The sequence below is a fragment of the Oncorhynchus mykiss genome, chromosome 11 (genome assembly GCF_013265735.2).
Source record: "Oncorhynchus mykiss isolate Arlee chromosome 11, USDA_OmykA_1.1, whole genome shotgun sequence".
NCBI lineage: Eukaryota > Metazoa > Chordata > Actinopteri > Salmoniformes > Salmonidae > Oncorhynchus > Oncorhynchus mykiss.
Window position 1 is genome coordinate 28,259,183 of NC_048575.1, and position 288,358 is coordinate 28,547,540.

A 288,358-nucleotide genomic window follows, 5' to 3' on the forward strand; every position below is an offset into this window, starting at 1 on the left:
GGAAGTGGTACTCGCTAAGCAAGCATCCCATCATGCTTAGGGCCATATGCACTTAATGATCAAAAGTATGTGGACACTCTCGTGAACATCTCATTCCAAAATTGTGGGCATTATTAATATGGCGTTGGTTCCTCCTTTGCTGCTATAACAGCCTCCACTCTTCTCGGAAGGCTTTCCACTAGGTGTTGGAACATTGCTGTGGGGACTTGCTTCCATTCAGCCACAAGAGCATTAGTGAGTTTGGGCGATGTTGGGCGATTAGGCCTGGCTCACAGTCGGCGTTCCAATTCATCCCAAAGGTGTTCGATGGGGTTGAGGTCAGTGCTCTGTGCAGGCCAGTCAAGATCTTCCACACCGATCTCGACAAACCATTCCTGTATGAACCTCGCTTTGTGCACAGGGGCATTGTCATGCTGAAACAGGAAAGGGCCTTCCCCAAACTGTTGCCACAAAGTTGGCAGCAACGAATCGTCTAGAATGTCATTGTATGCTGTAACATTAAGATTTCCCAAACTAAGGGGCCTAGGCCGAACCATGAAACAGCCCCAGACCATTATTCCTCCTCCACAAAACTTTACATTTGGCACTATACATTGGGACATGTAGCGTTCTCCTGGCATCCGCCAAACCCCCAAAAAATTTATATGTGTGTGTGTGTGTGTGTGTGTGTGTGTGTGTGTGTGTGTGTGTGTGTGTGTGTGTGTGTGTGTGTGTGTGTGTGTGTGTGTGTGTGTGTGTGTGTGTGTGTGTGTGTGTGTGTGTGTGTGTGTGTGTGTGTGTGTGTGTGTGTGTGTGTGTGTGTGTGTGTGTGTGTCTGTCTCAGTCCCCAGGTCTCAACCCAATTGAACACTTGTGGGATATTCTGGAGTGGCACCTGAGACAGTGTTTTCTACCACAATCAACAAAACGCCAAATGATGGAATTTCTTGTGGAAGAATGGTGTCGCATCCCTCCAATAGAGTTCCAGACACTTTAGAATCTATGCCAAGGTGCATTGAAGCTGTTCTGGCGGCTCTTAGTAGCCTAACACCCTGTTTAGACACTTTATGTAGGAGTATACTTTATTTTGGCAGTTACCTGTATGTGTTCATTCATGATCTGAGGTCCGCTTTTAAACTTTGCCCCTGCTCCGTTTTGATAAAAAGTGGACCACCTCTGATTTGGAAAAAATGTCAGAATGACGTACTGGTAGGTCCTATTGAGTCATGTACCAACCACTGCACAGAGGCTATTAAAAAACAGGTGGAGAATTGAGGGCCAGGCCCCTGAATTTCCAAATGAGAAAACAATTAGCTCATTTCTATAATTCATGACTAGCAGACCACAGTGTGGAAGGCTACAAGCCAAGGCTGTGGCACCCTATTCCCTACATATTGCGCTTCTTTTGACCAGAGTCCTACGGCGACAGGTCAAAAGTAGAGCACTATGTAGGGAATAGGGTGCGATTTGAGATGCAACACAGAGTCCCAGGGTGAGTGTTTGAAGTGAAATGCGCCATATGCTGCTGGTGTTTTTCTATCTGGTCCTGTGTGGTTCCAGAACAGCCCCTGATCTCCCTCTCACAGGGCCTGTAGGGGATGAGGTATGGGGCTGTCCATTATGAGCCATGAATCATTGATGTCACCTCAGTGTTTTAGTCTTTTCTTTATGCAGGTGGGCTGCTAGTGTCAGGACAGGAGCAGGGGGGTTGGGAGAGGCTTTTCTGGGCTGCTAGTGTCAGGACAGGAGCAGGGGGGTTGGGAGAGGCTTTTCTGGGCTGCTAGTGTCAGGACAGGAGCAGGGGGGTTGGGAGAGGCTTTTCTGGGCTGCTTGAGTCAGTCAGTGTGGACGTTACCTACTGCATTTCTACCCACATTTTCTCAGCTAGTATTTATGTTTTTTCAAATGGCGATGGATAGGCATTAATTAGCATAATTAATCTCTGTGCTCAGGAAAAGATTGGCTTCATCCCTCCTGTTCCCTGGATCTTTTTCAATGAGGAATTATTCTGTTTGATTTATACCCCAAAAAAATGAAGAATTTGAGGAATGACAGATGGCATGCCTCAAACATGTCAACCGTCCAAATTCCATGACATTTGTTTGACAAGAGCATAAAAACACCACTTGCATACCAAGTCAGAGGACATTTTATTTGACAAATGAACTGCTTTAACAGACCAATATATAACAGCAAACAGAGGGCTGTATTTCACACCAGAGGAGCAGGTTCGTTGACAGTTACGAGGAGCGATGTGCCACTGGCCCCCATGCATCCATCTCTAACATTAGCCATGCCTGGTGCTTGGAGGGGGAGAGAGAGATGGGTGAAATGATATCATTTACCTTCTGTTGGACTCCAATAACATTACTGATGGTATCTACATCACCAGCTCACTCTGACTGCATAAGTCCAGAACAGGTGTCATCAACTGCAAAGGAACAGGAGGCACCATTTGTCCAGGGTACTGTAGATAAATAAGAGGACACGTGTTCTCACACGTTCTCTCTGTGTTGATAGGCAGTGTGTCATTGTGTGTAGTATTGTTCCGTGATTCCTCCGATGGAATTGAGGAGTACACCAACATCAGTCATTGGCTTCATCAATAAGTGCATCGATGACGTCGTCCCCACAGTGACCGTACGTACATACCCCAACCAGAAGCTATGGATTACAGGCAACAAATACACTGAGCCAAAGGCTAGAGCAGGAGCTTTCAAGGAGTGGGACTCTACCCCGGAAGCTTATAAGAAATCCCGCTATGCCCTCTGACGAACCATCAAACAAGCAAAGTGTCAATACAGGATTAAGATCGACTCGTACTACACCGGCTCTGACACTCGTCGGATGTGGCAGGGCCTGCAAACTATTACAGGCTAAAAAAAGGGAAGCACAGACGAGAGCTGCCCAGTGACACAAGCCTACCAGACGAGCTAAACCACTTCTATGCTCGCATCGAGGCAAATAACACTGAAACATGCATGAGCGCATCAGCTGTTCTGGACGACTGTGTGATCACGCTCTCCGCAGCCGATGTGAGTAAGACCTTTAAACAGGTCAACATTCACAAGGCCGCAAGGCCAGACGGATTACCATGACGTGTACTGTGAAAATGCGCTGACCAACTGGCAAATGTCTTCACTGACATTTTCGCCCTCACCCTGTCTGAGTCTATAATACCAACATGTTTTAAGCAGACCACCATAGTACTTGTGCCCAAGAACACTAAGGTAACTTGCCTAAATGACTACCAAGCCATGAAGCCATGAAGTGCTTTGAAAGGCTGCTCATGGCTCATATCAACTCCATTGTCCCAGAAACCCTAGACCCACTGCAATTTGCATACAAATCCACAGATGATGCAATCTCTATTGCACTCCACACTGCCCTTTCCCACCTGGACAAAAGAAACACCTATGTGAGAATGCTATTCATTGACTACAGCTCAGCTTTTTAGTGCCCTCAAAGCTAATCAATAAGCTAAGCACCCTGGGACTAAACATCTCCCTCTACAACTGGATCTTGGACTTCCTGACGGGCCACCCACAGGTGGTAAGGGTAGGTAACAACACACCCCCCACACTGATCCTCAACACAGGGGCCCCTCAGGGGTGCGTGCACAGTCCCCTTCTGTACTCCCTGTTCACTCATGACTGCACAGCCAGGCACGACTCCAACACCATCATTAAGTTTGCCGAAGACACGGCCTGATCACCGACAACGACAAGACTGCCTATAGGGAGGAGGTCAGAGACCTAGCCATGTGGTGCCAGGACAACAACCTCTCCCTCAACATGATCAAGACAAAGGAGATGATTGGACTACAGGAAAAAGAGGACAGAGCACGCCCCTATTATCTTCGATGGGGCTGTAGTGGAGCAGGTTGGGAGCTTCAAGTTCCATGGTGTCCACATCACCAACAAACTAACATGGTCCATGCACACCAAGAAAGTCGTGACTGAGACTGAAAAGATTTGGCATGGGTCCTCAGATCCTCAAAAGGTACTGGTTGCATCACTGCCTGGTATGGCAACTGCTCGGCCTCCGACCGCAAGGCACTACAGAGAGTAGTGTGAATGGCCCAGTACATCACTGGGGCCAAGCTTCCTGAGGAAGGCCCTACAAATTGTTAAAGACCCCAGCCACCCTAGTCATAGACTGTTCTCTCTGCTTCCGCACAGCAAGCGGTACCGGAGCACCAGGTCTAGATCCAAGAGGCTTCTAAACAGCTTCTACCCCCAAGCCATAAGACTCCTGAACACCTAATCAAATGGCTACCCAGACTATTTGCATTGCCCCCCCCCCCCCTCTTTTACACTGCTGCTACTCTCTGTTGTTATCATCTATGCATAGTCACCTTAATAACTCTACCTACATGTACATATTACCTCAACTAACCGGTGCCCCCGCACATTGACTCTGTATCGGTACCCCCCCCCCCTGTACATTGTCTCGTTATTGTTATTTTACTGCTGCTCTTTAATTACTTCTTACTTTTATTTCTTATCTGTATTTTTTTTTTAACTGCATTGTTGGTTAGGGGCTCGTAAGTAAGTATTTCACTATAAGGTTGTATTCGGCGCATGTGACTAATAACATTTGATTTGATTTGTGCATCAAAATAACCTGTCAAACCTTTTCCTAGGCCAAGATTCATAAATTACTGTGTTGTAACTGAGTAACATTTTTGTCTACAATATACACCTTTGGATGTTGTATGATCCATATTCAATGGTCAGCTCCACACAGTGATTTAGTTTATGCAGGAATTCACTGCCGGTCCAATCTGCCCTTGACAATAGTGCAGTCTACGAGCGAATAGTCTATGAGCTAATAGAAGGTGGAATTTAAACCTATTTCATTGATGTTTGCGAGAGCCAGTGCACTCCACTTCAAGCTCGCCGCATGATCAAAGATTGAACACTTCCTAGTCGGTCTTTTGCAGGAAAACCCATTCACTTAAAAAAATAACTAATTTGCCGGAGTACTTCATTCAAAGTGATCCTTTTTGTAAATGTGTGGTCACAGAGTGTGGAAGCGGGAGAGAGAATTAGAAAGCGAGGTGCCGAAGGAAGTGTTTGCAATGCTATGTAAGCTTGTAAGTATTCCAAATGTCATCTGGCTTGTCACCGTTATTAACGAGGTTCAAGCGGCAGTGGTGGATCATTTTCCATGGAAATTCAATGCATTTTAAATAGCAGGCCAGGATTTACATAAGGTAATTGCAGAATGCTGTAAGTACCATAGTGGGGGCTCGTGACATAGATGTTTCTCTCTCTCTCCTTTCAGTAGTAATATTAAGTCTATTAAATAGGCAATAAATACAAGGCAGTCTGTATCAGTACCCCCTGACAAATAATACTAGATCTCCAGATATACATATATTTACCCTCAGCAGGCAGGCAGTGTAGTTCCTGGTAGGGCTATGACATTGTCTGATAGGCCTATGTCAGTATCTGGTAGGCCTATAGTAAAATAATGTCATCATCCAGACCTGGGCTACTGTAGTAGCCCCTGAGAAGGCTGGAGTTAGGTACTACACACAGGGATCTGGGGAAATTAAACACACTGACACATTGATGAGGCGCATAAAGATAGACTGTGGGGCTGGGAAGGAAAAACTAAATGGAGGAGATGGAGAGATGGTTGAGGAAGAAAGGGGCAGACTGCTGTGAGAAAAGATTGCCCAATTAATCTCTGTAAACTGTTCATTTTCCTCTCAGACAATTATTGAAATGCAACTCATTTAATGATAGTACCTTTAAGTTATTGTCCTACACCCATAATCTATGTTATGTTTTCCATACATATTGGAATTACCAGCGCTAGTTAGCCTGAGGTAATAGCCTTTGCGAGTATGTCTGCATCCCAAATAGCTCCCGATTCCCTATGGGCCCTGGTCAAGAGGAGTGCACTACAAGACCCAGCCGTATATCTGTCCAACGATGTCTCTCTACCAGACGATCTCAATACATTTTAATGCACGCTAGGACAAAAACTACACCGAGTCGTGCATGAGGGCCTCCACTGACCAAGGGGACTGGGTGATCTCGCCCTCTGAGTCCGACTTGTGTAAGGTTTTTAATCAGGTCAACACTGGTAAGGCTGCAGGGTCAGATGGTATTCCGGGACGCGTTCTCAGAGCATGCGCAGAACATGCTGGTAGGTATATTCACAGTCCTTTTCAAACTCTCCTTGTCCCAGTCTGTAATCCCTACGTGTCTCAAGCTGACCACCATCATTCCTGTTCCCAAGAACTCTAAAGCTACCTGCCACAATGACTAATGCCCTGTAGCACTCACATCTGTAATCATGAAGTGCTTTGAAAGGCTGGTTATGGCACACAACTCCATCATCCCAGAAACCCTAGACCCACTCCAATTTGCATACCGCTCCAACAGATCCAAAGACTGCGCAACCACAATTGCACTCTACACTGCCCTCGCCCACCTAGATACTAGGAATGCCCATGTGAGAATTATATTTATTGACAATGACTGCAGTTGCAAAAATCCCGGGGCATAGACTACTGCAACTAAATAAAATGATCACTTAGCACTAACTGTGTGTTGTCATTACAGGCCTCCAGCAGAAAATCTTTGGAAAAGACAGCCTGTATCCCCAAATGAGACCCTATTCTGTATATTACTTTGGACCAGAGCTCTATGGGGCTTGGTCAGAAGTAGCGCACTACATAGGGAACAGAGTCTCATTTGGGACTCAGACATAATGGTTATTAAATGTGTGATTCATGAGTCATGGTTAAATTATAATTGTGTGAAGTCCCATTAGCTGTCAATGAGATGTTCACTGTAGCATAGAGACAATTAGCTGCTGTTGATTGGGATGCTAATTGAGACGCCTAGAAAGCAGACTCACATGTTTCTTTATCGACTGATGTTCTGGTCAGAGCCGATATAGAAGGTCCACCTGCTGCTTTCAAACGTTCGTCGGCATATTGTGTTTATTAGTCCAGTTCTGGCCCAGTTTACCTGCAATGGATTTATTTAGCCTTTATACAGGTCGATCCCATTGAGGTAAGAAAAATCTCTTACGAGGGAGACGTGTCCCAAGAAGGCAGAGAATCAGACAGACTTATTACGTATATGACTGTACAGTAGTGAGTTACTACTGTTATCCTTTGCCACCCTTAACAGAAAGTGAAAAAGTTACACTGTTGAGTCTGTCCCATTTAGTTGTTTTTTTTATTAGACATAACAATGTCACAAACAGTAGTTGGTCTGAAAAGTACATTCAAAATGTGCAACTGACCATGCGCCAAAATCCAGATACACTTTCAAAACCACTTCCTCTTTTGTAAGGATCAATACTGTATGTATTCTTGTGGACAATTCAGATTTACAAAATCATGTGGCGATATTTCACTTGAACCAACCACTCACCATCAAAGCATACATACTTGAATTACTATAAGGGACTTTGAACAATGACCATTTTTTAATGTAGGTTGCTGTACATAATATTCAGAGACTTTTTTTGCGTTCTACCTTCCATTGCAATCAATTTTAATTTAATGTAATACTATTTTTCCAGTATAATTTTCTCTCTAGTCCCAGTCCAGTTCATATTAGCTTAGGTAAGCAGAGGGATTATAAAGCAGGCCTAAATAGGGAATAGAGTGCCATTTGGGATGCAAAAATTGATCTGAAAAAGTAATGCTAGGGGTGACTGCTATTCCCTGGCATCCTCATCTCTCTTATCCTGTTTGCAGTAACTCCATGACACAAGAGAAGAAAGGAAGAGAGGGAGAAAATCGCCACTCAACACTTTTACTTACATGTCCACTTTACAAATATGAAGGCCTGTCACTAGCAGAGGCCTACCATACCAAGCACATTAGACTTCACAATGTCACACATCTGTACACATTAGGGAAGATCTTAGGCTACACCCTAAATGGTTCCCTATTCCCTCTATAGTGCACTACATTTGATCTGATCAGATCCATTTGGGACCCGGGCAAAAGTAGTGCACTACATAGGGAATAGGATGCCATTTGGGACATAACGAGTCTTCAGCTTATTGTTCATCATAACATAAAGCAGTTTATTTACTGTTTAAGCCCAACAAACACAGGTTTGTTTGGATGTTTCCCAAAGCCAGTCATGTGATATACTGACCACTGTTGATGATTTCACTGAGGTCAAAGGGTAGATCTGCCAGTTCATTTCCCGAGAATGAATTTTATGGTGAATTATTTTGTCATTATAAAAGTAGGGGAAATATAAGCAATACATATGAGTAATGTCCCATCCAGTTGATCCAGGGGTCCCCTCCAAGGGACCCCATATTTAATACTGATTCTGTATTCATCCATGCCACTGGGGCTTTATGCTGCACATACAATAACATCATAGAAGTCAGAGGTAGGGGCTGTGGCGGTCATGAAATTTTGTCAGCCGGTTATTATCAAGCAAAAGACTGCCCCGTCTCATGGTAATTGACCGGTAATTAACATACAACTCAATTAGCATCTCCAGGCCTCCAGCCTACAAGCCGCTGGCTAATGCATGCCTTTGGAACATCGACACTTAAAAAAAGCCTAATAGATACATTTAATATACACCATCACAAATTCATTATTTAATTTAGTCAGGTCTAAAGAAATATATGTAGAAAATATATTTTAGTTATCTGGCTATGCTCTATGACATAGGCTATAGGCTTGTCCAATTAGCTGACAATATATGGTTATAAGTCCCATGCTATTATTTTATTTGATTGTATAGTAAGAAGAGTATAATTGAACTTAGCTGAATAAAATAGAATGAATATATTTCCCATTACGGCGCGAGTGCGCATATGAAATGTCTATGTTGAGCATAAAAGTGATCATTTGAAACTGGTCCTATATGCTAGATTTAGAGTTATTTGGCAAATTTAACTGTGAATGATACAAACCTTAGAATGACTTAGAAATCAAAACATGTATGGGCTGCATGACGCGACTAATTGATGATTGATGATTGGAGAAAAGCTTGCTCTGTTCCTTGCCTCAGACTGCACAGCTGTTCTCCCATCAAGTGCTTATATTTTCACCCATCAGACTATTTCTCAGTTTAATCTTGTCTTGACCAATATATCAAATTAGTTCCGATTTAGAATGGCCCATTATTAAATGGGCAGGAACAGGAACAGGGGGGAAAAAGACATGTCATCTGTACGCACTTGAACAGCGGAGGCAGCGCGCTTTCCCGACGGTCCGTTTTGTAGGCTACTTCGATTTTTATAGCGGAATTGTGCTTAATATGAGCAGCTGAGAAACAAATAAAAACACTTATTCCTCTACACGCATCAACCACTGTTTGAGGAGCATTCTCTCGCTGCCCGATAGGTGACATTCCGCCCAAACACTGTATGGCATTGGGTCTCCAACCTTGTTCCTGCAGCTACCTAGTGATTTGGTAAACCAAGTGAAATCTGTTCGGGAACATCGCAACGAAACATATTTCCCTAAACTGTCTGCGCGCTCGAGAAATTAATAAAGAAGAGAGAGGAGATGGAAATGCATGGTGGTGAGATATTCTGTATAGCTAAAGGTAATGTGTCACCCAATGAATTATTAAATATTTGTAAAAAAAAATCCCTATTACTAGGCTATTCAAAATCAAATACAAAATCAATAATTGTAGGCTAAACCGCCCTGCCCAATCAATGAACCAACACGTTCTCTCCCAGACTCATGGATATACATGTTGGAGCTTAGCATTAGGTAACCAGTCCTATTCAGTATACATAATAATACAGTCCACACTCAAAAGGCTAGACCAATTATGTACCAAATACATCTTAAATCACTTTTGTTTTATGTTTTTCTGCCATGGTAATATGTGGTAGGCTATGAATTGTATAACAGCAAAATCATCATTTTTATTCAGTTATTTTTGGGGGGCTTGGGCTCATTAGAATATGCATAAGCTCTAATATGCATATGGATGTTTAGAATGAATCATCACCTTTGAAAGCGGTGGCCATTTCGTTGTGTTAAGCTTTGAAACAACATCCAAACCAACCATGTTCTACAATGTTTCAACCGGCTGTTGAACTTCTTTCTTCAAATTGATCATCACAGTGAGGTGAGTTTTACACTGTATAGGCCTGCTGTTTTGATGATAAGTGTTTGATGTGATATTTAAATGTCATTTACATTAAGGTCAGAGTGGTTAGAGGGACAATAGAGCCCAGAGTACCAGGCCATTAGGACCAGATGGTAGTTAGCAAGTTGGGTACTACCAAAGCATGTCCAGAGTGCACAAAAGGAGATTACTGTGACAAAATTGTCACGTGGAATTTTACTGTGGTCATGACTCATGACTGCAGGTGTGGCAGTAATATGGTCACCACAACATGGTCAATGTTCCACAAAACTGAGAATATACAGTTCAGAGGTTAAGCGTAATATTTTTTCCAACACAAAGCAATGAGAGTAGTCTTAATACACACAACCAAGCTTGGTCTTTACTATAACACATGGTAGTAGCAGGATATGGGCTTCCATTGATTTGACATTGAGGGAGAGACCACCCAGCCATTCATTCAGTGGGTAGTTGTTGCTGTTTGAATGATCTGGAGTGGGCTGTGCCCGGCTGATGTGTCTCGACGTCATCAGAGAAAGGAGGAAGTCACTCCGGCGGGCCACATGAATGTATCCCATAATACTCTTCTTCAGTTCCACTCCAGTTCAAAACAATTGAAAGTCTTATTCACCAAGCTCTTGTTGTATGTTGTCTGTTCTTAATGCTGGCCATAGGAATCCAGTGTAAAACAGTTATACCCTGAATACTCAAATCCACTGGATCACATCACATCAAGGGAGATCCATCCACGCCATTCACACTGCACTCCGTCCATTGTCACGGCAATGAAGACACGATCCGGCCAGCTCACCAACCAACAAACCAACCAATCAACACCCTCCTCCTGAAGCAATGGATCCGCCCTGCTACTCACAGCAGGCATTGTAACCAAAGTGAATGAAATCTGTATTTATTTACATCATACTTAGCTCTCTCAAAAGGGTAAGTGCAAAGTCGTTCACTAGCTTCCTTTATTAATCTTTTTATCAAATGAACAATAATTACATTTTTGTTTTTCTTTCTTTAAATTGCTTGGTCCACAGCAGCAATGTTTGAGTCACAAAAATAAGCAGTGTTGGGTTCGACCAGTCACCAGACCATCCTCTTCATCAGGTGTTTCTTTTCTACCTGCCGAAGATGTTCTCATACTCCAGTAAGATGAGCTCAACAATCTGGTTCTGATATACCATGTGAACAGCGATGTTCCCAGTCTCGGTCTCAGGTCTGAGCAGGGTAGGGCCGAAGACGATCGCTACGCTCTGGGTCGTCATTCGGTTGGCCTCTCCATGGTCAATCACCCTGGAGAGACAGGAAGGAGAGGACAGAGTGAGATACAGGGACGGACTAGAAGGAGTAACCAGGCCATTGGGCGAAAGATGGACCAGCACATCTGACATGTTCTCAAACTGCCCTTTGACCCCCTATGGTGAGATAGGCCTATCAATTAGGAAACACAATACATATGTTGGTTGGTCAACAAAGGGTTCAGGTACACGCTGGAGACAGAACTTTACATCTATTATGTAAGCTACTGCTAGTATTCAAAAAACATCACATGCAAAATGCGCTAAAAATACTTTGGGTAATATCGCAGCCTCGCCCAAAATGTAGCATGCTTTTTGCTTTACCTTCTGAGATGTTTGAAGAGGCATTGCATTGTGTCGTGATTCGGTTTTGGCAACTGCTTGATTAAGTCTTTTATTAAGTTTACTCGCTGCTTGTAATCCGAGCATTCTGGAAGAGAGAGAAAGGTAAAACGACACCATTAGTTTCACTGCATAAGGAAAAACACATCATTTACATCAGGGATCATTAACTAGACTTTTTCTTCAGTGGTCAGGGGGCTAGAACATAAATGACAAATCATTGTTAGACTTCAAATTGACTGCAAGAATCATAAACGGATAACATTTGACTAAAACAATCATTTTAAACCTTGCTTACATTTGTAAACGATCACAATTACAGTACCAGTCAAAAGTTTGGACACACCTACTCATTCCAGGGCTTTTCTTTATTTTTGACTATTTTCTTCATTGTAGAAATCATGTAGTAACCAAAAATGTATTAAACCAAATCAAAATATATTTTATATTTGAGAGTCTTCAAAGTAGCCACCTTTTGCCTTGACAGCTTTGCACACTCTTGGCATTCTCAAGCAGCTTCATGAGGTATTCACCTGGAATGCATTTCAATTAACAGGTGTGTCTGGTTAAAAGTTAATGTGTGGAATTTCTTTCCTTCTTAATGCATTTGAGACAATCAGTTATGGTGTGACAAGGTATGGGTTGGTATAAAAAAGATAGCCCTATTTGGTAAAACACCAAGTCTATATTATGGCAAGAACAGCTCAATTAAGAAAAAAGAAACAACAGTCTATCATTACTTTAAGACATGAAGGTCAGTCAATCCAGAACATTTCAAGAACTTTGAAAGTTTCTTCAAGTGCAGTCGCAAAAACCATTAAGCGCTATGATGAAACTGGCTCTCATGAGGACTGCCACAGGAAAGGAAGACCCAGAAGTTACCTCTGCTACAGAGGATACGTTCATTAGAGTTAACTGCACCTCAGATTGCAGCCCAAATAAATGCTTCACAGAGTTCAAAGTAACAGACACATCTCAACATCAACTGTTCAGAGGAGACTGCGTGAATCAAGCCTTCATGGTCGAATTGCTACAAAGAAACCACTACTAAAGGACACCAATAAGAAGAAGAGACTTGCTTGGGCCAAGAAACATGAGCAATGGACATTAGACCGGTGGAAATCTGTCCTTTAGTCTGTTGAGTCCAATTTTATGATATTTGGTTCAAACCGCCGTGTCGTTGTGAGACGCAGCGTAAGTGAACGGATGATCTCCTCGTGTGGTTCCCACCGTGAAGCATGGAGGAGGTGTGACGGTGCATTAATGGTGACACTGTCAGTGATTTATTTAGAATTCAAGGCACACTTAACAAGCATGGCTACCACAGCATTCTGCAGCAATCTGCCATCCCTTTTGGTTTTCGCTTAGTGGGACTATCATTTGTTTGTCAACAGGACAATGACCCAAAACACACCTTCAGGCTGTGTAAGGGCTATTTGACCAAGAAGGAGAGTGATGGAGTGCTGCATCAGATGACCTGGCCTCTACAATTACCCGACCTCCACCCAATTGAGATGGTTTGGGATGAGTTGGACTGCAGAGTGAAGGAAAGTCAACAAGTTCTCAGCATATGTGGGAACTCCTTTAAGACTGTTGGAAAACCATTCCAGGTGTAGCTGGTTAACAGAATATCAAGAGTGTGCAAAGCTGTTATCAAGGCAAAGGGTGACTACTTTGAAGAATTTAAAATATATTTTCATTTGCTTAACACTTTTAACACTTTGTTGGTTACTACATGATTCCATATGGGTTATTTCATAGTTTTGATGTCTTCACTATTATTCTATAATGTAGAAAATAGTCAAAAATAAAGCAAAACCCTTGAATGAGTAGGTGTGTCCAAACTTTTGACTGGTACTGTATCTCTCCATTATAAAACTGGTTGTTTGGACCCTGGATGCTGATTGGACAAGCAGCGTTCCTAGTCCTGTTGTAAAGGCCTTCACAGGCACACTAGGCCTGCTTACAGTTCCATCTGACAATTATCACTGCATCCCATAATAATATCATGCCCATGTTTCTGTATGAATCATCTCTTGTGTTGATCTCAACTCGCAAATGATTTCCCCTTGCTTCCAGCCTAACATTTAGGTTGGTACAGCAGGGGTTAATATAAGCCTCGCTGTCTCCCTGTCCGACCACAGAAACAATGTTTCACTTTGGAATTTCCATCTCTGTACCATAGGAGAGTGAACGGTGCCCAGACGAGACCATTTTTTTTCTGAGCCAGGCGAAATCACGCATCTTCATTATCCTGGACATATCCAAGTAAATGCAAATAGGAAAAAAAAGTTCAAACAAACTAAGATGCAGCTCGTGTGCTGTCATTCCAGGTTCAATGTTTGGCGTGACTCAGTTAGCTGAAGTTGGCTAGTGACAATAACGTTACCCAGCCTGCACAGCAAACATTTTGTTTAGAACGGACAACATGTCTGTAGCAGCATGACCAAAACAACTAACAACTAATGAAACTGTTTAATTCATTGTTATTTGAATATGTTGGTAACAGTTTTGTAAAACCAATAAAGTATCATGAATACAGACAGTCACAGGTAAATAAAACAATGCTGTTTACTTGTGACTGTACTCATGATACAGCACTGCCTCTTGTGCCTTGTTGCTTAATTGTGCGTGGGTATCCTTTCCAAAATTAAAATCACTTGGAGCTGATTTGCTGGTGTTTTTACCGTCTTTGAACCCTGATTTACATTATCCTAATTGAATAGGGTGAATTCAAATGATAAGGGCGCCGTCTTGTGGACACATTTCAAACAGCAAATATTTGGAATCACTTAAACCTAGTGGTAAATTGAGCGTGAAGTCTTAATGGACATCGTCTTTAGGTGAACCATCAAACCTTAATATAGCTATTAGAAACAGTGGCTCAGTAGGACAAGCACACAGTAAAGTACAGGGTTATACAACACAGTAAAGTGCAGGGTTATACAACACAGTAAAGTACAGGGTTATACAACACAGTAAAGTGCAGGGTTATACAACACAGTAAAGTACAGGGTTATACAACACAGTAAAGTGCAGGGTTATACAACACAGTAAAGTACAGGGTTATACAACACAGTAAAGTACATGGTTATACAACACAGTAAAGTACAGGGTTATACAACACAGTAAAGTGCAGGGTTATACAACACAGTAAAGTGCAGGGTTAGACAACACAGTAAAGTGCAGGGTTAGACAACACAGTAAAGTACAGGGTTATACAACACAGTAAAGTACAGGGTTATACAACACAGTAAAGTGCAGGGTTATACAACACAGTAAAGTGCAGGGTTATACAACACAGTAAAGTGCAGGGTTATACAACACAGTAAAGTGCAGGGTTATACAACACAGTAAAGTGCAGGGTTATACAACACAGTAAAGTACAGGGTTATACAACACAGTAAAGTACAGGGTTATACAACACAGTAAAGTGCAGGGTTATACAACACAGTAAAGTGCAGGGTTAGACAACATAGTAAAGTACGCTACAGTGTAGTTAAGTGTGTTACTACTCACTGATGGCGTTGATAAAGTCGTTGAAGGAGTCGTAGGTGAAGAGTGGTTCAGGCAGCTCTCTGAAGAACATCTTCAGGGCTCCCGTGGTGACGTGGATGTCCTCCCACTTACTGTCCTCCAGTTCTAACTGTTCATCTAGGATATAGAGACACAGCTTTTAAGACAAGAGATCATGGTCTGTTCAAGAATTGAGAGTCACAACACAAGTTAATGTTGGACTGACTGACACCCAAACCTTTTACAAAATGACTATATATCCAGTACCTATGTCACTAACCATGTACCAAAGCTAGTGGAAAAAGCTATAACATCATATCATTGAAGGGAGTTAAGCCCTACCGTGATTCACAGCGAAGCGCAGCTTCTGTATCACAGCTAGATTCCCACTCACTCTGTATATGCCATCTATACTCAGACCTGAGAGGAGAGGAGAGAAGAGAGAGAAAGAGAGGGGAGAGAGAGAGAGAGGCATTATAACTCGTGTTTGTGACTCAGCACACAATCATCATTACAAAAATCTTGACATATCATCTCTGAAAAAATTCTAATCATAACTCAAAAGACAGAGAGAGGGAACAGATAAAGGAACAGAGATGTATGGCTCGTTCATACCTGTGGTCTCCACGTGGTCGATGCACGTGGTGACAAAGTTGGGCACTGACGTGTTCTCCCTCTGACACAGGCTGCTCAGACTGCAGCCAAACACCTGGTCTGAGAAACAACACGGAGAGACGTCAACTTACAATGTTTCGTTACCAAGGGGTTTATCACTGCGTTTAGCTTCCTCTAGTTGAGGACAGCAGTAGGTCCATTCTCGGGAACCCATAACCAAATCTCCATCCACACCTTTAATGTATCCCTTGTCCTTGACGGCCTGGTAGGTGGGTCGGCGGGTCAGGAATTTCTTCAGCTTCACTCTAGTCTTTTTCTGGTCAGTGGAGTCCATACTTATAGACGTCTTCATCGCTGAAACCACATGGAAGGAAAAATGTCTAAACAGGTACCAAGAGGGCATTTGGTGACAATACCTTCTAAGATCACTAAAAAACACGCACAAACACACCCTCTCACAGCGTATTTAGTCAAGGCACCTCTGTTTTTCTTGGAGTCTCGGTGGTCCTTCTCCTTGTCTTGTTTCTCTGCCCCGGGGGACTCAGGCATGTCCTCCTCTATGGCCTCATCTGACTCCCATGCCTGTCCCCACACGCAAACGCACACACACACACACACACACACACACACACACACACACACACACACACACACACACACACACACACACACCTTCCGTTAGGGAAGTCAACCTGGACCAGTTCTACCCTCTATTGGAGGGATGCGGAACTGAACAGATAAAAATAAATGAATATTCAGAAGACCCTCATTACAGAGATTCTAGAGCGTCATTGGCTTGTACTATACTTTGCTAGTCCCTCTGACGGACATCTAAACAGAGCAAGTTAGTGCAGGATTTGATTATGTTATAGGTGTGGTAGTTACTAAGCTCTGGACTGAAGAGAGAGGTCCACTCACATGTGTGCTGATGGTGTCTGTCAGGGCTCGGTACCAGTCGTTGATGACGCTGTCAATCTCTGATTGGATCAGCAGCTCCGTCCCCTGACGGGTCTTCAGTTCAATGACGTGCTTCTTGCTGGACTTATCCTTGGATGCCCAATCAACTGACCCCCCTCTGAGATCCACAGTGAACTCCGGCTTCGACTGGTTACCCACAAACTTCTACAAGGAAATAATTCAACATTCAGACAAATCAGATGAGTTTCCAACTCAAGGATAGTAATAGTGGTAAATCTTTCATGAGTATTTTTCACACAGTTGTTATTTCAAGTTGCATTAAAAACAACCAAAGCAGTGTTACAAGTTACTGTGTTATAGTTACACGTCGTTATTAACCGCTACGTTGACTTGAAGATAAACCACGGGTGATCTTATTCACACCACTGTGTTGCAAGCTGAACATTTAGTACTGTACGGGGAAGTTCAACTGTTATCATTTTTTGTTGCTGTACTCAGTAGGTTAGTATTGTATGCATATCAACAACACCTCTATCTAGGCCAGTGGTTCCCAAACTGTGGGGCACAAGGGGGGGGGGGGGGATTACCTTAGAGAGCTATTTATAACTTGTCTGAAATGTTCAGATTTACTAGCCCATGTCAGGTTAAGTTTTTTTAATTTCATTTTTTTTTTGCCCATAGATAGTTTTTTTATCACTCAAATATCATATGAATACACATTAGACATGGCAAAATGTATAGAATTGCAAAAAAATAAGCTTTAAACCTGCAAAATGATCTCCACCAACAAGAGGGGTGTGAACAGTTTGTGTCATGAACAGTGATGGTGCCCATAGAAATAGGAGGGCGGGGGACCCAGAGGAAACGCATCCCCCTACATCCCTTGGTCAACCAATCAGGCTAGGTTATGAGTAGCAGGCAGGGGATAGGGCGAGGGGATAGTGTGAGCATGACGGACAGGCAGGGGGACAAATGGAACACATGCACAGGGACAGAGGAGACATACAGTGGCAGCTGGGGCACGCCCATGGACAGAGTGGACATAGGAGACAGCTGGGCAGGGCTTGACCGAACGCTTCCAGTTGGCCAGCAGAGTGAGCAGCAGCTCAGGGATGGAGCCACTACGGTAGTGCGGCTTTGGATGAGGAGAGGAAAATAATAGAGTAAGAGGAGAGGAGAAGGATGGCAAATGAGAAATATAGAGTCACAGACAGATGAAAGAAGAAGGGACAAGGGAAACAGAACAGATCGAAAGACCTATGGTGCAGTAGCACTACTACTAAATGGAGATAGACAGCAAACCAGGTCGTTCTTAGGCACTAAAACTACCACCCTCTTCTTGAGGTGAAAAACTCTTGCAGGTTATTGGAAAAGTAGGGGAGGTATTCAGCTCTCATTTTTACATTTTTACATTTTAATTAACTGAAGTCAGCTGTACAAACTGTACAAACCACATTTGTTTTAACCCAAGGTGGTTCCTAACAAGGCGGCTGATGGGGTACGTACCCAGCTGGTGCCACTCCCCTGTCCTTTAGCGAAGAGCAGTGAGGAGCCCTGGAGTACTGTCCACGAAGATGTCCAGTTCTTCCTGTTAGAACCACGTCACAACACACCCATTTATCAACCATAAACCACGTCACATCTATTTAAATCAACCATCACAATACAACCCTTTATAAAACCATCAACCATGTCAGAACACAACCATTTATCAACCATAAACCACGTCACATTTATTTACCATCACAACACAACCCTTTGTAAACCACGTCACAACACAACCATTTATCAACCAGTCCCAACTAGTGTTGCAAAGGTACCGGAATCATTTTGGTAATTAACAAAAAATATATGATAATCTATCGTAACTTTGGCAATGTTAACTTGAATAACTTAGGCCGTCACTGTAAATGAGAATTTGTTCTTAACTTAACTGACTTAACTGACTTGCCTAGTTAAATCAAGGTTAAATAAAAACATTTAAAGACCTAATTAAGTTTGGGTTTCCTCTCTCCCTTTTCTTAGACAAGTAAGGCAAGGCCTGTTTTCTCATGTCCTAACTCTGCTGCTGCCTCCGCCGCATTGTTCTCAACACCATTATGTTGCTTAACTTTGCCATTATGCACATAGCCACATGGTCTAGGAAAAGGTGCCAATTCAACAGCACACTGATGTGTTTCAGAACCGCGGACAGCGACCACTATCCAACGTGGGAGAAAGCGCATTTGTTATAAAATATTTTTGTGTTTCACCATTGTTATTACGTAATTTAACCATACACAATTTAAGTCGCACATATCTTAGAGATGGACTGCGCCATCCCCACAGCCTCCACAATGGATCAGTCCACTCAGATAGGCGCAAATCACACCATTGTACACCATTATTATTAGCATTCTTTTGCTACTGCTCGACTATAGAAATCTCGGTCAACCAACAGCCTATCGACCAAACAATCGTCCAGTTGACTAAATGAGGTCAGCCCTAATATTCAGGATGCTTTACCATTTTGTCATTGTATTTGATTTATTTTTTAACTCATCTTTACATATTTTACACAGAGGGCCAGATATTGCTACAGACACCTGTGATAATCTAAATGACCCAAAACGGCCACTAGATGTCTTGTTATTGAATGTCATCTATCTTTGAAAGATAACAAAATTCTGATAGTTTACCGGCAAACGTAAAACGTTTCCAGTGAGATACCCTACTTTTGCAACTCTGGCTCCAACACAAGCATTTATCAACCATCAGTCTGTCCATTATATCAACAAAGAATCAATGGCATTGTTTTGTTTGTCTGTATGATGCTGTATTGTCCTCTTACTTCCACATAAGATAATGACAATGTTTTCTAATCTATATGATCTTTGTACAGTATGTTTTACCTGACTTTCTTGCCATTCTCAGTGATTTTGGTGACGTTGAGGACTCCACACTTCTCAGAGGGCTGTGGAGGGAGACAGACAGGGGACATTAACACAGTCAGACTGGCATGCCTAGTTAAATATATATATTTTTTAAGACCCAAGAAGTACACACACACACACCACAAACACCCACCCACCCTCACAGCAGGGGAGAAGGAAAACACAGCCAGCGGCCGTGAGATACAGAAAAAAGATTAGAACAACATAATTAGGCTCATGACTTGAGCACACACTAACACACACACACACACACACACACACACACACACACACATGTACACACACAATGACAGACACACACACACAAAAATAAGAAACAGGGCAGTAAAGGGTGTGATGCCCATGCAAACAGACATGTTACATTGTACCACCGATAGGCTGGGCTACAACACAGACGCACAATCTATTGATTCAAACGGTTCGTTATCAATGGTCCCACAAGGTGAAAGACAATACCGTAACAGAGAAACACAACATAAACTAAAAAGGAGACTGGACAGTAGAAAAGGATGTTGGCCACGGTAGCAGATAGAGACAGAAAGAACACATGCAGGAGAGAAAGAGAGAGGTTTGGGCGATATACTGTTTATACCGGGGTATTTCAAATTACCAACGATATGATTTAATACCGTTAAATGTACAGTTGAAGTTGGAAGTTTACATACACCGTAGTCAAATACATTTAAACTTCACAATGACTGACATTTAATCCTAGTACAAATACCCTGTCTTAGGTCAGTTAGGATCACCACTTTATTTAAAGAATGTGAAATGTCAGAATAATAGTAGAGAATTATTTATTTCAGCTTTTATTTATTTCATCAAATTCCCAGTGGGTCAGAAGTTTACATACACTCAATTAGTATTTGGCAGCATTACCTTTAAATTGTTTAACAAAGGTCAAACATTTCTGGTAGCCTTCCACAAGCTTCCCACAATAAGTTGGGTGAATTTTGTCACATTCCTCCTGACAGTGCTGGTGCAACAGTCACATGTGTAGGCCTCCTTGCTCGCACACACTTTTTCAGTTCTGGCCACAAATGTTCTTGAGGTTAGGGTGTTGTGATAGCCACTCCAATACCTTGACTTTGTTGTCCTTAAGCCATTTTGCCACAATTTTAGAAGTATGTTTAGGGTCATTGTCCATTTGCAAGACCCATTTACGACCAAGCTTTAACTTCCTGACTGATGTCTTGAGATGTTGCTTCAATATATCCACATAATTTAACTGCCTCATGATGCCATCTATTTTGTGAAGTGCACCAGTCCCTCCTGCAGCAAAGCATCCCAACAACATGATGCTGCCACCCCCGTGCTTCACGGTTGGGATGGTGTTCTTCGACTTGCAAGCATTCCCCTTTTCCTCAAAACATAACAATGGTCATTATGGCCAAACAGTTCTATTTTTGTTTCATCAGACCAGAGGACATTTCTCCAAAAAGTAATATTTTTCTCCCCATGTGCAGTTGCAACCCGTAGTCTGGTTTTTCTATGGCGGTTTTTGAGCAGTGGCTTCTTCCTTGCTGAGTGACCTTTCAGGTTATGTCGATATAGGACTCGTTTTACTGTGGACATAAATACTTTTGTACCCGTTTCCTCCAGCATCTTCACAAGGTCCTTTGCCGTTGTTCTGGGATTGATTTGCACTTCTCGCACCAAAGTACGTTCATCTCTAGGAGACCGAACGCATCTCCTTCCTGAGCGGTATGACGGCTGCGTGGTACCTTCAGGAGTTTGGAAAATGGTCCCAAGGATGAACCAAAAATTCGGAGGTCTTGGCTGATTTCTTTTGAATTTCCCATGATGGTCAAGCAAAGAGGCACTGAGTTTGAAGGTAGGCCTTGAAATATATCCACAGGTACACCTCCAATTTTTTTTGAATTTTCCAAGATGTTTAAAGGCACAGTCAACTTAGTGTATGTAAACTTCTGACCCACTAGAATTGTGATACAGTGAATTATAAGTGAAATAATCTGTCTGTAAACAATTGTTGGAAAAATTACTTGTCATGCACAAAGTAGATGTCCTAACCAACTTGCCAAAACTATAGTTTGTTAAAATAAAATTGTGGAGTGGCTGAAAAACAAGTTTTAATGACTCCAACCTAAGTGTATGTAAACTTCCGACTTCAACTGTATATTTATATTCGTAATGTTTTGTATACTTATATATATATTGAATAATAAAAATATAGGATTAGGGGCACCCCCAGATTAAGTGGGTACGTGCTTTGCCACTGCTTATACTGAACAAAAATAAAATAATTTTACTCAGTTACAGTTCACAAAATGAATCAGTCAATTGAAATAAATAAATTAGGCCCTAATCTATGGGTTCACATGACTGGGCAGGAGCGCAGCCATGGCTGGGAGGGCATAGGCCAACCCCCTTTGGGAGCCAGGCCCAACCACTGGGGAGCCAGGCCCAGCCAGTTGGACGTACTGACAGATTCTCTAAAATTATGTTGTTGGCAGCTTATGGTAGAGAAATTAACATTCAATTATCTGGCAACAGCTCTGGTGGACATTCCTGCAGTCAGCATGCCAATTGCACGCTCCCTCAAAACTTGGAGACATCTGCAGCATTGTGTTACATGACAGAACTGCACATTTTAGAGTGGCCTTTTATTGTCCCGAGCACAAGGTGCACCTGTGTAATGATCATGCTGTTTAATACCTTTATTGATATGACACCTGTCAGATGGATGGATTATCTTGGGAAAGGAGAAATGCTCACTAACAGGGACGTAAAAACCATTTGTGCACAAAATGAGAAAAAGTCGCTTTTTGTGAGTGTGGAACCTTTCTGGGGTCTTTCATTTCTGCTCGTGAAACATGGGACCAAGCCTTTGCATGTTGCGTTCATATTTTTGTTCAGTATAAATACATCCTGCAATTCCAACCGCAAAATCTCTTTGCTTAGATTTTAAGCCTCAAAATACAACTTGCCTAGCTAACAGCTAAACGTTCATTTTTGACTTAGTTAATTCTAATTATATTTCAGAGACTCCACATGTTGTCATTGAAAATGTGAATGTTATTTAACAGCAAAAGACAAGAACAACACAAGATATTACATTAAATTGAAAATAAACAAATAAAATAAGAGTTACATATAGGAAAGACGCCAAGGGACAACAGAGATACTAGTTACACACTTCATATACACAGTACAGTTAAATTAGGAGAGGAGCAGTGGGGGGGAAAAACATACTGTAACATTTTTAAAGTTAAACTTGCTTTTGGCCTGAGTAACCTCTGCTTGTAGAGGACGCCACAGTCGCACTATACATAACTCAGAAACACATTCAATCTGTTTTTGGTTTAGGTACCGTGAAGAAACCCGTTAGTGGCGTGTCTGGTGGGGTATGTATGTCTGTTTGAAGTGTATGACAATAGATTACACAAGTGGTTTGGCATTTTTAACACACAAATATTTATTAAAATTACTACATGTAGTCAATTTCTCCTCATCCATGAAAGACTACCATGCATGCTGTTGATGTTAGTTATGTGTGTCCAGTTAAAGGCAAGGTATGCTGCTTTTTTTTGCGCCAGCTGCAGCTTGGCTAGTTCTTTCTTTGCTGCAACTGACCATATTACCGGACAGTAAACAAGATGGGACAAGATCAAAGCCTGATCAACTAGTACAGTTGATATTGTCAATATGATTTGACCATGATAACTGACCATCCAATGTTACTCCTAGGAGTTCAGCTTCTTCAACGTGTTCAATGGTCACACCCTTTATAAACAACTCCAGTTGAGGTTTAGGTCTTAGAGAATGCTTTGAACCAAATTCTTCCTTGCTGAGTGGCCTTTCAGGTTATGTCGATATAGGACTCGTTATACTGTGGATATAGATACTTTGTACACGTTTCCTCCAGCATCTCCACAAGGTCCTTTGCTGTTGTTCCGGGATTGATTTGCACTTTCCGCACCAAATTACGTCCATCTCTAGGAGACAGAACGCATCTCCTTCCTGAGCGATATGATGGCTGCGTTGTCCATGGTGTTTATACTTGCAAACTATTGTTTGTACAGATGAACGTGGTACCTTCAGGCATTTGGAAATTTCTCCCAAGGATGAACCAGACATTTCTACACATTTTTTTCTGAGGTCTTGGCTTATTTCTTTTGATTTTCCCATGATGTCAAGCAAAGAGGCACTGAGTTTAAAGGTAGGCCTTGAAATACATCCACATGTACACCTCCAATTGACTCAAATGATGTCAATTAGCCTATCGGAAGCTTCTAAAGCCATGACATAATTTTCGGGAATTTTCCAAGCTGTTTAAAGGCACAGTCAACTTAGTGTATGTACATTTCTGACCCACTGGAATTGTGATACAGTAAATTATAGGTGAAATAATCTGTCTTTAAACAACTGTTGGAAAAATTACTTGTGTCATGCACAAAGTAGATGTCCCAACCGACTTGCCAAGACTATAGTTTGTTAACTAGAAATTCGTAGAGTGGTTGAAAAACGAGTTTTAATGACTCCAACCTAAGTGTATGTAAACTTCCGACTTCAACTGTAAATGTCCTCTCACTGCCATAAATTATTAGTACCTGTGGGAATTATATGTTTTTCCACATTTAATTTGTTGCTTGACAGACTTTAAGGCACTTGCTGTGATTGGGTACCATAGCTTTCTGACTGACATGCCAGGGAATAGTAGTTTCACTCTGAGAAATATCCCATTGGAGTCACCTAAAATGAAGGCCATGGGATGCTCTGCCTGTGTGCTGCTGTTCTGGGCTGTGGCGTTAGAGTGCCATTCTCTTACAAGGTGTCTGCTAGCTCTTTCAGTGATGTAAACTCATGTATAATGGCTTGTGAAAGTATTTACCCCCTTGGCATTTTTCCAATTTTGCCTTACTACCCGGAATTAAAATGTATTTTTTGGGGGGTTTGTATCATTTGTATCGCTACATAACATGCTTAACACTGAAGATGCTAAATATTTTTTTATTGTGAAACAAACAAGAAATAAGACAAAAAATAGAAAACTTGAGAGTGCATAACTATTCACCCCCCCCCCCCCCCCCAAGTCAATACTTTGTAGAGACACCTTTTGCAGCAATTACAGCTGCAAGTCTCTTGGGGTATGTCTCCATAAGCTTGACACATCTAGCCACTGGGATTTAGGGTCATTGTCCTGCTGGAAGGTGAACCTCTGACCCAGTCTCAAATCTCTGGAAGACAAACAGGTTTCCCTCAAGAATTTCCCTGTATTAAGCACCATCCATCATTCCTTCAATTCTGACCAGTTTCCCAGTTCCTGCCGATGAAAAACATCCCCACAGCATGATGCTTCCACCACCATGCTTCACTGTGGGGATGGTGTTGGGTTTGTGCCAGACATAGCGTTTTCCTTGATGGCCAAAAAGCTCAATTTTAGTATTTTCTTACCAGAGTACCTTCTTCCATATGTTTGGGGACTCTCCCACAAGCCTTTTGATGAACACCAAACGTGTTTGATAATTTTTTTATTTAAGCAATGGCTTTTTTCTGGCCCCTCTTCCGTAAAGCCCAGCTCTGTGAAGTGTACGGCTTAAAGTGGTCCTATGGACAGCTACTCCAATCTCCGCTGTGGAGCTTTGCAGCTCCTTCAGCGTTATCTTTGGTCTCATTGTTGCCTCTCTGATTAATGCCCTCCTTGCCTGGTCCGTGAGTTTTGGTGGGCAGCCCTCTTTTGGCAGGTTTGTTGTGGTGCCATATTCTTTCAATTTTTTTAAAATAATGGATTTAAATGGTGCTCTGTGGGATGTTCAAAGTTTAGGATATTTTTTTATAACCCAACCCTGATCTGTATTTCTCCACAACTTCGTCCCTGACCTGTTCGGAGAGCTCATTTGTCTTCATGGTGCCGCTCACTTCTTGGTGCCCCTTGCTTAGTAGTGTTGTAGAATCCAGGGCCTTTCAGGAAAGGTGTATATACTGAGATCATGTGACACTTCGATTGCACACAGGCAGACTTTATTTAACTAATTATGTGACTTCTGAAGGTAATTGGTTGCACCAGATCTTATTTAGGGGCTTCATAGCAATGAGGGTGAATACATATGCACGCAGCACGTTTTCTATTTTGGGGATTTTTTTTTTTAAACAAGATATTTTTTTCATTTCACTTCACCAATTTGGAATATTTTGTGTATGTCCATTACACGAAATCAAAATAAATATCCATTTAAATTATAGGTTGTAATGCAACAAAATAGTGCAAGGCACTGTATCGAGGACAAGTGCAGCTTCTAAGCCTTGAATCATTACGGTGTCATTGGTGTAGGTGAAGAGTCGATTATCAGGCTCCTGTACATCAAAAACCAAGATATTTGACAATTGGTGATTCTCTCTTTCTGACATGGCCAAAGTGCCTACATGAGGCAGAACACCAAGCAGCAGTATGCTCTCTTAAAAAAATTTAAAAAAAAAAAAAGATTATATATATATATATATATATATATATATATATATATATATATATGTGTGTGTGTATATATATAATAATAAGATTTTGTTCTTAACTGACTTGCCTAGTTAAATAAAGGTTTAAAAAAATAATATATATATATATATATATATATATATATATATATATATATATATATATATATATATATATATACATACATACATACACACACATACATATACACACATACATATATATATATATATATATATATATATATATATATATATATATATATATACACATACACACACACATATAAATATATATACACATAAATATATATATATTATTTTTTTTAACCTTTATTTAACTAGGCAAGTCAGTTAAGAACAAAATCTTATTTTCAATGACGGCCTAGGAACAGTGGGTTAACTGTCTGTTCAGGGGCAGAACAACAGATTTGTACCTTGTCAGCTCGGGGGTTTGAACTTGCAGTCCAACGCTCTAACACATAGGCTACCCTGCGAAAGGTCAGAGATTGTATTCTTGTCTCTAATTAGGGTATAATCAGCAAACAATGTCTCTGGATTTTCCCTCAGCAGCCTTTTCTTGTAATGCTGTTTAGAATGTTCAGAGTTCTGTTCTGCTGGTGGATCAAATGGAATGGGCCAAGCTCCTCCTACTGTTGCCATTGTTATTTATCGAATTTGAGCGCTGAAGCATGCAACTTTTTAAATAGCGCACTTTTTAAAATGAAAATATAAAGCTATTAGATGTGTAATTTAGTGTAATTAACACTGTACACACAAATTACAATGTCCAGAACAATCCTCTCTCACCTTTATTTCCTTTTTTGTTTGTTAATGTTGGTTTGTTTCAATGCCGCTCTTCCCTTTAGAAATCCTCCATAAATCCTCCAAATCAATTCATTTTCTGTTGGTTTTATCCTCTATTTCCCCTCATTCTCGTTGTCCCTATGTCCTAGTCCCTCAATCCTGTCTTGTTGCTTCTTGCTAGATGATCAAGACAACTTAAGGCTTGTTCACACTGCAGGCTGTAATACTCAAATCTACTGTTCTACTGACTGTCGGTGGCGGTGCTTGTGCTTCGTATCACTCAGCAGTGATATAACAAGCTAAGCTGACAAGCTAATGCCTGCCATGGACGTTTCCCAGTTGCTTTGAATGTTCAAAATCATAGGGTAAGAACGCTTTAAAGCCTCAAAAGATAACATGACCCAACTTTCAAAACAAGTCATTTTTGGCTAGCCGCAGCAATCAACTAGCTAGCTAGGTAGCTGTTCAGCTTTCTACAACATTCACTAATGCTGAATAACAGTCTAAAAACAACATGAGGGCAAATAAATCAGATTGACCATTCAGACACAAGTCACATGACCAGGAATCGTATTTGTATCGGATTTCAAACCACCTACGAAGGTGGGATGAAATGTGGCGTGAAATATCTGATTCCATGTCCTTTTGGTTGTCAGACTGCAGGAAAAACAACAGATTTGAATTAGATATGCAAATAAATAGGAGTTGCTTCAAACTGCGAATGTGAACAAGGCTTTAGTAGACTAGTTGGCTTTCAGATCCATGTTGATAAATCTCAAAATCTTTTTCAAAATCAAACAATCTCCTCAAAGGAAAAACAGATGGAGAACACAGCACTGCGTTGAAACAACCAAACTGTTCACTAAAAACTAATTAATTTAACGACATGAAGCACATTTTAGGAGGAGCTCTCCCTAACTGCTGCTGTTCAGTTAGATGGTGATGTCACATTGGTGAGACATTGGGTGTGTTTTTAATTTCAATCTGGAGTGCCAGAGTGCTCTCTGGGTGTTTGTAAATTCAGAGCGTTGTCAGGTTGCCCATTTGTAGATTCAGAGCGTTTTGCTCTTGGAGCGCTCAGAGCGCACACTGGACGCTCTGGCCGAGGAGTAGGGTTGATCTGAGCGTTCTGGCAGTCAAGCACCCAAGCTAATTGGCTAATGTTGGCTAGTTTGCTAGCTGCTTCCAGACACAAATGAGAGAACACCTCACTCTGTCCATTTTACTCACCCTAGCAGAGCTGGTTAGGTTGTTCATGTTAACCAGAGATTTGGTGACTAACTGTGCTGCTGGCAACAATTTAATTGCGCTTTTTTGTTGACGGTTACCAACACCAGCCATTCAATGGGTGTTAAGCGTTCATAAATTCATCAATTATTCTGCACTCTGGCACACAGACGAGAGCACTCTGAAATCGGAGTAGATAGCCAGAGGGAATTTACAAACGCACCAGTTGTGTCAAGAGAGAGGAGACATAAAATGTTAGATGGATGTTGCATGTTGTGGAGTCAAAGCCAGGGAATACTAACAGGAGTCAAAGTCGGGAGAACTGTGCTTGGGGGCTGTAGGGCCACACTCCTACACAATGACAGACAGAGTGATAAAGAACAAGGTCAACATGATGATGATGGAGACTAGACAAGGTAGGATGAAGAGAATGGTCAGATTATGGTTAGTTGGTGAGAAAGAGAAAATGTATCAAGAATCTGGAGCAGAAATCTTCCATAATAGCTAGTGCAGGGGTGACAAACTCCTTCCACGGAGGGCCGAGTGTCTGCAGGTTTTAGTTTTTTTTACGATCAATTAAGCCCTAGACAACCAGGTGTGGGGAGTTCCTTACTAATTAGTGACCTTAATTCATCAATCAAGTATAAGGGAGTATGGAAAACCCGCAGACACTCGTCCCCCCTGTGGAATAGAGCTAGAGTGATGCACTGCACCCTAGGGTACTTAAGGCAGATTACCTGACGTCAAACTGCCAATGGATTTGAACATGTTACGCCAACATACAACTAGGTTATTGTGAAGTGGTTGTGTCAACTAAAAAGGATTTTTTTTTTGTTAGATTAAAGGCTTTGTTTTACTTTCAGGGTATAGTCAAAGGCATTCCTCTAAATGATTTGGTTTGACTCACAGACAGACAGAGATCAACATAGCATATTTGATTGAGTAAAGGAATTGATTCCGGATCAAGATCGAGTTAAGATTTTGCGAGGCAGCCTCATACGCCGCATTTCTGGCTTAAAATCAGCAATAGGTAGGTAGGTATCTGATCATTTCCGCTCTGGATTGGTGTAGGCAGAGTAAGAGGGGAAGTGTGAGAGCGGGAGATACTAACTTTACCACGGTAAAGATTGCGACCAGATCTCCCCATGTGATGGCTCGATTCAAAGCGCCTGAGTTTTTTGAAAGAGAACTGGAACAGAACCACAAAGATCTGGGTCAAATACATCTGTCAAATATGTTGAACTGCTGAGGCTGCACTTGATTAACTTTCCCAGGTACAATGGACCCAACGGACTAGTCCCAAGGAGAATGTTTGGAGAGCATGGTTTAGCCTACATCGCATGTGACTGGGATTTGTCAATGAGCTATTCAGGGATAAAAACTCAAGAGACCCAAACAAGGTCAAGAGGATGTGAAGTGACCACATGCTGGCCAGACTGACCACCTGTGGTACTGACCAGACAACTTCGATAGGGTTCAAGAACACTATTACAGAGCAGCGTCAAACTTATTTACAGCATTAAAAAAGTGGTGGTTGGTGACAACCAGGGTTGGGGGCCGTTCCATTCAATTCATTAAATTAATTTAAAAAATCAATGAGAAAAATTGATATTGTAATTTCAGTTTAGTTCCGGATTTGACCATTTCAATGGAATTGACAACAGTAAACATGGAGTTTCTGAAAGAAGGTTACTGTACACATAGACCGAGAGCATGTGGTGTTACCTTGTCGTTGAGGTCTAGTACGTAGGTGCTGTGTCTCCACTTGGTCAGGACGATGGGGTCTGGATGTTTCCGCTCCAGACTACGACTCTTGGGGGGATCGCCTGGCTGGGGAGGAGACAAGTTGTACTGGAGGGAGGGAGAGAGGGAGACAGGAGAGCGAGACGGTGGAGAAAGTCAGAGGACAGAAAGAGAGAGGGAGAGAGAGAGAAGAGAAGAGAGAGAAGCGAGACAGGGTGGGTGAGGGTTAGAGAAAGAGAGGTCCAGGGAGAACTCATTATCCTCCACTGATCAGATGACAAAGTAAAGGTCCTAGAAGAGCTATTGCTTGGCATTTTTCCAGTATCTCCTCTTCATACCTCTCTTCTCATGGCCCAGCGCATCATCAGTCACCCATCAGAAGGCACCCTCTCAGAGAGAAGGAGCTCCCAGCATGTGTATTCATCCAAGATAGCTAAAGGATACCATTGCACCCAGCTTATCTGTATCTACAGTATGTATGTGTGTGTGTGTGTGTGTGTGTGTGTGTGTGTGTGTGTGTGTGTGTGTGTGTGTGTGTGTGTGTGTGTGTATCCCTGTATCTGCCGGTTGGCCAGCCAAATGAAAGCTAATGCCTATTCTCTACCTCTCTGATCCCTGCTAAACCAACAAGATTACAGGAGAGTCACTAGCCACTAATAGTCCCTGTCAAGTACATTAGGCCACAACCTCCACGCCATCAATGGACCACAGGTGACGGAGACCGAAGACGACTGTGGATCACCGGGGAGGAAATAGACTGAGGCAGTAGGAAGTGTGCTACCTGGTTGTAGTGTCAGAGCAGTACTTTCCATAAGCACCAGCCGCCGGCTAAAAAGCTGATAAGACTCATTGTGAGCCGGCTACTTTTTCCACTTCATAAATTAACTAGGCTTCTCTTCATTTAAAAGTTTCAATTCGCTAGTCAGGAAAGCCTTCGTGTAGCAGTCTCCCGCTAAAACGAACGACATGCATCTTCTCATAGGACAGGTCCCTGACAGTCAACAAAGCGAGCGATGACAGGGACACTGCTGGTTTGCCAGTCTGCTGTCTGTCCTGCCTCTCGGTATCTGTGTTATTATTTTTGTGCGCTGTGGTTGGCTGCAGTCAAATTTATTTTCACGGAGGAAGGAGTTGTAATGTACGTGGTAACGATGAGTTGAAATCCACTTAATTATTGTTTTGTGGCACATTCATTTATTTTATTCTGCGTGTTTCATAGGCCTATAATGGGAAAGGGGGATACCTAGTCAGTTGTACAATTGAATGCATTCAACATTTAACCCAACCCCTTTGGACCAGAGAGGTGCGGAGGGCTTCCTTAATCGACATCCACGTTTTCGGCGCCAGGGGAACAGTGGGCTAACTGCCTTGCTTAGGGGCAGAACAACAGATTGTTACCTTGTCAGCCCGCCATGCTACCTGCCGAGCCACAGAGCCAGGAGTATAGGCTATTTAGGCTACTGTGCTTTGATTGACGACCGAACAGCAAGTGTTGACTAGTTTAAAAAAAGGTGTCGAACTGACTGAAAAGTCGATCTCCTATATCCCTTTAATATTTACAAATCATACAACGTCGTTACACTGAGTGTACAAAACATTAGGAAAACTTTCCTAATATTGTGTTGCACCCCCTTTTGCCCTCAGAAAAGCCCCAATTCAGCGGGGCATGGACTCCACAAGGTGTCAAAAGCGTTCCACAGGGATGGTGGCCCATGTGGACGCCGATGCTTCCTACAGTTGTGTCAAGCTGGCTGGTTGTCCTTTGGGTGCTAGCCCATTCTTGATACACACAGGAAACTGTTGAGCATGAAAAGCCCAGCAGCGTTGCAGTTCTTGACACACTCAAACCGGTACACCTGGAACCTACTACCATACCCCGTTCAAAGGCACTTAAATGTTTTGTCTGGCCCATTCACCCTCTGAACGACACACGTACAACAATCCATGTCTCAATTGTCTCAAGGCCTAACAATCCTTCTTTAACCAGTCTCCTCCCCTTCATCTACACGGAATGAAGTGGATTTAACAAGTAACATCAATAAGGGATCATAGCTTTCACCTGGTCAGTCTGTCATAGAAAGAGCAGGTGTTCCTAATGTTTTGTACACTCAGTCTATATTCCCATGGTATCGCATCGGGGCAAGTAAGCCAAAGATCTAGTTTGTATTTTCCGAGGATTCGAGGCCCATTTCCAGACTTACCAGTGCTGCTAAAGTGACTCGTCAGTGTAGCCTAGTGATGGGTAGTTTGTGAACAAACGGTTATATTTTGAGAGGATCTTTTAGCAGAATGGAACCGAATCGGTGAGAACCATCCTCCCACTGAACATTTTGCATTTTAAAACCCTTTTCCTACCATTTTATATTGTTTCTCAACAGGGAATTCATGTTTACTTGACAGAACACAAACTTTTTTTCATAGGCTTTTACCACAATCAACTAAATAGATAAGAGTTGACCATATTTAGTTTTTTCCACAATAAATTTAATTGAAAGAGTAGACTAAACGAGTTTTTCTGACTACATTACTAATCTACCGCCTTCCCTCAAAGTCCCACCCACAGTGACTGATTGACAGGTTGGTTCTCTTACCCCAAGTGTCCACAGCAGCAACGCTATTCAAATGCATCATTTGAAGAACAAAAATAATACATTTCAGTAAAACTGAAAACGTGACTTTAATCTCAAGAGAATATGGGTTTAATGTTAAAAAAATGATGTTCTTACTTACATGATATCCAAAACAGCAACCCACTGAATGTATACATTTTCAGTCATTTTAATTGTAAATCATGCCTTTCTACTCAATACCACAACAAATGTTACCAATCTGGGAGGTAAAGTCATTAAAGTATTCAATAATCTAGCTGTGTATTTCGGGTGGAATCAAAATAGAGCTCATTCTGCAAAACAAATTTGCGGGGGGGGGCATGCCACCCGGACCCTCCCAACCCGGAACTCCCTTGCTGGCTACTTTTTCTATTTGGCTGCCTACTCCATGTACTTACGGAAAACACTGCATAGGAGGTAAAACCAGAACCAGCACAGCACAACACAATGTAACACAATACACTGATATGTTTACTTACTTTGGGTAGCTCCCATTCTGACCTGGACCCATCAGCGCTGTAGTAGTACGGCCTTCCCTGCTCGTCCATGTGCTTTATCCACTACAAACACATTGATGACAGTTTCAGAAATACACTGCTTGTCAAGGATAACAGCAGGGTAAAATGTTCAAAAATAAAGGCAAACAAAAACAACTTCTCTCAACCAAAATTCCCAAAGCCAGTCCTGCCATGGGTACATGATCATAGACATGCATCATTTATTGATTTTGGACCCATCCCCTATGAACCCGGGACAATACCCTGAGCCCTGGGAGAAGTGACATAGAAACAGAGAGAGTGAAACCAAAGGAGGAGAGGAGAGCCCCAGTACCTTCTCATGAGTATATTCACAGACATAGAGGGTGTGTCCGTGTTCGTCCAGTTCCTCCGACCAGCCTCTAGGGGGCGTGCCGTACTGACTGTCCGACTGACTGGAGTAGGTGCTGCTGTGACAGTTCTCCTCGGAAGACAGGGGCTGTATGGGGGCAGCAGGGAGGAGGAGGAGAGGAGGTGGCGGAACAAAAGAAGGGCGAAAGGGAGAGAAAGAGACCATTGTATTTACAATGATGGCCTATCCCGGCCAAACCCTGACCCAGATGACGCTGGGCCAATTGTGCGCCGCCCTATGGGATTCCCAATCGCGACTGGCTGTGATACTGCCTGGAATCGAACCAGGGTCTGTAGTGATGCCTCTAGCACTGAGATACAGTGCCTTAGATTGTTGCGCCACTCGGGAGATTGATAGATCAATAGATTTACAAAATATGTGCATGGGACCAATTGATTTGATTTAGTAGTGAATGATCAATGACATAGCTGTAGAGTACCCATAATAAGAAAAAAATTTGAAAAACGAAAAAACACCCAAAAATGCATTCATGCATCCAACCAGCATAAAGGCTTAAATCCCCAGGAACCTTGATCAACTATGTAAATCCGCGTTTATTTACCAGCATTTAATTTGGCATGTGGTAAACGGAGTACTCAGTCTAATAGTTCCTGCCTGGTTACAATACACTGAACCACCTCATGGGGGCAGTGTTGTACCACTAACGCTACATGAAATCTAAACTGAGGATACGCAGTTTATTTTACCACCTAGCCCTCATCAAAATAGCAACAGCTTGTTTCACTGCTCACAGTTAACACAATATAACTTCTACAGTTGTTGGAAATAATCTATTCCTCTCCGTACATTCTCCCTCATGTTTCCCACGGTAGTAACACATGAAAGTGCCATGCCGAGCAGACACAGACAGTATCCCAAATGGCACCCTATTCCATATTTAGTGCACTCATTTTAACCAGAGCCCTATAGACATTGGTCTAACGTATAGCACTAGATTGGGAATAAGGTGGGAATAAGGACGCACTCCATCTGCGCTGTGTCAGCTGTGGCATTACATCAGATGAATCCTAAATATTTGGAGAGCATCTCTCTAACTGGTACTTAGTACTCCAGCCGCACTTAAATATAGTACGGCCTCGTCGGCCAGAAACCTACTTCAGTCCTGACCTGGTTTCATTTAACACAGAGTCACACTCGCCCCGTTTCAAAAACCCAGGGAGAGCTGCAATAGGACGTGGACTACCACTGGCCAGACCAGTCACGAGACCGCTCCCTTAAGCCTCAACACCCGAACTCCTTCCACCTTCTGAAACCCAGGTGGCGTCACACATCTCTGCGTGTCTGGCAGACATCTCAGCTTGGATGACGGCCCAGCATCTCAAGCGCAACCTCGAACAAGACGGAGCTGCTCTTCCTCCCAGGGAAGGCCTGCCCGCTCAAAGACCTCTCCATCACAGTAGACAACTCCATGGTGTCCCCCCCCCACCCAGAGCACAAAGAACGTTGGCGTGACCCTGGACAACACCCTTTTGTTCTCTGACAACATCAAAGCAGTGACTCGCTCCTGCAGGTTCATGCTCTACAACATCCGTAGAGTACGACCCTACTCACACAGGAAGCGGCACAGGTCCTAATCCAGGCACTTGTCATATCCCGTCTAGACTACTGCAACTCTCTGTTGGCTGGGGTCCCCGCTTGTCCACCCCTGCAACTTATCCAGAATGCCGCAGCCGACTGGTGTTCAACCTTCCCAAGTTCTCCCATGTCACCCCACTCCTCCACACACTCCACTGGCATCCAGTCCAAGCTTGCATCCGCTTCCAAGACCCTGGTGCTTGCCTACGGAGCAGCAAGGGGAACTGCCCCTCACTAAATCAGGCTATGCTCAAACCCTACACCTGCTCCCGCTCAGCCCAGTCTAAGCTCTTCTCTGTCCTGGAACACCAATGGCGAAACAAGCTTCCCCCTAACGTCAGGACAGCAGAGTCCCCCTGCCCATCTTCCGAAAACATCTGAAACCCTACCTCTTCAAGGAGTAACCCCCCCCCCCAAAAAAAATGCGCTTGTCTTTTCCTACTGATAACTACTTTGCTAGGGGAAAATTGTTAACACAGACCTTTCATTAACCGCTCCAATGTCTGCTAAATGTCTAAAATATAATCATTAGGCCCCAGGGCCACCTTTCAGAGCAGTTGTTGATACGTTAGGGGGACAGATATATTAGGTAGACTGTAGATCAGCGGCAGGGGTCAACATGATGGGTTAAACGTCCTCTGTTGGATCCAAACCAAACTCTTTTCTCCCTCGCTTTACAGCTCAACTTCAGCTCTAACTGTATCGACAGTATGCTACAGCAATACAACCAATGGAATGAGGGTCTGTTTCGATGGGGCACCCAAGGAGTGTGTTTACATACCTCCATCTCTCCTGTGCCATGGGGGTCTCCCCGACTACTACTGGTACTGCAACTCGCATCCCGTACGCGGGGCGGTTTCCACGTGCGCTCGCCGCAGGCTCTGTTATAGTAGAAGTGTCTGCCGGTGAGGTCCTTGTGGGTCTCCCAGTCACCGAGGACATGCAGTGGGGAGCTTGAAGGAAGGGGGGGCAGGCTGGACTGGGAGATCTTCAGCTCCTGGAGGTTGGTGTAGACAGGGGACTCGGGCCGGCCCTGCCCCGCCGGAGACGTCGTCTGGAAGGAGGGAGAGATAAGAGTTTTTCACAAGCGACTAACCTTTCCTCTCCAACAGAGTAGCATGGCCAGCACGCACTGGCTGGAGACGTTCCGTTAATGGAGAACTATGGAGGTGCATTACAGAGCGGAGAAGTAGGGGAGAGGGTCGTTTCGGACCACAGACCACAGTGATACAATCTCCACGGCAAAGCAGGAAGTAGAAAGAGGATGCATGGGCAGCTTTGGCAAATCAGAAACATGTGGTACGGACGGACGTTGCAACATACTCTAGCCATCTGTTCCTAGCCCAGTGTCAAAACAATGCTGCATGGCATCCAATATCTATTCTACATACTTCCAACTGTAGCCAAGCTATTCATTGTTAGGCCAGTCAAATGCCTTATTTTGATGCAAAATCCATACACAAATAAAAACTACTGTGCATTACAACACAATTCAAGATTTAGCATTACTGGACATTGATTGGCCATAATTGGGTATAAATACAATGCCCACATTAGGAGATGGAGAGAACGATTTCAAGAATAAAAAGCAGAGGGTCATTAGCGCTATGAAGGAATATAAAGGGGTGTTTGAAAGAGGAAGTGTAGGCAGATGAGAGACAGCACTAGAAGGAGGGTTTCCTGTCTCTCATCAATTAAATAGCGAAGCGTCTGCAGGGATATCCACCGTCAATCTCACTGACAATGGAGAGGAGACAATTAACAAACCTCTCAGCCTGGAATTTAAAACGGAATATCACTCCGTTGAAACAATAGTTCAAAAGAGTGATATTCCATTTGGATTCCAGGCTACAAAAGCTCTAAATGCTACCTTCAGACTAAACATTGGACACACAAAACAGGCTTTTGGCTGAGCTGTTGTTTATGATATTGTCAAGAAAAGAAACGAAAGACGGCATGTTGCATAATAGCGGTGCCATATTGCTGGCGTGGTGCTGTTGAACCTGTATTTTGAGGAAATGTGCAAAACGCTAGTATATTTAAGGTTGGGGGAGGAAACTGAAAGTTGGCTCAGTCAACAGTTTTGCATGCCACACAGTCTGGCCTATACAACAACACAGACAGGATTTCCATGACTACTGAGAATCAAATGTATTACTGCAGAATAATATTTTGGGTTCGGAATAAGATTGCGAGGTTGAGGTACAGTCGTGGTAGCCAGACTGCCGTCTCTGGTGTGGGCCAAGGGTCAAACCAACATTGTGTAAAGTGGCCATAGTCATCACGTAGATAGACCTTCGATAGAAAAGCACCTGACTGGACCCCATGGGTCAAACACATACCGTCAGTATGTCAAATAGTTGATTTTGTGTGTACTTTACAATGGAACCAATAGAATAGTCCCAAAAAGTGCAGGTGAGGAATGCAAGAGGAAATGCGACAGAGATTAGGGAGGGGAGGGAGTTGGAGTAAAAACACCGGACAGCACAGCCAGACAGACATTCCCTGGAATGGAAACAGATGGGGCTTCCTGCTTGGCCTGGAATAATAGGAATATAATCCAAAATATTTATTTAATATCCTGTAGAGCTGCGCTGGAACAGAGTGAAGTTTTGCACCGGGAGAGGCCCCGTTGCTTGTCCATTCAGTGTTCTGACTGTAGCATTGGTAGCAGACGTCGGCAGCTGGGAGTAAAGACAATGAAGAAGGCTCTTAACCGAAACGTCGGTGTATGATTCTAGTGAAGTACAGTAGAAAATAAAAAATACAAGTTCTTTGCTACATCTTTTTGTGTGGGGACCTGCTATATTTCCAGCAGCTGGGTGTCAGTCAAAGAGGCCCAAACACAAGTAATAGCAAGGCTAATTCTACATTGAAACTCAGCTGTCAAAAGGCCAAACTTAGTAGGGGAACTGAGAATGAGAACTGAATGATAAGAGTCTATGGAAATCAACTGCCAAAAGTGATATGAAGTACCCCAAGGAAAGGTTTAGGGGTTCCAAATGCATCTTAGATAAAAACCCCATGGTGCCACCCCGTTTACCGGTCGTTTCCTACTAGCACCGACTTCGCTGATAATGACTTTAGTGAAGGAAATTGTACCGACTACGACCGAGATATGTGGTCGTCTCACCTCGGCATCTTAACATCATTGCGCTAACTGTGCGTCGCTCTGGATAAGAGCGCCTCTGCTAAACGACACATGTAAAAATGATTGGCAATAGAAACTGTAGTGTTTTCCTGAGAAGGAAGGTTTTAGTGAGGGAAGGAGGAGGCTTGAGCATGCAGACAGCGTTTTTGTCCATGGATGGAAGAAATCGATACCATTTTTGGAGAGCGCTCACCAGGCATACATGTACCACCACATCATTGCGATTTCTAAAAGGAGAGTATTGCTCACCTCAACATTTTGAGAGCTCATATTATCAGGTTCACATCCGCAGGGAAGGACTCCAGAAAGGTACTTAAACACACAAACACCTCTAAGACGTTTTTTTTTTTGTTGTTGCATTCTAATGACCCTTCTCTGCCTGTTCTGTTGAGAAGGAAAATAAGAGGTCTCTCTCTATCGCAAGCAAACTCAGAAATAGACCCGACTACTAGAGCGAAGGCCAAGAGAAACGAGGTGGCCTCATTTGCTAAATGGGATGGTCTGGAAGAATCGGAGTTAATTAAAGTTTAGTCAAGTTTTTAGCTCTCGGAAGGTTTGCCAACACAACACAGTGCTGAAATAGGCCATTTAAGCCACATGAAAGAAGATACTTTGTGAAGCAATAGACAAAAGCCTACATATTGTATTTTTTAGCACGCAAACATTTACATCTTACACGTTGAAGTAAAAGCTGACATTATATATCAAGTATGACCTACTAGATTACAACGACGACAAACTAAAAGACCTTCGCAGACATATCTGATTCAGCCCGTCACCTTATATCCTGGGCTGCGGAGAAACACCTCGTCATCCTCCTCCTCTGTCCGGCTGTAGCCTTTAAATGTACTGAAAGGGACCATGGCTGACGGCCGCAACCCCCCGAAATACACTGACCCTCTTGGTTTACCCCTCTCTTCCTGTCCCTCTCTGTCTGTCAGTCTATCCCCGCTTGCTACCTCACTCGCTCTATCAGTCCATCCCGAAAGGTAGAGGTGTACTTGAGACACTGGCAGGGTCAGAAAGCCAGAGGAAATAGGATCTCTCCCTCTGCCAGACGGACACACATGATTGCTCGCGCACACACGACCACAAAAGGAAGTGGTGGTGAGAGTTCCCTTTCCCGACAGACAGCGTGTGTGTGGGCCGTTAAACTGGCTCTCTATGCCCTGACGTTGGGTCACAATGAGTCCAGAGAGGTCACAGTGTAGAGCGTTGACAGATGAACTAGTTGTTCGGCGGGGACTATAGACACTATATTTATCCTGCTCTCTACATTCACAACGGGGCGAGAGAAACAACATGTGCAGAGGGGAGATAAAGACCCTGATCACCATCCATTGAGCTGCTATTGCCCAGCCAGTCAGCCAGTCCCCCATAGCTCCTCTATGAAGTGTGTGTGTGTGTGTGGGGGGGAAAGAGAAAGATAGATCAGATATTCACCTTTTCAGACAATTAATAGGTAGATTGAGAGACCTGATGCATCTGCAGAGTGCAGGCCTGGTGCATGGTAAGATTGTGACCCCAAGTGATGGGATCAAGGCAACTGCAGTCATTGATGAACACCGCCGCATATCGTTTAGAATCTCTATCCTCTGTGAGGGAGACAATCCACTCATTTTCTTTTGAACCACATTGAAGGGAGTCAAATCAAATGAAATGCTATTTGTCACAGGCGCCGAATTCAACATGTGTAGACCTTACCGTGAAATGCTTTCTTACAAGCCCTTAACCAACAATGCAGCTCAAGAAATAGAGCTATGGAAATATTGACTTAATAAACTAAAGTAAAAAATAAAATTTAAAAGGTTATACAATAAATTGACACAACAATAACAAGGGTAAATACAGGGGGTACCGGTACCGAGTCAGTGTGCCGGGGTACAGGTTAGTCAAGGTAATTTGTACATGTAAGTAGGGGTAAAGTGACTATGGTGGACTGCTTGCCATGCGGTAACAGAGAGAACTGTGTATGACTTGGGTGACTGAGTCTAACAATTTTCTGGGCCTTCCTCTGACACCGCCGAGTATATGGGTCCTGGATGGCAGGAAGCTTGGCCCCAGTGATGTACTGGGTCATACGCACTACACTCTGTAACCCAGGTCTCACTGTTCTGTCTGTACATATTCAGAGTTCGCTTCTCTCACAGCTTGTCGCAGACTCGGATTCCTCCAAGCTAGATGAATACGATATTAAAAGAGATGTGACAGACAGAATGAGTGGGTAATATGTATAAGGAGTCCTTGGCTGCTAGAGGGACCGAGGATGTGGACCTCTATAGGACCTCTAACTCTCATGACTGGGGGGACAAAGTTTACTGAGAGTTCTGCTGTTTATGCAGAGTGATCTTGGCTTGTCTCTCCGTCTGCCAGCCCAGACCCTGATAAATTAGTTCTTCTCCAGTCAGGGTGAGTAACAGTACTGGCCCAGCAAGGCAGATTAGAATGCATTATGCAGCCCTGTAACTGTAGCAGGCGGCAGTTCCGTTCCAAATGGCACCCTATTCCCTTTATAGTGCACTACTTTTGACCAGGGCTCTGGTCAAAAGTAGTGCACTATGTCAGGAATAGGGTGCCCTTTTGGGATGCAAGCTGTAGCAAGGTGCATCTGGGAGGAGATATGGGATGATTAATTCATTCTGAGGTCGTAGGTTAATTGAGAATTTGGTAGAAGTTGAACAGAGTAAATCCCTTTGTTGCAATATGGCAGCCTATATGGAGATAGGGGCAATATCGGCCTAATGAAGACCACTGTGGTTTTCAATGAGGTACAGCATGATGTCAGTCTACATTTCCTTTCACTCTTCCTCCCTCTCATCTCCATCCATGTATTTGTTTCTCATCTCCATTGTAGTCATTTAGCAGTTCTTATCCAGAGGGACCTACAGTTAGGTGTCTCGCTCTATCTCTCTCCCCAACCTTTACAGCAGAAACACTGTACTATGTGCTGTTCCAAACACGTTGCATAGTAGTAGCCTATGTAATCTGTAAAATAAATGAAGTCATCAATCTCACTGACATGCTGTGCTGGTTAAAGTAAGGACAGAGACCATTGAGAGACCCTCTTGCAGTTTCCCACTGTGACCACTTGGTGTCTCCCTCATGCTACAGAGGAGCCCAGGGTGGGTTATGGGGAGGGGGGCTATCTGTCAATCAGAGCTAGGACCACGAGGAAGGCAGCTTGGGGGGAAGGGGGAGGGGTCTATCACTGGCTGAACACATGGCAACCCACTCCAGCACATTCTTTCCTCTCTGTTGCACATCATCCACCCATACCTCGACATAACGCTCCTGTCACCCCCATTTATGTCTACTCACAGAGCCAAAAGTGGACTGGCCACACGAGGGAAGACACGCACGCACAGATGAACAAGAAGTGAGTCCATTCCATTACTCAGACACTTTTTCTCAGGGATGGAGTGGATCATATAATGTCACTGGTGCAAAATGGGGGTGTGGCGTCACTCATATTGGACTTCGGTGGGCATTGTGGTCAGTCCCATAGGGACAGCTAATGTAAAACGGGGATAGATCAGTATGTTGCCGTACGTCTTTGTGACGCAAGTTACATGAGACACACTAGGTCATTCAATTAGAGTCAAGCAGGTTCATTAAAGTCACTGAAGTGGAGGAGGCGACAGAGTGGAGAGGGGGGACTGAGGGGAGAGGGGGGACTGAGTGGGGACAGAGGAGAGGGCTGCTGATTTGCTTCTCGCTCGGTGGCCATGACAATACAGACACACACACACAAGCAAGCAAGCACACACACTCGTCGAATGCATACGCGCACACACCTCCAGTATTAAATCACAAGCATGAGTAGAGTAGTAGCGATGGATGATGTACAGGGTCCCTCCCTCCCAGTCTCCCTCCACACCTCCTTTACATTGATCCAATCTTCTCTCTGCTGATTGCACATCCATCCACTCCCTCTCTCCAAATCTCTTCTACTCCTCTCCATCTCTCAGCTTGCTCGTTCATTCTTCCTCCTCTCCATCATCTTTCCCCCATTCATTCCCTCCTTCAAATGCTCAGCCAACGACCCTCTGCTCTGCTCATTTTCCCATGCTACTGGACACACACACAGGACTGTACAGAGGTCTGGAGGGAGGTATGGTGCCATATGACCAGATTAACCTACATTTCCACCTCACTGGGTATCAATCAGACCACTTCGCTCATTTCCCCCATCATCACATCTGTGACATTTCACATAACACCCCCACCCACCTCCTCTTTACCCCTATCAATTGCTCGCTCGCTCTCTCCCTCTCTCTGAATCTCACACACACACCCCAACCCCCCCCCCCCCCCCCCCCCCCCTTTCCCCATATCGACAGCTTAAGCCCACGACTCCCTCCCCCTCATTTCTGTATGTACTTCAGTCATCTCACCTATAGGAGGTGTGAGATAGAAAACTGACTACAGTATATAATACAACATGGATCGTCAACCAGACACGCAGCAATGGTTAGGAGGCCGGATCATAATTACAAATCATTTGTAAACTGCAAATTGACCGCAAGAAGCCCAAACAGATTTAATATTTGACTAAAACATAATCAATTCAAACCTTGATTACATTTGTCTGGATTCACATATATCTCTATTTTGTGTGGGAATACTTGGGAACAGATTTTAAACCAAAGCAAAATCCTGGGGGGGACAAATTACATTTCATGTGGGCCGCCTGTCAGTTGGGGAACCCTGTAATAAACCATGCAACTTGTCCAGCTTGGGAAGTATAAAACATGGAAAGTATTTTAAAAAAAGGTCACCACGTTAAATGGTATTAATTAATCAGTGCCACAGAGAGGCAGTGGGCTAGAGAGAGCGAGCGTGAGCGTGAGAGAGCGATAGAGATAGCGGGCTAGAGCGAGGAGTGCGAGAAACCGAGAGGGAGAGAGAGCGAGAATATTTGACCTAATGTAACAAGGTTGGTGGGATTTTAAAAGGGAAAGTTCTGAGGAACCCATCTGAGGATGAAAGAGAGTCTGTGTTTTTCTATGTTGGGACATTCATTTCTTTCCATTTCACAGACCATGGAGTCTAGCTAGTCTCACGTCCTGACAGAGAAGCAGCCAATTAACCTTTCAAACCTGAGCTGATAGTGATTACATTTCCTGTGAGGACTGTCTGTCTGCAGAAATACTAACTACACAAACGTCTCCCCCAACCCCTCTCATAACTGCTGCTAGTAGAGAAGAACGCTCCTTCCCAAATGGTTCCCTACTCCCTGTATACCCAGAGCCTGGTCAAAAGTAGTGTACTATATTGGGAATAGGGTGCTCCATACAATGCATCTGTACACAATGTCTGTCGGCAAGAAACTATTTTTAGAGAGACTGCCAAGATAACCATACTGACCAGTCTGGAACACACCCAGACAATGTGGCACAGTCAATTCATTTCAGCCTTGGCTGTTTGAGGTTTGAAATGAAAGCATTTCAGCCTTGGCTGTTTGAGGTTTGAAATGAAAGCATGTAAGCTTTGGCTGTTTGAGGTTTGAAATGAAAGCATGTAAGCTTTGGCTGTTTGAGGTTTGAAATGAAAGCATTTCAGCCTTGGCTGTTTGAGGTTTGAAATGAAAGCATGTAAGCTTTGGCTGTTTGAGGTTTGAAATGAAAGCATTTCAGCCTTGGCTGTTTGAGGTTTGAAATGAAAGCATTTCAGCCTTGGCTGTTTGAGGTTTGAAATGAAAGCATTTCAGCCTTGGCTGTTTGAGGTTTGAAATGAAAGCATTTCAGCCTTGGCTGTTTGAGGTTTGAAATGAAAGCATGTAAGCCTTGGCTGTTTGAGGTTTGAAATGAAAGCATGTAAGCCTTGGCTGTTTGAGGTTTGAAATTAAAGCATGTCTTGGCTGTCTGAACTGGACAACATAATGGTAATAATTCCAACAACTGAATTCCTAATTGTCCCTAGAATTTTTAAGCAAACAGCTGGAGGCAGGGCTTTCTCCTATAGAGCTCCATTTTTATGGAACGGTCTGCCTACCCATGTCAGAGACGCAAACTCGGTCTCAACCTTTAAGTCTCTACTGAAGACTCATCTCTTCAGTGGGTCATATGATTGAGTGTAGTCTGGCCCAGGAGTGGGAGGGTGAACGGAAAGGCTCTGGAGCAACGAACCACCCTTGCTGTCTCTGCCTGGCCGGTTCCCCTCTTTCCACTGGGATTCTCTGCCTCTAACCCTATTACAGGGGCTGAGTCACTGGCTTTACTGGGGCTCTCTCATGCCGTCCCTGGAGGAGGTGCGTCACCTGAGTGGGTTGAGTCACTGATGTGGTCATCCTGTCTGGGTTGGCGCCCCCCCCCCCCCCTTAAGTTGTGCCGTGGCGGAGGTCTTTGTGGGCTATACTCAGCCTTGTCTCAGGATGGTAAGTTGGTGGTTGAAGATATCCCTCTAGTGGTGTGGGAGCTGTGCTTTGGCAAAGTGGGTGGGGTTATATCCTTCCTGTTTGGCCCTGTCCGGGGGTGTCCTCGGAGTGGGCCACAGTGTCTCCTGACCCCTCCTGTCTCAGCCTCCAGTATTTATGCTGCAGTAGTTTATGTGTCGGGGGGCTAGGGTCAGTTTGTTATATCTGGAGTACTTCTCCTGTCCTATTCGGTGTCCTGTGTGAATCTAAGTGTGCGTTCTCTAATTCTCTCCTTCTCTCTTTCTCTCTCTCGGAGGACCTGAGCCCTAGGACCATGCCCCAGGAATACCTGACATGATGACTCCTTGCTGTCCCCAGTCCACCTGACTGTGCTGCTGCTCCAGTTTCAACTATTCTGCCTTATTATTATTCGACCATGCTGGTCATATATGAACATTTGAACATCTTGACCATGTTTTGTTATAATCTCCACCCGGCACAGCCAGAAGAGGACTGGCCACCCCACATAGCCTGGTTCCTCCCTAGGTTTCTTCCTAGGTTTTGGCCTTTCTAGGGAGTTTTTCCTAGCCACCGTGCTTCTTCACCTGCATTGCTTGCTGTTTGGGGTTTTAGGCTGGGTTTCTGTACAGCACTTTGAGATATCAGCTGATGTACGAAGGGCTATATAAAATAAATTTGATTGATTGATTGAATTCAACGAGCTATCGTTCAGCAGCGCTCTCTCATCACACTGGTCACATCCCAAATGGCACCCTGTAACCTACATGGTGAATATACCTCTGGGCCCAGGTCTAATGTAGTGCACAACATAGGGAATAGGGTGCTCTCTGTCGTTGTGTTGCTTTAAGAGAGTAATGCTTTCAACACGAGATGAGGAACAATGATCCATTTAACCATTGGATCAAACCACACTCTGTCTGATCATTGGACTTTTCACTTCACTTCTCAAAAGCCACGTAGTGAAACATTAATGAAGGATGGTTTGAGGGATGGAGAGAACCAACGTCTGGTGTGGAAGGGGGAGAGGACGAGGGAGGTATGGAGGAACGCCTGGAGCGAAATTCTCCCATTCTGTCCGGGCTCATATGTGCTTGTGTGCATTGGGAACAGTGGTGCCTTCCAAAAACCAAACCAGTCCTTGTTACTAGGCTGCTAACAAGAGCCTTGTGGTGTGTGTGTGTGTGTGTGTGTGTGTGTGTGTGTGTGTGTGTGTGTGTGTGTGTGTGTGTGTGTGTGTGTGTGTGTGTGTGCTCCAGTAGTGCACAGGCTTAACTAGAGAAAGAAGATCAGACTGCATTGCATTCATATCTGGGACGACACATCCATGCTACTTTATACACAGAAATAGCTGACTAAATGGATCAGTTTATATTTGGTTTGGGTTTTAGAATCGGAGTGTGAACCGTTGAAAGCAAACACCGGATGGATGAGCAGAGAGAGAAATTAAAATATCTCTTTCTCTCTCAAAATGACAAAACAAAAGAGAGGCATGTTTGGAGTCTAGAGGAATGTGTGTGTGTTTCTTTTGTTCTACTATACCTGTGGAGGATCTGAAGTCGTCACAAGAATAGTAAAAACGAGGAGAATTTGGACAAGCGAGGACATTTGGCCAGTCCTAATAAGAAAAAAGGCTATTTTAGGCTTAGGTTTATGGTTAGAACATGGTTACGTTTAGGTAAAATAGTATTTTGAACGGGAATCAATTGTTGCTCCCCAAAACGTCCTCATGCGTATTGTATTGTGTGTTGTATGGTACCCAACTCGCTGCAGGCCAGAGTCTGCCTTCCAGTCAGATGCTGCCTGGGTCCTTCAGCGATGATACCCTATTCTCTATATAGTGCACTAGTGTTGCACGGTATACCAGTACCACAGCAATGATCATTAGGATCATTAGGCATCTATATCACAGGAGGTTGGTGGCACCTTCATTTGGGAGGACGGGTTTGTGGTAATGGCTGTTGCGGAATGCGTAGAATGGTATGAAACAAACGGTTTTTATGTGTTCGATGCCATTCCATTTGCACCGTTCTAGAAATCATTATGAGCAGTCCTCCCATCAGCAGCCTCCACTTATGTATATTCCAGCAGCCAAATCACAGCTGGGCCTTTGCAAATATGAGCAAATCAACCACTGTGTTAACAACCCTCCAGGCAAGCTTCAATGCCATACAACTCTCCTTCCGTGGCCTCCAATTGCTCTTAAATACAAGTAAAACTAAATGCATGCTCTTCAACCGATCGCTGCCTGCACCTGCCTGCCTGTCCAACATCACTACTCTGGACGGCTCTGACTTAGAATATGTGGACAACTACAAATACCTAGGTGTCTGGTTAGACTGTAAACTCTCCTTCCAGACCCACATCAAACATCTCCAATCCAAAGTTAAATCTAGAATTGGCTTCCTATTTCGCAACAAAGCATCCTTCACTCATGCTGCCAAACACACCCTTGTAAAACTGACCATCCTACCAATCCTCGACTTCGGCGATGTCATTTACAAAATAGCCTCCAATACCCTATTCAACAAATTGGATGCAGTCTATCACAGTGCAATCCGTTTTGTCACCAAAGCCCGATATACTACCCACCATTGCGACCTGTACGCTCTCGTTGGCTGGCCCTCGCTTCATACTCGCCACCAAACACACTGGCTCCATGTCATCTACAAGACCCTGCTAGGTAAAGTCCCCCCTTATCTCAGCTCGCTGGTCTCCATAGCATCACCCACCTGTAGCACGCGCTCCAGCAGGTATATCTCTCTGGTCACCTCCAAAACCAATTATTTCTTTGGCCGCCTCTCCTTCCAGTTCTCTGCTGCCAATGACTGGAACGAACTACAAAAATCTCTGAAACTGGAAACACTTATCTCCCTCACTAGCTTTAAGCACCAACTGTCAGAGCAGCTCACAGATTACTGCACATGTACATTGCCCACCTATAATTTAACCCAAACAACTACCTCTTTCCCTACTGTATTTATTTATTTATTTTGCTCCTTTGCACCCCATTATTTGTATTTCTACTTTGCACATTCTTCCACTGCAAATCTACCATTCCAGTGTTTTACTTGCTATATTGTATTTACTCTGCCACCATGGCCCTTTTTTGCCTTTACCTCCCTTATCTCACCTCATTTGCTCACATCGTATATAGACTTGTTTATACTGTATTATTGACTGTATGTTTGTTTTACTCCATGTGTAACTCTGTGTCGTTGTATGTGTCGAACTGCTTTGCTTTATCTTGGCCAGGTCGCAATTGTAAATGAGAACTTGTTCTCAACTTGCCTACCTGGTTAAATAAAAGTGAAATAAATAAATAAATAAAACATTCTATGCAGTACTACATTATACACAGTGTGAAGTTGAAATGTGTTGTATTGTGTAGAAGTGTGAATTTCAGTGACAGGTTTTTGGAGTACGTATCGAAAACGTATCTAGAATATGTGATGGATTAAGGTTGAATTCCTTAAAAAGGGACAGAAAGGACAAGGGCTAATAAATGTCTCCTGGCTCGAGGAGTCTGCCAAAACCACGACAAGATCAATTAGTTTTACTTTTACAATTCCAGCTCGTGACACTGGCTTCTTCTTTTTTCTTACAAGAGGAGAGAACATTGAGAACTGATGGTACAGGGACAAATAATCCAATTTCTTTAGTGGATTTAGCATATAGCCAAAGCTCTCCCTCTCTCCCCCCACCTCAGGTTCCAATGTAGAAAGTACAGACCATTAAACCACACAACCGTCAGCCCTAGGTCTGCGGTTCAGTCTGCACACCACACACAGAACCAGATTGGAGAAGCTAACACTGAGGAATTTACATCTCTAGGCCACACAACACATGGACACATTCAGAACTGAGAGATCTGGACTTCTCATGATAGCCTTTATTAAGTCTATGTCCTGAATGGCACCCTATTCCCTATATAGTGCACTACGTTTGACCAGGGCCCATAGGGCTCTGGTTAAAAGTAGTGCATTATATGGTAAAAAGTAGTGCACTATGTAGGGAATATGGTACCATTTGGGATGCCGTTTATATGTGCCAACAGAACACAGTAATCGTATCCACCCAGTCCGGATATAGCTAGTGCCACTAAATTCTTTAAGCCTGGATATGTCTCCCGGTCGCGCATATTTTTTCTCAAACAACATGAGGAGGAAAGCCTTCAGCTGGAATTACCAGCATTCCTCCCAGTCAGGGCAGGCCGACAGCTGACAGCTAAGCTGCTAGCTAATGGGTAATCCACTCTTAATACCCTTGCTGTGATTGGTTCAGGCTAATTACACTGTTTCAGCCAGGCCAATCTGGGGCTTCCGTCGAGGGGCGTGGTGGTTATTTGGTGACATGGCGGATCAGGTTTATGTAAGATATCAGGGCCTGTATTCACAAAGGGTCTCAGAGTGCTGATCTAGCATCAGTTTTGCCTTTTAGATCATTATGAATAAGATTATATGGAGAGGAAGGATCTGGTCACAGATCATCACTCCTACTCTCAGACACTATGATTACCGGTCCAGGTCCCCCAATGATCAACCAGGGGTCAGGGGTCAGCATGGTGACCAACTACAAGTAATTTAACTAGTAACTTTTTGCAACATTTTGCATTAAAACCGGTAGATGAACTCAATTCAAATCTTCATAGGTTGAGGTTAGACAATGCATATTCACTACCTTTCAAAAGTTTGGGGTCACTTAAAAATGTCCATGTTTTTGAAAGAAAAGCATTTTTTTGTCCATTAAAATAACATCAAATTCATCAGAAGTACAGTGTAGACATTGTTAATGTTGTAAATGACTATTGTAGCTGAAAACAGCAGAGTTTTTATGGAATATCTACATAAGCGTACAGAGGCCCATTATCAGCTAACAACACTCCTGTGTTCCAACGACACGTTGTGTTAGCTAATCCAAGTTTATCATTTTAAAAGGCTAACTGAGCATTAGAACACCCTTTTTGCAATTATGTTAGCACAGCTGAAAACTGTTGTTCTAATTAAAGAAGCAATAAAAACGGTCCTTCACTAGACTAGTTGAGTATCTGGAGCATCAGCCTTTGTTTGTTTGATTACAGGCTCAAAATGGCCAGAAACAAAGACCTTTTTTTCTGAAACTCGTCAGTCTATTCTTGTTCTGAGAAATGAAGGCTATTCCATGCGAGAAATTGCCAAGAAACTGAAGATCTCGTACAACACTGTGTACTACTCCCTTCACAGAACAGCGCAAACTGGATCTAACCAGAATAGAAAGAGGAGTGGGAGGCCCCGGTGCACAACTGAGCAAGAGGACAAGTCCATTAGAGGGTCTAGTTTGAGAAACAGAAAGGTCTTTGTTTCTTGGCCATTTTGAGCCTGTAATCGAACACACAAACACTGATGCTCCAGATACTCAACTAGTCTAAAGAAGGACAGTTTTATTGCTTTCTTTAATCAGAACAACCATTTTCAGCTGTGCTAACATAATCGCAAAAGGGTTTTCAATTGATCAATTAGCCTTTTAAAATGATCATCTTGGATTAGCTAACACAACGTGCCATTGGAACACAGAAGTGATGGTTGCTGATAATGGGCCTCTGTACACCTACGTAGATAGTCCATTAAAAATCCGCCGTTTCCAGCTACAATAGTCATTTACAACATTAACAACATCTACACTGTATTTCTGATCAATTTGATGTAATTTTAAAATGGACAAAAAAAAAAGTGCTTTTCTTTCAAAAACATGGACATTTTTAAGTGACCCCAAACTTCTGAAAGGTAGTGTACATACAGAACACACCTGCAGTGCAGAAACAGAACACATGGAGAACACATGGAGAACACATGAACAGCTACTAAGGCTGCGCCCCAAATGGCACCTTATTTCCTATAGCGCATTACTTTTGACCCGAGCCATATGGGCCCTTGTCAAAAATAGTGCACTATATAGTAAATTTTCTGACATTTGGGACCTGCCTATATGAAGGCACCGTTCCAGCCTGCCTGTATAATATTATTATTAGAGATATCTGCTGGTGGAATCTGGTTTAACTCTGTTATGAACATCCTCACTGATCTTCTGTTCTGATCTTGCCTGTTTATGGATAGCCACAGCACACACGCACACAGTCTTCTATGGTAATCTAGCATGTTTATGAAGACCCACAGAGAGTAACGACACTCCGAAGGGGTTTGAGAGAGAAGAGTGAGGCAGAGCCCCAACTTCCAACTCTTCTCCAAGAGCACACCACCAAAGCCCCTTTAATGTCTCTGATAATATTTCTCTCTCAGTGGTAATAATGGAACATCCCACTGGGCACACACTAGTTGAATCAATGTGGTCTCCACGTCATTTCAACAATGAATTGCCGCCTGTGCCCAGCAGGATAGGACATTGTGATTTACTCTAGAAAAACAATTCCCATCTTTGAAGTTAGCTTAAAGGCACAGTGTAGTAACAATTCAGTTTTCCTTCAAATTGTACAACAGCTGATGAAAAGTGTGAACATTTTTGATCCGTGTTAGTTAATGATACAATTTACACACAATCTTCTCATCAGCAGGTTTGCGTGGTTTCGCAGTCAGTAAATTGATTAATAGACCAATAACAAAAGTGAGTTCCAAACTGCCAATAACAGTTAGCTGGCCAGCTTCCTCCCCCCAAAAAAATAACAGACAGAGACAATGAAAACATTGTTCTGATTCAATAGTATTTATCAAATATCCGAATGTGATACCACGTGATTCAGGGCATTTCCATGTAAAGGACAAATGAGCACCAACATGTGAAGTTCATAAGAATATATCAAATTGGGTGAAAAATGAAAGCTAAGAGGCTAGGTGAAGTGAATGTCTGTGCCTCGCATACTCCCTTAAAAGACCTTTGTTTGAAAAACAAGAAAAAGACAGCAATAGTACTGTTTGTCGCTCTTGAGATGCTGTAGCCGGTATACACCTCCTCAAAATAATCTGAATTAATTTAAAATAACTCTTAAATATATGTTTTTGCAGAGGAGGTCTTTGTGCAATTTTACATCTAACTAAAGATGTTTGGTGCAGTAAAACTGTAAAAGTTTACATGAAGACCAATCGTCTTTCGTTGAATGAAAAAACCCCGCAATTGACGAATCCCTACTGTTGACCAATCACTGTTTTCAAAGCTGTCATCAAGGTAAAGGGTGGCTTCTTTGAAGAATCTCAAATATAAAATATAACACTTTTTTGGTTACTACATGATTCCATATGTGTTATTCATACTGTAGTTATGTCTTCACTATTATTCTACAATGTAGAAAATAATAAAAATAAAGAAAACCCCTGTGTACCCAAACTTTTGACTGGTACTGTAAATACCACGGCTTTCAGCCAAATCAGCATTCAAACCACCCAGTTTATAATAGCCTATAGAATATAATGAAATATAAAACACAAATAATATTTTTTCACTGCAAGGTTTGAAACACTGTCATACAAAATGTTTGATATTTTGAAACAGCCCAAGACAAGCCCATGCTTTTTTAGATCCACATTTAAACTCTTTCCTACCCTCACACCGCTTTGTTAGGGAGCAGGCCTGGGATCTTACATTGAGAGTATTGTTGTGTCTTTAGCTATGCCGGATTAAGTGATATGACATGCTATTCTATAACATCCTTTCTCCGTCAGTAATATTACCTGATTGAGCTAATCATGTAAATGTAATTCACTAGAGTCGGGGCACCACAAAATAATATTTATAGAGCCGTTATCTTCCGAATAAACTCTTAAAGACCTAGTAATATTTTACATCAATAGCAGTCAATATTAATCGTCACCTTAATTAAGTCTTATCTGAAAGTTGTAAATTCTTGGTTGTCTTCACGAACCCTGGCTAACAAGTTGAATCAGCAATACAAAATAGGGTTTAATTATTTATTTACTAAATACCTAACTAATCACACAGAATGACATATACAAAGAATGAATTATACCTTGAATACAAATTGCGTCATAAAGGAAAACGTCCATAGCGGGCAGAACAGATATGACAGCTGGTTACACAAAAGAAAAGGGGCTGTGTTTGAGTGAAAGAGCGGGAAGACTGAGGGACAAAGGAAGATGCTGTGCTATCGTAAATACAGTATCTTATGCATTCTAAATTACCGCCCATTTGGAAAAGGAAAATGCAATAAATATTTACACTGAGCTGCGCTTCGGTAGGTTGGTGGTAGATGGAAGGCCGTGTTGCCAAACCGAGTCCTTTGTCCTTTGGAGAATGTCTCTGATGGTCAATTGGATACGTTGTAGTAACGTTGTTGTGTGGTAGACGGGATACTCCGTCTGTTCTTCCCTAGCCCACGTTTGCAGCTGCTGTGGCTAACTCAACGGCAAGGAGGTATCACTTCTGCAGTGAATAAGAGTTCAAAGTTCATACCATTCACAACCAAAGCTCATGCTGAGGTTGGCTTAGTTCTGTAGTTGACATGTTAGTCCTTTTAACGCAGAGGCTGCAGACCTCACGTACATGGAACAGGAGGTTACATTTTCGTCAAGGCTTTATATAGGAAGGGAGAGGAGGACGTGTTTGAAAAGTTTTATAACCCATGTCCCTTCACAGGGGCGGGCCCCTGATTGAGCAGAGCCCTAACCTTATGAAAACCCAAATCTCTCATTTGGAAGCTAAAATTACATTTAATCTCTTCACCAATAATTTTATATTCAAACATTTTAATTGAACAACAATTCCATGTGAATCCGATTACTACAATGTGCAGACTTTCCACTGTAGAGTTTATGTCATCTTATCATTGATGAGAATGTCTCAGATGACAACCGAACTGACATCATATTCATTAAGTACCACTGCATATGTTCAATTGGTCGGATTACCAACATATAGTTCATTTCCCCCCACCTTCTGATGTTCCCAGAATCTCTATGTTAACCAAGGGGTTTTCAAATTTCACATCAGTAGGGTAGAGAGAGGAAAAGGGGGGGGGGGGGGGGGGGGGGGGAGAGGTATTTATGACTGTCAAAAACCTACCCCCAGGCCAACGTCATGACAGCATCTTCATCATGACACCGACAGAAAATAATAGCAATCTATATTTTCAAAAGCATGCGAGTCCCATGTTCATATTTCACCACCTCCGTTGGTTTTTAAGGCTGCCTGTACGCGGTCAAGCAAAATAATTGGACTACACTGGATCTAGACTGTATTGCATGCTTAATACTTTCAACGCAACATGTAAAGTATTGGTCCCATGTTTCATGAGCTGAAATAAAATATCCCAGAAATGTTCCATACGCACAAAAAGCTTATTTCTCTTACACTTTGTTCACAAGTTTGTTTCTATCCCTGTTAGTGAGCATGTATCTTTTGCCAAGATAATTTCCATCCACCTCACAGGTGTGGCATATCAAGAAGCTGATTAAACAGCATGATCATAACACATGTGCACCTTGTGCTGGGGAAAATAAAAGGCCACTCTAAAATGTGCAGTTTTGTCACACAACACAATTCCACAGATGTCTCAAGTTTTGAGTGAGCGTGTAATTGGAATGCTGACTGCAGGAATGTCCACCAGAGCTGTTGCCAGATAATTTAATGTTAATTTCACTAACATAAGCCGCCTCCAATGTCATTTTAGAGAATTTGGCAGTACGTCCAAATGGTCTCACAACCGCATGGTGATTGTGGGGTTATGGTATGGACAGGCAAAAACTACAGACAAAGAACACAATGGATTTTACCGATGGCAATTTGAATGCACAGAGATACCGTGACGAGATCCCGAGGCCCATTGTCGTGCTATTCATCCGAGCCATAGCCTCATGTTTCAGCATGATAATCCACGGCCCCATGTCGCAAAGATCTGTACACAATTCCTGGAAGCTGAAAATGTCCCAGTTCTTCCATAGCCTGCATACTCACCAGACAATCACAAATTGAACATGTTTGGGATGCTCTGGATCCATCTGTACGACAGTGTGTATCAGTTCCCGTTAATATCCATCAACTTCGCACAGCCATTGAAGAGGGGTAGGACAACATTATTGCATGTTGCATTTATATTTTAGTTCAGTGTAGTTGACCACAGACTTGTAGGCTATTGCTTCAAATGTATTATAACAATTGGATGACTTGGGAGTTTCAGTAAGCAACAAATTTGATGCCTTCAATTGCGTCCTACTTTATTCCAATATTTTCATAATTCAGTAATTCTTTATTTATCGATCCAGTTGTGCTTTAGAAAACAGTGCATGTGGTGGGCTACGCAAAGGGTGAAGTGACATTCCTTGCAAAGTGTAGAACTGCCAGGAGGATAGTATTAACGGGCGCTGCCTAGCAACCATCAAGAGTTGAAGAGCGTAGTGCGTGCCAATGCATTACGGCTACATGTCATACTAAGCTGTAGGCAGAACTTTAACGCAATCATGACTCGGTTGGTGGAAATAAAACGTAGAGGCTTTGTCGCCGGCAATACCTTTGATACATAAAGATGGCAAAAAGTTGGAGGGATGCGGAAGTTGGCGGAAAAACATCTTGGCTTGAAAGGTGTATATCATAAACCTGTTTTACAAGTTGGACAGCACAGTGCAGTATGAGTAGAGGTAGACCGATTAATCGGAATGGCCGATTAATTAGGCCAAAATCTGTATTTTTCGGCGCCAATATTTTTTTTTTTAGACCTTTATTTAACTAGGCAAGTCAGTTAAGAACACATTCTTATTTTCAATGATGGCCTAGGAACTGTGGGTTAACTGCCTCGTTCAGGGGCAGAACGACATATTTTCACCTTGTCAGCTCGGGGGATCCAAATTTGCAACCTTACAGTTAACTAGTCCAACGCAATAACGACCTGCCTCTCTCTTGTTGCACTCCACAAGGAGACTGCCTGTTACGCGAATGCGGTAAGCCAAGGGAAGTTGCTAGCTAGCATTAAACTTCTTATATAAAACAAATCAATCATAATCACTAGTTAACTACACATGGTTGATGATATTACTAGATATTATCTAGCGTGTCCTGCGTTGCATATAATCTGACTGAGCATACAAGTATCTAAGTATCTGACTGAGCGGTGGTAGGCAGAAGCAGGCGCGTAAACATTAATTCAAACAGCACGTTCGTGCGTTTTTCCAGCAGCTCTTCGTTGTGCGTCAAGCATTGCGCTGTTTATGACTTCAAGCCTATCAACTCCCGAGATGAGGCTGGTGTAACCGAAGTGAAATGGCTCGCTAGTTAGCACGCGCTAATAGCGTTTCAAACGTCACTCACTCTGAGCCTTCTAGTAATTGTTCCCCTTGCTCTGCATGGGTAACGCTGCTTCGATGGTGGTTGTTGTCGTTGTGTTGCTGGTTCGAGCCCAGGGAGGAGCGAGGAGAGGGACGGAAGCTATACTGTTACACTGGCAATACTAAAGTGCCTATAAGAACATCTAATAGTCAAAGGTTAATGAAATACAAATGGTATAGAGGGAAATAGTCCTATAATTCCTATAATAACTACAACCTAAAACTTCTTACCTGGGAATATTGAAGACTCATGTTAAAAGGAACCACCACCTTTCATATGTTCTCATGTTCTGAGCAAGGAACTGAAACGTTAGCTTTCTTACATAGCACATATTGCACTTTTACTTTCTTCTCCAACACTTTGTTTTTGCATTATTTAAACCAAATTGAACATGTTTCATTATTTACTTGAGGCTAAATTGATTTTATTGATGTATTATATTAAGTTAAAATAAGTGTTCATTCAGTATTGTTGTAATTGTCATTATTACAAATAAATAAAATAAAAAATAAAATTGGCTGATTAATCTGTATCGGCTTTTTTGCTCCTCCATTAATCGGTATCGGTGTTGAAAAATCGGTCGACCTCTAATAGTGAGTACAGTACAGTACAATATAATACAGTGAGTAGAGCACAGTAAGTACAGTCCAGCACAATACAGTATAGTAAAGAAAAGTAGAGTATATTGTACTATACACTACTTTAATGTACTGAACTCTATCATACTCTGCTCTGCTGTATAGTACTGCACTCTACTGTGCTTTGCTGGGCTGCGTTGTGATCAGGGACCCATGATGTAATTCCATTACAGTAATTCCATTACTGGGTGTAAATCCACTTAATTATTTTCTAACTGAAGGTGTCATGTTATAGCTGACACTCCATTCTTTCTGCAGACATCTTTAAATCTTAATTCAGAGCAGATATTTAACAGAGTTTTTGGAAAACATGGACACCTAAAAACCTGAGGGAGATTTGACCATAGTCGCCAACGTTTGCATCTGCACAGTTTTTCCACTAAACTCGTTTTTGTTAATTATTCAGCGGAAATTGGTAAAAGTAGTCCTTGTGATAGAGTTGTATGGTTTGTTAAACTTGTACATTTTTAAGTGAAATAACTGAGTCAAAGCATAACTCTGTTACCGTGGAATTGCCCCTCCCAATATCCCATAACCATAGCCTAATCTAGAAGCTAACCACAGCTCCCTAACACACAAGCAATCCTTTCCATTTTCTAGCACACTTTAAAAAAAGTATTTATTGTAACAATGTGCTACCGATCTGTTTTATCCTAAAAATCGGACCTGTGACCTCAGTCTGCTCTGTACATACATCAAAAGGATTTCCCAGAACCCCTTTGGCTCAGAACGGATGGAAGAATCCAGGCACGTCCGCACATCCTCCAAACACACACACATCCCTATTTATATGTGTCTACTTGTGAAGGTGTCCATATACCTCCTTGTCCATACATTTTTACACTTGTGATTTAGCAGACGCTCTTATCCTGAGCGACTCACAGTTAAGTGCATTCATCTTATGGTCATTCAGATATTTGACTACAGTCAACAGTGTGATGATTCCCTATGCTGAAACTCTTAGCTCCTATAATCCATCAGCGTTAAAGGGATACTTTGGTATTTTGGCAATGAGGCCCTTTATCTACTTCCCCCAGAGTCAGATGAACCAGTGGATACAATTTTTGTCCAGTATGAAGGATGTTATGCGAGCCACTGCTAACTAGCGTTAGCTCAACGACTGGAGGTCGATGGATATCTACTAGTATGCCATACACTTCCATTCAATGTACTAACGCGAGTTAGCATTGGCTTGCGAAACAACCTCCAACTTCCTTCGTACCGGACACAGAGCCATAATAAATGTTATCCACAAGTTCATCTGGGGAAAGTAGATAAAAACGTATCTCTTCAAGACCAAGAATGAGCGTGGTAGACTCAGATGGGAACTGATGCCTCTCGTCTTCTCTGTTTGGATGTTCAAACCTCTGGTTGAAGCCTGATCAAATATGAAACCAACACAAGCACATGACATGCTACAACAGAATAGTTGGCATCGACCCGAGCCAAACGGCGAGCCAAGAGCTTAAAAGTAAACATGCACTGATATCATGACTTCCTTCACATTGTACTAAGTTGAAACTAACAGACAATCATAATTTAGTCAAAAATATAACATTTTCAGTTTATGTTACAAAACCAACTTTATGTTGGATGTCATTGGATGAATGGGTGACTGACTGACTTTTCCCCCAACATATTGTTTTTCGGTGGCTACAGCTAGAGATGCATGTGTCATTTGGTTAGCTGTCAAGAAATGTCAATCACTTTGCTACTATAGCTAGCTATGCTGAACTTGAACGACATATCTCTTAGTTGTCCATCAAATGTATACGGCAGTGATCAAAATGGGCAGGCAGGCAAGTTCCCATTCAGTTGGGGAATGCATGCATTGGTAGGCAAGCTGCAGAAGGGCGAGCAGGCTACTATTCCCCCATCGTTTATCAGTTGCAATTTTTACCGGCACAACTACAAGCTCAAAAAGTTTGAGAGTTTTAACTACTGTTGCCTCGTTAGATTTGAGCTAATCTCACTCTGGCTAACAGTTGTTGATCTTGTTGATTTGCATAGGCAGCTGAGCCTACCTGCTCATAGTTGTTTGATCAGGTTATTTACAGAAATCCATTCAGGTGTATTTTGTGGCTTTTGGAGAATGCTTCCTAATTATCTAAAGTCGCGCTGTTGCTACTGTTTGTAAACCAATGTCCAGTTCAAAGTGAATGATGGCAGGCCCTTGTGGCAAATGGCTTATTTTCATATATGTCTATTGTAGCTCTGATTGGCTATGGAGCACCGGTGTGTGTAGTTGGGGCCTGGACAAGACTGACACGTTTTTTATTAGGTTTTGTTTACTGCAGTGTCTATTACTTGTCCAAATGCACGGCCGCTTTCCCCACTTTATACTGCTATAGAATCTTCACAAATACCTTACACTGCATCATTCAATGAAAATATGACAATGTGAACATGAACATATCTATGTGCTCGCTTGTCAGAAAATGTAAAACAAAGGCATCATATTCTTCCTGGGGGTGTGATATGAACCGATTTTAATACGATTTCATGTTGCTAAAACGCTGTCAGTTTCACTTTAAACATCAAACAAGTCTCCACAAAATGGCTGGAATGTGGTCGTGCCTGTGTCTTGTTCTAAGGAGATTTGCGTCTGTGTAGCACAACACCGAGGCTTGGCATTACTCCCCTCCATGACTCTGGCTGTTTATAGTTGTTGGGTTGGTTGAGGCAGTAGCCTAACTGGTACCCGGAGGATGTGTAGCCTGACATTGACGCCTAACTGAATGACTCTCCCTACATCCGTGTCAGATGTGGCCACACCACAAAGAGGTCAGGTTAGTAAAAACAGCTTCCACCAGCAGTGTGGTGAATCACCAGACCAGGGTTGTGGTATCTGCTAACCTAACCGCCACCCGTTATTACAGGTCTACATCCTGCCACTTTTCGTACCATGTAAATAAACGCTGAAAGTGGCAAAAACGGTAAATGCAGAGTAAAACGACGATTTTCTCACGGTGACTCTGGTGAGCCTACTAATTGCTGCTAAATAATTTATATCTTTATTGAGCTTGTCGGAGACGTCTGTTGATTTGAGTTACAGTTCCTAAGAGTATTATTCACAAAATGCTGGGCGTTTGGATAGATCCAAAAGCGGACTGCGGAGCTGGGTGGCAGGGGACCAGGGGTGCAGTCCGAGTAGACACTCGGGGAGTGATGGGGGAATGGTGGCATTATGGCAATTAGGGCAGAGGTCTATTGATTGTGCGGCACATCAACTACGTTCCCGGAGAACAAGGGCTCTTGGTACAGAGGAAACAACGGCCATTCAGCCCTGACCGCCGAGAGGAACAGCTGCCCGTGACAGAGGAGAGGGAGAGAGAGAAAGCGTGACAATGACAAGGGAGAGAAGAGAGATGGAGGGAGGAGAGGGGCCAGGAGAAAGTGTTGCACATTCATTCAGTCACTTTGTTCCTAATTGGAGAGACTAGAGGAGTGTGTTGTGTTTTAAAAAAAAATCAAGCCTCAGTGGGTACGCTGCTAGTTTTCATTGACAGCTGCTAGGACCAGGGGACATTATACTATGTAGATATATCTATAGACATCTATGGTCACACACACATTTATAGACTATCTCCTCAAACCGTATTCACATGGCAGGTGTGTCAGTGTGGGGGAAAAGAAATGGAGAATACTAGGGGGGGTATGGATAGAAAGGGAATACATACTTATTCAAGACGAGTCTTCTGAATAAAACACACACACATTCATCACAGTCAAGCCACACAGCAACTCTGCCCACTGACAAAACCTATAAATGTCAGTGAGCTACTGGAGGTTGAAGTGCATTGTGCCCCCAGGTAAAGTGAAGGTCATTCTTCTCTCCCCACTCTCTTTGTATCATACAAGGATTCCTTTGGAAGTTGAGAAGGATTCTGACAATAAAGTCTCACCTCAGATAGCCCTGGTCTGGTGAAATAACACAGCCGCGGCATGACTCAGTCTTATTCATCATGAGCATACCAGAACAAGAGCTATCATATCCTCAGAAAAGGATTCAAAAAGTATCCAAATATCATTGGAAAGATCCTATACCTTTCACTGTCAAAACACAAAATAGCCCTATAGGCTTGTCATTCACTCTCGTTCCCCTCCACCAACTAAGCCCCAACAGATTGTACACTGCCTACAGAGGTACAGCTGAAAGCATATAGTATGTACTCACTATGTAGTGGGGAGTCCTAAGGTAGGAGAACATGGTTTCGAACATAGAAACAGACTTATTTGGGTCCAAGGCAGCAGCTCTTTTTCGCACCGTCCAATAACAGTACTCCAGTCCCGGTCAGTCCTGCATGAGACCAGCGTGTCGTACTGTTTCAGAGACTGAAGGGGCCTCTGTCGGCCACTGATTAAAGGATCTTAAGATTTCTATTTACAGCCACTGTGTTCTCTTTAAATAGGGAGTTCTCATTAGCAAAATTACCTCAGTCACCACAGGGGTTTGTTTAAGAAACAGAGAGGAGGTGAGAGAGAGAAGTGAGCGAGAGAGGGGGGGTGAGAGGGGGTTGAGAGAGACGGAGGGGTGAGAAAGAGAGGCGGGGTGAGAGAGAGACGGGGGGGTGAGAGAGAGACGGGGGGGTGAGAGAGAGACAGGGGGGGTGAGAGAGAGACAGGGGGGGTGAGAGAGAGACAGGGGGGGTGAGAGAGAGACAGGGGGGGTGAGAGAGAGACAGGGGGGGTGAGAGAGAGACAGGGGGGGTGAGAGAGAGACAGGGGGGGTGTGAGAGAGACAGGGGGGGTGAGAGAGACATGGGGGTGAGAGCGAGAGAGAGGGTGAGAGCGAGAGAGAGGGTGAGAGCGAGAGAGAGGGTGAGAGCGAGAGAGGGAGAGCGAGGGGATGAGAGAGGGAGAGAGAGCGAGGAGATGAGAGAGGGAGAGAGAGCGAGGGGATGAGAGAGGGAGAGAGAGCGAGGGGATGAGAGAGGGAGAGAGAGCGAGGGGGTGAGAGCGAGAGGGAGAGAGAACAAGGGGGTGAGAGAGGGAGAGAGCGACGGGGTGAGAGAGAGAGGTGACAGAGAGGGGCTGAGAGAGAAAGAGGGGCTGAGAGAGAAAGAGGGGCTGAGAGAGAAAGAGGGGCTGAGAGAGAAAGAGGGGCTGAGAGAGAAAGAGGGGCTGAGAGAGAAAGAGGGGCTGAGAGAGCGAAGGGCTGAGAGAGAGAAGGGCTGAGAGAGAGAAGGGCTGAGAGAGGGAGAAAGGTGGAGAGAGCGAGAGAGAGAGGGCACTAGAACAGTCTGCAGCACCCGGCCTCACCCTACCAAAATCTGAAGTCAAATGTCTACTGATTACTTTTTCTTACCTAGATTTTGATCTGGTGCTTCTGTCCCCAACCAAGGAGGGCCTACAGCAGCACCTAGATCTTCTGCACAGATTCGGTCAGATCTGGGCTCTGAGAGTCAATCTCAGTAAGACAAAAATAATGGTGTTCCAAAAAAGGTCCAGTTGTCAGGACCACAAACACAAATTCCATCTAGACACCGTTGCCCTAGAAGACAAAAAAAAACGATACATACCTTGGCCTAAACATCAGCGGAGCACGTAACTTCCAAAGCAAAAAGGACCTTATATGCCATCAAAAGCAACATCAAATTCGGCATACCAATTAGGATCTGGCTAAAAAATACTTGAATCAGTTATAGAACCCCTTGCCCTTTATGGTGATGTCAGAGGAAGGCCCTAAAAATTGTCAAAGACTCCAGCCACCCTAGTCAGACTGTTCTCTCTGCTACCACACAGCAAGCGGTACTGGAGCATCAAGTCTAGGTCCAAGAGGCTTCTAAACAGCTTCTACCCCCAAGCCATAAGACTTCTGAACAGCTATTCAAATGGCTAAGCAGACTATTTGCATTGCCCCCCCCCCCCCTCTTCTACACTGCTGCTACTCTGTTATTATCTATGCATAGTCACTTTAATAACTCTACCTACATATACATATTACCTCGACACTGGTGCCCCCGCACATTGACTCTGTACTAGTACCCCCTGTATGTGCATGTGCGCATGTGACAAATACAATTTTATTTGTGAGGTCTGGGGACCGCTCACTAACTAACTCAAGAGGCAGGTGGACAAACAAAAACCCACAAATTCTGACAAACTCCAAGCATTGATTATGCAAGAATGGGCTAGCAACAGTCAGGATGTGGCCCAGAAGTTAATTGACAGCATGCCAGGGCGGATTGCAGAGGTCTTGAAAAAGAAGGGTCAACACTGCAAATATTGACTCTTAGCATCAACTTCATATAATTGTCAATAAAAGCCTTTGACACTTATGAAATGCTTGTAATTATACTTCAGTATTCCATAGTAACATCTGACAAAAATATCTAAAGACACTGAAGCAGCAGACATTGTGAAAATTAATATTTGTGTCATTCTCAAAACTTTTGGCCAAGAATGTACTGGGTGAAATACCAGTGTTCCATCACCGCCACAAGAAAAGGTCAACCAGTGAAGAACAAATGCCATTGTAAATACAACCCATATTTATGCTTATTTATTTTCCCTTTTGTACCTTAACCATTTGTACATCGTTACAACACTGTGTATATATATATATATATATATATATATATAATATGACATTTGTAATGTCTTTATTCTTTTGAAACTTCTGTATGTTAAATGTTTACTGTTCATTTTTATTGTTTATTTCACTTTTGTATATTATCTACCTCACTTGCTTTGGCAATGTTAACATATGTTTCCCATGCCAATAAAGCCCCTTGAATTGAATTGAGAGAGACAGAGACACAGAGAGAGGCTGAACGGGTGGTCATACTGTGGGGTCAGCCAGCAGGCCACAAAAGGTCAGAAGTTATGACCCCTGGGTGGTAAAAGTTACTGGTTCACATGCTCTAGGTATACAGAAGGACATTTGATCACTTGCACACATCTACACATCTACATGCTCCCCCTAATGTAACTGGGAATAATCTGTTCAATTATTGATGGTAATTTCCTCAAATTCAACAAAACAGAAATAGCGCAAAAGACAATCTAAGGGTGTGGTCATACATGCTGCTAATGGTGCTCTAGGAATATATGCCTTATAATGTCTTCAATTCAACTTTGGATGAATAACTTTGATAAACGAGAACAGCTCTCTCATAAATCCTCTAAAAGGTGTTTCCACAATCATACAAAAAAAAATAGTAGTCATAAAAACAAGTTATTCATTTCACTCCCTTTCTAACAAATAACATCCAGAAACAGCAATCAAATTGGGCAGAAATCTAGCGGTTTGTTGGAGAAGCTTATCAAGATTAGCATTGGAATTTGTGTAATACTACTGCCAACAGTGAACCCAGCCTTGTGGCTGAGCTTGGCACCCATTTAAATGGATCATCTGTCCAGGAAAAAAAAGACCTACACACTGAGAACTGTGATGATAGATTACATTTCATTATCAACATTTACTAAACAGTTAAGCTTATCTGACAGATTGATTAACCAGGCTGTGTCTATCAAAACAATGGCCACTCAGGAAAATGACATCTAAACATCCCGACTGCGACACTTGCCATTCCCAGGTTCTATCCCTGTCCGTCTTTGGAATGGTGGTCACATTCCGGAGGTGGGAACCCAGGAATTCCGAAGTCCCCGAAAAGACATTGAGACCGCTGTTACACTCCCACACACCCTCCCTCTAGCCTGTCAACATACAAAAGAGGAAGTATGTCATAGAATACACCAAACAAGCAGTCGGCAGTTTAACCAGCACATAATGTGGATCTGACAGCTAGAGTCGTTCGTGTTTGACGTACAGCACAGTGTTTCAGTAGAGTGGTGGATTCATTTCGGATTCATGACTCCTTCAAAGCTATTGAAATATGAATACTGAGCAGCGAAAAGGAAGGCAATTATAAGAGTGCTAAAAAGGTAATATGGTAATTCTGTCTGATTCAGATAGGGAGAGCTCCTATTAAAAGACATCTCTTCCCTCAGTAGATGTGTGGATAGCAGGCCAGATCGATGCTGACAACACCCCACCGCCTCTCTGTTGAACGGGGCAGGACAAGGCTTCAGCCACAAAAAGGTTGTTCTCCTGCTCTCCTTACCGTCTAGGGAGGGTGTCTTTCTGTCAGTACTAGCACACCTCACCTCCATGTTTACCCAGTGGTAGGGAGCCTTGGGCTGAGGATCTCTCAATACTGGTCAACATTATTAAGCAACATGTTGGAGTAGGAGAGAGTAAGCCTACATTCAACCAGTTAAATCTTTCATAATGTTCTCAATGGCAGAGACAAATGCAGTACTAACTAACAGTCTCTCCCTCTCCGCAGCATGCAAACACACAAGTCATTACCTCAGAAGAGCCTAGGAGCGGCTACAAACACAAACACACTGAGAAAATTGTGCTTTTATCTCTTACAATTTAATTTCTGTTTTAAGCACAGGCAGGAAATACCTGAGAGGATGGCACACCACAGATTGAGTGAATTGTGTGTGTGTGTGGATTCTGAAGATACATTTTAATGATCCTCTTCCAGTGTGACCCAGATAACTGCCACCCTGGTGCCTGTGTGAGGGTGAAGTGGCACATTTTTCACACACAAACAGAGAGAGGCCCTCTTCACCCTTTGCATAGTGCTATAGGATCCCTCAGTAACGGTATGTGTGGCAACAGCTCCTCCAAACTGACTGAATTATTCACAGCTCTCTGGTTGGTATTAACCCTCTCTGAGTACTTCCCCATGGTGCTGGCTGAAACCCCACTATAGTTAGGGCTCAGCCACACAGAAGTTTCATACCTGGAAAACCTGACTGAGCCAATGATTTTCCTATGAGGCTCATACGTTAACAGACAACAGAGATGGTGGGCACATAAGGTGGCCGGTAAGACCTGGGTTAGCCCGGTTCCATACGCTATCTGTTGTAACTATCTCTTCTCTCGTTGTTTTTCTGACAGTATTGGGACTAGGCTAGGTCTGGGCTACTTTGAACATGAGAGAGACACCCCAAAGGGAAATGACAACATCTGGCGAGACTAAACCCCAAACTGACACTGTGGCAGTCATTTCTGGCACAGACAGGACGTGATGCAGCATCTGATGTCTAGAGTAGAGGCTGGGCGAGAGACTGGTTGAAGCGATTTCCTGTTGCATCGGTTACTTAGCATATTTAGTAGACACTAGTAGTATAGGAAAAACAGAAGACTGCCTCCAGCAAGCAAAACAGGAAGGGTTTTAAGAGGAATTGGCAAAAGCAACCTTATTCTGATAAGTGATGTTTCAAATGATTAAAAAAGACTAATAAAGAGGATGTTAAAAAGCTCTGTCCTTTCGCTTTACCAGTTCAACCTTGACATGAACATACTATTAAAAAGCTAAGCAGGAAAATGTGGATAACACAACGGCCATAAAAAGGTTTTCTTTTTCACAAGCTTGGGCAACGCCATTTAGACTAGATTTCACGACTGTGACTGGGAAAGGATGGAGAGATAGATGAAGGGATGGAAGGAGGCCTGAGGCAGAGAGGAGGGAATGAGGATGGAGGAGAAGATGGATAGACAAAGCATGGGTTGGTTTCGAACAGAGACAGATAGTATAGTAGTAGACTGAAGACAACATCTGTTTTTGGCGCAGGCAGATAGCAGAGACCCGTTGCAGAGCCGACAGACACATTCAGCTCTGCCCTTTACAGACAGAACATTTTATTATCATGGTGGAGGGATGGACAGAGGGGTGGACAGAGGGTGTGAATCCAGGACACATGTTTTTTTTTTTTTACCTTTAATTAACTAGGCAAGTCAGTTAAGAACAAATTCTTATTTTCAATGATGGCCTAGGAACAGTGCCCCTGTTCAGGCGCAGAAAGACAGATTTGTACCTTGGGGATTTGAACTTACAACCTTTAAGTTACTAGTCCAACGCTTTAACCACTAGGCTACCCTGCCGCCCCAAGGACATGCTGGGGAAATTTGATTTTCAACCTTGTACAACACAAATTGTCAAATTGGTATAATGGGAGAGTTAAAATTGTCTACTCATATCAAATCAAATTTTATTTGTCACATGGGCCAAATACAACAGATGTAGTAGACCTTACAGTGAAATGCTTACTTACGGGCCCCTAACCAACAGTGCAGTTTAAAAAAATATATGGATAAGAATAAGAGATAAAAGTAACAAGTAATTAAAGAGCAGCAGTAAAAAATAACAATATATACAGGGGGGTGCCGGTACAGAGTCAATGTGCGGGGGCACCGGTTAGCTAAGGTAGTATGTACATGTAGATAGAGTTAATTAAAGGGACAATGAATAGATGACAACAGAGAGTGGCAGTGGTGTGGAGAGAGGAGGCGGGCAATGCAAACAGTCTGGGCAGCCATTTGACTAGATGTTCAGTAGTCTTATGGCTTGGGGGTAGAAGCTGTATAGAAGCCTCTTGGTCCTAGACTTGGCGCTCCGGTACCGCTTGCCGTGCGGTAGCAGAGAGAACAGTTTTTGACTAGGGTGGCTGGAGTCTTTGACAATTTTTAGGGCCTTGCTCTGACACCGCCTGGTATAGAGGTCCTGGATGGCAGGAAGCTTGGCCCCAGTGATGTACTGAGCCGTTCGCACTACCCTCTGTAGTGCCTTGCGCTCTCACACGACATGATGTATATTAGATCATCAAACTCAAAACTGATGGATGTTCCTTAATAATGGATTCTCAACTGAAACTTGATGCCTTATGAAACGTTGTAGCTCATAGTTCTAGGCATCCGACAAGATAAAGCCTTCTTGAGGAAGAATGGACCCCCCTGTCCTGTCTCCGCCTGCTTCAGTCTGTCCTTGGCAGCTACAACGTTCCCCCCTAGCATGACTCAGGGTGTGTGTGTGTGACAGAGGTGCATTGTGCTGATGGAGGAAGGCACAGTGTCCTGCTCATCTGGGCCATAGGTCATCCAGTCGTCCCATGGCCCAGCCGCCACCAGCACTCCCTCCACGCAGAGTGATGAGAGAACAGAGAGAGAAAAGGTCATTGTTCTGCTGTGTCCAGTCCCAGTCTAGGGCCAGAGCAGTGTTGTCCTGTCATCCATACTGTGCTGCTGCATTCCAATGGGAGACTTGTTCAAAGGGGAACGACATCATCAGCTGTAAGGCAGGCCTGCCCTGCCTGTCACACACACACACACACACACACACAAATGGATGCGAGCAGGCACACACACACACACACACCTGTCACACAGAAAACACACAATAACATGACCGCAAGCTGAACCCTGTAGCCTTGATAAGACACTGTACTGTTTGACACAAAGCTCAAGCTCAGACCAATCCAGTGATGTAACATTTTGGACATCAAAACATTTAGATGTAGAAGGATAGCCAGGACCATATAAAAAGAAACAAGACTATTTATTTGCCGTTTTCGAAACAGTTAGATACACAAAACACACATTCTCCAACTATATGACAGACAGTAGACACATTTTCCAACTTCCAAACACACTTTTCCCTTGCACCTTTCTCCACTCTCTCCCTCCCTCATCCTTTAAGTGACCTTTAAGTGACCTGGGTAGATAACTGATCGACACAGACAGCCTTTCCACCGGCCAGGTGGGGACGTCCTGCCACATCAGCTAGACCTTTGTCCTGAACGGCCCAACACAGCGGCATGTACAGACATATACACATTTTTGGGCCAAGTACTCGTGATGGGGGATCAATAACGTTGCATATGGCAATATCATTTTTGGACTATATAGTATCGATACTTTGATTCCAAGTATTGATTTGGGGGGGGGGGGGTTTGCTAGGTAGCATTAGCAGCAGTATGAGTTCTACTGCATATCCACTGTAGGGAGGGGATGGCAAAGGACAAGGACTAGCTGGGTGGGTGGAATGCCACCAGCCAAAGTTTGTTGGAGTTCCACTGTAGCTAGCTGATTTCAGTTGGTTATGTGGCCTCTACAGAGAGAAATGGTGGTTAAACACACTCGCTGTCATGGTTTCTGCTTCTCGCATTCCCATCAATGGGGGTTCTTAAGACCCTGGGGATTCACTGGCCGGCTACAACTACAAGCTTCCCTATTTGCAACCAGGAGGGGTCCTGGCCAACAACAAGCTCTTCCAATGGCCATCATGAGGGATTCTGGCCCTGCCAGCCGAGAGAAAGATTATCCCCCTTTCAATTACCGTAAGGGGTTTGAGTGAAGAGACACAAGAGAGGAAGGAGAGGAAGGAGTGAAGAGAATGGGAAAAAAGGGTGCTGTGAGTGTGAGTGCAGTAATTCAATGAAGACATGGAAGTCAGGAAGACTGATATGCAGCCAGAAGACCTCCAATGCCCTTTTGCACTCTGACTAAAATAAACATTTACAGACTGGTAAGTGGCTGAGAGTAGCTGGACTGAGGGCTTGTAGGCCTGTTGTAAGGCAGATCTTCACCAGACATCTCCGGCAACAAAGTCGCCTATGGGCACAAACCCAATGTCGCTGGAACAGACAAGACTGGCAAAAAGTGCTCTTCTCTGACGGGTCGCGTTTAAAAAAAAAAAAATGTATACCTTTATTTAACTAGGCAAGTCAGTTAGGAACAATTATTATTTTCAATGACGGCCTAGGAACAGTGGGTTAACTGCCTGTTCAGCGGCATAACGACAGATTTGTACCTTGTCAGCTCGGGATTTGAACATGAAACCTTTCGGTTAATAGTCCAACGCTCTAACCACTAGGCTACCCTGTCTCACCAGGGGTGATGGTCAGATTCACGTTTATCTTCGAAGAAATTAGCGTTACACCGAGGCTTGTACTCTGGAGCGGGATCGATTTGGAGGTGTAGGGTCCGTCATGGTCTGGGGTGGTGTGTCACAGCATCATCGGACTGAGCTTGTTGTCATTGCATGCAATCTCAACGCTGTGCGTTACAGGGAAGACCTCCTCCTCCCTCGTGGTACCCTTCCTGCAGGCTCATCCTGACATGACCCTCTAGTATGACAATGCCACCAGCCATACTGCTCGTTCACAGAACGTGTGTGATTTCCTGCAACACAGGAATGTAAGTGTTCTGCCATGGCCAGCAAAGAGCCCGGATCTCAATCCCATTGAGCATGTCTGGGACCATGCAGGTGCCTTGGTGGAAGAGTGGGGTAACATCTCACAGCAAGAGCTGGCAAATCTGGTGCAGTCCATGAGAAGGAGATGCACTGCAGTACTTAAAATAATTAAAAGGATTAGTCCCTTTTTTTCAATTTTAGCCTAAAATGACATATCCAAATCTAACTGCCTGTAGCTCAGGCCCTGAAGCACGGATATGCATTTTCTTGGTACCATTTGAAAAGGAAACACGTTGACGTTTATGGAATTGTAAGGAATGTAGTAGAATATAACATTTCTGTTCAAAATGTTGTATCAAGACTGCCCAAATGTGCCTAATTTGTTTATTAATAACTTTTTATGTTCAAAATGGTGCACTCTCCTCAAACAATAGCATGGTATTCTTTCACTGTTAAAGCTACTAAAAATTGGAAAGTGCAGTTAGATTAACAAGAATTTAAGCTTTCTGCCCATATCAGATATGTCTATGTCCTGGGAAATATTCTTGTTACTTACAACCTCATGCTAATCGCATTAGCCTACGTTAGCTCAACCGTCCAGTGGAAGGGACACCAATCCCAAAGTAGTTTTAATGCAGCTGGTGGCCACACCAGATACTGACTGTTACTTTTGATTTTGACCCCGCCTTTGTTCAGGGACACATTATTCCATTTCTGTTAGTCACATGTCTGTGGAACTTGTTCAGTTTGCTTCTCAGTTGTTGAATCTTATGTTCATACAAATATTTACAAAATAATATAGAAAAAAACAACGCAGTTGACAGTGAGGGGACGTTCCTTTTTTACATGAGTTTACTACAGTATAGTATTAGTTCATTTTAGTATACTGTAAACGAAAGGTATCCTTTCTTTTTAGCGTACTAGCGCTTCGCCTGTCTACCGGAAGTTGATGCTGTTGCTATGCAACCTCTTGCTAGCTTGTTAGCATAACAAATTACTAGCTAGACATTTTACGAGTACTGGTGAGTTCGTAAATTCAATGTGAGTGCCAGAACGCGCTCTGGGCTTTGTAAATCCAGAGCGTTTTCAGATTGTCCATTCGTAAATTCAGAGAGTTGGCTAGATTGCTAGCTATTTCCAGACATAAATGAGAGAACACCTCAGTCTGACCATTTTACTCACCCTAGCAGAGCTGGTTAGGCTGTTTTCATGTTATCCTGAGCGTTGGTGACTAACTGTGCTGCTGGCAACAATTTAATTACGCGTTGTTTTGCAACTTTTATTGACCACGGCCATATATTCAACAGGTGTTGAGCGTTCGTAAATGCATCAGTTATTCTGGCTCTGGCACACTCAGATGAGAGTGCTCTGAAATCGGAGTAGATTAACAATGTCCATTAAGAAAGCACAACAACTATATCACTAAGCTAAAAATTACATGACTAATCAAGTCAATAAAAATTGGGTGGTTTGTTAGATTATAGTTAATATACTGCCTGGCAAGTTCGATGTATCAGTAGCCAACTAACGTTAGGTAAGTAGCATACTGCTGTAATGCTATGAGGTTAATAATGACTACAAACTGACTAAACTACAAATTGTCAACCAACATAAACGCAAAATGTAACTTATTTGAAAAGTCATTACTTTATTACATTGCTCAACATTGCATTACATTGCTTTTCATAATTAGTTCAAGCACTGAATTTGTATCCACTCTCGTCGGACGTAGGCTTCATATTTTCTGCTATTTTCTTCAAATCTGAAAATGTTATGAAGCCACGTCCATATTCTGAAGAATTGCATTATGGGTCCTAAAAGCACAGAAATAGTGTTCACTGCTTGTATAATTCTTAATTTGACGAATTTAGTACGACATCCGGGAACTTCTGGCATACTAACTATATCCATACTATGACCAAAACGCATACTACATACTCAATTTACAGTTGAAGTCAGAAGTTAACATACACCTCAGCCAAATACATTTAAACTCAGTTTCTCACAATTCCTGACATTTAATCCGAGTAAAAATGATCTGTCTTAGGTCAGTTAGGATCACCACTTATTTTAAGAAAGTGAAATGTCAGAATAATAGTAGAGAGAATTATTCATTTCAGCTTTTATTTCTTTCATTACATTCCCAGTGGGTCAGAAGTTCACATACAATCAATTAGTATTAGGTAGCATTGCATTTAAAATTGTTGAACTTGGGTCAAACGTTTTGTGATGCCTTCCACTAGCTTCCCACAATAAGTTGGGTCAATTTTGGCCCATTCCTCCTGACAGAGCTGGTGTAACTGAGTCAGGTTTCTAGGCCTCCTTGCTCGCACACGCTTTTTCAGTTTGCCCACAAATGTTCTATAGGATTGAGGTCAGGGCTTGTGATGGCCACTCCAATACCTTGACTTTGTTGTCATAAAGCCATTTTGCCACAATTTTGGAAGTATGCTTGGGGTCATTGTCCATTTGGAAGACCCATTTGCCACCAAGCTTTAACTTCCTGACTGATGTCTTGAGATGTTGCTTCAACATATCCACATAATTTTCCTACCTCATGATGCCATCTATTTTGCGAAGTGCACCAGTCCCTCCTGCAGCAAACTACCCCAACAACATGATGCTGCCACCCCCGTGCTTCACGGTTGGCTTGCAAGCCTCCTTATTCCTCCAAACATAACGATGGTCATTAAGCCCAAACAGTTCTATTTTTGTTGCATCAGACTAGAGGACATTTCTCCAAAAGGTACAATCTTTGTCCCCATGTGCAGTTGCAGACCGTAGTCTGGCTTTTTATGGCGGTTTTGAAACAGTGGCTTCTTCCTTGCTGAGCGGCCTTTCAGGCTACGGCGATATAGGACTCGTTTTACTGTGGATATAAATACTTTTGTGCCGGTTTCCTCCAGAATCTTCACAGGGTCCTTTGCTGTTGTTCTGGGATTGATTTGCACTTTTCGCCCCAAAGTACGTTCATCTCTAGGAGACAGAAGGCGTCTCCTTCCTGAGCGATATGACGGCTGCGTGGTCCCATGATGTTTATACTTGCGTACTATTGTTTGTACAGATGAACGTGGTACCTTCAGGCGTTTGGAAATTGCTCCCAAGGATGAACCAGACTTGAGGTCTACAATTACTTTTTTCTGAGGTCTTGGCTGATTTCTTTTGATTTTCCCATGATGTCAAGCAAAGAGGCACTGAGCTGGAAGGTAGGCCTTGAAATACATCCACAGGTACATATGTATTTCTTCTGACCCACTGAAATTGTGATACAGTGAATTATAAGTGAAATAATCTGTCTGTAAACAATTGTTGGAAAAACTACTTGTGTCATTGTTACGCTCGTTGATGGAAGGATCGGACCAAGGTGCAGCATGGTAGGCGTACATCTTACTTTAATGAATGAACATAAAAAATAATACGGTTAGTGCAGTTAGTTTGACTATTTGAATACAGCTATTTTCTTATGAGATGAAGAATACTAAAACAACAAACTCAAAGGGAATGGGCTGGAGGAGACAAAGAGAGGTGGGGGGTGGGATTTGGGGGAGGCAGGGAGCTACACAGCCCTAACCATTAATCCAGTTCTAGTTTATCTATGTACCCACTGTCAGCGATGTAAGAAGATTGGATCCAGAGTGCAAGGGGCAGGGAGGGGTGTGGGGGTTGGGGTGCCTGGGCTAGGCCCCAGCACATAGCAGCAGACCTGTAAGCCCCTGTCCTACACTGACTGACTGCCGGAGTAGCTTACCCTGAACCTCACTACCCAGTAATACCAGCCAGCTCTCTTCAGTAGATTAGACCACTCCCTCCCTATTCTTACCAGCCCTAATGAACACAAACAAAGTCCCCAACCAGTAACAAACACACTCAGAGGACTCAAACAGTAACACACACACACACACACACACACACACACAAACAGACAGACAATTGCTCCTAGAATCAATCAAGTCAAACAGTGAACAGTGAGGACAGTGTAATCCCTGACAAATGTAGGCTACTGCAATATTGAGATCAGACCCCAAACAATGAACCCCACTTTCCTTCAAATATGTACTGCTTGTGATGAGAAAAACAACATTACCAAGGAAATCAAAGAGCGAGAGAGAGAGCCAGAGAGAGACTAGCAACAGCCTACGGAAACAGTGACAGACTGAGGCAATTATGTTTTAATCATGCCATTAATTAATTAGGTCAAACTAATTTGGGGAATCACATCCATTTCCTAAAACATTATCCTACTATAACTACCATATTGTCTCATTTCTACAACATTAGCTGGAGCATATGCTGTATATTGAAAAGAGACTGTTTTTTTGTGTAACCCAACCTTCAAATCTTGTCACCGCTGGGTGTATAGATAGATGGTGGCTCTGCTAGTGGGGTGACTATCAATGCGACAGTTGGGTGCCTGTCAACATCACACACACACGCACACACACACACACACACAAAGCAATCACAGCATTCGTGCCATACACTTCCTGACACTCCATCGTAGCTCTGATTCTGTTATCACACCAATACACACGACATGACCTCTCTGATTCAGAGGGGTTGGGTTAAATGCGGAAGACACATTTCGGTTGAATGCATTCAGTTGTGCAACTAACTAGTTAGTTGCACAACTGAATGCATTCAACTAACTAACTTCCCTATAGCCGGTCATCAGCAGTGAACTGTCAGTGATAGTAGCAATGACCCTTTTAAGACTGATACATGTGTTGGGCCGAGCCTGGCCAGTCTATCAAGTCTACATGTGATTGTGATAGTGGCATAGTCAGTGATAAAGGCTGGTGTCTGGTGGATAACCATGCTCCATCTATTACAGACCCTAAATGGCACCCTAATCCCTTTATAGCACTACCTTTTGTTTTGATCAGGGCCCATGTAAAAAAAAGTGGTGTACTATATTAGGGTTCCATTTGGGACGCATACATATTTCCAGCAGCTAATCACTCTTCTTCATGAATCATAACCCTACTGTTGTTGAATGTACAGTAAGGACGATAAACTATTCATCCCTTGGACTTCAATGGATGTGAGAAGTTTACTTTTCTAATAAGCATTTTAGTGCCAGTCAGGTCATGGCTAGAGGAAGCGCACACACACACACACACACACAAATATGTGCACGCACCCACTCACAGTGTGTTCCATATGTTTCCTCTGTACTTTAGCACAGACCAAGATGACCTGCCCAATATTAGCCTTGTGCAAGACCCACGCAAAATAAAGTGCCAAAAGGAAGGATCGTGGATTGTTTACTGCTCATTAGGCAGTATACCGAGGTATTTCAAAATTCCAATGGGGGCTGCATGCTACGCCACTGCTCATAACTAGAAGTAGAACTATAAGAAATCTAAGATGTGTCAAATAAATTTCATCCAGCTCAGGGCTCCAGCTATGCATTTGGTATGCTAACTTGCTAGCTAAGAGCACTATCACCTGAGTCTTCCAGAGGAAAGAACAACTGATGAATTTACGAATGTGCAACACCCGTTGAATATGAACGGTCTGACGGCAAAAAACAATTGTAACCAGTTAGCCACCAACACTCAAGATAACATGAAAACGGCCTAACCAGCTCTGCTCGGGTGAGTAAAATGGGGTGTTCTCTCATTCGTGACTGGAAAGTGGCTAGCAAGCCAGCCAACTTAAGCCAGTTAGCTTGGGTGCAGTTGTGAGAACAACCCTACTCCTCGGCCAGAGCGTCCAGTGTGCGCTCAGAAAGCTCAGAGTACAATGGCCAATCTGACAAAGCTCTGAATTTACGCACTCCAGAGTGAATTGTCCAAAACACCCTAAATGCATACTGCAATTCCAACCACAAAACCTCTTTGCTTTGATTTTAAAACCTCAAAATACAACTTGCCTAGCTAACAGCTAAATGTTTGTTTTTGACTTTGTTATAATTCATATTCTATGTGAGTCTCCACATGTTGTCATGGAAAATATTTGTTATTTCCAACAACTATGGAGCAACTACGCCGTAAATCGAGGTGCATATTGAACATTGAGATTGCCGAAAGGCCAGTCTCTTTGGCAATGACATTGAGTGGAAAGGAGTGGAATGTTAACTAAAAATGACTGCTACCATGACTAGAGACATCCAATCCCTTCTTGGATCAAGATCCTGGTTGCCTAAATTGTTTTGAAATAGCGCCCCTTGTGTGCAGTTCCGGCAATACCGTATTCCCCTGGATACCTTCCATCCGTACTACTCATAAGACTCTGTGAAGCTTTCATAACACACATACACACACACACACAAAATCAACGCATAATACCACATCCCATGTCACATTCGCGTAGCGTACAGACACACATCATTGTCTGACATTTCTGTTTATTCGTATAAGAGCCATCTAGTGGTCAATTTAAGTCACTGCATTATAATTAATTTGATTTCTAAGAAGATTGTGATTGGCCTTTCATGTCACATGACTGTCAGAGGTCATAGTTGAACAGTAACTTAGCAGGAAGTCATTCATTCTAAACCCACAAGGGCTGTGTTTCAAACTCAAAGTAGACAGCCTTCGGGCCCTAAACCCTCAGCCCTTGAATGACGTTTTACATTGTCACATCCGAGTGTACCTTAAATGTTGCTTGCTCAAGCGAGGGAGAGTGATCGGAGAGGCAACGTCCTTGGTGGAAATCTTGAAGCTGAGCTTAAAAACAACCAACCTAAAACTTTTAATGTACCTAGTAAGATAACGTATCCAGCAAGCACTTCTGTCAGGTAGCTAGCTACAGTTACCCATAGCTGGCTAGCTAGTTTTATAGTTTGGCCATTTATTCCAATACATTTCAGAATTCCCAAAAATATGTTTTATAGGCTCCTCACTACGAGACTAAGCCAATCTGCCAATGCTAAAATCAAAGTCTATATATATTTTTTTGCAAACCAGCTTCAGAAATGTTGCCAACGTGCCGAAAATGTAGCCTTGTTAATTAAATTTGACATGTGACTGCAATTTGCATTGAGTTTTTGGTCAAATCAACCCTGCAAGTGACCAAAGTTTTTCACTCGCTCCCTCAAGCTAAATCGAGGGCTGAGGGGGCAACGTTAGTGAATTGGGCCTCCGCTTAGGATGGCAATCAAACTGTATCCGGGTAAATAAAAAATAAAAAATGTGTTTGGACTGCAGCCGAGGCTAATTGTGTGCTAATGTATAGCTTCATTTCATGCATTTCAGCCCATTTTGAACCATTTATACTAGGAATTGCAACTTTCTAGCCAGTTTTTAACAATGAAGTATTTTGAGAAATGAAGGCAATGAAAACACCAGTCAATTTTACTTTGCACCTGGCTTTCACTGGAGCATGTTCACCATCTGTTCATTTGTGTTAGACACACTGAGGCCAGGATGATACTGGGGTGGCAGGTAGCAGGTAGCTTAGTGGTTAGAGCATTGGACTTGTAACCGAAAGGTTGCAAGATCGAATCACTGAGCTGACAAGGTAAAAAACATTGCAAAAAAGAATTTGTTCTTAACTTAACCTTTATTTAACCTAGTTAAATAAAAATAAAAATACTGAAATATTTTTTACATGGCAAAAATTAAAAAGACGAAGCAGGCCAAACTCTTTTTCCTATTAAAACCTGCTGTGTGTAAAATAGCTTGGAAAATAAATAGAATGTGACTCTGGATGACAACAAAATTATGTTCGTTTCCATCATTTGGGCTGTTTCCTAAAGAAGTTAAACCCGCTTCGTGTTTTGTTTCCTTGCCAAGACAGTAAACGAGTATCACGATACTGGCATCGTCCCGTACCTAGTAAGAAAAAAAAAAGTAGCACCACAACTGGACATTGCGATACAGGAAAGCAAGGTTCAGATCAAGCACTTCTATCCATCTACCTCCATCACGCTTCACACACCTGGGTTGGGTTCAGCATTACATGATGGCAGACAACGGGAACACGAGAATGATTGATGCTGAACACTTCACAGAGCTGGACCAAGCATATGTGACAAGATCAGAGTCATCTGCAAGCATGGTCTTCTCACGCTTGGACCGCCTTTGTCAGCAAAGAATCTGCAGTTATGGTAGGAAAGCCCAATTGGAAGCCAAGTTTATGGTTTTAAAGCACGATGAGGAGTTGGCGGCAGCTTTTGCTGAGGCTCAAGTTTATGAGGCAGCAGCAGAGATCAAACAAGAAGGCAGTAGTCGGAACTCTCTCCGCCACCCATGAAGCATTGCAGTGTACTCATGACTACAGAAACTCAGTAACATTTTTTTGAAAGATTTAAAAATCCCATTTTCAGGACCATGTCTTTCAAAGATATTTGGATTTTTACGAATTAAGTTCACAGATCTTCATTGTAAAGTGTGTAAACACTGTATCCCATGCTTGTTCAATGAACCATAAACAATTAATGAACAAGCACCTGTGGAACGGTCGTTAAGACACTAACAGCTTACAGACAGACGGTAGGAAATTAAGGTCACAGTTATGAAAACTTAGGACACTAAAGAGGCCTTTCCACTGACTCTGAAAAACACAGGGTCCCTGCTCATCTGTGTGAACGTGCCTTAGGCATGCTGCAAGGAGGCATGAGGACTGCAGATGTGGCCAATAAATTGCAATGTCCGTACTGTGAGACGCCTAAGACAGCGCTACAGGGAGACAGGGCGAACAGCTGATCGTCCACACAGTGGCAGACCACGTGTAACAACACATGCACAGGATCTGTACATCTGAACATCACACCTGTGGGACAGGTACAGGAAGGCAGCAACATCTGCTCTAGTTACACCAGAAACGCACAATCCCTTCATCAGTGCTCAGACTGTCCGCAATAGTCTGAGAGAGGCTGGACTGAGGGCTTGTAGGCCTGTTTTAAAGGCAGGTCCTCACCAGACATCACCGGCAACAACGTCGCCTATGGGCACAAACGCACCGTTGACCAGACAGGACTGGCAAAAAGTGCTCTTCACCGACGAGTCGCGGTTTTGTCTCACCAGGGGTGATGGTCGGATTTGCGTTTATCTTTGAAGGAATGAGCATTACACCGAGGCCTGTACTCTGGAGCAGGATCGATTTGGAGGTGGCGGGGCCGTCATGGTCTGGGGCGGTGTGTCACAGCATCTTTGGACTGAGCTTGTTGACATTGCAGGCAATCTCAACACTGTGCGTTACAGGGAAGACATTCTCCTCCCTAGTTGTACCCTTCCTGCAGACTCATCCTGACATGACCCTCCAGCATGACAACGCAAACCAGCCATACTGCTTATTATGTGTGTGATTTCCTGCAATACAGGAACGTCAGTGTTCTGCCATGGCCAGCAAAGAGGCCGGATCTCAATCCCATTGAGCACATCTGGGACCTGTTGGATCGGAGGGTGAGAGCTAGGGCCATTCCCCCCAGAAATGTCCGGGAACTTGCAGGTGCCTTGGTGGAAGAGTGGGGTAACATCTCACAGCAAGAACTGGCATTTCTGGTGCAGTCCATGAGGAGGAGATGCACTGCAGTACTTAATGCAGCTGGTGGTCACACCAGATACTGACTGTTACGTTTGATTTTGATCCCCCCCCCCCTCCTTTGTTCAGGGACACATTATTCAATTTCTGTTAGTCACATGTCTGTGGAACTTGTTCAGTCTGTGCATGCGTATGCACCAGTTTGTTTTTGGACCCCCTGCTGCCCAGGAACCCAGCCTCATTCGGGTAACAATTATTTAGGCACTGTACTGTTGTGTTAACCTAAATGTGGATTGTTGTAGCTAGGTGCTGTTTGAAAGTGTGTTTATACACAGAGCAACTAAAACTAGCAGAAGGTGCTGGAACATTCGACAGTGACCCTCTCTGAACATTTTGTCCATGCCATGCAACATGTCTCTCTCTCTTCAGCAACAGCAACAGTGGCTTGTTGTGGAAAGTTCTAAGGACAAAGGGCCGAGTCTCTCTGGAAAGTCCATTGATTGACCAGCAGAGCACAGCAGAGCATAATGCTGCCTGGTCTGTCACGGGACCAGCCGGAACACAGAACCGCTGAGCAGCAGATCCACACCTCCTAACATATAACCTGGTCCCACACTGGATATGCATACATGTATGGCATGGTAGAAGACTTGGATAACCTCATAACATGTCTGTGTGCGTTTGTACATGAAAAATCTTGATACACCTCCTGAATTATCAGTCTCTTTTGGAAAACGCATCTATACATAAAACAATTTTTTACTGTACACAATACATTTCAAGTTCAGGGCATTAAAATCAACAGCCATCACAATGCCAGGACAAATACAACACCAACTCATTTCCATCCACATACAGAACAAAATAGCAATTTTACCCTCTGGCTGGCTCCCTGCTCTCTCTGCTGTGTGATAGGTTGATGATGAGGCGTCTCCTTGGCAGCAATGTTCAGTAATAAGCATTAGAGCTGGCATATGACAGTGACAATGTGCCCTTGACGCTAGACGCCCACACTCCAGTGCCCACGCACCTATCTACAATACTGGCAGGCAGCCTAAAGCACGGAAACCTCAGGGGCTAACAGTACTGTTACACCGTGTTGTGATGCTGAAGAAAAATGTATGTTGTTGTTGATCAATTGCGAATGAAGTGTCAATTCTATTGAAATGTTTAAATGTTGCCTACACAAGAGCAATCTGGCTGAAACAACCCTGTCAAAGAGATAGAACACTGACACACACCACTGTGTTCATATAACAAATTAAAAACACTCATCATAAAACATGGATGGACACCCAAACTCTTTTTCAAACAGCATCCACCCCTGGACTGAACAGAGCTCAGACATAAAAACAAAACAAAATGACAAATAGTTCCACCCACAGGAGACTGACTCCTGAGTCAGAGGGCGAACAAGGCAGATTAGGAAGGAACATGACTTTACATGTAATATAGGTCATGTCCCAAATGGCACTATATTCCCTATGTAGGGCCCATTGGGAATAGGGTGGCATTTGAGACACATTTGAGACACAGCTACAGTAAAATCACCAGATATTATTCATGCCTTGGGCTGAGATTTATTAAAAATGATGGGATAGGCAGTCCAAGATTTTAGTGCCAGATATTGTGTAAGGCAAGAAGATCATTCGTGGGGGAAACCTTTACCAATTCTGAAACCTGGAGTTGCGATATCATTGAGAGAAACAAAGACTATCTCTGTTAAGAGTGACAGACAGTGTCCCTGTTGAACGCTCTGCTTGCTCTGATTCATCCAGGTACAATCAGCTGTAATGTGAGGAATCAGAAAACGTAGCTACGATACCACAGCACCGTTCGCTTGCCACACTATGGCTGACAGAGCCAAAGGGCCTTTTTAACTCCACCCGGACAGAAGTCTCCTGAATCCTTAGATCAAGATAATATCTGGTGCACCCCATAAAAATAATGTGTCTTGTTAAAACCTATTGAGTGTAGGGGGCAGTATTTTGATGTTTGGATGAAAAACGTACCCAAATGAAACTGCCTGTTTCTCAGGCCCAGAATCTAGAATATGCATATAAATAAATAGGATAGAACACACTCTAAAGTTTCCAAAACTGTCCAAATATTGTCTGTGAGTATAACAGAACTGATATTGCAGGAGAAAACCTGAGGAAAATCCAACCCGGACGTGCTGTTTTTCCTGAAAGCTCTCTGTTCCATTGCCTGCCTTCACTCCATTTAAAGGGATATCAACCAGATTCCTTTTCCTAGGCCTTCCCCATGGTGTGAACAGTCTTTAGACATAGTTTCAGGCTTTTATTTTGAAAAATGAGCGAGAAAGATCACATCGCGTCATTGTATGGCTGGATGCCAGCAGCGTTTTGCATGCGCAACAGCTTGGAGCAGACATTTCTCTCTCTCTCCTATTGAAGAAGCTACAGTCCCTGTTGAAATATTATCGATTATATATTGTAAAAACAACCTGAGGATTGATTATAAAAAACCTTTGACATGTTTCTACAAACTTTACGGATACTATTGAATTTTTGTCTGCGATGTCGTGACCGCTCGAGCCTGTGGATTTCTGAACATAACGCGCCAACCAAATGGAGGTATTTTGGATATAAAAAATAAATATTTATGGAACAAAAGAAACATTTATTGTGTAACTGGGAGTCTCGTGAGTGCAAACATCCGAAGATCATCAAAGGTAAGCGATTCATTTTATTGCTTTTCTGACTTTCGTGACCAATCTACTTGGCTGCTAGATGTTTGTAATGTTTTGTCTACTGAGAGAGATGTCCTTACATAAATGCTTGGTATGCTTTCGCCGAAAAGCTTTTTGGAAATCTGACATGCCAGGTTGATTAACAACAAGCTAAGCTGTGTTTTGCTATATTGCACTTGTGATTTCATAAAAATGTAATATTTTTTGTAATTTAATTTGAATTTGGCGCTCTGCAATGATCCCGCTAACGGGATGGCTGCATCAAGAGGTTTTTAATAAACTATAGTTTTGGCAAGTCGGTTAGGACATCTACTTTGTGCATGAGAAGTAATTTTTCCGACAATTGTTTACAGACAGATTATTTCACTATCACAATTCCAGTGGGTCAGAAGTTTACATACACTAAGTTGACTGTGTCTTTAAACAGCTTGGAAAATTCCTTCTGATAGGCTAATTGACATAAATTGAGTCAATTGGAGGTGTACCTGTGGATGTATTTCAAGGCCTACCTGCCTATTTGCTTGACATGATGGGAAATTCAAAAGAAATCAGCCCAAGACCTCAGAAAAAAATTGTAGACCTCCACAAGTCTGGTTCATTCTTGGGAGCAATTTCCAAACACCTGAAGGTACCACTTTCATCTGTACAGACAATAGTTCACAAGTATTAACACCATGGCACCCCTCAGCCATCATACCGCTCAGGAAGGAGATGCGTTCTGTCTCCTAGAGATGAACGTACTTTGGTGCAAAAAGTGCTAATCATCCCTAGAACAACAGCAAAGGACCCTGTGAAGATGCTGGAGGAAACAGGTACACAAGTATTTATATCCACAGTAAAACGAGTCCTATATCGACATAACCTGAAAAGGTCGCTCAGCAAGGAAGAAGCCACTGCTCCAAAACCACCATAAAAAAACCCAGACTGCGGTTTGCAACTGCACATGGGGACAAAGATCGTACATTTTGGAGAAATGGTCTGATGAAACAAGAATAAAACTGTTTGGCCATAATGACCATCGTCATGTTTGGAGGAAAAAGGAGGAGGCTTGCAAGCCGAAGATCACCATCCCAACCGTGAAGCACGGGGGTGGCAGCATCATGTTGTGGGGGTGTTTTGCTGCAGAAGGGACTGGTGCACTTCACAAAATAGATGGCATCATGGGGGAGGGGAAATTATGTGGATATATTGAAGCAACATCTCAAGACATCAGTCAGGAAGTTAAAGCAAGGTCGCAAATGGGTCTTCCAAATGGACAATGACCCCAAGCATACTTCCAAAGTTGTGGCAAAATGGATTTAGGACAACAAAGTCAAGGTATTAGAGTGGCCATCACAAAGCCCTGACCTCAATCCTATAGAACATTTGTGGGCAGAACTGACAAAACGTGTGCGAGCAAGGCCTAGAAACCTGACTCAGTTACACCAGCTTTGTCAGGAGGAATGGGCCAAAATTCACCCAAATTATTGTGGGAAGCTTGTGGAAGGCTACCCGAAACGTTTGACCCAAGTTAAACAATTTAAAGGAAATGCTACCAAATACTAATTGAGTGTATTTAAACTGCTGACCCACTGGGAATGTGATGAAAGAAATAAAACCTGAAATAAATTGTTCTCTACTATTATTCTGACATTTCACATTCTTAAAATAAAGTGGTGATCCTAACTGACCTAAGAGAGGACATTTGTACTAGGATTAAATGCCAGGAATTGTGAAAAACTGAGTTTAAATGAATTTGGCTAAGGTGAATGTAAACTTCCGACTTCAACTGTACATAGCTATACTGTCTATCGCAACAGAAATGTGTCATTTGTTGGGACCACTATCCCTTTAACGTAGAGCCTCCTCCAGGCAGCATCTTGAATCAACCTGTATCCTGTCCCACTGATCCAGTACGGTGGGCCTCCGAGAATCTACTACCAGCTGTTCAAACAGTTCCAGACACAGTCTAGGTTATATGACAGGGTTCTGAGAGACGAGTCTGAAGCATCCTCTTCAACACAGTTCAGTTACACACAGTCTACCCTCCGCTCCGATCAGTCGCCAAAGCACGGGTTAGTTTCTTACACCATCACTAAACAGTAAACACACACTCAAAAGGCACTGGTGGCTGTCAATCTGCACAGATGAGGGAAACTCTAGTCTTCCTAACACCACAACAACCAAAATAACAACGCTAGTAGCAAGCTGGATTTCAGCAGTGGTACCAAGGCAAGGCAGTACGTTGATTTCGGTGTGGCTGAAGCATTTCGGTGTGTGGCTGAAGCAGAGGAAGGGAAGGTGGGATGGAAGGCAAGGTGGGGAGGAAGGCGGGAAGGAAAGAGGTGAGGAAAAGCATTAAAAATTTTTTTTAAAAATCAGGGATAACTCTCGTTCACACATTCATTCCTTCTGGCGCTTACCTTGTCCTCTGGGTACATGTTGCCCCAGTCAGTCCAGCACAGCTCCCCACACACACAGAGAGACAGACAGAGAGACAGAGACAGAGAGAGAGAGCAAGCAAAGGGAGTCAGAGGGAGTGAATGACAGGGGAGTGAAAAACCAAATAAGAGAAAGTGAGGGAGTGTCGGAGAGAGAGAATGAGTACAAGAGATTCATCGCTGCAATCGTTCAAAGATGAATAAATGTCCCACAGTGAGCGATTCTCCTCCTCTCCAACCTTTCCGCTACCTTATCGAAGGATTACCAGAAATCCCAGGTTACGAAACAGACAGGATTCTTGCTAACCAGAAGATCTATACATCAGCTCCACTTCTAGGAGGCACACACACGCAAAAGGAGAGGAGATGCTCAACCTCCCCAGGACGCTGTAGACTTTAATCCCGTCGTCTCAGCACAGAACCACAAATCTCTGGGAGAGGATGAAGTAAAGTTCAAACAGGTTAGCTACCTACCGTAAAGGCTGCCTGGAGCCGGAGGTGTTTTCAGTTACTATGAGTAGCGTCATGTCCTTCACATATAGTACCTCTGACAACCTATCAACAGCACTCATCATCATCATCATCACGAGAGAGAGATGGAAGAACATTTAAAAAATATATATTGAAAGAGATGGAGAAAGAGAGAAATAGAAGAGAGAGAACTACAGAGAGAGGAGCGACAAAGAGACCCAGAGGGAGAGACAAAGAAAGTGAAAAAGAGAAGCAGGGGAAGAGAGAAAGTGAAGAAGAGAAGCTTCATTGAATTACCCGTGCACTAGACCCACAGCCAGGTCTGTACAGTAGGTTACAAGTGTGTGTGTGTGGGGGGGGGGGGCAGGAATGACAAGTATGCAATGGAAAACAAGCAGGGGCCTCCTTTTCAGCCAGCGCCTGGGAAGTAGCTAGGTCAGGCAGCCCAGCTCAAACAACAGAACAGTGGGCAAATTTTAAACAGACCAATCAACCTGGTCTCTAGAAGTATCCAGAAACTTTATCACAACAGCAAATCATATTTTTGAGGTTATATTTTTCAAAGGTGAAATATGAAGAACTGTCTGTCACCCATAGCCACACACAACATTTTGAGCTATGTCAGTCAGTAACCTGTCACACATTCACAACCTTTGCTCCCCTGCCTCCCCTTGCACAAGTTTGTAAACAAGTGCCTAACAGACTGAGATAAATGTGTAAGCCCAAATAAGTCACGTGAATGTAAGAGAGGAGACACAGAGAGACAGACAGCACAAAACTAGCTAGCAGACTTCCCAGTCTGCTGTTCCCACATGCTTCAAGAGGGCCACCATTGTCCCTGTTCCCAAGAAAGCTAAGGTAACTGAGCTAAACGACTACCGCCCCATAGCACTCACTTCCGTCATCATGAAGTGCTTTGAGAGACTAGTCAAGGACCATATCACCTCCACCCTACCTGACACCCTATTTGCACTCCAATTTGCTTACCGCCCCAATAGGTCCACAGACGACGCAATCTCAACCACACTGCCCTAACCCATCTGGACAAGAGAATGTGAGAATGCTGTTCATCGAATACAGCTCAGCATTTAACACCATAGTACCCTCCAAACTCGTCATCAAGCTCGAGACCCTGGGTCTCGACCCCGCCCTGTGCAACTGGGTACTGGACTTCCTGACGGGCCGCCCCCAGGTGGTGAGGGTAGGTAACAACATCTCCACCCTGCTGATCCTCAACACTGGGGCCCCACAAGGGTGCGTTCTGAGCCCTCTCCTGTACTCCCTGTTCACCCAAGACTGCGTGGCCATGCACGTCTCCAACTCAATCATCAAGTTTGCGGACGACACTACAGTGGTAGGCTTGATTACCAACAACGACGAGACGGCCTACAGGGAGAAGGTGAGGGCCCTCGAAGTGTGGTGTCAGGAAAATAACCTCACACTCAACGTCAACAAAACAAAGGAGATGATTGTGGACTTTAGGAAACAGCAGAGGGAGCACCCCCCTATCCACATCAATGGGAGAGTAGTGGAGAGGGTAGTAAGTTTTAAGCTCCTCGGCGTACACATCACAGACAAACTGAATTGGTCCACCCACACAGACAGCGTCGTGAAGAAGGCGCAGCAGCGCCTCTTCAACCTCAGGAGGCAGAAGAAATTTGGCTTGTCACCAAAAGCACTCAAACTTCTACAGATGCACAATCGAGAGCATCCTGTCGGCCTGGTACGGCAACTGCTCCGCCCACAAGCGTAAGGCTCTCCAGAGGGTAGTGAGGTCTGCATAACGCATCACCGGGGGCAAACTACCTGCCCTCCAGGACACCTACACCACCCGATGTCACAGGAAGGCCAAGAAGATCATCAAGGACCTCAGCTACTCGATCCATGGCCTGTTCACCCCGCTATCATCCAGAAGGCGAGGTCAGTACAGGTGCATCAAAGTAGGGACCGAGGGACTGAAAAACAGCTTCTTCCAGGCCATCAGACTGTTAAATAGTCACCACTAACTGGCTTAAGCCCTGTAACCTGCTCAGAACTTTATCACAGTTACTAGCCAGCTACCATCCGGTACTCAACCCTGCACCTTCAAAACTCCTGCCCTATATACTGTTTTACCCAGATCATATGTACACCGAGTGTACAAAACATTAGGAAAAACTGCTCTTTCCATGACATATCTTTCCCCTGGATTCACCTGGTCAGTCTATGATCCCTTATTGATATCACCTGTTAAATCCATTTCAAATCAGTGTAGATGACAGGGAGGATTTTTAAGCCTCGAGACAATTGAGACATGGATTGTGTATGTGTGCCATTCAGAGGGTGAATGGGCAAGACCAAATACTTAAGTGCCGTTGAACGGGGTATGGTAGTAGGCTCCAGGCGCACCAGTTTGAGTGTGTCAAGAACTGCAACGCTGCTGGGTTTCACACACTCAACAGTTTCCCGTGTGTATCAAGACTGGTCTACCACCCAAAGGACATCCAGCCAACTTGACACAACTGTTGGAAGCATTGAAGTCAACATGGGCCGGCATCCCTGTGGAACACTTTTGACACCTTGTAGTCCATTCTGAGGGCAAATGGGGGTGCAACTCAATATTAGGAAGGTGTTCCTAATGTTTTGTAAACTCAGTGTATATACTGTATTCTAGTAAAGGCTCATCCTATATAACTACTACTGTACACACCTTTTCTACACTGTCCATAATGTCTATTCACATCATCATATATATATATATATATATATATATATATCTCCTCGGGTGACATTGCTCATTTGCAAATGTGTATATTTCTTAATTCCTTTTTTGGGGGGATTTGTGTGTATTGTTTTGTATAGTTAGGTATTACTGCACTGTTGGAGCTAGAAACATATGCATTTCGCTAATACGATAACGTCGGCAAAATATGTAGACATGACCAATACAATTCGATTTAAAATCATAATGAAAGCAGGCTATGAGGTGAAATAGGCTTTGAGAGGTGCCACCTTTATTTTATTACTTATCGTTAATGCCATCTTTGGTATGCTTTGATGTGTTTATCAATGCACAAGCACCTTTTTTCTCTCTCCTGTTGATATTATTCATACAGAAGTGTCATTTTGCGTGAAGTTTAAAATGCATTCTGTCATTACTAACTGTGTAATGTGACACATTTTAACATAAACATTTGGATTTGATTAATACAATGAAATACTGAAATCAGTCGTCTTCCTCAAATGAAGGGGATAATGACGTAATCTTTGCGAGAGGGAGGGAATCTGATTTCATTGCTCCTCACCCTGAATGAAATGACTCAGCCGTGGGTTAAGTGGAGTTAACCGCGAGTTAGCCTGCCCCGTAGTAGGCTAGATCTGAAAGATTCGTTGCCATAGACATTTACCTGGCTGAAAGGTGAGTCACTTTTGTATGAGCGGCTATGCCGAGTTGACCCAAGTTAATTCCTACCCAAGTTTCAGGGTCCCCAAGAGGAAACACCAGCGAAAAAGTGGCAGGAGAAGGTGAGTCCTTGCAAGATTAATGTCGAAGGGAAAACCAGCCATCTCTTCCCTTCATTCTATTGGCCAATGTTCGTTTATTGAAGGTAAAGTCACTTGATAATTGCTATCAATGGGACTCTCGTAATCTCAATATTCCCTGCCTTTCTGAAACATGGCTTTCGGACAAGATACTCCACATGGCTATCTAACTCGATGGAGTCTCCATTCATTGAGCGGACAGGACATTGAATTCAGGTAAATCGAGAGAGTGGTACAGCAAATGGTGTGCTAGTTCTAGCATCCTCCGTAGGCTATGCTACAGGACTGCTTTGCTAGAGCCGACTGGAATGTGTTCTGGGACTCCATCGATAGCGTCGGCGAGCTAACCACCTCCGTCACCGGCGTCATTAGTGAAGGTTTGCCGCTTCCCCAATCAAAAGCCCTGGATTAACACCACTGTTGGCACTAAACTAGAGGACAGGGCTACAGCACACAGGGCTATCACAGCGAACCCCGATGCTACGGCTGAGGATACAAACAAGTACAAGAAGTCCCACTACGACCTCTGCAGAGCCTTTAAACAAGCAAAAGGACAATGTAGGAACAACGTGGAATCCTTTTACATAGGCTCTGACGCCCGTTGCATGTGGCAGGGCTACAGTCCATTATGGATTACAAATGAAGACCCAAACCGTGATCTGCCCAACAATGTCTCCCTACCAGACGAACTCAATGCATTTTATGCACAGTTCGACAAAAACAACATAGAGCCATGCATGAGGACTCCCGCCGACCCAGGGGACTGGGTGATCTCGCTCCCCGAGGTTGACGTGAGTAAGATTTTTAATCAGGTCAACACTCGCAAGGCCACAGGGCCAGACGGTATTCAAGGGCGAGTTCTCAGAGAATGCGCAGAACAGCTGGCAGGCATATTCACGGTCATTTTCTCTCCCAGTCTGTAATCCCCACATGTCTCAAGCTGACCTCCATCATACCTGTTCACAAGAACTCGAAGGCCAAATGACTACCACCCTGTAGGACTCACATCTGTAATCATGAAGTGCTTTGAAAGCCTGGTTATGGCACACAACTCCATCATCCCAGACCACTAGGCTTGGGCGATACACCGTTTACCGGGATATTTTGAAATTATTTTCAATACCTTGTTGGGCCTGCCGGAGTGAGTGCTACGCCACTGCTTATTACTAGAAGTTAAGTAGAACTATAAGAAATCTATGATGTGTCCAATAAATTATATCCAGCTCAGGGCTCCAGCTATGCATTTGGTTTGCTAACTTGCCAGCTAAGTGGCTAGATGTCAACATCAAGCTTCTCGGTTACAGCAGAGACATTCAACCCTCCTGGACCAAGATCCCAGTTGCCTAAATTGTTTTGTGCATCCCCTCAAAAAAAGAATGATATATACAGAACCAGTCAAAAGTTTGGACACACCTACTCATTCAGGGGGTTTTCTTTCTTTTATTACTATTTTCTACATTGCAGATTAATAGTGAAGACATCAAAACGATGAAACAACACATATGGAATCATGTAGTAACCGAGAAGAAAAAAAAATTGTTAAATCAAAATATATTTTATATTTCAGATTCTTCAAAGTAGCCACCCTTTGCCTTGACGGCATTGCACACTCTTGGCATTCTCTCAAGGATGGTCAATGGAAACCGGATGCACCGGACCTCAATTTCAAGTCTCATAGCAAAAGGACTGAATACTTATGTAAATAAAGCTATTTCAGTTTTTATTCCAATACATTTACAAAAATGTATAAAATACTGTTTTCGCTTTGTCATTATGGGGTATTGTGTGTAGATTGATGGGGGGAAAAAAATATTGAATACATTTTAGAATAAGCTGTAACATAACAAAATGTAGGAAAGGTTGAGGGGTCTGAATACTTTCCAAACGCACTGTATAAAGCTAACTTATGATCTCGTGTTCTTCTTGTTTCTAATTTGTGTGTTTTTGTTCTACATTACGTTTTTTATAGTACTACTTAAATTGATTACTTGAAACAACCATGTCTGTCTGGCCATCGGTCTCAGAAATGCACCCTATTCCCCATGTAGTGACCAGTGTTCTGTTCAAACGCAGTGCACTACATGCAGTATGTATGCGGTGTTCATCTGATCTGATCTGGGTGCATCCCTGGGATCCCTGGGAATAGTGTGCCACTTGGGATGCACCCAGATCAGATGAGAGTGCCGCTAGCAGATTAACACAGCATACGTAAAGGCAGATGGAAATTCATAGATCTGACCTTGGGACAGCTCAGACCAGTTGTTCCTTTTCCACAGATTTACTCCTGCATACAGTTTCATTCAAGTTCTGTCATATACGCCATTTGTGTTGCTGGGCAAAGCCTGGAAGTCGAGGATATACGGTAGACAACAAAGTGGTGGTGCCCCTTCCATTGGGAGTTGCTGTCATAAAGACATGCGATATATGATTATTTTCAGGGCTAATAGACATGCTTCTCAATAGGGTCCCTTTACTATCCCTGCATTAGCTACACATGGTGGTGCACATGGCAGGGGTATGGCTTCTATATTAGAGCAGCGGTTCCCCAAAAACAATTCCCAGGGCCCCCCTTTTCCCATTCACACCCACCCCCTTTTTTTTATTACAGTAAATAAAATAAAATACAAAATAAAATAAAATAAATAATTTAAGACTCCTCGACATTAGAATAGTCCAAATCAAGGATGCCGGGTTACAGAGTAAGATAGGGGTCAGATATCTCGCCATCGTACATACGCTCACACCTCTCAGAGATTGTTTTGTCTGATGGGCAGAAAAGCGTGGGGGTTGTCTGATGGGCAGAAAAGCGTGGGGGTTGTCTCAGGCAGAGCAAGGCAAGCAGCCAACAAGTTCCACTGCCTGGCTGGCACCAGAAGGGAAAGCCACAGACAAACAACAGCGCCATGAAGCAATGCCTGCATCATTCTCTCTCTACTCAATGACACATTGGGGGGAGGGGAAGGAAAAGAGAGAATGACTACCCTCACAGACCCAGAGAGAACAGAAAGGAGATATCTAGTCAGTTGCACAACTAAATGCTTTCAACCTAATTTAACATTTAACCCCAACCCCTCTGAACCAACCCCAACCCCTCTGAACCAACTGCCTTACTCAAGGGCAGAAAGGCAGTTTTTCCACCTTGCCGGCTCAGGAATTTGAACAAGCAATCTTTCGTTACTGGCCCAACGCTCTTAACCACTAGGCTGTCTACAGATAGTGATACACAATGTTTATTGGGTCTCGTATATGATACACATGACACACATTGTGCTACAAAAATAACCTAGTATGGACAAGTGAAAAATAACAAGCTTTAAAAATGGTACAGCTTGGCCGCAGTACAGGGTGGCCCACATGTCCTTTAAAGAACTGAAATACCACTCCATACAGATGCCAGTCAGGGTCTTGAGCAGTAAGGAAAGAGGTTTATTTTGACAATCCTTTAAGAGCATAGGAGCTGTGCTTTTAGAAGAGCAAGGAAGGGATGGGGGAGGGGGGGGGGGTTGTCAGCAGAATCTAAATGGGACTCAGGGGTGACATTGCCAACGAACCCATCGGAACAAAGCTGTGAATCAACCAGAGAAATGTGGGCCACCTGATCCTATAGCTACTACTGGCCTAACAGAGCCCTACAGAGAAGGGAATTAGGGTAGGAAGAATATGGTAACACACAGAGGTTTACTATCCTTCACTGATCTGATCAAATCAATTTAGGCTAGGGAGACGAGCTGGCACTGGCTCAGGCTAGCTCGTCACTGACAAATCCTCACAAACATTCCCTGATTCTCTATCCTATGGAGGGAGAACGATAAAGGCAAGGGGGTAGAGGGAAGGAGGGGATACAGGCAAGGGAGGAGAGGAGGGGATACAGGCAATGGAGGAGAGGAGGGGATACAGGCAAGGGAGGAGAGGGAAAGAGGGGATAAAGGCAAGGGAGGAGAGGGAAGGAGGGGATAAAGGCAAGGGAGGAGAGGGGAGGAGGGGATACAGGCGAAGGGAAGAGAGGGAAGGAGGGGATACAGGCAAGGGAGGAGAGGGAAGGAGGGGATACAGGCAGGGGAGGAGAGGGAAGGAGGGGATACAGGCAGGGGAGGAGAGGGAAGGAGGGGATACAGGCAAGGGAGGAGAGGGGAGGAGGGGATACAGGCAAGGGAGGAGAGGGAAGGAGGGGATACAAGCAAGGGAGGAGAGGGAAGGAGGGGATACAAGCAGGGGAGGAGAGGGATGGAGGGGATACAAGCAAGGGAGGAGAGGGAAGGAGGGGATACAGGCAGGGGAGGAGAGGGAAGGAGGGGATACAGGCAAGGGAGGAGAGGGAAGGAGGGGATACAAGCAGGGGAGGAGAGGGAAGGAGGGGATACAGGCAGGGGAGGAGAGGGAAGGAGGGGATGATAGAAAAAGGGGAAAAGAGGAAAAGAGACTTTGTGTAAATGTCTCAGCTCAAAGCGCGTTGCTTCACATACACACTTTTCTGCTGTAACCGTGCAATGACACAGGAATTGAAAGTGTTGGTTGGTTGCACTGCAGGGCCAATCACCTGCATGGCAACTGGCCACGAAATGACATGGAGCGGGTTTCACCTGACCAGACAGTGAGTGAGCTCCGCGGTTCACTGGCATAGCCAATTTGCCGTGGGCTAGGCATACGCTCAGTTGCAACTACCCACTACAATCTGTCAAAATAATTATGACAAAAACCCCTTGATGCACAAGTAACATGTAAATGACCGGGGCAAATGTGTATGATTATGGTCACCAGTTTGACAAGCATGAAATTAATTCTGGTGAATTAGACATCATTTTGCATGCAGCTGGTTGGGATTTCATCATTGTTTTACAACAAAAAACATTCAAATCTTGTCATGGTCTGCAGACCATTGGTTCCATTCTCTCTCTCTCCTCTAACCCCTAGCACATGGCTGTCACTCTTTGCGCACACACACACACACACACACACACACAGTGGGGCGACAGAGCCGAGAAGACTGATCCTCAGCTGATATGACCTAGTTTCTATTCAAGCCCAGACCCTCTCTTTGTTCCTCAGCCGCCTTCTGCCTCCTTCTCGACAAAGAACCTTCACATAATCTACCCACAGCCTGAATTTAGAAAGAACCTAAAAAAAATGCTCCCAAATCCATCTGCTCCTTCTGTAGACCACCACCTCCTTCACAGGAGGGACTCCTCTTGCCATTTTATTCACAAGTTCATTCATTTACACCTCAGACAGAGACAGACCGGATGATCCGGGCCTCTCCTGATGATGATAATGAGTCATAATGGAGGTGGGAGGAGGAGACCTACATGATCAACCTTGGTGAGGTCTGCGAGTTACACACATGCTGTTGCTGAGGTGGACACTCAACTGAGACTCCCATGGCTCTCTGCTCTAGACTCGGAGACTCTCAGAGCAATTCTACCCGCTTGCTGAGAGAGAGAGAGACCTGTTGGTACAAAGGAAAGTTTAGGCTCCAAACTCATCAGCACTATATTCCACTGTTGAAGTTGACCCCTCAAAACTGACCTCATCAGCAACTACATCCAAAACCAGACACCTGCTTCATTGATCAGCATATCACTCCAGTGTATGTCCCGTGTAGGTCCGACAACCACACTCAATTACAGGACCTTCAGATTTAACAGTGGTGCTATGAACACCTTATTTAGTCTTTAAATGGCCCACCGCGAACACGAGGAGCATCTACCCCCCCACCTTTATTAATAGGCACCTGCAGCAACTGTTGCTGCTCTTGTCAGATCTGGCAAATGAGGCCAAGAGTATTCAAGGCAATGGGGTAGGAATAAAACAGCATTGTCCATGGGGGCTGGTGAACGAAGACAGCTCCGTAGGACACAGTGGAGGAGAGACCCGCAATCAATCAAAATCTAATCTGACAGGAGGGAGAGATGGGAAGGAGGACACTTATCAGCTAATGTCTTCAAGCTAGCCAGGGACATGGATGAAAAAGAGAGCAAGGGAGAAAAGAGGATGCTGGATAGAGAAAGGGCTGTAATAATCATGGGTGTGTCGGTTCCCATTTAACAACAGCATGTTCATCATACTGTCTCTTACCTGCATGTGTTCAGCAGAGCTGCTACTTAGGTCGTCTCCGGACTCCGAGTCGTTCCGGAGCGTCTCCGACCCCTCCCCCGGGGAGTCGCCAGAAGAGGAGGGGGTCTGTTCTGTATCATCACTTCCCTGGTGGCGTTTATGGTCGTTGTAAGGGGCCCTGGGAGGCGGAGAGTCCGCCCGCATCCGTGGTAACGTGGAGTTGTTGCTGTGGTGATGGTTATTGTTGTTGTGTAGGAGCACCAGCTCGGCTACACCAGGGGGCTTGATGTGCCGCGGGCTACCCGGGTTCTGGTTGGCGTCCTTGGGCAGAGCGGGCGGGGTGACGTGCACCGGAAAGGGCGACGGCGTGGAGGAGGGCGACGGACGCCCAAAACTAGACATCTCCTGAGGCGGCCTGTTGTTGAGGTTCTCATTGGATGCTCTGCATATATCCAGAACTGTAGGCTTCACACGGAACGCCCCACTCACCCCACCAATCCCGCACGACACGAGGGGCTTCTGAGGGGGCATGAGCGCCCGGCGCACTTCCCTGACGTACTGTGCTGGGACATAGAAGGCTTTCATCCCCTCCTCCTTCCTCACCTGCCACCAGTCCTCGTTGGTCTTCCTGACCAGCATGTAGCACTCCCCCTGCCTGATGGAGATCAGCTTGTCCTTGGCCGTGTACTCATAGTCGTACTCCACCTCCACGTACACCTGGCCTGGGGCGATGGTGGGCACATCCACCCCGCCGCCATGCCCATCTCTGTCAGCCATGATGGTGTTGACCCCTTCTAACCGTGTCGACCTTTGACCTCTATTGGTGCTCAGCATTGGAGGGCTGGGGGATCCACATCTCTCACTGAGGATCAGCTAGACTGCAGGGAGAAGAAAATAGGAAGGTTTCAGTTCAGGTTTCAGGTTTACCTTCTTTCATCACAGGCTAAGGACTTCATTTCTACCCCCTACCGACCACCCTGACCCTGCATAAAGACGGTACTTTTACAGCCCACTGTCTGAATGGGACTGAAACTTTAATGTAATCCAACACAAACAGACACTACTACTCACCACAACAACACTCGCCTTTAAATCCTACTTTATTACGGACTTCCTCCCACAAGTCTCTCTCAGACAACACTGGCATGATGTCACAAGCTATTCTCAGTAAGTGAAGATCATACAGGTGCTAATTCACTCATTTTCAAAACCAGCTTTAAACACACAGGATCAGAAACAGAAAGAGATGGCTGCGGCTACAGATATGACTGGATAGGAAATCCACAGAGGAAACCTCAACTAACCTCAAAGGAACACAGGTGAGGCCAGCCTGACCTCAATCACCTGAACCCACACACACACACACACACACACACACACACACAGACAGAGCCTTCTTGTGATCAGATGACAATGGCAGAGAGACACACTGTCCTAAATAAAGCCTAAAATGGCCAGAGTTGCATATAGTATTACTAATATAGGTCTACTATAAATAAAGCAAAAACGGTAGCCTACTGGCACCACAGCCTTATTTGGAATATTTAAGGCTCTGACTGGAGCTAGCCAGTTCCTTCGGTTTCTCAGAGGACACAAAATCCCTTACTTCATTCACATTTTACTGCCTCTAGTGACAGCCAAGACCCTCCTCCCCTTGTTTTCTTGACTGGGAACTGGGTCTTCCTCTGGTTTGGAAGCACTGTCAGTGATCTACAGTATCTGACATTGAAAATCCCCTGACATATCACCTAGAAATACCCATCAACATCAACTCAAGGTTCAGGGGCTCCCCTGCCAGAGGAGCTTCCATCCATAACTCCCTCGTGTCAGATAATCGTTATGCTCCTTTAAATAGCATCCACTGCAGTCTGTCTGACATCCCGAAGAGGCAGGAAAAAGCAGGTGCTTTTCTGAGGCGTGAGTCTATGCTGTATCTATATAGAGGATGGTCCCTCGTATGTAAAGGGATATGAACGCACACATTTAGCCACGGTGGCAGAGGACACACACAACAGCCTCCCACCAAGAATAGATATATGGTAGTTACGGTGGTCTGGGAGTGAGTGCGAGTGACAGAGAATAGGCTATCACAGAGCGGCGACTGTACACCGATCAGGATGATCTACTACAGAGCAATTCCACGTTAACGGAAATACTTAACAGAAGTATTTTCTCACTTTAAAATGCATGCCAAACAAGAACCGTTGATTTCAAAGTGTAACAATCCATATAACTACGCAGAGGACCTCAGCCACCTGAGCAACAGGCTGCGGCTATGTAACCCTGACCTATTCCCCAGACGTGATACATTGTCCCGGACCTGCTGTTTTCCAGCCCCTCCCTCTCTCTACCGCACCTGCTGTTATGACCTCTGAATGCTCGGCTATGAAAAGCCAACTGACATTTACTCCTGAGGTGCTGACCTTTTGCACCCTCAACAACCACTGTGATTATTATTTGACCCTGCTGGTCATCTATGAACGTTTGAACATCTTGAAGAATGATCGATCTGGCCTTAATGGCCATGAACAGTTGAAGTCGGAAGTTTACATACACCTTAGCCAAATAGATTTAAAATCTCAGTTTCTCACAATTCCTGACATTTAGTCCTAGTAAAAATTCCCTGTCTTAGGTCAGTTAGGATCATCACTTAATTTTAAGAATGTGAAATGTCAGAATAATAGTAGAGGGAATTATTTATTTCAGGTTTATTTCTTCGTCACATTCCCAGTGGGTCAGCAGTTTACATCTACCAAATACTAATTGAATGTCATAGTGTTTAAATTGTTTAACTTGGGTGAAACGTTTTCGGTAGCCTTCCACAAGCTTCCCACAATAAGTTGGTTGAATTTTGGCACATTCCTCCTGACAGAACTGGTGAAACTGAGTCAGGTTTGTAGGCCTCCTTGCTCGCACATGCTTTTTCAGTTCTGTCCACAAATTTTCTATAGGATTGAGGTCAGGGTTTTGTGATGGCCACTCCAATACCTTGACACAACTTCTGGAAGTATGCTTGAGGTCATTGTCCATTTGGAAAACCCATTAGCAACCAAGCTTTAACTTCCTGACTGACGTCTTGAGACGTTGCTTCAATATATCCACATAATTTTCCTGGCTCATGATGCCATCTATTTTATGAAGTGCACCCGTCCCTCCTGCACCAAAGCACCCCCACAACATGATGCTGCTACCCCCGTGCTTCACCGTTGGGATGGTGTTTTTCGGCTTGCAAGCCTCCTCCTTTTTCCTCCAAACGATGGTCACTATGGCCAAACAGTTCTATTTTTGTTTCATCAGACTAGAGGACATTTCTTGAAAAATTACTATTTTTCTCCCCATGTGCAGTTGCAAACCGTAGTCTGTATTTTTTTAATTGCGGTTTTGGAGCAGTGGCTTCTTACTTGCTGAGCGGCCTTTCAGGTTATGTCGATATAGGACTCATTTTACTGTGGATATAGATACTTTTGTACCTGTTTCCTCCAGCATCTTCACAAGGTCCTCTGCTGTTGTTCTGGGATTGATTTACACTTTTCGCACCAAAGTACTTTCATCTCTTGAAGAAAGAATCTCCTTCCTGAGCGGTATGATGGCTGCGTGGTCCCATGGTGTTAATACTTGCGTACTGTTGTTTGTACAGATGAACGTGGTACCTTCAGGAGTTTGGAAATTGCTCCCAAGGATGAAGCAGACTTGTGGAGGTCTACAATTGTTTTTCAGAGGTCTTGGCTGATTTCTTTTGATTTTCCCATGATGTCAAGCAAAGAGGCACTGAGTTTGAAGGTAGACCTTGAAATACATCCACAGGTACACCTCCAATTGACTCAAATTATGTCAATTAGCCTATCAGAAGCTTCTAAAGCCATGACATCATTTTCTGGAATTTTCCAAGCTGTTTAAAGGCACAGTCAACTTAGTGTATGTAAACTTCTGGCCCACTGGAATTGTGATACAGTGAATTATAAGTGAAATAATCTGTCTGTAAACAATTGTTGGAAAAATAACTTGTGTCATGCACAAAGTAGATGTCCTAACCGACTTACCAAAACTATAGTTTGTTAACAAGAAATTTGTGGAGTGGTTGAAAAATTTGTTTTAATGATGCCAACCTAAGTGTATGTAACCCTCCGACTTCAACTGTATATACAGTGTATATACACTACCGTTCAAAAGTTTGGGGTCACTTCGAAATGTCCTTGTTTTTGAAAGAAAAGCTACTTTTTTGCACATTAAAATCATATCAAATTGATCAGAAATACAGTATAAATATTGTTAATGTTGTAAATGAATATTGTAGCTGGAAACGGCTGATTTTGTATAGAATATCTACATAGGCGTACAGAGGCCCATTATCAGCAACCATCACTCCTGTTCCAATGTCACGTTGTGTTAGCTAATCCAAGTTCATCATTTTAAAAGGCTAATTGATAATTATAAAATCATTTTGCAATTACGTTAGCACAGCTGAAAACTGTTGTTCTAATTAAAGAAGCAATAAAACTGTCCTTCTCTAGACTAGTTGAGTATCTGAAGCATCAGCATTTGTGGGTTCGATTACAGGCTCAAAATGGCAAGAAACAAAGAACTTTCTTCTGAATCTTGTCAGTGTATTCTTGTTCTGAGAAATTAAGGCTATAACATGTGAGAAATTGCCAAGAAACTGAAGATCTGGTACAGCGCTGTGTACTAGTCCCTTCACAGAACAGCGCAAACTGGCTCTAACCAGAATAAAAATAGGAGTGGGAGGCCCCGGTGCACAACTGAGCAAGAGGACAAGTACATTAGAGGGTCTAGTTTGAGAATCAGACACCTCACAAGTCCTCAACTGGCAGCTTCATTAAATAGTACCCGCAAAACACCAGTATCAACGTCAACAGTGAAAAGCTGACTCCGGGATGCTGGCCTTCTAGGCAGAGTTGCAAAGAAAAAGCCATATCTCAGACTGGCCAATAAAGATAAAATATTAAGATGGGCAAAAGAACACAGACACAGGAAGTCTGCTATGAAGGCCAGCATCCCGGAATCAAGAAATTGGTTATTCATTTTGAGGATATCTTCGTCGTGCAATTTTACATCTAACTAACATGTTTGGTGCACTATTTCTCAAAGAAAAAAAATGTGCATGAAAACAAGCGCTCGTTGAATGACAACAAAAATACTTTATTGAAGAATCCCTACAGTTGACCTATCATGGAAGAAGGGGTGTAGACTTTGGCTCCCGAACATCGGCTGGCCCCGAGAAAACAATTGTGTGCCCGAAGTCCAAAACGTCACAAAATGTCAATATACGCACAAACTCTTTCCGAACTGTTCCACTTAGGAAGCATGTGTAGGCCGTATGTGTACTTCTGTCACACGTCCTCTCGTGTCACACACAGGAACCAGAGCTCTCCCTCTTCAGCTTACACTACCCAGCATATCTATGGGTGTGAAGAGGGGAGACTGACTTACTCTCTGACACACACATGGTGTAAAGAGGAGGGACTGGAGACTGGCGACTGCCATTAATACCGATAACAGCCACACGAGTGGTGCTGCATACCCACAGCAATCACTCCCTAACAGGCTCACATACCTTTTCATCATGCCACCACCTCCTAAGATGGATGATTCATTTTGTTTGGGCACTCTGTAGCCTCATTTCATACTGTACACATTGTAACCAAACGGTATATTGTTCCTTGTAATGTATTGCATGATATACATTAGTGATATACAGTAAGTGTTGGCTAGAGTAGACAGAGAATGGGACAAGGCATTATGTTTGTACGAGTTATACATTAGGCACCTTTTCTCCAAAGAGGCAGTGTCATTATATCTAAAGACCGTATGACTGTTAATACTATGTTTATAACTAATCTACAGTTCTAACAAAAAGTTGCTCTCCGTAATATTCCTGGTCTGAGATTTCCATGGCAACACAATTGAACCAATGGATGACTTTTATGGAAGAGGTGTCAATCAAACCCACAACAAAGCTCAAAACCCAGATAAGGAAACTGGTGATGGAGCCGAAGCATTACTTCCGACACTTAAATCAACCCATTCTAAACTACAGCTAACTGTAAATACAGCTGACTTCTGGGAAACAATGAAACTGACAGCTTGAGTAACAGTGTTTTTGAAGGCCGACTCTCCTCTCGCTGTCTGCATCCCAAATAGAACCCTATTTCCCCTATGGGCCCTGGTCAAAAGTAGTGCAGTATATGGGGAATAGGGTGCTATTTGGGACGCAAACGCCAACTGATGTGTCATTAATTTCTGTGGCAGGCTGTGAAACAGGAAACAGGGAATTGCAATCCATCTCAGATAAATTCTCTGCTCTAAGAAGAACAAATTACAGTCAGTCCTTAAGCAATATAAGCCAACTAGTTGCTCTGTTATTGATTAAAATCAAAACGGGAGACAAGTAAAAAATACCTTTCAAAATGGCAATGGCTCACCTTTGGGAGGTCTCACCCTATTGAATGAGCTCCAAAATACTAGGCGACTTGTTGATTACCCTCTTTTATACCGCACATAATAGGGTATTATTCATGCTTATCTTGATGTTCAGTTTATCTGTAGGCTATGCACCAATAAGATCTATAAGCACCCCATGATAAGATCTAAAGTGGGGTGTCAAACATATGGCCCATGAGGCATACATTCATACAGTTTCTTGACTGTGTCCAGAGCTCTCTAATAATAACCGAAATGAAAGCTAGACAGTCAGGGAACATCAAAAATTCGAAAAACGATGGCTAGAAGTTTGAAGGTGATGAAATATAACCCGTGAACAGTGCAGCCCCCCGGAACTCATTGAAGACTGAATGCGGCCCGAGGGGCAAAATCTGTTTGACACCCCTGGTCAGCTTATTGTGACGATCTCTCCATCCATCCACAGCCACACACTAAATTGATCGTTGGAAAGTATTATGTAGAACAATATGTCCTATTATTAGAAAGAAACAAATCGGACAAACTGGGGGACCTGTCCTATGGTCTGAGGATGATGGATGGATTATCATTATGTAAGGAACATTAACTATGCTTTCGTTTTCACGCATCGCTGGCCACGCAAGCACCGCAACACTGAGATTCCACATGCCTTTGTCCCAGTGGTTCTATTGGAAACAGAATAACAGATGTCACCAAGGCTGTGCGGTAGCCAACAACATGTGCATATAGGCCTACTGCTGTTCAAATGTTTTCCCAATTGTAGTTGTAAATTGGTGTGTGGATGGGGATAAGTAATGGTGCAAAGACGCATTGCATTCAACAACTTGGCAAAGCAAAAACATGGATTTAATATCTTTGAGGTTGTTCTTTTTTTGTAGAACCACCTGCAACTGGAAACGGACATTTAACCGAATCAAAAACGAAGAAAGTATCGCCAAGAAAAAAATGGTTAGTTTATAAATCTATGGCGGTGGTTTCTATGGGGCTTTCCTGTAACGCCCAGTAATGGACACCAAAAATCATGTAACTAGGCTCCAGCAGACCTGCTCTGACTTGGAGCCAAGGCAAGGTCTTGGGTACCTTTCAGCTTCTCATTTACATAACAATGGCTAACTTTAACACCGTTTCACAAAGCAACAGTCTTGAATGATGGAGGTTGTTGATTCTGCTGGCCAGTCTTGTATTCCATAACTCCCTGGTGGAAACACAATAACACTAGAGCTAACATTAACATAAAACACTGGCGACACGCTGGTGTGGTGGTAAGTCTAGATGGAAAAGCACCATTCAAATACAACAAAAGGAGTTTAATCCATATTCAATTTCAACAAAAGACCCCGACGAGACAAACGCTCATTCCCAAACCAGGAAAGTCTGGCTACTGCCACTAATAGCCACTAACGTTTAGTCGTGCAGGAAAAAAAGATCCCTTTAAGAAACATTTGACACAGATGTGATTCATATCAAACTATTAGACCTGTTGGAAATAATCTGTTTACCAATTGTAGGCTACCTATGCTAAGAAAGCAATGCGTTGTACAAAAATGTAGCCAGTGTATCACGTGAAAAACCACGTACATACAACCAAAACAATATTGGCACCCCAATATCACCCAGCGTTGTAGCCTAAATATCAAAACAGAGCTCACGTTTATAAATATAGTTATGTTACTACACCACAACAACAGTAGGTTCTAATGCACCCCTCTGTGAAGGTACTCGAGGTCAAAGAAACCAAAGTAGCCAGTCGTTTTTGCAACTATGCATTACAACAAGGTAACTCTGGAAGTAACCAATAACTATCTGCGGTCTTGCGATGAATGATGTAACGTAAGCCTACACACCTTTTTAATGGTATCTTCTTTCTCTTCAAAGAATAAGCTGGCCAACGGCGGTTTGTTTTGTGCGGAACTTTTCCTCCAGATATATCAGTGATCTTAGCTGCTCCAGTACGCGACTCGAGTACGCTATCTCTGTATTCAGTGTTCCCAATCCCCCGCCTCGTTTTCACTCTGGCGTGGTGCTGTCGCTTGTGAGCGCTGGTTTGGTCGGTTCTCCCACCCTGGCTGTCTGTCTGCCTGTCTGCCTGGCTGTCTGTCTGCCTGTCTGCCTGCCAACTTTGATGGACGATAGGCTACTCCTGGCATGCCATCTGGTGGTCAATAGTCTCACCTAGTGGCAATAGGCTACCACTTGCTTTCCTTGAAAGCTATTCTACCAGTCTTAATTTTGAAAATAGGTTATTTGTTCAAAATTACAGTTTAATTTGTAACAAATGTGGTTTATTGGTTTAGCCTATAGGCTACTATATCCCATGCCACATGTGTAACGTGATGGGGTTGATATGGGTCTCTCTTAGTTGCAATGATCTGACAATTGAAAAACAATGGTCTGGTGATCATCAAGACAGCTCCATAAAGAAAGAGCTCCTAATTTACCGTCTCGGTTTCTTGAGTCACCATCGGTTACCATCTCAAGCCAAATCTGTGACAGACGTTTCAAGACTGCCCCACAATTATCTAATGATTTAATAATAGATTACGGGGGATTTGGATTTGTCCAAATGATCCGCACCCAAAATAAATCAGCATTCTTTCTAAGAAAAGCCAGTCCTGCCAAAGCTAAGTAAAACAATTACTGAAAACATATCACCAAAATGTACAATAGCTTGTTTTTCCACTCATCAGATTCCGTTATTTGATAGTGTGTGACTGTACCATAGCGTGCTCTGCTGGTGTGAATGGGCCAGTGCATCCAACGGCCCATTTACCTGCTACAGAATGCAGGTAATCTACTGGTAGGGCTGGGCAATCAATGCCATGAGCAACAAGCATTTTTAAACTACGTGTACTATTACCAGACAAGGGTGTAGTCTTGACTCAGTATGATATATGGACCCCATCCTTTCCATGTGATACAATCATAAAAACTCCAACCAAGAGGCAACATTCACTTTTAACAAAGAAGCAGGTTTATCAACTTCCACTGGCCTCCGAGTTGGTGATTTTCCTCTCCGCTTCGCTTCTCAATTCATTGATTTTGGAAAGCAAGGTTGGAGAGCGTTTCCTTCCTGTTCCCGATGAAACAAGTTGACCACGATAAATGAGTAAGCAGTGCACGGACTTCTCTCTTTGAGACTTTATTGGTTTCAACTCTAGGGTAAAATCTTGGGAACCAAGGCTACAGAAAGCACTTGAGGATAACGATGTGCAGAACACTGCAATGCATTGATCTCCCTAGGGTTATATATAAAATATACACACACAATTTGCATCATACACAGACAGTGCCGACCATCGTAACCTGGCCAGACCACAAGCTCTCAGACAATCATTTGGTTATTAGTTTACAAACCAAAGACAGAACAACTCCGGTTATGCTTCGCTTATGTGTTTTTCCTTTTGCAGAAAAGGAGCAGAATCGGTATTTGAGCGGTCCTTTATGGCAGGTACAGTTATGACACTTTATGTATCTTGGATTACAATTCAAAAGTGCTTCAGGCTAAAATTTCAACTTCAAATATCACACATGACAAACCAAAAAGTCAGGAGACTGATTCGTTAGTTTTAGTTTGTTTTACTTTTTTTATAATGCAGGTCCCACTCCCTCACCTTAAACCTTCTTCACAATAACTGATCCATATTGCACTCACTATAGTCAGGTCTGTACAGCACTGGGCTATACCAGACAGTCTTCGCAGATGCTTCAGTTTTACACAGTATTGGGAAGGAAGGACAATGTTTTGGATCATTTCATTTTCTAAGCAATGGAGGATACAAAAAAAATAGTCAAATCAATAACGGTAAACAAAAAAACAAACAATTTAGGTAGTTAAAAACAAATGGCAGCGACTAAAGCTTTCATCCTGCCTACACACCAATAAATAACTCAGATGCCATCTATCGACTGTAGCTAGGGGAGGATGGCGTTATGAAGATTGGTGACTGCGTGGACAAGACAGGCTCCGTTCCTACATCCACATTAGCATCCCACTTAGAATGTAATCTTGTTAACTAGACACAATTAGAAGGAGACAAGGTTACTTAGAATGAAGCAATGCATTGGCTAGTTTGGGCATGTGAGTGTTGACGCAGATCCCAATTCACCAGTCCCCCAAGCAAACCCCTGCATACAAGAGGCAGGTGTGCAGTCATAAAATGAAAAAGTTGGGCTGCTGAAGAATTTTGATGACAGATTCAGACACCGATGAAAAAAAGTTGAATAGAGAGGAAAAACAGAATCACTCAAATGTATGCCCAAACCACACAACTACACAGGCAGTAGGCACAGAAACAAGACACTATGAAACTCATGATTGGGCTAAAGTGAGGGGCTCATACGAGTTCTCACAAACTACTACACACTAACCAAGGGAGAAAAAAAAGCCATTTCTATATTTTTGCCGGAGAACATTTGTTTAAACGTCATCTTCGATATAGAGCATTATCTAACATGTCCTTGTGATAGGCGAAGTAGAGGGATACGCTGGCATAGTGACACATCATAAACTTGGACAAATTCATCAGGACAGTCAAGCATCTAGAACAATCTTTTTGTGGTCCGAGAAGTAATCTTTCCACTGACGGTACTTTTCTCTTCAGTGATAACATTGACATCACTAGGACAAGACATGTTGCATTTCTTCAATTTTATCAAAGGGGATACGAAGCACTTGCATGTGCTGTTATTGATATACATTGATAGGGAACATTGCAGTTCAACCATTATAAAATGTCATCATACAGTACATTAACATGGACTGAATAGCTTGGACTTAGATAGGTGTGACACTGAAGCAGCTTCATTTTCCAATGTGAAAAAAAAATCTCACTTTTTGCCATTCGCCTCACAGGTTGTCCTATCCAACAGGATTCATCTCAAATTGCACCCTATTCCCCATTTAGTGCACTACTTTTAACCAAGCTCTTGTAGTGCATTAGAAAGAGAACAGGGTGCCATTTGGGAGTCATTTTCTGTCAATCACAAGTGCATGGTCCGGAAGATGTGTTCTACTACAGCATTTTAGCCCCGTAAGAAACGTCAAAGAGAAAGTAAAAAATGTCAGTGCTCAATCTAACTGTACAATAGAGGACAGTAGTGTATTTGTATACCTTTGATTAAGCTTATTTTAATCTAGACAGCAGGGTTAATTTGATGATATACTGTACATGGATAATCAGGCTAGGATGCTTCTCAGCAGATTTTCCAAACTTTGTCTTTAAAAAAAAAAAAAAACGTATATTTTTTTGGGGGGGAGAACCTGCGACAACATACATTCAACGTGGCAAAGTGCAGACTAAATAAAACCTTTTAGGACATTAATGGACACTGCTGTGCGACAGATAAAATGGAAGAGCTACGAGTGCGCGTTATTAGTTACATGTTGTTCATGTCGCCAGGCGCCAAGATCGCACTTTTATTCTATGGTTTGATCTTTGTCTTTTGTTTTGTAAGGAAATCAATTTCATTCAAACAAAAAGGATCAGGAAAAATAACTGTACAGCCTGTGTCTATTTCATATAGATTATAAACGTTGATACTGGAAGAATCGTCCCATGTCATGTGACAAGTTCTGTGTAGTGGAATGCCAGCTCCTGTGGGTGATCTTTGCATCTTAGCATGACTGTGAATATGTTTATCTTCTTCAGCAACTGAAGGACAAAGAGAGACAGAAGACAAAATGAGTGGAGGAAAAGCAAGACTTGTTTAAGCTTTGGCTGATCTATAAAAAAAAAACAGGGTCGTGTTCAGTAGTAAATCTGTTAGCAACGGAAAACGAGTAGCTGTGTTCTTATTGGACAAATTCAGGTAGTGCCTCACAGTTTCAAAATATTTTCTACCCAAGCGAACTGGCTCAGTAAAGTCTTCTGAGAGGCCTCGACTTACTTCTCGTTCCTTCATTGCGTGGCCCCTCCTCCTCTGATGGCGGTGGGCTGGTTGTTGAAGAGCCCAGTCCGGTTGACGTTGGGGTGGGTGGGGGATGCCACAGGAGGCTGGCCAGGCCGGATAGGTTTGGCTGGGGAGGACAGAGGCACAGCAACGTTTACATACCATCAAAGGAACACTATTGGCATCACTATTTAGCGTCTGAAAAGACCAAACTGTAATGTAAGTGTATTTATAGAACAAAGGACAGATCTCTCCGGGGGGAGCATTAAACTTTTAAAATCAGTGTGTGTGAATATGAATGACTGTGTGTGTATGAATACATGTGTTTATGCCGGTGTGTGTGCTCGCTCCTCACCGATCTGAGCCGAGTGGCCCCTCCTGGCCATGTTCTTAGCCCTGACGGCCTCCTTGATGCGGTCCACCTCCAGCTGGTAACGTTTGCGGTCACGTGCAGCGTTCTCTTTGGCCTCCTTCAGGGCAGACTCCAGGGCCTTGACCCGCTCAGCTGTAGCACGCAGGCGCTTCTCCAGTTTAGGAAGCTCACAGCGCAGGTCGGCATTATCACGCACCAGCTGGGGGGGGGGGGGGGGGTGTAGTGAGTGAGCGAAATAGACAGGGACCAAACATACAGGTTTCACTCACTAATTCATTTGTTCTTTCTTTCAGTCACTTTGCAGTTGTCCTTGGTATCTTTTCGACGTGTGACGAACATTTGTGTTGACAGAAGAGTACTTGTATCTTGGAGTAATTTGGCAATGTCTGTAACAGTGCCTTCCATTACAATAAAGGGCTCTGATCTGTGCCACAGAATGAACAGGCATAGAACCCATTACGGCATCATTGAAATGAATGGGGACGTGCATTCTACTCATTCTAATTTTGTGGTCTGTACCTGCTTACTGACTTTAGTGAACCATACCATTCGGTCATAGCAGGATACTTCTCTGCCATGGAAGAATTCATAACATCAGATGTATGCGTTTGTTTACCTGTTTGTGGACTTTTGTAAGCTGTTCCAGGTTGTTCTCCAGAAAGGATATTTTCTGTTTCTGAGCAGCACTGCCCCCTGTATCATCAGAGTCCATCTCAGCACTCTGCAGAAAACATACATTACTGAACATTTTGTTTTACAGCACATGCATCATTCACTCTCCCATTTATTTATCATTTATGAGACACACGCTTCTCCATTTTCTGTGAAAGGCACCAATAAAGCCACAAGTTCAGAGTTTGAAATGAGCACTGGGAAGCAGTAAATTAATATACCACATTAATATGCCTTTCACTGACCCATAGACTTTCAAGGTCGGAATGTCGGTACCATCACAAATATAAAATACCACAAATATCACATTTGTGACTCAGAGCTGATAAATAGGACTTTTAATCTAACTTATTGATGTGATCCAGGGTCACGCGCTCTCTCCTCTCCATCTTATCTATGTGAGCCAGCTAGAGCCTGAAGCCCGAGGGTTGGTGAAGAACCTCATAATAGTCTCTGAATCACAGCAGCATAGCAGATGCATCCTAAATGGCACCCTATTCCCTATATAGCGCACTACCTTGGAGCCTATGAGCCCTGGTCAAAAGCAGTCCACTATAAAAGAGAATAGGGCGCCATTTGGGACACAGAGACAGCATCTTATTTAAATCTTCACCTTTGAAGAAGAGAACTTCAGGCTGACCTAGTTACCAAAGCCTCCCTCTTTTGTCTGGCGCGGAGGTTCATTAAACATTCAACAGGGTAACAGGCGCATCACGCCAGGGTTAGAAGGGAACAGTTTTATTTTAACGGAAAAGTCTACACCTGTTGTATTCGGCGCATGCAACATCAAATTGGATTTAAACGTGGATCCCGCACTGTCCCGGTGATGATGGTACTGTGCAATGTAAGGGCAATATTATGTGAATGTTGTTCATTACACAGGGCTGATAAAGTAACTGATTCATATGGTTCCTTCTAAGTCTTTCTAAAATGCTAATATGGGTGGGGGGGGTGTGGGGGGGGGGGGTGCATCTCTCGCTTGTAAAAAGCTAACTCAATGTGCTTTACCTTCTTGACTCTGGTAGCCAGGTCCTGAACAAACAGCTTTCTGAGATTGTGTAGGGTCTGGAGCTCCTTAGCTACAGTCTCCTCCAGTCCCTTCAAGTCTTGTCTGGCCTGCTCTCTCCTGTCCTGCATCACCCTGTAACACACACACACACAACCAGATCGGTGACTCCCCATTGCCACATCACCATTGTTCATATGGCTGCAGACAGTCATTTATTTCTTCTCATTTATGCAGCGAAATCAGCTAAGGACAAATTATAGTGTGTGAATATTGATTGTGTGTGTACGATGGCAACCGGATGGGTGTTTACGCACGTGAGCTCGTGCAGCTTGCGGCTCTTCTCCTGGTCGGTGGACTTGAGCTTCTCGTGTTCCACCCTCAGACGCTTCTGCTCCAGCACGATCTCTTGGTTCAGACTGGAGAGATACAGATACAGACATAGTGAGACAGAATCTAACTAGAAAATAACAGTTGTTCCATGTGTCCAATGGGCCTCAAGGATTTCATGCGCGCGTGTTCCCTTACTCCTGCAGCTCAGTGATGAGTTTCTCCTTGCTGTCCAGCTCGTCTCTCAGGCTGCTGATCTGTTTCTGATGGGCCTCTCGGTGAGACTGGATCTGATGCTCGACTGCCTCCTAGGAACAACAGACACATATACAGGTAGTGACCGACAAATATATTACAACTAAGTATCAACACAATATAATAGTATTTTTTACCAGACACTTATCTACCGGGACTTTCATAGCAGTCAACTTTTGACTAAAGATATATATTTGGTATATTTATCCCATACAGGAATCAAATATACAATCGTGGAGAATCTTGTAGACAAATGCAACTGACTACAAACAAAAAAAAGTTAGAATAATATGGATAACCAGTTATCAAGTGAGGAAAGAATAGCCTGTCAGGAAAAATCCACTGTTGGTCATACCTTTACTTCAGTGGCAGTTTGGACCTCGTTCTCCTTCTCCATAGCCTGGACTTTCTCTGTGAGGGGAGAAAAGTAGATGTGTGTCAGCAATCATTTCACCACTAGATAGTGATATACTGTTCAGGGCTCGACATACAGGGCAGCCCGCTTGCCCGGGAAGGTTTGGGGAAACTCCCCGGGCCAGTTGATCATCCCTGTCCGTAGTCCGATCGAGCTAGTGAAAAAAAATATTGTAATAATGCCATCTATAATCTAAGCTATAAAATGTATTCAAAAACAGATGGGATTCCCGAAGCTGTTTGCTATTCCGATTATTTATCACAAGGGCACTGCACACATATAGCCTATAATCTGTCGGGCAGAGAGTGTGCAGCTCTCAAACAGCTGGTTGTTGTGTGGAGCAGCTCACCGAAGACCCGACAGCGGTAGGGGCAGGAAAGATGTTCAAAGTTAGGATATATACCAGTAAATACTAAGGCAAGAACGCAAGCCAGGTATTTAAAAAGTTCCAAATATTGGTTGAATATTTGCGATGAGCAATTTAGTCATCTTGGAATAGCCTACCTTGAAAATTGGACATTTTCTCTAGGCTATTTGGTCCTTGAAAAAGACATTGAAGTTATGGTAGCCGATTTAGAAGTTCTGCAGCTCCAATATATACTAAACAAAAATATAAAACGCAACATGTAAAGTGTTGGTGCCATGTTCTATGAGCTGAAATAAAAAAAATCCCAGAAATGTTACAAATGCACAAGAAGCTTATTTGTCTTAAATTGTGCGCAAATTTGTTTACATCCCTGGTAGCGAGCATTTCTCCTTTACCAAGATAATCCATCCACCTGACAGGTGTGGCATATCAAGAAGCGGATTAAAAGCATGATCATTACACAGGTGCACCTTGTACTGGGGACAATTTAAAAAAGGCCACTCTAAAATGTGCAGTTGTCACAGCACAATGCCACAGATGTCTCAAGTGTTGCGGGAGCGTGCAATTGACATGCTGACTGCAGGAATATCCAACAGAACTGTTGCCAGATAATTTAAATGTTAATTTCTCTACCATAAGCCGCCTCCAACATTGTTTTAGAGAATTTGGCAGTACGTTCAACCGGCCTCACGTGTACCAAAGCCAGGCCAGAACTTCCACGTCCGGCTTTTTCACCTGTGGAATCATCTGAGACCAGCCACCTTGATAGTTGATGAAACTGAGGAGTAGTTCTGTCTGTAATCCCTTTTGTGGGGGAAAAAACTATTCTGATTGGCCGAGTCTGGCTCCCCAGTGTGTGTGCCTACGCGCTCCCAGGCCCACCCATGGTTGTGCCTCTGCCCAGTCATGTGAAACCATAGATTAGGGCCAAATAAATACACTTTTTTTTTTTTTTTACATGTACTGATTTCCTTAAATTAAATGTAACTCAGCAAAAACGTAGAAATAGTTGCGTTTGTATTTTTGTTCAGTATAATTATTCTGTGATTTCATTTCAGGGCTCGAAACGGCAATATGTAGCAGCGCTCCTTAGTTTCCCGCCATTTCTATTGAAGGGTGTCGCGCTGACCTGTTGCGGTTATTATGAGCAAGATGACATTAAAGCGTTCTATTATAAAAAAGGAACACGTTTTTTGGGTCGCTTTTATTTGAAAACATGATAAAATAACATCTCAAATGGCGAGTGACTATCTACCACATGGACAGGCTTCATTAGAACGTTTGTGTCGGGAGCATGCTGTCTATTTAGTAAGGCAATGCCCACATTCTGACATATTTTAGCATGTAAAAAATTATGTGAATGTCAATGCATAATGCCTTTGGATAGGCCTATTAAAGAAAGTATTATTCTTAGTGGTAACGCATACTTTTTTTCTGCATCATTTTCTTTTTTTCTATAAGCTATTACAACAATTAAATATAAAATGTAGGTCATTGAAAATTACAATAAAGTACTTGAAAAATTCCTTGAAAGTCCTTGAATTTGACATACTAATGTCTGTATGAACCCTGTATAGGTGACTTGCTCAGTCTAGAAATGAAAGAAAATCACCTGAAAGATAAAATCACCTGAAAGATAAAATCACCTGAAAGATAAAATCACCTAAAATTATGAACAAATCATTTGTTTTCCTGTCAGATCTTGACCCCGGCACAATATTATTTTTTAAAATCTGGCCAGTAGCTTTCAGTTGGCACTGACCCGGGTGAGCCACTAGCAAATTTACCTGAATGTCAAGCCCTGCTGTTGAAAAGCTGGGTGTCAACCTCTAGCCAAATATGTCCGTCCGGTTTATAAAAAGAATATATAAAAATACACTGTTCAATAACGAATGTGTGATGTGCCATCTTGGGGACAGGTCTTCCTCGGTTAAGAGGGATCTTCCTATTTGAATAAAGGACGAATAAATTATTTTAAAAAAATGTAAAAAAGTTGTAGTCACCCTGAGTGCTGATCTTGACCAGCTCCTCGTTCAGAGAGTCTACGTTCTCCTCCAGCTGTCTCTTCTTCTGCTCCACGTTCTGAAGGTACTCCGTCAGGGACTTGATCTTAGCCTCGTGCTTGAGGAAGAGACAGCGAGAGAAAGTGAAAAGGTAGCAATAAATGGAACCAGGGTTGGGGTCGATTCCATTTAATTCAGTGAATTCAGGAGGTAAACTGTAATCACATTCCCAATCCAAATTTTCCTCATTGCTTTTCATTCAATGAATTGAAATAGACGTGATTAGAATTTAATTTGAGTGACTGCCACCCAGTGACACACTCCCCGAGCCCTCTGTTCCAGGTGACGTCAACGATGGTTACCTGGGAGATGCGTAGCTGACATGCTGCCAGCTCCTTCTCGTTCTCATCCATCTTCTGGTTGCTCTCTGACTGGGTGCTCTCCAGCTGTTTGCTGCGTTTCACCATGGTCTTCACCTCAGACTTCATCTTACTGATGTACAGACGAGCCACCGTAAACTCCTCGTCTATCAGACCACTGCCCTCATGTTGCTGGGAGGGGGAGAAAGGGGGAGGAGGCGAGGAAAGGCACAAATGTTAGACTCAAATGTCACCGTGCAAAAGACATGCATCAGACAGTTTAACTAATGCATAGCTTAGGAGGAGGTTACATAAGTGTGGGATGAGGTTAGGTATGGTTTGCGATGAGGTTAAATGGTACATAAGAGCCACACAGGCTCCCCCTCCCAAAAGTATCCCAATCCTGGGCTTCCATTCCATGACTGGTGTGGCACTGAATGATGTGTACCTTGATGTCGTTGCTGCCCACGGCGATGCCTATCTCTACCAGGTCTTTGAGCAGCGATGACATCATCTCAGTTACCCTCTTCTTCTGGTGGTTGGTCATCTCCTTCAGCTTCTGCAGCTCAGAGTCAATGGACACCAGGATACTCTGAGGAGGACAAACAGGACAGGTTGATTTCACAAAATGCCAACCAACTTGGTTCACAATGCAGTGAACTCCTACACAGTATTCAACTCCATGCCTGGAGGGCCAAAACACTTATGGTTTTTGTTATTTTCTTCTAATCAGGGACTTAATGATTCAACAGCTGACCTGGGACACTAGCTGGGTGGACGAGCTAATCAATGACATTGTTAATTGATTAATCAGGGTTACAGGTACAATCTATAAATTCCTAGAATTTCCTGTTCAGTTCATATCATATTTTCATTCATTGTTTCACATATATCTATTTCTTTAAAGGGTTTCTGAGTGGTGCAGCGGTCTAACACACTGCATCTCGGTGCTAGAGGCGTCACTACAGACCCTGGTTCAATTCCAGGCTGTATCACAACCGGCCGTGATTGGGAGTCCCATAGGAGTTGGCCCAGTGTCGTTAGGGTTTGGCCGGGGTAGGCCTACATTGTAAATAAGAATTTGTTCTTAACTGACTTGCCTAGTGAAATAAAAGGGTAAATTAAAATATATATATATATTTAAAAAATATGCTGTACCTGCAATAGTTGGCACATAGTGATCAACAAAGGTGAGTTTAGTTTGTGAATGACGTTGTTCTTTCTCCTTTTTTAAAATAAAAGTTACCAAATTTCCAACCTGTAACATTGTGTAACGTGTAACTTAAAATAAAACCAACCGATTTCTGGTTGAGCTCCTCACTGAGAGCCTCAAACTCCTTGGTCTTGTTTTCCACCTCCTGACTCTTCTGGTCGTAGTTAACAGCCAGCTCCTCCAGGGCCTGAAGCACCTCCTTCACCTCCTCCTTGGACGCCTCATTTTCAGACTGCAGACGGTTCAGCTCCACCTGCAGGTTGTCGTGGTCACGACGTGACGAGGCCAGCAGCTGGAGAAGGAACAGAGTTTTCAGTAGGGAGAAAACATTTTGAAACAGGTAGGTGGGAGGTATTACCTTGTCCAATAGGTATTAACTTGACCAATAAGATGCATGTATGCTTTCTGTTGCAGAACATTATGCTATGTGCCCTACTGAACACAACCCAGGCCTGGGGGTAACAATTAATAAGTCCCTACTCATTCTGAACATTCATGTGTAATTAAAATCCAGTGTACTGAAGGCTGAGTTGAGAGTGTTAAAGCTCAGAAACATCGTAGGATTGTTAAACGTTTGAGTGTCGGCAGTCAATCTCTTGTGTTCACACCGCAAAGACCTTGGAAGTCATCAGCCACTCAGCCTTGTTAAAATACTCCAAACCAGAAGGTGGCAGTAGCGTTATCCGTGCGCATTGGTCTAGATTCCAAGCTATCTGCACTAATGTTGCTACTTTGTACAAAGCTAGCTAGCTAAGGACACTACACTAACAGGCAGCTGTTTTATGGAAACTAGCTAATCCATTGTGATTTAATTATGTCAATACTAGCTACAGTGTTTAGCTAGTTTGGAGGAAGTACTTAGCATTTTGTGCATTGCATCTGTGTACTTTGCTTTATGGGGGTTTGTGCTCTTTGGTTTGGTCAAAGACAAGATGTTGGCAACTGACAAGCATTGCGGATCTACAAGTAAAATCGGTAGGTTCATCGCTACCGGGTCAGCATGCAGCAGGTACCACTTCTGTTCAGGCAAGAGAAGGGAGGGCCTCCCACTGTGATAAGTACATATCGGCAGTCTATCAGTAGTGAGATTCTCATTGTGTTTCATGCTTTAGGATGTCAGATTCTCCCCAGGATGAGCAGCAGGCTGAGAGGTGCCTCTTTAACTCAGCTGTGTCTGGGTTAACAGTCAGCTAACAGCTTGACCCCATCTCTGGGCCCTGATGAGCCTATACAGGCAGATTGATGGCCTAGTTAACAGAATGGCCCGGCAGGGGGGCAGTATAAATGCACGGCAGGGGGGGTGCAAAATAGGGGAGGGGGTTCACCTCCTCCTGGTCCAGCATCTGCTGCTTCAGTTTCTCTGCCAGCTGGCTCTGCTGGTTGATCTCATCATCCTGTTGGAGGGAGAGAGAAGAGCGAGAGATAAAGGAGGGGGGAGAGAGAGAAAGGAGGGGGGAGAGAGAGAAAGGAGGGGTGTTTTTGAGACCAAAGTATTATCAAGGAAAACCTATATCGTCAGTAAAACATATTTTAAATGACTACGTCATTGAAATCTTTATGCCACCCTAGTGTTGCAGTGTGATGCTCTGCTCCCTTACCTTATCATCCAGCTGCTTGTAGAGTTTAGACAGCTCAGCCTCGCACTTCTCTTTCTCTGCGTCAGTCAGTTTAACCCCTGGGATGCTGGGCGAGGGGGTCATCTTTTCATTATTCACCACGTTGTCTAGAGCCTGGACCTCAGCATTAGCCTTCTCCTTGTCAAACTGCTCCTCCACCGGCACACTCTCACCTACAGGAGGCAGGACAGAGGGATGGAGGGATGAAGGGGGGGGTGCAGCCATGGAGAGGGAGATGACACAGGGTTAGAGACTGGGCGTAAAATGAACACCTGCCAAATGCGGGTAGATTTAGGTATTGGTGCGTAAGAGTATCTATTTTACCAGTCATGTTTGCGGGTGGTGAATTTGCAGTGCTCTACAATACAACCATTACATTCGCAAGTAAAAAGTACAAAGTTAATAATGAGCACATGTGCGAATCGTTTTGTTCACAAGTTTGGTTGTTTTTCAACTTTAGGACTCAAGTGGCCCTGTTACCACAGTTACCCCCCCTTAAAGGGGCAGTTAAAAAAAATTTCTCATCTGATATTTTGGTTAAAAGACAAGGGTCCCGAAAAAGGTAATAAAATGTAGCAATATACCACATTACTTCTTAAAAATACATCATCATGTTTTAGAAACATTACAAAGCATAATCTGTTTATTTTAATTGCATTTTTTTGTTTTTATGTAATTATGGCAAAAAAATATTTGGTAGATTTAAAAAAAAATCTATTTGCCACAGTGGCTGGTGGACCTTAAAGTACATTTTAGGCCCTGGTTAGAGAAGAAAGACAGCTTCTGTAGTATCTACTCAACAGTCAGACCATTTTCTGGGTCCTATGTGTTATTGCAACGAAAACTGTTTACTCTAAATGTGATTTCCATTGCAAAAATGTTGCTACGGTGTGCAGTGCACTAATGAACACAACCCTGTTCAAACCTAGTAGGACACAAGCATTATTCATGATATAATCAATTATCCTAGAACACCAACTGAATAACCACTTATTTTTCTCTCACCGTTTCTCCAGCGGTTGAGTTCGTTCTCCAGCCAGGTGACGGTGCTCCTCAAGGTCGTGTTCTTCGCCTTTTCTCTTTCATACTTCTTCTTCCACTGTTCTGCCGTCAGCTCCACATTCAGACACACTGTGTTCTTAATGGTCTTTGCTCTGAGGTAACACAACGATTACCTTTCAGAGTGGGAGTGCGCTTGACAAGTCAACCACTTCCGACCACTCAAAGCATATAGCAGTGCATTCATGCCATTGCTAACATCATACTAAGCATAGAGAACCAATAATTATATTTAATTCTGTGGTACCTTCATTCAATTGACATTTATAACACTTCCGTCCACTGACTGACTTTAACACTATTGATTCTGGGTCATTTACAGATTTACAGCATTGTTTCTCAACTCAGTTACTAGTAGACATGGGGGTACCTGTCTAATCCACACCAGGGTGCTTTGGAAGACTCAGAAGAACATGGTCATGGCAAGATGGTATCCAGCTTTTGTCATATTAATGTCAAAAAATAGTTTTTTTTTTGCATTTTAGCTAACCCTAACCTAATTCTCCAAACCTGCTACATTAATTATCCTAAACAAAGAGGTGTAATGGGTTAATTTGACAAAAGCTGGATGCCTTCTAGCCATGACCGGAGAACATAGGCCTAATGATCAGTTGTATAGAGGGGGTAGTCCAGACAGATTAAAATGTTATTGGGGGTACAGTAACCAAATAAAATACACAGTCCAGGGGCTGAGAGCGTACCTCTGTCCGAACATCAGTGTGGACTTGGTCTCAGCCTCATTGTAGGCAGAAGGTGAGGCACAGATGACCATGGTGGTCCTACAGTTACCACCCAGAGAGTCCTGCAGGATACGGGTCATCTTACTGTCTCTGTATGGGACATAGGTCTGGAGAGAGGAGGGGGGGAGAGAGCGACATGAGTTTCACAGTCAATCTACAATACTAATCGTTTTCTCCTAGAGGGTAATACATTAAAGCCTGGTCCCAGATCTGTGTGTGCCATCTAGCCAACTCATTGGCTCATGTACTGAAAACGTACATTTTACAAGTGCAGCAGCTTTGACTTACGGCAAGATTGGTATGGTGCTTTTGTGCTTGACACGTGCATATTTACCCCACCACCCTATTCCAAAATGTCCTCATCCAATATGTACTCCATCTCCTCCCCTACTGCTAAAACAGCTGTTTGTTGACATCCGAGTCCCAAATGGCACCCTACTCCCTATATACTGCACAACTTTTCAAAAGAAGTACACTACGTAAGGGATAGGGTGCCATTTGGGACGCAATCATTCTCCCCAGCACCAAGGGAGCCGAGTGAAGCGTTACGGTCATCTCACCGAGCCTTCAGCCAGAGCAGAGATGACGTTGCCCAGTGCAGACAGGGACTTGTTGATGTTTTTAGCTTCTTCCAGCACCGCACCCTCCGCTCCAGTTTTACCCACCTAAACACACACACACACACACACACTTAGGAGATCACAATCCACCACAACACACAATCCACCACAACACACAATCCACCCTCATGACAACACTAGTACAAGAGCATATCACTTGAGTTCATATTAGATCAGAAAATTCTAAGATAAACATGGTTGAGTCCTAAATGGCATCCTATTCCCGATTTAGTGGTACACGAGAGATATATCTATTGATATATATAATTAATAGGGAAAAGGGTGCCAGTGTGTCCACTATATTCATTTAGCAGCAGCACCTGCCATCACTCAAAATATATTTTTTTATTATTAAATCCCTCATGCAGTCATCATAATTGTATGTTTAAATCACTGTCTAACAAATCACTTTTTATTTAATGAAAATAAATCCAAAATATATTTTTCACAATTTATTTCCCTGAGCCTCCTTCGGCCCTTGAAATGCTCAGTTTGATCGTGTGGGTGTTAGGAAACAAGTTTGAAGATATTTACATTCCCAACCCTGATTGGCTAATAGGATGTGTAGAGCCACCCCCTTAGACCAATGACTGTCTGGGTATCATAAATCCGTTCACATTGTGACGTCATGAGGTGGGACAAAAAGGTTTATTCAACTTGAAATTCCAGTATTTCTTTTCAAACAGCTTTTACACAAAAAGGGCCTTATCATTTTTAGTGTTACTTCAACCTGTGTGGAAATATAATTTAAATGTATTTATTTATTTTTTTAAACGGGAAGTCAGGTTTAACTGCACGGCACCTTTAAATATTTCTTCCAGATGTGCTTTTAGTGCACAATTTTTGCAATTAAACCCCTTTTCTACCCGAGTCAGATTAACTCATGGATACAAATTGTAAATCTGCATGCAGTTTGAATAAAGTTGCTACTTAGCGTTAGGACAATTGTTAACTACCGTAAGCGCAATGAATGGAAGTCTATGTGAACAGTTAGCATGCTAGCTGTTCCCATAGACTTCCATGCATTGTGCTAACGCTAGTTAGCAATGGCTTCCAAAACTACATGCAGACATAACATTTTGACATTTGCATTTCAGTCATTTAACAGACGCTCTTACCCAGTGCGACTTAATGGACAAATTAGGGATGAGTGCCTTGCTCAAGGACACAGGCAGAGTTTTCAACTAGTTGGCTCAGGGATTCGAACCAGCGACCTTTACTGGCCCAACGCTACCTGCCACCTAAAATAAATGGTATCCATGAGTTCATCTGACTCTGGGTAAGCAGAAAAAGGGTTTAACTGCCAAAATCTCATATTTGTTGCAAAATGAGTGAGCAGTGGTGCAAATAAGAGCCACGAGCGTACAGCCACCACTTGCTCCTCATCTCCCTACAGTGCAGCAGCTACCATCAAATTACATTTCAGATGGTGTCAACATAATTACATTTTCAAGCATTTGAGTATGATGTGCTTTTAAAAAGTCCCCAGAAGTGACCTTCTCACAGTCCTACTAAAAAATGTTACCCCACAAATCCTAGGGGAAACACTGAGGGTGCCATGTGCACTATGTAGGGGATACGGTGCCATTTTGCTTCGCAGTCCATATCTAATTAAGGTAGATAATGCTACCAAAACACACTAGTCTTAACAAAGAAAATGCAGGAGACCACAACAAACATTGATGTAACAAAAACTGATTATGAAAGAGGGCCACAAAGCATGTTAATGGCTTTGCTTGATCTTAATGCCATCCTGTGGATTATCATCAGATTAATAATAAACAGATTACTGCTGTTGTCGTGTGAGTAATGAGTAACAGATGTGCTGAACACTCGAGGCGATCCAAGATGTGGTGGTACAAGTACGTGGCCTTGTCCAAGCCAGAACAGCCTATAAAGGGCAGAAGCCCATCACCTATTTCTGCAGATTGACGTACAAGTACACCCCATGGACAGGATCTTGATCCATGGCCTTCGATGTGGTCGGCTAGTTAGTTAAATGTGACCACATGCTCAAATCAATAGCAGCGTGTTAGGCTATAGGTACAGTGCAGCGCCAGTAGGAGAAAGCAGGCGTTGCGCAAAAGTGAATGTGATGAACTTGAACACTAAGATTGGAGATAAGAAAAGGGAGGAAACAGAGGAAAAGTAGACCGAGAGAAAGAAAAGTTTATGGCTGGAAGCCCGCGGGGCGATTTTATTTAGCCCCACAAGTTGAAAAAAAAAGATGTATTTAATGTTTATTGTTGGACATAGGACTGTATAAACGCCTGCAAATCAGCCGAGTGATTGGAAATCTGTTCCAAAGTATTCCCACGCATAATAGAGAGATAGACTGTATATGAAATGTAAGCAAGGTTTGAAAGGATTATGTTTCAGACTGTACATGAAATGTAAGCAAGGTTTGAAAGGATTATGTTTCAGTCAAGTATTCTATCTGTTTGGGCTTCTTGTTGTCAATTTGTAATCCACAAATTATTTGTGTGTGTGTTCCGGAACCCTAACCATCCACTCAAGAAAAAAAAGAAAAAATGCCCGAGGCCGAACATAGTTGACAATCGTTGGCTTTTGCTACGTCCTGATTTTCCACAAGTGTGACCATGCAATCTCACCGTCGTGCATTTAAAAGCATAGGACTGACGTAACCACAGACTGAAGTGAGTTACAGCCATTGTAAAAATCTATGCAAAAACACACTTCTGAAAAAGGGTGAATGATCGGAACACAGGCACAGAGGAAGGAAGGCACAGAGAGAAAAATAAGATGGAGACGTACTTTTTCGCTCCCGGCCAAATCGACAAGGTAGAGCTTGCCGCTGAGTTTCTGCTCTGTAGCAGTGTTTTCCTGCTTCACATTGATCTGGAAGATACTATGACTTCTGGAGCTGTGCTCGTTCATGTCTGGAACACACACACACACACACACACACACACACGTTAACACACAAATCTAATGCCAACAGCAATATCTATTTATAACTAGGGTCTACAGTTTTTCCTGGTTCCTGGTCAGAAAAACTCCCGGCCCTAATTATGTAATGGATGTGAAATTGCATCCCAAATGGCACCCTATATTTTACATCCCAAATGGTACCCTATCTCCTTATGGGCCCTGGTCAAAAGTAGTCACAATCAAGGGAATAGGGTGCCATTTAGGACGTAGCCTGACACTGCTGTGTGAGATTGTCTTGGTTGATCAGGAGATCCATTGAGGAGGATGACGAACCCATGAGAAGCAGCAGGGACTGTGTTGGACTGACTCACTTGTGACGGCAACGTGCCGGTTGGATTTGCCCTCGTCAATAGTATCCATGACCTCATCGGGGCTGCACACAAAGCGCTCGGTACACCCCTAGGGACACACAGAGAACCAAGGAACAACTATTTAATTTGACATGGTAGACGTTCATAGACAAAGAGGCGATTATGGATACATTTTTTGTTAACATTGGCATTAAAGTCGTGGACAATCCGGAAGTTAAATCGGTATTGTAAGTCCTTTAACTTTCTCCAAACAACGCAACCGAAATAGCACCCTATTCCCTATAGCGCACTACTTCTGACCAGCACCCATATATCAAAAGTAGTGCACTACCAAGGGAATTGGGTGCCATGTGACCCACAACCATTCTTCCAATTGATCTATAGGCAATCCATCATTCTCGTCATCTACTGAACTGTCTCATCGATTCATCCCCCTGACCAAACCTTCATGAATCTATGGTACCATTATAGATGGTTTGGTTCACTTGACCTGTGCCTCACCTTGACATAGGGCACCCTGTTCTTATCCTCATGTACAGACAGGTTGTTCTTTGTTACTGCAGAGAGGGGAGAAAAAAAAAGAAGATTTTATTATTGCAGGTTGTTGATTAACGTTGTAACAAGCAATCATCACCAGGCAAGCGCCTGCATTTAATGGGATACTTGGCATCGGAGGCCCTTTATCTACCTGCTCCCTAATGGCGCAGCGGTCTAAGTCACTGCATCTCAGTGCTAGAGGCATCACTACAGACCCTTGTTCGATCCCGGGCTGTATCACAACCGGCCATGATCAGGAGTCCCATTGGCCCAGTGTCGTCCGTGTTAGGGGAGGGTTTGGCCGGGGTAGGCAGTCATTGTAAAATATGAATTTGTTCTTAACCGACTTGACTAGTTAAATAAAGGTTAAATAAAAAATGTCATAAAAATCTACTTCTGCAGAGTCTGATGAACTCATGGATACCATTTGTATGTTTCTGCGTGCAGTTTGAAGAAAGTTGCTAACTAGCGCAATTGCTAGCTAGTGCAATGACGAAGTCTATGGGTATCTGCTAGCATAAACTCCCACTATTGTACTAATGCTAGTTAGCATCGACTCGCAAAACAACCTCTAACTTCCTTCATATTGGACACAGGGACATACAAATGGTCCCCACGAGTTCATCTGGCTCTGGGGGAGTAGATAATGGGTATACAGAGTTTGGGCGCAATATCACTGGTCGCGCAGCGAGAGCATGCTCCTCAAACAGTGGTTTGTGTGTGGAGTGAAATAACGGTTTTCCAGCAGAAAAGGGGGGATACCTAGTCAGTTGTCCATCTGAATATATTCAACAGAAATGTGTCTTCCGCATTAATCCAACCACTCTGTATCAGAGAGGTGAGGGAGCTGCCTTAATCGACATGTCTTCCGCGCCCGGGGAACAGTGGGTTAACAGTGCACGCTGACACAGTCGCCAGGTGTATGGTGTTTCCTCCGGCACATTGGTGCGGCTGGCTATTGTATCAAGAAGCAGTGCGGCTTGGTTGGGTTTCGGGGGTGACACAGCTCTCGAACTTCGCCTCTCCCAAGTCCGTACGGGAGTTGCAGCGATGAGACAAGACTTACTACCAATTGGATACCACGAAATTGGGTAGAAAAGGGGGTAAATAAATAAATAGTACTGTTGGGAGATCTGGAGAGACTGGGTCAGTCAATTACTAATCCTCTTATTAAAAGTATATATATATATATATATATATATATATATATATATATATATATATATATATATATATATATATATATTCAACTCGCAATCTGTTGATTTTTTAAATTTGAAAGATTGAAATTGTATGTTAAACATCACAGCATAGTTTAAATATGGTGAAGAAATCCAAAGAGGGTGGCCAGCAGAGACAGGTGGGATGGGCTGAGGGAAGCTGAGGGTTGGGATGTGGAATTGGAGACAAGTTGGAGTGGAGTTGCTGGGCGGGGGATAGAATGACAGTCAAAGATTAAAGTTTAAAAAAAATACAAATAAAACATAAAGAGTCCATTTAAAATGACACTGAGGGGCAGTGACGTTACATTTAATGCCGGTATGTCTGAGGCTGATGCCGTGCAGGTGTTCGTACACATGCATATACACACACACTCTCATTCAAATGCACACATGTGAACATACACACACATGTAAATATTGCCATACATGCGCACTCAAACATACTCAGTTGGCCTTGGTGTTATGGTTTTTGTTGTCCTTGATGTCTTTTGCATTGTTGTTTTCTGTTTTCCTGTGTCTCTCTCATTTTTGTTCATTTTGTTAGTTGTTGGTGCATTGGGGACAGGGGCTAGGGGGGGGGCCTTGGAGGGCTGGTGGCCTGGCGGTTGGGAGCTTGGGCTGGTGGCTGATAGATGGCTGGTCCGGGTCCCTGTTTTTAACCTTGTGGGAGGATCTGTCAACGTGCCCTTGAGCAGGGCGTTGACCCTGGTTGCTCCTGTGTGTCGCTTTGGATGCGAGTCTGTTAGATGATTAATGTGATGTAGTTGTTTAGAGGCTTCACTGCGAGTACATTGTATGTTTTAAATATTAAATAAAAACAAATGTTTAAAAATGAGATCGCCTATAGTCACATCATGCAGCCCATATATGTTTTGATTTCTAAGACATTCTATGGTTTATCATTCACAACTAAAGTTGCCAAATATCTCTAAATCTAGTGTTTTACATTCAACATAGCGCACTGGCTCCGGAATGGAAAAAATATCAGCTAAGTTCAATTCTTCTCACTATAAAATCATATAATACTAAATAATGGCACATCTGGTCAGCTAAATGAACAAGCCTACAGCCAATGGCATGGAGCATAGCTAGATAACATATCTTCTTCTGAAATACATTTTCTTCATATCATAATGTTTCTTTAGACCTGACTAAAATAAATAATGGGTTTATTGTGATTGAATATACACAATTGATTTACTTTTTTTAAATATTTTTTTTATGTCGAGGTTCCAAAGGTGCGCATCACCGGCTAGCATGCAGCTTGATTGCGTAGAGCCCCGGAGATACTAAACGTGTTTATGTTAAATAACGGTCAATTACCTCGAGATCGGCAGACTCGAGTGCATCCGATTTCCTTTGGTCATCCTTGAGATTTCACTACAATTTGATTGGAGTCCACCTGTGGCCAATTAAATTCTTTGGACATGATTTAGAAAGAGACAACCATCTAGATAAGGTATCACAGTTGACAGTTCATGTCAGAGCAGAAACTATACCATGACGTTAAAGGAACCGTCTGAAGATCTCCGAGATATCATTTAGGAGGCGTATATCTGGGAAAAGGTATCAAACAAGTTCTACAGTGTTGAACGTTTGATAGTGACCATCATTGGTCAATTGAAAAAAAAGATGTAACTACCCATACTATGCCTAGAGCTGGCCATCCGACCAAACTGTCAGAACTACAGAGTTCCTTGGCTAATCCAGGAGAACCTGCCAGAAGGACAACAGTCTCTACAGCACTTCACCAATCTGGGCTTTATGGGAGAGTGGCCAGACGGAAGCCACTCCTGAGAAAAAGGCAAGACAGCATGCCTGGAGTTTGCAAAAAGGCATGTGAGAGAGCATAAAGCAAAGGATTATGTGGTCTAATGAGAGAAAAACTACTTTTCGGCCTCAAATGAGAAATCCAGGCACAGCTCATCACCAATCGAACACAATTCCTACCGTGAAGCATAGCAATGTCAGCATCATGCTATGGGGATGCTTTTCAGCGGCAGGGACGGGAAGAATGGTAAGGATAAAGCAAACAATGAACGATCCCAAATACAGGCAAACACCTAATGGGAACCTGCTTCGGAGTGCAAACGACCTTAGACTGGGGGTGAATATTTAAGTTCCAACAGGACAATGATCCCAAGCATACAACCAAAGCAACGCTGAAACGGCTTCAGAACAAAAATGTGAAAGCCCTTGAACTGCCCAGCCAAAGCCCAGACTTGAATCCCATTGAAAATCTGTGGAAACACTTGAAGATTTCTGTTCACCACCGCTTCCCATATAACGTAACAGAGCTTAAGGAAATCTGCAAAGAAGAATGGGCGAAAATCCACAAATCCAGGTGTGCAAAGCTGATAAACACGTATTGACTTATGGGTGTGAATACATTTCTATATTTCAAATCCATTTAAATCCATTTAGAATTCAGGCTGCAAGACAACAAAATATGGAATAAGTCAAAGGGGTATGAATACTTTCTGAAGGCACTGGATATCTCCAGAATGGCCAAATGAGGATGCCTGCTGTGCCACAACACATAGTACATACCATCCAGTAGGTCCTTGATCCTGTCCAGGTAAATCTCAAAATATGAAACCTGCAACAGAGAAACCTCTGATTAGAAACAATCCTGCTGTGCAGTCTTTTTTTATTAGTATTATGTAGCCGATATGGAATAACTAGCTAATCGGCGCCCAGTGAGGGACGGACGGGCAGAATGTACTCGGTCATAGGTTTATTAAAAATGTCGCAATAGAAGCACTTGAGGCCAGCTGTGTGGTTGAAGTGCTCCAGACCTTGATGTGGAACTCTAGGTTCTCATCCATGGAGTAGATGTAGTTGAAGATGTCCTGGACTATTCTGGGGATGATCCCCATACCATCCGGGTCATGGAGGCTACCCTTTACAGGACACAGACAGGTTCCCGTCAATCATAGAACAGTTGAAAGCAGGGTTGGAGTCAATTCCGTTTCAATGCCGTCATATCAGGAAGTACACTTCAATTCCAATTCCAATATTACTTAAGGCCCTTCTATGAGAAAAAAAATGTGGAATTGAAATTGGTTGTCTTCCTGATGTGACTGAATTGAAATGGAATTGACCCCAACGCTGGTTGAGAGCATTTGACCAAACGCATTACGCATGTATTGTATAGGCCTTTCACTCACCTCCATGGTGTGCGTTTTTCCAGACGATGTCTGCCCAAAGGCAAATATAGTCCCATTGTAGCCATCAAGCACATCTGTGTACAGAGGGAAAATACATGGAGAACGTATTAAAAGCATCCCTTTAAAACTGCCAAAAGGTTCACACTGCTAGCACAGCACCAGAGCTAGCTACCTGGGCACGCTGTATCCATCCTTCCTTACCTTTAACTATCTTTTGAGCAGAGGCTTTGTACATCTGCTCCTGTGTCGTATTGGACCCGAACACTCGGTCAAACATGAACGGTTTACCCTGTAGGACAATAGGTAAAAGTGAATCAGCAACAAAGGATACCTAGAGTATATTTGTACAAGAATGGCAAGAAAAGTGACGAGGGAAAATATCCAAACAGAAACTTGTTCTAATGTTGACATTTACTTGAGGCCTATTTTCTGTGGTAGCATAGGTCGACTGATATAGCCTAACCTGTTATACAAGGTGTGTATATTGTATATATATATAAATTTGTACAATGACAATGGTCATTGGTCAGGTACTAAAATGGAGGTCAAGTGTCCAAAATATATATATATATATATATTTTGGACACTTGACCTCCATTTTAGTACCTGACCAATGACCAATGGCCTGTAATGAACAAATCAACCAACAATTGAAATACCGGTAGACAGGTATTCAAAACAGGCACAAGAGATTACATTAGCCATCCCAGCAGGTCAATGAGAAACACCACAGTATACGGTATTCACCACCAGACCAACTCAGTCCAAACACAGCCTTTTCAAAATTAGGTTTGTGTCCACTAATGGACTCCTTTGTAAAGAGATCCACTGCACACTAGACCAAGGCTTGAGTCCCAAATGGCAGCCTATTCCTTATACAGTGCAATGGATGGGACCTGGTCTAAAGTAGTGCACTATATAGGGAATAAGGTGCCATTTGGGATGTATGATGATGTATGATGATGGCCTTTCCCCTTCTCAGTGTGACTAAGGGCCAGAGACAGCTAAGAAACATCAGCATCCTCCCTCTGTGTCTCTGCTTTACTGACTGGCAACTGATCAGCAGGGCACTTCAGGCTCTTCATTTGACAGCAGCAGCCAATATCAATCATTACAGCGTAGATCAGAGGGAGTTCTTTAGGATGACACAGCATTCCCTGAGAACAAATGTTTTAATTGAGTTAGGCTACTTTAAAAAACTGTGCATTGAAAGAGAAAATGTCTACTTTCCTTGGCCAAATGAAAGTCATTGAAGAGTATGGGAAAATAAAATGGAATACTCAAACTAGTGCAGTAGCTAAAACAGTTTGGGAATTAAAACCCAAACGTTCCTTGTGGGTAACATTATGTTCATAGGCTATCTGCCAGCATAATTGTAAACAACCTGTAAGGTTATTTTTGATGAAAAGTTGTGTGCTGCTGACATTCATACTGTATCGCTCTGTGTGAGTGATGGTGTTAGAGCAGCAACGTGGTCTCCGAGGACTTCGTATTATTCTGTATAAATCCGACACACTCCATCTCATATAAAACAAATGGAAATTTGTACAATATGTTACACATTTTCTAAAACGTACAGTGTCACGAATTTGCAAACTATTTGTTACAAATTCCAATTTGTTGTTGCCTACATTGGCTAGGTGGCTAACATTAGCTAGCTCTAGGTGTTAAGGTTAAGAGTTTGGTTAAGGGGTTAGCCAAAATGCTAAGTAGTCGCAAAGTAGCTAAAAGGCTAAAGTTGTTCGTGATGAGATTCGTACAAGCAACCTTTGGGTTGCTAGACGTTCACATTATATGTCCACCCCGAGCCAGCAGCCGTACTTTTGTTTTTGCCTTAAGTAACCTTCTGTTAGATGTAACCATACCAAATGTAACACATCATCCTAATTTGAGTGACCCGGATTTACATTTACCATGTTACGACTAGTCTGAGTAGGACTAAATTATCCACTACAGTTCCTCTATCTACAACCCTAGCAATAGTCTGACAACCTCGATCCGAATCTTTGTTTGCATTCTGATTCTCCCCCTTTTCCCCAAGCGTGCACTTGTACACTTTCTCACATGGAATAACAATGGTGGAAACTCTCTCCAGCCAATGCTTGAACCAATCCAATGCTTTTAAATCCATGACGGAACGTGTGCAAGGCCACACTTCAGGAGAAGGGTGGAGAATCGGGACGCAGCCTTTGTGTTGTGCTGCTATGGACTGTGCATAACTGAGCACTGCCAAAATAGTCTTTATCTATGGTTCTGCTGCCTTGACACTGACGTGGGGTGTCCTCATTCTGAATGATCACTCTGACTATGTGCCTGTGAGCACCACCAAAATGCCAGCCAAGGACTAGGCTTATATGGTAGTAGTGATGGGTTGCACCATTCTATTAGGAAGCCTTGGTGGTGTCCCAAATGGCACCCTATTCTGTATGTAGTGTGCTACTTTTGGCCCATAGTGCACTACATAAGGAATAGAATGCCATTTGGGACACTGACTTGATTTTACTTGATTCTCCTGGGCTGGCACCAAACAGAGCCATTCTAAAGAGGAAGAAGTACTTCTAAAGAAGTAGAACAAAAAGCATATCAATTATACTGAGCTTCAGGCAGAGATACAGTGGGGGGGTCAAAGTAAATAGTCTGGGTGGCCAATTGATTAATTGCTTAATAGTCTGTTTTATGGCTTGGGGGTAGAAGCTATTAAGGAGCCTTTTGGTCCTGGACTTGGCGCTCTGGTACTGCTTGCTGTGGGGTAACAGGGAGAACAGTCTGTGACTTGGGTGACTGGAGTCTGACAATTTTTGGGGTCATTTTCTATTAAGTTATCTTTACTTAAGTATGATAATTTACTTAAGTATGATCCCCCCCATGTTAAAAGGATAGTTCACCCAAATGACATTTTGGTTTCCTTATGTCAGCAATCCATGCTTTGATTTTGTTGTCCACCATTTTAAATGTTAACTTTTTAGCATTTGTGGCACAAATCCAATGCAAGTCAATGGTATCCATATTAGCATTTTGACACTTAATGTCCAAATTATCCAAAGTATGTAAATATGTATTGTGTAACTCAATGATATTACTTAGAGGATGTGGATATGAAGCACGGAAATGCTAATATCGATACCACACATTGGATTTGTAAGACAGTGCCGGGTAAACAAAACCAAATCATGGGTTCCTGTCCTACTTTGTCCATAAACTGCTTAGAGGTTAAGGAAACAAATGTAATTTTGTAATTTGGGTGATCTATCCCTTTAATAACATTGCAGGTGCGGGATTCTTTAAAAAAAACTTCACCTAATAGCAGGAACAGCACCGTCTAGTGGTCAGAACATGGAACTAACACGATGTAGGATGGGACATGGCTTTTACCATTTATTTGGATTCCTCATGTCTTACTCATTGTTAGAAAAAAAAAGTATGGTACAAATCAACTGTTAGGTAATATTATTTTAATCCTATACATGGGCAATTTGGATGGAATCCGTTACAATTTGATCTCTGAGAAATCAAGCTAACTCAACAAAATAATGTTGCAGGAATGCTAATCTTATCCATTTCTAACTACAAAAATGATTTTAGAACAATCTGAGATGGTGAGTGTCATGGCTTGCTGAAATTAGATGGAACAAGCCATAAAGGAAATGACTTCATCATCAGACTGACACAGGCTTTTATATGTCAGTGTCCCAAATGGCACCCTATCCCTCTTGCTCTGGTCATAAGTAGTACAATACTGCGACAAAAATGGCACCCTATCCCCAGGGCTCTGGTCATAAGTAGTGCACTATGTAGGGAATACGGTGCCATTTGTGACACAGCTTATTCCACAGTTTTGATTCCTGCCAGTGCCTGCAGCCAGCCAACCTCTTAGATTGTGGATCTAATACTATACCACAGTCTCCCTGCTGTCCTCCATTACTGGACTATAAACTGGCCAATTTGTCTCTGTGTGCCTGCTTCTCTGAAAAGCACAATCCATCGCTCCTAGCAGAGAAGAGTAGGGTTGTTGAACTAGAATGAGCATGATGCTGACTGATAGAAACAGCTGGGATGTCAGGTTTTAGGCAAGCCACACACCCCAATCTTCCAGCACATCAGGGTCAATCTATGGGCCATGACTGATGTACAGTATTTGGGTAGTCTTGCCATGGGTAACACTAGGGTTGCCAATGGGATTATAGGTTACCCTGTGGCAGTAGCTGGACATCTCACCAAAGGTTAAAGAGGCCAATGTTATTCAAATGAACGCAAAGACTGGTCAACACCAACAAAAGATGTATCCTTCCCAGGGATGTCCACCCTTGCTAATGCAACTAGTGGGTCCAACCCTACTTTTGACCAGAGCCCCAGTCAAAAGTAGGGAATAGTGTGCCATTTGGGCCTCATACCCTGAGGTCTGGGTGGATGTACTAGGAAGTAGACTAAGCATAGTGAGCTTCTATTAAAAGAAATCTGGACAAAGAAATGTTTCCAGTAGTCACTGCCTACTCAAATGACATGACATCCCTCCCCCATAAAAACACCACACCCCTCATCCATCCATTCAACTGTTCCCAGTTACACTGTAAAATAGAATGTGCCAATGACAACATAAGTCTCTCTCTGTCTCTCTCATAGGGAGGAATGTTGTGGGACACATTGCGCCCAGCACCCCATGCTCTATATTGGGTATGGCCCCAGTCAAAAGTAGTGCACTATATAGGGAATAGGGTGTCATTAAGACACATGGTTTCCGCTTCCAGAGAGATAGGAAAGACAAGGAAAATATTATTTCTTAGTTTAGTATAAATAAGCCTGACAATTTATCTTTCAAAGATGAAGAAAGTTAAGCTGCTGTGGATCATATGTTATGCTTGGGGCCAAAAGTTTTGTTCCTAACCACATGACATAACAAATGTGTATTCAGTCACTATGACCAGATGCCACACCCTTGGCTTCTACAGTACAGTTGACACTGTTGTTGGGACTTCTTTCTCCAGTTTTCAACCTCCATTCACCCACATCTCTTTGGGAAATGTTAAAAAACGGTTTATCATTTATGAAACAAACATCATTAGGCTACAGAATTGAGGGAAGTGTTTGGGCTTTTATTGTGGTAAGTTCTTGTAACTTAGAAGTCCATAAAGTTTGTCCCAGCAGTTATGGTCGTTGTCATTTTCCTTTTTACAAGGCCATGGAAGGGGTGGGGTAGTGTGCTGAGCAGGTGAGATCACCTGACTCCAAGTTTTCTATCCTAGTATTGCACCCCAAATTGTTATTCCAGAACAAAGCACCGGCTCTATGCTACCGTATCTGAAGTCAGTTACGGGGAAATTACATTTGTAGTAAATTGTCGGGCCTAGTTAGTTAAACCATTCAATACGCCCAAAAAATGACAGCTGTCAATGAGGCAGGGTAGCTTAGTGGTTAGAGCGTTGGACTAGTAACCGGAAGGTTGCAAGTTCAAACCCCCGAGCTAACAAGGTACAAATCTGTCGTTCTGCCCCTGAACAGGCAGTCATTGAAAATAAGAATTTGTTGTTAACTGACTTGCCTAGTTAAATAAAGGTTAAAAAAAAAAAAAAAAGGCGATGGCATCTGCGACGTGGCTATCCCTAGGTAGCTAACGTTAGTAACTAGCTACTATTTCAATACCGCACAAGGGACGGATAGTTACATACACATTTGTGCGATCATAAGTAGGTAACCAACTTCGAAAATAGGGCTGAGAGTTGAGATACAGGATTGATAGCCAAATCAGTTGTTCGGCCATCCCCTCCTAAGCTAGTTACACTTCTTTAAATTCCAGTCAATGAATTTTTAGGCCGCGGACATAACTTACTTTAGCTGCTAGTTCCAATTAGACAGCAAGACAAACAGTAGCTAGCTAGCGGAGTTAACGTTAGCTGGCGCTCAAGGGTGTTGCGGGCGTCATGTGTTGTTAATCGATTCGAGATTCATGCGAAATTGTAGCTATTTGAATGTGATACATCAATATGGCTAGGTATTATGAGAAGGGGTAAACAAAGTGCCATTGCAAGCTAACGTTAGCTAGCTAGTTAGTGCTTAGCTAGCTAACGTTACAAAGGCCGGGGACTGTTTTCGTAGGCCAATGTTTGCCGTGTTTGAACGCCAACTCACCGAGATAGACACTTGATCCTCCCCTGTAAACTTGGGTATGTATTTATCCCCTCTCTCCACCTCTGACTTGTTCAATGGTCTGAAACGGCACATCACTTTGATGGTGCATTCCGCCGGGTCCACCATCTTCGCCGCCGCTGTGAATGAATGGAGTCACACCAGACAAGCTCCTTCGGCTGCTAGCTAACTGCTACCACAGAAGAAGCGCCCGATCGATCACCCCTGTGGGAGGCAAAGCGATGCCGCACCCAGTGAATGTTGGTTTAGTTTGGTCAATCTCTTCCCTCCTCGTAAAAGGTAGCAAGTCGACTATTCATCAGACATATTTTTTTTTTAAAGACATCCATTCAAAAGATGGAAGTCATGTTGACGACCCGGCTGTAAAGTACTGTACTCTGACTTGCTCTTCGAGTCGAGAGGGATCCCTGTGTAAGCGGGTCTGAACAGAGAGGAAGAAGCGAAGCGAGAGGTATAACTAGACACAAATCTGTCTTAACCAGCAGATGGCGTTTTTTTTTCGCTCACCAAGCGATGTGTTTTTGCGTGGACGTCAATTTGGTTAACAAAAAAATAAATGGCTTATTTGCTATGTGTATTTTCTTTGATCGAATATAAGTTTCATAAGGATTCGGTTATTACCAGTGTACTAATATAAGTAGGACACGTGACATCCAGGAAACTTTGAGAAAAAAACACTTTATATCGGAGTTATGCGTGGTCATCACTATTACCTCAGCCACAGTTATAAACCCCGCCTATTTCTAAATGTATCTTCTTAAAATGTGATTTTAAACCTACCCCTAACCACACTGCTAACCTTACGCCTAAATAAAACCAAAAAGCAAGTGTTTGTAATTCTTACAATATAACCAATTTTGACTGGAAACTGTTGTGCCTGTTGTTCACGTATCTACACGCTCATTGGCTAAAATGGTCCCACCTGATCTTGTCTCCTCCAGACTGCATTCCATTTTTGGATACATTTATTTTCGTTGTAAGAGCGGCCGCTAGAGTATCTGGTCAATGTAACGGATTATCTGTGGTCTGAATAACCCGGTGACGTCACCTCTGCAGTTATGCGGAGTTAATGTACTAGTCGGAACTAGGAAACTCTGGAATGTCCAATTTGCAGATTCGTTGAATGCCAGTTAGCGAGTGGGACATTTTCGAGTTTCCTAGTTCCGACTAGCACTTGAACGTGGCATTAAGCCTACTGCGGAGTTCCCATGCTAGTCGGAATTACTAACCTCGGATATTTCAGACTTTCTGATTCATTGAACGCAACACTTGTATGTAGAACTACATTTAGCAAGTCGGAATTTTCCTAGTTTCCTAGTTCCGAATAGCACATGAACGCGGCAAAAATTATCAACGAACTACAACCAATGGTTTTTGTCAGGATCAGTTTGTAGAACACGCCACCTTTAATTAATTTACATTACTAATCTGGACACTGTCACTGACTATACTGGATTATTTTTTTCACATGCAATCTATTCGTGTCCTATTAGACTGTAGGCTGCTACCACACTCAGACAAGTGGTCACATTGAACAGATATCACGATGTAGGAATGCTTATCACAACTGTTGCATGTGCTTTAAGGCAGGCCAAACTTCAGAGGGGCCTAACTCTAATCCACTAGGATAGGATATATAATCAAATTTCAATGGGATTTGTCCAGGTGGTGTGCAAATACTAATTCATATGACATCACACAAAAAACGACTCTATTTTAATTTGAGGTTTTTATTTATTTATTTAACCTTCATTTAACGAGGCAAGTCAGTTAAGAACAAATTATTATTTACAATGACAGCCTAGGAACAGTGGGTTAATTGCCTTGTTCAGGAGCAGAACAACATATTTTTAACTTGTCAGCTTTGCAACCACTAAGCTACCAAGTGGTCTAACCACTAGGCAACCTACCTGCCAAGAATACACCCTTCTTTTTCTGGGATGTCCTAATTATCAGCAGTGGTGTAAAGTACTTAAATAAAAATACTTTAAAGTACTAATTCAGTCGTTTTTGGGGGTATCTTTACTATTTATATTTTTGACAACTTTTACTTTTACTTCACTCCATTCCTAAAGAAAATGATGTACCTTTTACTCCATACATTTTCCATGACACCCAACAGTACTTATCAAGAAAACATACCTGGTCATCCCTACTGCGTTTGTAAAGGATGTCTGAGTATTGCTGTGTGCCCCTGGCTATCCCTCGACAACAAAACATACAAGAAAATTGTGCTTTCTGGTTTGCTTAATACAAGGAATTTGAAATGGTTTATACTTTTGCTTTTTACATTTTAGCAATTCCATTTACTTTTGATACTTAAGTATATTTAAAAACAAATAGTTTTAGACTTTTACTCAAGTAGTATTTTATTGGGTGACTGCCACTTTTACTTGAGTCATTTTATATGAAAGATTCTTTACTTTTACTCAAGTATGGCAATTGAGTACTTTTTACACCACTGATTATCAGTGTGGCCCTTGACAAAGCACAGAGAAAAGCAAACATCTCTAGGACTAATGAAACCAAAAACCTGTATTACTCACTAGGTGTGTGTGGACGTGTTTAACTATACTTGTGGGCACCAGAAATCCCCACAAGAAAAGTAAACAAACAAAAATTTGACAAACAGGGGACATTTTTGTTAGTCCCTACAAGTTCAAATGCTATTTCTAGGGGTTTTACGGTTCAGGTTAGAATTAGTGTGGGGTTAGAATTAGGTTTAGTGTTAGAAGCTAGGGTTACGGTTAAGGTCAGGTTCCTGGGGTTATATTTAGAGTTAGGGAAAGGGTTAGTGTTAGTGTTAGGGAAAATTGGATTTTGAATGCGACTGAATTGTGTTTCCCCACAAGGTTAGTTATACCGCACTAGGCAGAATAGTCCTAGTACACAAAATGGCGTTGAAAAATACCGTACCTGTCAATAGTTTGAACACACCTACTATTTTCTACATTGCAGAGTAATAGTGACAACATCAAAACTATGAAATAACACATACGGAATAATGTAGCAATCAAAAAAGTGTTAAACAAATCCAAATATATTTGAGATTTGAGATTCTTCAAAGTAGCCACCCTTTGCCTTGATGACAGCTTTGCACACTCTTGGCATCCTCAACCAGGTTCATGAGGTAGTCACCTAGAATGCATTTCAATTAACACGTTTCTTGTTAAAAGTTAATTTGTGGTATTTCTTCCCTTCTTAATGCGTTTGAGCCAATCAGTTGTGTTGTGACAAGGTATGGGTTGTATACAGAAGATATCCCTATTTGGAAAAAGACCAAGTCCACATAATGTCAAGAACAGCTCAAATAAGCAAGGAGAAATACAGTCCATCATTACTTTAAGACATGAAGGTCAGTCAATACGGAACATTTCAAGAACTTTGAGCGTTTCTTCAAGTGCAGTCGCAAAAACCATCAAGCGCAAAGATTAAACTGGCTCTCATGAGGAAAGGAAGACCCAGAGTTACCTCTGCTGCAGAGGATAAGATCATTAGAATTGCCAGCCTCAGATTGCAGCCCAAATAAATGCTTCACAGAGTTCAAGTAACAGACATGTCTCAGGAAGAGTAGCTGCTGTCTTGGCCACAGCTAACAGGGATCCATAATAAATTCAAATACAAACATCAAATGTTCAGAGGAGACTGCATGAATCAGGCCTTCATGGTCGAATTGCTGCAAAGAAACAACTACTAAATGACACCAATAAGAAGAAGAGACTTGCTTGGGCCAAGAAACATGAGCAATGGACATTATTCCAGTGGAAATCTGTCCTTTGAGTCCAAATGTGAGATTTTTGGTTCCAACCGCTGTCTTTGTGAGACGCAGAGCAGGTGAACGGATGATCTCCGCATATGTGGTTCCCACCGTGAAGCATGGAGGAGGAGGTGTGATGGTGCTTTGCTGGTGACACTGTCAGTGATTCATTTAGCATTCAAGGCATATTTAACCAGCATGGCTACCACAGCATTCTGCAGCGATACGCCATCCCATCTGGTTTGCACTTAGTGGGACTATCATTTGTTTTTCAACAGGACAATGATCCAACACACCTCCAGCATGTGTAAGGGCTATTTGACCAAGAAGGAGAGTGATGGAGTGCTGCATCAGATGACCTGGTCTACACAATCATCTGACCTCAACCCAATTTGGATGGTTTGGAATGAGTTGGACCGCAGAGTGAAGGGAAAGCAGTCAACAAGTGCTCAGCATATGTGGGACCTCCTCCAAGACTGTTGGAAAGGCATTCCAGGTGAAGCTGGTTGAGAGAATGCCAAGAGTCTGCAAAGATGTCATCAAGGCAAAGGGTGGCTACTTTGAAGAATCTCAAATCTCAAATATATTGTGATTTGTTTAACACTTTTTTTGGTTACTACATGATTACATATGTGTTATTTCATGGTTTTGATGGCTTCACTATTCTACAATGTAGAAAATAGTAAAAATAAAGAAAACCCCTTGACTGAGTAGTTGTGTCAAAACGTTTTCTGTATTTTCTGGACATTGAAATCAGGTTCATTTTCAGTTCTAAATAAAAGTTGATAATACTTATTTTCCATATGTTGAAATTAGGCTTGTTTTTGGTTCTGAATGAAAGTTGAAATTAAGTCATTTATTGATGTCTATCTTTGGGGCAAATCAAGGCTGATCCAGACCAGACAAAATCTGAACCAAACATAGACGTCTATGATTGGTTCAGATTTGGTCTGGACCAGACCAAAAACCAATGTCTGTTTATGTGGAAATCAAGGCCGTGCTTACTGAGGTGTAGCCTACTGTGTTGCCTGAAATTGAATTTTATGAATGCCCAACTATGTGGTAAGCCTACCGTTTGTAAAACACACAAAAAAAGACGTCATGTCCAGGACCAAAAAAGACACCCAAAAGACGTTGGCTCGTGCTTACTGGGTGTAGCCTACCATGTGGCCCGCAATGAAATTTTATGAATGCCCATCCATGTGGTAGGCCCGCCATTTGTAAAAATAGGCCATTGCACTGACTTTATTTGTCCTGATTCCTGTGACTAATCAATGTGGCTATTTAAGCTCTCTACATCAGCTTCCCAACTTTATCGGGAGTTATTGTTAGCCTATTTGCAACTTGTTTACACAGCAGGAAATGCACTCGTGTTTTATGTTTCACCGTGATCGGCTTGTGAAGTATTGAGGATACAAACTTGAAACCACTGGTCATGACAATGGGATGGAACTCCTGGACAACAGCTGTGATTGTCCATTCCATATTGTCCATTTTACTTTGACCTATCCTGATTTTAGGATATGTGGTTTGTTAACATGACAGAGCATTTTGTATTGGATTAGGCTATTTGATCGGAGAAACCTGCATGATGTAAAAAAGTTACATTGTCATACATTTGATCCCCAGTCTGAAGGCTACAGAAAAGGCCACATATTCTTTCTACCATATCTTATATCTGCTCCATGATTTATGTTAGGTGATTTTTTTTGTGGATGGAACATTGTTGGAGCGCCGCAGAGATGCGTCTCTCCAACAGAACCCTCCCTGCCTTTGACAAAGTGGGTACTGCTTATCAGGCTGTTTCACATCTGGCCATGATTGGCAGTCCCATAGGGCGGCGCACAATTGGCCCAGCGTCGTCCGAATTTGGCCGGGGTAAGCTGTCATTGTAAATAAGAATTTGTTCTTAACTGACTTGCCTAGTTAAATGAAGTTTACATATCACAGGGCGGTATCAGCGCTCATCTAAAAAGCCCACATGCCACTGGTTGAGAGAAATTGCCATTCTTTTTGGGCAGGATTATGTGAAGTTTGTTGTTGTTGGAGGTGCGTCTTGGTCAGTTCAGCTCAGAAACTACAGCCCTCGTCAATCTGGGGCGGCAGGTTAGCCTAGTGGTTAGAGCATTGGCCAGATAACTGAAAGGTTGCAAGTTCAAGTCCCTGAGCTGACAAGGTACAAATCTGTCATTCTGCCCCTGAACAGGCAGTTAACCCACTGTTCCTAGGCTGTCATTGAAAATAAGAATTTGTTCTTAACTGACTTGCCTAGTTAAATAAGGGTAAAATAAAATAAAAAAATCTGCCTCCACAGGCACCTGACTAATGCGTGGGCATGTGAGTGTGTACGTGATGCGTTTGTGTGTTTATTTCTCAAGTAATATACTAGCTACAGACCTAAAATTCCAGTGGCTTTACTTGGTAATATAAAAGCATAGGCACGTTACCTACATTGTAGTCTCTTGTTTGGTTCTTTCTGTAGAGATTGAGTTGTACACAGTACCTTAGACAGAGGGCTGACATACAAACCTGGCCCTGGGCCGGCTCTTTGAAAGTAATGGAAGACTGTACTGCCAAAAGACATTCTACACATCAAGCCGTGTGCTGTACACTGTCTCTGTACACCCCAGATTTGTCCAGTACACCTTTACACACACAGTGCGGCTGTCCAAGGACAACCTCCCGAGGTGCATGTTAATGTTTAGGTAACAAAAGAGAGTCTAAGAAAAGATCAATGAAGCCAGTTGTTATCTGAGAGCTACATTAGCATCCCTCTCATCTGATACCTCTGAAGTGTGTGCCCAGCCCTATGTTGACAGGGATTTGGGCACCAGCCCAACTGAACAGGTGGTCCCCATCCCCAGATAGATACTCATGTCAACCATGGTTCTGTCTATATAAATCCTATGGGATCTGGGCGAAAGTAGGGCACTATGTAGGGAATAGGGTGCCATTTGGGGTGCATCCCATGGCTTTCTTGGAGAGAGCTGCTTCCTGCTGCAACGGAGAGGGTTACATGGGGATTATAGGAGATTTTTTGGCATCACTTTGGGAAGGTGAAATGGGTTTTTAGACTGTCTGTCCTGGAGATGAACTGATATAGAATCCAGGTATACCCCATGGAAAATATATTGTCAACACACAAACCAGGACTATCAAACACTGCCTACTTGTGGTTAGGATCAGTCCTTCACTGAGGTATGGTAATGAGATTGAGGGCCACCCCGGCCACACAGTTGATACCTAAACCTGGTATGAAATTCTGACACTTATGTTGATTGTTTAACTTGTGCGTACACACACACACACACACACACACACACACCACACACTCTCTCTCTCTCTCTCTCTAGATTGAAAACATACCCAAATGCGCTTCAGCCCAGCTTGTACCAAAACACACACACTCCCTGTCTGTGAGAATGCCGCCCTGTACGTCTCCCAGCAGAACAGCCTCTTAATTATGGGGGGCCTCTGCAGCAGCCAATTAGTGTAGCAGTCCCAATGGTCTTAATTATACAAACTACACTGATAATGACTACAACACAAACCATGCTGTCATTACACTGGCTGCACACAAACACATTCTCCTTTCATTCATCGTCACTCTGTGCATGTATATAATGCTAAACAACATGTTATACACAATTGCTGTTAAACAGAGCAGATTCTTATTCTTTAATTCACAATATTTTTCAAAGGATGAAAACAGGATGTGCTGATGATTGAAATGGATGATTCAAAGAGGTATGGTAGACAGTCACCTTGCTATTCCTATGAGCTATTCATAAAGTAAAAGACGGCACTGAGAATGTTCTAGACTTTCATCTAAAGAGGTTTGTCATCACGGTTGGAGAACTAAAAGAGTATCTGTCTGAGAGATGAGTCATTCTGGTTTTACAGGTTCAGAGAACATACTGTACATCTCAGAACCCGGACAACGGGGTAGGCTCTGCTGGTCACTCATTTCTAACGGTTCACTTTGAGTCCTCACAGAATCCCTCCCTGCCACTCTACGAGCTTCCAGCTAACTACAAGATGATTGTCGACGAGAGGGAGTTTGTCACCTGAATTGTGTTATACTTTATTGCATTATATTCTATATGTACTTGAGACTTGTGTATTTTTAGTTTTGTACATTCGTAAGGAACAACCCACCACCCACACACGCAGAAAACGTGAATATGTGGGCCACCACGTACCATACAGCGTCAGAAGCCATTGAATTCATCTAAAGTTTCTGTGGTAATGGTGGCTGTGGTGTTCTTGGAATTCTACTGTTGCTTCCAATTTGTTGTAGGTTAATTACTTGACCTAAAGGGTATCATCAGACACACAGCAGCACGACTGACAGCCACGATGCAACTACACTTGTCAGTCTGGGACTGCCTGGTGTCAATTGGAATCGTGAAGAACACATTGCAATCTTTTCACCTCTCAAATAATTGACATTTGCCTAGTTAATGCTTTTCAATAAATGGAAGTTAAAATACAAATCAAAATGTCAGTCAAATAATATTATGATTGGATACATGTGAAATAAAAGACTGACTGAGTATTAAGCATAGGCAGCGGCAAACATTGTGTCAGTAGAGTATACATTTTTTAAATAATCCGTTCTTGAAAAGTACAACGTATTCCTTTTGGCCACTAGATGGCAGATGGAGCTCTAGTCTGACGATGCTGGGTAGGTTTACAAGTCTGTGTAACCCTTTCTGTAAGATTAACAATGTTTGACCCAGACCCTACAATATTATGTAGAATCTCAATTAGTAGGAGGTAGAATTGTAATATTTGTGTTTTTTTGTGAACAAGCAAGCTCTTTCTATTGATTTACACTGAATGTATCATTGAAGTCTAGAAACAATATTATCAATGGAACTATGACTCATTCTCATGCCTTGAATTCAGGTTCTGAGAAAATGTCTCCTGCCAACCCCTTAAAAAGTCTGTTTGGCTGAAATCAGTGCTTTACCTCTGACTAGAGCCATCTCATTCTTTAACCCACCTGCTCTGCCCGGGTCTACAGTAATCAGCCAATTTAGAACTGTTTTGTGTCACAACAGGTTCTACGGATCCCAGGCCACCACGGACAGTTTTTGAAAGGCAACAATTTGTACTTGTAAGACTTGGGCAAGTTACAAACATGAAAAAAAATCCAAACATACAAATCAGTCCCAAGATTAAGTCCCAGGTGCTGGTGAGGTGAACAAGATGGCTGCCGCCAGTAGGTTGCCCATCCGGTTGCTTTTTGGGTCACCGTCGGCACATGCTGCCTCGCCACCGGCACAGGGGGAAAGAACATCAGGGGTCAGGGGGGCGCAATCAAAGAAACACGCAGTCTCTCAGTCCAGGAAATTGATCATCTCTTATCTGGTCAATAGCAGGTGTTGTGCATCGTAGCACTAATCGTTCGGCCCTGTCCTCCATCCCCCTCAAGGCGGCAGCATGGTTTGGTTGCGGAGTCGGCGACGATAGCATGGCGACCTCACACCCAGTTGTGGTCGATGTTCTCACCAGCAGCAGTGTCTTCTTCGATGAGGTTTAATGGCGGTTGTGATCCAGTAAATGTTGCATTAGCGCCATCAACTAGACTGGGATATAAATCCCTTATACATTCCTTGAAAATAAATACAAATACCCTGCCACTCACAGCCTGGGAAGACGGGACACCACCTCTCAACACACCTTGTAACTCTCCTGACGTCAACTCTTGCACACCCAAATACTTCTCTACAGCTGTCTCCACAACCTTTATTTTCTGCGACTTATATTCCATCCCTGCGGTACAGTTAAGAACCATTGCTATGAACGCTAAAAAGCCAATCTTACTGAAGCATATATCACTCGTTGGCCTATCCCTCTGTCCTGGCACAGATCTACTACTCACATGAATCCTCTCAGGATCCAACAATGATACTACAAGCGAACTACAATGATACAATTAACAAGAACGGGAAAGAACCAGCAAACCAAAAAAACTGCAAAGGCCAATAGTAACAAATAGGCTACTGATACTTCTGTGCCATACTGTCACACTATCCTTTCTGAGCTAAGGCAGTCTAGATGAAGCGATGCAGCAACAAAAGTGAGACCCTTTGGTGTGCCTTTTGATGGAGAAAATGGGGATTTTCTGTGTATGTTTTGTGTGCGTGCATGTGGTGTGGTTTCTGGTCCAGCACAGAGCCGCCCAACCCACTGAAACCCTCTTCTCTTCTCCATCCTTAATCACAGTCTCTGAGCCACATACACCCAGGGGGATGTTGAGACTGTATCCACTAATGAGCATTGACATTACACTGACTTCTTTCCTTGGCAATGGTTACACACAGGGCTGGAAATCACACACACATTCACTCTCAGAACGATGGATAGCGTACAAAGAGATGAGGGTCAAAGGGTTACAGAGGGCCACACTCCAGTGCTCATACAGTCCTTGTGAATGGAGAGTTAGAGAGAAAGAGAGCGTGTGAATGAACTCAGTCCTCACCCACACAAACCGTTCAATCACATTGATTCAAGAGGCAATTTGAAGGTTGTAAAAAAAAATTATCCAAGGCAACCAGAAAGGAAGGAATATACTAGAGCAGGATAAAACATGAATTGAATTGGCACGAAATAAATGAGTGATATGTGTTGTGCCTGTATTACTCCCATTCATTCTGGATGGCCATTTAATCTCTGCTTCCTACGACATGCTCCCCACCAATTTGCCCGAAAGCGATGGTAGTAGCTGGCAGGAAAGTGACATGTTTTACAGTGAGACTCACATCATTCCCACATCTCACTCTTCTTTTTGTTCCCTTTTTGTGCACTGGGAAAAGGAAAAAACGGACTCAAAAGAAAAACCTTTTTTTCTTTTTACGTAACTGTGATATCAAATCAAATCAAATTGTATTGGTCACATACACATGGTTAGCAGATGTTAATGCGAGTGTCGTGAAATGCTTGTGCTTCTAGTTACAACGATGCAGTAAAATCTAACAAGCAATCTAACAAATTCACAACAACTACCTAATACACACAAATACACACAAATGTAAAGGGATGACTAAGAATATGTACATATAAATATATGGATGAGCGATGGCGTGCGGCATAAGCAAGATGCAGTAGATGGTGTAGAATACAGTATATACATATGAAATGAGTCATGTAAGAAGATGCAGTAGATGGTGTAGAATACAGTATATACAGTACATATGAAATGAGTAATGTAGGATATGTAAACATTATTGAAGTGGTGTTATTTAAAGTGATTAGTGATGCCTCTATGTAAACATGATTAAAGTGGCGTTATTGAAAGTAACTAGTGATGCCTTTATTAAGTCTGTTTATTTAAGTGGCCAGAGATTTGAGTCTGTATGTTGGCAGCAGCCTCTCTATGTTAGTGATGGCTGTTTAATAGTCTGATGGCCTTGAGATAGAAGCTGTTTTTCAGTTTCTCGGTCCCAGCTTTGTTACACCTGTACTGACCTCGCTGTCTGGATGATAACGGGGTGAACAGGCAGTGGCTTGGGTGGTTGTTGTTCTTGATGATCTTTATGGCCTTCCTGTGACATTGGGTGCTGTAGGTGTCTTGAAGGGCAGGTAGTTTGCCCCCGGTGATGCGTTATGCAGACCGCACTACCCTCTGGGGAGCCTTGTGGTTGAGGGCGGTGCAATTGTTGTACCAGGCGGTGATACAGCCCAACAGGATGCTCTCGATTGTGCATCTGTAAAAGTTTGTGAGTGTTTTAGATAACAAGCCAAATTTCTTTAGCCTCCTGAGGTTGAAGAGGCGCTGTTGCGCCTTCTTCACCACACTGTCTGTGTGGGTGGACCATTTCAGTTTTTCCGTGATGTGTACGCCAAGGAACTTAAAACTTTCCCATCAGTGTGGATGGGGGGGTGCTCCCTCTGCTGTTTCCTGAAGTCCACGATTATCTCTTTTGTTTTGCTGACGTTGAGTTAGAGGCTATTTTCCTGACACCACGCTCGAAGGGCCCTCACCTCCTCCCTGTAGGGTGTCTCGTTGTTGATAATCAGGCCTACCACTGTAGTGTCATCTGCAAACTTGATGATTGAGTTGGAGTCGTGCATGGCCACGCAGTCATGGGTGAACAGGGAATACAGGAGAGGGCTGAGAACGCACCCTGGTGGGGCCCCAGTGTTGAGGATCAGCGGGGTGGAGATGTTGTTCCCTACCTTCACCACCTGGGGGTGGCCCGCCAGAAAGTTCAGGACCCAGTTGCACAGGGTCTCGAGCTTAATGACGAGTTTGGAGGGTACTATGGTGTTAAATGCTGAGCTGTAGTCAATGAATAGCATTCTTACATAGGTATTCCTCTTGTCCAGATGGGATAGGGCAGTGTGCAGGTTGATGGCGATTGCATCGTCAGTGAACGTATTAGGGCGGTAAGCAAAATGGAGTTGGTCAAGGGTGTCAGGTAGGGTGGAGGTGGTATGATCCTTGACTAGTCTCTCAAAGCACTTCAGGATGTCAGAAGTGAGTGCAGTGGGGCGATAGTCATTTAGCTCAGTTACCTTAGCTTTCAAGGGAACAGGAACAATGGTGGCCATCTTGAAGCATGTGGGAACAACAGTCTGGGATAGGGATTGGTTGAATATGTCCGTAAACACACCAGCCAGCTGGTCTGCGCATGCTCTGAGGACGTGGCTAGGAATGCAGTCTGGGCCGGCAGCCTTGCGAGGGTTAACACGTTTAAATGTATTACTCACATTGGCCACGGAGAAGGAGAGCCCACAGGCTTTGGTAGCGGGCCATGTCAGTGGCACTGTATTGTCCTCAAAGCGAGCAAAGAAGTTGTTTAATTTGTCTGGGAGCAAGACGTCGGTGTCCGCGACAGGGATGGTTTTCTTTTTGTAATCCGTGATTGACTGAAGACCCTGCCACATACGTCTCGTGTTTGAGTCGTTGAATTGCGACTCTACTTTGTCTCTATACTGACGCCTTGCTTGTTTGATTGTCTTGCAGAGTGAAAAGTTGCACTGTTTGTACTCGGTCGTGTTTCTGGTCGCCTTGCCATGATTAAAAGCGGTGGTTTCCGCTTTCAGTTTCACGCAAATGCTGCCATCAATGGTTTCTAGTTAGGGAAGGTTTTAATGGTCACAGAGGGAACGACATCACCGATGCACTTGCTAATAAACTCGCTCGCCGAGTCAGCGTATACGTAAATGTTGTTGTCTGAGGCTATGCGGAACATATCCCAGTCCACATGATCAAAGCAATCTTGAAGCGTGGAATCCGATTGGTCAGACCAGCGCTGTATTGACCTGAGCACGGCGTTTCCTGTTTTAGTTTCTGTTTATAGGCTGGGAGCAAGATTTGCCGAAGGCAGGGCGGGCGAGGGCTTTGTATGCATCGCAGAAGTTCGAGTAGCAATGATCCAGAAAGCTACCAGCTCTTGTTGTGCATTCGATATGCTGATAGAATTTAGGAAGTATGGTTCTTAGGTTAGCTTTGTTAAAATCCCAGCTACAATAAATGCAGCCTCAGGATGTATGGTTTCCAGGTTACATAGAGTCCAGTTTAGTTCTTTCTGGGCCGACGAGGAATCTGCTTGGGGGGGAAATACACAGCTGTGACTATAATCGAAGATAATTATTTGGAAGATAATGCTGTTGGCATTGGATTGTAAGGAATTCTAGGTCAGGTGAACATAAGGACTTGAGTTCCTGTATGTTGTTGTGATTACACCATGAGTCGTTAATCATAAGGCATACACACATCCGCCCTCCTTTTTATCAGAGAGATGTTTGTTTCTGTTTCTGAAGAAACCGGGTGGCTGTACCGACTCTGACAACATATCCCAAGTGAGCCATGTTTCCGTGAAACAGAGAATGTTACAATCTCTGATGTCTCTCTGGAAGACAACTCGTGCCCTAATTTAATTTTGTCCACCTTGTTATCTAGAGATTGGACATTGGCAAGTAATATGCTCGGACGCAGTGGATGGTGTGCTCGCCTTCTGAGTCTGACCAGTACGTCGCTCCGTCTGCCTCTCGGTCTGCGACCGTGTTGTTTTGGGTCGGCCTCTGGGATAAGATTGCATGTCCTGGGTGGAGGTCCGAACAAAGGATCCGCTTCGGGAAAGACATATTCCTGGTCGCAATGATGGTAAATTGACATTGCTTTTATATCCAATAGTTCTTCCTGGCTGTATGTAAAAACACTTGAGATTTTCTGGGCTAACAATGTAAGAAATAATACATTAAAATAACTACATAGTTTTCTAAGGACTCGAAGCGAGTCAACAATCTTTGTCGGTGCCATACTGGGTGTCCATATGATACAGATCCTTATTTTTAAAAAGGGAACACATTCAACTATGGGGGAGGAAGATATTCTCCATTTCAGCTTTTGTCATTATCAGTTCACACATAATTCCAAAAACTGGCAAAAAAAAGTGCCAGCACAAAGCTTACTTTATTGGTCAATTTCACACAAGGTCAAACTGAAATTTTACATCCACTTTCAACCCAACCCAGAAGACACACAGATTTTGGAGAAGTGCAGGATCAGTCACACTGGGAAACCAGGAAGATGTTGTTGTGGGGGCTTAAGTGCCTTGCACAAGGCCACAACAGCAGGCAACGGCATATAGGATTTGATACCAGCTCACTTCCCGACAGGAAGGAGCTACCTTATGCTAACCGTGCTAAACTAGACTGTCGGACCCAGGATTTAATCTGGCAACCCTCCGGTTGCTGGCTTGTCTTTTTAACCACTAGGCTACCTGCCACCGCAAGGCTACTAACCCACTTTGATCCAGAGGACAGGTTAAATATAACTCCACTCCTTTCTAAACAAGCTTTGATGTGAAGATTATCACAACAGTGCCACTGTAATATGGGACACACGACTCCAGAACCAAACAATCGACATATTCTGGAAGAGAAGCTTTCGGATTGGTTCACAGTTCTCTTTTTCATTGAGAGATATGCATGCGATGTAACCAGTGAAGTGAATGGTTCAGATAAACACTCAATCTCAGGATGGATCAATAATCAGCCTACAATCACAGCAAAGATGGGGATCCACTCTAACTCGCCCAGACTTGCTCATTGTCATTAGGAACTATGTGAAACAAGACTATAAAATCGATGGGACTGTGTACTCGTCTTTGAATGTGGCTCAATCCATGAAAAGGCATCATGTTATTCATGTACTCTATCCTCAAGATACTGTGACTCTAAGTATGAGGGCTGCACGTAATAACAATAGCGATTGTTGCCATGAGGAAATGTCGTAGGGGATTTTTCTAGGGAACCAGATTGGTAATTTGTCAATCTTACTTTCTGAATGGGATAACCAGGTGTAATCTGGTAAAAGGTCAACAGAGTTCACGCATAATCTCAGTGGCGGTCCTGTTCATTGGACCCTAAGACCTAGAGTGTTGGTCAGGGCATAATTTGTGCTAGTGCCCTAGTCTAGTTTAGCACGGTTAGCATAAGGTAGCTCCAGATTAGCATTAAGCAGTTTGTTAAGACATTGGTTAACGGATTAAAATGTACTTTACTCAGCGGTAAAATCTGAATAGACAACACAACAAGCACTGTGCAGGCAGAGGAGATTGGTGTATTCCACAAATGCTTGAACTGAATCGCACAAGAAGACCCCTTGTTATTAATAAAACAGGCTTCTAATACCTTTACCAATAGCTTGGCTAAATATTGGACACTAGTTACGGTGTTACTTTCAGTCAGTTCCCTCAAGCTCATGTCTTGAGCGTTACTTTATCGTAGGGGGCGCCAAACACCCAAAACAAAGCTAGGGGCGATCAGGGACTGTGATACCTAGATCATCCAACCAACCACCTTGCCTCAGCCATCCCTACCATGAGGCCTGTGTGGCTATTTTTAAAATCCAAATCCTCTTTTTCATGGTTACCCCACCCTCACACAAACCCCAACCAACACTACAAATAATAGCTACGAACAGCACAGGGGGCATCTAAGCTGCTCATGAATAAATGTCATCCTCCTGAGGGACCAGGGGTTTAGACAGAGACATCAACTCTACTGGAGAGAGGAGAGTTGTGTAAACAGCCCACCACACACAATGGATAGGAAGCCAGATGAATGCGATTTAGAGGGGTGACAAATTGAGGAGAGATTATGCGAGTGTGAGATGCACCAGCTGGCAGTGTGTGGCGTGTGTGTGTGTGTGTGTGTGTGCGTGCGTGTGTGTCGAAGGGGGGATTCTCCCCCAGGACTGCAGGCAATTCTAGTCATACGTCAGTAACCACACACACTACAGCGATCATTAGAGACACACACAGCTGGTTTGTATGTGTCCATTTTCATAGCATAAACACTCTGATGAACAAACAGTCACACAGTGGTAGAACACACAGGCAATCATTCAATGAAACACACATACTGTATGTATCATTGTTTTCCATGTGATATTTTATTTCACGTGTTTTTGGAACACTTCATGTGATGATATTTCACATGAAGTTTGATGTGGAATTTCACATGTGAAATCATGTGAAACCGTGTGTTTTTGGAACATGTGATCACATAACCTTTCACATGTGGATTCATGTAATGGATTTCCTCTTCCTCTTCTGAGGAGGAGTAGGAAGGATCGGAGGACCAAAATGCAGCGTGGTACGTGACAGAACCCCCCCCCCCCAAAGGTGCGGACTCCGGCCGCAAAACCTGAACCTATAGGGGATGGTCTGGGTGGGCGTGAAGGGCGATTCCGGCAGCGCCGGAGGGAAGGGTGACTCTGGCAGCGCCGGAGGGAAGGGTGATTCCGGCAGCGCCGGAGGGAAGGGTGACTCTGGCAGCGCCGGAGGGAAGGGTGACTCTGGCAGCGCCGGAGGGAAGGGTGATTCCGGCAGCACCGGAGGGAAGGGCGATTCCGGCAGCGCCGGAGTGAAGGGCGACTCTGGCAGCTCCTGACTAACGGGCGGCTCCGGCAGCTCCTGACTGACGGCGGCTCCGGCAGCTCCTGACTGACGGACGGCTCTGGCAGCTCCTGACTGACGGGCAGCACTGGCAGCTCTTGACAGACGGGTGGCTCTGGCAGCTCAGGACAGACGGGCGGCTCTGGCAGCTCCTGACAGACGGGCATCTCTGGCAGCTCAGGACAGACGGGCGGCTCTGGCAGCGCTGGACAGGAGGGAGACTCTGGCAGCGCTGGACAGGAGGGAGACTTTGGCAGCGCTGGACAGGAGGGAGACTCTGGCAGCACTGGACAGGAGGGAGCACCTGGAGGAAGGAGACGGCGAGACAGCCTGGTGCGTGGCAGCCCCACCGGAGGCCTGGTGCGTCCGTGGAGGCGCACTGGAGGTCTCGAGCACCGAGCCTGCACAACCTTTCCTGGCTGGATACTCCTTGTAGCCCGGCCAGTGCGGCGGGGTGGAACAGACCACACTGGGCTGTGCTGGCGAACCGGGGACACTGTGCGTAAGGCTGGTGCCATGTACCTTGGGCCGAGGAGACGCACTGGAGACCAGATGCGCTGAGCCGGCTTCATAGCACCTGGCTCGATGCCCACTGTAGCCGATACGAGGTGCTGTGATGTAACGCACCGGGCTATGCCTGTGCACTGGGGACACTAACTAAGGGGGGGGGGGGGGGGGGGGGTCAAAAGTAGCATTAAGTACTGAAGTGCATCTCCTCCTCAAGGAATGCACCAGATTTGCCAGTTCTTGCTGTGAGATGTTACCCCACTCTTCCACCAAGGCACCTGCAAATTCCCGGACATTTCTGGGGGGAATGGCCCTAGCCCTCACCCTCCGATCCAACAGGTCCCAGACGTGCTCAATGGGATTGATATCCGGGCTCTTCGCTGGCCATGGCAGAACACTGACATTCCTGTCTTGCAGGAAATCACACACAGAACGAGCAGTATGGCTGGTGGCATTGTCATGCTGGAGGGTCATGTCAGGATGAGTCTACAGGAAGGTTGCCACATGAGGGAGGAGGATGTCTTCCCTGTAACGCACAGCGTTGAGATTGCCTGCAATGACAACAAGCTCAGTCCGATGATGCTGTGACACACTGCCCCAGACCATGAGGAACCCTCCACCTCCAAATCGATCCCGCTCCAGAGTGCAAGCCTCATTCCTTCGAAGATAAATGTGAATCCGACCATCACCCCTGGTGAGACAAAACCGCATCTCGTCAGAGAAGAGCACTTTTTGCCAGTCCTGTCTGGTCCAGCGACGGTGGGTTTGTGCCCGTAGCCGATATTGTTGCCAGTGATGTCTGGTGAGGACTTGCATTACAACAGGCCTACAAGCCCTCAGTCCAGCCTCTCTCAGCCTATTGCGGACAGTCTGTTCACTGATGGAGGGATTGTGCGTTCCTGGTGTAACTTGGGTAGTTGTTGTTGCCATCCTATACCTGTCCCGCAGGTCTGATGTTCGGATGTACCGATCCTGTGAAGGCGTTTTTACACATGGTCTGCCGCTGTGAGGATGATCAGCTGTTCATCCTGTCTCCCTGTAGCGCAGTCTTAGGCGTCTCACAGTACGGACATTTCAGTTTATTGCCCTGGCCACATCTGCAGTCCTCATGCCTCCTTGCAGCATGCCTAAGGCACGTTCACGCAGATGAGCAGGGACCCTGGGCATCTTTCTTTTGGTGTTTTTCAGAGTCAGTAGAAAGGCCTCTTTAGTGTCCTACGTTTTCATAACTGTGACCTTAATTGCCTACCATCTGTAAGCTGTTAGTGTCTTAACAACCGGTCCACAGGTGCATGCTCATTAATTGTTTATGGTTGATTGAACAAGCATGGGAAACAGTGTTAAAACCATTTACAATGAAGATCTGTGAAGTTATTATTATCTTTGAAAGACAGGGTCCTGAAAAAGTGAAGTTTATCTGAGTTTTCTTTGATTTTTGTTTTATAGTTTTTGTATGTAAGAACTTTTGAACAGGATGATAAACAGGTGATGCAAAGCACTTTACAATATTTTTAGGCAACCCCCCCCCCCCCCCCCCCCATAAAATGGCAGCAAAGACAGCAGATAAACCAATGCAATCATGGTAATTATTATGTTCAAACCTGCATGCTGTATTTCAAGACAGGGAGAATGACCATTTACGGGGAGAAACGTGTGTCCTTGTAGAAAATTGCTTTTTAACATTTTCCCATGTTTTCTTTTCTTTTATCCTTCATTGATTTCCTAAGAGGAAGCAAAGTGGATTTCACAGAAAGAACGCCCTTAAAGAACTGTGTGTCTTTTTTTCAGGAAAAGGGATGTAGATGCCATCTCTAGTAGACTAGTGGAGCCTGTGTAGAGATGTTAGATAATGGCAGCATGCAGGTGGCATTTTATGAACTGGGAGACAGACAACCTCAAAAACCACTGGTGGGAGGAAGTAGCTTACCTGGCAGATATTAGAGAGATGCTTTTGGCTTTAAACTCAACAGTAAAAAGCCCTCTTTGTTGGTTTGAGAGAGAGAGAGAGAGAGAGAGAGAGAGAGAGAGAGAGAGAGAGAGAGAGAGAGAGAGAGAGAGAGAGAGAGAGAGAGAGAGAGAGAGAGAGAGAGAGAGAGAGAGAGAGAGAGAGAGAGAGAGAGAGAGAGAGAGAGAGAGAGAGAGAGAGAGAGAGAGAGAGAGAGAGAGAGAGAGAGAGAGAGAGAGAGAGAGAGAGAGAGAGAGAGAGAGAGAGAGAGAGAGAGAGAGAGAGAGAGAGAGAGAGAGAGAGAGAGAGAGAGAGAGAGAGAGAGAGAGAGAGAGAGAGAGAGAGAGAGAGAGAGAGAGAGAGAGGATATACCATCCCCTTTAAAGCCACTGAAGCCTGTTCTAAGAGGGGGCCTGTTTTGTGGGTTGTGGAGGGAGGAGAGGCAGGTGCTGAGGAACAGGGACTCTATTGTGGGTCATCTCAGTCTCTTCACTCCTCCTCCACTCTCAACCCTCTCTGTCTCCCACTCACACCATCACTAGGAAACAGGTGTATGTGTGAATCCCTGCCTGCCAACTCTCTTCCTCTATTCCTCCATCTCCTTCTCTTCTCTCTCTCTCTCTCTCTACGTTCTGCTTCAGCTGTCTCGCCCATGCTGTTCTAAAGTGCAAAGTGTATTGACCAGTTTAAATATTGCTATTATTGCCATCATCATCAAGGTTTCTTTCTCTCACACGCAACTCCTGAATCCTGTTTGCATCACAAATGGCACCCTAGTGCTCTACTTGTGACCAGATTACCCACTATATAGGAAACAGGGTGCCATTTGTGACACAGCCCCAAGCTCCTGTTTTACCTGACCATGAGCTCAATAATCCCTCTGGACCCTGCAGGCGTGCCAACATTGTCACGGTGAATACACTGTCATGACAGCATCGTCAAGGGTAAAGTGCTCTGACTGGGGGCAATAAAAGTCTATGAAAGAGCAATCAAACTTCCATTTGGGTCAGCGTTGTTGAATAGCACATGATGATAATGCTGAATGGATTCGTTCACAACACTCTGCTGAGGTCAGAACACCACAGAGGCCAAGTACAGTCCCCCAATAACAAGTCAACAGTTCAGTTCGTCAATTTGAAGTAGACCTAGGGTGCATACCAAATGGTACCCTACTCCCTATATAGTGCACTACTTTTGACTAGGGCCCATAGGGATCTGGTCAAAAGTAGTGCAGTACTGTCAAGGCTCAGGAGAAGACCCAGATGCAGACAGTTTCAAAGTAACAAAAGTGTATTACTAGAACAGGAGGGCAGGCAAACAACAGGTCAAGGGCAGGCAGAGGTCAGTAATCCAAAGCAGAGTCCGAAAGGTACAGAACAGCCGGCAGGCTCAGGGCAGGCAGAGGTCAGTAATCCAGGGTGGTATGACAAGGAACAGAATGGCAGGCAGGCTGAGGGTCAGGGTAGGCAGAATGGTCAAAACTGGGAAAACTAGAAAACAGGAACTGGAGAAAGACAGGAGCACGCGAAAAAACGCTGGTAGGCTTGGTGAAACAAAAGGAACTGGCAACAGACAGAGAAACAGAGAACGCAGGTAAAAATACACTTGGGATAATGGGAAAGATGGGTGACACCTGGAGGGGGGTGGAGACAAGCAAAAAGACGGGTGAAACAGATCAGGGTGTGACACAGTATATAGGGAATATGGTGCCATTTGGGAGGTATTCCTAGTATTTGATTCCAATCCTAACATTGCCTTTGACTGCAGGATGTATGAGTCAGATATAATAATGGCTGTCTATTGACACATACCAAAGATGACAATTGGCTGCTGTCTTGCCATGATGTGTATAGCCATGTTCCAACTGTTTGTGCGTCCCAAATAGCGCTATATTCCCAATGTAGTGCACTACATAGGGAATAGGGAATAGGCTGCCACTTGGGATGCATCCTTAGCCTTTACTACCAGCTCTCATGTCTTCTAAAAGCCTATGTTGCAACCATGGTTACAAAGTGGTTACAAAGTCATGCAGTCATACATACAGTACGAGCCTCTACATCGCTGATTCTATTGTGTCCATTCTCAAACGCACTGAAATGCAATCTATTTTTCATTTGTCTTTTATTGTTGACACACTGTTTCTGTGAGGCCTTGCTGCCTAGCAACAGAAGCCTACCGGCTGCCGTTTTTCAATCTTTTGTCAGGAAAATATCCTAATTTTCCTGTCCCTAGGGGCAGATGGAAAGGTCACATCACTCCTCCACTTGTCTATCTACAGAAGATATGGAAGGAAGGTTTAACTCTGTCTATCTGTCTGTGGGCACAAAACATCCACTTGGGGACAATGGGAAGGGCAGCCATAGCCTGGAACCCACATTGAATATCGCTCTAAAGTATTGTTTGGCATCACAGTGGGGTTGCAAAATTCCGGTAACTTTCTGGATTTTTAAAAAAGCTTGAATTTTTGGGAAAGTTACCGCAATTTTGCAAGCCTACCAAGTGTCCAGTGGACCTCTCAATCTAGAGTCAAGGAGATGTCCTGCCTCTTCTGAACTGCTTTTACACACAGTATTCTCTCCAAAAAGAAAATAGCATGATTTACTTTATTTATCCCAGAAAGGAAATAAACCAAACATCATTTTGGAAAAAAAAGGCATCTAATTTGGCATTTGAGGGACGAGAGCTTCTGTCCTCCATCATCACCTCATTGGGATTCCTCTCACACAACACACAGCTATACATTTGTGCATTCTCCCAGATGAAGCAATCAGGACCGAGATGGATTTCCATCCCTCTCACTTTAGCGAATGTAACGTTTTATCAATAAAGCAGCTCATTTAAAGCAGGCTGAACACACTGCGGAAGCCAAGTGTATGAATGTGAAAGCCTCGCTATATCCAAAATGGCACCCTATCCCCTACAAAAGTAGTGCATTATATAAGGAATCGGGCACCATTTTGGACACAACCCCTGTTTAATTCTGAATTAGCATGCCATTTGCTGCTTGTCATTCTGAAGAGCCTTTTTCCATTAAAGGCATTAGTGAGTAGTGAACAGAAAAGTGTCGAATAATTCTAGGGCTTTTGTGCCAAATGATAAAACACACTGGTTGAATCAATGTTGAATCAATGTTGTTTCAATATAATTTGTCATCATATTGTGACATGGAATCAACGCGGAAAATACATTGGACTTGAAAATACATTGACTTAACCGGACTAACAGGTTGTTATATCAATCTAATTTCAACAGACATTTAAATTGCATGGAACATTTCACATAGAAACTAAAAAAACATGCAATAAACAAGATATATTGGGGTGGTTGAAATTACATAGATTTTTACATTTGATTAGACATATTTTATTTGACCTTGTTTCAATGTTGATAGTAGAATTGTATGTTTGAATCAACATCGTTGTTTCAATGTCATGCTGTCAACCTAAATAAATAGATAATGTATATTGAAATGTGTGCCCAGTGTGAAGTGACGTGACGTGATAAAATTATGTAATGGGTGTGCGTCCCAAATAGCACCCTATCCCCTATGAAGTGTACTATAGGGAATAGGATGCATTTGAGACGTAGCGAGGGAGTTGGCCTGAGGAAGATGTATTGTGAGAGGCTGTACGGTCCGGCACAATACGGTACAATACAGGAGGCTGTTATTCCATCCCCCACACGACCAACCAACCAACCAATCGACCTACCACCTCTCTCCCAGTTAGCCAGTACCTCTTCTGAAGTGACAGGACAGGGCAGCATCTCCCCTCTCTCTGCTTCACAGGAGAGCTGACTGTCTGATTGTCTGACACATTAAACACACACACACACACACTTGCACACAGACACAGACAGACAAACATAAACACACTCGATTTACACAGCCATTACACTGTATTACACTGTAAACCCAATCTGAACACTCGGCACCAGTCCCACTCATAAAGCTCTCAGCTGCTCTACTTTATTTTTGTTCATTTTATTTCACCTTTATTTAACCAGGTAGGCTAGTTGAGAACAAGTTCTCATTTACAACTGTGACCTGGCCAAGAATAAAGCAAAGCAGTTCGACACATACAACACATGGAATAAACAAACATACAGTCAATAATACAGTAGAAAAAATCGATATACAGTGTGTGCAAATGAGGTAAGATAAGAGAGGTAAGGCAATAAAAAGGTCATGGTGGCAAAGTAATTACAATATACAAATTAAACACGGGAGTGATTGATGTGCAGAAGATAAATGTGCAAGTAGAGATACTGGAGTGCAGAGGAGCAAGATAAATAAATAAATACAGTATGGTGATAAGGTAGTTGGATGGGCTATATTACAGATGGGTTATGTACAAGTGCAGTGATCTGTGAGCTGCTCTGACAGTCACGATCGTCGTAAGGAGCAGACCAAAATGCAGCGTGGTATGTGTTCATGATGACTTTTTAATTAAAGAAAGCACTGAACACTGAGTACAAACTATACAAAACAATAAACGAATAACGACCGTGAAGCCATAATAAGAACTGTGCTGACACAAGCAACTAACATAGACAATCACCCAAAATGACAAAACAGGCTACCTAAATATGGCTCCCAATCAGAGACAACGACTAACACCTGTCTCTGATTGAGAACCATATCAGGCCAAACACAGAAACAGACAAACTAGACATCCAACATAGATCATAGACCACTCAGATCACACCCTGACCAAACAAAACATAGAAACATACAAAGCAAACTATGGTCAGGGTGTGACACTGACAGCTGGTGCTTAAAGCTAGTGAGGGAGATATGAGTCTCCAGCTTCAGTGATTTTTGCAGTTCGTTCCAGTCATTGGCAGCAGAGAACTGGATGGAAAGGCAGCCAAAGGAGGACTTGGCTTTGGGGGATGACTAGTGAGATATACCTGCTGGAGTGTGTGCTATGGGTGGGTACTGCTATGGTGACCAGTGAGCTGAGATAAGGCGGGGCTATACCTAGCAGAGACTTGTAGATGACCTGGAGCCAGTGGGTTTGGCGACGAGTATGAAGCGAGGGCCAGCCAACGAGAGCATACAGGTCGTAATGGTGGGTAGTATATGGGGCTTTGGTGACAAAATGGATGACACTGTGATAAACTGCATCCAATTTGTTGAGTAGAGTGTTGGAGGCTATTTTGTAAATGACATCGCTGAAGTTGAGGATCGGTAGGATGGTCAGTTTTACAAGGGTATGTTTGGCAGCATGAGTGAAGGATGCTTTGTTGCGAAATAGGAAGCCAATTCTAGATTTAATTTTGGATTGGAGATGCTTAATTTGAGTCTGGAAGGAGAGTTTACAGTCTAACCAGAGACCTAGGTATTTGTAGTTGTCCACATATTTTAAGTCAGAACCGTCCAGAGTAGTGATGCTGGACGGGCGGGCAGGTGCGGGCAGCGATCGGTTGAAGAGCATGCATTTAGTTTTACTTGCATTTTAGAGCAGTTGGAGGCATCGGAAGGAGAGTTGTATGGCATTGAAGCTTGTCTGGAGGTTAGTTAACACAGTGTCCGAAGAAGGGCCAGAAGTATACAAAATGGTGTTGTCTGCGTAGAGGTGGATCAGAGAATCACCAGCAGCAAGAACGACATCATTGATGTATACAGAGAAGAGAGTCGGCTTGAGAATTGAAACCTGTGGCACCCCCATAGATACTGCCAGAGGTCCAGACAACAGGCCCTCCGATTTGACACACTGAACTCTATCAGAGAAGTAGTTGGTGAACCAGGCGAGGCAGTCTTTGAGAAGCCAAGGCTGTTTAGTCTGCCGATAAGAATGTGGTGATTGACAGAGTCGAAAGCCTTGGCCAGGTCGATGAATACGGCTGCACATAGAAAAATGCTTATTGAAATGTCCAATTATAGTGGATTTATCGGTGGTGACAGTGTTTCCTAGCCTCAGTGCAGAGGGCAGCTGTTAGGAGGTGCTCTTATTCTCCATGAACTTCACAGTGTCCGAGAACTTTTTTGAGTTTATGTTACAGGATGCAAATTTGTGTTTGAAAAAGCTAGCCTTAGCTTTCCTAAATGCCTGTGTATATTGGTTCCTAACTTCCCTGAAAAGTTGCATTACAGGGCTATATCTGTTCCTGGTTCTACATTTTTTGAACGGAGCATGCTTATTTAAGTAAGATGGTGAGGAAGGTACATTTAAAGAATAACCAGGCATCCTCTACTGACGGGATGAGGTCAATATCATTCCAGGATAATTCCAGGTCAATTATAAAGGCCTGCTCGCTGAAGTGTTTTAGGGAGAGTTTGACAGTGATGAGGGGTGGTCGTTTGACCACAGACCCATTACGGAAGCAGGCAATGAGACAGTGATCGCTGAGATCTTGGTTGAAAACAGCAGAGGTGTATTTGCAGGGTAGGTTGGTTAGGATGATATCTATGAGGGTGCCCGTGTTTACAGATTTGGGGTTGTACCTGGTAGGTTCATTGATAATTTGTGTGAGATTGTAGGATTGCCGGGGTGTTAAGCATGTCTCAGTTTAGGTCACGTAGCAGCACGAGCTCTGAAGATAGATGGGGGCAATCAATTCACATATGGTGTCCAGGGCACAGCTGGGGGCAGAGGGTGGTCTATAACAAGCGGCAACGGTGAGAGACTTGTTTCTGGAAAGGTGGATTTTTAAAAGTAGAAGCTCAAATTGTTTGGGTAAAGACCGGGATAGTAAGACAGAACTCTGCAGGCTATCTCTACAGTAGATTTCAACTCCGCCCCATTTGGCATTTCTATCTTGACGGAAAATGTTATAGTTAGGGATGGACATTTCAGTGTTTTTGGTGGTCTTCTTAAGCCAGGATTCAGACACGGCTGAGACATGTGGGTTGGCAGAATGTGCTAAGGCAGTGAATAAAACAAACTTCGGGAGGAGGATTCTAATGTTAACATGCATGAAACCAAGGTTTTTACGGTTACAAAAGTCAACAAATGAGAGCACCTGGGGAATAGGAGTGGAGCTAGGCACTGCAGGTCCTGGATTAACCTTATCCTGTCTGTTTGGCCCTGTCCGGGGGTATCATCGGATGGGGCCACCCCTCCTGTCTCAGCCTCCAGTATTTATGCTGCAGTAGTTTATGTGTTGGGGGCTAGGGTCAGTCTGTTATATCTGGAGTATTTCTCCTGTCTTATCCGGTATCCTGTGTGAATTTAAGTATGCTCTCTCTAATTACCTCTTTCTCTCTTTCTTTCTTTCTCTCTCTCTCTCGGAGGACCTGAGCCCTATGACCATGCCTCAGGACTACCTGGCCTGATGACTCCTTGTTGTCCCCAGGCCACCTGGCTGTGCTGCTGCTCCAGTTTCAACTGTTCTGCATGCGGCTATGGAACTCTGACCTGTTCACTGTGATTACTATTATTTGACCATGCTGGTCATTTATGAACATTTGAACATCTTGGCCATGTTCTGTTATAATTTCCACCCGGCACAGCCAGAAGAGGACTGGCCACCCCTCATAGACGGGTTCCTCTCTAGGTTTCTTCCTTTGTTTGGGCCTTTCTAGGGAGTTTTTCCTAGCCACCGTGCTTCTACACCTGCATTGCTTGCTGTTTGGGGTTTTAGGCTGGGTTTCTGTACAGCACTTTGATACATCAACTGATGTAAGAAGGGCTATATAAATAAATTTGATTTGATTTGATTAACCTCTACAACACCAGAGGAATAGAGGAGGAGTAGGATAAGGGTTCGGCTAAAGGCTATAAGAACTGGTCGTCTAGTACGTTCGGAACAGAGAGTAAAAGGAGCAGGTTTCTGGGCACGATAGAATAGATTCAAGGCATAATGTACAGACAAAGGTATGGTAGGATGTGAGTACATTGGAGGTAAACCTAGGCATTGAGTGATGATGAGAGAGATATTGTCTCTAGAAACATTTAACCAGGTGATGTCATCGCATATGTGGGAGGTGGAACTGAATGTTTGGTTAAGGCATATTGAGCAGGGCTAAAGGATCTACATTGAAATAAAACAATAAACAATAACCAGAACAGTAATGAAAATGGCATATTGACATTAGGAAGAGGCAAGCGTAGCCAGGTGATCATAGAGGTCCAGTGAATGGTTGGGCTGGCTGGAGACACGACGATTCAGACAGCTAGCAGGCGGTGGCTAGCAAGCTAGCAGAAGGAGGAAAGTATTTTTTTGGCTTCTCATGCGGTTCCGTCGATAGACCAGTCATGATGGATTAGTAGGGTTCCGTGTAGCAGAGGGGTCCAGTCCAATTGGCAAATGGATCTATTCAGCTAACAGTCCAATATGCTCTAGACAGCTAGCGGGCCGCGGCTAGCAGGCTAGCACATGGGCATTCAGGGGACGTCGCGACAATGGGGCCTGTTGGAAAAAAAACCCTTGGGCAGATTACGTCAATAGTCCAGTTGTGATGGATAAGCAGGGCTTCATGTGGTAAAAGTGGCTCAGGCCGATTAGCAAAATAGGAATAGTGACACGAGAAATTGGCCGATGGACCTATTAGCTAACAGTCCGATATGCTCTAGACAGCTAGCGGGCCGCGGCTAGCAGGCTAGCAGATGGGCATTCAGGGGACGTCGCGACGTAGGAGCCAGTTGAGTAACCCCCTCGAGCAGATTACGTCGGTAGTCCAGTCGTGAAGAATCGGCGGGGTTCCGTACCCCGTACCGGCAGTGAAACGGGTCCAGGAGTGGCTGATGGACCTCTTCAGCTAGCCGGGAGATGGGCCTAGCATGGGCTAGCTCCAGGCTAATTGGTGCTTGCTTCGGGACAGGGGCGTTAGCCAGGAGTAGTCACTCGGATTGCAGCTAGCTAGCTGCGATGATCCAGGTGAGAAGGTTCAGAGCTTGTGGTAGGAATCCGGGGATATGGAGAGAAAATAGGTCCGGTATGCTCTGGTTTGAATCGCGTCCGAGATAAAGGTAGCTGATGACCGCTAGCAGTGGTTAGCTGACTACTAGCTAGTAGCTAGTTAGCTGGCTAGCCTCTGTTGGGGGACTCCGATTCAGAGGTAAAGAAATATACTTTAGAAAAAAGCAGATCCACACCACATTGGGTGAGGCGGGTTGCAGGAGTGTATGTTGAAGTTGAGGTTTAGAAAAATACATGCAAAGAAAAATATCTAAAAAGATACATACACACGTCAAGACGAAGGACAAAGACATTTGACTGTTACGCCATCTTGGATCCCTGAGCGAACATACATAAATGTACTGTATTCAAACCCTCCTTATTCATTTCTAAGAAGACTGAATCGGAAAAGACTGAATCAGAAAGACTGAATCGGAAAAGTAAGGATCTAGATGATGAGCGTAAAAGGTTGCTGTGGCAACTGCGCTTAAACAGCAGTATAAACTGAATGACAGTAATTCAATTGTTATCCCTGTCAACTCTTATGTGCAAGAATAAACACGCATTTGTAATCTTCCTCACTCGTACACAATGATTGGAAAATTGATCAACTAATCATCCAGAAAGTATCAAGTTGGAGAAGCTCAAGTAGAAAGTATTTCATGTCCCTCTGACTGTTCTTCTGAGGCCCCTACATACCATCTACGTACCTTACCTTACTCTGTACTCTCTCTCTCACACACACACACACACACACACACACACACACACACACACACACACACACACACACACACACACACACACACACACACACACACACACACAAGCAGCAACTATCCTTCCTGGGGACCACACAAAACATGACATAATATAGAACAATAATAGACTAGAACAGCTCAAGGACAGAGCTACAAATATTTAAAATAAATATAGAAATACATTAGGTCCTGTGCTGACAAAACACAGTCCCGCTTTAAATGACATGCAGTTTATAAATGCTTCATAAAGCCTTCATAAACACTAGATAAATGTGTTACAAATCATCTATAACCATATGCAATGCTTTATAAAGGGTTAATTTGGTAGGGCCTTTTAAAATCTGTTTAAAATACTGCTGTTTTTTCACAAATTCCATTTTCTTGTTTTTTTCTTTTTCCAGGTTTCAGATTTCCCCCAGTTACTTCTGGTTCACCCCAGTTTTTTTCATTCTTGTCTAATAGAAAAACAACTAAATTGGATGTTCTGTGTTCACAGCAATGCTTAAACCACACCAGGGGTGACTTATGAGGTCTGGGAAAAATCGAAGAAATTCAGATTCTGTAGATTGTTGCCCTTTAATTCAGTGAGCATGCCCTGCACTGTTGTTTGGTTAGCATCCAAATATTACACTTTATATATCTCAGAAGACTGAAATAAAACAAAACTGTTTGACATAGAAATACCAGATTTTCATAATAAAAAAAAAACGTATATATATATATACTTAAATATATGAATATATTCTACTCATGAGGCCAAGGGGGCATTTGGTCATTGACTGTAGGAAAGGGTTGTTTCAAATTACCATCATCTGGTGAGAGGAACTGTGTTTTTTGTAATAATAATGTATAATTTTTTTGTTTTGCTCAATCTGATTGGGTAGGCCTGGCAGGGCCTGGCTCCCCAGTAGGTGGGCCTTTGTCCAACCAGGCCCATTCATGCCTACGCCCCTGATGCAAACAGCACATGCTGACTGAATTGCACATCACAAATAGCCTACTAACCAAGATTTCAGATCATACTTTTTCAATACCTGGTTTGCATACCCATATGTTGAAACGTCTTTCCTACCTACCAGCTACCGATTACATTATTCATTTTCTGCTCCATGCCAAAACCATTTGAGAGCTGCGTGTTCTTGCTGCCTGCAGATTATATTCCGTTGAAACTAGGTGTGTAGCGCGCATGTGAGTATATGTCACGTGCTTTGCTATTTCATAGGCTACTTTGTGCATGATTTCACCAGTGGTGTAAAGTAAGTCGTTTTTTGGGGTATCTGTACTTTATTTTACTATTTATATGTTTGACAACTTTTACTTTTACTCCATTACATTCCTCAAGAAAATAATGTACTTTTTACTCTTTACATTTTCCCTGCCACCCAAAAGTACTCGTTACATTTTGAATGCATAGCAGGACAGATAAATTGTCTAATTCATGCATTTATCAAGAGAACATCCCTGGTCATCCCTACTGCCTCTGATCTGGCAGACTCACTAAACACAAATGCTTTGTTTGTAAATTATGTCTGAGTGTTGAACTGTGACCCTGGCTATCTGTAAAATAAAAAAAACAAGAAAATCGTGTTGTCTGGTTTGCTAAATATAAGACATTTTAAATAATTTCTACTTACACTTTTGATAATTAAGTACATTTAAAACCTAAATCAAAATATATTTATATTTTAGATTCTTTACAGTAGCCACCGTTTGCCTTGATGACAGCTTTGCACACTCTTGGCATTCTCTCAACCAGCTTCATGAGGTAGTCACCTGGAATGCATTTCAATTAACAGTTGTGCCTTGTTAAAAGTTAACTTGTGGAATTTATTTTCTTCTTTGAGCCAATCAGTTTTGTTGTGACAAGGTAGGGGGGTATACAGAAGATAGCCAGCCGTATTTGGTAAAAGACCAAGTCCATATTAAGGCAAGAACAGCTCAAATAAGCAAAGAGAAATGACAGTTCATCATTATTTTAAGACATGAAGGTCAGTCATGATATCAACCATTCAAATTTGGCCTTAGTGGGAGTGTCCATAGAATTCTATAGGAGGGAACCTTACTGCGTAAAGTATTTGTCATCGTCACTACTTAATACAGTCAAAAAGTCATAGTTATTCCTAAACCTTCCTATTTCCACAATTTCTCTTCTTAAAATGTGATTTTAAACCTAACCCTAACTAATGAAGGACAAGTTTGATGCGTTGGTCCACCAGACCTTCTGCGCATTTGGGTGGAAGTGTCTGAGATTGGGTGTAATGTGACTAATATGACATCACTTTAGAGCGTATGCCATCCTTCAGCACAACATGTCACCCTTAATAAAGCACATGTTTATATCATATTCAACATAGTGGGTTATGTCACATTTGACATAGAGGATTATGTCACACAGTTATACCACATTTATGAACCTTTTATAAAGCATGACATACAATTATAGATGCTTTGTAACACATTTACGTAGTGCTTATGGAGGCATTATGAAGGATTTATGAAGCCTTTATAAGCTGAATGTTGTTTAAAACATTACTTGCCAAGGGAGAGACGTTGTTCTGTGAGGGGTAGTTTTGAAGCTGACTTTGCTGTGGCTCTATACAATACTATGCGTTTCCTTAAATTTGTTTTGGACTTGGGGACTGTGAAGAGACCCCTGGTGACATGCCTGGTGGAGTATGCATGTCTGTCAGCATTGTATGTTATTTGATTATGCCGACAATTTGGAATTTTCATCACAGTAATATTTCTCATAAAAACAAGACGTGATGCAATCAATCTTTGTTCTACTTTAAGCCAAGTGAGACTGGCATGCATCTTGTTGATATTAGCCAGAATAACCCACCAAATAAGGACCAAGCAGCGTGTGAATGAGGAGCGGACATCCTTGGCCCGGGAGAAAGATGAGGGGAGGACATCCTGGACCTGGGAGGAGGTAATGGCAGGGGACAAGACCCTGCCATGGAAGCAGGTGGAGATGGCACAGGAGGAAAGGCAACCACAGAAACCCCAATAATTTTTTGGGGGGGGGCACGTGGAGCAGTCGGCAGAGCCAAGGAGTAAACCAGAGCCAGTCTGGGAGAAGGAGGATTCGGAGGAGAGAGAAATGGGGGAGTTGTTGAGTTGGAGGACGCACAGATTTGGAACAAAAGAACGTGTTGTCAGTTTGGTGCCACCTGAGTCAGTTCTCCGTACTCGTCCTGGAAAGTGTGTTAAAGTTCCGGAACAATTGATGCCGGCTATACACACCAGGTCTCCAGTGTACCTTCAAGACCCAGTGCGTTCTGTGCCAACTCCTCGCACTCTCCCTCAAGTGCGCTATCCCAGTCAGTTGTGTCCTGTTCTTGCTCCTCGCCCTCTCCATCCAGTGCGCCTCCACAGTCCAGTACTTCCTGTTCCTGCTCCTCGCACTCACCCTGAGGTGCGTGTCACCAGCCTGGTACCACGCATCAGGCCTCCAATGCGCCTCCAGGGTCCAGTACGCCCTGTTCCTCCTGTCCCCAGCCCGGTACCACCAGTGCCGGCAACACGCACCACGCCTACAGTGCGCCTTGGCAGTCCAGATCCTCGGCAGTCCAGATCCTATTTAGGTTGCCATTTCCATTTTGGTTTTGTGGATTGTCTATGTGTAGTTGCATGTCAGCACTAGTTGTTTATAGCTTCACGTTCGTTTTGTTAGTTTGTTTAAGTGTTCTTCGTTTTAATAAAAGAAGAATGTATTCCAATCAAGCTGCGCCTTGGTCTCCTCGTTACGACGAAAGTGACAATCACCTGGGATTTGAACTCACAACCTCATGCCGATCTTCCTGCCACGCCACCATGTCTGTCAATGACTGAGTTTCACATGTGAAATAGATGTTTTCACATGTTGAGCTGAAATGTTCAGTTGTTCACATGTAAACCATCAGTGGAGGCTTCTGAAGGAGGACGGCTCATGAATGTCTGGAAGGAGAATGTCTGGCATGGAGTCAATGGAGTGATATCAACCACCTGGAAACCACATCTTTGCTGTATTTGATACCATTCCATTGACTCCATTCCAGCCATTATTATGAGCCGTCCTCCCCTCAGCAGCCTCCATATGTTCACATGTGTTATACAGTATTTAGAGTTCACATGTTAACACCACCTTTTTACATTTGAGGAGAATAACGTTTTCACCTCCTGTGGAAATCTAACTCTCATGTGAAATTGCATTCTCACATGTAAAAAACACTTGAAATTTTGCATCCCCATGTTGTCACGTTTATTTCATGAGCTCATGTGCTCAAATTTGTAGTTTCATGGTATCACGTTTGAAATTTTGCATCCGTATGTTTTCACATTTATTTCACATTAGATCATGTTTTCACGTGTATTATGTTATCACATGTTACATGTTATGTTGTCACGTTATCACATTAACTTCACATAACGTGTGATCACGTGATCTCCCTAGGCAGGGTGCTGCTGGTTCAAATCCCTGAGAAAACTAGGTGAAAATCTGTGGATGTGCCCTTGAGCAAGGCACTTAACCCTAATTGCTCTTGGAAGTTGCTCTGGATAAGAGTGTCTGTTAATAAATGGAAATGTGAAATTCATGTGGTTATTCTGTAAGTGCTTACTCTGTTTGGTGTCCCCAAGCTCAGCCCAGACTAGTGACTTGTTCCCTAGTGTGTCACACTGTCACTGCAGGCCGTCTGCATCAGAATGACATGACACTGAAAAAAATAAACAGAAGCTCACAAATGTACAAACATGCAGACATTCTTAGATCAGAAGAAAAAAAATCAGTATACATGAAGAAACATACATAACATAAATCACTGGTTGAGCTCTCTTGCTGAAAAATGCACAGAACCAGAACAACATCCAACAGTCAACACTCTGAGATCAGCCAATAAAAACCCAATGTTCCTGTTAAAAAACCCACTCTTACTGAGAGCTCTGTAAAAGGCTGCCACAGTAGAGTGTTTTCATAAGTGTTTTCTCCACTTGAGCACAGATGGAGGAACACTCATAATACCATCTAAAGAGAATGGCCATCTAGAGAGAATGGCCATCTAAGGAAAATGGCAACTCTATTGAGTGCAATTTTCACTCAAGGACTGTGCAAGCACAACAAGTTCAACAGCACTGGCTGGCTGCAACACATAACCTGGCTTGACCCTCCTCAGCTTGAGTTTGTTTCAGTCCAGCATAGGTGACTGAGTGTTGCAATGTGTGTGTGTGTCTGTATGTGTCTCCATTGAAGAGTAGACACCCGGTGAAATAGAAAAGTTCAGTACAGATTGATCTCACACCACAACTGTGTCCACAGTGACAGCAGGGGATAGTAGCTTTGGCCCTGAATAGTTCTGTGGCTACTTCACAAAATGGCACCCATTTCCCTATATAGTGTACTACTTTTGACCAGAGCAATATGGACCCTAGTCAAAAGTAGTGCTCTATAAAGGGAATAGGGTGTCATTTGGGACACAACCTCTGTTTACCACAGCTTCACACGATGCACTTTATTCTGCTCACATGTCAAAGTGAAGACAACCAGCTTGAAAACAGAGCTGAGTCTGACTACATCACCTCACTTGAATGAAATAGGCTGTGCCCCAAATGGCTAGTGGTGTAAAGTACTTAAGTAAAAATACTTTAAAGTACTACTTAAGTAGTTTTTTCTGTGTATCTGTACTTTACTATTTATTTTTTTGAAAACTTTTACATTTACTTCACTACATTCCTAAAGACAATAATGTACTTTTTACTCCATACAATTTCCCTGACACGCAAAAGTACTCATTACATTTGAAATACTTTGCAGGATAGGAAAATGGTCCAATTCATGTACTTATCAAGAGAACATGTGGTCATCCCTACTGCCTCTGATCTGGCGGACTCACTAAACACAAATGCATAACTTGTAAATTATGTCTGAGTGTTGGTGTGTGCCCCTGGCTATCCATAAAATTTTAAAACAAGAAAATGGTGCCATCTGCTTTGCTATATATAAGGAATTTGAAATTATTTTTACTTTTGAAACTTAAATATATTTAGAACCAAATACTTTTAGACTTATACTCAAGTAGTATTTTACTGGGTGACTTTAGCTTTTACTTGAGTAACTTTCTATTAAGGTATCTATACTTTTACTCAAGCATCACTATTGGATACTTTTCCCACCACTGCAAATGGCACCCTATTCCCCACATTGGGCCCTTGTCAAAAGTTTTGCACTTAGGCAATAGGGTGCTATTTGGGACGTAACATAGTCATTAAACTTCTTCATTCTTCCATCTCTTTCGAAAGTCTAATCTAACCCTACTGAGAAGCAAATCATAATTAATCCCTGAGTAACGTGATCATGTTATACAGGAAAGGCTATCTCTCTCCAGAGGTAAAATTATATTTTTGAGAAGTCATATCATAGACAGTACCAGGCTATCAATCAACAAAGTCCCCATTCCCTTTCAGACTACTGCACCTGTTGGCCAGGGCGAGGGTTGATGGGGGACTGAGGGGGAAAGAGAGAGGGACGAGAGGGAGACAGAGGAGGAGATGGAGTGAGGTGGCGAGCAAGGGGTTAAACCTGCTTGGCTGTCAGCCCTTCCAATCACCTCCCTGAAGAAGACATCTGATCCAGTTGTGAACAGATGCATCTTGTTTTCCACCAGGGTTTTATGTTGGTCACGCGGTCCATTTTGTGCTATACTCTGAAAGCTAAACCCAAGCCAAAGAATTCATATTTACAGAATGAGGGCAATTTGAGAGAGTGAATGACAGACGAAGAGAGTGAGCTTTATATTTCAGCTGTTTGCTTGGAGGGGTTAACGGAAAGCAGAGTAATTCCATGTGCTGCCGAGCTGTATCTTGACGGCATAGCGTTGTCATGGTGAATTGTCCCTGGGAGCATTGTGAGTGTATTGTTGGGAGTGTGTGTGTGCAGTTTTATTTCTCTCTCACGTCAGAGTGCTTGAAGCAGCCCAACACCCTATTCCTGACAAAGTGCACTACTTTGGACTAGGGCCAGGTTCAAAGTAGTGCACTATGTATGGGATACAGTGCCATTTGGGATGTTACCTAAGACTGTTGTAATGAGAAAGCCGACTTGATTCGTTGTTTTATCTAAGTGGTGGTTACAGAGGGACTGAATTATCTTGGCTGTGCTGTTGGGATCCGCTGGTGTGGAATCAATTATGAACATGCCTGCATGGTCTGAGTGCCAAATGGCACCCTATTCCCTATATAGTACATTATTTATTTTTATTAATGCACTAGGTCCTGGTCCAAAGTAGTGCACTACGTCAGGAATAGGATACCATTTGGGCAAGAAAGGGGGATAATTCCCTTTGCATGTAATGCTTGGCATTTTTGTTCCCAATAACAATCAAATAATGAGGTTACACTCGGTCAAAGAATGCGTGGTCTTTTCTTTCAGTATGTCATTGTTCCTTTCAAACAGGGTGCTAATAGTTTAGGTAATGTCAACCTGCGAGGCATGCACTCAGACACGCACAATCACACAAACATTTATTTACCCTTTGAGTAATCCGTTTTAAATGGGAAACCGGATGGCTTTCAGCTCGGTGATACTTGTGCTTTAATTACAGCATCAAAATGTGATAATGTAAACCCGATGCAACAATACAGTATAAACCATCTTAAAACTCCCCCAAAACATTGCGCTCTCACTCTCTTACACACACAGCCACCCAGTTGAAACATCCATAGGCCTACACAAACCCTGCATGGCATGAGTTACATTATTCAAAATGTCTTCTTAAAATATGCCAATTTTTGCTCACACACAGGACCATAACATTCACCCAACAGAACACAAAGAGCCACATAATCCACATATAATGACCTGGGCTTTATTGTCTTATATTATCGTAGAGTTCTGTCACTTTTTTTATTTTCATTATTCTTTTCAGCCTCCAGGTGGGACAAGAAAACCTCAAGGATAAATCCTGCCTTTGGACTGGGCATTCAGATTCTGACGACACAGACAAAAAGTACTAGTAGGAGTAGCACTGTTTTTGTGCCTTACTCTTCACAGAAGAGAGCACGTTTTTTCCCCCAAGGGAAGGCACCCGACACTTGTGGTTTTTGGCCTTGCAGCCGTCTGGAGTTTGAAACGGTGAGATAAGAGAAAATTAGCCTTTCTCCATAGCTACCCCCCATTAGCATTTTTTTTTCTTGTCAGAAATTGGAATGATGATACATACAGCAATTGTAACTGCCATTCACCTCCCTTATCACCTATGCATAAACAAGTAACAAAATAATGAAGTCTGTCAATACGAAGAAGCTTACAATCATTTTTTTTAACCACAAAAACAGGAGAAAAATACAAAAATAACTCAATTCTGTTTTACAAAAATGTGTGTGGGGTTAAAATAATTAAAAGGGGGGGGGGGCATTGCATGAAAACAAGGGACCAAAATTATACAAAAGCAACATTAATATTGATAAAAAAAACAGAAAACAAAATCGATAAGTGCTTTGAATCAGAAGCATGAGAGAGAGATGCTTCTAGGAAGAGACTTCATCCCTAGTTTGTTACTTGTATCGGGATAACGTAAATGGAAGATCCCAGGAAGAGCTTTAACCCCGCTAAGTGAAGTGAACCAAAGCTGACCATGTCCTCCACCTCTGGCTCCCCTCCCCACAGAGTCTATCTGTATATCACCATTGAATTCCACATGATCCAAAGAAAAGCGCAGGGACCCAAAGGGGGGGGGGGGAAACCTGCATTGTGTTTACAATATACAAAATACCCAGGAGTCCGTAGCTACCTAACATTTACTACAGCACAGGAACCAATGAAGGTACAGTGCAAACAAAAAAAAAAAGAGAAAAAAAAGGAAACTGTAAACACAGCACAATAAATAGATAAAACAGCAGGCTCTGCACCATGCATGTGATGAAACGTCTCTTCTGAAATGTCTCTTTCGTTTATACAACTCTCACATCTCACACTCACAAGTTTATCGCTTTTTTATTTTTATTCCCAAGTGCAAAACATCACAAATAAAACAAGTTTCTGTATTCAAGTAACATATATACAAGGGGGGAGGGGGGGGGGGGGGAGGGTATTACAAATATTTAGTTACTGTACAGATACTAATTTGCCATATTCATAATTTACACAATGTCAATTTTTACTCTTATTAACAGTAACGAATACAAAAACAAAAACATTTAAAAAGCATGAGATGAGAATTGCAACCCATGTAATCCCCACAGTTGCCGTGGAAACGTGTCTGTCCGTACTCCGTATGTAGCCCGTTGTGTGTATGTGAGTGGAGTCCCGCCGACCACCCGCCTACCGTCCCTTTTTGCATTCCCAATGCTACGATGCACAGCACCTAAAGAGTGGATTGAGAGAGTAGCAGCAGACTCTCAGCAGAGGACTGGTTGGCCAGCAGAGGGTTGGGTAGCGTTGGGCCTGGCTGGACTGTCATGGTAGCTAGCAGCACCACCACCGCTCTGCTACGTCACCTCCATGGCCACTGTGTTGTCCGCTATACTGTTCAGAGCTGGTTTGTCTTGATCGTGATTATCCCTGGAAGAATACAAGACAAACACCATGTCAAAAACTGCTTCCATTAGACCCCTTATTAACTTTAACTCTGTATGTTGATAACATTTGTTTAACCTCGAGACTAGGGGGCAGTATTTTCATTTTTGGAAAAAATAATGTTCCCAAAGTAAACGGGCCATTTCTCAGGCCAAGATGCTAGAATATGCATATAATTGACAGCTTAGGATAGAAAACACTCTACAGTTTCCAAAACTGTAAAAATATTGTCTGTGAGTATAACAGAACTGATATTGCAGGCGAAAGCCTGAGAAAAATCCAATCAGGAAATTACTCTTATTTTGAAGCCTCTGCGTTCCTATGCCTCCCTATTGAGCATTGAAAGGTATATCAACCAGATTCCTTTTTCTATGGCTTCCCTATGTCACACGACATAGTTTCAGGCTTTTATTTTGAAAAATGAGCGTGAACGACAACATTGCGTCAGTGGTCAGCTGGTGGCTCTCAGAGTGATTTGTGCGTAATAGACAAAGGCGGCCATTGCTCCTCTCGCTCCTACTAAGAAGCCAATTGTCCCGGTTGATATATTATCGAATAGATATTTGAAAAACACATTGAGGATTGATTATAAAAAACGTTTGCCATGTTTCTGTCGATATTATGGATCGAATTTGGAATATTTTTCGGCGTTGTCGTGACCGCAATTTCCGGTGGATTTCTCAACAAAATGTGAAGAACAAACGGAGGTATTTCGGCTATAAAAATAATCTTTATGGAACAAAATGAACATTTGCTGTCTAACTGGGAGTCTCGTGAGTGAAAACATCCGAAGCTCAAAGGTAAACAATTTAATTTGATTGCTTTTCTGATTTTCGTGACCAAGCTGCTAGCTGGACATAATGCTATGCTAGGTTATCGATAAACTTACACAAATGCTTGTCTTGCTTTGGCTGTAAAGCATAATTTCAAAATCTGAGATGACAGGGTGATTAACAAAAGGCTAAGCTGTGTTTCACTATATTTCACTTGTGATTTCATGAATATGAATATTTTCTAGTAAGATTTTTTGTCCGTTGCGTTATGCTAATTAGTGTAGTTGATGACAATTCTCCCGGATCCGGGAGGGGTAGTTTCATGGCTTAACCAATTAATTAAAACAAATAACAGATTCATCACAACCCCTAACCTTATCATTTGTGAATAACCTTGGTCTGTGTCAGAGTGTTTTTATAATAGCATTCAGTTAAAGTCAGGGCATGCCTTAAACAGTATGTTATTCAAAGTGAATTTGTTAGAATATGTTAAATCATCTCACCTGGATCCTATGTCCATGGTAGAAGCCCCGGTGACCTTGTTGGGCATCTGACAGTTGGTGTTGACAGCCATCTTTAAGGCAGAGGAGGGCAAGGCTCCCAGAGCCCTGGGTATGTGGCTGTGGCGCGTGGTGGTGCCACCCAGACTGGGAAGAACAGGGGAGGAGGGTACGCTCATACGGACGTTGTTCCCTATCAGGACCTGAGTGGTGGTGGGAGTGGAGTTGGCAGCGTTGCTACCCAAGTGGAGGGGATTCCCGTGGGCGTTAGCTGGGGAGCTGAGGGAGGAGGCGGTGACAGGGGATGTAGTGGTAGAGGAGGGCTTGAGGAAAGTGGGGGCTGATGGAGGAGGAGTGGGAGTCTGGTTGGTGTTGGGGTGGTGGGTGTGGGTGGTGCTGGCGAGGTGTAAGCTTTTGTACACTCCTGAGGGAGAGAGACATTAATACATTAGACTATACCATACATGTTATTCATCAGTAAAATGCTGTGAGGAGATGGGTAAAGAAACTACCTTGATAAGACTAGAGCACTTCCTCAACTCTACAGTCCTGTCTCTCTATTCAATTGTATTTATTTGCAAATCTGGTCTGCGTCCTACAATGGTACTCATTCCATATATAGTGCACTACTTTTAACCAGGGCCCAAAGAGCTCAGATTCCATTGGCGCTGCTGCTCACCTGAGCCTGGAAAGACCCCGTTGACGCCACTTCCCAGAACCCCCTCCTCCTTGCCCTTGAAGGCCATCAGCTGGTCCGTGGTCACCAGGGCAGAGGCAGCAAACTGGGCGCTGGCCGAGTCTAACGTCTTAGATATTATACACTGGAGGAAGGACAGATGGAGACAGACCGAGTGATGTGATTGTACAACCACTGAGCATATTAAACATGGAAGAGTCAGTGAAACCAGTCATTCCCCTGGTTATTTTTTTCAGACAGGATGCAAAGCTCCCTCAAAGCAACACAAAGGCTTTCTGGCTTCGAGGGCTTTCCCCGACTAAAAACAAATCTTGGTTGATCGATAGTGGTCTTTTCTTTCGACCAATTGATTGGTCTGAATTTTAGAAACGTGTATTTTTTAAAAAATATATAAAGACACCCTATGTGTTCTAATAAAATCAACTACATGTACCGAGCGTGTCTTATGCATTAACTTCTCGGTGACAGGGGGCAGTATTTTCACGTCCAGATGAAATGCATGCCCAAATTCAACTGCCTGCTACTCATCCCAGAAAATAAGATAAGCATATTATTAGTAGATTTGGATAGAAAACACTCTGAAGTTTCTAAAACTGTTTGAATCATGTCTGAGTATAACAGAACTTATTTAGCAGGTGAAACCCAGAGGACAAACCATTCAGATTTTTTCACTCTTTTCAATCCAGATTTCTAAGGGACCTTCTTGCAGTTCCTACCGCTTCCACTGGATGTCAACAGTCTTTAGAAATTGGTTGAGGTTTTTCCTTTGTGTAATGAAGAAGTAGCCCTGTACAGAAGGAGGGTCACTTCAAGTGTAATGTTAGATAGAGGCGCGTGACCAGAAAGCTAGCTAGTTTGTTTTCCTCCTGTATTGAACACAGATCATCCAGTCTTCAATTTTATCGATTATTTACGTTAAAACATACCTAAAGTTGTATTACAAAAGTAGTTTGAAATGTTTTGGAAAAGTACACAGGTAACTTTTGAGATTGTTTGTAGTCACGTTGCGCAAGTTGGAACCGGTGTTTTTCTGGATCAAACGTGCCAAATAAATGGACATTTTGGATATACAGTGGGGCAAAAAAGTATTTAGTCAGCCACCAATTGTACAAGTTCTCCCACTTAAAAAGATGAGAGGCCTGTAATTGCAGATTCAGTCTTCCCAGCCTGGTGCAGGTCTATAATTTTGTTTCTGGTGTCCTTTGACAGCTCTTTGGTCTTGGCCATAGTGGAGTTTGGAGTGTGTCTTTTATACTGATAACAAGTTCAAACAGGTGCCATTAATACAGGTAACGAGTGGAGGACAGAGGAGCCTCTTAAAGAAGAAGTTACAGGTCTGTGAGAGCCAGAAATCTTGTTTGTTTGTAGGTGACCAAATACTTATTTTCCACCATAATTTGCAAATAAATTCATTAAAAATCCTACAATGTGATTTTCTGTATTTTTTTCTTCTCATTTTGTCTGTCATAGTTGAAGTGTACCTATGAAAATTACAGGCCTCTCTCATCTTTTTAAGTGGGAGAACTTGCACAATTGGTGACTGACTAAATACTTTTTTGCCCCACTATATATATCGACGGAATTAATCGAACAAAAGGACCATTTGTGATGTTTAAGGGACATATTGGAGTGCCAACAAAAGAAGCTTGTCAAAGGTAAGGCATGAATTATATTTTTATTTCTTCGTTTTGTGTCGCGCCTGCAGGGTTGAAATACGCTTCTCTCTTTGTTTACTGAGGTGCTATCCTCAGAGAATAGCATCGTTTGCTTTCACCGAAAAGCTTTTTTGAAATCTGACATGTTGGCTAGATTCAAATTAAAGCTACACTTGTTGTGCTATCTTGCATGTGTGATTTCATGAAAGTTAGATATTTATAGTGATTTATTTGAATTTGGCGCTCTGTATTTTCACTGGCTTTTGGCCAGGTGGGACGCTTGCGTCCCACATATCCCAGAGAGGTCTTCTTATGGTTTAGGGGACGCTTGCATCCCACTTGGCCAAAAGCCAGGGAAAATGCAGTGTGGCAAAATCAAATAAAATGATATAAAAATCTAACTTTCGTTAAATCACACATGTAAGACACTAAATTAAAGCTACACTCGTTGTGAATCCAGCCAACATGTCATATTTTAAAAAGGCTTTTCGGCGAAAGGATAAGAAGCTATTTCAACCCTGCAGGCGTTTCACAAAACACAGAAATAAAATATAAAACATGCCTTACCTTTGACAAGCTTCTTTTGTTGGCACTCCAATGTGTCCCATAAACATCACAATTAGTCATTTTGTTTGATTAATTCCGTCCATATATATCCAAAATGTCCATGTATTTGGCACGTTTGATCCAGAAAAAAAAACAGCTTCCAAATTGCGCAACGTCACTACAAAATATTTCAAAAGTTGCCTGTAAACTTTGCCAAAATATTTTAAACTACTTTTGTAATGCAACTTTAGGTATTTTTTAAACGTTAATAATCCACCAATTGAAGACGGGTCTATCGGTGTTCAATACAGGAAGACAACAAACCAAGCTACTTTTCAAGTCTTGCGCAACTCTCAACAGTGTTACACAGTTCCTAGATGGCCGTACTTGTTAATTGCACAAATGAATAACCTCAACCAAATTCCAAAGACTGGTGACATCCAGTGGAAACGGTAGGAACAGAAAACAAGTTCCCTAAAAAATATAATTTCCCAATGAGAACTCACTGAACAGACCGAGACCTAAAAAAAAAAAAAAATTCTGAACGGTTAGTCCTCGGGATTTTGCCTGCAACATAAGTTCTGTTATAGTCATAGTCACAGACATGATTCAAACAGTTTTAGAAACGTTTGAGTGTTTTCTATCTAAATCTACTAATAATATGCATATCTTATATTCTTGGCATGAGTAGCAGGAAGTTGAATTTGGGCACGCTATTTATCCAAAAGTGAAAATGCTGCCCTCTATACCTTAAGAAGTTAACACTGTTTGATTAAACAATTAAGACAAATTATTCAAGAGAGCCAGAGCTCAAGATGGTCTAACCAGAAAAAAACAACCTGTTCTTGACCCTGCTCCAACTCTGCTGTTACGCTCCTGAAGTTGCCAGTAACCGGCTAAACCAGGGATCGGCAACTTTTTCCATTTGGGAGGTCCAATTTCTCTTACAATTTCTACCGACCCGGCGTGCCAGTTCTGATTTTCATATGCACATTTCCGTAGAACAGTTTAATTTAATCTATATATTAGTCTGTATCTCAATCAGTGTCATGTGGTTACTCAAAACTATATCTAAAAGAAAATTACTCAAATCTAAAAGTAACTTCTATTGCCAACGATGTAAAAATAGCACACAAAGCCAACAGAAAAACATTGCAGCCTGCAGGTAGAAAATATACAGATAATAATAAAGCATCCTATAAATCATATTGGCTACGCATGGCCTGTCTGCAAAAAAACTTGAAACATCTTATCAACTATCAACTGTGTCTGGCCCGAAGCTCAGGTTTACAAGCTTGCAACATGATCTGGGCCCTCAGAGCCTCCCCCGCCAGTGTACTCGGGACAGACACAGCTGTTAGCAACTTGTGCAAAGGATAAGTAAATCAGGTGTTTTATGACATTTCCACTGGATCAGAGCATTACATCTTTCCATTTCATGCCTAGTAGTTATCAAAAGGGAGACCAGGAAATATTTTTTCTAATACATTGGAGGAACTATTGTCACATTTTATATTTATGTCATTCAGCAGACGTATCTAGAGCGACTTATAGGAGCAATAAGGACACAGACAGGGTTTTCGCCTAGTCGGCCCAGGGATTCGAACCAGCAGCCTTCGGTTAATGGCATAGCGCTCTTAACTCTTAGGCTACCTGCCGTTCTTGTCAATGTACTCTAAAAACAGACTTTGTTTACTTGCATTTATGGCTGGGGGACATAATGATATATATCGTGTGACAATAGACGTTTTTCTATCGTTTTCATATTATGCCCTATCGTTTATTTCGTTGAGTCGCAAATCACTCTACGGCAATATTTTTCAGCAATTGGACGTAGCTTTGTGTTCTTACAAATTTGCAACACAAACAAACACGGAGGAGAGTGAACGCGACACAGAGCACGTACCTAAAAGAGGGGCTACTTCAGACGCATGGACGTGGTTTGGGTATGAAAATTCTGACACGGACCAGAAATCCATCCTCCGCAAAATATGCCACAGGCACACCACTAACCTCTTTTACCACCTACGCAAGAATCATGTGAAACAGTATGGAGAGAGTCTACGGATGAGATCCCAAAAAGTACAGTGGAATGCTCAAAAACAAACCCCCAACTCAGACGTTAGAGTTAGCAGACTCAGAAATTGCAGCCCAAATAAATGCTTCACAGAGTTCAAGTAACAGACATCTCATCAACTGTTCAGAGGAGACTGCATGAATCAGGCCTTCATGGTCAAATTGCTGCAAAGAAACCACTACTAAAGGACAGCAATAATAAGAAGAGAATTGCTTGGGCCAAAAAACACGACCAATGGACATTAGACCGGTGGAAATCTGTCCTTGGGTCTGATTAAACCAAATTTGAGATTTTCAGTTCCAACCGCTGTGTCTTTGTGAGATGCAGAGTATGTGAATGGATGATCTTTGCATGTATAGTTCCCACCGTGAAGCATGGAGGAAGTGGTGTGATGGTGCTTTGGTGGTGACATGTCTGTAATTTATTTATAATTCAAGGCACACTACCACAGCATTCTACAGCGATACGGCATCCCATCTGGTTTGCGCTTAGTGGAACTATCAATTGTTTTTCAACAGGACAACAACCCAAAACACCAGGCTGTGTTAGGGCTATTTGACCAAGAAGGAGAGTGATGGAGTCCTGCATCAGATGATCTGGCCACCACAATCACCCAAACTCAACTCAATTGAGATGGTTTGTTATGAGTTGGACCGCAGAGTGAAGGAAAAGAAGCCAACAAGTGCCCAGCATGTGGGAACTCCAAGACTTTTGGAAAAGCATTTCAGATGAAGCTGGTTGAGAGAAAGCCAAGGGTGCGCAAAGCTGTCATCAAGGGAAAGGGTGTCTATTTGAAGAATCGCAAATATAAAATATATTGTGATTTGTTTAACACTTTTTTTTTTTACTACATTATTCCATGTGTTAACAAACTTTTGACTGATGCTTGACTAAGAAACGTAACGAAACAAGCAAACCTACACAAATACACACAAAGCCGTTTTGGAAAAGATGTGGTTATAGTAGGTGAGTGGCTGGTTTAGCAGAGCAGAGGAGTGCTACTGACCTGTGTGTTGGGTGGTGGTGCTGTGGATGTAGTAGTAGAGGATGGGTCTGTGTTTGCCTGCTGCTGTGCCTGTTGCTGCTGTGCCTGTTGCTGCTGTTGGATCTGCTCAAGCTGCTGTTTCTGCATCAGGGCCAGCTGCTCCTGGTGCTGTTGGTACTGCTCTGCTGTGAATGCTACAGAGACAGGATAACAATGTTATACACACACATGGGTTATACACAAACTGGTCACAGGAGAATGAATGAAGAGTCAGGGTTCATACACATTGACTGATGTCATGAAATTCCTTTTCCATGACTTAAACAAATTTCCATGACCAACAATTGGTGGCATCTATGTACGTATAAATAAACAAGCACCATGTGGTATTGACACTGGGAGCTCTCAGATCACATGTACCACCTCCTGTCATTAACCCCCCCCCACACACAAAGTACAATACATCAAAGTAGAATATCTGTTAGGTAACTGTATAAAATGCAATTGTATTTGTTGTCCGTAGCTTATGCCTGACCATACCATAACCCCACCAGGGCGCACTCTGTTCACAATGTTGACATCAGCAAACCGCTCGCCCTCACGACACCATACACGTGACGTGGTCTGCGGTTGTGAGGCTGGTTGGACGTACTACCAAATTCTCTCAAATTATGTTGGAGGCGACTTACGGTAGAGAAATGAACATTACATTCTCTGGCAACAGCTCTGGTGGTCATTCCTGCTATCAGCATGCCAATTGCACGCTCCCTCAAAACTTGTGTTGTGTGACAAAACTGCACATTTTAGAGTGGCCTTTTATTGTCCCCATTATACGATGTACCTGTGTAATGATCATGCTGTTTAATCAGCTTCTTGAAATGCCACCCCTATCAGGTGGATGGATTATCTTGGCAAATAAGAAATTCTTACTAACAGGGATGTAAACACATTTTGCACAACATTTGAGATAAGCTTTTTGTGCGCATGGAACATTTCTAGTATCTTTTCTATCAACTCACGGAACATAGGACCAAGACTTTACATTTTGTTAAGTGTATATTGGTAGGTGCTACCGAATGTCATTTTTGTTGAGTTTGGACATTTAAAAGCGAATGGTAGACATCATGCAAATGAACAGTACTGGCTCTAGAGCAGCATACATCCACTGGAGTCGCTAGGGCAACAGGCCTGACTGCTCTGAGAAGATGGAGGAGCAGCAGACAGGCTGAAAACCGAGAGGGAAAAAACAAGGAAATCAAAAGAGAAGTGGAAGCTGTACAGAACTCAAACAAAGGGCTTTGACTTCACCATGGCAGAAAGCCAACAATATGATGTCCTGTCACCTTGATAACTAGCAAATTAAACTTAGGTGTCGTGTTTACGCAGAATTCTACTTTTCTCTGGTACTTTTATTGGTGAAGCCAGCCTACTTTTCTCCGGTAGAATGCAAGAAAAACATAAGGAAATGTAGCTGGCTACATTCTTTCTATGACAAACAGAAAGATTATAGCCATGCATAGTTGTTCCCCAAAATACCTTGGTTTTTAATTGTAAGCTCATTTAGCCTTTAATTGTAAGCTCATTTAGCTTCCAGTCACATAGCGTTGCACTTCTCTTGTCATCTGATGAAAATGAAGCTATTTTCTGACAAAGCTGTTTCACTAATGTATTTTCTGGTAAGGAAAACTATAGTTGAATGCCCCTGATCACTCTATTGAAGTCAAAATTTAAATAAATAAAAGTATACTTTCAATATAATACACGGCCCTGTCAATACACAGCTGGACTCACCTGCTCCTGCTGGGAAACTACGGTAAGCTTCATAATGTAAAATAATGTGACAGGTGAAATGAAGAACGCAAACTGCTTCATCTTCTTACATATTGCACAAGTTGACTGCAGGTATTTACTTAAGTAACAACAAATATGAAAATGTACAGAAAAACTTAAAATAAATAGTTTCAATGGTATTGAAAAACCATCCCGTGGCTATTTCCAAATAACCTGGTATACAGACCAAGCCTCATGGTAGACTCAGTATTTTTAATCAACTGAAGCAAGCCAACAAATTTGATTCTGGAAATTGCCCTTAGCTACATTAGAAGTGTTTACTTTGCAGGCTGACTAGCATCTATTGAGTTGCAATGTCCCATACATTGGATGGTCAAATCAATTGGAAGCATCTACAAAACAAGCTTCCAAGAAAAATGTTTTTGTTTTTTTCCCATCATCTTTGAAATGCAAGAGAAAGGCCAATATATGACTAAGGAATCTAGGCGCAATTTAGATTTTGGCCACTAGACGGCACCAGTGTATGTGCAAAGTTTTAGACTGATTCAATGAACCATTGTATTTCTGTTCAAAATGTATCAAGACTGCCCAAATGTGCCTAATTGGTTTATTAATAGATGTTAAAGTTCATAACTGTGCACTCTCAAACAATAGCATGGTATTATTTCACTAAAAGCTCATGTAAATTGGACAGTGCAGTTAGACTAACAAGAATTAAAGCTTTCTGCCTATATCAGATATGTCTATGCCGCGGGAAATTTTCTTGTTACTTACAACCTCATGCGATTCACATTAGCTTACGTTAGCTCAACCGTCCCGCGGGGTAACACATCATGTATGTAGATGTTTAAAAAAGTAAATCAACTTCATATGTTCTTATTCGTGAGATTCAGTGTACATTTTTCTGGGGCATGACGAAAACATCAATAAACATTAATAGCTAAAAAGTTAATTAGAGCGTACTGTATGTTTTGAATAGGCTACCTACTTATTAGTATGTTCTCTATCATATTTTATAGTCTAGGCCTACCCTGCTGATGCAATGTCCGACTGGCTCTCTCTTTCTATGAGCAACGGCCCATTTGTCTCGCACAGATGCAGGTGAGGTGCGCGCAATAACTCAAGGGCTAAAGTGTCATTCTTATCCTAGCTGACAGGTTGATTTTGATATATATATATATATATATATAAACTGTGCCTAAATAAATTACATTAACAGAAATTATTAAATTCATTTCCATAACTTTTCAGATTTGATCATTTTCTAAAACTTTTCCGGGCCTGGAAAACACCATTTAAAAATTCCAGGATTTCCATGATAGAAAGATCCCTGAGAGTTTAGGTGATATGCAGATCCTATATTTCTCCACCAGTCATAGTAAAGCAAAGAAAAAGGCTGCACAGTGCACACGCTAGGCAATTTGCCACTCCCATGCCTATCTTTCATTTCCTGCATATACACAACTGTAATTGGCTCCAAGGCTGACTTTGTACACCTGTAGCTTGTCTTCTAGATAGAACAACATTCAATATCTTCACGAAGCTGGTAACTGTTTATTTGAGTCACTAGCATGGCTGATAGAAGACAAAAATAGCTAGCTTCTACGATGTCAATTTTGTTCGGTGATAGGCCTACTGTTGTAATCAAATAATCAGACCCAGTATAACCCTCGATCTAAGTCCTAATTTGACCCTTAGCGTGGCTGACAAAATGCATCACAATACCTAGCCCTCTATGACATTAGCCAGGAATATAAACTTGTCAGACTCACTCCTGTGATAACGTTTTTTTTCAGTTAACTCCGTAGATCAGATCATTAGTGCCTTGTGACTGGTCTTACAGGATACGCAGCTGCTAGTCTGTCTCAAACAAACTCATTCATTTCACTTCGCACGCCAAGAATGCATCCCAAATAGTGCTCTGTTCTCTATAAAGTGCACATTAGTTTTAATCGAAGACTAACCATGTCTCTGGTGCGAGAGACTGCCAAAGCAAGTTGACAAAGCAAGTTGACAAAGCAATGACAAATCTGCTAAAGAGCAATTTCATAGTAAGGTCAACCGGAGTATGAAAAAACTAAATGGCTTATTTCCTAATTAAACTACTTTCATATTTGCCTTGAATGTGTGCCTTTTGAAGTAAAGACTACATTTGGCCTATATATTTGCCAAATTGAATGTTATTGTTACTACAAATAGAATACAAAGTTTCAAAATAAGCATTTGTCAACCAGATATGATAGCTTTCGGCAATGCCTCACAGAACTTGTTTTAGTACTGTGTTTCTAACCAAATCATAAGGTTAACGAAACCATATCAAACATATGTTTGTCCATTGAGTGCTAGTATAGAATTCTAGTGAAGCTAGAAAGCTGATTTGGACAGGGAGTGTCACATCCGTAATGTTTTTGAGGAAAGGTTGTTACTGTGGATGCCTTTCAAGTATGATTGTATGCAAACTTTCTGTGCAAAGCTAACTTTCATCTAGGGCTTAGGTGATGTATAAATGGGTTTCCTTTCTGTCAGTACTCGTTCTAAGCGTAACGGATGTGGCCGTTACGGACGCATAACATGATCAATGACTCACTAGTCAGCAGCACTGCATAACGCGATCATAATAGAATGTTCATGGCCTTCCTACAGCTTCAGAAGTGTGTTTATGTTAGTAAACAAGCTAGCGGGCAATCTGTGTGTGTGATCTATTTCGGGTGTACTCTCGTTCTCTTATGAACTGCAATCATGCGTTCTGCTAACTGGACCATTGCCTTAGATCACATGGCATAATAAAGGTCTTAAATTCATAAACAAAGTCTTAAAAATCCATAAGAAACTTTCACTGGTCATGCTGAGTTTGTTTACTTCCTTGAGTAACTATATTGACAATATTTGTCTGCATCTGTGTAGTCTGCAGCTGTTAAGTCTCAGGTGATTTACGACCTGACAAGAAATGTCTGTGAAAGTGCAAACCCTGTGCCACTGGTAGATTATAATTCAATGAAACATATTTGTTTTACCATGTCGCATAAAATGAAGTTCACAGGAAAGACATCTAACATAATGACATATGTCAAGATATAGTTGAGATGATAAGGGACGAGTGAGGAGTGAGCACAGCTATCTCAAATGAACAAGAGAATGAAATGAGCATCAATCCCTGAGTCTAGGGTTAGACGTATACACTGAGTCTACAAAACATGAACTGCTCTTTCCATGACATGCACTGACCAGGTGAAAGCCATGATTCCTTATTGATGATGTCACTTGCTAAATCCACTTCAAATCCGTGTAGATGAAGGGAAGGAGACAGGTTAAAGAAGGATTTTCTGAGACAATTGACGTGGATTGTGTGCCATTCAGAGGGTAAATGGGCAAGACAAAAAATACAAGTGCCTTTGAATGGGGCATGGTAGTAGGTGCCAGACACACCGGTTTATGTCAAGAACTGCAACGCTACTGGGACACACGCCCAACAGTTTCCCGTGTGTATCATAAATGATCCACCCCCCAAAGGACATCCAGCCAACTTGACAACTGGAGCATTGAAGTCAATATGGGCCAGTATTCCTGTGGAACGCTTTTGACACCTTGTAGAGTCCATAGGGGGAGGGGGGGGGGGGGGGGGGGGGAACTCTGCAGTTTGTGGGACTGGTAACAGATAAAGACTGACTCCGATGCTGTTCAAGAGTAATTACCACACAGGATGTGTACATCTTCCCAGCCAAGGGGGACAAGGCTTGGGTGGCTGCAGGTCAAGTTGTCCAGTCTCTGTGTCCTTTTGTGGACAACAGGGGGAGGAGGTAACATTTCATAAAGCCTGATTTTGAGCCTGATGTGCTGGCAGATTAACTTCTCTGGGATAGGGGGCATCATTTGGAATTTTGGATGAAAAGCATGCCCAAATTCAACTGCCTGCTACTCATGCCCAGAATATATGGTTTGAAAACACTCTGAAGTTTCTAAAAAAAACTGTTTGAATCATGTCTGAGTATAACAGAACTTATTTAGCAGGCGAAACCCTGAGGACAAACCATTCAGACTTTTTTTTATTTATTTTTTAGGTCACTACTATTCAAATGCGTTTTCATTGGGAATCCAGATATCTAAGGGACGTGCTTGCAGTTCCTACCGCTTCCACTGGATGTCACCAGTCTTTAGAAATTGGTTGAGGTTATTCCTTTGTGTAATGAAGAAGTACAGCCATCTTGAACGAGGGTCACTTCATGTGTACTGTTTGATAGAGGCGCATGACCAGAAAGCATGCGTCAGTTTGTTTTCTTCCTGTATTGAACACAGATGTCTTAAATTTTATTGATATTTACGTTAAAAATACCTAAAGTTCTATTAAAAAAGTAGTTTGAAATGTTTTGGCAAAGTTTACAGGTAACATTAGAGATATTTTGTAGTCACGTTGTGCAAGTTGGAACCGGTGTTTTTCTGGCTCGAACGCGCCAAATAAATGGACATTTTGGATATATATGGACGGAATTAATCAAACAAAAGGACCATGTGTGATGTTTATGGGACATATTGGAGTGCCAACAGAAGAAGCTCGCCAAAGGTAAGGCATGATTTATATTTTTATTTCTGCGTTGTGTCCCGCCTGCAGGGTTGAAATATGTTATTTTGTTTATGGAGGTGCTATCGTCAGATAATAGCATCGTTTGCTTTCGCCGAAAAGCCCTTTTGAAATCTGACATGTTGGCTGGATTCACAACACGTGTAGCTTTAATTTGGTATCTTACATGTGTGATTTAATGGAAGTTTGATTTTATAGGAATTTATTTGAATTTGGCGCTCTGCATTCTCTCTGGCTTTTGGCCAAGTGGGACGCTACCACGTTCCACATATCCCAGAGAGGTTAAAGGGTGTGAGATGAATAAAGCATGAGGTCATATTTTTTATTTTATTTAGTTTTTGTATGTTTATTCTGTTACTCAGTAGGTGATTGATAATAAACAAATATTTTAAATAAAACAGCCATTAACGATCTAAAATGAAATGACTGAAACTTTGTACATTTGAAATGAAGTGTCATCATTTGCGATCTGTCTTTTGGGACCCTGTCACATCCATAAAGCAGAATGTCACATCCATAACAACATTTACCTCTAGTGTTATGAATTGTTGAGGTATGTAGCACTCTAATTCGGAATGAAAACGGAGTTCTTCAAATAAAGAAATTAAATGCATTTATGGTTGGTTAAGATGGGACCCACAAGTGCACTTAGAGCCTATGCAATAACTATTCAAGATACTGGTGATTTCTTGGTTATTTGAGGTACACTGCATTGTCAGATGACAAAAGTATGATGAATCTTAGTAAACAAAACTTTAATATATAAAAACACTTATTATCCACAACGTCACATCATAACGGTCAATTGTCCTCTCTGAAGTGTGTATGCGTGCATGCATATATATATATATATATATATATAAAAAAATATAATATAATATATATATATATATATATATATATATATATATATATATATATATATAAATATAATATATATATATAAATATAATATATATATATATATATATATATATTTTCATCATTGGTTTTTGTGTAGTCAATCCTTACTTTCAAAGCGGCTATTAATATTTTACCCTAAGATTGAGATTCAGACTTTTGCTGATGCATCCATTGTCCCTAAAATGCCTGTCCATTTCCATCACATCCATAACGGAAGTTGTCGTTGCGTCACTGTGGTATTATTTAGAATTGTGTCGACACTTCCCATTTAGGGTTCTACAAATACACATTAACATCTTAATTTATGCTTGATAAGGAAATTCTGAGAGACATTCTGTTTCATTTTGTGTGCAAATGTCATATCCATAACACTAACATTGCCCTAAACCTAAGGTTACGGTGATGCACAAGGCTGTGCTGAACCCCTGTAAAGGCCCATGTTTGAGCTCACAGACAGAGGTTAACCTCAAAGCCCAAGTCAAGACATTCTCAATCCACATCCTATACTTAGCCAGCCGCTGTGGTTTGGGTCAATACATCTTTTCAGATTCCAGGTGTGGTTTGAGAATCATGTAACCTCTTATTGGGCCACTCTCTACACTGGGTCAAACCTTTGACTGAGCCCATAAAAATACCTCCTTCAGAAAGATAGCTTATCAGGAGAAAAACTGGGCCTAGCTATGAACTAGCTCCTATGGTTATCCTTTCGATCTAAGCAAAACAGGTGTGACAGCCAGAACATAGGCTACTCGTATACACTTAGAGACATCAAAAGTTGAATAAGTGAACATAAACATACACACCAGTGTCGACAGAAGCACGTGCACAGCAAAATATGCCTCCCCAAAATGGTAATGCAGTTCAACATGTGGCCTAGCAAACCGCAAGGGGGTATGAAAGGAAAACACACCGATATGGCTGTGGCAAAAAAATATGGCAAAAAAATACATTGGTCGACCAAGAGTCATCTAAATTGATCAACATTTTTAAACATGTATTTTCCCGTATACAGCGGTTTGAATAAAATACACTATTTGTAGGCTACTGAGCTTGCCTGACGCACTAAGCAATTCAATTAAAAATAACAAGTGACTTAAGAGGGAGGCAGAGATCAATATAGCAAAGTCAATAGGCTACGTTGAGGAACTATTATCATTCTCAATGGATGTAAAAACAGACTTTGTTTACTTGCTGTTTGAGGCAAAGAAAAAATTACTTTGAGAAGCTCCACAGTGGTGGTGAGTTAAGACAATCAGAAATAGTATCAGATTCCCAAATGGGCACATTTACATGCCTACATTTACTCGCAGGCCAGGTAGCCGAGGCCTATTTCTACGTGTAATCAGGTGAGTGTCCTTACTCAAGATTGAAAGGAGAGCTCCAAACAAATTAATTAATAAATTGACAACTTGTAAATGGAATGAAATAAACCAAAACTTCCACAAGTGTAGCCTAGGTTGTGTGCTCTGCAAACAAATTGTCCACTCCAACAATGACAACAGTAAGCCTGCAATATAGAAATAATAATAAATTGAATGCATTAACAGAAATTATCATAACCAAACAAACATTGTAGATTAGAAAGTATGGTAATTAATGGTAAATGTACTACTGGTGATACGGGTGTGCCATCCCTGCGGCCTCCGCAATGGATTAGTCCACTGAGACAGGCGTCTCGTGTGTCATGCATTTAAAAAAATATATATATTTGCCATCATTCGACAAAAAAATATCTGTTGACCAACAACTAAACAATTGACCAGGCGACTAAAATGGGGACATCCCTACACACCAAGGTTAGCTTTCTGACATCAAACATAATTCTAAAACGTAAAAATTCCTATAAAGTATAGAGCTCACCAGCTTGTAGTCCTAAAATCGTAAATTAGTTAGCATTTTCTACTTTGGGTTGGTCGCTACGCTATGTGATGGGGGTTTGGGATCAACGCTGCAAATAATTTAGGAAATCTGTTCTTTCCCACACAAAAAAAGACATGATCTGTCAATGTATGAAATTATTATTATTTTCAAATAAAATCTATTTTTGGGTTGTCTATAGTTGTGGTAAATTTGCAGTCTACAAATTATTATAATTACGCTCCGGTCCCCGACCGTCCGCTCCATCAAAACAAATTGGCACGTGTTCATATAAGGAAAATCAGTAAATGAACCAGGCTATGGACTTCACATGACTGGGAATAGAGATATGCTTCTGTTGGTCACAGATACCCTAAAAAAAAGGTAGGGGCTTGGATCAGAAAACCAGTCAGTATATGGTGTGACCACCAATTTGCCTCATGCAGCACGACATATCTCCTTCGTATAGAGTGGATCCGGCTGTTAGTTGTGGCCTGTGGAATGTTGTCCCACAGGCTGGAACATTCTGTTGTACACGTCAATCCAGAGTAGAGGACGACCGATTAATCGGAATGGCCGATTAATTAGGGCCAATTTCAAGTTTTCATAACAATCGGAAATCGGTATTTTTGGACGCCGATTTAAATAGGCAAGTGAGTTAAGAACATAGTCTTATTTTCAATGATGGCCTGGGAACGGTGTGTTAACTGCCTTGTTCAGGGGCAGAACGACCTTGGTCAGCTCAGGGATTCAATCTTGCAACCTTACAGTTAACTAGTCCCACGCTCTAACCACCTGCCTCAAGAGGAGCCTGCCTGTTACGCGAATGCAGTAAGAAGCCGAGGTAAGTTGCTAGCTAGCATTAAACTTATCTTATAAAAAATAATCAATCAATCATAATCACTAGTTATAACTACACATGGTTGATGATATTGCTAGTTTATCTAGCATGTCCTGCATTGCATATAATCGATGCGGTGCGCATTCACGAAAAAGGACTGTCGTTGCTCCAACATGTACCTAACCATAAACATCAATGCCTTTTTAAAATCAATACACAGAAGTATATATTTTTAAACCTGCATATTTAGCTAAAAGAAAGGTTAGCAGGCAATATTAACCAGGTGAAATTGTGTCACTTCTCCTGCGCTCATTGCACACAGAGTCAGGGTATATGCAACAGTTTGGGCCGCCTGGATCATTGCGAACTAATTTGCCAGAATTTTACATAATTATGACAACATTGAAGGTTGTGCAATGTAACAGCAATATTTAGACTTATGGATGCCATCCATTAGATAAAATACAGAATGGTTCAATATTTCACTGAAAGAATAAACGTTTTGTTTTCGAAATTATAGTTTCCGGATTCGACCAGATTAATGACCTAAGGCTTGTATTTCTGTGTGTTATAATTAAGTCTATGATTTCATATTTGATAGAGCAGTCTGAGCGATGGCAGGCACCAGCAGCCTCGTAAGCATTCCTTCAAAAAGCACTTTTGTGCGTTTCGCCAGCAGCTCTTCGCTGTGCTTCAAGCATTGCACTGTTTATGACTTCAAGCCTATCAAATCCCAAGATTAGGCTGGTGGAACAGATGTGAAATGGCTAGCTAGTTAGCGGGGTGCGCGCTAATAGTGTTTCAAACGTCACTCGCTCTGAGACTTGGAGTAGATGTTCCCCTTGCTCTGCATGGGTAACGCTGCTTCGAGGGTGGCTGTTGTCGATGTGTTCCTGATTCGAGCCCAGGTAGCGGCGAGGAGAGGGATGGAAGCTATACTGTTACACTGGCAATACTAAAGTGCCAATAAGAACATCCAATAGTCAAACGTATATGAAATAAAAATCGTATAGCGAGAAATTGTCCATATAATTAGTAAATGTGGATAGAAACTTCAGAGTGTTTTCTAAAACAGTTTGAATGATGTCTGAGTATAACAGAACTCATATGGCAGGCAAAACCTGAGAAGAAAATCCAACCAGGAAGTGGGAAATCTGAGGTTTGTAGTTTATCAGCTCAGCCCCCAGTGGGATATTAGTTATGTTTCACTTCCCAAGGCTTCCAATAGATGTCAACAGTATTTAGAACCTGTTTTGAGGATTCTACTCTAAAGGAGGGGCTCATAAGAGCTCTTTGAGTGAGTGGTCTGGCAGAGTGCCACAGCCTCGGTCTGGCGCGCTCACGTGAAAGGTAGCTACGTTCCACTTCATTTGTAGAGACGCGACCTGAACGCGCTTTTGGATTTGTTTACCAAACGCCCTAACAAAATAAGATATTTGGATATCACTGATGGACATTATCGAACACATCAAACATTTATGGTGGAGCTGGGATTCCTGGTAGTGGATTCTGATGAAGATAATCAAAGGTAAGTGAATATTTAAAATTAAAATTCTGAGTAATGTTGACTACCCAATATATATTTTTGGCTGCTTTGTTGTCTAAAGGCTGTACTCAGATTATTGCATGGCTTGCTTTCTCACAGAGGTAAGGTAAGCCTGACAGTGTTTAGCATGCAGCAGACTCATCTCTACAGCCATTGGCCCTCTTCTGAATCTAATTATACGACACCATTTCTAATTGACTCCCCGAGCCAGGAGAACAGGAATTAATGTACTCTTATAAGGAAGCAGCGTATGAATGCAGAATGTTCATTTGGTTTACAGCCAGAAAAGGCGTTGCTTTCTGAAGGAGAAAAATACACCATTAAATACCTAATCAGGATCAGATACAGAATAGCTGAACAGTGAGCCTTTAAAAATGCACATTTATCTCTCCTTCGCACCCTCCCTCTTGCAGGCACATACACTAAACAATGGTAGCTCACAATTTCATGCATGGAGACATTTTCCAATTACACCCCTCCCCACATACCACACACACTCACTCAAAGCCTGCTCAATTCTCTCATTCTGATTCACACTAAACCTTTATAGCTATGCCAGAACAAAAAAACGGTATTTTCAAGAAATAATGCTCCTGTGACTAGGTCAAAACAAACGCCTCCTCTCCTCTCCCTGCCAAACACTTATATATTTATCCGATTTCTAAAGAGAATACCTGTCCTCAAGAGCATCAACATGGTGCCCTAAAGCAAGGGGGTGGAATAGTACATCCTAAATGATGCCCTATTCCCTTTATAGTGCACTACTCTTTTATTTATTTTTTTATATATTTTTTTTTACCAGAGCCCTATGGGCCATGGGTCCATATCCACAAAGCATCTCAGAGCAGGAGTGCTGATCTAGGATCAGGTCCCCCCTTTTAACTATTATTTAAAAGTCAAAACTTATCCTAGGGACAGCACTCCTACTCGTAGATTCCTTGAGGATACAGCCCAGGTCAAAACTTAAGTAGTGCATTATATAGGGAATAAGGTGTTATGTGGAACACAGAATAGCAGATATTCCTCCGCCACTAGGCTGGGGTACATTACATTTAGGACTCTGAGGCACAGCAAACTATTAACAAACCAGTACTCAGAAACAGCGCATACTATGCCTATATCTGCATTGTATAGCGCCCGTAAAGCAAAGTGGTAAGTGACAGAAACAAACACCCTTCAGTACTCTCAAGCAGGACTTGGCAGGTTGCCCACAATACCTGAATTCTAGCGTAAACCACAAAGCAGGAGGAGCACAACTCACCAGTGACGGGTGTAGCTCCTGGGCCAGTGCGGGGTAGGGCGTTAGCTCCACTCCCCAAGAGCCTGCTCTGTCCCAAGGACGTACTCTGAGTAAATCCTCTAAATCCTCTGTAGCGTGAGATGTCACCACCCAGGGGGTGATGGGATAGCGTCCGCGGCCTAAAGTGCCTCCAGCGGCCCGACTTAATGTTCAACAGAATCTCACTGAGGTCCACAGATGACGAAGAGGAAGAAGAGGGGTGGTGGTTGTTGGGAGCATTGGTTCGGTCCGAGGTATTGGTGTCTGAGGTACTGGCAGGCGCTGCGCTGCGGAGAGGAGAGCTTGTGGGAGGAGATGAGGCTTGAAGTGGTTCGGTCTCGGGGTCCGAGTCCAGGCTGTGGAAAATATTGTCCAGATCTGTGTGCGCTCTGTCCAGCAAAACTCTGAAATAGAATCAGAGAGACTCGTTACAATCACAGCAACGATAACACCCACACTGAGTCCCATATGGCACCCTATTCCCTATATAGTGCAATGCCCATAAGGCTCTGGTCAAAAATAGAGCAACCCTGGTCAAAAGTAGAGCATTATATAGGGAACACATGCCTTGGTCAAAAGTATATAGAGAAAACAGGGTTCCATTTGGGACACATCCACAGACTCCTGTTTACACAACATGAGAGAGTAGGTTGTGGATATATTTAGAGCAGAGGTCTTCACGGATCTACCTTTACCCGAATACCCGAGACCCAGAATTCTAAATGATGTCACAGGTAGGGCTGTGTCGGTCATGAAATTTAGTCAGACGGTGATTTGTCAAGCTAAAAATAACTGTCGGTCCCAAGGTAATTGACCAGTAATTAACATAAACACATTTAGCATCGCCTGGTTTCCACACATGGTCTGCATCAGTGGTTTGTAGGCTGTTGGAACATCTACATTAAAAAAGAAGTATAATACAGCCTTCACCCTCAAAATAAATCCATTATTTATTTTAGGTCTAAAGAAGCATGATATGAAGAAAATGTGGTCTATTTCAGAAGAACATAAGGACTCAGAGTATTCTAAGTTAGGTCCTAATGTGGATACGCGAAATGGCTGTGGGCTAGACTAGTTAATTTAGCAGACAAGATTTGCTTAGAATTCCGTGGCAATATTTAATATTATTTTATAGTATGAAGAAAACAATTGAACAAAGCTTAATAAAATATATTTTTGTTTTTGATGGATGGCGCTAAATACAGGGAAATTCTTGAGGAAAACCTGTTTCAGTCTTCCAGAGATTTGAGGCTGGGACAGAGGTTCACCTTCCAGCAGGAAAATGATCCTAAGCATACTGCTAAAGCAACACTCGAGTGGTTTAAGGGGAAACATTTAAATGTATTGGAATGGCCTAGTCAAAGCCCAGAACTCATTCCAATTGAGAATCTGTGGAGATTGCTGTACACCAGTGGAACCCATCCAACTTGAAGGAGCTGGAGTAGTTTTGGATTGAAGAATGGGCAAAAATTCCAGTGGCTAGATGTGCCAAGCTTATAAAGGCATACCTCAAGAGAATTGCAGCTGTAATTGCTGCAAAAGTTGACTCTTCAAAGTATTGATGGGGGTGGGGGGAATAGTTGTGCATGCTAAAGTTCTGTTTTTTGAGTCTTATTTCTTGCTTGTTTCACAATAAAAAATACCTTGCATCTTCAAAGTGGTAGGCATGTTTTGTTTTACACATGATACAAACCCCAAAAATTATATTTTAATTCCAGGTTGTAAGGCAACAAAATAGGAAAAATGCCAAAGGGGTGAATACTTTCGCAAGCCACTGTATGCCAGTTTGGCTCTAAACCCTTTGTAAAGCAAATTAAAATGTTCTTAACTGTAAGAAGTTATTTGATAATTTTATTTGTGATACAAACCTTATTAAAACATATAGGCCTAGGCTACATGCGGTGTGCGACTGATTTAAAAAAGTGGCGGGAAAAGGCTGTTTCTGGGTATCATTCACAAGTGATAATATATAATTCACATGTGATAGATTAATAGTGTCACCCATCAGACTATTCTTGATTTAATCTGGTCTTTACATATACTAAATAATATATGGGTGAAATTTGTTTTGATTTAGAATGTCTCGAAACAGGGGCAGTGGGGAAAAAACACATGTCATCTATGCAACTTAAATAACGAATGGAGAACGCTTTCAGGCCATCCAGGTAGGCTATACTCCTGTTGTAAAGATAAACAATGTGCTTAATATTAGGAAAATTGGGAAATAAATATAGTAGGCGTAGGTCTAGTCTATAGAAAGCTGATGGGATCCTCTTTTTAGTAGTGGCCATTACTGTTTTCTCACGCAATTGCATAGCCTATAGAAATGTTGAGCAACATGAGCTCTCATGAAGTGTTTGATTCCATTTTCATTTCCATTTTCATTTATGTCCGAGTGATTAGAGGGACAATAGAGTGCTGAGTAGCAGGGAGTTAGCAAGTTTGGTAGCCTACTAACGACCAGCAGCAGCATCAGAGCTTGGAGAAGCCTAACTACTGTGACTAAACGGTCTCGTGGAATTCGACTGCCTTCCTGGCTCATAACCACCGGTGTGGCGGTAATACGGTCACCGCAACAGCCCTAGTAACAGGTCTTGGTCAGATCTGATATGATTGTCACGGGTATGTGTAATTTTAACTGAGTTGTCCGGAAAGGCCTGTACAGATCCGAACGAGACTGCTGCAGTAGAGAGAGAAATAAATTGTATAATTTATGCTCCTGCTTTTCACAAGTGGCACATGTAGCTTGTTTGCCAATCATAAATCATCAAAGTGGCAATAGACAGGTTGACTGACAATGTTACGAAAATCATGCGCACGTGTGCTTTATTATTCGTAACGGTCAAATAGCGAGCAACAGTGACAAGAAGCTTCCATGTGGGGAATCATTTCAGCTTGTTGTTAATGATACCTTGTTTTGACTGATGCCATGTCTATGGTAATATGGCTCAACTTTACTAGGTAGCTAACCAACAACTGTAACAATGCATTTGAGAGACAAGAAGTGCTAATTGTGCAAATGTATCTATGTTTTCAATAAACTATCTACTGTAGAGCGAGTCGGCTTGGTTGGTTGCTCATCTCTCCCTCCCTCCTCCCCATGTCACTCGCTCACACACACTGAGTAAACACACAGCACTGTCCCTGCTAGAGCGGTACCTCGGAATTAAAACATTTTTTACGCATATTGGGTCCGGATGGGAAAGCCCCAGGTCCATTTCAGAACAGCCCAACTTTTTAGGCCCATGAAGACCTTGAATTCAGAGCCCCGGGCAGGTGGTATAAGCATGATAAGATGTTGCAGCTGTAATTGCATGTCACACTATGAGAGTAGTATAGTTCTAGCCTTCCTCAAAGACCTGATAGTTGTTTCCAATCTGTGTGTGCACGTGTTGCAGTGAGTGTGTCAGAAACTGTCCCCACTTGCCAACTTAATCTCCTCAATGACATCCAGCACAAAAATCCCCTGTCAAATGAACAGCTACTACAACAGGCTAGTAGAGCCTCAAGGCAAGATTAGGGATGTGTCCCAAACAGCACCCTATTTCCTATTGACCAGAGCCCAAAAGTAGTGAGCTACATAGGGAATAGGGTGCCATTTGGGTCACAACCCTAGGCAGCAGTAAGGGCGTCTGAACTCACCTGCCCCCTCTGCCCATGCGTCGCCTTGCCAACCCTACGCAGCGCCGGGGCACCGTCAGGGACGTGAGGCAGTAGCGGAAGTGAGGGTCGCCCAAACCGCCCCCAGAGGGGCTGACCCACGGCCAGTTACCACTCTGGTCCAGACGAGACTGAGGGAGGGAGAGAAGGACAGAGAGAGAGCGCGAGGGAGATGGCAAGATAGAATGGGGGAGAGAGAGAGAGCAATAGAGAGAAGAAAATAGAAAAAGGGTGAAGAGAGGGGAGGGAGGAGAGAGAGAGAAGAGACAAAGCGGGAAGGCTCCGTCAGTAAGGCGTTGATGTGGTCAGCAGAGCGTGGAAGAGAAAAAAGCGGCAGCCCTGGCTGTGTGTGTGTGTGGCTGGCCGAAAGAGCAGCGTATGGGCTATAAATAGAGCAGCGGAGTCACAGGAGCGCAGGCAGCTACTCTACTCACAGCGTAGTACTGACAGCCGGCCTTCCTCCGGAACGCAAAGCAGCCATCTGGGTCATTCTCCTCCTCTGCCTCCGAGGAACCTGAATGGATCTAAACAAACACGGGGGGGGGGGGGGAGTTACGATAAGAGCCAGAGACAATAACAAATGGGGCTGGCTACTCAGACAACAGCCATGATTGCAATCACATATCCAACTGCTACTGCTGCTGCTACAACAAATAGACCGAAAAACATCACCACCATCATTATCTGCACCCCAAATGGCACCCTATTTCCTATACAGTTGCACTACTTCTGACCAGGGCCCATGAAGCGGTGCACTAAATAGGAAATAGGGTACCATTTACGACGCAGACTTCACCACCACCGGCGTTATTTATGAGTTTACCTGTGAGAAGGGTTCATCGTCAGAGCTGGGGAAGTCATACTGGTTGAGGTCCTTGGGGTTGAACACAGAGGGGCCAGAGTGTTGGGGTGCAGAGAGAGGAGGGATCTTAGGCTTCTTCTCGTACTTCCTCTTTGTTCTGACCACCTCCGTCTTCTCCGGCTGGAAGGAGGAGGAGCAGAAAAGGAAAACTGTTACACAGGGGTCTACATTATCAAAGGGATTCAGAGCATGCCCAGGGTGGTCTCGCGGTCGAAGCCGCTGCCTCCAGGTCACATATACCGCTGCAGCAGGTTTTGAATCCCCATCCTCCACATTTCCTCTCTACCTCTGTCCTATTCAATAAATTAACAAACATATATAGCAAGTCCTATGAAGGATAGAGAGGCTGTGCTACAAAAAGGTATTCCGAGCCCTGTAGCATTTCATACGGAGGTGGTGCCATTCAGAAATAGAACAGTGAGTCATTGGTATGCAGATGAGAGGCAAGGCACGGAGGCATGCACCAGATGCTTCTGCCCAGACAGATTGTGCCCCCCCCCCAACCCACTGACCACAACACTCCACCCCTCCCTGCCTTCCCAAAGAGCAGACCCCGCACCTCAACCCCTCCCTGACTGAACACACTCCTCCATACCACTAGTAGAGGTTAGTATTGCCTTTGCCATTCTATACCATCACTAATTCATATATTTTTTTATGTAGATATTCTTATTCATTCCTTTACACTTGTGTGTATAAGGTAATTGTTGTGAAATTGTTAGGTTGATGGATATTACTGCATTGTCTGAACTAGAAGCACAAGCAGGGAAGAGGTAGGGGAGTAAGGCTACAGTACAGGGGGGGCATCAGTTAAATCAATGGAAGGAATGAAAGCAAAGTGGGGTGTGGACAAGGAGTGCGGAGGGACACAGTTACATCAATAGATGAGTGTGGGGATAAACAATAGGAGAGTTACTCATCGCCCAGCTGGTTGATTGACTGCTCAATAGTCATAATGAGAAGGATCTGTCCCCCCAATGGCACCCTTAGTAGTGCTAGCTAAATAAGTCACGAAAGCTGTAGCATGATTTACTACAGTACCCATAATGCTGTGTAACATATCCGGTGTTATCTTAGCAAAGACGTTCTTGAAGCTACCATAATGGTGTTCCATCTCCTTATCAATACAACACCTTAACTAACCTGTACCCCCGCACATTGACTCGGTACCGGTACCCCCTGTATATAACCTTGTTATGTAAATGTATTGTGTTACTTTTAGATTGAATTTATTTTACTTTTGTTTATTTAGTAAATATTTTATTAACTCCATTGAGCTGCATTGTTGATTAAGGGCTTGTAAGTAAGCATTTCACGTTAAGGTCTACAACTGTTGTATTCAGCGTATGTGACAAATAAAATGTGATTTGATATGTATTTCTTACTTTAGTTTTGAACTCCTTCATGTCCATGTGGTCTTGGTGGCGGTACTGGTTGCTGTTGGAGAGGGGAATGATGGGTATCGTGTAGACGGGCTTTACCAGGGCCCTCTGGGCCAGGGCCTCTGCCATAACTTCACTACCGTAGTCAGGCATGCCATTCCTAGGGAGGACACAGAGGAAGAGGGGGTGAGGGTTATTGGAGAAATACCCTTTTTAGGTCAAAACGTGGCACAATTAAACTGCAGGAGCATTCAGCAGTGTGCTGCCTAATCATGAGTCTTTCATAAGTACTTTTTGTACTTTGCACAGGCAAGTTACTGGATGTGAGCAGGCGACACCATTTCTAAAATCAGAGAAAATACTGCGAAAAGTAGTGAAGGAAGTTGGCCACCTGGGTCTCTGCTATACAAGGGCAAAACATCTTCCATCATAGAACAATACGCCAATCCAACTGTGTGAGTAAAAATAAAACCATCAGGATGCAGACTCTAGCGCAGGGCAGGCTGATAACAGGCGGAAATTGAAATGTCACTACAAATCAAAAGCACTCAAGGAAATAAGGAAAATCTAAACTTGCAGTGACATCTACTTTCAGATGGAATCTATCCTATTCTGATGTGTCATGTTTGGAAATGCAATTCCCAAATGGCAACCTGCATTGTGCACTACTTTTGATCAGGTCCATAGGGCCCTGGTCAAAAGTAGTGCACTTTGCAGGGAATAGGGTGCTATTTGGGACACAATGCACCCCACAAGGGAACAGCAAGCCCCGAAAAAAACAAATTAAGAGATAAATGCAACTAACCAACAATAAGCCCAGCTTATTCTATTATGTATTGACAAAACCATTTTTTTATGGCCAGTGTATTGAGTAAAAGTGAATGAGCATATTGCTTTGACCTTACTGCACAAATAAGGTGAATTCTAATTGATAATGCATGCAAAAAAGAGCACTGAATGATGCCCCCAATTAACATGAGCAGCAAAGCCTGACTCCATAAAAATAAATACATGGCCTTGGTCTACTCTGCTAATACCCATCATACAGGATTTGTCCCAAATGGCACTCTTCCCTACATCAGGGTTCCCCAACTGGAGCCCGCAGGTGATTTTATTTGGCATCCCAAGTTTGCTGAGCAAAAGACATGACAAAAAAGTTACTTTAATTTTGGAAATTTGTTCTTAAGTATTCCCACATAAAATAGATATGTGATTATTTACAAATGTAAGCAAGGTTTAAAATAATTACGTTTTAGTCAAATATTATATCCGTTTTAACTTCTTGCGGTCAATTTTCAGTCCACCAATTATTTGTAATTATGTTCCGACCCCCCGACCATCCACTCAAAAGAAAATCGACCCGCAGCTGAAATGAGTTGATGATCACTGCCCTATTATAGTGTACAACTTTTGACCGGGCCCATAGTGTACTATATTGGGAATAGGGTGCAATTTGGGATGCATCCCCAGCCTGCCTTGACTCCCAAAGGAGGCTCCTTGGGTTAACAAACAGCAGGTTTATATATACAATACACAGAACCAAAATGGCAGGTGTGTAATCAGCCTGAAAACTAACAGCTGCAGACAGTCATTAACCTGCAATCACGGAGAAAGCAACCGGTTCTTTGATTTGGGGGACCAATCATTTATACCCACAGCAAATAGCATTCTAAAGCCTAGTTAGTAACTGAGACAAATAAAGTTGTTAAAAGGTCCAAAACCCAGCGAGAAACCAGAGGGAAAAAAACAAGCTTTGAAGGCCTTTCTCACCTCTTCTCTACGATCTCCAGGGTGAGGTGTAGCAGCTCACGCTTGCTCTTCTCCCTCCTCTTGATCATTTCCAGGATGGTGACGGCTCGGCTCAGGTCCCTCCGCAGCTTCAGCATCTTCTCATACCCAGCCTCGTCGTTCTTACGGTTCTAAAGATCGATTTACGGAGGCACATGTAAGTAAACAAGATTCTCTCCTTACTATACTTCGTAAGCCAGTTTCCTGGACCCAGATTTCTTGAACTAAAATGTATGCCCAATGCAGGCCCTAGGAAACTAGCTCTAGGTTACAGCTAAGTCCAGAATTGTGTCTGGGTGATGGCATGGTCTTTAAAGACCCTGTTGTGGGAACTGGCCTCCAAGCCTCACCTTTCTGGTCTGCATCTTCTCAGTCCTCCTGCGGAAGGCCACGTAGGGGTCTGAGGTGCTGGATCCATCTCTCTTCTCCTGCTTCACAGTGGGGATGAGTGAGCTACTCTTACAGTTTTTTCGCTTCCTCGTCCAGTAGTCAAACACCTCCTTGATCAGCTCGTCATCCTCCTTCAGCAGCAGCTTGGCCTCCTGCAGGCTCACCAGCTGAGGAGAGGAGGAAACACACATTTAGTCACACTGTTCTTTCTAGTCTTCAATAAACCACCTACACAAATCATGAACACCTACAGCCGACAAAAGTGCTTCCCAAACTTCTCCTTAATGACCCCTAGCCATTCCACTTATCTGACCAAATAGGCAGAACGGCTTGGGGTACACAAGGAGAGGTTTGAGAAACACTGGCCTAGGTCCTAACACTGGCCTAAGAAATGCCTTGACCATTGTGGTGTGGTTAAAGTACCTGTGTGCCACTGCCTTTCTCCAGCCGGTCAATCATCTCCTCAAATTGCAGAGAGGTGATCTCCATCTTCTTCTTCAGCTTATTCACAAATGCCTCGTCCTCTGAATCCAGGTCGTAGTCCGGCTGCTCTGTATCCAAACTGAAAGCTGTGATAGAGAACACGGGTTGAAGTAAGAGAACACGGGTTGAAGTAAGAAATAACGCCAACAACAGTTGCAGTACTTTTAGAGTGCTTGCCAAATGGCACCCTATATAGTGCACTACCTTTGACCAGAGAGCTACGGCCCCTGGTCAAAAGTAGTGTACTTTATAGTGAATAGGTGTTACAGAAAGATGATAAATGGGAATTCTGATAAAAACACATCTCTATTTTTTGCCCACAATCAGCAGGGTAATGCTGCCAACTCCAAAAATACGCTAAGCTTGCAAAAAGCCTGCCATCCCTTTGCATATCTGGTTCTACATGAAAGTCCTTAAAAAAAACAGTGCAGACAGGAGTGTTTGTAAACTGGGGCTGAGAGGGGGTCCCCTGGGCTTACTGAGTATCCAGACCGACAGACAGAGTGCACCACTCTCCCCCTGCCGCAGCCTGTGTGATTGCGTGTGTGGGTGAGTGAGTGAGCTCAAATGCTTTCAGACAGCAGGACACGTCTGAGATCACACTGCTGCTATTAGAGACACCCCAGGGGCTGACACAATCACTTAAACATACCTCAGACAGAGCACACACACACAGCAGCATGAACACAAAAACAAACTGCAGTATGCGCACACACACAGGAAAACCAGCACACACCAGGCACACTCAAGACAAGAAAAACAAACATCTGCCGACTGACTGCAGACAGACACACAGGCGCGGCAGAGACACACAGGAGAAAGACAGACACACAGGAGAAAGACAGACAGGCTACATGAATAGTAATAGTCCTCACGCTGTATGTGAATGAGCTGCTTTGGCATCTTGAAGTCCCCGGGGTAGAGGGACTCGTAGTAGGCGATGTTGCTCCCTGCTTCGGGGACGGGGATGACCATGTTGTCCCGTTTCTCCCCGTACACCTGCTGTGCAGAGATGGCCCGCTGGAGATGGTGCTCCTGTGAGGGAGGAATATAACAAAGGAGAGGTCATAGAGTCAGTCATTAGGCCTACATCATCAACAACAGTGCTTTTGGTGAGGTGCAATGACATACACAAGAAAAACATTAAAAACGAGGTTAGTCTGGAGGCCAGCTACATAAACAAAGCAACATCATCGCTTCGGTGAAATGTAAACCACATAGCACACTGACTGACACCTTTCAAAACAGGAGTTTGCACCCTTATGTGAAAGGAGTCAACCATGAAGCAGTCTCACTGTGTAGCAGGGCTCCAGACTGACCATTGAGTCGTATTTTGCGACCATTTGACTTGGCTGTGCGAGTAAAAACATGTATTGGTCGGATCATTGCAAGTTGCAAATTCTAGCTGGTCACCACACCTAAAACATCCTACTTTTTGGGAGGCTAAAAAAGGTACACCTTAAGTAAAGTGCATTGATTCCTGCTACGAAAGTGCCAAACTTGCCCATTTTTACCAAGGCCGGCTGCTGTGGCTGAGACTCTTTCCCTCCACCTGTGCCCTCTACTTAGCCTACGCCAGGAAGGTTTAGGACATTAACTTTGCTGTTAGATTAATCAATTACAGGGCTACCTATCCGCAATATCTACAGTTAGCAACCTCTGTTAGTTTCCACACCCTAAGTTAGCCCCAAATGAATTAGCCTATAAGCTTGTGCACAAAAACTTGTAGGCAAAAGGTTACCTATTCAGCAAAAAAAAGTTAAATTCTGGAGCCCTATTTTGACAGTAAACTATAGTAACCTATAGCAGCCTTATTGTCAACCCAGAATGCATGACCATCACTGGTTTGTGTTGCACATCAAAATGACTAGATGCATTCCTGCTTTAATTTTTTAAAATGTAATATACCATCTCCGTAGTCTATTTTATTTTAAGCACTGTGGCCATTAGGAGCGTGAAAGTTTAAAACGGGATCATTAACTTCTTTGGGATAGGGGGCAGCATTTTCACTTCTGGATGAATAGCGTGCCCAGAGTGAACAGCCTCCTACTCAGTCCCAGATGCTAATATATGCATATTATTATTAGTATTGGATAGAAAACACTGAAGTTTCTAAAACTGTCTGAATGATGTCTGTGAGTATAACAGAACTCATATGGCAGGCAAAAACCTGAGAAAAAATCCAAACAGGAAGTGGTAAATCTGAGGTTTGTAGTTTTTGAACTCACCCCTATTGAATACACAGTGGGATATTGGTTATGTTGCACTTCCTAAGGCTTCCACTAGAAGTCAACCGTCTTTAGGACGTTGTTTAAGGCTTCTCGTGATGTGGGACCGGATGGGAGCTCTTTGAGTCAGTGGTCTGCTTACAGCCTCGTTCTCAGTCACGCGCTTTCACTTGAGGTAGCTGTCGTTCCATTGCTTTTCAACAGACAATGGAATTCTCAGGTTGGAACATTGAACTTTTATGATAAAAACATCCTAAAGATTGATTTTATACTTAGTTTGACAAGTTTCTTCGACCTGTAATATAACTTTTTGAACTTTGTCCGAATGGACCAGATCGCGCATTTGGATTTGTTTACCAAACGCCCTAACAAAAGAAGCAATTAGACATAAATGATGGACATTATCGAACAAAACAAGCTTTTATTGTGGAACTGCGATTGCTGGGAGTGCATTCTGATGAAGATCAAAGGTAAGTGAATATTTATAATGCTATTTATGAATACTGTTGAATACCGAACATGGCGGATATTTCTCTGGCTGGTTTGGGCTCTGAACGGCGTTCTCAAATTATGCTTTTTCCGTTAAAAAAAATTGAAATCTGACACAGTGGTTGCATTAAGGAGAAGTGTATCTATATTTCCATGTCTAAAAATAGTATTTTCATCGACATTTAAAATGAGTATTTCTGTGAATTCATGTGGCTCTCTGCAATATCACTGCATGTTTTGGAACTACTGAACGTAACACGCCAATGTAACCTATATCTATCCTATCCTGCCTTTCTAAGGTCTTCGAAAGCCAAGTCAACAAACAGATTACCGACCATTTAGAATCCCACCATACCTTCTCCACTATGCAATCTGGTTTCAGAGCTGGTCATGGGTGCACCTCAGCCACGCTCAAGGTCCTAAACAATATCTTAACCGCCATCGATAAGAAACAATACTGTGCAGCCGTATTCATTGATCTGGCCAAGGCTTTCGACTGTCAATCACCACATCCTCATCGGCAGACTCGATAGCCTTGGTTTCTCAAATGATTGCCTCGCCTGGTTCACCAACAACTTCTCTGACAGAGTTCAGTGTGTCAAATCGGAGGGCCTGTTGTCCGGGCCTCTGTCGGTCTCTATGGGGGTGCCTCAGGGTTCAATTCTTGGACTGACTCTTCTCTGTATACATCAATGATGTCGCTCTTCCTGCTGGTGAGTCTCTGATCCACTTCTACACTTCTAGCCCTTCGTTGGACACTAAAAACCCTCCAGACGAGCTTCAATGCCATACAACTCTCCTTCCGTGGCCTCCAATTGCTCTTAACCTCTCTAGGGTAGGTAAGACGCTAACATCCCACCAGGCCAACATCCGGTGAAACTGCAGAGAGCTAACATTCTAAATACATCATTTGTTATAGTAAACATTCTTGTGAATACATGCATCTTACATCATTTAAAAGTTGAACGTCATATTAATCCAGCCGCTGTGTCAGATTTCAAAAAGCCGTTACTACGAAACCAAACATGCTATTTTCTGAGGACGGCGCCACACACACGTATTACTAGCATTTTCCAACCAAGCATTAGCATCATGAAAGTCAGAAATGACAATAAAATAAATCGCTTACCATTGAAGATCTTCCTCTGGTGGCAAAGCCAAGTGTCCTAACTACACAGTGAATGTTTGTTTCGTTTGATAAAATCCATTTTTATAGCCTAACGAAACATTTGTAAACCGCTTGCGTCCTGATTTCCGTCTCATTCAACTTTGAACTTTGGTTGACTGTATTTTGGCCCAATGATCATCTTGAAATCTAGCTTGGAAGATTGACGTTTACCTCAGCTTATTGGCTATGTGTAATGGTTATACGTTTGAAGACCAGCCTTTGTCGTAAACTCTGGCGTAAAAGAGGTTCATTCACCATTGCAAATCCTACTTGACGGAGCCACGGGTGTTACGCATAGCAGTACATATTCAATAGCATTTTAAACAAGTTTATATATATATATATATATATATAAAAAATGTGGCAAATAAATCAGGAAAAGCTAAAACAAAGTCTAGATTTAACCCAAATTATAGAGGAAATAGATACAGCGAGACGAGTTGCTTCAGGAAGATTAACCTTTCAGAGAAACTAGTTTTGACACCCAGGCGGAGGACATGTTTCTGCATGGCGAGGATGCCATGCAGGAGCTGCTCATCCAGGAGCTTGCTAGCTACAGCAAGTCCACTGTAACACCTTCTGTCCCCTCTACCTCTGTCCCTTCTGCTCCAACCAGTGGTGTTCACCTGCCCAGATTAATCTCTACAGGCATGAATGTGCCTCAGGGCACAAAGGGCACAGTAGGGAGACGTCGTTGTGCCCTTTGTCACAAGAAATGTCCCATCACCTGCACCAGGTAGTAGTTTTGGAATTGTTATCTATATTACTTGTTGGTTATTACTGCATTGTCGGAACTAGAAGCACAAGCATTTCGCTACACTCGCATTAACATCTGCTAACCATGTGTATGTGACAAATAAAATTTGATTTGATTGGATTTGACCTGTTCAGTAGGCCTTTGATTTACAGCAGAAAGAGACTGCTATGGGCCATGGCACCAGCAGCACAATATTGTGTAGAGGACCGAGGGTCTTCACAATATTGTAAATAGAAAATATGTAAATAGCTACCCTTGTTAATGGTTTGTTTTAATCTTTTTTTGGGGTGGGGGGATTAGAATAGCATTTATGTATATAGTTATTTCCTTCACAATGTATCACTGTACCAATTCGGCCACTTGGGTACATTTGTGTGGGACACCTGGGTAACTTCATGTCATGTAGCTCGCTAATTTCTGAAGTTCTGTCCAAAACTTTGCTCAGCTATTGTTGCCATCTTATGTTCTTCACTCAAATCATCCACAGCATCCTATCTGTATGTTTGGCTGTTCTTGGTCATTTGAAAGATGATGCAGCAACAATAAAAAAACGTATGTTTATTTCCTTGTATTTTCTTCTACCAGATCTATTGTGTTATATTCTCCTACATTCAATTCACATTTCCACAAAATTCAGTGTTTCCTTTCAAATTAATCCAAGAATATGCATATCCTTGCCTCTGGGCCTGAGCTACAGGCAGTTAGATTAGGGTGTCTTTAGGTGGAAACTGCCTGCCCCTGCCCGCCCATCCAACATCACTACTCTGGACGGTTCTGACTTAGAGTATGTGGACAACTACAAATACCTAGGTGTCTGGTTAGACTGTAAACTCTCCTTCCAGACTCACATAAAACATCTCCAATCCAAAGTTAAATCTAGAATTGGCTTCCTATTTCGCATCCTTCACTCATGCTGCCAAACATACCCTCGTAAAACTGATCATTCTACCGATCCTCGACTTCGGCAATGTCATTTACAAAATAGTCTCTAATACCCTACTGAATAAATTGGATGTAGTCTATCACAGTGCCATCCGTTTTGTCACCAAAGCCCCATATACTACCCACCACTGCGACCTGTACGCTCTCGTTGACTGGCCCTCACTTCATTACTCGTCTCCAAGCCCACTGGCTCCAGGTCATCTACAAGACCCTGCCAGGTAAAGTCCCCTCGTCTCAGCTCGCTGGTCACCATAGCAGCAACGACCTGTAGCATGTGCTCCAGCAGCTAAATCTCTCTGGTCACCCCCAAAACCAATTCTCCCTTTGGCCGCCTCTCCTTCCAGTTCTCTGCTGCCAATGACTGGAACAAACTACAAAAATCTCTGAAACTGGAAACACTTATCTCCCTCACTAGCTTTAAGCACCAGCTGTCACAGCAGCTCACAGATTACAGCACCTGTACATAGCCCATCTATAACTTAGTCCAAACAACTACCCCGCCCCCTACTGTATTTATTTATTTTGCTCCTTTGCACCCCATAATTTCTCTCTGTACCGGCACATTCTTCCACTGCAAATCTACCATTCCAGTGTTTTACTTGCTGTATTGTATTTACTTCACCACCATGGCCTTTTTTATCACCTTATTTGCTCACGTTGTATATAGACTTATTTTTCTACTGTATGTTTGTTTTACTCCATGTGTAACTCTGTTTTTTGTATGTGTCGAACTGCTTTGCTTTATCTTGGCCAGGTCGCAATTGTAAATGAGAACTTGTTCTCAACTTGTCTACCAGGTTAAATAAAGGTGAAATAAATTTTTACAAAAAATAAACATCTTAAAAAATTGAATTAGTATGGAACCACCAAGACTCGTCCTAGTGCTGGCCGCCTGCCAAACTGAGCAATCTGGGGAGGGGGGCGCCTTTGTCAGGGAGGTGACTAAACTAGAGATCATTTGTTTTGCATGGGCTGCATCTCAATCCACCAAATCCGAATACGTCGTCCTTCTGCATCTGCAATGGAGGTGGCCGAGCTACAGAGGTGTTTGTCAGACCATGATATATCCCAAAAATCGGCCTTCTCACGAAAACGTCTGTAGCATCCGAATGGCTTGTCCTACAAACTATTATAACCACTATGGAATGGAGAGACTCAGGAATGAACACGATGGTGTTCTCCGTTTCGTTCTACAACCTCCACATGTCACAGGACTCATCTGAAGGTAACCCATAAAAACAAATGAAGGTAGTTTAGTGCCAACAAAAATAAGGGGTTACATGTGTCCAGAAAAATATAAATATTTGCTGATCTTTCTTACATCTTCCAGATATAGGACAGCCACTTGAACATTTGGCAGAAAATGATTTATTTGACTGTTTTTTGGTAATTTATGAATGTGTTATTCAATGCGTTTCTATGGGCTATAGTAGTAAAGGCAAAATTCAATTATATTTTTTGATACATAAAGGAGTCCTAAAATTCTAAATCAAATAGCTAAATGATGCATGGTATGACCATCTTAAAACAATTGTTGGACTTTGAGGTTAACCCGTCTCCTCGACTTCATCTACACTGAATCTAGATGCAATAGGATATTCAAATCGGATGATTTTCCTGTTGGCCCAATCAAAACTACAGTAGAGTATCATCTGCAGGAAAACAGAACATTTACCTCAAGCTACACTGTCTCTCGCTCTTCAGAAATGTCAAACCCATCATTCATAGGCAGCAGTGACAGTGACTACACCTTAGCTAGTTAAGCTTTCTACTGCATCGCTGGATTCCTCGTTAGAGAGAAAAATAACTTGATTTTTGAATTGTCATGTTATGCTGAGAACTGGGTCAGACGATCAGTGGTGTCAACAAATCGGCGACTACTTTTTGACACTGGAGCCTGAGAGGGTCTTCATCAGCGACTCCGCAGACTCAGACGAGCTCACCGAAGTAGAGGCAGAGTACCTTGAGCAGGCAACCGAAAAAGTCCACCCGTTAATGGTGGATCTGTCAATTACTGTGCTTTAGTCGGTCGAGGGGGAATATATGTCAGTGATGCAAATTTCTTGTTTTTGCTTGCGAGTTCAGTTGCACTTGCAAGTTCAAAGAACCACCGAGGAGATGGTCAGGTGACATGACAAGATTTAATTAACACACCAGTGATAAGTGCTTGCCTTTCAACCATGGGACAAAACCAGGGACAAAGATCATACTTTTTAGAGAAATGTCCTCTGATCTGATGAAACAAAAATATAACTGTTTGGCCATAATGATCATCGTTATGTTTGGAGGAAAAAGGTTGGAGGCTTGCATGCCAAAGAACACCATCCCAACCGTGAAGCACGGGGGTGGCAGCGTCATGTTGTGGGGGTGCTTTGCTGCAGGAGGGACTGTTGCACTTCACAAAATAGATGGCACCATGAGGAAGTAAAATTAAGTGGATATATTGATGCAACATCTCAAGACATCAGTCAGGAAGATAAAGCTTGGTTGCAAATGAGTTGTCCAAATGGACAATGACCCCAAGCATACTTGCAAAGTTGTGGCAAAATGGCTCAAGGACAACAAAGTCAAGGTATTGGAATGGCCATAACAAAGCCATGACCTCAATCATATAGAAAATGTGTGGGCAGAACTGAAAAAGCATGTGTGAGCAAGGAGGCCTACAAACCTGACTCAGTTACACCAGCTCTGTCAGGAGGAATGGGTCAAAATTCACCCAACGTATTGTGGGAAACTTGTGGAAGGCAACCCGAAACATTTGACCCAAGTTTAAATTGTTTAAGGCAATACTACCGAAAACTAATTGAGAGTATGTAAATGTGACAAAAAAATAAAAAGCTGAAATAAATCATTCTCTCTACTATTATTCTGACATTTCACATTCTTAAAATAAAGTGGTGATCCTAACTGACCTAAGACAGGGAATTTTTTACTAGGATTAAATGTCAGGAATTGTCAAAAACTCATTAAATGCATTTGGCTAAGGTTTATGTAAACTTGTGACTTCAACTGTTTCAACAGTAGAAAAAGCGAAGGATCTTATTCCTATTGATGCCAACTTCATTACGCCACTCCCTAAAATGTAACAAATTACTCATTTGCGCTAATTACACTTATTGGAGTATTGCCAACCTTTGTTTAACCAGGGAAAGAGCTGAGAGTTTACACTTCCTCTTCTAATTATGTGGGGCTCCTGGGCTGCCAATTTGCCTGGGAAAGGATCCCTGGGCAAGAAGAGCTCAAAGACCCCTGTCGTAGCAGTATTAGCTAAGGCAGGTATAACCTGTAGTGTGGATGGTGACAGGGAGAGAAGGACCCTGATAGGAAAGTCCATGATAGCTATGATACAGAAACCTTGCTACAAGAAGCAGCATGCTTGCCTCAGTGCCAGTCTGTTTGTGCCATCACGCCAACTCCTTCTCAATCTTGGTCATGCAAAACAGAGTTGGCATTGACAAGAGTAGAAACCTCTGGAACCAGACTAGCACTACACAACCCTACTGCCATTAAACTACCTGAGACACAGCTATGCCACACTCCTAAAACAGAAGTAAAGCATAATGTCACGTAGCCTATTTTCACAGCTGATTCATTCCAATGATTTAATGATCCCTGGATGCACAGGAGGTGACGCCAATAAAAGTTGCCTTGACAACCAAAGTGTGGCCTCCAACAGGTATTCAGATTTAAGGTGATTACATGAGTCTCGGTCCAAATTAGTGGATTATATAGGGAATAAGGGTGCCATTTGTGACACAGCCGATGACTCCAAGCTAGTCTTCTCAGTCAGAGCAGTGTAATCAAAAGGTAGAGGTAGGCTTACATTCAATTCAATTACAACTTTCCCCATTTAGTCGATTGTTCGATCGATAGGCTGTTTGACCTGAGAACTTTAGTCGAGCAGTTGTGAAACAAATAATTGTGGCACATCTTGACTGACACCCGTCTCAGTGGACTAATCCATTGCAGAGAACGTGGGGATGGCACACCAGTATAATTTACTTTTAATTCCCAATCTACAATGCTTGTTTGGTTACTGTAATGTCTGTTGATGCATGCAATATATTATTATTACTTTTAAAGTTCATTGTCAGAGGGGACACGTTTGAAGAGTGCACAACCTAGGCAACACTTGTGAAAAGTTTTGGTTTATTTCATTCCATTTACAAGCGGTCAATTTATTAATTATTTTGTTTGGAGTGCTCCGGTCAATGTTGAGTAAGGACACGCACCTGGTTTTTGCATAAAAATAAAAAAAACGTTATTTAACAAGGCGAGTCCATTAAGAACAAATTCTAATTTACAATGACAGCCTACCCCGGCCAAACCCGGACGACACGGCCAATTGTGAGCTGCCCTATGGGACACCCAATCACAATTTACATCCATTGAGAATGACAATAGTTCTCCAATTTAGGCTATTTGAAAAATCTTTCCAGCTCTCCCCCTTTCGATAACCACTCTGCGTGTAAGGGGAGAAATTATGCTTGGATATGGTGGATACGTCTTAAAAATAGGCCTACCTGATTACTTATCCTTGCGCAAATACAGCTGTCTGTATGGAGCTCACTGGCATGGGAAACTGAAGGTTCATAACATTTTATGTTATGTTGCAAGATTGTTAACTTTTGGGGTGGACACAGTTGATAATGTTTCAAGTTCCTTGCAGACAGGCCACACAGTGTATGTTCTACCTGCAGGCTGCAATGTTTTTATTTGTTGAATTTGTGTAGGCTATTTTTACATCGTTGGCAATGGAAGTTAATTTTAGATGTGAATTTTCCTTTAGATTTAGATACAATTTTGATTAACCACATGCCAATGATTGAGATAGGAAGACTGGCATGCAGATCGGTTGAAATGGTAAGATAAATTGGCACTGCAAATGGGAAAGGTTGCTGACCCCTGGTGTAGACCATTACTGGCAACTTTGGGAACATAGTGGCAGAATCTGCGAAAGCCAGCAGCAGCAGTGGTTTGGAAACAGTTTTTTCCCCTTCTGGTTATGCTCCCTGGCTCCCTCCTTAGTCATTCGTGTTTTAATTATTGAATCACAGTGTGCTTGAAGCATCAGACAATCTGGCTGTAGCCTACATAATTGTTGATTTTATTAAAACATATAGGGCATGTCCATATGGAGAAATACACATGTAAAAATGTTGACCAGACGATTGGTCGAAAGAATAGACAACTCCTGGACGACAATTTTTTTTTAAAGTCAGTGACAGCCCTAAATTAATTTCTTACAATTAAAACTGCCCACACACGCCTGATCAAGGACTAGCTCAGTATTCAAGTAGATCTCTGTACAGATTATAGTAGCCTAATAGTAAATTCTAGTAAAGTAGCAGGTGCACTGAACTCAAATCATGCAGCATCTCAACATTTAAGCAGGGATGTATAAGGCTGTGTGTACTGTGATGTTACCTAGCTAGGTGTAATAATGTTTAGGATCATGAAACACTAGCTCTCAGTCCTTGACATGTTCCTCTTGACGGATTACAAAACTCAAACTGTGCGAGGCAGGCAGGGGTTGGAAATTGTTCACTACATGGGACATAATAGCAAAGCGCTCAAAGGGGATACCTAGTCAGTTGCGCAACGAAATGTGTCTTCTGCATTCAACCCAGCCCATCTGAATCAGAGAAGTGCGGGGCTTAACTGATTTGCGCAAGGGCGGAACAGCAGATTTTTCCACCATGCCGGCTCGGGATTCGAACCAGCAATCGCTTGGTTACTAACCCAGTCCATTCACTAACCAAGTAGCCCAACTGTACAAAGACAAATCCACCACAAGACAATGACAATCAATTTGGTACAGGACAGTAAAGGGAAAAGTTATTATGGACATTATAGATGCAGCCAAACAGTATTTTCAATTTCTTTGTTTCCCTAACTTTCCTACATTTCAAAATTCCACAAACACTGCATAAAACATTGAGCTGTATAAAATATGCATCCTGTTGATTCCGGTATGGTTTCACAATAGCCTGCCAGCCAGAAAGCTTTGCGTTCCAGATTTAAAACCACCAGACCAGTTCCTGGTCAGGAGAAGATAGCTACCAATCAATCCAGTTTGCCTAAGTCAATCAGCTCCCAGAGTGTGTCCCAAATAGCACCATATTCTTTACATAATGAACTAATTGACCACTAACACTGTGTGCCCTGTTCACAAGTAGTGCACCATAAAGGGAATAGGGTGCCACCATAAAGGGAATAGGGTGCCATTTAGGATACAGATCCAGGGTTTCCCCATCCAGTTCCCACTGGTGTAAATGTGGGTCAGACAGTAAAGCAGCCACGCTGCATATCACTTGGGGCCCTGAAGTAAAACAGCCTCTATTTCCCTCTGTCTCTGTCACTCCAGGCAGTTACATAACAGAGAAAGCACAGGACAGAGGGGCTGGTGGGATTCTTCTGATAGTAAAATTAACTGCACCCCCAGTCCCTTCCTGTGTTTGCGTTCACTGAGGCATATCAGCACAAGACACCCCCCCCCCCCCCCCCCCTCTGATGCCCTGGTGAGGTCATGAAGAGGCAATAACCCACTGTCTCTCAGACCATAACACAATGCTCAAAATTGGCCACTGGGTTTGTTTTGGATTATAACCCAAAACTGGGTCAAAGTTGTTTTGCATCAAACCCCCTGACAGTGTAAAAATGTGCACACACACAGCATCAGCCTGAACCAGGGGGTGGAACCGAACAGAACCACCATTTTTTTTTGAAGGTACAGAAAGAAATGTAACCTGGAACAAAAGGTCATCCACACTGTTCCTGGAACAGAACTGTTATTTTAAAAGCATGGGAACCGGTTAATAACGTTATTTTACGCTCCAGGCATTTTTAAAAAATAAGCCCCCCCCCCCCCCAAAAAAAAAAAACTGTTAAACAAAGCACCTATGCAAAGCCTTCACTGTCAATCAAATATATTCCAGTGTCTGCCTGCAAGCTGAAAATCTTTGCCGGTGTGTGTTCAGGCTACTTGCGCCTCCCCCTCCGAAGCATAGACTACTGTACTTACGTTACAAGCGTGATTCAGAAGATGGAGATTTTTTAATTAGAGTGAAGAATGGATTAACATTTCCAAATGCTAGTTAAGGATACTATAGGTATAGTTCACATTTCACGTTAGATTTATTAACTACAAAAAGGTAAGACGTGTTTTTAATTCTGGTGCCGGTCTGCACACAGGCTTGTTAGCTAGCGAGCTCAAAGGATATTCAAAGTTCCTCCCTAGGTATTATTCTGTTGACCTAAGTCAGATAATGCATGTCATAAGATGCACCGCGCTTCAAGCCTCCTCAATCCACCCGCAAAATTTCAGTTGCATCTTGCACCATAGGTGGCACTTGTCTGTCCATCACGCATGTAAAGAACTCGCTTACCTGCTCGAGCAGCACTGATCAGTAAAGTCATTTAATGTGCTAAATGTTTTTTAAAAAACTTGATTACAAGTTTTAAAAAAGAACGATAAAACGGTACTTTGTGGGGTTTTGCACGGGTTTAGAAATGTATTTTACCGGTCGGAAACGCGAAGCGCTAAAAATAACAAAGGTCCTGTTCAGAACAAAGCGCTGGAAGATCATGTTGGTTCCAACCCCTGGCCTGAACACTCAGATCTTGCTATATTACATTCAGGAGTCTGGGCTTCACTATACCCATAGATTGCTACTTCATTCCATAGCTACCTATCTAATATCTAGCAGCACTCCTACTCTGAGATGCTTTATGAACACTGGCACTGGATTCTAAAATGCTTGTTTTCTGTCAGCTGTAGTCAGCTTGAATGAAGAATTAGACTATGGTCAAACTTCCAACAACAGACCCCATATCTCTCCTTACTCCTGTCACATGGCTAAGAAAAGCTTATGCGCATGCTTCTGAACTAGAAAAGACAGACACGCTTATTTTTCTGTTCATAATCAAAATGATTGACTAGTGGTTAGTGTTGCACGGTATACCGAAACTTAGATACCTTTGAGACTATAACATGAAAAACAGTTCGGTACTAGAATTTGTCTTGTTTCTGTTAAATGTGTCTCACGTCACACAGATTGAGAGGATCGAGTCGCTAGTAATAATTCTGAATCTTCTCAAGGGGGAAGTAGTAAGCTCGCTAGTTGTGCTTCTGCATACAGCTGACAGCACAAGCCACTTGAGAAGCAAGAGAGAGAAAATGCTGACAGCATGGCTTCTAACGAAAACATCATATACCTCCACGGCCGCAGCTTGTTGACAAAACTGGCTCCAGAGGCGATCTATGGGAATACTGTGCTTACAGAGCAGATGAGGACCAGTCCACCGAAACAACTATGTAAAAAGTGTTACAAAGCACTGCAGCGCAAGGAAGGTTCAGTTGCAAACGACAAACTATTTTAACACGTGACATTTGCATTAGTTTGACACAAGAGTAAAAATGTATTCCTGTCAACAAAATTCCCATACTGCTATAGTTCTATAACCCTGGAACTTTCCTGTCCCATCCCAATTCTGCAGCATTGCATTAAGTGGAAACCAAAATGTTTCACTGTGCAAGCCTCGTTGCAGCTAGACGTTAAGAATCACGACGGGACAATTTTAGCTCATCCAAATCCTGCCACGTTAATTCTCCTAACCTGAAAAAGTCATGTCTGCTGGTCAAAAGCGGCAGAAATGCCCTGAGAAGCGTTTTGGTTTCCACTAATGCAATACAGCTGCTCTGAGTAGTCATAGCAACTGCTCCATTTTGCTGCTCAGCGCTCAGGAGACAGTTGCCTGTACACAGCTGATAACCACATTACGAGATTTTGGCAATGACGGCAGCCCTTGTACTTACTGAAGAGTCGGATGAACTCATGGATATTGGACATGTGTAATTGTGTGCGTCTCCGTGTGCATCAAAGGTAAAGAAGTAAATGACTACAACATGGTGCGAGGTGAGCGTGTGTGCTGACTGAAGGAAATGTTATAATTTAAATAAATAAGCAGAAATCGCCCTTTCCCTGGTTGCTAAAATAGTTCACTTAAATGTCAGTTTGTGTGACAAAACAAAGTTTAGTGTAGAGAATCACTGTACCCTTTTCCATAACCAAAAACATTATTTTCAGCTGTTTGAAGCTGGTTTACAAAAGAAAACCAGTAACGGGAAAGAACAGAGCTATTGCTTCTTAGACTTGCTTTCAATGAGAATGAAAGATCTATACCAATCATGCCGGAATCCTACGTGTCAAAGAGAGTCCTGTTACTATGTCAACCTCTAATTTGCATAGTAACATTCTACTATCAACTAAATGTAAAGTGCTCATGAGCGACAATGACATGAACATATATTCAGCCTGACATTCACATGATCCTGATATGATTACAACCCAAAATTAACGTGACATGCACTCATACGTTGCTATGACAGCAATATATTTAGACTACTTCGCTTTTGTCTGGTCTTGCTAGCAGTAGCCACTAGCCAGCCAGCAGCCCTGGGAATCATTATGCTGTGTAAAATCCATCATATGGTGTGTAGACTACTGCAATATAGAAGTTTCAGAAATTAGCTTCAACGTGTTGTCATTTTGGAACTAAACTATTCATTTAATACATTCAATTATTTAGCTGTAATGAATCCTAGGTATAATGTATAGCAGTTGACCCAATAAGGTCATAGATGAGCAAATTAACCAATATGTATCAAATTACATTTTAAAACAGTTTAGATTTCAATTGTATGCTTCGAGTCTCAGATATGGTTTTGCACAAGAAACTGATGATATTCCCTTACAAAAAAAGAGAAGTGCATTAACACTGCAGAATGCAGCAAATACTGCTTCCAATATATACATTTTTTTACTGCAGCAATTTTGCTGTGTATCTGCATTACACTGTAGTTATTCTGTAATTACTGTGTCCAAAACCAGTTACTACACGTACTGCAGTTTCAAAACAGAAATCTATTTTTGTAAAGGTAATATATGAAGTTGTTTTTTTTGATTGAACAATGTGTAAAAAAAAATGTTTTTAATCGGTGGTTATTCTGACTTCAGCTAATACCCTCTTTTTTTGTTGCCGTGGTATCGTTTCGGTATAGAGTATCGTGATACCAAACCTGGTATAGTATCGTGACAACACTGCTACTAGTGACACTTCCAGACACGAACATGGTCGGTTTTAACGATCTGTCCAAATGTGTTGCACATTCAAAACATGTCGACTCAATGTCTCCCCCTGGTATTTGTTCATGGTAAGGGCACCACTTCAAAGCCCATCCCCAGCAGTCTTTGGCAAAGTGAAAGTCAACAAAATGGCGGATGCGAAACGAATCACGTGACCCCTTTGTGCTTTCCAATACAATTCCATTTGAAATAAGTGGACACAACACGGCTAACGAACCCAAATTCGAAACAATACACGGTTAGGATTAGATTAACGGAAAAATGTAGGTGTAACACGCAAATTACGTCGCTATCTACCGTGTTCACGGTAAACCGATATGGCCGCCATTTTGTGCAAAGTTGCGCAGGCAAGGTAGCGACGCCCCCCATATTGTGAAAATGTGGAATACATATCAAATATGAATCTGCCAGCGATAAAACATACCGATTCTTCCTCTTTCTCCATCCCAGTTGGCATTTGCGGTACTGCCCGATTGATAGAGGCATATTCGTGCAGGTCTGGCAAGTCCTCGCAGCGAAAGACGGGTAGAGGCTTGGTAGCGTCCAGCGCCCGTGCCCGAAACGACAATTTACTCATGTTTTTTTATAATGTAAGATTCAGCATTAATCTAACCGATAACCTAAGGTTCACAACAGTACTGCTTTGAGTTCTCATGGATGGATCTGCGATGTTCGCCAGAAGTCAACCGTTCGATTGGTAGTAGGGTAGGTATATGGAGATGCGAACGGAGCCGGGAAGGCCCGGGTTTTGATCGCTCTCTGTCGGTCTCTTTTTTCCGAGGCTCCGCTCTCCCTGGTTCAATACGCCATGGCCAACATGGCGGACATTACAAACTCTAGCAGCTCCTAGCGGCCCAACCCCCGGTCACACAACAGCCATTCCCACACGGTTTTGCACGCGTGCGCGCTCGCGGAGCCCAGGGGAGGGGGTGCTGGGGGAAGGGGAGTACTCTCACGTTCCCACCGTAAAAACTGCCTGGAATGAATATTCACATACTAGGAGAGGCAGCTGCAAACCAGTGCGCGCTACTGGCGAACGAAATCACTTGCTGTAAATGTGTTTTTTTTAAATTCTACAGCACAGGGCGACAGACTGGCCTGGCACGATTATTAAATTTGCACAAAACGCAGCCCCCCCCCCCCCCCAAAAAAAAACAACCTGGAATACAATAACTTAATTTGAACTGTAAAATAAACTAAAGCAACTGACAGTTTGTATAATGAATGATACGCTGCACGAACTCTAGATGGGCTACTTGAATAGTATGTTGGATAGTTGTATACAAGCGCAGAAGACTGTTGTGAAAATCATTTGCTAAACTAAATATGAAAAGAAAATCACGAATCAGTGTACCAACTAATTTTATGGGGCCCATTTCTTAGTCAATGTCGCCCTCTTGTGGCATAACCTAAGAGTACTGCGCAGTGTTGGTTATTTCCTACTTCAACCGATCTTCCCCAAAAACGTTTTATTTAACCCTAATTTTACCAGGTAAATTGACTGACAACACATTATCATTTACAGCAACGACATGGGGGACAGTTACAGGGGAGAGGAAGGAGAATGAATGAGCCAACTGTAAGCTAGGGATGATTAGGTGACCGTGATGGTATGAAGGCCAGATTGGAAATGTAACCTCTTGTGTCCTGGCTAACACCTCTACTCTTACAATAAGTGCCATGAGATCTTTAGTGACTACAGAGAGTCAGGACACCCGTTTAACATCCCACCTGAACGATGACGCCGCCGCCCCCCCCCCCCGGCCGGCCACATTTAGAGGAGGTATTGACATTGCGTCAGTGTGACTCAAATAATTACACACACAAGTCCTCGTTATCAGAGTTCCACCTGCAACTGGACACACATTTTTTTAAGACACTGGTGCCATCTGAATTGAGAACAAAGAAAGTATCGACAAGTAAAGGTTAATCCAAAATATCCTGATTATTGCTAGCAATATTATGCTCAACCTTAAACACAAGCTTTGCCGCTAAGGTTAGAGTTCATTTGATGATCAGAAGATAGGTTTGGGCCTGCATCCTAGAGTGCTACTGGACCTGAAAGCACATGCTCCAACCTAGCTCTCAAACCCTTCTCTCCATAGGGTTTCAGTGGTTACCTTCGCACACAGCTGGCTCAGTGTGAAGTACAATTTCGACCCCCCCCCGTTTTAACATTTAAGGTCTTGCAGTCATCCTATTTCCCAAGTAAAAATAGCCTATGACCAAAACCCATAATATTTTTACGCTATTAAAATGCTCAGAATTGAAGAAATATTACTTTTTCTCTCATCTCTAACTATCAGGAAGCCTGAAAGAACAGGCTGAGTGGGCGTAGAGCTTATATTCATGACCTCGCCTTGATTGACAGCTGTTTGAAACTCCCTTGTGGTCATTACCAGGTAACAAGGTAAACAATGGGCCACGTCATTCCGAGCCTAAATAGTATGTATTCCTCAACCCATTTTCTCAGCAAAATGCTCTGAGTTGATCATGGACTGTTGGATATCAGACAAACCGCAGCAATACACAATTGCATTTCTATTGTTTTGTAATTATATTACAGAATATAGTTCACCGATACACTTCCTCACAACAATTTATAAAGCTTGAATCACCTTAGAAGCTTAGACGCAAGGGAATGTACATGAAAAACAGCATACAATAAGTGTACTGGACTATTTATTGGTGCCTCTGCATTAGCATTATAAATGACTATATTCAGAATTGTATGAATTGATCAGACATTTGATCATTTACAATAGGCTAGCATATCCAAAATATTGATCAACATGAAAACTTGAGAAAAAAAGTGAGAAATTTGACATAAAAATATAATTACAGCCATAAACCTAGTATAGTCACCCTGCCGCCCTTGTGTCCCTACAGTGCGCAGGACCCACTGATTTATTCAATTTGTAACTCAAATCTCCAGTCCGAATGCTTGATAAATTATATAAAAAGTAACAAAATGATGTGATGTCAAGTAAAGTGAACTACTAAGGCTTTAGGAAATGCAACCAACTACAAAGATTGATGGGGACAGGAGGGGGACCCATGTACCCCGCTTCAATCAAGCAGGCGTCAGTCACCCACTTGGCTTCAGTCACCCCCTCAAGACTGAAGCGGGAGACAAATCCAGCTATGGCCTCCTTGTCAGGCCTCTTACACTGGGGAGATAGCTCGCACAGCTTCCCCACATACGGCGCTGGATCAAGGGGGACATTGATCCAAGATGAGATCCAGGAGCCTGTCTGCGTAGCCTGTAATGTTTTTGAAAAGGCAAATGTTTGTTAAATATGTACTGAATTTAAATGTTCTGATTTATGATGCTATCAATTTGTTAATGTAGAAATCTCATTCTACAATGTGTTTTCAAGTGCTGAAATTGAAATATGCAATATTTGTTCAGGCACTTTTGTAAAACTTTTCAATGTTTGTATGTGGAATTTCTGTGTGCCTGAAATGCACAATTAATGCAGATTTGATATGAATAAATGACTTACAGAATGTTGGGTCTGTCTTCACAGAATATCCTTCTTTGCCTTGGGAAAGCTGTTTTTGTATTACAGCATTCCTCCTGTGATGGTTGCCTGGGAAGCTGTGCAGACAGACAGTATATTTTGAATAAAAAAAAAACATGTATTTCATTAGTTTGATGACAGTGGCAAGACAAAAAGGAGATATAGTGAAATAACCCCCCCCCGATCATCATGATTAGACCCAATGACACAAGCTACATCAACTGCAAGACAACCCACACAATAATGGTAAATGGTAAAGCACCCTTTACTGGTTCTAACAGCTGACCAATCAGCTTGCTGCCGAGGCTTAGCAAACTTTAGGAAAAGTTGGTTGACCAGATAAAATGCTATTTCTCCAAACAAATGAACAATAGACTTTCAACATGCTTATAGAGAACGGCACTGACACAAATTACTGATTGGTTGAAAGAAATTGTTAAAAACATTGTGGGAGCCGTACTGATAGATTTCAGTGCAGCCCTTGATATTATTGACCATAACGAGTTGTTGAAAAAAAAAAAAAACTTGTTATGGCTATTCAACCTCAGCTCAATCTATATGGCATTATTTAATGGAAGCTTCTCTAATGTTCAACATATAAAGTGTGGTACCGCAGGGCAGCTCTCTTGGCCCGCTACTCTTTTCTATTTTTATTAATGACCTACCACGGGCATTAAAACAAAGCCTGTGTGTCTATGTACGCGTCAGCAACCACAGCTAGTGAAATCACTGCAACCCTAAACAGAGTTGCATCAGTTTTAGAATGGAGGAGCTATTTTTATTTCTCAATCTCAACTTGTAAAGCGCACCTCCCATTCGGATGCATAGGCTATAGCCTGTCAACCGTTGACTATCAGCGCGTCACCCACCATTTTGCAATGTGAGCTTGAGGCAGTATAATTGTTTGAAACCTGAACGTTTTTCTATGGGCTTATTTTGGGCATAAGCTTGTCGCCTGCCTTCCCACATTGGGACTACTCCTATTGTTAGGGGGAAAACATAAGCATCTTGTCATTACATACAGATCTATGATAGTGTTTTCTGTTGGTCACGCCATTTTACTGTTTGGAAAAAATGTAACCGTTTATTGACCGGTTAATGAGGGTTTAATAGTTTTACACAGATGTGGAGAGGTCTGTCTGTGATAAAGAGATGCTCTGCTTTTTGACACCACACAATGCAAGTCCTGCAGGCTCTAGTTTTATCTTATCTTCATTATTGGCCAGTCATATAGACAGGTGCTGCAAAGGACCTCAAAAAACTGCAGCTGGCCCAGAACAGAGTAGCACATCTTGCTCGTCACCGTAATCAGAGGGCTAATATCAATACTATGCATGCCAGTCTCACTTTGTTAAAAGTAGAGGAGAGTGACTGCATTTCTTATTTTTATAAGAAACATTGTGTTAAATTCCAAATTGTTTACATAGGCAACTTACACACAGCTCTGACACACACGTAACCCGCCAGACATGCCACCAGGGGTCTTTTTCCAGTTCACAAATCCAGAACAAATTCAAGAAAATATACAGTATTATATATTGCCATGATTGCATGGAACTCCCCATCTCAGATTGTTCAAGTGAACAGCAACCCTGGTTTAAAAAACCTGAATGCAACACCTCCCGGCATAACACTTCTCCCCTACTTGACCTACATATTTAGTGTGTAAGTACTGATACGTAGGCTGTGTGACATTTTAATTGTATGTAGTTCTGTCCTTGAGCTGTTCTTGTCTATTAATGTTCTGTATAATGTCAGGTTCCACGTGGATCTAACATCTCCCAAATGTTGGCTACCGTGTCAGACTCATCAAACTCTGATACTTACATTATGGTCAGTGCTTGCAAGATCCTCTGTGAATGATGGTATAGCATCCATCTTCAGGATTAGCTTCCTGGCAAGACCCATTGAATGTTTTCCACAATTAATAAATCAACTTTACCAAAAATGTGCACTGCACACACATTATATGGTCGTAATTTTCAGTGCAGTCTGTCCACCCCAAATGAAAAGCAGCCACTGCTGCTTCGAAAAATTGTGTAAGGTTAATTTCACACTTCGGCATACAGTCGGCGTGCTTTTACCGGCACGCTGGTAAGCAGCTTGTTAACTAACAATCACACCACAGACGAAAGGTTACCAGTACGCTCTGCTTCAGCTAGCTACTAGTAGATAAAGCCAAAGCAAGGTGTAGGTGCACATGATGGTTAAGGCTATACATACAGTACCAGTTAAAACAGTTTGGATACACCTACTCATTCAAGGGTTTATTTTAACAAAACTATATTCTTCAAAGTAGCCACCCTTTGCCTTGACAGTTTTGCACTCTTGGCATTCTCTCAACCAGCTTCATGAGGTAGTCCCCTGGAATGCATTTCAATTAACAGGTGTGCCTTGTTAAAAGTTAATTTGTGGAATTGATTTCCTTCTTAATGCGTTTCAGCCAATCAGTTGGGTTGTGGCAAGATAGATAGTATACAGAAGATGGTATTTTACCAAAAAGGACAAAGTCCATATTATGGCAAGAACAGCTTAAATAAGCAAAGAGAAATGACAGTTCATCATTACTTTAAGACATGAAGGTCAATCAATCCAGAAAATTAAGAACTTTGAAAGTTTCTTCAAGTGCAAAAACCATCAAGCGCTATGATGAAACAGGCTCTCATAAGGACCCCCACAGGGAAGGAAGACCCAGAGTTACGTCTGCTGCAGAGGACAAGTTCACTAAAGTTAACTGCACCTCAGATTACAGCACCAAATAAATGTTTCAGAGTTCAAGTAACAGACATCAACTGTTCAGAGGAGACTGCGTGAATCAGGCCTTCATGGTCGAATTGCTGCAAAGAAATCACTAAAGGACACCAATAATAAGAGACTTGCTTGGGCCAAGAAACACGAGCAACGGACTTTAGGCTGGAGGAAATCTGTTCTTTGGTCTGAGTCCAAATGTGTTATTTTTGGTTCCAACCACAGTGTCTTTATGAGATGCAGAGTAGGTGAACGAATGATCTCTGCATGTGTGGGTCCCACTGTGAAGCATGGAGGAGATTTGATGGTGTAGAAGTTCTTTGCTGGTGACACTGTCAGTAATTTATTTAGAATTCAAGGCACACTTAACCAGCATGGCTACCACAGCATTCTGCAGTGAAACGCCATCCCATCTGGTTAGCAAGTAGTGTAACTATAATTTGTTTTTGGCCTCCAATCACCCAACCTCAACCCAATTGAGATGGTTTGGGATGAGTTGAACCGCAGAGTGAAGGAAAAGCAGCCAACAAGTGCTCAGCATATGTGGGAACTCAAATGGTTGGAAAAGCATTCCAGGTGAAGCTGGTTGAGAGAATGCCAAGAGTGTGCATAGCTGTTATCAAGACAAAAGGTGGCTACTTTGAAGAATCTAAAATATATTTAGATTTGTTTAACACTTTTTTTGGTTACTACATGATTCCATGTGTTATTTCATAGTTTTGATGTCTTCACTATTACTCTACAATGTAGAAAATAGTACAAAGAAAGAAAAACCCTTGACTGAGTAGGTGTCCAAACTTCTGACTGGTACTGTATTTAAATTTAGGTAAGATAATATGATGCTAGCATTGGTGTATTACATTTCCAGTTTATGTGACGTTGTATAAGCTGGAAGTAAATCCATAGTAATGCCTGCCTCCTGAATCTAAGTGTTTGACTTGGGGCGGGGGACCAGTAACTTTATGATCCCTCCTGATCAATGTACCACTAACTGGTTTCATTAAAATATGATCCAATTTTATGAAAAACATGATTTTCAGTGTTCAGGATCTTTAAAAACACAGGGAAATTTTTATTTTTTTAATAACATTTATCTAACTACGCAAATCAGTTAAGAACAAATTATTATTTTACAATGACGGCCTACCCCAGCCAAACCCTCCCTTAACCTGGACGATGCTAGACCAATTGTGCGCCACCCTATGGGACTCCGATCACGGCCAGTTGTGATAAAGCCCGGGATCGAACCAGGGTCTGTAGTGACTAGTCTAGCACTGAGATGCAGTGCCTTAGTTTATGGCTCCCGAGTGGCGCAGCAGTCTATCTATAACCTGGGGTATTCTGAAGGCAGTGGTATTGAGGTTGGATGATGATGAAGACCAATAAAATAACATCAATATAACGAACTGTATTCATTAGGCCTATAACGACATTTAAGTGCATTCGGAAATTATTCAGATCTCTTGACTTTACACATTTTGTTACGTTACAGCCGTATTCTAAAATGTATTAAATAAATAAAAATCCCCAGCGATCTAAACACAATACCCCACAGGCTTAGAAAATGTTGCAAATGTATTAAATAAAAATACAGAAATACCCTATTTATATAAGTATTCAGACCCTATGAGACTTGAAATTGAGCTCAGGTGCACCCTTTAGTTTCTAAACTTGGTTGCAGTCCACCTGTGGTAAAGGCATGCACCTGTGTCTATGAGGTCCCACAGTTAACAGTGCACATCAGAGCAAAAATCAAGCCATGAGGTTGAAGGAATCGTCCGTAGAGCTCCGAGACAGGATTCGGTTGAGGCACAGATCTGGGGAAGGGTACCAAACAATTTATGTAGCATTGAAGGTCCCCAAGAACACAGTGGCCTCCATCATTCTCAAAATGGAAAAAGTTTGGAATCACCAAGACTCTTCCTAGAGCTGGCCGCACGGCAAAAATTGAGCAATCGGGGGAGAAGGGCCTTGGTCAGGGAGGTGACCAAGAACCGATGGTCACTCTGACAGAGCTCTAGAGTTCCTCTTTGAAGATGGGAGACAACTATCTCTGCAGCCCTCCGCCAATCAGTCATTTTATGGTGGAGAGGTCCTTCTCTGGTGAGATGAAATCAAGATTGAACTCTTTGGCCTGAATGCCAAGGTTCACATCTGGAGGAAACCTGGCACCATCACTACGGTGAAGCATGGTGGTGGCAGCATCATGCTGTGGGGATGTTTTTCAGTGGCAGGGACTGCGAGACTAGTCAGGATCGCGGGAAAGATGAACGGAGCAAAGTAAAGAGATCCTTGATGAAAACCTGCTCCACAGCGATCAGGACCTCAGACCGGGGCGAAGTTTCACCTTCCAACAGGACAACGACCCTAAGCACACATCCAAGACAACGCAGGAGTGGCTTCGGGACAAGTCTCTGAATGTCTGAGTGGGCCAGCCTGAGCCCAGATTTGAACCCGACTGAACATCCCTGGAGAAACCTGAAAATAGCTGTGCAGCAACGCTCCCCATCCAACTTGACCGCACTTGAGAGGATCTGCAGAGAATGGGAGAACCTCCCCAAATACAGGTGTGACAACCTTGTAGCGTCATACCCAAGAAGACTCAAGTCTGTAATTGCTGCCAAAGGTGTTTCAACAAAGTACTGAGTAAAGGGTCTGAATACTTATGTAAATGTGCTATTGAATAAAATATATAAATTAGCTAACATTTATAAAAACGTGTTTTTGCTTTGTCATAATGGGGCATTATATGTAGATTGATGAGGGGGAAACTAATACAGAATAAGGATGTAACCTAACAAAATATGGGAAAAGTCAATGGGTCTGAATACTTGTTACTGCCCGAATTCAAAATGGATTATATTTCTTCCCCCCTCACCCAGCGACACACAATACCCCATAATGACAATATGAAAATATATTTAAAATGAAATAAATAATTAATTTACACAAGTTTGATGTTAGATTCACCTTTGGCAGCGAACAACTGTGAGTCTCTGGGAAAGTCCAAGAGCTTTGCACACCTGGATCTTACAATATTTGGCAGTTATTCTTTAAAAAAATATCCATCCTCAGTTTTCTATCCCCACTAAACTCTAAATGTTTATTTTTTTTATTTTATATTTTTTTTTAAATCACCATTGGCCTCATGGTGAAATCCCTGAGCGGTATCCCTCCTCTCCGGCAACTGAGTTAGGAAGGAAGCCTGTATCTGTAGTGACTGAGTGTATTGACACAATCCAAAGTGTAATTAATAACTTCAATGGTCAAAGGGATGTCTGCTTTTTTTTAACCCATCGGTGCCCTTCTTTGCGAGACATTGGAAAACCTCTCTGATCTTTGTGGTGGAATCTGTTTGAAATTCACTGCTCGACTGAGGGACCTTACAGATAATTGTGTGTGTGTGGTGCCGAAAGGAGGCAGTCATTCAAAAAGCATGTTAAAAACTTATTTAGTGATGCACGATATATCGGTATCGGCCGATATTAGCTAAAAAGGCCAACAACGGTATCCACCCGATGTCTAGTTTAACGCCGATGTTAAAGCTACCATGCATACCTAGATAACGTAGGTACATGACGTAATGACACCCACAATGTCTGCTTTGTGGATTGAGCAGTCAAGTCGAGCAGTCATTTGAAAGAGGAAGAACATTTCAGCGAGACAACAAAGGCGAAATCCATTAACGCCAAGATAATGGCATTCATTGCCCTTGACAATCAACCGTTCTCTGTCGTGGGTGATTTTGGCTTTCGTCGACTCGTTGAGCACCGGTACACACTACCAAGTGCGTTATTTTTCAGATGTCGCCCTACCGGAGTTACACAGTAATAGCGTCACTGCTATTAGCTATACAGCATACATACTATAGAACGCCGTTTGGGTCTTTGCATGTCAAAAACAGACACCGTAGCACTGTCAAAGCTGTACAAAAAAAGTCTGCAAACACCGGCCACGAACGATGTGTTTACAATACCATGTTGGTAATAAAGCATGATTTGTTTGACCACAACTTCTGGGACAGTTAGCTTTAGCTTGGTACCTAGATATCACCAATACAACTAGCCTGAAAACAATGACCAGTAGAAACTGCAGTCATTTTCATTATTCTTAGCAATGATTTAGGAATCTAGCAATGATAAGTATTAGCTAGATGACCACTTGTTGTTTGCCTACTGAAATTTAACTTGAGTTCATGAAAATAAATAGCTAGCCAGCTAATTAACCCTGTTGCCCAAAGCTAACGTTATAAGCAGGCAGTTAGCTTCACCTGGCTAGTGAGGCTCGACCAGACTGGGTTATGTGTTGTGAAGCTAGCCACAATAAGGATTAGGCACAATAGTGGAATTTGCGGTTTGCCTTCAAAAGAAAAGTATGTCACTGATGCAAATTAATACAAATAGTTGAATTATGCCATACTATCATTTTCAACTCTAACTGCAAAGTCGACTATTAGCTAATCGTCATTGTGGCTAGCTTCACATAGATGGTCTGACCACCATTAATCAAATAAGAACGGTCTTATAAATTAGGATTATTTTAGATGACACCTAGCTATATACACTGCTCAAAAAAATCAAGGGAACACTAAAATAACACATCCTAGATCTGAATGAATGAAATATTCTTACTCAATACTTTCTTTACATAGTTGAATGTGCTGACAACAAAAATCACACAAATTATCAATGGAAATCAAATTTATCAACCCATGGAGGTCTGGATTTGGAGTCACACTCAAAATTAAAGAGGAAAACCACACTACAGGCTGATCCAACTTTGATGTAATGTCCTTAAAACAAGTCAAAATGAGGCTCAGTAGTGTGTGTGGCCTCCACGTGCATGTATGACCTCCCTACAATGCCTGGGCATGCTCCTGATGAGGTGGCGGATGGTCTCCTGAGGGATCTCCTCCCAGACCTGGACTAAAGCATCCGCCAACTGTCTGTGGTGCGAGACATGATGTCCCAGATGTGCTCAATTGGATTCAGGTCTGGGGAACGGGCGGGCCAGTCCATAGCATCAATGTTTTCCTCTTGCAGGTACTGCTGACACACTCCAGCCACATGAGGTCTAGCATTGTCTTGCATTAGGAGGAACCCAGGGCCAACCGCACCAGCATATGGTCTCACAAGGGGTCTGAGGATCTCATCTCGGTACCTAATGGCAGTCAGGCTACCTCTGGCGAGCACATGGAGGGCTGTGCGGCCCCCCAAAGAAATGCCACCCCACACCATGACTGACCCACCGCCAAACCGGTCATGCTGGAGGATGTTGCAGGCATCAGAACGTTCTCCACGGCGTCTCCAGACTGTCATGTCTGTCACATGTGCTCAGTGTGAACCTGCTTTCATCTGTGAAGAGCACAGGGCGCCAGTGGCGAATTTGCCAATCTTGGTGTTCTCTGGCAAATGCCAAACGTCCTGCACGGTGTTGGGCTTTAAGCACAACCCCCACCTGTGGACGTCGGGCCCTCATACCACCCTCATGGAGTCTGTTTCTGACAGTTTGAGCAGACACATGCACTTTTGTGGCCTGCTGGAGGTCATTTTGCAGGGCTCTGGCAGTGCTCCTCCTGCTCCTCCTTGCACAAAGACGGAGGTAGCTGTCCTGCTGCTGGGTTGTTGCCCTCCTACGGCCTCCTCCATGTCTCCTGATGTACTGGCCTGTCGCCTGGTAGCACCTCCATGCTCTGGACACTACGCTGACAGACACAGCAAACCTCCTTGCCACAGCTCGCATTGATGTTCCATCCTGGATGAGCTGCACTACCTGAGCCACTTGTGTGGGTTGTAGACTCCGTCTCATGCTACCACTAGAGTGAAAGCACCGCCAGCATTCAAAAGTGACCAAAACATCAGCCAGGAAGCATAGAAACTGAGAAGTGGTCTGTGGTTATCACCTGCAGAACCACTCCTTTATTGGGGGTGTCTTGCTAATTGCCTATAATTTCCACCTGTTGTCTATTCCATTTGCACAACAGCATGTGAAATGTATTGTCAATCAGTGGTGCTTCCTAAGTGGACAGTTTGATTTCACAGAAGTGTGATTGACTTGGAGTTACATTGTAAATTGTAAAGAAAAAAGTATTGAATAAGAATATTTCATTCATTCAGATCTAGGATGTGTTATTTTAGTGTTCCCTTTATTTTTTGAGCAGTGTAGTTAGCTAGCCAACTATAGCAACTGAAAGAGATGCAGTTTTGGAATGTTTTTGGAGAAGAACATTGTTTGCATCCATGAGCTAGCTACCTTAAAACAATTTTTTACCAGCACTGTAGGTCCGCGAGACAACTTTACCAGCATCATAGCATACGATGAATCATTGTGACATGAAATACGAAAGATAGTGTAATCAATCTGTAATAATTACGTACAAATTTATGAACGCGTTAAATTATGTGATGTGCAGCCATATTCAAGTCCTGATTGGCCATAGTGTTATTTGACACATCAAATAGGGCCATCCATAGAAATCCTGGATGAGAATGAAACAACTTAACAAATGAACAACGAAATAGCACAGCAATTAAGCGAAATAAATAGGTTTCGGTTATGTCTTACTGGTAATGGGGACATACGTAAATTCCAACAAAATAACATTTTGGTCAGTGTGGTGTGTGTGTGTAACCTGTATTTAACTAGGCAAGTCAATTAAGAACAAATTCTTATTTACAATGACAGCCAGGACGACGCAGGGCCAACTGTAATCCGCCCTATGGGACTCCCAATCACGGCCGGATGTGACACAGTCTGGATTCGAACCAGGGACTGTAGTGACGCCTCTTGCACTGAGATGCAGTGCCGTAGACCGCTGCGTCCATGTGTGTGTGTTAACTATTTAACTGTACTAGAATGGGCAATGGTGTAGGAACATCCCAAGGATACCAGATAGCTATTGACCCTACAGTTACTAGCTATATTTCATGTAGCCAAGCCATGTGCATGAGTAGCCACTAGCCAGTCAATGAGAGAGCAACAGCACATATAGAACAATGACCCAGATAGTTCACTATGTAGAAATCTGACGCATCCCGTTGGCGTTTCCACAACACCAAATATGGTGATGAAAGGATGCCCAGTGGGCAGCAGTGGGAGAAGATTGGGCAAGATGGATTTTGGCCGACATTCTGCAAATGTTCTCATCCATGAAACATTTGATCTCAATACAGCTTTGTTACGAACAGAATGGACTAAGTTTTGTAGACTTTACCCTTTGCCTAAGTACATTGCGTTGTTTAAGAGCACAAGGGCGAATTGAGTTATTGCAAATGCGTATTTCAGAGTAGACGTTCTCGAACGGAAATATGCAAATACATGCTAGAATGCGCCAATAGGATTTTGCTAGCTCGCTCTTGGCTCTGCCCACCTTCCTTGTTTGCCCACTATGATTAATTTCCTGAATTGGTAACGACAAGCAGTGGTCTTCCTTAGGTTAGTTGAAAAAAATATTTGGCAACAGCGCCTCCACAAATAGTCGACGACAACCCGCCCTCAATGATGGCCAAGAAAATGTAAACTGAACGAAGGTTACTTTGCTGTCGATAATAAAACTGCGGAAAGAGAGAAGACCATTTGAGGAAATGAGCTGGCCGCAACCAGATTCCAGACAAGTGGGAATCAAATGTACCAAACGTTTCAGTTAGTTAGAGACGGACACAAAAATGGTTGTTACAACATTAACTAGCTAAAGTTAGCTAGTGAGATTTGCGCTTTGGTCGCTTGACTTGGTTACAAATGGTTGGCTAATTTGTAACTAGCCTAAATTAGCGGTCATCAAAAAGTACGTTAGATAGCTGTTGACTAGCAAACAGCACAGTAGCCAGCCAACTTCTTGTATAGTTCCACCCACTATAAAATCTGCTTTTACGAATTATTTTTCAGTGCTTGCCCTCAGCGAATATGGTCAAGCAGATGTTGGGACAGCGTTAACGTTAGTTACTGAAATTATCAAATAGTTTTCCTCAAGAACGGGAGCGGTTGCTAGCAGGTAGCTAACGTTAATTATGTAACGTTATAGCTACAACATTAACGTATATAGAATGAAAAGTGTACGTAACTGGCTAGATTATGGGGAAGGACATTTGATTATTTTACACCAACAAGTTGTATTTAAAACGAGGGTTGTGATTTAAAACGGCATGGGCGTCGATTGTCTCGGCGACGTCTAATTGTATTGGTTAACTACATTCAAAAACGTAAATGATTAAAATGTGTTACTCAACGTAGCTAGAATAGTTACTGGGTCTAAAAGACAAAACAAGAACATTTACTTACCAGGGAGGATGATAACTAGTCGACATGACGAATATTCCAGTTAGCAATAGCGTACTTAGCTAGCGAACGTTATCCATTGCAAACCGCGCATACATAGTTCTTGCTGGGTTGGTACTGCTATCTTGCTGGCTAGCACGCAATCCACAAACACTATGCGGTATTTAGAATGAAGCAACATTTTATGTGTGGTGTTTGCTGTCAACGTCGGGTAACTTACTCGAAAGGGATAACTAGCTAGCTGTAGCGAAAAATCAGTTCACCCAAAAGGTTACTTACAGCTGACCAAGCCATAACTTTGCAATGGCAAACAGACTGTTTGTGATTGGTCAGCGAGTGGCACCAATCACCTGTAGAGAGCTAGGGGACAATGAGATCACTGGTTAGTTTACTTCGAAGGACTGAGTAAAAACCAACAAAAAACTGGTAGAAAGGGTCAGATATCAGAATCATTTTATATTAAAATTAAAGTCAATCGTAAAACTGTGAAATGACCAAATTAATTGTTGTACTTTTATATTTTAAACATTTATGGCACATCTGATGTAAATTTCCTTCAATGGGGCTAGACTGTGTACATGGGTCATCTGACCCGATAATATGGATTTATTGTGGAAGAGTATTATTGGAGAGGTAGTGTAGACACATTGATCATATACCAGACATACACAGTGACAACATTCCTTCTGAAATAGATTTTTTGCAGTGTGATGCAAGGGAAAGGAGGGGGAGGAGATCTGTCCTGCTTTCATCTGTTTCTGCCTCCCTTTGGATGGGCTAATTAATTCCCATCAGCCACAGATGAGAGTTTTGATTATATTTATTTGACCATTTTAAAACAATACAACTACACATGTGGATATGGCACTATGCCATTCAAATAATCGAGGATGACATAAAACATTAAACAAATACTTAAATTCATTGTGGCCCTCATGTAAATACATGAAAACAAAATATACAGAAGATTATAACATGAAAACAAAATACATCTCGTCAATAGGGAGGAAACCGTAAAACAAATAAAATAGATTACCAAGTAACGTTCTGGAAACAATTATACTTTATTTAAGCCTGTGCAGTTTTAAAGCATTTTGCCCATAAACCATTTCTTAAGCTTTATCTTAAAACTCCCTATTGTAGGGATGGATTTTATATGGTTTGGTACACCATTCCATTCTTCTGCACCAGTGTTAAGTAAATAGCTTTTTCCAGCCATGCTCCTATAGCACAGGAGTCTGATATGAGCAACACTGGCTCTGGTGTGATGGCTATGAGAGTCTAATGAAATTAAAATAACCAGACAGGTAACTGCGGGCAAGGTCATGTGTAACTTAAAAAAACATCAACAGTTTGATTTGCACCACCCGGAGATCAACTGGAAGCCAGTTCAGTTCCTTGAAATGATTAGGACCAATGTCCGTCCTAGGGCTGAGCATGAGCATAATTCTCATTAGTTTGATTAGGGCCATTTAAATTTGTACTTAAGATTTTTTGTTATGCCTCTGAAACATGCGATACAAGCATAGTCATAGTGGCCTGTATCAGAGATATTGCCAGGGTCCTCATAGTCTCTGTATCAAGGAACTTGGCTACCCTTGCTAGAAACATTTTCCTGGAGTGAACCTTCCCAATGACCTTCAGAGCCATGAGTTCACCTGTCATGTGTTGGTCCAGTTCACATCCAAAGTATGTAGCAGAGCATTTTTCCTTCAGCTCTACACCATTACACTTGACCAAGAAGTTGGAAGAGTTTCTCACTTTGTGTTGAGAACCAAAAGGGATACATTCTGTCTTTCCTAAATGCAGAGACAGTTTGCTGTTGGATAACCACTTACTGACTTTAGTCAGTTTGATGCCTAGGGTCTTTTCAACAATATCCTTTTTCTTATGTAAAATCAAGAGGGCAGAATCATCCCAGAACAGAGGGCATGAACAGGCAGAGTCCATATAATTTATGTAGAGCAAAGAAAGCAAAGGCTCCAAAATGCTCCCCTGGGCGATACCATCATTTATCTCCTTAGCATCAGACAGTGTCCAGCCCACATCCACCCTTTGGACCCTATCAATTAAGTATGACCACCCATAATAAGGAGTCGGTGCAAAACCAATTGCTCTCAGTTTGTACAACAAAATATTATGGTTCACAGTATCAAATGCTTTTTGTAGGTCAAGCATGACAATACAACAGAAGTTGCCCATGTCAATGACTTGCTTGATAAAATCTGTCATTTATATTAAACAAGTATCAGTAGAATAGGATTGTCTAAAACTGGACTGAAGGTCATATAAAATGTTATGGTCATCAATGTACTTTATGATCTGTTCATGGAGTGCGCTTTCTAAAACCTTTAACAACAAACTCAAGATTGACACTGGTCTGTAGTTCCCTTGTTCAACTTTGCTTCCTTTCTTGTATAAAGGAACAACTCTTGCATGTTTCAACTCTGGTGGTACCTTCTAGATCTTTAAGCATCTGAAGTTGAAACCTGGGAAAACGCAAACTGTCCTTCGGAGATGCCCTTAGCTGAATAACAGGTTTTTATATGATGGTTTCCAAAGGTGCCAGAGCATTCTGGGAGTTTGTCAACAAGGTTGCTGGCAATAGTGGGGAAAAACTCATTAAATGATCACTCACCTGTGCTCTGTCAAAGGTTACAGTACCATTGATGTTCAGTCCAAAGTTGTTTGACTTTGTTTTGGGCTTGTTGCTACTGCCTAGGTCGTTGAAAGTCTTCCAGAGGTCCCTGGGGTAGTTTTTATTGTCCTGGGCCCTCATTTATCAATGTTGCGTACGAACACGTAAACCATGCGTGCAATCATTTCTAAGCAAAGTGTGGGATTTATCAATTTGTACTTATACTTGAGAATGTGTGTAAATTTAAGCACACCTCGGACCATGAGTACGCACAGCACCTTGTGGTAGAAAGGTCTAACTGCTTATGAAATACCACCCACCAAATGGAAAAAGGGTTGACATACTGGACCAAATCATAAACTATGACGATAAAAGATAATACATTAATAGTTTATTAATGTATTTCTTTTATAGACTCTTAAGCTACAAATAGTTTTCTCAGGGTGCTATTGAATTCATAAGCATGACGCCATTTAAGCCTAATTGAATAATAAAGTAAATTAAAAAGAGAGTGGAATGTACGGTTGGAGTCAATTTTGTTAAACCAGTTAAATAATATAAAAGGCAACACTGGGGCATTGTGACTTGTCAAAAATGGCAAATCTTGCATTGCTGGAGGACCTGGCACAAGCTGCATTAAGCAGGGAGCGTGTTTTCAATGAGCTTGCAGATTTTTTGCTGAGAGCGACACTTGGCTTTATTAGTAGATTTCATTTTCCAAGGCATATTTTATTGTATCTCTGCAACCAACGCTCTCCAGTATTAGAAAGGGAGACGAATCGCACCAATACCATCCCAGTGCATACCCAAGTCCTCTCCACCCTGGGATTTTTGTCCACTGGAACATTCCAAAGGGAGATTGCGGATCAGTCTGGCATTTCACAACCAACCATGAGCTGAATATTGCCTGCAGTCCTTCATGGTATTATTTCATTGACCCCACAATACACACAGTTTCCACTGCTGTGCAGCAGGCCAGAGTGAAAAGGGATTTCCATGCCATAGCTAGATTTCACAATGTCATTGGAGCAATTGACTGCACCCACATCTCAATAAAAGCACCATCATTGAACGAATTCAACGTCGTCGACAGAAAAGGTTTCCATTCTGTCAATGTGCAGGTCATCTGTGATTCACATTTGGAATTGTTGAATTTAGTGGACAAATGGCCAGGTTGGACACATGAATAATTCATTGTGCAGAACAGTTCAGTTGGTCTTAACCTCCAGGAAGGAGCTGTTGAGGATGGACGGCTCATTGGTAAGTGACTTGTGTTTTTATTTGCAAGATTTTATTTGCCTCGTTAGACCTCTACTGGGAAACAATATCTGAATGTTGTGTTCACAACCGCAGGAGACCGGGGCTACCCATTAAAAACATGGCTAATGACTCCCCTCACAAACCCCTCAAACCAACAAGTGGCCAGGTACAACCAAGACCACGCAAGAACAAGAACAACAGCGGAGCGCACCATAGGCCTGCTGAAAGGGCGTTGGCTGTGCTTGTCTGGGACCTCCTGTCTCAGACAAGCACAGACAGTGTGCCTCTGCACACTGCAATACCAGCCTAGCAAGGTTTGCCTCTGAAATGACATTCCTTCAAAAGCCATTACGTGAATGTAATAGAATGTACAATTTCCTTTTTAGGTTTGCTACATTGTCAAGGCTTGCAGTGCGCTCCACAACATTGCAATCAAAAACAGCATTCCACTGAATGATCCACCCAGACCCGATGAGCCCATGCCTGACAGGGAGTGTTTCCCACCACCCATAGCCCTGGCACTGAGGACAATAGTCAATATCGGTTTTAGGTATCTGTTCTTCCAAATATTGTAATCAAATCGACAAGGAAAACACATTTACATTGCACCAGAACTTATTGTCTCAAATATTTGACACAATCAAGATCTTTCAATGATTGATTTATCCCTCTCAGGCCTTGCATACATCCTCAAGAGTATGTTTTGTTCTCTTCTTGTTGTTTCAGGACTGATTCAGTCCTGAAGCGCTCGCCAAAGAGGACACCGTTCTTGTAGGCCTGGGGATGAGGGGGTCAGGCAAATCACCCACATCTGTCAAGATTTCATGTCTAAATATGGTTGCAAAAATAAAGCTTGACTTATTATCATTTGGTGTATCTGGTATTCAGTGTCTGGGAGAGGGTCCTCAGTATCACCATCACAAATGATGCCAGACACTGGGGTCTATCCAATTATGCTGCCAATGCGCTGGTCCATAGCAGACAGTGAAGAGTCACTCTACCCTCCTCCTGTTGCACTTATTTCCCTTTTGTGGATATTTTTTTTTTGTTGCATATGTTTTCAAATCAAACCATTTCTTTTTCATTTCGTTAACTGTTCTGCACTTAGATGAGGCAGAATTGACCACAGCTTTAACCTGCTCCCAAGCAATATTTTTTCTCTTATTTGTCAAGCCATTGCTGAGGGCTCCGAAAGTACGGCTTGTTTTTTTCCCACTTCAGTGATCAAATGTTCAATTTCTGCGTACGAAAGTGTTTTTTCTTTGTCTTCTTTGATTCCTCCATGTGGGCGGACAGAAATGAGTGACATTTATTGCAGCTTTAAAGGGAAGGTTTGTGACCATAAATGGTCATTTAAAGGGTCATTTAAAAGCACTAGCACAGTGTTTTAGAACGTGTCTGATTTAACAAGGCAAAAATACTTACAGGTGTGTGTAAATCAAGCGTACGAGCATTTGAGAAATACCAACTTTTTTGCACTTGCGAACATTCTAAATGTTCTTCGTATGTGTTCATTTAGAAGTTTTTCTACGCCACATTGATAAATGAGAGCCCTGGATCTTTGAACTGTATTCCTTAGGTGTTTGTGTTGAGTGAAGGACTCTGGAAATGTTGACCTCTTGAAGTTTTTTAGAGCATTGTTTCTCATGGTGATGAAAGGAAGATTTCCCTACGATCCTGGGTTCTGTCCTTTGTTTGATCCTCATCACTTAAGGGTGCCAGCTTGTCCACAGCACTGAGAAATATACCCTGGAAGAGTTCCTATGCTCTATCAACACCCTCACTTTCCATAACATTAGACCAGTCTACCTATCCTAGTAGTTTATTAAATTGTTATTTGTCAAAGTTTTTGAGGGTCCTGAAGGTTTTGTGACAATTTAACAGGTTTTTCTCACTTTCCTAGAGCAGGTTATTAAGAAATGGTTGATAATTCCATATGAAATTACACTACTTTGGGATATCTTGTGATTATCTGATACCATATTGAGATCAATGGCAGTCTGGCTTATGTCAGAGATTCTTGTAGGCTAATTTATGAACTGAGTCAAACAGAAACTTTTGCAAAAGTTAGACAAGCCTTATACAGGGGGCAGCTCATGTTCAGTACATCAGTATTTACATCACCCAGTAGAATCACTTCAGAGGTTAGAAAGTCACATAAGGCAGTACACTTATTTTCAAGGATCTCATAAAAGTCACTCTGGTCTGGAGGTCTATACAGAACCCCTATTCTGGAGGTCTATACAGAACCCCTAACAAGATTGCTTGGCACTTAAGTAATAATATATCCAGGCAAACTGCTTCCGTGTGATCATGGTTTAAATCAGTTCTCATTTTAAGACCAATGTCCGCTCACGTCCCCTCCTCTCTGATTTCTGTCCTTTCGGGTAATTAGGAAGGTTTCTAATTCTTAGTCTTTGATGGAAGGTTCTCTCTGTGAAACATAAAACTCCTGCGTTACTCTTTCTGGCTAGTAAGCAAATCTCATCTATTTTTGGCAGTAGACTGCATACATTAAGATGTAAACAATGCACATTTCTGGGCGTGAGTGGCTTGAAAGAGACTACCTCAGGAAGATCTGTTTCGGGCACTTGGTTAAGTTCGCCCTCTTGAGTTCTCCCCTTCACCAAGGAAGGCTGCTGAACCATTTAATGTACCTCTGTCCGCTCTCCCACAAAGGGTTCAACTCTGTCATCTTCATGCAGCACTGAGCCTCTGCCTCAGATGGTGGAGCGACCACACCCTCCACCTGTCACCTGTCGGCGTTGGTCGCAGCGAGTCTCTTTAGCCTGTGCCTCACTTTCAGCTGCATTTTTGCATTTTTGCTGCTTTTGATGTGCTTTTCACCTGTGGTAACCATGGAAACTAAAGACGCAACTAGACACCAGCGCACATGGGATAGCCTGTTTCGTCTTAGACCTCAATTCTACTCTGCACCAGGACTGGATGGGATGCTGAACATAGTCAAGCCACACCATTAAGCCCATGTTTGGACAGGACATCACAGGAAGCCAGGGAGAATACGGGGAGCAAAAATGCAGCTGAAAGTCTTCTGATGGCAAAACCCCTCCATCCATCAGTTGAAGCAACCATTCCAAGGCAATGTACAGAAAACTGCACACATGAAAATCACAATTGTCCTTGGCTCCAGAAGATGAAATGATCTAGCTAGTCAAAACAACTAGCTAGTTGATTGCAGTACTGTAGTTTGGAGACGTTCTCAAATGTCCAAACCAATTCAATGTTTATGGGGATAAAAAAAAAAAGATGTACAAGTTGAAGTCAGAAGTTTACATACACCTAGGTTGGGTTCATTAAAACTCGTTTTTCAACCACTCCACAAATGTTTTGTTAACAAACTATAGTTCTGGCAAGTCGGTTAGCACATCTACTTTGTTCATGACACTTGTAATTCACTGTATCACAATTCCAGTGGGTCAGAAGTTTACATACACTAAGTTGACTGTGCCTTTAAACAGCTTGGAAAATTCCAGAAAATTTTGTCATGGCTTTAGAAGCTTCTGATAGGCTAATTGACATCATTTGAGTCAATTGGAGGTGTACCTGTGGATGTATTTCATGGCCTACCTTCAAACTCAGTGCCTCTTTTCTTGACATCATGGTAAAATCAAAATAAATCAGCCAAGACATCCATAAGTCTGGTTCATCTTTGGGGGCAATTTCCAAATGCCTGACGGTACTACGTTCATCTGTACAAACAATAGTAGGAGGGACTGGTGCACTTCACAAACTAGATGGCATCATGAGGAAGTAAAATTATGTGGATTTTATTGAAGCAACATCTCAAGACATCAGTCAGGAAGTTAAAGCTTGGTCGCAAATGGGTCTTCCAAATGGACAATGACCCCAAGCACACTTCCAAAGTTGTGGCAAAATGGCTTGAGGACAACAAAGTCAAGGTATTGGAGTGGCCATCACAAAGCCCTGACCTCAATCCTATAGAAAATTTGTGGGCAGAACTGAAAAAGCGTGTGTGAGCAAGGAAGCTTACAAACCTGACTCAGTTACACCAGCTCTGTCAGGAGGAATGGGCCAAAATTCACCCAACCTATTGTGGGAAGCTTGTGGAAGGCTACCTGAAACGTTTGACCCAAGTTAAACAATTTAAAGGCAATGCTACCAAATACTAATTGAGTGTATGTAAACTTCTGACCCACTGGGAATGTGATGAAATAATTAAAAGCTGAAATAAATCATTATCTCTTCTATTATTCTGACATTTCACATTCTTAAGGTTAGGAAAAGGGTTAGGGTCAGGGTTATAGCTAAAATGAAACCAAAAAAATCTACTTTTGATGTTAATTTGACAAAAGCTGCATCCCTTCTAGTCATGGCCCACCCCGTGTTGGCTGTAAAAACTATGTGTGTCACACAGAGTTGTGTGCTAGCTAGCTGTCTACATCGTGTCACTGAGGGATTATGGTAACAGCACATAATGATTAATCTGACAATTTATTACATTCTCAGCAATGTCATCAGCAGCCATCTAGGTTTATACAAATGTTTATGATAAACTGACAGTGTGAAAATTGGGCATCATGTGATCACAAAGAGATTAACTGCCCTGTGGTTAACAGTGAGAACAGTCTAGCAGAGATATGATTCATTCTACAAAAATGGCAGATTTCCTATCCTGGCCTTAACCACCAGGAAAAACATTTAAAAGTGTCAGATAATGACACAAAATATGTGGTTTTGTTCAAATTGAAGTGTTTTATTTTTTTTTGTATATATATTTTTTTGTTCATTATTTTACCCCCTTTTCTCCCCATTTTCATGGTATCCAATTGGTAGTTAGAGTCTTGTCCCATCACTGCAACTCCTGTACAGACCCGGGAGAGGCGAAGGTCGAAAGCCGTGCGTCCTCCGAAACACAACCCAGCCATGCCCACTTAACCCGGAAGCCAGCCGCATCAACGTGTCGGAGGAAACACCGTACACCTGGCGACCGTGTCAGAGTGCATTGTGCCCTGCCTGCCATAAGGGGGTTGGTCGTGCGCAATGGGACAAGAACATCCCTGCCGGCCAAACCCTCCCCTAACCCGAACGACGCTGGGCCAAATGCGTGCCACCCCATCGGTCTCCCAGCTGCGACAGAGACTGGACTCGACCCAGGATCTCTAGTGGCACAGCTAGCACTGCACTGAAGTGCAAAACACTGAAGTGTTTTATTGTTAATAAAACATATGTAAGACAGACAAATTGCCAACCATTTTTACAAATATATATTGAAGAACATGGTCAGTAGCATGAAATTGGGTTGTCCCTCGGGTCATGAGTCAAGGTTAAGTGACATATTTTGAGTAAAAGTATTAACTTTGCATAGTTGACAACTTAAAAAACTAAAATATCAACTAAATATGAACAATCTTTTACAGGGAATAACTGTCCTTCCACTCCATGTCACTAGTGTTACCCTTTATAAAAAAAACAGTGCTATCCGTGATCCTTAGGACGCCTCTACCCGAAACCATAACCGCTTTACATTTCAAAGGGGTAGTTCAATTTAGTAGAGTACAGTAGAGTATAGTTTAATTCAGTAGAGTAGATTAAAGTACAATACACTTTCCTTCTCTACTTTGCACTGTAATGTACATACCTGGCTGAGACCTCATCTAGAGGGCAGTGCAGACCTGTGTAATGTCCTTCGATTCAGTATGTGGCAGAGTTGAAGTGAGTGTTCCTTCCTCTTTATAATTCATATCATCAGAGCAGCACTGTGTGAAGTTTCACTGCATGGAAGGAGAAAGAGAGAGAGAGAGAGAGAGTCCTCTTCATTTCCTCAACTTACTGCGCATAGACTGTGTTACTGCCAGATATTCAGTAAGGAGGAGTCCCTCGTCTTCCAGTCTTTGCCTCCACTGAGAGATTGTTCGCTGCTCAGCACCATGTATTATTTAACACTTGTGTCTACGTCTCAAATGGAACTCTATTCCCTATATAGTGCACTACTTTTGACCAGGACCCATAAGACTCTGGTCTAAAGTAGGGCACTATGTAGGGAATAGGGTGCCATTTGGGACACCCAGGGCAGTTGGCTGCTGTTAGAGCTGGTCTTGGATTAGTGGTAGGGGAGGGCTGTCCTGCAGGAGGGAGGGGTTAATGGTCAGGTCTCTGTTGAGTTTGCATCCCAATATTACACTTTATATACATCACAGAAGATTGAAATATAACAAAACAGTTTGCATAGAAACACAGAACTTTCTTCGAAAATTAAACTACAAGTCTTTATTAATTATGACATTTTGAATAATATTAATAACATTCCAACCATGAGATCAGAGGGCGCTTTTGGTCATTGACTGCAGGAAAGGGCTACAGAAGCTAAAGAATTGCTGATCAATCATTATCCACTCTCTCCTCAACAAAGGAAAGGCTATCAAATTCTAGTCAGCAAACTGTTTTTGTGTTTATGGTCAGATTTTATTTTGCTGCCAGGACTACACTAAGGGAAATCAAGGTAAATCAATACCTTTCTCATAATAGAGGTATAAATGCAACAAAAAAAATTATGATCATAATTCTTTCCCCTTTCACAATTTCATATTACATTAACTACAGGAGGATTGTTCTATTAAGTCTAGAGAATGATAAATCACCTTGCAGTGGGTGGCAGTGAAAGGTTGTTGTTCTACTTGTTGTCCTTGCCCTAGGCCAGAAAAGACAGGAGGGGTCAAGAGCTGTGGAGAGTGTCTGGAGTCTGGACCACACTGTGCCTGGTGTAAGGAGGAGGTACTGTGAGGGTTCAGTCATCTGGCCTACTTGAATTACATTTGCTACTTAAATTATTGGAGTACATTAGTCTTAGAATTTTTTTTTTTTTTTCATATAATGTCCAAATAGCATGATACTTTGTTTTACTGTTCTTCCATGATGTGTAGACTTTCACAGAACCAGGTTAGCATACGTGGGATCATTGTGACACCTCCAGGGCTCTGCTGGAGAGAGGCTGCCTGGTGGAGCACCTCAAGAACCCCAGAGGTTCCACAGGCCTTCTGGAGAACCACAAGGTCACCTCCAGGCCCCAGGACCAGAAACACCAGCCCAGGCTGGACCCCAACCACATTACCCAGCTATAGCCCCAGAGAGTCCTGCTGCACCTGTGCCCTGGTAGGGCATGTGTATATATAAATTGTACATATAAGTCATTGGTCATTATAGTGACATATAATTAATACTGTATGTCAGCAGAGGGGACATATAACTACAATGGTTAAATGCCATTATTTTGAACCATTCTGACGAGACCATGAGGGGGGCATCGAAACTCCGGAAACCTTGACTCACCAGAGGGGGCCTGGATGCCTTGATGCAGGCCGCCATGTGTGAAATAAAGTGAGGTCGGGTACACACCCAGTAGGGGGTAGAGCTGCTGTGTTGGATTGTTATGTTGTTTTGTCTGGGTTAGTGTGTTTGTGTTACCTTAACTCCTTTTGGGATCATTTTTAGACCAATTGGCTGTGCGTATTAATGGGCCTCTCTCTTTGTCCTTCTCTCTTTCTTTCTCTTTCTTTGACTCTCTTTTCTCTCCCAGGAGGATATTGGCTGGAGGAACGTCACCCGTTTGCTGGTGTTCTCCACTGATGCTGGCTTCCACTTTGCTGGAGACAGTGAACCTGGGAGCGATCGTTCTGCCCAACGATGGGAAATGTCACCTGGAAAACAATGTGTACACCAGAGGTAACCTCCAGGTACAGCTATGCTCTATCCAGAACCCCTCAATAAACACAATAGGATTTGCAAGTATAACAGAGTTCCTTGAGCTAATTCCAAGGCTAAAACTCAGTGGGATAACACAGCCTTGTAGAGTGCATGCAGGAAACCCTGGTTTGTATCCCATTGGTCACACTAGCATGTCTCTAACGGAAGACTAAATAGTGGGATCTTCCTTTTTATTCTTACAGTAGCCAGTGTAAGAGGATATTAGGGAGTTCCAGTAAATCCATGCAGTACAGACTGCAGAAGTAGCCGACAGACAGAAGTCAACGGCAGTGATTTAAAGGTCAACATCATTTGTAAAGAGGATACTGACAGGCACTTCCTGATTTGAAACAGCTGGGGTCACCATGAAATAATCCTGACAGAGCCTTTTATCTCCTAAACTAAGTCTGTGTGTTTGTGTGTATGTGTGTGTGTGTGTGTGTTTTATCGAGCCTCCCTCCACACTGTGCTACTGAGTGTGTTACAGACCATTTCTGGTTGGATAAGTACCCACCCAGGGTGGGGAATGGACATGTGAAATATGGATCCCCACACTCCTTCTAAATTGGAATTATTTAGCCCTTCTCAGAAAAGGAAATGGAATGTTTGTCTGATAGAGTGGGGGTAGAGCTAGAAATAGAGAGAATGTACTGTCTGTCTTCCTGTTAGGACTATCCCTCTGTGGCTCACCTTGCTAAGAAGCTGAGAGAAAAAAATACATACAGATCATCTTTGCTGTGACCGAGGACGTCACACACCTGTACGAGGTAGAAACCCATCTTTGTCTCCTCCTCCTCATCCATTCCTCCCTCCCTCCCTCCCTCCCTCCCTCCAACCACAACATTACACTAAATATCTTTGACAGCACAATACAGTATATTTAGTTTAACAGTAACTCTTCTGTATTTTATCAAGATGGATGTAGTGTTGTTTTATTCTTCTGGCAGATCCTGAAGAGCACTTTCTCAAAAAGTGCTGTCGGAACGCTCTCCAACAACTCCCAAAACATCCCGCGTATAATAGGCATATAACGTAAGTGCAGCAAAATACTCCCTTCCTACACAGGTCATTATTTCTGTGTGTATGAGGCTGCTGACGAACTGCTGACACCTCCTCAGCTACAGAGGTTAACTGTCACACACACATGCACACACATGCACGCGCAGACACAGACCCACACATACACACACTCCTCCTCAGCTAAAAAGGTTAACTCTGTTATTGACCCCAGGACCTGACCTCTGAGGTTGTTATGGAGAAGAGATAGCTGCCTGCAGGCTTCCAGATATCATACAGCTCCCACTGTAAGAACAATGATGAAGAGCTGCTGGAGAGAGAGGACCAGGGAAGGTGGTGCTCCAATATATCCATTGGTGATGAGGTGTGTGTGTGTGTGTGTGTGAGAGAGAGATACATACAGTTGAAGTTATATACACCTCAGCCAAACACATTTAAACTCAGTTTTTCACAATTCCTGACATTTAATCCTAGCAAATATTCCCTGTCTTAGGTCAGTTAGTATCACCACTTTATTTTAAGAATGTGAAATGTCAGAATAATAGTAGAGAGATGCAAGGGATTTCCTCCTCTTCTTCCGAAGAGGAGAGGCGAGAAGGATCGGAGGACCAATATGCGGCGTGGTAAGTGTCCATTATATTTAATAAATACTGAACACGACAACAATACAAAAATAACAAAGTGAATAGATAAGAAAACCAAAACAGTCCCGTGTGGAAACAAACACTGACAGAAAATAAACACCCCACAAACAAACAGTGAAACCCAGGCTACCTAAGTATGATTCTAAATCAGAGACAACTAATGACACCTGCCTCTGATTGAGAACCATACTAGGCCGAAACATAGAAATACCAAAATCATAGAAAAACAAACATAGACTGCCCACCCCAACTCACGCCCTGACCATACAAAATAATGACAAAACAACGGAAATAAAGGTCAGAACGTGACAGTAACTACTCTAGCCCGGACCCTCCAGAGTGCAGGCACAGGTTGAACCGGGCTGTGGGAAAGCACGGGAGATCTAGTGCCTACTACGCGCACCTCTCTCTCCCTTAGGCTCCACTCCCACATTTGCCCGGCACAAGCGCATTCAGGATGCACTGCACCCTCCCAGCACCCTGGAGACACAGCACGCAGACCCGGCGCAGGATACCCTGGACCGAAACGGCGTACCTGCGACCAGACACGCTGAGCAGGCACCATACCCTTGGCTGGATGCCCACACTTGCATGACACTCTCGGGGGGCTGCCCTATAGCGCACCAGGCTATGGGCACGTACTTGCGACACCGTGCGCTTAACCGCATAACACGGTGCCTGACCAGTAACGCGCTGCTTATAATAAGCACGAGGAGTGAGCTCAGGTCTGCTACCTGGCTTAGCCCCACACCTCGTGTGCCTCCCCCAAAATGACAAAATAACGGAAATAAAGGTCAGAACGTGACAAGAGAATGATTAATTTTAACTTTTATTTCTTACATCACATTCCCAGTGGATCAGAAGTTTACATACACTCAATTAGTATTTGGTAGCACTGCCTTTAAATTGTTTAACTTGGGTAAAACGTTTAAGGGTTGCCTTTCACAAACTTTCCACAAAAATATGGGTGAATTTTGGCCCATTCCTCCTGACAGAGCTGGTGTAACTGAGTCAGGTTTGTAGGCCTCCATGCTCGCACACGCTTTTTAAGTTATGCCACAAATCTTCTATAGGATTGAGATCAGGGCTTTGTGATGGCAACTCCAATACCTTGACTTTGTTGTCCTTAAGCCATTTTGCCACAACTTTGGAAGTATGCTTGGGGTCATTGTCCATTTGGAAGACCCATTTGCGACCAAGCTTTAACTTCCTGACTGATGTCTTGAGATGTTGCTTCAATAAAAGCCACCATCCACAGAAAAGCATCCCCACAACATGATGCTGCCACCCCCGTTCTTCACGGTTGGGATGGTGTTCTTCCCCTTTTTCCTCCAAATATAACAATAGTCATTATGGCCAAAAAGTTATATTTTTGTTTCATCAGACCAGAGAACATTTCTTCAATAAGTACGATCTTTGTCCCCATGTGCAGTTGCAAACCGTAGTCTGGCTTTTTTATGGCGGTTTTGGAGAAGTGGCTTCTTCCTTGCCGAGTGGCCTTTCAGGTTATTTCAAAATAGGACTCGTTTTACTGTGGACTTTTGTACCTCTTTCCTCCAGCATCTTCACAAGGGTCTTTGTTGCTGTTCTGGGATTGATTTGCACTTTTCGCACCAAAGTACGTTAATCTCTAGGAGACAGAATGCGTCTCCTTCCTGAGCGGTATGACGGCTGCGTGGTCCCATGGTGTTTTACTTGCGTACTATTGTTTGTACAGATGAATGTGATACCTTCAGGCGTTTGGAAATTGCTCCCAAGGAGAAACCAGACTTGTGGAGGTCTACATTTTTTTTCTGAGGTCTTGGTTGATTTATTTTGATTTTCCCATGATGTCAAGCAAAGAGGCACTGAGTTTGAAGGTAGACCTTGAAATACATCCACAGGTACACCTCCAATTGACTCAAAGTATGTAAATTAGCCTATCAGAAGCTTCTAAAGCCATGACATCATTTTCTGGAATTTCCCAAGCTGTTTAAACGCACAGTCAACTTAGTGTATGTAAACTTCTGACCCACTGGAATTGTGATACAGTGAATTTTAAGTTAAATAATCTGTCTGTATACAATTGTTGGAAAAATTACTTGTGTCATGAACAAAGTAGATGTCCTAACCGACTTGCCAAAACTATAGTTTGTTAACAAGAAATTTGTGGAGTGGTTGAAAAACAAGTTTTAATGACTCCAATGTAAGTGTATGTAAACTTCTGACTTCAGATGTATTTCAGGGCTACATAACTACAGTGGGGAAAAAAAGTATTTTGTCAGCCACCAATTGTGCAAGTTCTCCCACTTAAAACTTAAAAAGATGAGAGAGGCCTGTAATTTTCATCATTTTCATCACTTCAACTATGACAGACAACATGAGAATAAAAAAATCCAGAAAATAACATTGTAGGATTTTTATTGAATTTATTTGCAAATTATGGTGGAAAATAAGTAGTTGGTCACCTACAAACAAGCAAGATTTCTGGCTCTCACAGACCTGTAACTTCTTCTTTAGGAGGCTCCTCTGTCCTCCACTCGTTACCTGTATTAATGGCACCTGTTTGAACTTGTTATCAGTATAAAAGACACCTGTCCGCAACCTCAAGGTCACACTCTAAACTCCACTATGGCCAAGACCAAAGAGCTGTCAAAGGACACCATAAACAAAATTGTAGACCTGCACCAGGCTGGGAAGACTGAATCTGCAATAGGTAAGCTGCTTGGTTTGAAGAAATCAACTGTGGGAGCAATTATTAGGAAATGGAAGACCTTCAAAACCACTGATAATCTCCCTCGATCTGGGGCTCCACGCAAGATCTCACCCCGTGGGGTCAAAATTGTCACAAGAACGGTGAGCAAAAATCCCAGAACCACACGGGGGGGACCTAGTGAATGACCTGCAGAGAGCTGGGACCAAAGTAACAAAGCCTGCCATCAGTAACACACTACGCCGCCAGGGACTCAAATCCTGTAGTGCCAGACGTGTCCCCCTGCTTAAGCCAGTACATGTCCAGGCCCGTCTGAAGTTTGCTAGAGAGCATTTGGATGATCCAGAAGAAGATTGGGAGAATGTCATATGGTCAGATGAAACCAAAATCGTACTTTTTGGTAAAAACTCAACTCGTCGTGTTTGGAGGACAAAGAATGTTGAGTTGCATCCAAATAACACCATACCTACTGTGAAGCATGGGGGTGGAAACATCATGCTTTGGGGCTGTTTTTCTGCAAAGGGACCAGGACGACTGATCCGTGTGAAGGAAAGAATGAATGGGGCCATGTATCGTGAGATTTTGAGTGAAAACCTCCTTCCATCAGCAAAGGCATTGAAGATGAAACGTTGCTGGGTCTTTCAGCATGACAATGATCCCAAACACACCGCCCGGGCACCAAAGGAGTGGCTTCGTAAGAAGCATTTCAAGGTCCTGGAGTGGCCTAGCCAGTCTCCAGATCTCAACCCCATAGAAAATCTTTGGAGGGAGTTGAACATCCGTGTTGCCCAGCAACAGCCCCAAAACATCACTGCTCTAGAGGAGATCTGCATGGAGGAATGGGCCAAAATACCAGCAACAGTGTGTGAAAACCTCGTGAAGACTTACAGAAAACGTTTGACCTCTGTCATTGCCAACAAAGGGTATATAACAAAGTATTGAGATAAACTTTTGTTATTGACCAAATACTTATTTTCCACCATAATTTGCAAATAAATAAATAAAAAATCCTACAATGTGATTTTCTGGATTTTTTTCCCTCATTTTGTCTCGTCCACATATGTTAGCTCATGATGCACTGCATCTGCTTCGAGCTCTATGACTCTCTGAAAGAGACAAGACAAAACAATGTAGCACAGTACAAAAAGACAGGGATCAGTCAATATCATGTAGCACCAAGCCCTTCCAGATCCAGTATCAATGATTGGATAGTACAGCTTACCTCCATGTCTGTCTGGTACCAGTATGGGACAGTTGTGTGGGGTCATCAAGCCCCAGGGGTATAGTGAGGAGCTGGAGATTTTGCTGAAGCCCATATGTGACCGTCCATGTCAGAGGGACAGGGTTCCTCACTGTCCAGCCTGTAGCCCTGGTAACAGTGCCCTCGAGTGTGGAGTGTGCAGGTAAGAATCTGTGTCCCAAATGGCATCATATTCCGTATATAGTGCTAGCTGCAAATCCTACCCCATTGAATATGAATGACGAGGTCATCATGTCTCTTACACTTGTAGGCAGGGGTGTGTCGGAACGTTGTGTTAGAAAGTAAAGCCGGGCAAAGGGGATCATGGGAGACACCTGTGTTGCCATGACAATGACTCAGAAGAGTGCAGTGGGTATGGCGAGTATGTTTGTGGAAAGTGTTTGTGCCACAAAAGCCACAAAAATCCCACATTTCATGCTTACTATGTGCAGTTCTGTGAGTGCAGTGACTTCCGCTGTGACCAGTACCGGGGCTTACCATGTGGAGGTAGGTGTGTGCTCTCTCTCACATCTGACATACAGTTGTTATCTACTGCTTTACATAGGCAGGTCAACTGTAACGTTGTCTTTGTAATGGTCAGTGTGTGTGTGCACGTTCGTCTCGTCTCTGTGATTCCGTGCTGAGTGCCCACTGTTTGTCCCATAGCAGCCTGTGCCCCACCTGCCCTAGCGCATGCACCGCACACAGGTACGGAGTGGCAGCCAAGTGAACATTTATATCTAACATTTGTAAGAACAAGTGCATACATTGGAATTTGACTGCAAGGAGAGCTCTACACTCAGACTTGACTTTTTCCTACAAGCACCGACATTGCTGATAGCTACTTTATTGAGGAAAATGTTACTTACAATAGCTAGGTTTCCATCCAAATGGCGACAGATTTTCATGTGAATATTATCAAATCCTCATAAAAACAATATGGGCATTTCCCCACCAGAGATGTGTTTCCATCACATTGACTTGTGGAAATAAAAGGCTGTGCGTGATGACATAGTGCACATACAAATGTTGTGGTTAAATTCCCCTGTACTGAATAAAAAGTTGGGGTTGGGGTTCCATCACATTTTCAACTCAACTGATGGTTTTCTCACAAAAACGGTTGCGTCACATAGCGAGTGTGCCCACTCTGGTATTGGCACGGGCACTCTAGCCAACAGCTTGCAGATACAGCACCGGTATAGCCTACACGATGAGATCATTATGGACTAAAGAGCGAGATTATTTTTACTTGCCAAATTCACCAGAATAAGCCCATGGACATTTATTGGAAAGGAGCATCACCTTGCACTTTCACCACCTGTCAAGGGATGACGCTGGAGAGGTGAAGCAGGTACAGGGAGTCAAACATTTAATATGGAACGGACATAGAACGAGACAGGAACAGTGTAACACACCGTTTAACAAAGACAAATAAAAATCAATGCAGCAGCCGGGAACAGAGCTAGGGAACTGACAAATATAGGGGAGGGAATAAACAGGTGATGTGAGTGAGTCCAAAATCGCTGATGCGTGTGATGAGGGTAGGCAGGTGTGCGTAATTGATGATGGCAGGAGTGCGTAATGCAGGGCAAGCCTGGGGGGGAAGAGCGGGAGCAGGTGTGACACCACCCTGTGAAATTCATCATCATTTATTTCATCTGTAGCCTAATAAACTGCATGCTTTCCACACAACACGGACCACACAACATGTCATCGCGTGACTCCAAGTTGACTTTGTTATGATGGTTATTATATCAATAATTGCGCACAGACAGTTCTCGCATAATTCATTTTACCGACACGAAAAGAACCCACCTTGTCTAGCTTATTTTGTTTTGTCGACATTTGGAAAGTTTACCAACAAATGTTCTGTTTCCATCAGGCCTGTTGTGACATTTTTATCCGACATGTACTTTACTGGCATGAAAAGGTTGGATGGAAACCTAGTTTATGGCTAGGCTATGTGGTTGTCTCACCTGGCTATCATAAGATGAATGCACTAACTGTAAGTCGCTCAGGATAAGAGCGTCTCCTAAATGACAAAAATGTTAAATGTTTACATACAAGTATTCATGAAAGAGAGACACATCAAACGTTATACATATAATCACATAGCAATACAGAAAGAGAAACTTCCTACTTTCCTCCCTCCACAGGGATTGCATCCTGTGTCTGGCCTTTTACCAGGGTCTGTCAGAGGAGATGTGCCCACCTGAACCTTACCCTGGTGGGAAGCAACCTGGTCAGCTACCCCTTGCCTCTGAGCACCACCACCCCTCCAACGGTTTCCACAGATGTAAGGAGAGGGACACGGACGGGTGCTTGGTTCTCTTCTTGTATCTGGCCAGACAGAGACAGGGCTTTGCCCACATTCACGCAGCCCTAAAGAGAGGTACTAAAACCTATATTGTCAAGGATAATAATCGTTTTGCACTCATGAATGTTCACACATTTGATTGTGGTTAATTTCTCCAGCCCCATACCTCAGTTGTTCACCAAAAAAGTGCTGGGTGACCAGTTTGTTGCTGTTTAAATCCCAGATTTAAAGCCACACTCTGTCATAATTCCTGCTGTTCGAAGGTAATTTGAATTAATGACACACCAATTGCTTCTTCAAAGTGGCAAAGTGAGGTTATTGAAATGGGAGGTTGTGTCTTTAATGTTTGATGTTATTTTCTGCCTGTCAGGTGCTGATGTAGTTCAGCTGACTGCAGTGGTGTCTGGGTCCAAACTTTGATTTTATTTTTGTTTTCGTCTCCGCATAGCCTTTTCCTAGAACGTTTTGGATTTGTAAAGTTTTCTCTGTACTGCTCTGGTAACGACTCACCTCCATCCACGACCATCGAGAGTTCGCCCGCTTCCACAAAGACCAGGGAGGGATGACCTGGCTAATTGCGAGTCCTGCCCGCCCTGCTATACCCTCTGACCGCAGGCCCAGGCTCTGTTCCAAATGGCACCCTATTCCCTATATAGTGCACTACTTTTGGCCCCCCTAGCACTATATAGAGAATAGGGTGTCATTTGGGACGTAGGCCTATTCTCAGTGTCTGGCTTGCCCTGGTGTGGCTGTAGACACCATGCAAGCTACAGGTCAGACGTATCAGGGAAAGTGTTTCACCAGACTCACAAGAATATACAGTACATTAGCTGTTTTGTCTCTTCACCGTCTGTGAATGAGGATTGTGGAGGGAGAAATCCTTGGGGATCATAGGCGTACCGATAGTGTTCCTCTATACCATTACAGGGTGAGAAGCCAATCTACAAGAGTGCCATCACATCTCTTGTCAATCCAAAGTATAAATGATGGACGTGTTTAAACCAACTCAAGAAGTCTACTCACTCTTAGGCCCTTGAGCCTGTGATGGGAAAGATAATTCAACACCAAGGGACAATGGGAAGAACACACATTAGTGCCTCTCATCATTTCCATTAAGGATGCATTCATTCAGCCATGCCACAGGGTGCTCACCTTGTGGACAAATAATACAGATCATTATATATCATCAAAACATTAACTTGTTGGAGTAATATACAGTTTATTTCACCTTACGTCAGAATGAGAAAAAGGATGCAGACACTAAGAAAACAAACATGCAGGTGGCAGGCAGATTAGATTCCATATTTATATTTACAACCATTCACTGGCGTAAAGAGGTGGTGTAGTGAGGCCTTTCCACACAAATAGGCTGGCTATGTTACATCTGACTCCATCATTGAACCAGCATCAGTGATAAGGACCCATTGTCCTCTATAAGTTTTACTGTCTCCTCTCCTCTCCAAAGTGGAAACTAGCCAAGTAAGTCAGACAGCAAGTCTGAATCCCTCATGGCACCCTATTCCCTTTATAGTGCACTGGAACCATAGGGCTCTGGTCAAAAGTAGTGCACAATATAGGGAATAGAGTGCCATTAAGCACATACCCCAAGTCATCTTCAACTGAGAACATGAATCACCAAGATTAATACAAAACACAAAAAAATCATGAATATAATTTGTGATAATGCCAGATGAAATGGAGCAATTATTCTTCCCATCCTATTTGCATTTTGATGCACTTTCAAACTTTGATTTTATTTTTGTTTTCCTCTCCGCATAGCTTTTTCCTAGAACGTTTTGGATTTGAAATAAAGTTTTCAGGTACTCAATTTAAATATTGATGATAGTTTATTACACTATTACAGAGCTGGGTGTTTCAAGAGGTAGCGTACCCCTGCCTGTCAAGCCTCATCTCGCAGAGTTTCACTCATACCTATTTACTTAACCCTTTACTTTCCTGAAAGAAAATAGGGCCTGTACTAGAGTTTCACTTATACGACACCTTAAAAATGATCTGATGTTTTGCCTATTCTTTAAGGCAAAGTCTGGTCATCTCTGCTGGGGTTGGAGATGGTACTGTCTTAGGAAAAGCCTCAGTCTGTGTGGCGTGTTTGTGAGCAACCAAGTGTTGAGGTAGCCTGAGCGGGATCAGAGTGTATAGCTGAGCATGGGTCTGTAACTAAGACAGAGTGGCAGCAACAGAAGCTTTCAGCCTGATCCACAGACACCACTGGTCAAAAGTAATGCACTAAATAGGGGATAGGGTGTCATTTGGGAGACACACCGATGTCTGCAGCAGTAAGACAGCAGACTTAGCCTGAACAGCTGTTGTGCTGCTGATGTTAGCCTGACTGTGACTGGGTTTTTGTCAGGGCGACCCTGGCTGGGTGGTGGTGGTGGAGCCCGCTGGCTGAACCTGCTCAGGGGGCTTGTTGGGCTGGGAGGTGGGTCTTAGAGACTGGGTCGTAGCCTGGTTCCCTGGCTGTCGTCTCTGGTTCTGGGTGGTGGGTCTCTGGGTTTGTTTCTTCTCCAGCCGATCTTTCTCCCACTGGTGTGTAGATCGACTGTGGCTGGCCCCGGACCCTGTGCTGCTGGGGCATCGGGAGGATGACGAGGAGGAGGGTACGGATGCCCGAGATGCCCGCCGCCGGAGGTTCTGGGAGATGGAGCGATGCAGGTTGGTCATGGATGAGGAGCTTGCTGACATGGTGACCACCCAGGGGTGGTGGAGGGCCTGGATGGCGGTGAGGCGAGATGAAGGGTCCACCCCTAGGAGGCGCTCAATGAAGTCCTTAGCCAGGTTGGAAACAGAGGGCCAGGGCTATGATGGGAAGGGGAGAGGAGAGAAACAATCATTCACACTATGTATACAGTAATACAACTTATAATACAGACTTAGACCTGTTATAAAGACTAGAAATTAAAGGTCAGCTTTCATAATAACAGCTATCTGTCCTAGTAGGACTTACCTCAACTAATTTACTTTAGACTCCACTGCTCACATACATTGATGTAGTTCTATCCTTGAGCTGTTCATGTCTTTTACTGTTCTGTATTATGTCATGTTTTATGTTTTGTGTGGACCCCAGGAAGAGTAGCTGCTGCTTTCGCAACAGCTAATGGGTATCCTAATAAAATACCAGATGGTCTATACTGCAGATTATACTGCATTTCTAAAATAGCAGAGTCCATTCTCACTATTCCCTAGATACCCTTCAAGTGTAACAGCCCCATTATTCGGTGAATCTAGTTTCTAAATACTTGATTGGACGACGACAGGACGTATTCAAAGTCCCGTTCAATCAAAATTGACACCAACTTCCAGGTATACATCCGATACTGCACCTTATTCCCTTTATAGTGTACTACATATTGGACACACAGAACAAGATTCGATTAAATAGGTCTCTACGAGTGTGTTCCCTGACCTCTGCTGCCCAACAGTCAGGATGAGAAATACAAAAGCACAGCTAAACGTCACTGGGTAAATGGACCGGTCTTGGCTGAATTACTTTGAAACCTGAATATGACAAAACTGGATTTAGGTCTATGTGGGAATGGGTCCTAGGATAATTCTTTTTATTTACACTAGCTTCACAAAACAACCCTGCTTCACACCACATCTATGGGGTCTTTCAGTTCATTGTTCATTCAAATATCAAATTATCCCCCTTTGTAATGATTAAAATGACACTCATGAGTAGACCGTCATCAACGTGCAGTGTCTTTTCAATAAAGAATACATCATCCGTTTAATAAATCAGAATCCTTTTGGCATTCTGTCATAGAGACAACGATCCTCATAATCAAGTTGTTCTTAACAGTAACCCAAATTGTGCTAAAAAAGCCTGAAGTGCACTGTGACTTAGTGACCTTTGTGTCACCTCTCCGCATTCACAGGTGCAGCTGGCAATGATGCAATTGTTTTGGTATTAGTGTAACGGCTGTTGGAAGGAGTGGAGGACCAAGGTGCAGCGTGGTACGTGTTCATCTTTATTATTTGAACTGAACACCGATTAACAAAAAAACAACGAAGAGCACGAAAGAAACCGTTCTGTCTGGAGCAGACACACAAAACAGAAAATAACTACCCACACCACACAGGTGGGAAAAGGTTACCTAAGTATGGTTCTCAATTAGAGACAATGATTGAGAACCACACCCGGCCAAACACACAGAACGAGAAAACATAGAACCCACAACATAGAATGCCCACCCCAACTCACGCCCTGACCAAACCAAAATAGAGACATAAAAGGATCTCTAAGGTCAGGGCGTGACAATTAGAAAGTATAGCATGCTTAGCATTGGCGTTGACAACAGTGACAGGTGAAATCAATATTAATAATACATATAGTACCAGTCAAAAGTTTGGACACACCTACTCATTCAAGGGTTCTTCTTTATTTTTTACATTGTAGAATAATAGCGAAGACATCAAAACAACGAAATAACACATATGGAATCATGTAGTAAGCAAAAAAGTGCTAAATAAATCAAAATATATTTTACATGTGAGATTCCTCAAAGTAGCCACCCTTTGCCTTGATGACAGCTTTGCACACTCTTGAAATTCTCTCAACCAGCTTCATGAGGTAGTCACCTGGAATGCATTTCAATTAACAGGTGTGCCTTGTTAAAAGTTAATTTGTGGAATTTCTTTCCTTAATGTGTTTGAGCCAATCAGTTGTGTTGTGACGAGGTAGGGGTGGTATACAGAAGATACCCCTATTTGGTAAAATACCAAGTATATATTATGGCAAGAACAGTTCAAATCAGCAAAGAGAAACGACATTCCATCATTACTTTAAGACATGAAGGTCAGTCAATACGGAACATTTCAAGAACTTTGAGTATTTCTTTAAGTCAATCGCAAAAAACATCCATCGCAAAAGCCACAGGAAAGGAAGACCCAGAGTTACCTCTACTGCAGAGGATAAGTTCATTAGAGTTACCAGCCTCAGAAATTGCAGCACAAATAAATGTTTCACAGAGTTCAAGTAACAGACACATCTCAACATCAACTGTTCAGAGGAGACTGCGTGAATCAGTCCTTCATGGTCGAATTGCTGCAAAGGAGCCACTACTAAAAGGACACCAATAAGAAGAAGAGACTTACTTGGGCCAAGAAAACGAGCAATGGACATTAGACCGGTGGAAATCTGTCCCTTGGTCTGATGAGTCCCTATTTGAGATTTTTGGTTCCAACCGTTGTGTCTTTGTGAGACGCGGAGTAGGTGAACAGATGATGTCTGCATGTGTGATTCCCACCGTGAAGCACGGAGGAGGAGCTGTGATGGTGTAGGGGTGCTTTGCTGGTGACACTGTATGTGATTATTTTAGAACTCAAGGGACACTTAAACTTCTTAGGGATAGGCAACCCATCAACGGGACAGTTGTAAATCATGCAGCGCCTTGTGTTACGATCGCTGATTTTAGAGAAACAACAAATGTCCGGTACATAAGTGTCTTATATCGGCTGAAAGCTTAAATTCTTGTTAATATAACTGCACTGTCCAATTCTGTAAATTCACCTCTGAAGGTGAAATCTGTACTTACATTCTGAAATCTTGCTCTGATTTATCATCAAAATGGTCCCAGAGATAACATGAAGTGTAGTTTTGTTAGATAAAATCCTTTATCATATCAGAAAAAAGTCCATATAGCATGCATGATTGATTTTGTATTTCCACTCGTTCAATTTGCAAAGAAAGGAATCTGTGAAAATCTAACCCTAAACGTTGTTTCAACCAGTCAAATCACGTTCGTATTTATTCCCCAGAGATCCTAGAAAGTAACCAGACTTCACTATATCATTAGGGGTGTAGTACATCCTATAGGACACCAAATTTGGTCAGAGAGCGAGACCTTCATGGCACGCCAATGACGTGGGAAGTCTTCACTTGATTGACTGTAACTTTGTCAAATAAGCACCAATCAGGGTCAAACAAAGCTAGCTAGATAGCCAATGAACTGGGATTTACGGAAGTATTCGGAAACCCCTTATTTGTTGCAAAATGTAGATGTGCGACTGCAAGACTTTTCCTTTTGGTCAAAAATGATTAGAATATGGAGAGTTGTGAAGTTATGAAAACTGGGTGTTTTGCAAATGTTGAACTTATAATATGGCTACTAATACTGGAAAAGCTAAATAAAAGTTCATGTATTCTGATTTGACGATATTCTTGCAGAAAAATGAAATAGGGCGGCAGGTAGTCTAGTGGTTAGAGCGTTGGACAAGTAACCGAAAGGATGCTAGATCAAATCCCTGAGCTGACAAGGTAAAACATTTGTCGTTCTGCCCCTGAACAAGGCAGGTAACACACTGTTCCTAGGCCGTCATTGTAAATAAGAATTTGTTCTTAACTGACTTCCCTGGTTAAATAAATAAAACATGTCTTCTTCACGATTTGCCCAAATGTACCTTGGTGACTGCACACTAAATGTCATGTAGTTTGCTAATACTTAAAGTTATCCGTTGGCACACACACGGCTACCATCAGAATTACAACCAGAGTGATGGCTAGATGTGGGACCTTTCTGTTGCATTTCAAAGATGGTGGTAAAACATTTTTTTAAATGTTTTTTATTTTCTTAGTATTTTCTTCTACCAGATCTATTGTGATATATTCTCCTACATTTCCACAAACTTCAAAGTGTTTCCTTTCAAATGGTACCAAGAATATGCATATACTTGCGTCAGGGCCTGAGCTACAGGCAGTTAGATTTGAGTATGTCATTTTTGGCGAAAATTGAAAAAAAGGGGGCTATCCGTAATTAACCAGCATGGCTACCACAGCATTTTGCAGCGATACGCCATCCCATCTGGTTTGCGCTTAGTGGGACAATAATTTGTTTTTCAACAGGACAATAATCCGACACACCTCCAGGCTGTGTAAGAGCTATTTGACCAAGAAGGAGAGTGATGGAGTGCTGCATCAGATGACCTGGCCTCCACAATCAACCGACCTCAACCGAATTGAGATAGTTTGGGATGAGTTGGACCGCAGAGTGAAGGAAAAGCAGCGAACAAGTGCTCAGCATATGTGTGAACTTCCTCAAGACTGTTGGAAAAGCATTCCAGGTGAAGTTGGTTGATATAATGTCAAGAGTGTGTAAAGATGTCATCAAGGCAAAGAGTGGCTACTTTGAAGAATCTCAAATATAAAATATATTTTGATTTGTTCAACACTTTTTTGGTTACTACATGATTCCATATGTGTTATTTCATAGTTTTGATGTCTTCACTATTATTCTACAATGTAGAAAATAGTCAAAATAAAGAACAACCCTTGAATGAGTAGGTGTGTCGAAACGGTTGACTGGTACTGTGTATTGATTATAATACTTTAATACCATAATAGCTCAAGAACAACATCTACCAAATCTACCTGTTGCCTAAACAACCAAGACTCAAACTCATCAATGTCATTCAACAAAGAAAATGTCATAAACTCCAAAATAATGACTAATTTCCTTCACACTAAGCTCTCTCTATAAATACTTTTGAGGCTTTGATTATTTGAAATAGTGTAATCATTTGTTACCTCAGGCTAAGTGCCATTTACTTGTATTATTACTGTCAATGCACAATGCAATGCATGATAAGCTTTTCTCACTTTACTGCTAAGTAGAGCATGATACCGTCAATTAAAATATAGCAAACATCTCACTTTAAAATGTTCTTCTGTACAATAAGGGCCACAACAACAACCCAAGGAAAACAGTGGATGAATTAATGTTTCTCTCTTATTCTTAATTCAACCTCGCAAAAGCAGATAAACCTCGCTCTTCGGGGAAGGTCTCGCTCCTCTCTATTTTAATCCAGAAATGCATTTCTCCTTTTGTGTCTCTCACCCAGTAATGACAATTAATCAACCATGAAATTGACAATTGCAAAACTGTTGCCAGGGAGATGAATTTAAAGAGAAGCAGGTCTCACTCATAGACACAGTGTACTACACTAGAGAGAGCTGAGAGAGATGAAGAGAAAGAGGGAGAAGTCAACTGTCTGTCTGTAACTGAGCAGAAAGTACTGCACACAAAGCACCATAAACATGCTCCTCACAGACTCCCTTCACTGTGTTATTTCACACCTGAGAGAAGCAGTTTTTGATTGAGCTCCCACACCACATGCCGGTGTTTGTCTGTCCTTCATAATTTTCTGACTGATGATTGCTTACAGTGCCTTCAGAAAGCATTCATACCTCTTAACTTATTACACATTTTGCTGTGTTACAGCCTGAATTTAAAATGGATTAAATAGATTTTTCTCTCTCACTCATCTACACACAATACCCCATAATGACAAAATGAAAACAGTTTTTTATACATTGTTGCACATTTATTGAAAATGAAACACAGAAATATCTAATTTACATACAGTGCCTTGCGAAAGTATTCGGCCCCCTTGAACTTTGCGACCTTTTGCCACATTTCAGGCTTCAAACATAAAGATATAAAACTGTATTTTTTTGTGAAGAATCAACAACAAGTGGGACACAATCATGAAGTGGAACGACATTTATTGGATATGTAAAACTTTTTTAACAAATCAAAAACTGAAAAATTGGGCGTGCAAAATTATTCAGCCCCCTTAAGTTAATACTTTGTAGCGCCACCTTTTGCTGCGATTACAGCTGTAAGTCGCTTGGGGTATGTCTCTATCAGTTTTGCACATCGAGAGACTGACATTTTTTCCCATTCCTCCTTGCAAAACAGCTCGAGCTCAGTGAGGTTGGATGGAGAGCATTTGTGAACAGCAGTTTTCAGTTCTTTCCACAGATTCTCGATTGGATTCAGGTCTGGACTTTGACTTGGCCATTCTAACACCTGGATATGTTTATTTTTGAACCATTCCATTGTAGATTTTGCTTTATGTTTTGGATCATTGTCTTGTTGGAAGACAAATCTCCGTCCCAGTCTCAGGTCTTTTGCAGACTCCATCAGGTTTTCTTCCAGAATGGTCCTGTATTTGGCTCCATCCATCTTCCCATCAATTTTAACCATCTTCCCTGTCCCTGCTGAAGAAAAGCAGGCCCAAACCATAATTTTGCACGCCCAATTTTTCAGTTTTTGATTTGTTAAAAAAGTTTGAAATATCCAATAAATATCGTTCCACTTCATGATTGTGTCCCACTTGTTGTTGATTCTTCACAAAAAAATACAGTTTTATATCTTTATGTTTGAAGCCTGAAATGTGGCAAAAGGTCGCAAAGTTCAAGGCACTGTACATGTTTCCCCTTAAACCCCTCAAGTGTTGCTTTAGCAGTATGCTTAGGGTCATTGTCCTGCTGGATGGTGAACATCCGTCCCAGTCTAAACAGGTTTCCTTGAAGAATTTCCCTGTATTTAGTGCCATCCATCATTCCTTCAATTCTGACCAGTTTCCCAGTCCCTGCCAAGGAAAAACATTCCCACTGCATGATGCTGCCACCACAATGCTTCACTGTGGGGATGGTGTTCTCGGGGTGATAACAGGTGTTGGACTTGTGCCAAAAAGCTTAATTTTAGTCTCATCTGACCAGATTACCTTCTTCCATATGTTTGGGGAGTCTTACACATGCCTTTCGGCGAACACCAAATGTGTTTGTTTATTTTTTTCTTTAAGCAATGGCTTTTTTCTGGCCACTCTTCCATAAAGCCCAGCTCTGTGGAGTGTACGGCTTAAAGTGGACAGATACTCCAATCTCCACTGTGGAGCTTTGCAGCTCCTTCAGGGTTATCTTTGGTCCCTTTGTTGCCTCTCTGATTAATGCCCTCCTTGCCTGGTCCGTGAGTTTTGGTGGGCGGCCCTGTCTTGGCAGGTTTGTTCTGGTGCCATATTCTTTCCATTTTTAAATAATGGATTTAATGGTGCTCCATGGGATGTTCAAAGTTTCGGGTATTTTTTTATAACCCAACCCTGATCTGTACTTCTCCACAACTTTGTCCCTAACCTGTTTGGAGAGCTCCTTGGTCTTCATGGTGCCGCTTGCTTAGTGGCGTTGCAGAATCTGGGGCCTTTCAGAACAGGTGTATATGTACTGAGATCATGTGACAGACCATGACACTTAGATTGCACACATTTATACTTTTTAAAACTAATTATGTGACTTCTGAAGGTAATTGGTTGCACCAGATCTTGTTTAGGGGGTGAATACATATGCAAGGACCACTTTTCCATTTTTTTTAATTGTTTATAATTTTTTGAAACATGTTATTTTTTTTCATTTCATTTCACCAATTTGGACTATTTTGTGTATGTCCATTACATGAAATCCAAATAAAAATCCATTTAAATTACAGGTTGTTATGCAGCAAAATAGGAAAAACACCACGGGGATGAATACTTTTGCAAGGCACTGTACCTGTACCGGAGTGCCAAGTCTAGGACCAAAAGGCTCCTCAACAGCTGCTACCCCCAAGCCATAAGACTGCTGAACAATTCGCCACCGGGCAATTTACATTGACCCCGCTCCCTTTTGTACACTGCTGCTACTCGCTGTTTGTTTGTTACCTATGCATAGTCACTTCGCCCCCACCTACATGTACAGATTACCTCAACTAGCCTGTACCCTCGTACACTGACTCGGTACCGGTGCCCCCTGTATATAGCCTCGTTATTGTTAGTCTTATTGTGTTACTTTTTATTATTACTTTTTATCTTAGTCTACTTGGTAAATATGTTCTTCTTCTTGAACTGCACTGTTGGTTAAGGGCTTGTAAGTAAGCATTTCACAGTAAAGTCTACACTTGTTGTATTCGGCGCATATAAATAAAGTTTGGTTTGATTTGATAACATGATGCAGCCACCATGATGCTTGAAAATATGGAGAGTGGTACTCAGTAATGTTGTATTGTTTTTTTCCCAAACATAACACTTTGTATTCAGGACAAAGAGTTCATTGCCTTGCCACATTTTTTGCAGTATTACTTTCGTGCCTTGTTGCAAAAAGGATGGATGTTTTGGAATATTTTATATTCTGTACAAGCTTTCTTCTTTTCACTCTGTCAATTAGGTTAGTATTGTGGAATAACTACAATGTTGTTGATCCATCACAGCCATTAAACTCTGTTACTGTTTTAAAGTCACCATTAGCCTCATGGTGAAATTACTGAGTGGTTTCCTTCCTCTCCGGCAACTGACGCCTGCATCTTTGTAGTGACTGGGTGCATTGATACACCATCCAATTGAATAATTTTGCCATTATTATTCAATATCTGCTTCTTTTTTTAACCATTATCTTCTTTGCAAGACATTGGAAAAACCTCCCTGGTCGTTGTTGTTTAATGTGTGTTATAAATTTACTGCTCTACTGAGGGACCTTACAGATAATTGTGTTCTTATTTTTATTTTTTAATTCACCTTTATTTAACCAGGTAGGCCAGTTGAGAACAGGTTCTCATTTACAACTGCGACCTGGCCAAGATAAAGCAAAGCAGTGCGACAAAAACAACAACATAGGATAAACAAACGTACAGTCAATAACACAATAGAAAAATCTGTATACAGTGTGTGCAAATGAAGTAAGGGGGTAAGGCAATAAATAGGCCATAGTAGTGAAGTAATTACAATTGAGCAATTTACACTGGAGTGATTTGTGCAGATGAGGATGTGCAAGTATTAATACTGGTGTGCAAAAGAGCAGAAAAACAAAAACAAATATGGGGATGAGGTAGATAGTTGGTTGGATGGGCTATTTACAGATGGGCTGTGTACAGCTGCAGCGATCGGTAAGCTGCTCTGACAGCTGACACTTAAAGTTAGTGAGGGAGATATAAGTCTCCAGCTTCAGTGATATTTGCAATTTGTTCCAGTCATTGGCTGCAGAGAACTGAAAAGAAAGGCGGCCAAAGTAGGCGTTGGCTTTGGGGATGACCAGTGAAATATACCTGCTGGAGCGCGTGCTACGGGTGGGTATTGCTATGGTGACCAGTGAGCTGAGATAAGGCGGAGCGATACCTAGCAAAGACTTATAGATGACCTGGAGCCAGTTGGTTTGGCAACGAATACGTAGCGAGGACCAGCCAACGAGAGCATACAGGTCGCAGTGGTGGGTAGTATATGGGGCTTTGGTGACAAAACGAGTGGCACTGTGATAGATTGCATCTAATTTGCTGAGTAGAGTGTTGAAGGAAAATTTGTAAATGACATCGCCGAAGTCAAGGATCGGTAGTTTTTTTTTAATTTTATTATTTTTAATTTTTTTTTTTTTATTTCACCTTTATTTAACCAGGTAGGCTAGTTGAGAACAAGTTCTCATTTGCAACTGCGACCTGGCCAAGATAAAGCATAGCAGTATGAGCAGACAACACAGAGTTACACATGGAGTAAACAATTAACAAGTCAATAACACAGTAGAAAACAAAGGGGGGAGTCTATATACAATGTGTGCAAAAGGCATGAGGAGGTAGGCGAATAATTACAATTTTGCAGATTAACACTGGAGTGATAAATGATCAGATGGTCATGTACAGGTAGAGATATTGGTGTGCAAAAGAGCAGAAAAGTAAATAAATAAAAACAGTTTGGGGATGAGGTAGGTGAAAATGGGTGGGCTATTTACCAATAGACTATGTACAGCTGCAGCGATCGGTTAGCTGCTCAGATAGCTGATGTTTGAAGTTGGTGAGGGAGATAAAAGTCTCCAACTTCAGCGATTTTTGCAATTCGTTCCAGTCACAGGCAGCAGAGTACTGGAACGAAAGGCGGCCAAATGAGGTGTTAGCTTTAGGGATGATCAGTGAGATACACCTGCTGGAGCGCGTGCTACGGATGGGTGTTGCCATCGTGACCAGTGAGCTGAGATAAGGCGGAGCTTTACCTAGCATGGACTTGTAGATGACCTGGAGCCAGTGGGTCTGGCGACCAATATGTAGCGAGGGCCAGCCGACTAGAGCATACAAGTCGCAGTGGTGGGTGGTATAAGGTGCTTTAGTGACAAAACGGATGGCACTGTGATAGACTGCATCCAGTTTGCTGAGTAGAGTGTTGGAAGCCATTTTGTAGATGACATCGCCGAAGTCAAGGATCGGTAGGATAGTCAGTTTTACTAGGGTAAGCTTGGCGGCGTGAGTGAAGGAGGCTTTGTTGCGGAATAGAAAGCCGACTCTTGATTTGATTTTCGATTGGAGATGTTTGATATGAGTCTGGAAGGAGAGTTTGCAGTCTAGCCAGACACCTAGGTACTTATAGATGTCCACATATTCTAGGTCGGAACCATCCAGGGTGGTGATGCTAGGCGGGCATGCGGGTGCAGGCAGCGATCGGTTGAAAAGCATGCATTTGGTTTTACTACCGTTTAAGAGCAGTTGGAGGCCACGGAAGGAGTGTTGTATGGCATTGAAGCTTGTTTGGAGGTTAGATAGCACAGTGTCCAATGACGGGCCGAAAGTATATAGAATGGTGTCGTCTGCGTAGAGGTGGATCAGGGAATCGCCCGCAGCAAGAGCAACATCATTGATGTATACAGAGAAAAGAGTCGGCCCGAGATTTGAACCCTGTGGCACCCCCATAGAGACTGCCAGAGGACCGGACAGCATGCCCTCCGATTTGACACACTGAACTCTGTCTGCAAAGTAATTGGTGAACCAGGCAAGGCAGTCATCCGAAAAACCGAGGCTACTGAGTCTGCCGATAAGAATATGGTGATTGACAGAGTCGAAAGCCTTGGCAAGGTCGATGAAGACGGCTGCACAGTACTGTCTTTTATCGATGGCGGTTATGATATCGTTTAGTACCTTGAGTGTGGCTGAGGTGCACCCGTGACCGGCTCGGAAACCAGATTGCACAGCGGAGAAGGTACAGTGGGATTCGAGATGGTCAGTGACCTGTTTGTTGACTTGGCTTTCGAAGACCTTAGATAGGCAGGGCAGGATGGATATAGGTCTGTAACAGTTTGGGTCCAGGGTGTCTCCCCCTTTGAAGAGGGGGATGACTGCGGCAGCTTTCCAATCCTTGGGGATCTCAGACGATATGAAAGAGAGGTTGAACAGGCTGGTAATAGGGGTTGCGACAATGGTGGCGGATAGTTTCAGAAATAGAGGGTCCAGATTGTCAAGCCCAGCTGATTTGTACAGGTCCAGGTTTTGCAGCTCTTTCAGAACATCTGCTATCTGGATTTGGGTAAAGGAGAACCTGGAGAGGCTTGGGCGAGGAGCAGCGGGGGGGGCGGGGCTGTTGGCCGAGGTTGAAGTAGCCAGGCGGAAGGCATGGCCAGCCGTAGAGAAATGCTTGTTGAAGTTTTCGATAATCATGGATTTATCGGTGGTGACCGTGTTACCTAGCCTCAGTGCAGTGGGCAGCTGGGAGGAGGTGCTCTTGTTCTCCATTGACTTCACAGTGTCCCAGAACTTTTTGGAGTTGGAGCTACAGGATGCAAACTTCTGCCTGAAGAAGCTGGCCTTTGCTTTCCTGACTGACTGCGTGTATTGGTTCCGGACTTCCCTGAACAGTTGCATATCACGGGGACTATTCGATGCTAGTGCAGTCCGCCACAGGACGTTTTTGTGCTGGTCGAGGGCAGTCAGGTCTGGGGTGAACCAAGGGCTGTATCTGTTCTTAGTTCTGCATTTTTTGAACGAAGCATGCTTATCTAAAATGGTGAGGAAGTTACTTTTAAAGAATGACCAGGCATCCTCAACTGACGGGATGAGGTCAATGTCCTTCCAGGATACCCGGGCCAGGTCGATTAGAAAGGCCTGCTCACAGAAGTGTTTTAGGGAGCGTTTGACAGTGATGAGGGGTGGTCGTTTGACTGCGGCTCCGTAGCGGATACAGGCAATGAGGCAGTGATCGCTGAGATCCTGGTTGAAGACAGCGGAGGTGTATTTGGAGGGCCAGTTGGTCAGGATGACGTCTATGAGGGTGCCCTTGTTTACAGAGTTAGGGTTGTACCTGGTGGGTTCCTTGATGATTTGTGTGAGATTGAGGGCATCTAGCTTAGATTGTAGGACTGCCGGGGTGTTAAGCATATCCCAGTTTAGGTCACCTAACAGAACAAACTCTGAAGCTAGATGGGGGGCGATCAATTCACAAATGGTGTCCAGGGCACAGCTGGGAGCTGAGGGAGGTCGGTAGCAGGCGGCAACAGTGAGAGACTTATTTCTGGAGAGAGTAATTTTTAAAATTAGTAGTTCGAACTGTTTGGGTATGGACCTGGAAAGTATGACATTACTTTGCAGGCTATCTCTGCAGTAGACTGCAACTCCTCCCCCTTTAGCAGTTCTATCTTGACGGAAGATGTTATAGTTGGGTATGGAAATCTCTGAATTTTTGGTGGCCTTCCTGAGCCAGGATTCAGACACAGCAAGGACATCAGGGTTAGCAGAGTGTGCTAAAGCAGTGAGTAAAACAAACTTAGGGAGGAGGCTTCTGATGTTGACATGCATGAAACCAAGGCTTTTTCGATCACAGAAGTCAACAAATGAGGGTGCCTGGGGACATGCAGGGCCTGGGTTTACCTCCACATCACCCGCGGAACAGAGAAGGAGTAGTATGAGAGTGCGGCTAAAGGCTATCAAAACTGGTCGCCTAGAGCGCTGGGGACAGAGAATAAGAGGAGCAGGTTTCTGGGCATGGTAGAATATATTCAGGGCATAATGCGCAGACAGGGGTATGGTGGGGTGCGGGTACAGCGGAGGTAAGCCCAGGCACTGGGTGATGATGAGAGAGGTTGTATCTCTGGACATGCTGGTTGTAATGGTTGAGGTCACCGCATGTGTGGGAGGTGGGACAAAGGAGTTATCAGGGGTATGAAGAGTGGAACTAGGGGCTCCATTGTGAACTAAAACAATGATAACTAACCTGAACAACAGTATACAAGGCATATTGACATTTGAGAGAGACATACAGCGAGGCATACAGTAATCACAGGTGTTGAGTTGGGAAAGCTAGCTAAAACAGTAGGTGAGACAACAGCTAATCAGCTAGCACAACAACAGCAGGTAAAATGGCGTTGACTAGGCAACGGGGCCAACAGATAAAACAAACAAGCAGAATGGAGTACCGTGATTAATGGACAGTCCAGCGTGCATCAGCTATGTAGCCAAGAGATCAGTGTCCAGGGGGCAGCGGTGGATGGGGCAGGGAAGCTGGACTGGCGAGTGGTATCCAGGTTAAAAAACTAACAATGACTAAATAGCTTGTAGCTAGTTAGCTGGTTAGCTTCTGGGGGTTCTTGAGTGTGTACTGAAAAATTACAAATAATAGCGATTCCGTATCACATTGGGTGGGGCAGGTTTCCGGAAGGTATAAACAAGTTAAAAATCAAAAAGAGATAGAAAGTAAATATGGGTCCAGTGAGTGTTAGGGACGCGGCGATTCAGACAGTTAGCAGGCCTGTGCTAACAAGCTAACAGTTTGTAGGCCCGGGCTAAACAAGGTAGCAGTTAGCGGACCGGAGCTGGACAAGCTAGCAGTTAGCAGGCCGAATTAGCAAGCAGGGAGATAGCGAGGGCTAGAGAGTTAGCCTTTGGGGGACGTCGCGATGGGGTGAGTCTGTTTATTCCTCTTCATGCGGTGACATCGATAGACCGGTCGTGGGCCCGGGTATTGTAGCCCAGGAGTATGCTACGGTGGTAGCACAGGTGCGCTGGCCGGGCTAGCTTCAAGCTAAGTGGGTGGAAACGCTAGCCAGGAGTAGTCATCCAGGGTTGCGGTTTAGCTAGATAGCTAGTTGTGAAGATCCACCTGAGAAATGTTCCGTTTGCGGTGGGAATCCGGGGATGAATCCGGGGATGAAAAATAAATAGGTCCGTTATGCTCTGGTTAGAGTCGCGTTGTTCGAACTGGCGAGAGCTTTCCGAGCTAAAGGTTAGCTGATGACCGGTTAGCTGAAGACCGCTAGCACAGCTGGTGGTTAGCTGGCTAGCTTCAGTTGAGGGGTTCCGAAGTAAATATAAATACTTTAGGAAAAATAGCTACATTGGGTGAGGCGGGTTGCAGGAGAGTATTGGAAGCTTAGGTTTAGCAAAATGTTTTTAAAGAGATATGCGAAGAAAAATATGTAAAAAAAACGAAAAAGAAACGATATATACAAGGGACACGACACGACAGGACGACTTACTGCTACGCCATCTTGGGGAACAGGTTTGTCAGTTTTACAAGGGTAGGTTTGGCGGCATGAGTAAAGGAGGCTTTGTTGAGAAATAGGAAGCTGATTCTAGATTTAACTTTGGATTGGAGATACTTGATGTGAGTCTGGAAGGTGAATTTACAGTCTAGCCAGACACCTAGGTATTTATAGTTGTCCACATATTCTAAGTCAGAAGTCCAGAGTAGTGATGCTAGTTGGGCTGGCGGGGGTGGGCAGCAATCGGTTGAAGAGCATGAATTTCGTTTTACTAGCATTTAAGAGCAGTTGGAGGCCACGGAAGGAGTGTTGTATGGTATTGAAGCTTGTTTGGAGGTTTGTTAACACAGTGTCCAAAGAAGGGCCAGAAGTATACAGAATGGTGTCGTCGACGTACGGGTGGATCAAATAATCACCCGCAGCAAGAGTGACATCATTGTTATATACAGAGAAAAGAGTCTGCCCGAGAATTTAACCCTGTGCCACCCCCATTGAGACTGCCAGAGGTCCGGACAACAGGCCCTCTTATTTGACACACTGAACTCTATCTGAGAAGTAGTTAGTGAACCAGGCGATGCAGTCATTAGAGAAACCAAGGCTGTTGAATCTGTCGATAATAATGTGGTGATAGAGTCAAAAGCCTTGGCCAGGTCGATGAAGACGGCTGCACAGTACTGTCTTTTATCGATGGCGGTTATGATATCGTTTAGGACCTTGAGTGTGGCTGAGGTGCACCCGGAAACCAAATTGCATAGCAGAGAAGGTACGGTGGGATTCGAAATGGTCGGTGATCTGTTTGTTCACTTGGCATTCGAAGACTTTAGAAAGGCAGGGCAGGATGGATATAGGTCTGTAACAGTTTGGGTCTAGAGTGTCACCCCCTTTGAAGAGCGGGATGACCGCGACTGCTTTCCAATCTTTAGGAATCTCAGACGATACGAAAGAGAGGTTGAACAGACTAGTAATAGGGGTTGCAACAATGGCGGCTGTCACGACTTCTGCCGAAGTCGTTGCCTCTCCTTGTTCGGGCGGTGCTCGGCGTTCGACGTCACCGGTCTTCTAGCCATCATTGATCCTTTTTTCATTTTCCATTGGTTTTGTCTTGTCTTCCCACACTCCTGTTTTCAATCCCATTCATTACCTGTTGTGTATTTAACCCTCTGTTTCCCCTCATGTCTTTGTCAGAGATTGTTTTATTGTCAGTGTAGTGTGATTGTTGTATAGGTGCGCGTCGGGTCCTCGTACCCATGTTTGTGTGTTTATGTACATTTAGTGTTATGGAGCATACTCCGTGGACTTTATTAAAAGACTCCATTTTACACTCCATTTGACTCTCCTGCGCCTGACTTCCCTGTCACCTATTACACCTACGCATGACAGAATCTCTGACCAATATATGAAGTCAGCAGGAGAGGACACTATGCCCATGGAGCTGGAGGAACGCGTTCAGGAACAAGCGAGGGAGCTTGACGTTATCAGCTCCGTCATGGATCACATTGTCATGAAAATGGATCGCTGGGAGAGACAGGGAGTTTCTCCAGCGCCACTACCACCACGACCGGAATCTCCCGTGAACGTTTTTTCCTCTCCGGAATCGAGGATCCATTTATCCCTACCTACGGGATACAACGGAGATACTGCCGGCTGCCAGGGTTTCCTCCTTAAACTGAACTTGTATCTAGCCACGGCCTCCCCAGTACCATCTGACCGTGAGAAGAGTTACGCCCTCGTCTCATGCCTCACCGGGAAAGCCCTGGAATGGGCCAGCGCTGTGTGTAGTAGGGAGGATGCGGCGCTGGACCATTTTGAGGAGTTCACCCGCCAATTCCGGATAGTATTCGATCACCCGCCTGAAGGCAAAGCAGCGGGTGAGCTTCTCTATCATCTGAGGCAGGAGACGAGGAGTGCACAGGATTTTGCTTTGGAGTTTAGGACCTTGGCTGCCGGCGCTGGATGGAGCGACAGGGCCCTGATCGACCATTACCGTTGTAGTCTACGCGAGGACGTCCGTCGGGAGCTGGCCTGTAGAGACACCACCCTCACCTTCGACCAGCTGGTGGACATGTCCATCAAGCTGGACAACATGCTGGCTACTCGTGGACGTCTAGATCGGGGTCTGGTTGTTCCATCCTCCCGCACCCTCTCTCCCGAACCTATGGAATTGGGAGGGATGGTGCGCAGGGAGACCGGAGGTGGTTCCCGCTAGAGCACCATTCAAGGTCGCAGAGAGCACACTGCTGGTCGGTGCCGGGTTGGTTCCTCTGGGAATAGAGAGGGCAGGCAGGGCATTCTGGCGTCACCCCAGGTGAGTAGGCACCATTCTCATCCAGAGCCCTCTGCTGCGCTAATGTTTGTCTCTGTCTCTTTTCCTGATTTTTCACTGCATTCCCAGTATAAGGCGCTAGTAGATTCGGGTGCGGCTGGGAATTTCATTAATAAAAGTCTAGCTCATAGTTTAGGGATCCCTATTGTTCCTGTGGATATGCCTTTCCCTATTCATGCCTTAGATAGTCGACCATTAGGGTCAGGGTTTATCAGGGAGGTAACCGCACCTTTGTGTATGATAACGCAGGAGGGTCACAAGGAGAAGATTAGTCTTTTCCTTATTGATTCTCCTGCATATTCTGTGGTGCTAGGCCTACCCTGGTTAGTTTGTCATAACCCCACTGTTTCTTGGCCACAGAGGGCTCTCACGGGGTGGTCGCGAGAATGCTCAGGTAGGTGTTTAGGGGTTTCCGTTGGTGCTACTACGGTGGAAAGTCCAGACCAGGTCTCCACCGTGCGCATTCCCCCCGAATATGCCGATTTGGCTCTCGCCTTCTGTAAAAAGAAGGCGACTCAATTACCACCCCATCGACGGGGGATTGTGCGATAGATCTCCTGGTAGACGCTGCATATCCCAAGAGTCACGTGTATCCCCTGTCGCAAGCGGAGACGGAGGCTATGGAGACATATGTCTCTGAATCCCTGCATCAGGGGTTCATTCAGCCATCCATTTCACCCGTCTCTGAGTTTCTTTTTTGTGAAAAAAAAGGATGGCGGTTTACGCCCGTGCGTTGATTATCGAGGTCTTAATAAAATCACAGTGAAATATAGTTACCCGCTACCTCTGATCAATACGATTATTGAGTTAATGCACGGGACACGTTTTTTCACAAAATTGGATCTCAGGAGTGCGTACAATCTGGTGCGTATTAAGAACGGTGATGAGTGGAAGACGGCATTTAGCACCACCTCAGGTCATTATGAGTACCTGGTCATGCCATATGGGTTGATGAATGCTCCATCAGTTTTCCAATCATTTGTAGATGAGATCTTCAGGGACCTGCACGGGCAGGGTGTAGTGGTGTATATCGATGATATTCTGATATACTCTGCTACACGCGCCGAGCATGTGTCCCTGGTGCGCAGGGTGCTTGGTCGCCTGTTGGAGCATGATCTATATGTCAAGTCTGAGAAATGCTTGTTTTTCCAACAATCCATCTCCTTCCTAGGGCATCGGATTTCCACTTCAGGAGTGGAGATGGAGAGCGACCGCATGACAGCCGTGCGTAATTGGCCGACTCCAACCACGGTAACGGAGTTGCAGCGGTTTTTGGGGTTTTCCAATTACTACCGGAGGTTTATCCGGGGTTTTGGTCAGGTGGCAGCTCCCATTACTTCACTGCTAAAGGGGGGCCCAGGGCGCTTGCAGTGGTCTGCTGAGGCGAACAGGGCTTTTGAGCACCTGAAGACTCTGTTTACTTCGGTGCCTGTGCTGGCTCATCCGGATCCCTCTTTGCCATTCATAGTGGAGGTGGACGCATCCGAAGCTGGGATAGGAGCAGTGCTCTCTCAGCGTTCGGGTACGCCACTGAAGCTTCGCCCCTGTGCTTTCTTTTCAAAGAAGCTCAGCCCGGCGGAGCGAAACTATGATGTGGGGAACCGAGAGCTGTTAGCTGTCGTAGAAGCTTTGAAGGTGTGGAGGCATTGGCTTGAGGGGGCTAAACACCCTTTTCTCATCTGGACTGACCACCGCAATCTGGAGTATATCCGGCAGGCGAAGAGATTGAATCCTCGCCAGGCAAGGTGGGCCATGTTTTTCACTCGTTTTGTGTTTACTCTTTCTTACAGACCAGGCTCCCAGAACGTTAAGGCAGACGCATTGTCTCGGCTGTATGACACAGAGGAGCGGTCCATGGATCCCACTCCCATACTCCCAGCTTCGTGTTTGGTGGCGCCAGTAGTGTGGGAGCTGGACGCGGACATTGAGCGGGCGTCACGTGCAGAGCCTTCTCCCCCTGAGTGTCTAGCTGGTCGTCTGTACGTTCCGTCTGCTGTCCGCGACCGATTGATATATTGGGCTCACACGTCACCCTCCTCTGGTCATCCTGGGATAGGTCGGACGATGCGCTGTCTTGACGGGAGATACTGGTGGCCCACTTTAGCTAAGGACGTGAGGATTTACGTTTCTTCCTGCTCGGTGTGCGCCCAGTGCAAGGCTCCTAGACACCTGCCCAGTGGTAAGCTACAACCTCTACCCGTTCCTCAACGGCCGTGGTCGCACCTGTCGGTGGATTTTTTGACTGATCTTCCACCTTCACAGGGTTACACCACGATCCTGGTCGTTGTGGATCAGTTTTCTAAGTCCTGTCGTCTCCTCCCTTTGCCCGGTCTCCCTACGGCCTTACAAACTGCAGAGGCCCTGTTTACACACGTTTTCCGGCACTATGGGGTGCCTGAGGATATAGTGTCTGATCGGGGTCCCCAATTCACATCAAGGGTCTGGAAGGCGTTCATGGAGCGTCTGGGGATCTCGGTTAGTCTTACCTCAGGTTTTCGAGAGTAATGGGCAGGTGGAGAGAGTTAACCAGGATGTGGGTAGGTTTCTGCGGTCTTATTGCCAGGATCGGCCGGGGGAGTGGGCGAAGTTCGTGCCCTGGGCAGAGATGGCTCAGAACTCGCTACGTCACTCCTCCACTAACCTTACTCCCTTTCAATGTGTATTAGGGTATCAGCCGGTTCTGGCTCCTTGGCATCAGAGCCAGACCGAGGCCCCTGCGGTGGACAATTGGTTTCGGCACGCTGAGGAGACCTGGGAGGCAGCCCACGTCCACCTTCAGCGTGCCATAAGGCGCCAGAAAATTGGCGCAGACCGTCGCCGCAGTGAGGCCCCAGTGTTCGCACCTGGGGACAGGGTCTGGCTCTCGACCCGAAACCTGCCCCTTCGCCTGCTCTGCCGGAAGCTGGGTCCGCGGTTTGTGGGGCCGTTTAAAGTCCTGAGGAGAGTGAACGAGGTATGTTATAGGTTACAACTACCCACTCATTACCGTATTAACCCCTCGTTCCATGTGTCTCTCCTCAGGCCGATGGTGGCTGGCCCGCTCCAGGAGACTGAAGTGCGTAATGTTCCTCCGCCTCCTCTAGACATCGAGGGGGTTCCGTCGTACTCTGTTCGATCCATTTTGGATTCGAGACGTCGGGCGAGGGGCCTTCAGTACCTCGTGGACTGGGAGGGGTACGGGCCGGAGGAGAGATGCTGGGTTCCGGTGGAGGACGTGTTAGATCCTTCCATGTTATCAGAATTCCACCGTCTCCATCCGGATCGCCCTGCACCTCGCCTTCCGGGTCGTCCCCGAGGCCGGTGTCGACGCGCAGCTGGAGCCGCGCGTCAGGGGCGGGGGGTACTGTCACGACTTCTACCGAAGTCGTTGCCTCTCCTTGTTCGGGCGGTGCTCGCCGTTCGACGTCACCGGTCTTCTAGCCATCATTGATTCTTTTTTCATTTTCCATTGGTTTTGTCTTGTCTTCCCACACACCTGCTTCCAATCCCATTCATTACCTGTTGTGTATTTAACCCTCTGTTTCCCCTCATGTCTTTGTCAGAGATTGTTTTATTGTCAGTGTAGTGTGATTGTTGTATAGGTGCGCGTCGGGTCCTCGTACCCATGTTTGTGTGTTTATGTACATTTAGTGTTATGGAGCATACTCCGTGGACTTTATTAAAAGACTCTATTTTACACTCCATTTGACGCTCCTGCGCCTGACTTCCCTGCCCCCTATTACACCTACGCATGACATCGGTGGATAATTTTAGGTAGAGAGGGTCCAGATTGTCTAGCCCAGCTGATTTGTAGGGATCCAGATGTTGCAGCTCTTTCAGAACATCAGCTGTCTGGATATAATGGAATGGTATCAAACACATGAAAACCAAACAAAATGTATTTGATACCAGTGGTGTAAAGTACTTAAGTAAAAATACTTGAAAGTACTGCTTAAGTAGTTTTTTTGGGGTATCTGTACTTTACTTTTTATATTTTTTACAACTTTTACTTTTACTTCACTACATTCCTAAAGAATATTATGTACTTTTTCCTCCATAGATTTTCCCTGACACCCAAAAGTACATTTTGAATGCTTAGCAGGACAGGAAAATTTTCTAATTCACACACTTATCAAGAGAACATCCTTGGTCATCCCGACTGCCGCTAATCTGGCGGACACACTAAACACATGCTTTGTTTGAGTGTTGAGTGTTGTTTGCTTAATATAAGGAATTTGAAATTATTTATAGTTTTAAGTATATTTTAGCAATAACATTTACTTTTGATACTTAAGCATAAAAAACAAATACTTTTAGACTTTTACTAAGAGTAGGATTTTCCTGGGTGACTTTCACTTTTGAGTCATTTTCTATTAAGATATCTTTACTTTTACTCAAGTACGACAGTTTTTCACAACTGTTTGATACCAATCCATTTTTTTATTGAACCTTTATTTAACTAGGCAAGTCAGTTAAGAACAAATTGTTATTTACAATGACGGCCTGCCCCGGCCAAACCCTAACCCGACGACGCTGGGCCAATTGTGCACCGCCCTATGGGACTCCCAATCACGGCTGTCCTTATGAACCGTCCTCCCCCCAGCAGCCTCCACTACAATAATATGAAGGATCTTGATACTTTCCCCAAGTATTCTTCTATATCAATACACTGAAGAAGAGGGAAGAGTTGTGGCAACTCTGTCTGTGGTAGTGCACCAACGGCCTGAAATACAAGTATATTTTCTTGTTTTATTTTGTAAAATTTTCACATAAAAAAAACAGTGGCTTTATTAGGTTTGGTGGAAAGGGACAAGAGCCTGAACCATATATCATTGCTGAGGAGAAAGTCAGATTAGGAGAGAAAGGGAAAGGTATTGGGCAGAGGAAGAAGGAGAATAACACTACGTCCCAAATGGCACCCTATTCCCTGCCTACATCGTTCACTACTAATAGGGCCATGGTTAGAAGTAGTGCACTATATAGGGAATAGAGTGCCATTTGGGGATGTAACCTTAGAAGAGAAAACACTACAGGGCCTGGTTTATTGAGCAACATGCCGTTAGCTGTTAGAGAGACAGGAAGATGTGAGGCGTCAGTGAGTCGCTTCGCTCCGGCTCTTTTAGCGCCAGGATCCATCCTCACCTGACAAACATATAATTACAAGAAATAAAGAAAACGCTAGAGGCTAGGATTACAGCTCTAATGTGATTGTGTGGATAATGCACTCTGAATAATGTAAAACTGCACGCAAGCCTCTCAGACAGTCACTGCTAAAGATTTATTAGCTGCTGTTATGGGAAGTGGAACCCAAGCAGGGATTTTCCATAGCAACAAAGACAACCTTATATAACATTAGTACATACAGTATATACCACTATAATAGCACAGCTATTAAGGCCAATGGAAGAATGTAGCCAGGTGTTTTAAATCAAACAAATAACTGGCCTGCATGTATATTGTAATACCAAACATAAATGACCATTCAAAGTCTAAATATCAAATCCAGGTGGTAAACAAATGTAAATGTCATGACTCAAGTGGAATATAAAGAGGAGATTGTTTTTCTATATGGACTGCTGAGTTCATTCACAGTCCCCTCACTAGGTGGCAGACTGGGCTAACTATTAGAATCATGCATAGCTCTTGCTGCTAAATCTACCATGCAGATGCTTAGGTCAATATTGTGTGGCTTTTGTAATTTGTTGTTCAAATGCAGAAAAATCACCATGCTAAGGCAAGTTCACAATGAACTCATGCTTGCAGTGAACAGGTTGAGCGATAAGGCTCAAATAGCCCAGAGGCAACTTCCTCCCCACCCCCCATCCCTCATCCCTCCTCCTTCACCTCTACAGTTCAGGGTTTCTACCACACAGCCTGAGGCCAGGGTTGTGACACCTGTGATGCTGTACTGCAGTGGGGGAAGGAGAAGTGGTGTGTGTGTGTGTGTGTGTGTGTGTGTGTGTGTGTGTGTGTGTGTGTGCATGCGTGGCGTCATGCCAATAGGGGGCACATGCCCCTCGGATTTGTCCCGTTAAAACATTTTTGTTACATTTTTGTTGTTGTTGTTTCTCTGTAATACTACCACCTAGCACTTTTATAAAGTTGTCTTCAGCCCAGATAGGTTCCCAATCTCCTAACCTCATAACTAGCCACCAAGAAGCCATTTTAGCCTATCAATCAAGCTAGAGTAGCTCGCTTGTCTAACTATGTTAGCTGGCATGCCTGCTGGCAAGGTTGGTAGAAAAGCAAGCAATTACTAAATGTACTGAACAACACTCACATTCCTTTCAATCCTTTACCCAGATTTAGCAGAGATGCAGAGAAGCATATTTAGTTTGGTTAAAAAAAACACCAGTCAAAAAGATACAGACAGCTCCTATAGAATGTTAGCTCAAAAGTATTCACAAGTCACTGCAACTAAATAGAAAAAGGTACCGGCACCCAAAATGAGTACCGGCACATACAGTTCATTAAGAAATTATTCAGACGCCTTGACTTTTTCCACATTTTGTTACATTACAGCCTTATTCTAAAATGGATTAAATAAAAAAAAATGTCTCATCAGTCTACACACAATACCCCATAACGACAAAGCGAAAACAGAATTTCTAGCAAATGCATTAGAAATAAAAAAACAAACACCTTATTTACATAAGTATTCAGGCCCTTTGCTAAGAGACTCAAAATGTAGCTCAGGTGCATCCTGTTGCCATTGATCATCCTTGAGATGTTTCTTCAACTGACCACCTGTGGTAAAAACCAAGCCATGAGGTCAAAGGAATTGTCCGTAGAGCTCCGAGACAGGACTGTGTCAAGGCACATATCTGGGGAAGGGTACCAAAACAATTCTGCAGCATTGAAGGTCCCCAAGAACACAGTGGCCTCCATCATTCTTAAATGGAAGAAGTTTGGATGACACCTGGGCTATCATTCCTCCTCCATTTCCTCCCCCACTCTTTTGCCCTCCTCTCCGTCGCTCTCCTTCTCTCTCTCCGTCTTTCTCTCGCTCTGTCTCTCTCCCATTCTCTTTCTCGCTCTGTCTCCATTTCTCTCTCTTTCACTGTCTCCCTCTCTATCTTCCTATCTCTCTCCATCTCTGGCTGGCTCCTCACAATTTACTGTACTGTAGGGCTCCTTTAACGCTTTGAGTGGAGTATGTGAGCCAAAGCTTTATGGCCTAACTGTATGCGCCAAATATTTGCCAATGGCCAAATGCTTTTTGGGAACATGGCCAGAAAAAGTTAATGGCGATCCACTCTGGCAAAAAGGACAATGTCGAAGTTGAATTCAATGAGAGAAAAGGAGAGTTTAAAATAAAGAGAAAGGAGGGGCCATAAAAGTAATGTTTGGGAGTGATTTTGTGAAGTGGTAAAAGTGTGCAGTGTGATTATTGTGAGGCGCTACACACATTCGAGAGTTACAAGACGGGGGACTTCAAATATGGCAAGTCAAGGGAACTATAGCCTACTGTTTAGATGGGTTAAATTGATAAAAGCCTAACTGAAATCTGGACACTGCGTGTAGGTCTACAACCTCTCACATAACCAATATAATACAAACTCCTGCAGAATTAAGCATATCTTTCAGTAAAATGATACACCAAATGTACATTTTAACTCGGGAACAGGAGTGGAGAAATATGATTTTTTTTCTTTCAGCATCTTGAGAGAATGAATGCGTAGTTAGGGACTGTCTGTAAAGGCGCTATCTCTATCAGATTCATAAAAGCTGATAGTATTTCAACAATATAAAATATTTGTATTTATTTTTTATTTAACCTTTATTTAACTAGGCAAGTTAGATAAGAACACATTCTTATTTACAATGATGGCCTACCCAGGGCAAACCCTCCCCTAACCCGGACGATGCTGGGCCAATTGTGCGCCGCCCTATGGGACTCCCGTTCACGGCCAGTTGTGATAGAGCCCTTGATCGAACCCGGGTCTGTAGTGACGACTTAGCTGACTGTGCCACTCAGGATCCCATAATATGCATCCAAGCAGTACTGAAATCTTATCAGAAACATGTTGGGTATTTTCCACTGCTTTTAATTTCCTTAAAACCGGCCAAACTGATATCATTTGAACATTTTGCACGAAAAATGTTTCACATTTTTTTAAGTTATTGCATTTTCTCCCCGGTCCCTAAATGTCTGTTGCGCGAGAGAAGCAGAGATGAAAGAGAACTTTACTGATGTCAACTATATTGAACAAAAATATAAATGCAATATGCAACAATTTCAAAGATTCTACTTAGTTACAGTTCATATAAGGAAATCAGTCAATTGAAATAAATTCATTAGGCCCATTCATCTATGGATTTCACATGACTGGGAATACAGATATGCATCTGTTGGTCACAGATACCTTAAAAAAAGTAGGGGCGTGGATCAGAAAACCAGTGAGTCACTGGGGTGACCACCATTTGCCTCATACAGCGCGACACATCTCTTTTGCATAGAGTTGATCAGGCTGTTGATTGTGGCCTGTGGAATATTGTCCCACTTCTCTTCAAAAGCTGTATGAAGCTGCTGGATATTGGCGGAAACTGGTAAACACTGTCGTACATGTCGATATAGAGCACACCAAACATGCTCAATTGGTGACATGTCTGGTAAGTAAGCAAGCCTTTCAGGAATTGTTTACAGATCCTTGCGACATGGGGTCATTATCATGCTGAAACATGAGGTGATGGCGGCGGATGAATGGCATGACAGTGGTCCTCAAGATTTGATCACGGGTATCTCTGTGCATCCAAATTGCCATAGATAAAATAAAATTGTGTTTGTTGTCCGTAGCTTATGCCTGCCCATACCATAACCCCACCACCACCAGGGGGCACTCTGTTCACAATGTTGACATCAGCAAACAGCTCGCCCAATCGAGCCCATACACATGACATGGTCTGCGTTTGTGAGGCCGGTTAGACGTACTGCCAATTCTCTAAAACGACGTTGGAGGTGGCTTATGGTAGAGAAATTAACACAAAATGATCTGGAAACAGCTCTGGCGGACATTCCTGAAGTCCACATGCCAATTGCAAGCTCCTGTAAAAGTGAAACATCTGCGGCATTGTGTTTTGTGACAAAACTGCACATTTTGGAGTGGTCTTTTATTGTGCCCAACACAAGGTGCACCTGTGTAACAGCAAATTTTCTATCGGCCTATTTGCGAGTTACGGTCAGGTGGGGGCCTCAAATTTTCACATTATCACAGATGGGTTATTAGCTATTGCAGGCGTGTGGTTGAACAAACTGCTGACCTGCGCATCACTAGTATGCACGTCTGTTTGTGTGTGTGTGTGTTCATGGATCTACAGTGGCTTGCGAAAGTATTCACCCCCTTGGCATTTTTCCTATTTTGTTGCCTTACAACCTAGAATTAAAATAGATTTTTGGGGGTTTGTATCATTTGATTTACACAACATGCCTACCACTTTGAATATGTTAAATATTTTTGTTGGTGAAACAAGCAAGAAATAAGACAAAAAAAACAGAAAACTTGAGCGTGCATAACTATTCCCCCACCCCAAAGTCAATACTTTGTAGATCCACCTTTAGCAGCAATTACAGCTGCAAGTCTCTGGGTCATGTCTCTATAAGCATGGCACATCTAGCCACTGGGATTTTTGCCCATTATTCAAGGCAAAACTGCTCCACCTCCTTCAAGTTGGATGGGTTCCGCTGGTGTAGAGCAATCTTTAAGTCATACCACAGATTCTCAATTGGACTGAGGTCTTTGCATTGACTAGGCCATTCTAAGACATGTACATGTTTCCCCTTAAACCACTCAAGTGTTGCTTTAGCAGTATGCTTAGGGTCATTGTCCTGCTGGAAGGTGAACATCCGTCCGAGTCTCAAATCTCTGGAAGACTGAAATAGGTTTCCCTCAAGATTTTCCCTGTATTTAGCTCATCCATCATTCCTTCAATTCTGACCAGTTTTCCAGTCCCTGCCGATGAAAAACATCTCCACAGCATGATGCTGCCACCGCCATGCTTCACTGTGTTGATGGTGTTCTCGGGGTGATGAAAGGTGTTGGGTTTGTGCCAGACATAGTATTTTTCTTGATGGCCAAAAAACTACATTTTAGTCTCATCTGACCAGAGTATCTTCTTCCATATGTTTGGGGAGTCTCCCACATGCTTTTTGGCGAACACCAAACAGATTTGCTTATTTCTTTCTTTAAGCAATGTTTTTTTCTGGCCACTCTTCCGTAAAGCCCAGCTCTGTGGAGTGTATGGCTTAAAGTGGTCCTATGGACAGATACTCCAATCTCCACTGTGGAGCTTTGCAGCTCCTTCAGGGTTATCCTTGGTCTCTTTGCCCTCCTTGCCTGGTCCATGAGTTTGTGGGCAGCCCTCTCTTGGCAGGTTTGTTGTGGTGCCATATTCTTTCCATTTTTAATAATGGATTTAATGGTGCTCCGTGGGATGTTCAAAGTTTCTGATATGTTTTTATAACCCAACCCTGATCTGTACTTCTCCACAACTTTGTCCCTGACCTGTTTGGAGAGCTCCTTGGTCTTCATGGTGCCGCTCGCTTGGTGGTGCCCCTTGCTTAGTGGCGTTGCAGACTCTGGGGCCTTTCAGAACAGGTGTATATACAGTGCCTTGCGAAAGTATTCGGCCCCCTTGAACTTTGCGACCTTTTGCCACATTTCAGGCTTCAAACATAAAGATATAAAACTGTATTTTTTTGTGAAGAATCAACAACAAGTGGGACACAATCATGAAGTGGAACGACATTTATTGGATATTTCAAACTTTTTTAACAAATCAAAAACTGAAAAATTGGGCGTGCAAAATTATTCAGCCCCCTTAAGTTAATACTTTGTAGCGACACCTTTTGCTGCGATTACAGCTGTAAGTCGCTTGGGGTATGTCTCTATCAGTTTTGCACATCGAGAGACTGACATGTTTTCCCATTCCTCCTTGCAAAACAGCTCGAGCTCAGTGAGGTTGGATGGAGAGCATTTGTGAACAGCAGTTTTCAGTTCTTTCCACAGATTCTCGATTGGATTCAGGTCTGGACTTTGACTTGGCCATTCTAACACCTGGATATGTTTATTTTTGAACCATTCCATTGTAGATTTTGCTTTATGTTTTGGATCATTGTCTTGTTGGAAGACAAATCTCCATCCCAGTCTCAGGTCTTTTGCAGACTCCATCAGGTTTTCTTCCAGAATGGTCCTGTATTTGGCTCCATCCATCTTCCCATCAATTTTAACCATCTTCCCTGTCCCTGCTGAAGAAAAGCAGGCCCAAACCATGATGCTGCCACCACCACGTTTGACAGTGGGGATGGTGTGTTCAGCTGTGTTGTTTTTACGCCAAACATAAAGTTTTGCATTGTTGCCAAAAAGTTCAATTTTGGTTTCATCTGACCAGAGCACCTTCTTCCACATGTTTGGTGTGTCTCCCAGGTGGCTTGTGGCAAACTTTAAACAACACTTTTTATGGATATCTTTAAGAAATGGCTTTCTTCTTGCCACTCTTCCATAAAGGCCAGATTTGTGCAATATATGACTGATTGTTGTCCTTGGTCTTGGTAGATTTGCAGTGGTTTGATACTCCTTCCATTTCAATATTATCGCTTGCACAGTGCTCCTTGGGATGTTTAAAGCTTGGGAAATCTTTTTGTATCCAAATCCGGCTTTAAACTTCTTCACAACAGTATCTCGGACCTGCCTGGTGTGTTCCTTGTTCTTCATGATGCTCTCTGCGCTTTTAACGGACCTCTGAGACTATCACAGTGCAGGTGCATTTATACGGAGACTTGATTACACACAGGTGGATTGTATTTATCATCATTAGTCATTTAGGTCAACATTGGATCATTCAGAGATCCTCACTGAACTTCTGGAGAGAGTTTGCTGCACTGAAAGTAAAGGGGCTGAATTATTTTGCACGCCCAATTTTTCAGTTTTTGATTTGTTAAAAAAGTTTGAAATATCCAATAAATGTCGTTCCACTTCATGAGTGTGTCCCACTTGTTGTTGATTCTTCACAAAAAAATACAGTTTTATATCTTTATGTTTGAAGCCTGAAATGTGGCAAAAGGTCGCAAAGTTCAAGGGGGCCGAATACTTTCGCAAGGCATTGTATAATGAGATCAGATCAGATCAGATGTGACAGATCATGTGACACTTAAATAAAGTCCACCTGTGTGCAATCTAACTAATTATGTGACTTCTGAAGGTAATTGGTTGCACCAGATCCTATTTAGGGGCTTCATAGCAAAGGGGGTGAATACATATGCACGCACCCCTTTCCCGTTTAAAATGTTTTTTTTTTTTTAAACAAGTCATTTTTTTTCATTTCATTTCACCAATTTGAACTATTTTGTGTGTGTTCACATTACATGAAACTCAAATACAAATCTATTTAAATTGCAGGTTGTAATGCAACAAAATAGGAAAAACGCCAAGGCGGAAGAATACTTTTGTAAGGCACTGTAAGTGTGTGTGGGTGGTATGAGAGACAGACAGTCTGGTTGCACACACCTGTGAACATGTGATGTATAAGGATGGGCTTCTGTAAACTGAGTTTCTGGAACTCTAATTTGGTGTTTTATTAGAAAGTGGTGGAAAACTCTGTCAGGCCCCGCTCTAGAATCTCCCATAATTGTTCAATTGGGTTGTGATCTGGTGACTGAGTCAGCTATGGCATATGGCACCATCGCATGAGCCTGAAGCCACAGACTCTGGCCAAACTCATGTTTCTAAAAATGAATTCAAAGGCACTGTAGATGTAGCTTAATAAGGCATTTTTTTCATTTCATTTGTATTTAATTCTAATTAAGTTACAGCCCAAATGTGCAATTTATAGACTATAATGATTTAATAAAACAAAATGTTGTTTAAATGCTGAGTGGTTAATGTCCCTGCCAGCCTTGATGTAATTTAAATAATATAGCCTAAATAATTCATTTTCATCCTTCTTAGGCTACCTGTCTGTCTCCTGACCTATTTAGAGTGTTTATATCTTGTTTAATACAACACATAGCCTATTTAAAATGATGAGCGCTTCTTAAAGTTTCCTGTTGTTTATTAAAATACTTTTCATTCAACTCATATGGTTTGGTTTCAATGCTTCATATCCAAATGGTAGGTCCAGGTAGTCACAAAAATCAATGGCTGTTGGATAAATTGTGATTTTAATGAATGGAGTGAATTTGGAGAGGCATTTTTTTTCCTTTTGAGCAAGGAGCGTTTTTTAGCGGAACGGTTGGAAAGGACGTGGCGCGCCGGGAGCAGTGCGCAAGCACCACTCCATGAGAGATGAGCGGCATTTCCGACCGCTCAACTCCGCTCACATACTCTGTGCCCTGTGGATGGGGGCACTGTCATCCTATGGGGGCATAGCCATGGGAGCCAAAATAATGGCCAAAATAACAGCCTGCCCAGCATTGTTATACATGACCCTAAGCAGGATGGGATGTTAATTGCTTAATTAACTCAGGAACCACACTTCTGTGGAAGCACCTGCTTTCAAAATACTTTCTTTCCCTCATTTAATCACGTGTTTCCTTTACTTTGGCAGTTACGTGTACATTCAACACCTAGTCGCACACGCTTACTTCTTACATTTATGCACACATCAAATCAGGTTACAGACCACGTAGCTAGGCCTAAGACCCCTAGACATAAATAGTGCAGCAAAATCAGTAGACTAGTTATTCATTTCGTAACCGTTGCAGACAAGGTTATTATACAGCCAAAACACAAATATATTTTCTCAGTTTTACATAAGAAATATTTCTATAAAGCCATAAATATGTGAAATATATATATTTTTTGTAAATCCCACCCAGGGTTTCAGCCATATCCATTATTCCTTTGGTGGTCTGTCTGGTCAGTGTAGCCGCAGTAAACATTGGAATAATAGAGCAGACTGAAATGTCAAGCCGCTGCATACAACAGAATGGGGCCATGCTTTAAAGCCCACTGAATAATCCCAGGCTGGGGTGTAATCAGCGTGAAAGAACGGACCCAAACCTCCCCACAAACACACCACCACAGAGACTGAGCTTGTGTGTGTGTGTGTGTGTGTGTGTGTGTGTGTGTGTGTGTGTGTGTGTGTGTGTGTGTGTGTGTGTGAGAGAGAGAGAAAGAGAGAGCGCTCTAACAAAACTGTTAAAATATCCAGTTCAGTTACAGCACGGAGCAGAAAGGAGCAGAGAGGACATGAACGACAAGGCCCTATTTACCCTCTAAGCGTTTTCAAAGAGCTAAATCAAACATACGTGTCCATTCAAGTGTGTTACCATGCTGATCTGCTGAAGGGGATCAATGGAGAAAAACTTCACATGATGGTTCTGAGATGTTCAGTGAGACATTCAGTTCAGTGATTCAGACTATTAGAAATTATCTGGTGAAATAATGATGGGGATATGATGTGTGTAACTGTATGGTTATGTTTCCTTGTTGAGAGAAATTGTGTGAGAGTGTGTGACAGTGTGTGCGTGTGTGTCTTCTGCATGAGTGAAAGACTGTGTTTGAAAGTGTGTGATGCGTGGCAAGCAGTGGATGTAGAAGGACTTCACTCAGATCATTGTCCTGCTGTGCACGATGGGACGACATAGCCAAACAACCAAAAAGACAGATGGATCATTCAAAGCAAAAAAAAAACATTTAAAGAAGGAAATCTAGGATTTGGATCTCACGGATGGTCAGTCCTTGCACCGATTACTCAGTCTATGAATTGAGAGTGGTTACATTGCTCCAGCCCTATCCCTCTGCTGTTTGAATCCCAGATTTCCCCTTTAAGAAACGCATGATGGAACTCAACAACAACTCACCTCTCCGTGGAAACTGTACCTTCCCCTGAGGATGGCTCTGTAGAGTCTGGGCCGGCTGTCGTCCTCGAAAGGCATGGAGCCACTGAGTAGGATGTAGGCTATGACCCCTAGGGCCCACATGTCCACCTGGCAGGAGTAGGGCAACCTCAAGACCACCTCTGGGGCCATGTACTCTGGTGTCCCACAAGTGGTCGTCATGGACCAGTCTCTTCTACCGCCACCTCCTCCATCCCCTCTTCCATCTCTTCCATCCCTTCTATCACAGCTTTCCTTACCATCCCTATTTGCTACCTTACCACCTGGAACTCCACCCAGACTTCCACCCCTTCCACTGCCTCTTCCAACTCCACTATCTCCACTTCCACTGCCCACTCCATCCCCACCTCCATCCTTACCCCCTCCAGGGTCCCTGTTCCCAAAGCTGGCCAGTCCAAAGTCAGTCACCAGCAGGCGTGAATCGGCTCCAGGGTGGTAGTACAACAGATTCTCAGGTTTCAGGTCCCTGTGTGTGATGCCCAGAGAATGAAGATACCCCACCCCGGCTAAAGTCATCTGCAGGGCTCTGGTGGCATCACGCTCAGTGAAGTGGCCCTTAGCGATGACACGGTCGAACAGCTCCCCGCCCGTGGCCAGTTCCAGAACCATGTAGACCCTCTGGGGCGACTGGAACACCTCCACCAGCTGTACCACATTGAGGTGGCTGACCCTGCGTAGCACCCCCAGCTCCGAGTCACACACCTCTCGCCCTTCCCTGGCCTCCACCTGCAACAGGTGTTGAATTTCATTTTAGAAAACGACACACAATCCTGATATTACTGCCCTTTTAATTTGTTGGTGTAATTGCCCTTACTAATGTTGCACAAATCCTTCTCCTTCTGTTTCTCCCCTCATGAACATTCGCTGTCCCCCTACCTCTTCCCTAGGTCTACTGGAAGAAATAAGTTTACAGACCTCCATCATCTTGATGGCGAAGGGTTGGCGGGTGGCTCTGTGCTCGACACGTACCACCCGGCTGAAGCTCCCCCTACCGATCAGGGCCTTGATATCATACCTGGACAGAGAGGGCAGGAGGGAGAAGAGAAAAGGGTGTGTGGGAAGTAGAATAGTGTTCTGTTTTACTGTATTCAACTCTAGTGAGGTGAGGTCTTCTATGGGAGATAAATATGAAATATCATAGAATATGGAGTCATCATCATCACCATCATCATCATCAACAACATTAGCAAATTAATTAGTCTAAGTACCTACAATGAATCGGCACTGATTTATATTGCTACTACTGATCTTCAAACGTTAACGATTTTTATACAGTTACCTTGCTGTGACTCTGGGGTCAAACTTCGCCTTGTACTTGGCCACTTTGTTGTGCCTCTGCCCATCCTGGCCCGTCGGCAGTAGAACGCGTGACGGCGCCTGTGTACCCGTAACTCCACTGCTCTGAACAACACTCCAAAAGTATTTCTGCGTCCCTTTACACTTCTGTAGCTCATCGTCTAACTCTTTTCTTTTGTGACTGTAGCCCACTACCGACTTCACGAAGCTCACGTAACCGTTTTTAACCGAGCTTTCAGGCAGCACCTTGGTGCTTCCGCAGCCCATTACTAAAGCGCAACTAACGAAGGCATGAAGAGAAAAGGGGCAGTTGCTGCTTGCGTAATTGCGTGCGCTAAGAAAAACGTACACAATCTTAACAGACTCGATCAGCAGCAATGCCAACTTGAACCTATACTACAATACACATACACGGCTAAATTGGTGAAGAGACGTCTGGAGGAGTGAGTGAGCAGGTGCAGGCAACGCTTAGATTGTGTGAATGGATGGATTCACTGAAAAGGATTTTCTCGACATTCTGTCACGCAGGTGCATAAGGTGCGGATGCTCTTCCACATCAGTCAGTTGCCAAAGATAACACGTCAGTGTGAGTTGTTTTGAAGCTTTTGACATTCTTTCACTGAGCTCGTTAAAGTATAATCATCTCCGAACTGGGCTATCCTCTAGAACTAGGCTATTTCTGGTAGTATTGCCACCCACCCTGGCCCGTGATGCTGGTTGATGACAGAGTAACCTACCATAGGCCTATTATAGCGTTCATCTTCTATAATTGCCATTGTGTGGTGTCTGTCTGCAGTAGCGGTGTGTGGGCAATATGACTGGGGAAGCAAAGCCAGAAAAAAATGCTACCTATGTGTAATTGCGTTGTTTTCTCTATAACCTGTTAGTTCATATGCATTGTGACCCTGATATATACCAAAGGCTGAGACAATAAGAAGGCACAGTGGCAGAATAAATTCAACCACACCTTTGTTTCATCACAAAACCGGAGAGCAACCTCTGTCCGTGAAGTCCACAAAGCATATTGCATGTAACAAACAGTTACATGGCCTACAGTATGGTCTAGCAAGTTAATGTTTCTGACACTGCTAAACAACTATTGATTTAGAAACACAGAGAGCAACTGCAATTTAGTCCAATCAACATAAGCTAAATATGATGTGGCTGTCTATGGTTCTGATTTGTGTGCGTGTGAGTGTGTGTGCGTGCGTTCATGCAAGTAGTAAAATCATGTTGATTCACCCTAGAAATGCCAATACCAACCTCCTCTCTTTCATGTTGACAAGTTCTACATGACTGTCATACAGTATATGCTTTTATTTTTTGTTGTCCTAGGCTACCTGGCTAAAATGCTTTCTAGCTAGTCTAGCTTCCTTTCATGGGAAATGTTAGCTAGTTAACCTTCTACATCTAGCTACATATTGAACTTCCATCCTCTCATTCCAGGGGCACAATGTATTTTATGGTTGGATCAGAATCGCCATTATAATCATTGGCCAGTAAGGAGAATTAAGTAAAACCACAACTCCAAATCCCTATCCCCATCCATGGCTAATTTAGGAAAGTGGACAATTTTAGCTAACTAGCTAGCCACCACAGAACAACAACACAACCAGATGCAGCAATTCAAGTTGTTACTGTCAATTACATATTTCTCTGTGATAGGAGTGAAGCCAAATCCAAACTGACTTCCCTTGACACTTTTTTTTGGTGCACAAGCACCATTCACAGTTGCGCTCACTCAGTTTAGCTCAACGCTGATTGGCTAGTATACCATTTTTCCAAATGCTCGCTGGCTTCCCTTCCATTCAACGCTACGGGCGGCAACAATGTCATACTCTTTATGACCAGAGAGCTTCAAATAAATGGCCTACACATACAGAGACAGAGGGCGCTGTTTTGCTCACTCGGATGCTTTCTCTAGTGAGATTCAGTACATTCAGCCTCTTGCGAATTGAAGGAAAATGATGAAAACACAGAGAGATGAAAGATAAATTATTTAATATGTATTTTTTCTATTTTCTTGGTAAATATTTTGGGGAAGCCTGGCTTCCCTTGGCATCCATCCATAAATACACGCCACTCTCTGTCTGTCTGGCACGTCCATAGCACATAGACCAGGGACCATCAACTAGATTCAGCTGCGGGATTATTTTTTTCTTGAGTGGATGGTCTGGGGAGCGGAACATATTTACAAGAAATGTATAGACTGCAAATAAACTGCAAGAAGCCCAAACAGATGACTAAAACAATATCACTTCAAACCTTGCTTACATTTGTAAACAATCACATATATCTCTTTATTAGGCATGGTAATACATTGGAACAGATTTTCAAAATTAAAATCCCTTGGAGCTGATTTTCTGGCCTTTTTACAGTCTTATGTCAAACAATTCAAATGTTTTTGCTCAGAAAAATTGGGGGTCCAAATAAAATGGCCGCGGGCTGCCAGTTGGGGAACCCTTACATAGACAGATATGACTGCAACGTCATCACCATTTCTGTTTCCAAATTCAGACACCAGGTTGTGATGTTATTCCTTGTGCGAGCTTTCCTTCCTCCAACCTGCTGTTTCAGACTCATTCAGTCAGTGTATATTCTGAATTATAATAACAACGGAGTAATAATTCAGGAGTAGTGATTATTGAGTTGCAATTGATGCATTCCCCCATTCTAGTGTCACTAGTGTCAAGATTTATGACAGTTTCTTTAACTAGTATACCCGTTAAACTGCCTTCAGGTGCACAGCTGATGATCAAACCCATTTATGCCATTCTCTTTACTCTTTTTTTCAGATAAAAAGTTTCACAACCTGAAGACGGATATGGCAACAACTGCAAATCTGCAACGACTGCTGCTCTACATGGCATTGGAACCTTTGAGGAGGTGACAAAATAGAGGTTTGTTTCAGTGTTTCTTTTGTGTCACACACACACACACAGACACAGAGTGTAGTCTCAAGCCAACAGAGGATATACATCAGATCAGCAGCGAGGCGGTAAATCGTCCTTCAGAAGGCCTCTTCAGGGAGTCAGCAGTTCAGTCTTATCGAACCACTATCTGATTACTAAAAGGCTGTCCCCAGTTACAGATGAACCACAACGTGTGTGTGGTGTTGTTAATGCAGTTGGCTGTGTGTGTGTGTGTGTTGGTAATGCTGTTCACTGCCTGCCGCATGTCTGCTTCCTGCATGCCGCATGCCGTTGAGTCCTTGGGAGAGTAAAGTCATTATAGAATAGATGGGATGGGAAACACACACACGTATACACACACGCGTACACTCGCACACATTATGGACTGGTGGGATGGGAATCATTAGTGGAGAGGAGTAGTGGTAAGAGCACTTTTGTTCTGCATTCAGTTCAGCAAGTCCCTTCATTGCTCTTATTATGGTTGGATGATGTAGAATTGAATAGTAATTTGTTTGTCCATCTTGTAAAGGAAATTGTTTTTTTGCTCAGCTCTCAGTAGCAATCACTCTCAGAATGCACAGTAATAGACACAACACACCTTCTGGAAAGTGCACAGAGATAATTTTGTGACAATAGGGAATTGATTTGTGAACGTATTCAAAATCATGACATTTGTGATTTTTGCTTTGAAAATGAAATGCGTTCAGTTTGACATTGATTGAAAAGTAAGTAAGCTTGATATATAACTACACCCCCAGAAGAGGGCGCTCAGTACATTGATTGAAGCTTGAGGCAATGCAAGCTATGGAGATACAGTGCCTTCGGAAAGTATTCAGACCCCTTGACTTTTTCCACATTTTGTTACGTTACAGCCTTATTCTAAAATAAATTAAATACTTTTTCCCCCACAGCAATCTATACATAATACCCCATAATGACAAAGCAAAAACAGGTTTTTAGAATTCTTTGTACATTTAAAAAAACAAAAAAACCATAAATAACTTATTTACATAAGTGTTCTGACTCTTTGCTGAGACTCGACATTGAGCTCTGGTGCGTCCTTTGTCCATTGATCATGCGTGAGATGTTCTACAACTTGAGTGGAGTCCACCTGTGGTAAATTCAATTGATTGGACATGATTTGGAAAGGCACACCTGTCTATGTAAGGTCCCACAGTTGACAGTGCATGTTAGAGCAAAAACCAAGCCATGAGGTCTTAAACCCGATCAAACATCCCTGGAGAGACCTGAAAATAGCTCTGTAGCAACATTCCCCATCCAACCACATTTCCCCTCCCAAAGGTGCAGACCATGGCTGCAAAACCTGACTCTAAAGGGGAGGGTCCGGGTGGGCCTTCTTTACGGCGGCGGCGGCTCGGGTCTTGGCCCGCTTAGGTGGCGCCTCTGGAGCGGGGACGCTCGCAGCGGGCCCCGGACTGAAGACAGGACTCACCAGGCTGGGGAGACATACAGGCGGCCTCTTCCTTGGCCGAGGCACCGGATACACAGGGCTGTGGAGGCGCACTGGCGGTCTCGAC

At 43.0% G+C, this 288,358-nt stretch overlaps 4 protein-coding genes, 1 long non-coding RNA gene and 1 pseudogene across 9 annotated transcripts; 2 read left to right on the forward strand and 4 right to left on the reverse strand.

The window, feature by feature from the left end:
- Positions 1–7,167: 7,167 nt before the first annotated feature.
- On the reverse strand, positions 7,168–102,557 carry LOC110535557 (rho GTPase-activating protein 12). Of its 4 annotated transcripts, XM_036935288.1 has the most exons (18): positions 102,332–102,557; positions 94,071–94,927; positions 35,806–36,078; positions 33,372–33,515; positions 33,020–33,100; positions 29,914–30,039; positions 29,300–29,377; positions 19,663–19,724; positions 18,278–18,359; positions 17,778–17,906; positions 16,772–16,975; positions 16,333–16,435; positions 16,088–16,207; positions 15,854–15,952; positions 15,581–15,658; positions 15,242–15,376; positions 11,705–11,810; positions 7,168–11,375 (listed from the first exon to the last, which is right to left on the reverse strand). In XM_036935288.1, exons 2-18 carry the CDS (start codon positions 94,881–94,883, stop codon positions 11,201–11,203), a joined length of 2,808 nt encoding a protein of 935 aa, XP_036791183.1. In that variant the 5' UTR covers positions 94,884–94,927; positions 102,332–102,557; the 3' UTR covers positions 7,168–11,200. The 4 variants fall into 4 exon arrangements, with proteins under 4 accessions (XP_036791183.1, XP_036791185.1, XP_036791186.1 ...); XM_036935290.1 differs by lacking the exon at positions 29,300–29,377; XM_036935291.1 differs by lacking the exon at positions 17,778–17,906.
- Positions 102,558–103,610: 1,053 nt separating this feature from the next.
- LOC110535558 (kinesin-1 heavy chain) lies at positions 103,611–132,209 on the reverse strand. The gene is made up of 25 exons (XM_021620626.2): positions 131,721–132,209; positions 125,799–125,886; positions 125,598–125,671; positions 125,226–125,330; positions 124,978–125,026; positions 121,169–121,224; positions 120,668–120,755; positions 120,180–120,304; positions 117,345–117,449; positions 116,746–116,891; positions 115,991–116,139; positions 114,968–115,158; positions 114,695–114,763; positions 113,455–113,661; positions 112,605–112,748; positions 112,160–112,348; positions 111,798–111,915; positions 109,368–109,423; positions 108,956–109,065; positions 108,745–108,846; positions 108,430–108,562; positions 107,366–107,470; positions 106,732–106,948; positions 106,374–106,503; positions 103,611–106,138 (listed from the first exon to the last, which is right to left on the reverse strand). The coding sequence occupies exons 1-24, from the start codon at positions 131,844–131,846 to the stop codon at positions 106,385–106,387; spliced, it is 2,871 nt and encodes a 956-aa protein (XP_021476301.1). The 5' UTR covers positions 131,847–132,209; the 3' UTR covers positions 103,611–106,138; positions 106,374–106,384.
- Positions 132,210–168,021: 35,812 nt separating this feature from the next.
- Positions 168,022–229,214, reverse strand: LOC110535559 (enhancer of polycomb homolog 1-like). Of its 2 annotated transcripts, none has more exons than XM_036935294.1 (14): positions 228,895–229,214; positions 199,489–199,648; positions 198,554–198,699; positions 198,091–198,297; positions 197,723–197,871; positions 195,956–196,112; positions 194,532–194,690; positions 194,143–194,232; positions 193,691–193,839; positions 190,031–190,452; positions 177,277–177,449; positions 171,975–172,116; positions 171,299–171,719; positions 168,022–170,007 (listed from the first exon to the last, which is right to left on the reverse strand). In XM_036935294.1, exons 2-14 carry the CDS (start codon positions 199,586–199,588, stop codon positions 169,935–169,937), a joined length of 2,388 nt encoding a protein of 795 aa, XP_036791189.1. In that variant the 5' UTR covers positions 199,589–199,648; positions 228,895–229,214; the 3' UTR covers positions 168,022–169,934. The 2 variants fall into 2 exon arrangements, with proteins under 2 accessions (XP_036791189.1, XP_036791188.1); XM_036935293.1 differs by lacking the exon at positions 228,895–229,214 and adding an exon at positions 214,770–215,262.
- Positions 229,215–232,479: 3,265 nt separating this feature from the next.
- LOC110536610 lies at positions 232,480–233,642 on the forward strand. Its single transcript, XR_002475482.2, has 4 exons — positions 232,480–232,789; positions 232,883–232,955; positions 233,176–233,339; positions 233,516–233,642. It is a non-coding gene; the product is annotated as an uncharacterized LOC110536610 (long non-coding RNA).
- Positions 233,643–239,927: 6,285 nt separating this feature from the next.
- Positions 239,928–246,834, forward strand: LOC118937385 (annotated as a pseudogene).
- Positions 246,835–249,631: 2,797 nt separating this feature from the next.
- LOC110535562 (serine/threonine-protein kinase H1-like) lies at positions 249,632–284,371 on the reverse strand. Its single transcript, XM_021620627.2, has 4 exons — positions 283,892–284,371; positions 283,528–283,627; positions 282,577–283,338; positions 249,632–251,241 (listed from the first exon to the last, which is right to left on the reverse strand). Exons 1-4 carry the CDS (start codon positions 284,173–284,175, stop codon positions 250,789–250,791), a joined length of 1,599 nt encoding a protein of 532 aa, XP_021476302.1. The 5' UTR covers positions 284,176–284,371; the 3' UTR covers positions 249,632–250,788.
- Positions 284,372–288,358: the final 3,987 nt, after the last annotated feature.

What these genes read in the sequence shown, in the direction of transcription:
- LOC110535557 (XM_036935288.1), bottom strand. Translation starts at nt 94,883, where the DNA reads ATGCTGAGCACCAATAGAGGTCAAAGGTCGACACGGTTAGAAGGGGTC. An exon ending in GAGAATGGCAAGAAAGTCAG is followed by an intron (nt 18,360 to 19,662) that starts GTAAAACATACT and finishes TGGTTCTAACAG; the next exon opens with GAAGAACTGGACATCTTCGT. An exon ending in GGACAAGGGATACATTAAAG is followed by an intron (nt 15,953 to 16,087) that starts GTGTGGATGGAG and finishes GTTGTTTCTCAG; the next exon opens with ACCAGGTGTTTGGCTGCAGT.
- LOC110535558 (XM_021620626.2), bottom strand. Translation starts at nt 131,846, where the DNA reads ATGGTGGACCCGGCGGAATGCACCATCAAAGTGATGTGCCGTTTCAGA. An exon ending in GAAAAACGCACACCATGGAG is followed by an intron (nt 125,331 to 125,597) that starts GTGAGTGAAAGG and finishes TGTCCTGTAAAG; the next exon opens with GGTAGCCTCCATGACCCGGA. An exon ending in GGTCAAGATCAGCACTCAGG is followed by an intron (nt 109,424 to 111,797) that starts GTGACTACAACT and finishes CTCCCCTCACAG; the next exon opens with AGAAAGTCCAGGCTATGGAG.
- LOC110535559 (XM_036935293.1), bottom strand. Translation starts at nt 214,922, where the DNA reads ATGAGTAAATTGTCGTTTCGGGCACGGGCGCTGGACGCTACCAAGCCT. An exon ending in AGGAGCTACACCCGTCACTG is followed by an intron (nt 177,450 to 190,030) that starts GTGAGTTGTGCT and finishes CTGTCTCTGTAG; the next exon opens with CATTCACAGCAGAGCAGTAC. An exon ending in ACCATGGACATAGGATCCAG is followed by an intron (nt 170,008 to 171,298) that starts GTGAGATGATTT and finishes GTATTCTTCCAG; the next exon opens with GGATAATCACGATCAAGACA.
- LOC110535562 (XM_021620627.2), bottom strand. Translation starts at nt 284,175, where the DNA reads ATGGGCTGCGGAAGCACCAAGGTGCTGCCTGAAAGCTCGGTTAAAAAC. An exon ending in TCGCCATCAAGATGATGGAG is followed by an intron (nt 283,339 to 283,527) that starts GTCTGTAAACTT and finishes CACCTGTTGCAG; the next exon opens with GTGGAGGCCAGGGAAGGGCG. An exon ending in GGTACAGTTTCCACGGAGAG is followed by an intron (nt 251,242 to 282,576) that starts GTGAGTTGTTGT and finishes TTCCCATCATAG; the next exon opens with CCCTGGCCCTCTGTTTCCAA.